A 288,358-nucleotide genomic window follows, 5' to 3' on the forward strand; every position below is an offset into this window, starting at 1 on the left:
GTTCTACTATATCAACACTTAAAATACCCCGCAAGCAGCAGTAATCCACGTATGTCCATTCGGCTGTCACATGCTAAAACAAAACAAAACAGCCAAAAAAAAAAAAAAAAAGGCGTAATTTGTTTATATATGAAGTTTGGTAGAAAGCGGAAGGTGTTTGAATTGTATTACAGTCTGAATGGAGATTCTTCATTGAAAACGCAGGGCAAAGAACTAGTCTTAATCTTTGCCTGGGAAACCGGCCTTTAGACTTTGAATAGACACATGGTTGTCTGAACAAAGATGAGGTGTTACGTGTAAATTTGAAGCGAAAATGGTAAAATAAATCATCCATCTATTTGGGAGTCATTTGTCTGTGAAATTGAGTTTGAGGTATCAAACAAAATGGTGTGCTGAGATCAACAATAATTTCCCTATTGTTTGACAACATACGTTTTTCATCACCTGCATTTTAAGCCTGTGGGATCGGCAGAATGCCGAGCTATGCAGAACAGACTAACCGTAAAACAGACTAACCGTAACCCATATGTGTTCCAGACGACTGGCCGTGATTCCAAAGTGATGTTCACTGAGTTTAGCATGAGCTGTTTGTGCTCATATCATCTTCATGCCTCTGTGTTAAAGTGACAGACATCTCGTTTCAGAGCAGTAGATCGAGGTGTCACTCACTGTTTGCTTTGGCTATAGACTGCGTTTATGCAGTGCTGAAATGCCTGTTGGTTCAGATCAGTATCAATTCATCAGTACCTTGTAAACAACCGGGAGAAAACTACAGGACAGTTTGTCCTCAAGCTGAGTTTTCTCCCCAGGTCTTTCTGAGTTTATGAAGTCACCTGATTAAGACTGCAGTCAGTTTAATACTATTACTACTACTACTACTAATAATAATAATCTTTATTATAATTATAATAATAACAATTGAGACTTAACAAAAAAGGGGTAAAGAGGCCAGTGGACTCTTTTTAACTGCAAAACTCCTGAACCTTCAGTTGCACAAATCACTCAGTCCTTAGTTAGACAGATCTCAGATTACTAGAAAATGACTGGACTATTTTTAGATGACTACATGATGTCTGCATGAGTGCAGATGTTTCTTTGAAACCACAGCATACACTGTGCTTGGACTAACTTTTAATTTATTCATTTAGGGACTCTTTAATTCACATATCTTAACGAGGATGAACAACACTTAAAACCTGATAATGAAGAAGGTGGTGGGGCCAAAGGATGAAGTCACAGATTGGTGTTGCAGATGTAACCAGTAAAACTTCTTTCCTTCAAAAGATTAATGAGAAAAATATGGTTTCTATGTGTAAATAGCTCACTTCTGTTTTAGTAACCATCTTTGGCAATTAAGTACGTAAGTCTGCAGTTAGTCCTACAGACTTACTGCAAAACTTCCACATCTGTTTTTCTCACTCATTCAGTCAGAATATGAAAGTTATATTTAGCCCTTCATCGGCCATTATAATCTACAGGACATTGACTCTGTCCTTTCTCTATAAGGGCAGAGTCTGCCATTTGTGAAGAATAGTCTGACCCACTGATGCATTTTCTGTGTAACTTCCTGTCATGGAAACAGTGATTTTAAAAGAATTTGAAAGAACTTAGTATTAGGTACATTTAAGGAGTGAATAAAGGCATTATGCCAAATAATTTCAATGCACAATCTTGAAATGAAAACCCTCTGGCCAGAAAGAAACTGTTCAAAAAAGATATTGAACATTAGTTTTCATAAGCGTGGGGAATTGAATTCCTGATAACAAATGCCAACCTACATTTCATTTTTCTCTGGAGAGTAAAAAAGTGAAAACAGTGAACAGATTAATAAATGTAGAATGAGGAACTGACCCCAGTGGTGATGGACAGCCCAGAAGTGTTACAGGGTGAACAAGAATTTCAGCAGATAAATTACCAAAACATATCAATTATATAGAAATACTCATAGAGATATAACGTATATCTCAAAGCTACAGAAATATAGTTATTATATATCTGACGACCAGACACCTGGCTGTAAGGAAGGCATCACTGTCGTGAAAAGTCTTAGTGCAAACAATCAAAACACAAAAAAATGTTGAACCTTTTCAACAGAAGAACCTTTTCAAAACACATGGGCTTTACGATTGTTCGCTGTAACAGGCTGAAGTTATAAGAAATACATATGATGATGATGATGATGTTTATAAGTGTACCAAGTAAGGACAGCAAATATTACAAGGAAACAGGTCAATGGGGTATCTACACTTAGTGTCAGGTGTTTTATGGAGATCCTGAGGCCAACTAACTCTCTGCACACACACTTGCACACCGGGAAATATGGACACACACACATACAGACACACAGACACACACACACACCACTACAGTCATTCCTGAAATAAGCTCCTATCCCATGCAATTCTGAGCAGTGTCCCCAGGCAGGTGTGTGAATGTGTGTGTGTGTGTGTGTGTGTGTGTTTGTAACAGAATGTAGGCTCTGGGTTAATAATTGAAAACTCACTCTTTTGAGAAAGTCTGTTTGCTTTTATGTGACAGTACATAGAGAGAGAGAAAGAGAGAGAGAGAGAGAGACTATGATAGCGGGATATATCTGTTTCTGCATGTTCTCTTTGTATTTGGGGGTAGTTTCTTTAGTTAAGCCTTCATTCTCGCTCTAAGGTCTCTAAAGACCACAAGCTTCTAAAGCAATTAAATAAACATGTAATAACCTGCCACACCAAGAGGTCAAAACTCCCATAAACCTACCACAGTCACCGTAAAATATTTCCATAGACCAGTACCCAGAAGCCAGTCTACATAGAACAATTGAATATTGGACTTAATTAGGATTTGGATATGGATTTGAGTCTAATGTCTGGGGGAGATCCTGTGGGGTCGGCGGAGTCAGATTACACTATTAAATGAGAATGTGAGCGGGGGAATATGCAGACGGAACAGTCTTCTGATCGCTATATGAGTCAGGCACAACAGGCAAACGGTGAGGTCAATTCAATTTCAGTTAAAATGACTCAGCAAAATAACCGAAGAGAATTAACAGAAAATGACTAATTTACAATCAGTGCAAATTCCCTGAACTGACAAAACTAAGACAGAGCTCAAACACACACACACACACACACGCACATACACACACACACCCTGCTGTGTCCCAGTCTTCCACAATGCTGTTAACAATACAGAAAAAAGCCTTTTCTGATTAGGCTATTTGTTGTATCAGAGAGAGAGAGAGAGAGAGAGAGGGAAGAGAGAGAAAGAGAACAATAGTGTTTACTCTTTATCATATGGCTGTTGCATTGACAATACTGTAGTACAGTCATGCCAATAAAGTCTCTTAAAATTTGATGGGAAGAGAGTGAGGGAGAAAGAGAGAAAGCAAGGAGAGAGATAGTGAGGGAGGGAGAGAGAGAGGAGGTGCAGGAAAACCAGAGGGTTTGTGTAAGAAAGAGACAGACCAAAGGAAGATGGAGATTAAAATAACATCACATTTCAACTGTTTTAAAGCTTAGCTCTTTTCTGCAGTCAGAAGAGAACAAACAGCATTTAGCGTTTGCTAGCAGCTCAGAGGCTAACAACAAAACCATTCTTTTCATGCAGAGGGTTGAAATGACCTCTGAAACAACAGGCCTTTGAAACTGGACCACCCCCTGTTTATCATTCAGTATCAGATCAGAGGACAAGCACCACAGATATGGTACACAATGGAGTCCGGCATGCATTGAGGATGAAGCACTTGTCATGTGACCAGAGGCCTGACCCTAGACAATTAAACACAATAAGATGGCAGGTTTGCTGGTTAGAGAGTCATATGATATCTAAAGTGGAAATAGCAGTAAATGCCATGTCAACAGTCAAAGACTCCATCATCCACAGACAATACAAAGTCACACACACAAACACACACACACACACACACACACACACACACACACATACACTCATATACACATGAACCCACACAGCACTGAATCATACAAGTGTATACAAAAGACTGTGTCATTACTGACGTTGAGAGGAAATGATGTCTTTTTCTGATCATGCATTCTCTCCCACTGCTCTCAACCTATTAACCCAGAAATCATCTGAATAGGGAACACTGGTGGGAGAGTTAGTATAACGCTGTCTGATTCAACATTTCTTTTCACACTTAAGCTTAATGAGTAACCGGGGGTGAGGATGGGGGTGGGGTGGGGTGGGGTGGGAGGGCTACTGTAGACATCAAAGGGGGATTTGGGGGGGGGGGGGTGTTTTTTCAAGTCAAAGTCTGATCATATTGATACTGCATTCAGGTATCACATGGTCACATCCACAGTTCTGGATGTCCACATAGTGCACCTGCATGTTGACTTTGATCATGCCAGAGAAAAGAATGACAAACAGTTTTATATAAACACGTGAAGGTGAGGCTGATTAAAAACTCCAGCCGTTTTTCATCACGAGTGAAAAATGATTTAACAACATCTCTTTTCTCTGGAACATTTTAACAGCTGCTAGCAATAATCAGACTAACAGACCAAGTCAGTCAAAATCATATATACTCACCCGAACGCGCTTCTTGGCGAAAAAAAAAAAAAAAAACATTTTGTTTGAACACCTGTGGCCACAATCATTTGTCATAGCAGGGGAAAATTTGTTCATTTGAAAGCTGCACGTCTATTGTGTAGCCAACACACAAATAGATTTAATTCAGCTAGTGGTGGGATGTAGCTTGTTTGTGCAGCTAATCCAGATGTCCTTGGAAGACGCGGTTTATCTTGTTATGGTCAAAAATAGGCAAACAAATTGCAAAATCCTCGACAAAAACGACGGAGACAAGAAAGAAAGAAAGAAAAAAAGAATTCCTCACATACTTTCAAGACTGAAAGATTCCTCTGCAATACTCATTTACTCCGGTTTCAACTGAAATATCGTTTTCCCTTTAGTTTTTGACTTTTTTTTTTATTTTTGTTTTGTTTTGATTTGTTTCAACAAGCCAAAAAGGCCAGTGTTTTGTATTTGCACTGCTTTTAAGAATACATATCCATTTATGGAGATGTGTGACAATCAAGTTGTCATTGCTGTTTATGTAAAGGTTAAGGAAAAGTTTAAGAAAAAAAAAACACATGGGAGAGAAATGTAAGATTATCGCTTTGTGAAGTTGATCTCCAAGATGATTTGTAGACAAACTGAGTTTATACCATCTGATGTCTTCAAAGGCAATAATGCCTGGTTTAACAGTGTTGACATAGACATAATTAACGTCACTGCGCGGCGGTTTACAGCACACTGTAAAGACCATAAAACAGGACAGATAGCCTTGGCCGTGGAACCTTTGTGAGGAAACCATGGATTCCTGTGATGCATAGATTGTGCTATGATGGGAAATGGATTTTATCATTCAGTATTACAATAGAAAAACGGCACTCTAATTTTTCACTTTTAAAAAGCAAGTGTGATGAATAATACAAATCATTAATTAGTTCAAGTCATAAATCTAGGCCCAAGCATGAGTTTCTTCCAGTATTCCTAGATCTTACAGTAATCTTATGTCATTCTAAGAAAATCTGAGAAAAATGTTGAAATGTTGAAATACTGAAATATGTTCAGTACAGGTTTTCAAGTCACTCTGATGTCATTTACCCTTGATAAAATGTACACAAGTTTCAGGGGCATTAAAAAGGTTTATTTTAACCATTGTTTATTTACAGAATCATGTTAACCTGTTTCAAATTTTTAACTGAAGTTTGGTTAAGAAAAAAAAAAATGTGACATGTTATGTATCTCTCTGGATAAATTAGATCTGACTGTTTTGTATGTTATGGGTTAGGATTGAAAATACACTCACGATTACAGCATGATAACACTTTAAACCTTTTGAAAAGACAGATAAGCAGGCCTTGACCCAGACTTAACCCTAAGAGACAGACTCTGACACTATTCCATTCCACCAGAAAAAAAAAATCCACTTCCAAAGCAAATGACCACTGTAAAACAGAAAAGTCAACACTGATTTTCCCCTCTGTCAGAATGTTGGGTGTGATGGGAAAAAGGGACTGCTTTTTTTTTCATGCAATACTCAAATGACAAACATTTCACTGTTGCCACAGTGGTACAATAACAGTTTGATTGAATTAGTACCTTTCATGACCTTGCAGTGAACAGTAAACTGACAACCACATATTGCCAAAGAGTAGGAGTTATATCTCACTGAGGTCTTGCACTGATGTTACAGATTAGATTGGTTAAGTTGGTAGAGATGGGCTGCTGTGGTTAGTTGATAGTTTGGGTCAGTTGTGTCCAAGGCAGGGGAGAAAAGAGAAAAAGCCATAACCACATTTTTACCAGTGATGCTAAAACATTGATTGGGGATCACTAAACTATCCCATTTGAGAAACAGATCTGTCTGGTAGGCAGCAATGTGTCTTGGTGATAAAACACCTGGTGTGAAACATGTAAATACACAAGAGAAACAAAAACATACTCTTACACGCACAGACAGTGCACACAATTCTTTACAGGTGGAAATTGGCATTTAATGGGTAACTACACAGCAGGGCTCAGGAATGCTTTAAAGAACAAAAAAAAAAGGAAAAAAGAAAAAATGTTTTCTTTCCAAAGCATTGTCAGACCCAAATGAAAGGCCTTATATCAGATTTGTTTTTCTAAGCTTTGTTTTGTTTTTATTCATCTGCAGACTGAGGTCTCCACAAGATATTATTCAGAAACATATTTCATGAACTTAGTAATGACATCTAAATCTGCACACAATCAGTGCTTTCCCAAAACTGTGGCCTGAGTCAGACACACAGACCATAAGAGAACACAGGGTCATTACAATATATACAGAACATACATAAAATGGAAATAAAAGCAAAACAAAGATGCTTTGGAACAAAACATTACATTATTAATTAGCTACATTGGTTTAAGTGTAAAAGGTTATGGGCTTACAAATTATTTTGTTTTTCTCCCTTTAAACAATTTCTGAACCCCACTGCCAGGTTTAATGATTTCATCTGTACAAACTGCTTCATCTAGACACAAAAACACATAGATAAAGAGATAGATATATGTGATGTACATATATATTAAGTGTATAGTAATCTTCCAGATATCATCCAAATTTCATGTCAAGTCTTTCTAATATACAACTATTTCTTATATGGATGCCTATGCCAAAATAAATGATAAATGATCAAGTTTATGTTAAATGGGACATTCTGTAGCAGAGCAGTAAATCTCTGTCCATTGAGTAAACATATACTACTGATGTCCATTTACATTCCCTTTCAGTCTTCAAGTGGACATTCACCCTTTTCATATTTACACCCACCGTAACCTTTATGCTGAGATTAAATCATCGACTGAATTTTTCTCATATGATATTTTGGCAGACCATGTTTTGTTTCGTTTTTGTTTTGTTTTTTGCTGTTGCTGTTTACATTTTTAATTTCAAGTGTATCAAGGTGTGACATTTGACTGCTGACCAAACAAAAATAGCCCTGGCACTTTGTCTGAAAGACCAATTATAGAAGATGCTTCTGTTACACACCCTTTAGCAAACAGAAAAAAAGGCTTTGACTAGATTACAATCGATATGGAAGAGTGTAATCTAGCCCCCCCCCCCCCCCCCCCCCCCCCCCCAAGACCACTGGAAACAGAAACAGATCTTTGATTTTGTTAATCCTGATATCTAAAATTAATTTATTTGGGAATCCAAAATCAAATGCCACTAAGGTAAATGGCACTCTATACAGCTGGGATTGCCTTTTAGTTCCCTGTGAAAAATGTCTTTGATTAAAGTAAATACATAAATAGATAAATATATTAAAAAGCAAATGCTGATGAAGAAATCATACTGAAATATGCCCAGGCCCAAATCTGAAGAAAGGGTGAACTTCTCTTTTAAAATGTACTTGTGGAAAGCATACTCAGCCATCTTGAATTGTCAGGTTGGCAGTTACTTTCAAAATCTCCTTTTGCGATATGGAATGAAGGCATTTACCCACACATCAGTGAAAAGTAAAAAATCAGTAGCGTCAGGAAGCTTTAAATCCAGCCACTTGAACTCCTGGGTTAAAGGACAAAATCCAGGGAGTCTTTGATGAAAATGTCCGTTTAAAGACTTATTTTGTGAGTCAGCTGTCAAAATAGATGGGATGTTCTCAAAATGTCCTTAAGAATAACATTTCTGCACAGGCCCTCCTCATTTTGGTCTCATTACTCTTGAACTTCTGGAGAGTTCAATCCAAGGACAGTACCTAATCTGAGATACTTAAGTCAAATATAGTCCATGGAGGTTTGGTAGGACTAGTGGGCATGTGTTTGAAGTTCATTCCACTGTTAGGCATATCATTCAAGAAGTCCAGCTTAGACTACTGATATCCTAATCCAGTGTTAGCAAATACGTTTCCACTGTGTCCATCAACACTTTCTTTTAGTTTTAGAGAAAGGTAGAAGGGAGAGAAAAGGTTAAAAAAAAAATCAGATTGATTACAGAATCTGACACAGTTCTGGTGCATTCTCCCGGCGGTTCAAACGCAGGTCCCCTGGTGTGGAACGTAGTGCTGTTTGCGGTTCTTCAGGCTTGAACCTTTGGCTTTGAAGTCACCAGGTTTCTGCTGGGTGGTATCAATGAGGGCACTTGCCAAGGCAATGCCTACAGGGAGTAAACACAGGGTGGAAGAGAGACAGAAGGAGAAAGGAGGGAGAGGAGAGATAAAGAAGCAAAGTAAACTTCAAAGCTAAAACAGAGGAATGCCAGGTTAAACACAGTGAAGTGAAATAAAAAATGCTGCTATAAACTAACCTTGACCCAGTGTCAAACTCAGGAAACAAACCTTTGTGTCTGTGCATTACAGATTATTTATAGAGAGATAGATCACTGCCTGAGTTTTTGGATACAGACAGACAGACAGACAGGCAGACAGACAAAAAGACAGATAGATAGATAGATAGATAGATAGATAGATAGATAGATAGATAGATAGATAGATAGATGGATAGATAGATGGATAGATAGATAGATAGATAGATAGATAGATAGATAGATAGATAGATAGATAGATAGATAGATAGATAGATATGTAATTCCTGAAGGAAAGTAACATTCTGCTTAGACCTGCTGGTCAAGGTGAATGACATCACTGCATTCTCTAGATAGAGAGGTTCCAAGAGGTTTCACACAGTAAACCTCACTCAGTATAAAGGAATAAAGTTCTTTTGTTCCTCTATCTATTTTCCAAAACTATATGTGCAACACACTTTACTGATACATTTTCAGCTTGCTGTAGGCTTAGCAATGTTCATTAGGGAAAGAACTAAATCTGACTTAAGATGCAACCACAAAAACAACACTGACAACAATAACAAGTCTTGCTGTAATTTGGACCTAGTTCCTGGTGCATGTCACGCCCTAGTGGTTTCTGGCTCCTCATAGAAATAAAGCCGATTATGTGTGTTTTGTCCAGACAGAGGAATCCTGGGGTAAGGCACATCAATGATTTTTTTCCCAGCATCCTCTGCACTTTGTGCCCCAAAAACTAGAACTAGGATGAGTGTTGAGTGGTACATCTGGTTACAGTACCGACTAAAAGTGTAGATTGCTTCCTACATCAGGGATTTGAACATTTTAACCTGTTCCTCCTTTTGGTTAACCTTGGCCTGTCTTGCTAAAACTGTCTCACTAGACAGATGTGGACCCATGCTCCTTAAAGCAGGTGTCTGAGATTTAAACCATTGTCTGTTAAATTAAAGTCATTTTTCCTAGCACAGGACTATGAATTTCTATTTTAAGATCATATAGCTTTTGGAATGTCCAAATCTTTCTTATATTGCAGAACTAATCAAAATCTCCAACAATACTTTGTAAAGTTGGTGAGTTTCTTCTTCTTTTTTTCTAAAGGTAAATATTATGAAAACATCACACCTTCAGGGTGACCAGACATGTCTGTCTTAAATGAATTAATTGCCAGGAACAATCGAATCACGACATGGTTGAGTGTGATGCTAAAGTGCTTTGTGTGAACGGTACATTACACTCATTAGCGTGACACTGCATCAGGTGAGCTGGTGGAGACATTAACACTGACAAACACACAGAGTTGCCCCATGGGAAAGTGTGTTTTTCAGACTCCTGACCTTCCCCATGCATCACTCCAAATCAACATCTAATGACCCACTGTCTCTTTTCATCTTCCAAAATTGCCCGGGTGTGTAAGTGAACCTGCCACCCGCTGTGGTTTAGCACGCGCGATGTGTTAAGGTACACACAGCAAACACAATATCACATTCTGCTTTCTCTGCAGGTGCTTTGCTACCAGCTGTCTCGGCCGATGGGTTGCGTTTTCATTGCACCACCTGGCTCTATGCAGAGCAAAGAGCTCCACTGACAAGCTTTACCGTATGATGTCAAGGTCACTCATGTAAATGATGAGAGCTCTTCACTAGCAATCAGTCCAGTCAGGCTGTACACGCAGCCAAGGTTACAGACAGCAGACAAGACTCTCTCCTTTTCTGACTCTTTTAATGTCGTTGTGCTTCTTTTTGATATCTTCTTCAAATCAAAGTGACCTGGATCAACAAACACTGTTTTTTTTGTATCACACTGTACAAACTGATAGCTAGCACAAATTTGCATGTGTCTTCAAGATCTAAAAGAGTGCAAAAAAAAGACTGTAGTTATAGTTTAGTCAGGGTAGTCTATGGTGTGTAGAGGGTGTGTGCAATCACACATTATCTGCCTAACCACATCACCAAACACTCTTGATCACCAAACTAATTAAAAAAATCCTCTTTCAGCGGGGTGATATATTTTACAGTTAGGTGTTCTCTGGACTCTAGACTCAACATAAGAAGATAAAAGGAGGATGCTGGGCCAGTTTCCCATATTTAGCCCGTCTGATCCTAACTGTTATCCTAAGCCGCAACGGACCGACCACAGACATTGATCTCAATTCCATTTGATCTGCATGTTTTATCTTTTTACTTATTTATTTTTTAAATGCAAAGACAGACACCTTTAACCTTGACTTGCATTACAAAACAGTGGAAGTTTTGAAATGGAAAGAGGGAGTGCATGGAAATGTCTTCGGGAAAAGAGCATGCTCACCTTTTCCTTGTCTTTACAATGCAAATGCAGATTGAAAGTAATGGGAATCTATTTCCGGCGTACGTGATGTAATTGAAACCCTTCCTCATTTGCATGACAATGCTAACTTATGAAAACTGCCCCATATCACATTTTACCACTAATTACAGTATTTCGCTGACCTTCAGGTCTCCACTTTCATGTTTTTTTGCTGACCAGTGTAGATTTGACTCACACTCCACTGTGATGTCTTCATCATTCAAACCATTCCAGTAACAGCAGGAAAAAAATCTTGAATGCTTTGTTTTCTCATGCAGTGTCAATATGTACAAAATATAAAGAGATCATTTTTCCTAACTCATGTCTATAACTCCAGTATGAAATTTTTGCTCAGTCTTGGGTGCAAGGATTACTTCTGAACAAGACCATTAACCAGTGAGATTTTATCAGTTACTGGATCACTAGCTTTGGCTTTGCTGACATCATTTGTAGAGAACGCATACTGTAAGATTTCACATTTTCAAACTTTCTTTCTGTTTGGTTCATTAACGTACAATTTTTTTTATTTGTTTAGCTGTGGAAGTAGTGTACAGTTTTGAAGTGAATGAAAATGAAGAACTCAGTAGTATTACTTGAGGATGGAAATGTCTAAGTCATAGGTGTTCCATTCAGGGTCAATAAACATGGCTTTCTATTATTTCTTCTCAAATCACTGTCAGTCGCTTACCAGTCATATCGATCAAAGCTGAACTTTTGGAGGTACGTTAAGGTCGTGTTTGTTTTCTCTGGAAAGGCATATACAGAGAGCAAGTGTCTGCTCACATCTGCTTGATAAAATACAAAGGATTTGACCATTTTATGCCCTGTGAGTACAAAGAAAGGTTACCTCTTAGGTTACCCTTCCCTTGCAGAAAAAAAAGAACATTGTGTGTGTGTGTGTGTGTCTGTGAGTGTTTCTCATGGTAATCCTACACTGCATACTGAGCTGCATGAGGATTCATAGATGGACAACTAGTTCACTTTAACTACCAATGGTTCATGTCCAGAATGATACTGATATCAATGGACTAACACTAGGTGCAACAAGAAAACAGGAGATAAGAAAGGAAAAATGAGAGAAAAACATTCCGTTTAGCACGCTACTGACCAAACCACTTTATTAATCTCACTCTCAAATGGTCTTTAGATTATGATAACACGGTGGGTGGCTTGCACATGGATCGTTTAGTTCACTGCCAGATTCTTTCAATTATTCAAGTCTTGAAAGTCCCAACATTGTGTCTCTTAAGAACTGTACTGAAAAAAAAAATAAGTCATGTAGTGCCTTTGTGAAGCCTTGAACCAGCAATGCAGATATCTGTGTCCTTTTCATAGACATGCTAAAATTAGTGGAAAGCTCTTTACATAACATACTGACCAATTGATTTTTAATACAAGAAGGGAAAACAAACACAACAAAATAAAATGAAACAAAATAGAATAAAAACAACCCCTGAGAGAAGACTTGTAATTTAAAGCCAATAAGAGGTCTGAGAAAGGAATCGGCACAAGACAACAGTGGCCACACAGAACTTGTACCTGCAGGTTAGAGCAGAAAAGCCAGAAATAGAAAGGCAGAGAGAGAGAGAGAGAGAGAGAGAGAGAAAGAGAGAGAGAGAGGAATAGACAGAAAATTAAGAGGAAACAGACAGAATTAAGGAAGGGGGAAAAGAATAATAACATTGCCCTTTCCCTTGTCCTTCATTTTCCTTTCCAGGCCTGAGAAAATGTAAAATGCTTTTAAGTGTATTGGCTCAGCAGAGATCCCCGCCCCTAATGGGGAAAAAATGACCAAGAAACAAAGATCCATGTAGGGAGTCAATGTCTCTCTTTCTTCAGCTATGCTACTTTAAGCTACGTCCCTTTTTGCCTCCTTCTTTCACCATATCCTCCACTCCTGTCCTGCTCCCTGCTGGTAGACCTCTCCTCCTCAAAACGTGAATCAGAGAAAGGAAAACCTGATTTTGTTCTCCTTGTTGTGTGTTGATATGTTTGCTCATAGCTATGGTTTTGTAAGCCAGAGAATTGCCTCGTTACCAAACTAACAGATGTTCTCTATCTGCTTCTCTGAGGCAGTGGGCTTACTCTCATAAATATGAGAGCTTTTAAGTTTTACACGAACGGGGCAATCAGAGGACATGTTCTTAAGAGCAACTTTGTAACCTCACACACATACACACACATACTCAGAGAGAGAGAGAGAGAGAGAGAGACAGAGAGAGCAAGAGCTGTAGTTCAGGACTGCATGAGGTAGTATAATGCCCAGTTGACCACATGCCGACAATATACTGACCACAGTGAAGGAGCCTGGGTAGTTAAAGTCATCCCTCTCTATTTAGTCCAAACAGGGAAAAAGGGAAAAAAAAAGTGCTGACTATGCAACATTAACAGAGTGGGAGTAATGTCACATGTCCAGAGCTGAAGGACTGACACGACCCTGAACTGACTGCCTAGTTCATCAGCATCAGCAGTCTGTGGAGTCTTCAAAGGGAAAGGAAATTCAGCCTTTTTCACATATGGGCTCATTACAACCGTTGCCTCATATTTGTCAGTGTTTTACATTTAGACTTTTAGTTTTATTATATTTTTCAGTAAAAACATGAATTAGCTGTAATGACATAAAATGTACTCAAAGCTGATTTACTAAGACATTAATGGCAGTGACTGCGTCAAAGTTCTGAATAAAATATGTGGCGAATGTCAAATGGGCTGTTTCTTTGATTCTTGGTCCCTGTGATGGAATGTAAAGCTATTTTCCCTGCAGCCAGTCAGTAAAAGTCACACACTGATACGCTTACTGGACTTAGAAAACATCAACATATCACAATAGTAAATAATGGTCCACAGAAAAAAATATATATGAAAAAAATGATACTGCGGATTTCATTACAAAGATGTGGGCGCTATACTGAGCCCGAATGTGAAAGAGGATGACCTTTCCCTCAAACTGTTTTGTTAAGGATCAGCGCTTTTTTGATTATGGGATTCATTCCAAAACCCCCAAAACAAGAGCGTTTCTCTTGTCTGCTTTCCTTCACCAGCACTGCTTAAAGAACAAGGTCGATGAATGGATGTCAGCTGATTATAGTGCAGCTGATACCATTCTTTCTGAGGATCTTCTCAAAGACAAAGTTCCTCTCTAGAGTACAGGAACTGACCCTGTGCGCGAGTGTGCTTGTGTGAGAATGTTTGAGTGACAATACCCAGAAATCTCAAAGCTTTAATGGTTTCCATAGACTCACATTTCCTCTCATTGCTTAAATAGACTGAATAACAGATAGTTTAAACAAATGTAGTCCCACTGATCTGAAATTTTTTCCTTTTAGAAAACCAGCTTTCTTGCTCCTTAACAATCATTCATAGCATAAGTACAGCACTGGAGTCGGGGGATGAATGAAACATTAGACAAAAAGAATGCGAGAAATATGAGCAAGAGAAAAAGGGAGAGAATGAGAGAGGGATAGAGAGAGTGAGAGAGAGAGAGAGAGAGAGAGAGAGAGAGAGAGAGAGAGAGAGAGAGAGAGAAAGAGAGAGAGAGAGAAAGAGAGTGCAAGAGATTCTCTGGAATCCTTAAAAAGCCTAAAAAAAGATTGAGAGATTTTTATGAAAAGGGTGAGAATGATGATGAACTCTGAATTTGATGCTCTGTTAGAGCTCTTAAGTGAAGAGGGTTACACAGGCACATTCACACTTACAGACACACACACTCACACGCTCACATGTACATGCACAAACACACACACACACACACACACACACACACACACAAACACACACACACACACACACGTGAGCATATAGGTAAGTGTGATCAGCACCAATATATCTGATGTACAAAAAGAGCATATTTGTAAAATACACAGAGAATGTGTAGAAAGTTTTAATAGTGATGTCACATTAGAATACCTTACAAAAGATAATCATCTCTCCAGAGACATTTAATATTGGACATGTTCAAATTACTGCCCTTATAGCAAAATGTGGCCCTAGCTTTCAATTCACTACAGAAACAATTTGACAATTTTCAGGCCATTATAAACGAATAGATAAATAAATAAATAATTGAGCCTCTGTTGCTTCTTCTTCATAATGACAGCATGGCTGAAGTGTGTAGTGAGTTGCCACAGCACACAAAAATTACAAAATTACACAAGCACTCCCGACTGTCACAGCACAGGACAGTTTGTGTGAAAGCAAAAGGGGTCGATATAACCACCATCACGAAGGGTTCCTCTTGAAGTTAATCTGTGTATCCAGTTGGGGGGAGGGGAGGGGGTGGGGGTCACACGCCTGAGGTTTTCTCTTCTCATTTAAAGGATCTTCTCCTTCTTGTTTCCGTCACGTGGGGGGGAAGGGGGGGGGGTAGCAGCCTCTGTCAGCTCTTTTCTCCAGAGCTGGAGGAGACACTGTTTTACAATTTTGGCTCACTGGTAAAAAATTTTGCCTGCCATAAAGGAAGTGTGGGATTGACTCCTGGCCTATGCAACATACAGACTTTTATGCACAAATCTGTAATTTAACAGCCTCTATTACCACGAACCTGTACTGCCCTGAGGCCACGTAGTATCAGTGAAACAGCTCTGTCAGTGCTGTTGTCTCTTGCCCTATTTGTGAAAACAGACTCAAAGTGCTCTGCCCGATGGTGCACTCTAAATTGTGTAAAGGAGGAGAAGTTCACGCCTGACCCTGGAGGCCTTTCTAGAGAGAAAGGAAGAGTCAGATTTCCCCCCTCTCTCTCTCTCTCTCTCTCTCTCTCTCTCTCTCTTTATATTAAATGTGTTTTGTTTGTGCTTCTGGCCCTTTCTGGTTCATCTTGCACACCCTTCTCTTTTTTTTTTTCCATGCCTTGCAGTCGTGTAGAGATGAAAGTCTCCCACAAACACCAGCTCTCAGCGTCCACACACGAGCTCTTCTGTCTGATCTATTATCTCCTCCTAACTCACATTGCTCCGAAGATATCTGTGCCTCTGAGCTTAGGCTACATAAACAAGGATGATAACATCAAAAGAATCCAATGCTCTGACCACTACACTATATAAGAAGTGTTAAGACTCCTGAAAGATTAAAACTAAGCTGGGTAAGTTACTTTACACTATGACAGTGTCCACTGTGGACTGGTTTGGATGAACATGTTGTCGTCACGAGTTATGGCACGGGGAGAGGACTTTTTCGACAGCAGCTTAACACTCAGCTAGCTAAACCGCTAACCTGCGCTATTGCTTATCTATGGTTAGTAGCAAATGTAGTAAACATTAAACATTAGAATTGAGAAACCACTGAGAAACCGTCTGACATAAAGAATCTCGTCTGGTAACTGAGTGTGTGGAAACGACAGTTGCAGACTTTGTTTGAATGCGTTTGAGCATGAAATGTGATTCTAAGGATCGAGTTCCATTGTAACATGGCTGAATGTGTGGTCTTCTCCTAGCTGTCACTCAATTCAAAGATTCAACTGTTCCACAATATGCTGGCCCCCATCTGGTTAGGTACTGAACAACCTATCCTGTTTCACCTCTCCAGCCCCAGGAATGTGGCCGTTTAAGCCCTGGGAAGAGCGCTTGAATGCGAGAGACATCTTTCTTACCTATGGCGTGTGTGTGTGTGTGTGTGTGTGTGTGTGTGTGTGTGTGTGTGTGTGTGTGTGTGTGTGTGTGTGTGTGTGTGTGTGCGTTTACGTGTGTGTCTGTGTGTCTGTGTGTCTGTGCGTGTCTGAGTGAACTGTGAGAGAGAAATTTTCCAGTGGTACACACACACACACACACACACACATACATACACACACACACACCTCATTCTGAAGCTCCTGACATGTTTGACAGGCCAAAGCTCATATAGCAAAGCCTCTGTCCAGTTCTCATCTCTAGTTTCAAACCACTGCTTCCCCAGCATTGCTCTCCATCTGACCTCCATCTGCTAAACTCACTCTTTTCTCTTTCTACAGACAGTCAGTGCTCAGGACTGAGTTTAAGTGTATATTCAGTTTAATTGGGTTTGGGTTCAGCTGTGTGTGAACTGGGTGTCTGTCTTCAAGGGATTTTGACTTCATCTAAAATACATACTACCCATAATCCAGAGAGGTGTAGATCTGCCTCAGCAGCGTTAAGGTCATCAACGTTCAGTTTAAGAGACAGGTTGATGTAGTGTGAGAATATTCTTCTGTGGGTTTCTCAGACTATTCACCCATCATATATACTCAGTCATAGATCTGACACACTTCAGTATAAAAAGCTTCTGCATAATGTATGACGATGCAAGACTGAACGCATGTGAAAACATACAGGCCTGCAAACTGTTCTCTCCAGCCATGCACCCAGGCTCAGGAGTAACGAGATTTGAAATAAGTCATTTTAAGAATCAAGACTTCTGAGACAGTGCACCCAAACTGCACAGGAATCTCAAATAAATGTACATTCAACCTATATGATTGTGATAAAACTTGTTATCAACAACTGTTGTTTTGTTGAGTGTGAGGTAACAGGTTTGCAGGATATACGACGGAAATTTACTTTACCTTTGGTTCCTGTCAGCATTTGCTTTCCCCTGTAGGGTTACCCTCTAACTGCGTACACTCAAGACAAATGTTTAGTTTCACTTCTCCTCTCTCTTTCTCTCTCTCTCTCTCTCTCTCTCTGTGTGAGGAAAGTTATAACGCTGTTTTCAGCAGAGTGCATTGTGTCTCCTGTGTTTTACAGCTTTCCTGCTGCAGTCAGTTTTACACCTATTCATATTTCACAGCATTTATTGCACCAACATGATGAGCTGAATGACACTAAAGGGAGGGGTGAAAAGAGAGATCTAGTGCGAGAGAGAGAGAGAGAGAGAGAGAGAGAGAGAGAAATGGGGAGTGGGGGTCTTAAAAAGAGTGAAGCAATAATGAAAACAGAAAAGACAGGTGGAAGAACAGACATCAAACACAACGTAAAAATCAAAGAATTGTCCAGCGCTGAAATGCATTTAATTGTAGACACAGCGAGCAAAATCACTGCACTACCCAGCTATGTAAATATGTGATCAAAATCAGAAGTGGCCAGCATCCTCAACAGATTCACCCATTTCCCTGTGCCCTTTTCAGAACAAACTCCAGAAAGACTGAAATATCAGTGCATGCCCAAACCCAGATGGCAAAGTGGAGAGCCAATAGGAGAGAATGAGACACTCTGGCAGAGAATAGATTTGGTCATTTAGGATGGAGTGGTATAATAAGAGAAAATGAACGCAAAGGATGGGAGAAAGCGAGAAAGAGAGGGAGCAGGTGAACACAAGGGCTGATACCCTCAGTTTGAACGCCTCACAAAGCACCCATCTGCACACAGTGGAGGCGAGACAAGTCATTCCTTCTGCTGTCAAATCCAGACAGACTGAATGCTAAGCAGAGAGAGAGATAAGAGAGAGAGAGAGAGAGGAAAGCGATTAAAGAGAAAAGTATAAATCTCCCTATGAGAGAGCGAGCAGGAACGCTAATGCGTACAAAATATTGATAATGACAGTCAGATGAATAACATACTCTTTCACACAGCGCTCTCAATGACAGCAAGAGGGGGATGCGTGAAAAAGATCTCTTAAAATCTTTGTCGCAAAAGAAAAATAATGACAGCGATAATGATGTTTATATTGCCAACTGGAACACCCTCTAACAGCTGCGCATTGGTGGTTCAGTGGTAGAATTCTCGCCTGCCACGCGGGAGGCCCGGGTTCGATTCCCGGCCAATGCATGCTATGTTTTTCCTCTCATTCAGTACACTACAATAGAAAAAAATAATTTATAGATCGTGTTATGCCTCAATTTAACAAACACAAAATAAAAGAGTAGGACAGATATATCCATACAGAGAACAAATGACAACATGACAGAGAGGAAGTGGATGATAGAAAGAAGAAAAAGATAAGAGAGACAAAGACAGTAGTGAAGACAGAAAGTGAAAGTATGTATAAACGGAAGAACAGAGAGACTGACAACAATGATAGCACTCATGCACTCGCAAAAGTTTCACAGCAACCTCTAGAGAACAGAGCAATCCAAACCCTGAGGTGTAGCTAGTCTTCACAGAGAACCTCTCATTCACCTTATAGGCACAGAGCACAAAATAAACATGAATAACTAGGCAGCTTTCATAGCACACACATAGATGACCCAGACAAGTGAGGTCTGGCAAAGGCTAAGCAGACATCTTTAAATTGAGAGCAAAGGATTATCAGGAGAGTCAAAACAGTCTTTAGTCTGCTGCTGCTTTGCTTCCCCCCCTCCCAAGTTCTGCTCCATGAGTGTGGGTAGCATAAGAGTGTCACTGATGTTTTTACCTGACTGGCCTGGAGGAGGCGCTCCACACAGGGCTCGTGGCAGACTCACAAGGAAGGTCTGCACAGCTGCACGACAGCCTGCACATGGCTCCACTGCTACAGCACCTAACATGACCTAGAGAGAGAGAGAGAGAGAGAGAGAGAGAGAGAGAGTGAGAGAGAGAGAGAGAATCATAGAAAGGCTACGGTCAGACTTCACACATCCAAAGACTGAAAATCTACAGACTTTAATGATTCAAGGCTCAAGTCAACAGAATCAGCACTTCAACATCAAATAGACCTTAAAAGGTCTGGTCAACGTCCTCTAGTGCTCAGTGAAATCTTAACATCTTCAGGTAAAGAGGCAACTTGTCATAAATGGAGCACTTAAGCCTATTCCAAGAGAAAGGCACCCTTTTTCAGCACTTTCCACTGAGACGCCAAGCCTCCCTGCCAAGCCATTCGCCTCAGGTCTGCTCGCCTCTAATGGCCCTCTCTGTTTAAACATGGTAGAGGAGACACAGTAAATGGTCTCCCATTCTTCTCCACTTCACAGTACATCGTCATTCCTACAGACGTTTTTTAGATGGAGAAGACGCCTGTGTGTCAATAGAACACTGAGTGAAGTACCAGGCGATGGCCCGGTGAAAGAGTAATCTGAAACCTTTGGGTATACAACACTGATGCAAAAAAAAAATTGACCTGAAAACAAGCAATCCATCATCTCATTTACATCAGATGACATTTCCAATAAATGTATCTTATTCCATATTTTGGGTTTTTATGAAACCGCTTTATTTTTTCAATTGCATTTTCCTTTTGGAGAGGTGATATTAACTCTCTCTCCCTCTCTCTCTCTCTCTCTCTCTCTCTCTCTCTCTCTCTCACACACACACACACACACACACAGTCCAAGGAAGAGGTGGCACACTGACAAAAACAGAGTGTGTATATATTATTTTCTGCCTCATAACTGGTTGGAAACTAAGAGCAATCTCAGTTTGATCCTGAACAAGAAACAACAAATCAAAAACTTAACTGCACTTAACTGCTTCTGCATAATACATATTTTTTCCACACACATGGAACCACTGTTCCATGAACCAACATACCGACACACACATAGTTAAACTTCAAGCTGAATGCCTCAACACTGTAAGCTTGTTGCTGTACACTCACTGACCACTCTGTTGGAAAAACCTACACCTTTTTGGTGCACAGTTAGAGACTAATGCCCATCTGCTGCAAAGCACAATTTTTGTTAGTCATCCTCTAGCCCTTCATCAGTGGTCAGTTTCTGACCATAGGACTGCTGTTGGCAGGACATTTTGGGTGGGAGACCACTCTAACCATGGCAATGACACTGACATGTGTAAGAACTCCAGCAACACCGCTGTGTCTAATACACTCATACCAGCACGACACTCACTAGCATGCCCCTACCATGTCAGAGTCACTGCTGTGCTGAGAATGGTCTGCCACACGAAATATATCCAGCCAACAGCAGGTACCTGTATAGTGTACCTATAAGGTGGGTATAACTAATAAAGTGGCCAGTGAGTGGAGGTCCAGGGTAGGTGATTCTAATAAAGTGGACAGTGAGTGTAGATACCCACTCCACCAAACATAAGTAAACACACCAAAGCACTAGCGCATCAAAATACACTGAACATATATAAAACACACCAGTCGATAGCTGTGACCCCAGCTTTGTATGTAAAAGCAAAGTGTACGTGTCAGTTTTCAGCAAAGTAGTTTTCCCTTTGCAGCACAGGGGAACTGGCTGTGCCCACCAAAATCATGTAACTTTCAGGCAAACTTAACAAACACAGCAAAATAGAACAGGTAACAGATTACCTGCCACTGCAGAGTAATGGAGTGGACATCCATTTGAGTTAGACCAGGCCATTAGAATGTGTGTGTGTGTGTGTGTGTGTGTGTGTGTGTGTGTGTGTGTCTGTGTGTGTGTCTGTGTCTAGTGTTTGTATGAGAGAGAGTGTGTAACTCTATTCTCCATCCACCTCCATCTTCCTCCTCAATCCCACAGGCCTTCAGAGTAAGAGTTCACGTCAGGTCATTGTCTTTGACTGGCAGATTCTGGGGTGGCACTCGAAGTTTGGCAAATGGAGATGGATGGCATGGTGGCAGCATACGCAGGGGAGTGGAGAGGAGGGGGGTCAGAAGCTGCCGTCTAAGACCCACAACAGCAAGGACACCACATCCATTTCAATCACATTCGGACACAGACAGCCATGCTGCTGGTGGTAGGAGATTTACATCCATAGACCCCCTACTCTGGTCATTTCCCTCCCCTTTGTCTCACTGAAATTGCCCCTGAACATCATTAGTCACTGGGATCAAGCCATACATCAGCAAAGAGCAGCCTGAACCTACACATGGGGAACAAAAAGCTAGAACTGTGTTTGCATTGACTCATTTACTTTTTCCATTCACACAACATTCATTTGTTTCCATTTACATTCAGCTGCTCCAATCCAGAAGGAATTACATCAACAGGGTTTTTTTTTCTTTTTTCTTTTAGAAAATACATATTTGATTGACCATATTACAGTTGCTATTTATTTATTTTTACTCTCTTGACTTGATAAGTCAAAGTGTTGCAATAATGATTCATCACAGTAGTTTCTTTACCATTGCTTTGACCCAGACAACCATTGCTTTAATTTAGAACTTCAGTAAGGAATGAAATTCAGGAGAAGGGAGTAATGTCAGCATGCTGGAAAAGCTGATCATTCAAATACCTAAAAAAAAAAAGCATTTCAGTCATGGTTGACCTCAGCGAAGCTGCCCTTTGATCCCTCAATATTGCTCCATTGATTTTAAAAGGCAAGTCTGAAGCATGTGCAGGTCCAGTGAATTTGCATAGACATCAAACACTTTCCCATTAAAAGTGCTCTTGCTGTCAACTCGTCACCTGAAACAATTCCCTTCTTAAACACAATTCAGTCTTGTCAAAGATGATAAATGCTACAGCTCTACTAAAGTACAAATACACTCACACAGACCCACACACACACACACACACACACACACACACACACACACACACACACACACACACACTGTACTGTTCTGTACTGTTTGATTCAGTGTCCTGGTCACACACTTATGGTCAAAAGAAAGGAACAAAACTCGTCAGGCTGTCATCTAAAAGATGAAGGACAAAAGTGACACAGTAATAAATATGCACAGACTGAGAGAACAGGGATTCTGAACAAGAACGAGTATAGATTAGAATCCATATTACAGCTTGTGCTTAGCCAGAGTGGATATCTTTTGGTTCATCTGTACTGCATACATTAGATACTGTTTAAAGTCAGCTGTACCCAGTTGTCTAACTCTGAAAACAGATGTGCAAGTAGCAGTTGTGGATTTGGAATCGCATACGACACGTAGAGTTGAGTGAGAAGAACAACATACTAAACTAGGTCCACGGTGACTGCTGAGTTGATGATTACAGCCAAAGCAACAAACTACACGTGAGAGACAATTTGGTGAAGTCAGACAAGCATGCACAGAAAAGTTCTATAACACCATTTAAAGCCACTCAGTAGCAGCTTTCTTTCATTTACACTATGAGTCACCAGAAATCATTTTACGGCGGGACGTGGACCATTTTTCCATGTTCCAAGAAAACCAGTGAGGCTCAATCAGTGCTTGTGCCAAATATCACCTTTTTTTATTTTTTTTGGCATCACAGGACGTTCCCAGTGTCTTAAAATCATCACAATTCACTGTCCACTGTGTAACGGTGCTGATATACACCTTATGCAAGAACATTACACAACGCGCTCACCTCAATATGCATTGGACACTACAGCTACACCCCACACTCCACATCACGCATGGAGACCGCACTATATATTCCTCATTCACATATAAACTCTATACAACACGTTCGACACCGCAAGCACAGAGCCTGGATCCGTGCAGTATCGACCTCCTTCCTGAGGCCATTAAAGAGTGTAACTCAGGTCAAATGGCATTGTATAGGGTTACTGAGTAGTTCATAGACCCAGTGCCCATGTGGTGCTCTGATACTGTCCACAGGAGTGGAGCTGGGTGACCACAGGGGTCAGAGGGTAGACTGTGTTGTCTCCTGCCCTGTCCTGGGCTCACAGAGAGAGACAGATGTTAGTTGTTGTTCTGCGGTCGTTGGGCAGACATTTGACCCCTGCTCTGTCCAATCGATGTACTCGCAGGATATGAAACTAAACGGTCTCCAGATTCTGATCCAGAATAATGAGAAAGAGACTTTCCATGGTGAGTGAACTCTTCTCTGCTCTGGGTTCTGCTCCTATCCAAACTGCAGGTCAAGTGTCATCTCTAGCCCCACACCACATCTCTCTCTGAACATGGATCTCTGTCCAGATCTGAATATTTCTCTTGGGTCCGGCTGAAAAAAGACTGATGCTATTTTTAAAATGGTCTTTTTATGTATCATCTTTAGCACTATATACTATGTAGGAAATACCAGGGAGGGGGAGAAAAAGAATGGGCTCATTTTGTGTGTGTGTGTGTGTGTGTGTGTGTGTGTGTGTGTGTGTGTGTGTGTGAATAGTATAAGTTGGAAAAAAGGACAAAGACAAAGGAAAATAATGAGAATCTGGGAAAGACTTTTTAATCAACTGCACATATCAAAATAATGAACCATTTCAAAAGGAGCAACTGCAAAATAGCGTGCTGAAATGACCAGCACGCCTCAGATACTCTCTCTTTCTCTCAGGGCTCACAGGAGACTGCAGGCTTCACATGCTCTCAAAGCAGAACTAATAAGCATCCAGAGCAGTAGTGCTGACAAGCCTCTATACATTCTCTTCTCTGTCTGTTTCTATGCCTTTTCCATATGCCTCTCCCCCTGTCTCTCTTTCCTGTCTGCCCTCTCTCTCTCTGTGTCTGTCTCTGTCTCTGTGTCTGTCTCTCTCTCTCTCTGTGTGTGTGTGTGTGACTGTGTGTGTCTGTTAATAGGTTTAAGTGCAGAAGCGTAGAGTCTAATTACAGGCTGTACCTCCCATGTTTGTGTTGTGATTCGAAGCGAGAAGAGCTGATGAATTCATCAGCTGGAAGGAAACCGGTCCATTTAATCACTTAACCATTCAAATGAAGAGCTTCAAAGCCAAATCCACACAAAGACAATCACCTGGCCAGTTTAAATTAGAAAGTGATCATTTTTGTGCTTTGTTTTATTTTTCTCTTCTCACATTAGGTTTTCAGTTTTAGAAGAAGGTATTTTTTAGACATACCATCATTGTTTTGTTGCGACTTCTGACTATTTAGAGCATTGTAACTGCTTCTGTGAAATAAAAGAATGTTCTGTGTTTTTAAACTGTATTTGTGGATGTACGTCTGAGAGTGTATAGGCATTTTGAGTCACATTTTCCTGATAAGTTCTCTTTCTCTGGACTGCTGGAGTGCTTCTAGAACAAAGCATATAGTGCCATTATCTATGCAATGAATGAGATCAAATGAGGAATGTGTAAGTGTAGACTGTTTAAACACAGAGAGAGAGAGAGAGAGATGTGTAGATTATGTAGACACAGTGAGAGATGTGTATGTATAGACTGTGTAGACACAGTGAGAGATGTGTATGTATAGACTGTGTAGACACAGTGAGAGATGTGTGTGTATAGACTGTGTAGACACAGTGAGAGATGTGTATGTATAGACTGTGTAGACACAGTGAGAGATGTGTCTGTATAGACTGGGTAGACACAGTGAGAGATGTGTCTGTATAGACTGTGTAGACACAGTGAGAGATGTGTATGTATAGACTGTGTAGACACAGTGAGAGATGTGTCTGTATAGACTGTGTAGACACAGTGAGAGATGTGTCTGTATAGACTGGGTAGACACAGTGAGAGATGTGTATGTATAGACTGTGTAGACACAGTGAGAGATGTGTGTGTATAGACTGTGTAGACACAGTGAGAGATGTGTGTGTATAGACTGTGTAGACACAGTGAGAGATGTGTGTGTATAGACTGTGTAGACACAGTGAGAGATGTGTGTGTATAGACTGCGTAGACACAGTGAGAGATGTGTCTGTATAGACTGGGTAGACACAGTGAGAGATGTGTATGTATAGACTGGGTAGACACAGTGAGAGATGTGTGTGTACAGACTGTGTAGACACAGTGAGAGATGTGTATGTATAGACTGTGTAGACACAGTGAGAGATGTGTATGTATAGACTGTGTAGACACAGTGAGAGATGTGTGTGGGAAGTCATATGTATACACCATGTGAAAAGCATCATGGTCTATGGTCTGAACAAACTCAGACTCAGACCTATATAGACAAAGTCATAGATTCAGTTTGTGGAAAACATCTCAACAACTGAATTCAACTTGGCACTGGTATGAAACCAGGCTGCCTGCGGAGCGTGGTCAATTTTACCACTGCAATCAATCTTTGGTTAAAGTGGTTGTGCCAGAGCACACACAGGATCAGGGGATTTTACCGTTTGCTCAGATTGACTGGATCTTAAAATCTTGTGTCATTGCCCTGAAATAAACCTTGAATCGACAAAGCCTAATTACTAAGCAATGCGACTGGATGATTTTAACATTATGTGTGTGTGTGTGTGTATGTGTGTGTGTGTGTGTGTGTGTGTGTGTGTGTGACCTTTTCCCAGGCTGTTTGCGGAGGTCAGGTAGCGTTGTTGGTCTGTGATATTTGCACAGAGCTCTGTTTCTCCTTTATACAATCCATCCAGAGCAAAACAATGTATCCAACAAACAAACACGTAAACACGCACGCACACACCCACACCCACCAACAAAAACGCAAACACAAAAACATTCACCGAGGACATTTCCCTTAGGATATGAGTGGTTAATGACTTCAGTAATTCTCATTTCCTTTCATAACAGAACTGCAGGTAATTACAGCAGGACCAGATACCCCAAAACAGTTGCGCGCGCACACACACACACACATACACACACACACACACACACACACACACACACACAACCACTCTTCCTTTCACCCACCTCCACTCTTTCTGTCTCTATGACTACAAAGAAAAATACAGAATCATATAATGGCAGCAACTTACTGGCTTACAAAAAAAAAAAATGATATCCAGAAGATTTGCTTTATGTGCCTGGTTTCAGTAGTTCCCAAACCCTCTCCTGTTTATGCATTATGCTCCACCTGTAACTGAACTCTGAGGCAAGGGAACAACCTGGTTTCTTGACTGCAGAGGGATTAATTTGCTTAAAAGCCCTCCTTAATGCCATGCTGGTCCAACTCCAGTGGGTCATCTATCGAAACATGCTAGGCAGGCCACACATATTTGTACATTTAATTTTAATCCTTGTTAATAGGTATTTTATTAAACTGACACCCTCAAGATGAAGGACATTAACGGGGGAGTGATGGAGTCCTGTGACAGATTAATTTGGGGCGTTAAAGTAATGCTGAGCGTGTGGGAAGAGTAGCCACAATGTTCTTATTAATCAGATTAAGTAGCAGCTGGGGGATAAATCAGAAGAAAAAAGAGAGATAGCAAGACAGTGTGTATGTGTGTGTGTGTGTGTGTGTGTGTGTGTCTTTGTGTGTGTGTTAGAGAAAGGGAGAGAGAGAGAGAGAGAGAGAGAGAGAGAGGGAGTGAGAGAGAAGGGCCCAGAATGGGGAAGACTCCATAACCAGACAAAAAACTAGACACCGGCTCGACAGATATGAGAACAAATATAACAGAGTGAGAGCACTACTGGACAGGGACAGAGAGGAGAGAGAGAGAGAGAGAGAGAGAGAGAGAGAGAGAAAGAAAGAGATAGAGTCTCTCTTCATTCGGAGTTCAATAAAACAGACTGAAGCTGGAGTTATTCATGCCAAAATTTTGAAATGAACTATTAGCTAACTTCAGCACTCACAGTAAATGTCATCACTCAGGATAGCAGCGATAGCATGAAGGAGAGAGTTGTGAAAATGTCATGTTCAGTATTCAACTGTTTGGGGAAACTGGTGCTATAAAAGGAAACAATGAATATTTCAGTGTTTATTTTTAAAAGTTTTATATTTTTGGCTTACTGCCTCAGAGCATGTGTGTGAAGGCAAAGGATCCTCATTATTATTCAACGTCTTAAACAACTGGATCCATTATAGTGTGAAAAGTGGAGTCAAACAGCTCCAAAACAGCTCCGAGCGTGACACTTTTAAATGCACCTTACAGAATTTAAATGCTAGTGTGTTACATAACATAGAAGACACAAAACGTTTAGCCAGAACAAATATAAGATATATATATTACTTTGATATACTTAAATAATCACGCTCTGAATGAAGAGTCCACATTAAAAATGTCTGATGATGATCACGTGTTTGAGTTAAAGATACTCCAAAAACAACATGCTTAAATTAAAAGGCATTATAAAACACATTTCTAACTAATGTTCATTGAAATTATAATTGCATATTTGTTTCAAGCAAGAGAAGAATTACTGCTCCTTTAAGAAAGTGCTCTTTTGTTTGCTTTTTTGGGGAAATCACACCCTCATCTCCCCCATTCTAATTCTGTCCTGCACAAGCTTGTCTGACTGCCATCTGTCCATCTTTTCAAAAAGAAAAGTGCTCTGTTTTGAGACCCTTCGTGTTGAGCTGCGATGAGGAGAAGTGATGCGTTGAATTGTTGAACATGCTCCTTTCTGTGAGATGAGCATAATGTTCGCTGTAGGAAGCAGGGCTCTTTTGACAGGGAACAGGAGGGCCGATAATTTGTAGTTTTAACCACTGTGTGTTTTCCTCTTAAAAGAGCATAAATAACACCAGAATGCATGGAGAGTGAACTGGAATGAACAAATGGACAAATAAATGTTTTAGAGGACAAATATCAACCTCCACTGGTGTGATTAAAAGCAAAGCACTCTACACACACACACACACACACACACACACAGACATACACACCCACACACAAACACACACACGCACGCATGCACATGCACACACACCCGCATGCACTAACACACGCTCACACAGACACACACACGCACACGCATACACACGCACACGCATGTCCATACACACACACACACACATACACACGCACACACACACACACACACGCAAACCTTTTCACTCACATCACTTCTCACTCTTATGACTCAGCTTTTCCCGAGTGGTGCTGCACAGCTATTCCCAGTGATCTTAAGGGAAAAGGGGCCACTTCTTGAGTTTTAAATGTGTTTCCTTCAAATGCCATGATCTGCCATCAATCTAACATTACAGCAGTGAGCATTCATATGCTTCAACTCTGAGTAATAGGAGAGATGCAGTGCCTTCTGAAGCACTCTTACACTCTCAGTGAGAGGCTGTAAAAACACACACATTAGACTTAAGTACAAGTCAGAGGTGTGAATGATGGGTGCGATAAATTGGAATACCTACTGAGTTCAGTGATAAACGTTCATGTGCTGACTCTGTAGATGGGGGGGGGGGGGGGGGGGGTTGATCTATTCTCACTCTCTTAGCAGTAACGTACAGTGTGTTGGGCAGCAGTGGGTCCTCACTCAACATTCCCAAAGTATCATGGGCCAGACAGTGTTTCTGTACCATGCAAACAAAAGTTGTCCTGGGTCATAGAAGAAGGTGAACACCCCACTGACATAACACCCCACCTCTTCGTTCTCATACAGTTACTCTAAAAACAAACAAAATTCACGCGAGCGAATGAATAATTTCACCGCCCAATCTCCAAGCTGATCAATTTATCCACAAAAGAATGAAAGCCCATGGTGTATTGAGTGTGAGCCTAACAACAAACAGTCTGCAGAGACAGTGATAACATGCAATGCACACATGCAAGTGCACGGGCACACACACACACACACACACACACACAGCAAATGCAAAGTGAGATGTTTTACATGGTTAATCCCTGTGTAGGCGGGTTGAGGAGAAATGTGATGCTCATGTCGTCAGTTGGGTTAACAGTCTTCCTGTGAGGCAAACACAGGCAGAAAGACAGCAATAATGATGTGTTAATGTTGACATATGCTTCCTCTCTGAGCTGGGGAGAGGAAACCGTGCAGCCATGGGGCAAAAACCTCTCCAGTCATCCAGCAGAACAGCAGTTTACAGAGCGTAACAGTGTAAAATCAACTTAACCAACAGGAGGTGTCAAACTAAACAGTCACCATGTTATGATCATCTGAAATTGAAAACAAACACGTCTATCAGAGAGAGCGAGAGAGAGAAAGAGAGGGAGAGAGAGAGAGAGAACCTGGATTAACTATGAGAGGCAACTCTTGAGACAAAACAGTGCAGAGATTGGTAATAACAAAGAAGCAACAGCGTCTATTACAAACACATGCAACACGTTCTACCGACTGCTCTGATACACACTATTTAGAGTGCAAAACATGCATGTGTGGAGCATTGGTGGTTCAGTGGTAGAATTCTCGCCTGCCACGCGGGAGGCCCGGGTTCGATTCCCGGCCAATGCAGTTGGTCTTTTGTGAGCACTACTCACAGACTTCATGACCACGGTAAACTTCTCAAACCACATCCTGTGTGTCACCGCCTCAGACGATGGTGGTCTTTAATACAGAAAGCAAAGAGATTTGTAGACAGCAAATGCGTAAAGCAAGTGTTCTACTGCTTTTTAAAAGAGTAAATGATCTGTTCAGAAACAATCCCAAACTATGAGTGTATTATTAAAGAGTGAGAGAGAGCGACAGAGGGAGAGAGAGAAACAAATGTGTGTGTGTGTGTGTGCGCGCGCGCGCGTGTTTATGCATGTGTGTGTGCGTCTATGCCTTTGTGTATTTATGCATGTGTGTGTCCCTATGTGTACACATACTTGGAGTAGTTGATTGACAAATGTTTTCACATCTGTGCATTGGTGGTTCAGTGGTAGAATTCTCGCCTGCCACGCGGGAGGCCCGGGTTCGATTCCCGGCCAATGCATTCCTCCTTTCCCTCCAAGTTCCACTTACTTACGTATGTGTTACTGTTGGGGTGTGTTTTTTTTCTCTCTCCATGTCTCTCTCCAGGCACCGCCCTACCCTGTCCTCATTGTCGCCATGAATGGTTAACAGCGCGGGTGCTTAATTGTTCACCGGAACCGGCTGTTTTAAAAGTCCTGGGAAGACCGATAGACGGGGCCAGTGGGCCAGACGGCAGGATTAATGCTGTGTGTGCGCGTGCGCGTGTGTGCGCGTGTGTCTTGTAACAGGGATATATCGCTGTGTGTTTCATCCCTGTGTGTATATTGGCTGGTTACAGCAGTTACGCTGTGTGTTTAATTCGGATGACGTGATTAAGTAGTTTTGAATATTACTTTTGGTTTTGTTGTAACCCCTTTCTTCTCTTTTCTTGGCTTAATAAATTAACAATCCACATATCCCTGTTTTCTTTTTGAGTTTTTTATTATGTTACCTCCCCCAGTCCCTAGATTTTACTCGCGGGGACGTAACATATTTGGGGGCTCGTCCGGGATACTGAACGTGATTGGTGAGCGGATTTTTTGAATTAGTGTTTTTGTTACTGTTAATATTTTATCTATTGATTAGCCTTCGTTAGGCATTGAAACAGCTCCCTCGGATTAGGTAGGTGAGTGTCCAGCTAGGTTGTACCAGCCTCTCCTTCGGGCACTCGTTTATTATTTTGCCTTTCTTATTTTCGGGGTAAATCCTGGGCGGGGATCAAGTTCTCCGGCGGGGGTAGGCGTTTCAGGGCTTCGGCCGCTGATGTTAAGCCTTTCAAGTTGCCTCGAGCCCGGCACGCTCCAGAAGATAGGTAGGTATAGTTTGGGTTAGGCAGGATCTGGGGGCAGTTTTTCTGGTAAGGCTTGGCTTGGTATTTGTGTGTTGTGTGTGTGACATCTGACAATAGTGTAATTGCGTGGAAGTAAAGTGAAAGTGAGTTAAAGTCATCCATATCGATGAGGTGTTCTAGCTAGGCTACTTGTTTTTAGCTTAGCTTGGCGTTAGTTTTATTAACTTTGATCTACGCATTCGGTTTCGTTTCGTGGTGAGTATGGCAGCATTTAATTTGGAGGAGTTTGTGCTTAATCCTACTCTGAGTCAGCTTGATGATTGTCGGAAAATTGACTTATGTATAATCGCCGAGCACTATGGTATTCCTTTCTCGACTTCCCTTGTTAAGAAGGAACTGAAAGCTGTTGTTTTAAATGGGTTAATGGAAAAACGTATCATCACTTCACATGACGATTCGGTGGCTGGGGCTATGGCAGCAGTGTCCACAGGCGAGGGCCGTATTAGTATGGCGGAACCCTCGGGTGAAACCTCCTTTGAATTTCAGGAAGGACAAGCGACAGAGTCGCAGCCGGTTACTCTTACTCCCGGTTTAGAGAAGAGCGAGGTGGAAGGAAAGCCTTTCACCTTGCCGCGGTTTGATCCTCTCTCTGTGGGCTCGTCTTCTGGCTCTAGGCTAGATGCCCGGTTAAAAGTGCGTCTAGCTCGTCTTCAGTTGGAGGCGCAGGAAAAGCTGCTGGCTCGTAGAGAAGAGCGCGAATTTCAGCTCCGGAGGGAGTTAAAGATAAAGAAATTGGAGGCGGACACAGCTATTAGAATGCGTCAGTTAGAGTTGCAGAGGGGTGAAGCAGACTTTAAGCCTACTTCGGCGATGATTTCTAATGTGGGCGAGCGGTTGTCATCAGATCCCGCTGCTACATTTGATGTGAGTAAAAATATTTCTTTGGTCCCGGTTTTTCGAGAATCTGAGGTTGAGTCCTATTTTGGCGCGTTTGAGCGCATCGCTGCTGCTCTGCATTGGCCTAAAGATGTTTGGGCAATACTTTTGCAATGTAAGCTGGTTGGTAAGGCTCAGGAGGCTTGTTCTTCTCTCTCTATTGAGGACAGTCTTGTCTATGAGAGAGTAAAAAGTGCTATTTTGCGAGTGTATGAGCTAGTGCCAGAGGCATACAGACAACGTTTCCGAGGTCTTAGGAAAAGTTCAAGCCAGACTTATGTTGACTTTGCTAGAGAGAAAGGGATCCTCTTCGACAGGTGGTGTACAGCATGTAAGGCTGAAGACCTGGCCTCATTGCGTGAGCTGGTATTGTTAGAGGAATTTAAAAACTGTGTGCCTGAGCGTACTGTGGTTTATTTAAATGAACAGAAAGTAACTACACTACAGCAGGCAGCCACTCTGGCGGATGAGTTTGCTCTCACTCACAAAAATGTGTTTAATAAACCTGATTCTTCTTCCCATCGTGGTTCTGCCCATAGATCTGGTGACACACAGGCCCATGTATCTTCATCAGGTGCTAAGGCTGAGAAACAGTGTTTTTTTTGTCATAAACCTGGTCATGTAGTTGCGGACTGCATGGCATTAAAACGAAGACAGCAGGCTTCAGCTTCAAGGCAGCCAAAGGGTGTGGGGGTAATTAAAACAGTGTCTCCCAGTGATCAGTCAGCCGCTCAAAAAGTGTCTGATGAGTGTTTTAAGCCTTTCACATTCACTGGATTTGTGTCTCTCACAGGAAAGTCTGAGGACCAGCGTCCAGTCACAGTGTTGCGAGACACCGGTGGCTCACAGTCTTTCATCCTCTCCAGTGTCCTGCCCTTGAGTGCTACATCTGCCTGTGGCATGAGTACAATAGTGAGGGGTATTGGGATGGATTTCGTGCCTGCACCCCTCCACCGTATTCATGTGAAATCTAATTTGATCACTGGCTTCTTCCCAGTAGGGGTTCTCACTCATTTTCCTATTGACGGCATTGACTTTATTATGGGAAATGACATTGCTGGGGGTAAAGTTTTTCCTGCTCCTGTAGTGGTAGATGCTCCCATTTCTGTTGGTGGACATGATGACCTGGCTTTGTGTCATCCAGATGTTTTCGCAGTTAGTGTGCTGACGAGAGCTCAAGCCAGTAGGCAGGCCCCAGATGTTGATTTGTCTGATTCCCTGTTTGCTTCTGTCTTGTCAGAGGAAAGGCTGCTACCAGTTGGTGAGTTGAACCCCACTGGAAGAAAGCCTAGAGGTTTTACAGACACTACTACTGCTCCTGGGGTATCACTGCCACTGACCCGTGAGGCACTCATTGAGGCCCAGAAAGATGATCCATCATTAGCAAAGTGTTTCACAGCAGTTGTTACGGACATTAGCGAGTGCAGGGAAAAACAGTCATTTTTTGTGGATAACGGCATGTTGATGCGCAAGTGGGTTCTACGACCAGGTGAAGCAGCAGATGATTTTGGTGAGGACTGGGGCACGGTATATCAGGTAGTCATTCCTGTTGGTTATCGGCAGCATGTACTTGAACTAGCACATGAGCATTGGTGGTCTGGTCATCTAGGTGTTACTAAAACATATGATCGAATCCTGAGACATTTCTTTTGGCCAGGAATGAAGACTGATGTTGTGCGCTTCTGTAAGACTTGCCGTACCTGCCAGATTGTGGGAAAACCTAATCAGGTGGTGCCTCCAGCCCCTCTGCACCCCATACCTTCTGCTGGTGAACCCTTTGAGCATGTTATTGTCGATTGTGTTGGCCCATTGCCTAGAACAAAGTCTGGAAACCAGTTTTTATTAACTGTAATGTGTGTTTCCACTCGATTTCCAGAGGCTGTTCCCTTGCGGAAAATCACAGCATCAGCTGTCTCAAATGCTTTGACCAAGTTTTTTACCACCTTTGGTTTACCGAAGAAAGTGCAGACAGACCAAGGGACTAATTTCCTTTCCAAAATTTTTAAGCAGACTTTGCAATCCTTGGGTGTTTCTCACTCAGTGTCTAGTGCATATCACCCAGAGTCGCAGGGCGTACTTGAACGTTGGCACCAAACGCTGAAGTCGATGCTACGGAAGTACTGTCTTGATACAGGGAAAAACTGGGATGAGGGGGTCCCTTTTGTTCTTTTTGCCATTCGGGATGCAAAACAAGAGTCCCTTGGGTTTAGCCCAGCTGAACTGGTATTCGGTCACAATGTTCGTGGCCCACTCAAGGTATTAAAAGAGCAATTTATGTTAAGTGCTTCTCCAAAATCTAGTGTGCGAGATTTTGTTTCTCAGTGTAAGGAACGTCTGCATCATGCATTTTCTCTGGCAAAAGAAGCCCTCTCCTCCTCGCAGGAGAGTATGAAGAAGCGCTTTGACAGGAAAGCAGTTGAGCGACAGTTTCAGCCTGGTGATCAAGTTTTGGTCCTATTGCCAATGCCTGGGTCTGCTCTTACTGCCCGTTTCTCAGGCCCGTATGTGGTGAAAAGTAGAGTGTCTGACACAGATTATATCATCTACACCCCTGAACGGAGAAAAAAGACACGGTTGTGCCATGTTAACATGCTCAAGCCCTATCATTCCAGGGAAGCTGCTCAGGGGGAGCAGGAAAAAACTCCGGAGACTGCTGCCCCTGGTAAGACATCTGCCTCCTTGGTTTGTGTAGAATCTTTGTCTGAGGATGGCTTGAGAGGGCCAACTGATGGTCAGCAGTGTGGTAGGTTTTTGAATTCTGAGTGTCTGTCTAAAATAGAAACCCACTTATCCTATCTTCCCAAGTGTCAGAGGGATGATGTAGTCACTTTACTTCACTCCTACCCCACTTTGTTTAATGACGTACCGTCACGCACAAATGTAATATGCCATGACATCAATGCTGGTAGTGCTGCTCCCATTAAACAACATGCTTACCGCTGTCCTGTACAGAAGAGGGAAATAATGAAGAAAGAGGTTGAGTACTTGGTGGAAAATGGTTTAGCCAAAACCAGTTGCAGTCCCTGGAGTTCCCCATGCTTGCTAGTTCCCAAGTCTGATGGCACCCATCGTTTCTGTACAGATTTCCGTAAGGTTAATGCAGTTACTGTGCCAGATTCATTCCCGTTGCCTCGTATGGAGGACTGCATTGACAGCATTGGCCCAGCAGTGTTTATCACTAAGCTTGATCTCCTGAAAGGGTACTGGCAGGTTCCTTTAACACCCAGAGCATCTGACATTTCTGCATTCGTGACACCTGACCATTTCCTGCAGTACACAGTTATGGCATTCGGCATGAGGAATGCGCCTGCCACATTTCAGCGCTTGATGCACCTGGTGTTGGGGGGTGTTCCCCATTGTAATGTCTACCTGGATGATGTAGTGGTGTACTCAAACAACTGGGCAGACCACATTGCCAGTCTAACTATGGTGTTCCAGCGACTTGCCGAGGCCTCCCTCACCCTTAATCTTGCCAAGTGTGAGTTCGGTAAGGCCACAGTCACTTACCTGGGGAAGCAGGTTGGTCAGGGGCAGGTCCGTCCAGTAGATGCCAAAGTCACAGCAGTGCTGTCCTACCCAGTTCCCACTACCAGACGTGAACTGCGTCGTTTTCTAGGCATGGCTGGTTATTACCGATGTTTCTGTAGAAACTTCTCTGTGGTTGTTGCTCCCCTCACCAAATTGTGTAGTCCTGCTGTTCCTTTTGAATGGAATGATGAATGTCAACATGCCTTTGATGCTGCTAAGTCTCTCCTCTGTAGCGCTCCGGTCCTGGCTGCACCTAACTTCTCTCTTCCTTTCAAACTGGAGGTTGATGCTAGTGCCACTGGAGCCGGTGCTGTATTACTGCAAGATGGGGACGGTGATGTGTGCCATCCTGTATGCTATTTCTCAGTCAAGTTCAAACGTCATCAGCTGAACTACTCCACTATTGAAAAAGAAACCTTAGCCATGCTACTTGCCCTTCAGCACTTCGAAGTGTATGTTGGCTCCAGTTCATCTCCTGTAATTGTGTACACTGATCATAATCCCCTTGTTTTCTTGTCCCAGATGTACAACCATAACCAACGGTTGATGCGTTGGGCTCTACTGGTGCAGGGCTACAACATTGAAATCAGACATAAAAAAGGGACAGACAATGTTGTTGCTGATGCACTGTCTCGTGGGTAAAAGTGTCCATTTTTTTTTAAAAAAAAAAAATGAAATGGTGTACATGTTAGGTTTGTGTTTATGTGATGTCATTTGTATATTTATAGCGAAATATCTGTTCGCTCTTATGGAAGGGGGTGTTACGGCTGTGGTGTTGGGGTGTGTTTTTTTTCTCTCTCCATGTCTCTCTCCAGGCACCGCCCTACCCTGTCCTCATTGTCGCCATGAATGGTTAACAGCGCGGGTGCTTAATTGTTCACCGGAACCGGCTGTTTTAAAAGTCCTGGGAAGACCGATAGACGGGGCCAGTGGGCCAGACGGCAGGATTAATGCTGTGTGTGCGCGTGCGCGTGTGTGCGCGTGTGTCTTGTAACAGGGATATATCGCTGTGTGTTTCATCCCTGTGTGTATATTGGCTGGTTACAGCAGTTACGCTGTGTGTTTAATTCGGATGACGTGATTAAGTAGTTTTGAATATTACTTTTGGTTTTGTTGTAACCCCTTTCTTCTCTTTTCTTGGCTTAATAAATTAACAATCCACATATCCCTGTTTTCTTTTTGAGTTTTTTATTATGTTACCTCCCCCAGTCCCTAGATTTTACTCGCGGGGACGTAACAGTATGTTAAACACTGATACTTCACCACACTGCTTTTATGAATCTACTTTTATAAAACAATATGTTTACCTAATAGTGACAGAAAGTCTGTTCATATACAGAGTGCCCAAGATTATCAAACAAATTGAATGAGTGAGAGAGAAACAAACACAGAGAGACAAGAACAAACCGAACAACAATATAATACATCTTGACTGATCAACAGGGAGGGAGAACAACAGCCTATAACAGACCTATGATCATGTGCAGTGTTTATGGGAGGAGGGGAAAAGCCATATGAAAGAGTGGATGGCAATTTCATATACCCCTTGGCTAATTTCTCCCTGTTTGATATCTCCAATTACAAATCAACTGGTCAGAAAAAGCTTCAGTTTTTGCCTCTGCAGGCCTAGGCACGGCCGAGAACAGACCATGAGGGCTGTGGTTTTGGGTGGCATCTGCACAAACCAAATAAATCAGTAGAATCTGTTTTGCTCTACAGTAATCTGAGTGGCTTTACAAAAAAAAAAAAAAAAAAGCTGCCATTTGTTTGAAGCTCTAGTCTGCGATGACTGGAGTTTTACTTCGCTGACCCATTTAGAGGAAAGTTGCTCAGAGTTGGGAAGAAACAGCTTTGTAAACAACAATGTGTCATCACATTAATATGGATGGAGCTCCAGCGTTGAGCTCTGGGTGTGAGTACGCTTGGGCTGTGGGGGGCTGGGGCAGCGGGAATGCCACAGGAAATCACATCTGCAGCCGCATCTAGGATGATGGGCTGAATGTGTGCATGTGAGTAACCGTGGAAACATGAGAAAGAGAGAGACCAAGAGGGAGGTAGAGAGAAAGAGTGAGAGAGAAAAAGAGAGAATTTGTGTGTGTGTGTGTGAGAGAGAGAGAGAGAGAGAGAGAGAGAGAGAGAGAGAGAGAGTGAGAGAGATTATCCTTAAAATTGTTCAGAACATTCTATATGGTGCTAAAGTATCCTGAAGAAATGCTAGTCAGCATTCTATGTTCAAGACAGCATTGGAATAGTGTGTGAGTGTGTGTGTGTGTGTGTGTGTGTGTGTGTGTGTGTGTGTGTGCATTTGCGCATGACTTTATTTCAGGGTTGCAGTATTCATTTGCTATATTGACATGTAGCACATAATACAAAGAAATTCACCATCTGTGTTTTTTTTTTTGTTTTTTAAACAGACTACCACTCCCAGGGTGTCCAAGCAGAAAACACATACACACAGAAACACACACACACACACACACACACACACACACACAGACAACCACACGTACACAGAAGCACACACTGAGAAAGAAACACACACACATGCACACACACACACGCACAGACACACTGGTGTTTGATGTAAAGGTCACAACACAAGAAAGTATTCATGCTCCATGCAGCGACCTGATCACAGAACCAAAGGCTCGGTCAAAAGATCAACATCACCCGCCACAAAACAGGATAAATATACAAAAGCTAGACACAGCTCTGACTTATAACATAAACAGTGCAGGCTCTGCACAATTTCTATAAAGTGAACCACAAATATTTTCTCTAACCTCATGGTTAGTTCACATCATCAAAAACCCTCCACCTTAACATCCACCAAGACACCAGCAAGTAAACAAACAAATACACTGGTGGAAACACAGTTTGAAGCATTCAGTCATGACACATTTTGAATACAGATGAATGACATTTTCTCTACTTTGATCAAGGTCTATATTAATACAGCATTCCTCATACTACAGGTTGCAGTATCCCTCAATATTCCCTTTTCTTTTTCTGAACTGATGGATAAAACAGCTGATCTCCCCCTATTGGAGATGAAAGGTGGTAAAGGCTGATTTGGAGCAGTCCATTTTGACTGTTTTATGACGCAGGAATCTGTCTCCAGTTCTGCAGCTAGTCAAGTGTAGTGCAAATAGTGTAATCATCCCCTCTCATAATTCTAAACTCACCCAACATTCAAAACTGCATTTTTAACACTCTTCTACCTTATTTGATTCAAAAATGTATTTAGTTTACCACATGCCATTGCATGCCATTATTGTCCACTATTTCAATTTCTTAAGTTTTATGATATGGTTGTGTTACTACGCAAAACCCAACTTTTTTTTTCTTTTTTTTTTTGTATGTGTTTTGTATACCTGTCAGGTTGCGGTTTGGTGCCTTTGGTCAAGTTTTCTTTTTCTCCTTTTCTTTCAAACACTTCCATCCATCATTGATCACAACCATATTATCCCATATGATGACATATAGCACATGCGAAACACCTAAAAACCATATGAGTTCATCTGCAGCACCACAGGTGTGTGGCAAATCATGAAAATATGTACATCTGAACAACAACTAAATTTATGTCATGTAGATTTAGACCATGACTTTTGAGCCGGTGAATCTCTTTATCTGTACAGACCTCAGCCATGTGTATCCTAAAAAAAAACAACACAGATCTGACTGCTGTTCTTTCAAAACCTGTGTTAACATATCTCAGCAATACTGACCTTTATCAAACGCTTCCAAACGCTTCCTTAATTTCATATACTTAAGTAAGATATGGGTGTCCAGGTTGGAAAGGAGCGAATATAAATACACACCTCTGTTTATTTCTCTATAAACAATACTGGTTAGAGGTCTTTGAGGCAGTTTCATGTAGATGAGTAGACAGGGGAAGTGTGGTGGGAGGATTGTCACACCTTTAACCTTCAAAAACAATTCAGAGACAGCAGCGTCTCTGGCAGGCCGAGAACACGTGTGAGAGAGACCTGGCAAGATGCCAGGGTTTGTGTGTTTAGACTTCAGCGCTTCGCCGAGCTGTAAAAAGCGAATAAGTGCAATCTGGCAGCGGCGTGCAAAATCTCGACGTCCGGGGGTTGCCATGTTCTATCTGCGGCTGTTGGCACGTTTACTCACGCACCTGTCATCGCTGTGGGAACCGCAGCACACATTAGCTCGAGGCCTGACTTTGCTAAGCAGTCATGTTCACTTTTCCCACACAGAGACAGAGTTGCTGGAACTGCTTAAGAGTGCGCAGAAGATGAAACACTAAAAGGAAACATCTTGGAGGGGTGGGAGGTGAACCAAATGGAGACTCTGCCTCATGTCCTAAGAGATTCTTCTATGCCTCTTTCATTACTTGCCCACTAGCCACAGTCAGGAAGTACGCGATTCCCTGTCAGTGGTGCTGCGTCGCGGATTTCAGTGCCAGCGGATCTGATGGTCATCAAACAGGCCGTAATACACTGGTAATCTTTTTTCACGCTGTGGTTCACGCTGCTTTGCACTGTTTCATGCAATACTGTGATTCGACGATCTGAATGATTACGTTTGATTCTGTCTAAATCTAGTCCTTGTTTCCCAGTGAGGACTGATCTTAGATGTTAAAGAGTTCTTTCTGAGTGTGATCTTAAAGATGTTTGCTATTTTTTAAACATGTTTCTTGAGGAAATACTTTATGAGCATATTAAGTGTATATTAAGCATCTCCATCTGCCTGAGAGGTGCCGAATGGACTGGTCAACAGGGCAATCCCACACAAAGTTAGAATTCCACTACCATATGCCAATTCACTTTTCTCCTAAGTAGTTCAACAATTAAGAAAATAGATCAACTTTAACGCTCTTCAAAATTGCTTAGCATGTTAACCACTCTAATTTGGGTTCTGTATTGATTCTGAATATTTCACTCTTTGTTGTTTGGCTCCAACAAGTCAAGAACTGATATGTGATAATGAGATTATGGCTCTGACAAACAATACCTCATTTATCTGTTTATTGAGGCAGAAGTTGTACAAGTCTCCATTAATAACTACACACAATGGGCTATGTCTTCTCTTGAAACTCTGGGCTAGACTTGTGACAAGATATAAGGTAAGAAATGCATCAATAGCCTACAGATTTTTATTGTAAAACCTACCTTGAGCACTCAATCTAAATTATCTGTAATTACATTGTATACATTCAACATCCAGAAACTACAAAGTCCTATAGCAGCCAAATAGACAATTTTCCAGAGCTAAAAGTTAAATCCCTAATTTATGTTGAGTCCTGTATGTAACCTGTATAATCTCTCTTTCCTTGCAACTACCTCAGTTTTAGGAGTACTTTGAGACACTCGTTAATCTATAATGATTTTCAGGAGACACTTTTGGGAAACTCTTCGCAAAAATATATGTAAAGGTGTTCTGTTTCAGATCACCCTGGTGTTTTAAAGATTCACAAACAAAACACAAAAACAAAAAAAAAACCCTGAAACTGGCTGACACTGAATTCAAAAACAGGACAATTCTGAAACAAATTAGAATCACTGATTCCTTATCCATTAGAATAGATCAGCTATGCAAAATTCCATCAAGCTATGCTGAAGTATGGAGTGAACTTGCTAACTCTGCTTAAATCTGTCATCTAGCTATGCACAATTTCACCATTCAGTTATGATTATGACATGTCCACAAACCACCTTCACATAGCTCAAGACATTTCCAAAGCCTCTTCTACGTGCAGACAGACCAAATATTTGAGGTATTCCCTGTCCATAGCTGTCCAATCACATTTTAATTCTGTCACTTTTCATGACATGTAGTACAGGTTGAAAATGTCACCTGACTAGTACATTAATTACGAAACTAGTTAATGATGTTGCTCTCTAAAGATAAGCATGTACAACTCTACATCATGAAGTATGACAGTGGAGGTGGAGAGGAGGCCTTCATTGTCTCTGAATTGGAACTGCGTTACAGTCAAATACACATGGGAATGAATCACAGTCAATTTACCTAGATGATTCAGTTTAAACTGTTCTCCATCATATACGGAGTCAACCCTCTAAACTGCTGACTCATTCTATGAGGAAATGGGTAATCAAATCCAGCAGAACTTTAATGGAGCTTGGGCCAATGTCTGATGCATAAATGAAACTAAAGGGACTTCCCTTACAAGTACTTGTACCTTGTATACACGTGAGCTATGGGACACTCGAGAATGATTTTGCTAGGCTTTTTTTTTACAGCCACCATATCCAGAAACCTTCCCAGTAGGAGTCTTCTATTGTGCTTTTGTGCTCCTGGGAACTCATTGTTACGGACACAGGGTTTAAGGCAAAGTCCCCCTCAGATGGATTCATTAAGCACATCATGTGCGCGCACACACACACACACACACACACACACACACACATATATATATATATATATATATATATATATATATATATATATATATATATATATATATATATATATATATATATATATATATAAAATACGGACAGAGGCTTTGCCAAATTTCCATTTTAATCGTCACCTGGGAGGAAATAACGAACAATACTATTGTGGTTATGGAAAAAAAAGAAGCACATTCTTCAGACCTCATTGATGACAAATTAATCATTTCTCTCCAGCGCTGTGAAAGCCCAACTTTTTCCCCCTTAATTCAAAAGGTGGAGTATATCCTTTCACTCTCGCGCCTGCTATTAACGGCTAAGATTAATGTGTTTGTCTGGGCCATGGATGTGTTGCCGCTACAGGGACGTGGGGTGGGGGCATGGGGTGGGGGGCACCTATCATTTCTGAAAATGTTCGCTTCAAATTCGCTATCGATTTCTCCCTCTCTCTCTCTCTTCACAAAAAAGGAGCTATTGATTAGAAGCCAGACAGGAACAAAGAAACACGGCTATCATTAAGAAATAAGAGAAAGTCTTAATAGAAAAAAAAATGAGGAGATAGCTGAACTGGTGTAGCACAAGACTCCGGTCCACTGGCACATAAAAGTTATGTTTGTGGAACTAACTGCTTCACAGTGGGCAATCTTCCACTGATACAAACAAGCCAATTATAGACAAGTATACAGATTTGCATGGGTGTTATGGGTAACAGAGGCATCTGTAAGCTGTGCCTGAAGTGATTACATGTAGATTCAAGATGCAGATGTAGCTCTAAATGCTTTTACATTCAATGAAAATCCTTGAGAGGACTTGTGAACAAGCCATGCTAAAACTGACAGTGTGCAGTACATGCATCTGTGTTTGAGTGGAAACACGCTGCTTTGTCTAATGGGGGCTAAAAGAGTCCAGGCTTGAAGAAGAAGCTAAAGTAACAGTCGTCTCTCTAAAGGGGAAAATACAGGGCTCAAGAATCTTTGCATCCTTCTGTGCTTCTGCTAATTGTCTTTTGTCCTGTTCTCTCTTCCTCAAACTTGAAACTTCACTTATGAGAAGAGATACATGTTTGTTTGAAATGGAATATCTGTGGTTGTCAAACGACACATCAAAATATAGTGGTGAAATCTGAAAAAGTTTTATTCCCATTCCAGTCCTCTCTCCTCCTCTCTCAAATTTACTTCGACCCCTATAAAATTCAGCTCTCTGCCCCTGTTTTGAATGATTCAAGTCTCTGAATAAAATGGAGTTCTATGCAATGCAGACTTAGCTTTTTTATATCTAACTCTGACCTTCTGCCCTTAGCAAGACAAGAAAGGCACAATCAAGTTTTATCTTGAGATTCCCGGGAAGTGACAGCATTTAAGATGAGGAGATAGGACAGATTTAAGAGTTTTAATGTCTCTGTCCGGCTCTAGGTCATTGACCTGAGTCTATGAAGTGGTCCTAATTCCCAGTGCAGGCAAGTTAAACCACTTCCTAAAGACAGCAAGAAAAAAAAAAGTCAAGTAAGTTTGAGTTTAATGATGTGGATTTCATCCATTTTCCATTTTTGAGCAAGACTGCTCAATAAGATTGAAAACACTTACATGTCTGAATCAGCCATGTATCTCACCTATCTTATGTCCATATTTGGTTTTCAGGCACTTGGAAAAAGCTATTTATATCATGTGCTTTCTTTTATAAAAAAAAATGGGGGCAAAAATCCTTCCACTTTTTTTTTTTCATACTGGCCCTCTCCATTGTCTCTAGTCTCTCTTTCACCCCATGACAGACTCAAAACAGACCTGTGAATGCAATAAAACTGCAAATGTGTGCATAACCACTCAGTTGCCTTTATGTTATAAAAAATCTGTACAGGACCACGAATGACAGTAAAAATCACCACAATATGCATGTACCCAATACCAGGCATCGACAATAGCTGAATACCACATAACATATTAGCGCAGTTATACATATTACTGTGGTTAAGGCAGTATCATTAACAGAGAAGAAGAACAAAATGATAGTATTAACACTTTTCTGTTCAGCTTTCATATCTGTGCCCATTCATCCGTAGGCCAATCATAGTCACATCAAAACACATCCACAAACCCCATATCTCCTCAGCGTTTCCTGTGTCAGCCTGCACGGCTGGCTCCACTCACTGTTATCTCTAGGTGCTTCCTAGATGTCCTGCTCTGTCTTATTTGCCCTGGGTACGGATCAGGGTAGGAAACAGAGAATGGCAGGGATGGCTAATGGGGTAATTAATAGACATTTTATGACCTGTGGTCTACAGAACTATTGAACTCCATCTGGTAATGGTCCTTTCCCAGGCTCCTTTTGATTGCACACAATGACTGAACAGGTCATAAAGAAGAGACACTTCACACACATGATGATTAAAACGTGGTCAGTGGGGAAGTGATTGATAGAGAACGCATAAGGAGAAGTTTAGCGCTGGAACCACTGGGACTCTAGCAATACTGTGATGACCTGCGACAGCTATTTCTGAGTACATATACAGGGAATGTTTTAAATGTGCCTTAAAACATAATTCTGTGTGAAATTGATGAGTCTTTTTTCCCTGTTTTAGTATTTACAGTTTGTATTAGGGTACACAAAGACAGAAATCTTCTGTGTGATTGAATTTTATGCTTTTTCAGGGCCTCCATCAGGTGTGTGTGTGTGTGTGTGTGTGTGTGTGTGTGTGTGTGCTGTGCAAGTATACACATAATTTTTAATTGTATTTTGTGTTTGTGTTGATTAGCACTCTGGCTAGTGGAGAATGTTTGCACAGAATAAATCAAAAACAAAGTAAAAGATAACCACACTACACCAGCTATATATTTACATCCAGAATTCCCTTGCTTATGGGTAAAATCAGTATCAGTATTCATTTACTCTGGTTCTATGGACATTTACAATGTATACAGGAAAAAAAAATCGCAGACTAAGGAAAAGTTATGGATGTGGACAAACGAGAGTTTTATTTCTGTGGAGATTTGAAACGTTCAGAATTGAAGATGGTCGAATTGTCCACCTAAGCACTTCTGGTGTCTTGTGGAGTCTGTTAGCTGCAATGTATATCTGGGGATTTCTGCATCTGACAAGCACACATAATAGAGCGTGTATGTGTGTATGTGTTTGTGTGAGTGTGTGTCTGTTCAAACTAACATTATCACAGTAACAAACTGTCCCATTGGAATCAAAATTAATTCATTATTCAAATGATTAATGAATTATCAAAACCAATTTTGACACATGAAATGCAAAATAGAATATTGGGAGGAAAATAAAAATTGTCCCTAACCTCAGTGCTTTAAACAGAGCTAAGCCCATGATTCTTTTCATTATAGCACAAACCTGAAGCCGCAGGTATACGTCCTCAAACCCTACGAGCTAGCCCAGTTAAAGAGAAAGAGTTCATTATTAAAGAGAGAGACAGACAGCAAGAGAGAGAGAGAGACAGAGAGAAAAGCTACTGACTTCTCCCTTTACATCTCATGTGCACAGCACCTTCAATTATTGAACACACCTTCTTCAAAGGTTCCTTCACACTTTACCCAGCCTCACGGCCTGTGGGGGTCTGAGAGCATAGAATGAGAGAGGGAGTGGATATTTAGTTTTACTCATGTCTCACACCGTCAGGGACATCTGCTACTCATCCGTGCCTCATGGTGATATAATTCAGATCTGTCTTCAGCTCCAACAGAGAGCACAGCAGCTGAAAGTGATGCAGAGCCTCCTCCATTTCAGTGTGACTGTCTGCTAGATCAGCTGAATGTGAGACACTCTCAGACACTCAACTCATTATTTCACAGAACTGCTGAGACATTACAGAGAAAACACGGCAAAGAGAAGGTGAAAAGGCGGGGGGGGGGGGGGGGGGGGGGGGGCAATGATTCATATGGCTTTATAGACTGATCTCAGCTCAGTTTCTGTGTACTAAGATGCCACTGATTAACTGCGGGGGAAGTGCTATCATTAAGGGCACTGTGAAAGAGCCGAATGAATGCTAAGTCAAACTGGCATCAACAGGCATTTTGGTTCCCAAAAACATCAGATCGTTTAGCTGCCAATCTATAAATTCATATTTACTCTGCGGGCCTTGATGTTCAGTTCTGATCTTTTGCTGAAATTCGGATTGTTTACATCCATGCTTTCAAATTGCTCCTCACACACAATGGCAAAGCAATAAGTGGAGTAGATACATACTGTCTTCTTGCCAGTTCAGTTACTCGAGTCATCTGTCATGTGCACAACCTTTGCTTTGGGATCCTTTTAGGAGATCAGTTACACACTGCCTAATTTATCAGAGTTGTGGTCAGTCAGTACAGTTTAAAGAAAAACAACAGCTTGTGGCAGTGTCACACCAGAGGCAATGTACAAAATACAACTGATGATGAATCCACTTGAAGCATTTCTTCGCAGATTATACTGACATATGGGATTTATGTCAGATTTAGTACTCATACATGCTGGCAAAAATGAATACATAAAGACATAAATGCCAGCAAAAATGAGTTATGCGTATTAATTTAGCTGACTACCCAGAGCAACTTACAGTTTATACCATTTCAATGAATGGCCTTTCTTTAATTATCATGTTCCTAACTGACAACGAGGCATGTGAAGCAACATCCCAGGGTTAGCAGTTGAGCATGCATAGGCAAACTGAAATAACAAAGTTTGATAAAACTGATAAAATAGTCCGTTTATATTTAATTCATTAATCGTAAAAATAAAAATTTCATTAACACCGAGTTAATTTGAAAACACATAAGCAGCAGGAAAAGGACGGATGGCGGTGATCAGAGCATAGCTCATGAGGATTTATGGCTGTATCATGCAAGTACTTTATGCTGCGTGATTCTGCTGGGCATTTTCAGCCGAGATTGAAATCACTTCTGGCACAACATCAGAATACAGTAAACATTAGGACTACCGAGACTGAACATTTTATTGAGCTTCATCCTACAGCACAATGCAAACGTCCCATTAGCTTTGATTGACCTGTCCAAGGCTCTGATGGATGAGAGAAAAGGATTTAGGGGCTTCAGAAGCGACATAAGCACACAACAGAGCCTTAAAGAAAAAAAACAAAAAAACCAAATATGGCCAGACACAGAACGCAGTGAAGCTGTATGCATATTATACTTCAATGTCCAAGGGTTTGTCAAGTTTAAAATGAGTAAGTGATTGAATGTGGACCTCATGCTTCAGAATGAAGGTGAATATATTCACAGACATCAGGGGCTTTTAATGTCACACGCTGCTGGTTCCTGATGGGTGAGGAAAGAGGGGAGGGAGAAAGAGAGAGAGAGAGAGAGCGAGAGAGAGAGAGAGAGAGAGGGAGAGAGAATTTATTCTCTCTCTGTCTCTCTCTCTCTTTCTCTCTCTCTGTTTCTCCCTGTCTGTTTGCCCAGCTGTGATTATTCTTTCTGAGAGAACACTAGGGTGACAGAGAGGCAGAGAGTCCGTTTGCCCTGCTAAAGCAGCAGGTGCCCATGTCCCAGCAAGCACAATCACTCCTGTCTCCTCTGCCATCACTCACAGCTCACAAACCTTTTCAGTGCAAATACGAACAGTGTCCCAAAGACAGGGTTCAGCTCAGGCAAGTATTGACACAAACTTGTGACTTAATGCCAAGCCTGAACTCACTTGTACATGCACTCCGCTTCAAATGAATCTCCATAAATAGTGAGGCTTGGGTGAAAGAGATTATCCATGTGATAAGTGTTCAGAAGATTTTTTTTGTGCGTTGTAACAAGAATACTCATGAGAAAATGCTTGATATAATCTTTGTGTGGATGAACACACGAGAAAGGGGTAAAACTCATTGCCCTTTTAAATGATTTTCACTTCACACTTCAGAAATGCCATTTTCACAGTGAAACACTAGAATGGAGGACCTTTTGAATTGTTGTTTCTGAAGTACAGCATTAGGGTTTTATAAGTGTTCTGCAGACGTCAACTAACCAGTAAAATAAACAATGAAACAAAAACAAAAAAAACCTTGGCCGAGTTGTGCTTTGCACTTGTGTTCCAACCAGCACTTAGGTCATTTGCAAACCACAGCCACAGAACAGCAAAAGGGTAGGCCGAAATAATCTGGCATGTTTACGGCATCACAGCAAAAGTAAAGCAACTAAAACTGTCCTCAACAACAGCACAGACCACAGCCATCCCTCAGGTTCAAGTTAAGTCTACCAGTACCATTATGAAAAATGTAAATCTAATATGCCATAATATGCCTACTTGGAAGCTATAGCATAGGATGAAGTACTTGCAGTAAATCTGCCTCATTATCTACGGACAACATGAAACTTCACTGTCAGCGGGGAGATGGAGAAAGTAATGAGATGTTATCCAAAGAGCCAGCGGCTCAGACAGCGCCACATATGAGAAATTAAAGACCTCTCTCTCTCAAGTCAGATTCACGCCAAACTCATATTTTTAAACGCCATTCCAATCAGCAGAGTGGCTTCGTTGAGAAGATGCTCTCTTTCACAGCATACCAAGACAAACAATATTCCTGTTGATCAACGTGGAAATATACTTCCTTATTTCCGTCAAGTTCTTTTTTTTTTTTTTTTTTTTATGAGACACCTTCTGTTCCATATAGTCCCCTGGTTCATGGAAACTGGAACACCCTCCTCCTCCTCCTCTAAAAAAAAAAAAAAAAAAAGACTTCTACTGGCAGTTAGAGGAAGAGCTGACATGTTTTTACTTGAAAACAGGAATCAAAGATGTCAAACATCGAGCATGAAAGTTTTATTTGTTTTTTACCCCTAAATTTCTAGATTCAGGTCTTTCTAGATTTCAGTGATGCCTTGGCTTAAAGTGACAAGATCCATGCATCATGCAAGCAGAGTGCGTTATGTGTATGAGAAAACATACATATTCAATCTGTGGAAAAATTCTCACTGACTCAATTAATCCTGGTTTGGGCCGTGGAGCACCCTTATTGCCATTAATGCAATCAATCATTGGCTAAAATTGTTGTACCAGTATGCACAACAAAAGGGTAAGGTCTTCAGACTTGTGTATTGCAAAGGTAGACAGACAATGTACAAATTACCCCCAGGGAGGAGAATGTTCTAAAGAATATACTCTCCAGTATGGATAACTTTCTGCAATGGTAAGGCTTAAAGGTGGAGCACATTAAATATGCAGCCTTTTATGAGAGACGCAGAGATGGGAACTGCTGGTATAAATCAAATACCAACAACCAAACAGCATTCTCAATTATGGGTAGAAACATCCACATCTATTCATGCCATGAAACATACTCCTATCTGGGCCATACGTTTCATATAGTAGGTAGACGGGAAGAGCAAATGAAATCTCTTTATTGGAATTCTCTTTAATAGGAATTCTTGATCTCCTCTTCACAGTCCACCCTGATGAAAACAGACGTGATCAGAGAAACTGCACTGGTTAAAATAAAGAACCTCAAATGTGAACATTTGTAAAAAAAAAAAAAAAAATCATCTCATGAGGAACTCATGAGGAACCGTCAATGTCTGAACATTCACTCATCTAAGGATGTCACCATGTGTTCAGGTTCCAAAATGGTTATTTTGTAAATGCTTAATCTATGGATTATTCTCATCAATTAGTCATTAAATTTGATTTTCTTTTGTGAAAATATAACTCCGATGATACTCGAAAAGAGACTCGATTAATTTATCTGCACTGATTATATAAATGAACTGTAGCAGCGCTATTCCAAATGTCCAGTGGAATTACACATTTACCAGATTTGCTGAACATGCTTAATAATGATGACATGTAAAGAAAACAGCTTGTGCATCATTTGTTCTGTATTTATAAGGTTGTGCTGTATGAGTGGCCCTCAGTAATTAAGAGCGGTTTTGGGGATGCAAAATACAGCAGTGTAGAAAACTGAATTTAAGCAATCAGACCTTAATTACAAAACAGTGAATTTTCATTACCTGTGTCTTTTCATAATCTAGTAGTCTTTTCAGAATTTTCATAATCATAGGTTAAAATCTAAAAGACATAGAACCACAATGTTTAAAATAAAACAGACAATCACAACTCTGAAGGAAATGCAGATAAAACTGGCAAATCTCCCTTTTTACTGAACATTCAGCCTTTCAGGATTCAGGAATACAGAAATAGCCGGTAGTTATTTTCACAGCAGAAGTCTGACATCAGCTCCTCCCGACTACAACCCAAGTAAAACCTTTCACTCTTGGATACTATGAAACATGGCCCTTACTGTTCACAGCACTGTGCTGCATGAGAAACAGTGCCAGCTGCCCTTCCTGTCAATGCCAGTAATTTCCTTAAGTGACTCAACGCCTCCAGACATGATTGCCTTCTTCACTCAATTACAGCTGAAATTTAACAGGTATTTGAAATGCCGTACAGAGTGTACAAATAATCCACTGTCAAAACTAAACCGGTATAAATGCACTAATCATGATAGAGACATTTTCAACCAAATATCGTGTTCTTCAGATATTCTAGAAAAAAAATCTGTGAGGCTGTATTCTCGTGTAGTAATTGCATAATTACATGATTGTATAATTGAAATGGGCTGTTCTTTTGACCTCTAAATGAATCAGGCTTTCATAAAAAATTGCTTAAATACTATCTTCTGTTAGAAGCCATTAAAAGTTTTGGTTATGCACATCAGCTAACAGGCTTGATCTTTGCTAGTTTAGGGTATGTCCACAAGTTTGTGGTGTGTAGGCTGTAAATGGCAGGACCAGGACAGGTGCAGTGAGACTGGTACGACACTGCTCCATTTCTGTTATGATAGGGATATTTGCTGTCTGGAAAAGATGACGCTTTGATTATCCATAACTCTGTCAAAACTGTTGAATTTGTTTGAAACCGCCAGCTGCCGTATTTACATATTCAATGTCAATGAGCTCGTGTTCTCACTATGCGTTAGGTCATCACTTACCGAGATCTATTAAATGTATTTGAACATTCCTCTTGCTTCATCTTCTGATTCAAATAAAAGGACGTGTGTGTGTGTGTGTGTGTGAGTGTGTTTTGCTGCTGTTCTTTGGTCTCTGATGAGACTGTTAGCTTTGCAGAGCTGATAAACACTCGGTGTGAGAAACACATAAGGCCAAGACTGTTATGTCCGGATCTCTCTCAGGTATCATAAATATCCTTTATCTTAACGCCGCTCTGCACATTAAACACCCCTCCGCATTCAATCCTGCAGATTGGAAAATAAATACGCCGCATTAAAACATTAGATATGAAATTGATTCATTTCTCGCTTTAAATAGCATTATGAGAACGTGGCGTACTATCGATCACCCTGCCGGAAGGCAAGATGCATCTTGCAGATGCTCTGAGCTGTTGCCTAATCAGCTTTACAACATTACGCGAATGTTATATGGATGTTGTGTGGACATGATTTATGCTGATGAGTCATCCTTTGAGTTATAATGTAGCTGGGTCATTTGGGGCCCTGTAATTAGATGGTTTCTAGGGGAGAGGCAGAGAGTGAGAAGGAGACGCTGTTAGACTTACCTGTTTGATAAACCCATGCATATAAAAGAAGTCTAAGCATTGTTCCTATTATAATCACATGCTATTGGCTTACCTGCTGAAGTCATCTTTTAGAGGAAATTTGACATATACAAGTATCAAGCTGTGTTTTCTGCAGACAGCAGCTCTGTAGACTGCCATTGTGGTCTTGTGTTTCACTCCTGTGTTTCAGAATTATTGGATTCTGATTTCACTTCTGTGACCTTTTCCTGCTTTACATTAAATTTACAATGTTTGCATGATATTCTCAGGCTCACAACTTTCTGAGCACTTCCAGACAAAGCTGGGTTTTTTTTGTTTTGTTTTGTTTTTTAATTAATTTTTGTTTGTTTTTTTCAGATGGTTTGTGAATACACTAGCTCTGTCTTTTGCAAGGACGGATTGAAACCTTCTGCTGAAGACTAGCTCAGCCTCTGGCCTGCATTTGAATGCAACTTCCTTGTACATGCAGTTTACACTGAAAAATCTTTTATTTAGATGGCCTCTCAGTACCTCCCATATGAACATTCACCATATGTTACACTATATTTCTGTATTGTTCGATGTTTGGGCAGGTTTCTCTAACATCTTAGCATCTTAAACACCTTGTGAGGTTATGGAGACTGTAACTTATACTTGAGTTTCTATTTTGTTCTCTGCTCTGGGAAACGCATTGTATTGTTGAACAAATTGTGCTGTCCTAAGCTTCATGCCTCAGCTCTGTTCTTGCTAGACATTCTTCAGTAAAGTCCTTCTGACACGTAGTACCGCACTCATCTGCTGGCCTGCCCCAGGTGTCTGATGAATATTTAACATAGCAGACTGCGCAGGAAATCATTGCAAGCAGCTCTTTACCTCTCTCCATGACAGCCTTGGGGCAAACTTAAGTACAGGCCAGGAATCTCACACTGATGTGTCTGGTGTGCCAAAGAGGGGGAGTTTGTCAGTATCGCGAGCTGAGAATGAGTATCCACAGAGATAAGAAGAGCGCCTTAATGAAGGACCAACGCAGATATTTTTGTTGAGATCATACACACTTTCTGGATAATGTTTAGCTAACAGCTGTCCTTATAAGAGGTAAGAATATTAATAGTCAGAGGACCACACTGTGCAGCAATAAAATCTCTTCCTTTCTTCAAATTTGTGCTTATTCTGTAAAACAATCTTATTTCCTTCATGTTATATGTTGGTAAGGAGCGACTATAAGAGAAAAAAAAGAAAGAGAATGAGAATTGGATAATGAAAGATAGATGCCTATTCTAGCCTTTTCAAAATCAAACTCCTGTTTTTAGGCCAGACCCTTCCTCGGTTTTGGAGGCACTAGGCCACCACTAACTACTCAGTTGCATTGGTGGTTCAGTGGTAGAATTCTCGCCTGCCACGCGGGAGGCCCGGGTTCGATTCCCGGCCAATGCATTGTATCCCTTTTATCTCCACTTCTACTTAGAGCTATGGTGAATGAAAAAGCATACGTATATCATATCACATGCTTCTCAAACAATGATGTGCATATGTGAAATATGAGAAGTCACAGCAAAAAGCAAAGAGAAAATGGGGCAAATTCTGAGAAGCTACAACAGAAAGTTGAAAGAATCCATAGACTTCAGACTCTGCTCTCATTTACTCAGTAACTGTAGAGGCCAAGGACATGTTATTCTTAATGTCCCTTGAGGTTGCTGTGCGTTTGGATTCATTTTGACATGGAGTGTTACAAGAATACTAGTTCACAAGTACTGAATGGAGAAGAGCTAAAAGCCAAAGATTCTTAATGAGTTGTATATAACGCTGTCCGCTACTGAGGGAGTAAGACCGCTCTTTCTTTGAGTCATCAAGCTCACAGCGTAACCAAAGTTATATTGCTGCTAATAAGAAAAAAAGGTTTTAAAACCATCCAGATTTTCTGACATATGGTATGCTTCCATATGTCAAAAATACACGTTGTCACCAGCCTCCTACACAATTGGCTTGTTCCAGATGTAATGCACTGAAAACAAATAAACAAAAGATGGAGAAAAACTGATTTAACAAAGTGAATAGCAGACTGCCACATATTTTCTTGACTTCTACAGGAGGTTGTGTTTCTTGGGGGAAAAAAAAATCTACGCACACACACGCACACACACACACACACACACACACACACACACACACACAAAAACATCTGGTGGGACTATGTTGACACAGAGCTTAAAAAATGGCTGGGACATTCCCCTCTGACATTCACCGCGAGACTGGGATGATGCGGAGTTACTGTTTCTTGGAATAAAATCAACCGAGTATTATTCATTTACCTGCCAATTTACAACACATAGCTTGATCCCTCTCCCACGTTTCACACACGGCATATGAGTCACACAGTGTCAAACACAGTTTCTGTAGCTCTAAGGTTGTGAATGTATGCTTAATTTAAATATTTTGAAGAATATTCTGTGTGCAGTCTGGAACAATTTTGTTCAATTGTCAAAACATTGTATTACTGATCCAAAACTATGATTGGCACTAGTTAAGCTCATGCAGCGTAAATTACTACAACATTGATGGGGAATACCTTTATTTCCAGTACAAAAAAAGTACAAAACAAACCCAAACCTAAAGAAATTCGCATTAACCTGCCAAATGTAATTCAACATTAACCATCCTATTTAAGTGCAAAACAAATATTTGGACTTTTATATGCCCTTTTAATGGCATATTTGGGATTTTAGGCTCAAATGAACAAGCCCATAAGAGCAGTGTTCCAAAAGCTCTATCCAGGCCCTAAATTGGGCATGAAATCAGATGATCCCCTCTGTTCACTCTCTTTACCGTTCTATGGGAGAAACTATTTACCGTTTACTACGCAATTATGTGAAATGGAGTCTGCACGGGAACACCAGATGTTGCTTAATTAACCTTTGAGCAAAGACGTAGTTCTGACCCATGTTTTTGTTGTTTTGTCCAGTCTTAAGCTTTGAAAAAGAAAAGAGACTGTGTTGGAGGGGAATAGAAAAGATGAAGGTCTAAATCAAAAACGAGTGGACAAGGTAGGATGAGAACATTATCAACTTTTTATGTGGACATTAAGTAAGGAAAGAAGTCCTTGCAAATGCTTTAGTCTGAATTTCATTTGAACCTTTTAAATTCCCCCCAAAAGTAGAAAACAGTATCAAAACACTTTTTTGATCCACCCCATCTAATCATTACAATTATTCCAGAGTATGTCAGTCATAAATGAGGGTGCATTCAACATCTGAAAACTGATAAACATAATTAACAAAAGAGGATTCTTGCCAAAGCCTGAACACACAAGTGAATTTTGTTTCAAATTTGCAAACGTTGAAGAAGCCCTACTCCATCAAACCAACAACTGAACATACAAGTAGATGAATTCAGTATTCGATCCTAGAACTAAAATAATGTTTTTTGAATAACCTATTCTGACAAAATGCCTAAACCGAACACTATATAACCGTTTGGTCAAATAATCAACTAGTCGTGACAAGCGATTAAATAATTCAGTACAATGTAAGACAATGACCAAAAAGCAGCAAAGATAGAGCAATAATCCTGCTTTGGTCCTAACGTAAGACCCAATCACTATATTGTTGCTCAGCAACCATTGTGTTGTCATAAGTATGCAAATGTGCAGAGGCACCCACCTCCACCTGGCCCTGCAACATGTCTTCAGAATCCTCTGCTTCCTCCAACGCTACAGCAACAGAGGCAAAAGGTCGGCTAGCCATCTGGTGTCGCTCTCGCATGAGCTCCTGGAGAGAGAGAGAGAGAGAGAGAGAGAGAGAGAAGGAAAAAAGAATGAGGTGAGGAAAACTTTATTTAAGAGGAAATAGCACGGGAACAAAGCATTTGTTGGTCCTCTATGAGATTCTTTATCACTACATGCTCCAATCACCCAGTGGAAAACAAACACAGACAGACGAATGCTAAGGATAATAACAGGACACACACACACGCACACACACACACATAAACACACACAATGGAATTACGCCGAGGAAAAGATAACCAAGGACGTTTGTATGGCAGTCTGTGACCAAAACTTTCCTTCTCACAAACACATGTATGCACATAAACAGACACATAACATTCCAAGACCATTATACATTGCAAACAAGTAAAACTGAGCACATGTAAAATGAAAAACACAGGCAGAAACCTCACAAATATACCATGAAATTCATTACAACATCAATAAAGCAAACTTCAGTCTGTGTTTAGTTATCTTAGCTTAGGGGAAGACACCTGTTTGCAACCCAGGCAGGCCAGCTCATAATTTACACAGGCTCTGCCTCCAATGCTCCTTGGCCAATCATGTGGGCAGTGACCACATGGAGTCAGCCTGGAACTTTTCATTTATATCTCAGAGATTTAGCCTGTGGGTGACCTTTTCATTCTGAATATCTCCTAAAAATGGACTGTGCCGTGGGGGTTGGGGGTGGGGTGTTCCACAGTACTTTCTCATTATGCTCAATCTCTACATTGAGAACGCTTCAGAGTTTGCTATGAAAAAGGGCAGGCGTAACATTCGTTAGTTGTCTTAGTCCGTGAGCAATCTGTCTTTCTTTTTTTTTAAACCTCTCTAATTTTTCTTTCAATTTGGACTGACCAAGCAGGCCTACTTACAATTTCTTACACCTCCCCCTCACATGTCAGCCATCTCAGTTGAGACATGCGAGGCCAGCGTATGTTTTCTTTTGTGTGTTACATATGAGGACAGCCACTCAATTTTCCACACAAAATGACCAAAATCCTTTAGCATTATATTCTTTAGCACCCAGTACTGCTCAGTGTATATGATTTGAGTCTGTGAATAGAGGCTTGCCATGTTATCTTCATACTCTTATTGAGCAGAGTTAGCGATTCATGAAATGAAGAGTGTTAGCGTGGTCTCTATCTGCTTTTACCACGACTGTCAACGCATTGAGTGCCTATCCTTCTCCACACAGTTTATTATCCTTTAAAGGAACCCCAGTGTTTTAATAGCGCGCATGCCTCCCCTTTACCATATGTCTAAAAGCGTTAGCTTAAACGCACGTTCAACACAGTCCTCTACAATGTGGTATCGGTGCTTTTGCCATGCTAGCTGTCCGTAGCTGTTAATATAAAGTTTCTGACCACACCACCCTCCCTGAGGGGCGGATGTGTGAGACGCTGAGTGCTGGTCAAGGTGAGAACGGACACAGCGCCGAGAGGGGTTGATTCATTGGTCTGGATGGAGTGCCACTGTGGCAACCGTAAAGACGAGGCTGTCCAGTTGGAACGACGTGACAAGGGAAGAGAACGGTTAGTCTGTAGTTTATGTCCTCTGACAAGTCCTTCAGGAGGAAAGGAGGGAAGGACATGGAAGCATCCGTTGCCCTGCCCATAAACGGACAATAAAATGCATAATTAACCTCCAAATGCTGTAAACAATGACCGTCTGGGGTAAGGGGTGGCTGTGTGTGTGTGTGTGTGTGTGTGTGTGTGTGTGTGTGTGTGTGTGTGTGTGTGTATGTGTTAGTTGGGAGGGGATGGGAGAGTGGCCTAAGGGTGTGGTTGTAAACCATGAAACAAAACATAGACATACTTGTCTTGCTAGATTTAAGGTCTGATTGCAACATTCTGATTTTTCTTTCCCTTTCATTTTCTCTCTGTTTTACTCTCCGTTTTTCTTTTTCTCCCTTTTTTTAAACGTAAGCTGAAAAACAAAAGGCACTGTGGTGCTTTTCAAATAACTTCAGACAATGCGGTGTACAGTAAGTAAGTGCTTTTCCATCCAGTACTGAAGAATAAATCTACTGCTGTAGATGAGACTGTATCATGTTACTGCCAATTAACCTGAATAAAGCTATCAGTGCTGAAAACACCAGCCAGTCTACTATAATTTAATATTTGACCCATTTTATAATGTAACATAACTTTGAATGGACATTACAAATATCCAGAGATATAAATACTATCACACAAAATCATACATTGTCAAATATTAAACTCCAAAGTTCCATGATGTTCTTTTGCTTTTAGTTTAAGGATGATCAAATTTCTGAATAATATAAAATTGAATATGATGACATTTCTGTTTCTAAAATGCTTTCATGGGGTGATGTATTGGCAAAATAATGACAGGGGGTGGGGGGTGGGGGGGGGGGTGCATGCACAAGGACACACAGACACAGATAAACACAGGAGGGGAAAAATGCTAAAAACAATGAAAAAAATGCTAAACAACAATGCTAAAACCAACAAAATCACAAGGGGAGGGGGGCAGTCAGCATATCTATCTGGCCCCTATAAACCCAGATATATTACACAATGCCTTTGACTTAAACAGAGCTGCATCCTGGTTGGATTACTTAATCAATGACACAGACTCCACTGGGTCCATCTTGATTAATGTCTTAATCAGTGATCAGAGCCCAGAGTAATAAGTCAAACCTTTAACCATCCAATTATTCAATAATCTCCAAGTGCATTCTCAGGCTATTTAGACAAATTAGATAGGAGATCCAACACTCCACCACACACCACTGACTTGGTTTCAGGCTTAGGAGAGAATGAATAAGTTTGTTTGTGTATGGGTGTTTTGTTTTTTTTTTCCTTTTCTTTTTTTTTTTTTTTAGCCGGTTATCATGGCCAAGCTCCTTTATAGACTGCCTTGATTGCTATTTTAAAACAACACCATCAAAAATGCAAAAGTGAAAAAAAAAAGGCTGAGCAGAGGGTTTTAAGAAGATGCAGTGTGGTTCTGTAGCTACTTGACAAAGGGGTAAACTATATATTTACATAACATTCCCTCTTCTCACACAAAACCAGTGTCATGTGAGGAATAAGTTAAACCAGTGGAACCGACATCAAAAGTTATTCTGCAACCAAAAATAAAGCTTTAGAGGCAAATGCAGCTCACAATGGCCATGTCATTTTTAAGGAACATACCTTGCAACGGGAAAAGTTATAGCAACGAGGGGGAATCATTGACACGGTGACATATTTCTCAGCAAAAAATTCAACTAAAACAAAAGATGGTGTTAGTTACATAAGATATTTTGCTGTCTATCACTGCATGCGAAGTGCTGTGGTAGGTTTTATTTAATGAGTTACACATGTATTTGTTTTGTCTTGGCCCATAGCTGATCATCTTACCATGTACAGAGGAACAGAAATATTAACATATACACAGGATGCATAACAAACATGAGCTAAATGTCTGAAAATATAAAAATATTATTTGTAAGTAATACCGGCCATCCCTTTTAAGCAGGTGAAGTGTTCTCATCTTTGTCTCACACCCTGCTTATTGGGAGCAGAGACAGTCCTTTTGTTATTAAAGATGTTTAGATTTTCTCTGTTGTCCTGAACAGGTATTAATCCTGGTATGTATGTGTTGTTTGTTTAAGTTGTGAATTGTCAACATTTTTCTGTCTCTATGATATTCTCTGCTGTTTTCAGTGGATGTTTGCGACAAAAAAAAAAAAAAAAAAAAAGTTTATTTATAGGGTGTACAGAACAACACAGCGGGACTGAAAGAACTGCAAATCAAATCAGACGTACTTTGCTTTACTCAATATTTCCAACATTTCTCAGATCTAACTTATTCATACAAAAGGTGTGTTTAAGTCTCTTACAAACACTTGTGCTGTAATGACTTTGTTCAAGTGCACAAGCAATTTTGCCCTTGACAAAACAACATGGAAAAAAAAAAAGAGCCCTGGGTATTATTCTGTCCCTCCTACCCGGTCTGAGATATGTGGATTCTTTCAATAGCACACCAGCCACTCTGGTACGTCTGCAATCGTTGATATCCTTTCAATTAATCACTTATTATCTTCTTATTAAAGCTCCTTCTCGGCTACTGCCGCTTCTCGTCTTGGGATAAGAGATAGGATATTGGTGAAGGCTCAGCATACAATATTTTTTAAAAAGCTTCTAATCAGTGTAGGCTGAAAGAAAAAGAGCCTTTTGGGATCTCTTGGCTTCGACAACAATGGAGCCTCTTGCGTATCTGAGACGAAGCAGCGTAAACACCAGAACACCTTTCTCCTTCCCACAGCGTGGACTTTCCACGAAGAGAGACAATGGCAACGAACCGATAACAAAGGCGTAATTTCCGGCCTGAAGCGGCCAAACGTAGTTCTGCTGTAAGACTTGTTTACCGGTAAAAGCAAGGAATTAAAATGAAACTCTTTTGTTCAAATAAAATACGTGATACCTGACAAACAGAAGGCTTGTTTTTAATCAATGACATTTAGAGAGTTACTTAGGGAAAATAAATACTTGCAGAACCTTTTTGCAGGGAGGGGGGGGAGGGTGGTATAAGCGTTACTGGAAAATGTTTGAAATGAAATGAAATGAAATGAAACCTGAACAGTAGCCAAAAGTTTCTAAAAGCAACATGTATCCTTTCCAAGCTTCCATCATTTCAAAGACAAAACAACACTCTGCCTGCTACTTAACAAGATTAAATAAGACTCACCTCAATAAAGTTTTAAAAACAAAGTTCGGATTCTCTTCTGGAACTTGAACAACATGACAAACCAATATGACAAAGGAGAGGTTTCTCTCCCTGACATCCATTTCAAACAGCTCCTGATAGCTGGACAGTAATTAGAGTGATAATGTGACATTGTTATCTTCTGCAATGCTGAGACAAACATCAATACTCCTGATCTATGATAAGGTCTAGGAAAATGGGACTTTGATTGACTTCCAGGAATTCAACACAGAGCTCCCAATCAATCAGGCAAGGCTGGGGACATCTAAGGCCACTATCTCACAGTTGTGTGTCTAACAGCATTAGAAAGGCCATATTCATCTCTGGTCTTTGAGGGCAGCAGTCCTGCTAATATTTGTCCCCTGTCTGATTAGGGACTGACTGCACTGACACTAGTCCCATGAGTCAAGTATAAATATGTGCTCTTGAGTCAAAGTCAAGGTAAAAGAACAGAACAACTTTATTGGCACCAAGGAGAGAGGATGATAGACTCAGTAAGTTGATTCTGTTTATGTTCAATGTGCTGTTAATGGTGGTGGCTGTTTTGATTCCAGTTTTCTGAGCAAAATGGCATACGTGGTATAATAACAATTTTTGCCAGTCTAATGTCTGCCAAATCCTATGTAATCTGGTTGAAACAAGGTCTGAATGTTGTGGGGACAAACACTGGATGACACATGTCATTATAGCCAAAGACAAGTCATTACTCACGGTCACCAAGACTGCAGAGGGTTTTTTTTTTTTTTTTGTAAGCAAGAACATTTGTACTTTCCTTAAAATTATGTGGAAGAGCAGCAGCAGCATACAAACATACAAATTCTCTCCAGACTCTTCTTCAAGTTCATTATCTGATACTTTCAGTGATGAAATCTAAAAAAAGTAACTTTGACTTAACTTTAGCTTGCTAGATGTCGTTTGTTTACAATTTCAATGGCAGACATTACACACACCGCAGAATATATGGTCTTTTTTTGGATTTCAAAATTATAAAAAAAATACATACATACATACATATATATATATATATATATAAGGAGAGGGAAAGTGACTAGTTTAGAAATATCAGCAAGAATTCGGGGAGGGACGCAAAAGTTCCAAAAGTTCTCCCACTCTCTCTCTTCAAATCTCTTTCTCTCTCTATCCCACACTCACACACGCACACGCATACACGCCCACACGCATGTGCGCATGCACACACACACACGCAATTCTCTCTGTTTCTCTCTCTAACTCTCATGGTCTCTCCGTCTTTGGTCCCTAGGCAGGCTGGTGGGGAGGGTATGTTTAACAGTATTGTGACAGAGAGCGTAAATCAAGCCCTCTTGACACGTCAGGCCATGGGGCTCAGGGATGTGGCTCCAGGGACAGGAGGGGAAAGTGGCACAATTTAGAGTTCATCAATTACATCACTTCATATGAGCACCAATCATCAGCCTCCTCTGACAGTACTCATTTATCCACATTTACCACAGTCGGACAGAGGGAGAGGGAGGGAGGGAGAGAGAGAGAGAGAGAGAGAGAGAGAGAGAGAGAGAGAGAGAGAGAGAGAGAGAGAGAGAGAGAGAGAGAATTTACTTCTTCACTGTAATAGCACTCCTCCTGCTTTCCTGCACCTTGTGCTGTGTTAAAACACCTCCATGTGCAATTATTTATCCCGTGGACATGGTCCTCCATTTTACAGAGCTAAATCTTCCCAAAGACATCCCAACACATATTGCTATTCCCTCATCAAACTGAGTGAGCAGGTGTATGTGTGTGTGTGCATGTGTACCTCTGTGACAGTGACAGAGAGCGACAGAGGGACAGAGCACAAGAGTCAGCATTTGAGTGTACATGTATCTATGTATTTGTATGTGTGTGTGTGTGTGTGTGTGTGTGTGTGTGTGTGTGTCCCAGTGGCTCGTTTACATACCACAAAACACAAACAGTTTACACAAGGACCTGATCCTAGCACTTTAGACACAAACTATACCCATGAGGGCCAGGCTATAATGTTGCAAACACAAACTTAATCATGGGGACCTGGCTGTACCGCTGTAGACTCAAAACTTAATCATGAGGACCTGGTCGTAACAGTGCAGACACAAACTTAATCATGAGGATCTGGCTGTAACAGTGTAGACACAAACTGTAACCGTGGGACCTGGCTGTAACAGTGTAGACACAAACTATAATCATGAGGATCTGGCTGTAACAGTGTAGACACAAACTATAATCATGATGACCTGGCTGTGACAGTGTAGACACAAACTGTAATCATGAGGATCTGGCTGTAACAGTGTAGACACAAACTATAATCATGATGATCTGGCTGTAACAGTGTAGACACAAACTATAATCATGAGGATCTGGCTGTAACAGTGTAGACACAAACTGTAACCATGAGGATCTGGCTGTAACAGTGTAGACACAAACCCTAACCTGCCGGTAATGCTGATAATAATGCAAAACACTATTACACCCTAAAAACAGTTACCCTGGAAACAGCAGTACAAAAAAGTTTTCTCCATTTTTTTCCTTACCCTTACTTTTCACACCCCCCCCCCCCTCACACACACACACACACACACACACACTCCTCCTACTTCCTGGAAACTTGTCTCAAGTCAGCGAGGTGGAAAACATAAAGGCCATTAATTCCAGAGAGTGCCACAGGGTCATCTTCTAATGCGATATCTGGTGTGATTAGTGACCCAGTCATGACTTCGAGGCTTTTCCATGCCAATTGGTTGCCTGGTTATGGCTAGGCCCCTAATGACCCTCGAAACCTCAGGCAGGGAATGGAGAGCTGGCTGCTGTCCATGGTTACCGTCAGCCAATGGAATCTCTTTATCGTTTTAGTGCGTGTGACACTATTGTCTAGCAGCCTCGAGGTTGATTTTGGACTCCTAGACAGGACAGCAGAGTGAGCAAACATTGGATTTCCAAAGTGACAAAGTGGGCAAACACTGGAGAGCAGGGTTGGGGTCAGTGCAAGAATGAAATAATCAGTCTGGATTCACGTGAAGAACTGGTATATAAAAAAAAAAGAGTTGAAAGTTGATTATTCTGAAAAGAACTTGATTTGAATGCTATATTTGAATGCTATGAAAATTATGAAATTATATGTTGTGAGAAGAGAACATTGATTTCACAGTCTTGAATATGAATTAGTATTTATTTTTGTTGAAAAACATAAATGTTGAAACAGTAATTGGCTTCATTTCCAACATAAAATTGTCACTTATTTAGGTCAGTATTTTGGTAAATGTGTCTCAGCCAAAATGTTGGTATTTTATGGGTGTTTTAGTTGTTCAAATACTCAACACAGGATAAACTATATAAGCACATCTGCATGAATACTTCTAAACCCAACATAGCATGTCAAATAATTCTCTTGTCACTCTTTCATTTGTCCAGAACAATGTGTTCCAGCTCCAGCTTGTTAACATTAGATACAGCACAGGACTGAGAGATGTCCTTCAAGAGCATCAGGAAGTTTTAAATACAAAATAAAACAGATGCCTCATCCTGGCCTGCTGTGTTATGGGACGTGGGAAGTTCAACCAATTACGGCAAATCCTGCTTCTTCACATCGATGCAAGCTTGCCGGGTGAAAAATGATTCAGCAGATTTACAGTGTCTCCCTGCTTCATTTCAGGATCCCTTTAACGAGGAGCCCACCCAGTCAATCTTCAATCAATACCAATCTCCAGCCAAAAGCTGCAAGGCAAAGTCCAAGACCAGCTTTTTTCATTCCCACAAGAGCCTTCTTGTTGAGGTAATAAACAATGTGAGGGAAGATTGGACAATACTGTTCTCTGGCTTACAGCTACATGGTGGGATGGGGATGAGAGAGGCGAGGCCCTCCGTTACATAATCACCCTCTATGAGGTTTTGAGACGTCATCAATACAGCTGTGAAAAGATATTTTTTGAGTAGGAAGAGTTTGTGTATTTTGGAAGCCCATTAAAACCTGAAAAAGAGTCAAGCGTAAGAGAAAACAATAGGCTAACCTAACTCCAACATCCGTAATATTGTGATATACAGTACTGAAGTGTATCAAAAAAGTTTCAGTGTCACATTATACCTTCTTCCAGCACTGTAGTCGATTTTATTTGAAATCAGTTAATTAAATAAAGAAACTGCAGAACACTCAAAGAAATGAGTGACTGGCAACAAATAAGGTAAATCTTACTGAACTGAATTTGAATCTCAATTCTGCAGTTTCATGCGCAGCCAAATATAAAATCAACCTGTTTTCTATATGGATACCTGTGGTGAAAAACATGATGGCAGGAACAGGATGGTCACTCATTTAACCTGATCGTATGCAGGACATTCATCCAAAAAATATCTGAGCTAATCAGGTTCCTTTGCCACAAGATCATCTTTAGGTATTTTACCTGGCAGACTGATCACTAAACTTACCAACTTAAGACTTTCTCAACACACCTGCCAGTGGATCAAGGACTTTCTGACTAACTAGCTCCTCAGACTGTTAGACTAGGTCCCCACCTCTCCTCCACCCTTACATTCAGCATCGGTGCCCCATAGGGCTGTGTGTTGAGCCCCCTTCTCTACGCCCTCTACACTCATGACTGTGCCCCCAAACATCCCACCAACACCATTATCAAGGCTGCAGACAACACGACTGTGGTTGGACTTATCTCAGGAGGAGACGAGACAGCCTACGAGGATGAAGTCCAACGACTGGCAGCGTGGTGTTCAGAGAACAATCTCATCCTGAACTCCTCAAAAACGATGGAATTCATAATAGACTTCTGGAAGAATAGTGCAGACCCAGATCCACTATACATCATCGAGGACTTTATGGGAAGGGTCCCTGTTTTCAGGTTCCTGGGTGCGCACATCGCTGAAGCTCTGTCCTGGACTACCACTGCAACACCACTGCAGTAGTCAAGATGGCAAAGCAGTGACTCTACTTCCTGAGGATCCCCAGGGAAAAAAAAACGTGCAGGAGAAGCTGCTGGTGTCCTACGACCGCTGCTCGAAAGTGTGCTGACGTACTGAATCTCTGTGTGATATGCCAGCTGCTCAGCAGCAGACAGGAGAGCCCCTCAGAGGGTCATCAGTACCATCCAGAAGATCATCGGCTGCTCACTGGCCTCTTTAGAGGACTTATTCAGCTCTCGCTGCCTTAGTAAAGCAGCCAACGTACTGAAAGACCCATACCACCCTGGACATCATCTGTTTGACCTCTGGTAGACGCTTAAGGTTGATTATATCACGGACAAACAAACTTAAGAACAGTTTCTACCCCAGAGCCATTGGAGAACTGAACACTGTTAAACACTGACACTGACTGTTCGGGACCTGTGTGACTATCCGTACTAATATACTTACAGTTACATTTATATAACACTGCACAGATGTTTACATTCTGCACCTTGGCATGTATATATTCCTAACTGCACTATTTGTACATAGGCAGTAGGCTATTTGTTATTTTTTAACAGACGGGATGGACCAGTGGCCAACAGGGAAGGTGGCCCAATGGTCACTGACAATACTCTATAGAATACATAGGGGGATGGCAGGTTAACGACAGAGATGCATTTTGGTCATTTTGCTAACAAGGGAGAGAAATTAAATCGCAATGCCAAGCAGCGGTATTCGGAACTAATAATGATAAATAGCCTAACAAATCCATATGACTTGACAGCCCAAGATTACAGACCCTGATGCACTACCTCCACTCACCTACCTGGACATTATAAATTATCTCATTTTTGTACGTAGTGCATACACTTTTAATAGTTAAAAAGAGTTTAAAAGTTATAAATTCCTAGAAGCTCAGGAACGGTTTTGCAGTGGCTAGATGCAAGATCTGCTAATTCACAAGTTCCTCAAGTTCAAGTTTTGGGCTTGTGAGCAAATTCAAGCCTAAATTATGGTTCATAAAGTTATGTGATCTCACAAAGGATCTCTGTACTTAAAGAAACAGAGTAAAGTCGTTTAAAGTCTCTATTATGCTCTTATATAAAAAGTTGCTTCACAAACAATAGAAACAAGGCATATACAAAAATGTAAACAAGAGCCTTAAGAAAGCAATCTGTTCATTGAAAACACTCAAAATAAATTTATTTTTACTCATGTAATGCGGTCTGGCTTTACTGTCTTGTAGTTCCATGTCATCTGGATAACAGGAACCATGAATTCATCAACAGCAATTATTGACCTACTAGTTAAATTACATGACATCTGCTTTCTGCAACCTCCGAGATTATGACTAGTGTAGCTGAGGGCCAACAATACAGGTATGAGACTACTATCATGAACAGAGCCACAACGGAACATTTTTTCTAAGTGTTCATTTATGGTGTCCCCTGCAGTTTGTCACAGTATGTTGTGTGGTCACAAATTTTATTCCAGCATAATTTCAATGTTTTCACCGCAATGAAAATACACTTGTTTTGATGTATTATACACTGTGAAATGTATACATAGGTGTGTCTGGGGAGGGTGGGGGGAGGGGCGGTTCAATCGTCCAGTGTTTTTTTCCATGTAGGAAAGGCGAAAAAACGTATTCCATTGTTTCCCTGACCAATGGTGTGACCAACTATGGCAGTTTTTGATGCAGCAGCACTGACCTGCCATGATGGCATTTTTCAGAATCACGACAGAAAATCAAAACACAGCCTCCAACTCACCTTGCAAGGTAGCGGGATACTTACAACATGGCGTGTAAACAAAAAGTTACCCACAATTCGACACGGTGTGATGTCAACTTCACTTCATCTATAAAGGTATCTTATCTTATCTTATTTTATCTCATCTTATTTTAAAGCACTGTAGGCCCTGTGTGGGTGTGATTGAAAGTCCCACCTTTAGTGTGACATATATGCATTGGTGGTTCAGTGGTAGAATTCTCGCCTGCCACGCGGGAGGCCCGGGTTCGATTCCCGGCCAATGCAGTTGCACCTTATGAGGATTATTTTCACATCTAGTTCTAGTAGCTAAACTCTGATATCCATTTAATGTGTGATCTTAACTTAGTACAAAATAGCTTTTGTACTACATGTTAACAACAATGCAAAATCTCAAACGTAGAGATGCCAACACCATATGCTGAGTACGAAGTCACACGAAATGACGCGTATATTTGTATACAGTAGAGCAGTGATTCTCAACTCCAGTCCTGGAGACCCACTGCCCTGCAATTTTTTGTTTCAAATCTTCATTATTACAGTTAATTGGGCTTGATGATTAATTGATCCATGGAATCAGGTGTGTCAGTCCTGAGTTAAAACAAAGATGTGCAGGACAGCGGGCCCCCGGGACTGGAGTTGAGAATCACTGCAGTAGAGTCTTGTTCCACTCAGTCCTAAAAACATTTGTCAGCAAAGAATGGATGTTATCTCACCCACCTGAATAATTTCAGTGAACAAGTTAGAAGAAATCAGGATTGCTTAAAAGTAGAAAAGATAAGGAACCTTCCAATTTATCAGTCCTTTCTTCTATAATGTATACTGAAGTCACCTCGTTACTAGCGAAATCTCTCCCTGTACAACACCACTCTAAAGTAAGAGTCACTGTATGTCTCTTTTAAACAAACAGGGATGAGGACGTAATTCTCAGAGCCACCACAGTGCAACTTGCAGAGGTACATTCTACCATGGGTAGTTTCTGCCTTTGTCAGCAGAATGGCGAATCACTATAGCCCCTTGAGTTCTCTGGCACTGCCAAAACCCAGAGCAGCCGCAAATACTGCTCCCCTGAGATCTCTCCAAACCATATCTCAACCCAAGCCATAAAGAGCTGAAAACAGCATGGAGAAAAAGAGAGATGTAAATATTGTTCGACTGAATGTGCTGTGGAGAATTAAATTGTGTAATGCAATCCTATTCTGCAAATGGCTGCAAAATCTACAAACTAATATACAGTCTGATTATTGTACAGGTGTATTACTGTCATTTTATTTAGTGTGATAATTTTAATATATTAACACAAGCCTAACAAAGACATATATTACTGTCTACAAGTTTGTACATTTACTTATTAATAATGGAATAAAGCAAATGGAATAAAAAAAAATTCCAAGGTATGACCCACCTGGACAGGTTATTTATTTATTTATTTACTCATTTATCTGTTTGCTTGTTTGTTTGTTTGCTCATTTGTTTATTTGTTTATTCTCTCAAGATCCATCAGACAAGCAAACTCAACAAAAGAATGGCAGTCTGTGAGGAAAGTGCACTTAAAAATGGATTTGTGATTGTAGTTATTTACAGCTCGTTTTTAAACTAGCCATGTTAGCAAACTATACATATGGACCTGCGTAGCTTGGCCAAATTGCATTGTATGAACATAATAAAACAAATGATTTAGATATCCATCCCTTGAACCTCCCTTCCCATGACCCACATGCATCCATAGATCATTCATTATGTGTAAGTAATAACCATGTAATAACAAACATATTGGTTTCATTATAAAAGGAGTAAATAAGCCATGAACTTTCAAATGAGTCTGTACTGGAGTGACAGTTCAGTTCAGGGCTGTAAAAATGTTTAGAGCCGTTTGTTAAATAACTCCTCTCCTCTTAACCACATCATCTAGAAAGATAGAAGGCAAAGATTTGAAAGATTTCAGAAATAGAACAGCAAAGCATGTTGAGATGTTTGGAAGTTCTGATGTGCAGTGGGTAGCAAGACATTGCCACACAGTTTATGTCGGAGAAACAGCGAGAGCATTTTATCTTAAGAGGCTGCAAGAAAAAAAAAAAAATCCGTGTTCTCACTGTTTCCCAAAATCACCTCAGTTCTTCTAAAAAGAATGTGTGCAGAGTTTGTATTGTTTTTAAGAACCACTGGTAACAAGACAAAGTAGGGATTTAGATTTAAGCATGCATTTTCATTTTAAACTCTTGTTCACTGTTAAGAGTCTCTTCTGGGAAGCGCTAGGTGTAGCAGACAGAAGTGCATCTACAAAAAGGGATATAAATATGTTCAGAGAAACAAAAAGTGACTGAAATGGGAATCCCATGGGAAATCTATACTACATAAAACAAAGAACTTTGCACATTTGGAGAGGATGCTAAGTTGGTTCAGTAAAATGAGTAAAGTTGAGAATTCAAATGAATTAATATTCATTTTCAAAGTCCATGTTATTAACAATAGGTTGGGTTGGCAAGAACTGAAAATCTTTGAAGGTGTCTGGTTCATCAGACAGTGTACATGCACTCTCGCTCTCTCCCTCTCCCCTCTAATGTTGGACCTACAGTGTTGATAGAGAGAACCGGAAACCAAGGCCTCTCTTATTTGACAATTTGTTGATTCATCAGAGTGGATCCACTTGAAAAGCTGTTCATCTGCAGTGCTGGCCTGATTGTTGCAGATGTTTGCACTTGAGTGGCAAATGGCTTGGCTAATTAGAATGCTGCACAGGTGCACTCTCATGCTGTCTCTTCAGTTTGTTTTAGACCACCCAATACATTCACAGGGGTTAACTTGGACTTTTGGGCCTGCTTCAATCTGAGTTCCAGAACACAAACTCTGACTAGTTTGTAGTCATGAGATCTAGAACACAATCAAATTCTGCCTTCCCTGTTCTTAGTAGTTCCTAAGCACCACAGTCAGACTCTTCTTTGCCTGCAAGCAAGAGCTTCAGAACACGTTCAAAGTCTGTCTGGCTTGTGGTGAATAGTTCTGAAATTCTGCCTTGTTTTAAACCTGACCCAAGCCAGCAGCTGAGACCAGGACTTTTACTGCACCTTTCCAGAGGTGATAGACAGAAAGATAAGCTGCACCTACAAAGGGTTAATTTAGCTGATCATAGTCTTAACAAGCCAGTGGCATAGAAGCCCTAAGCCTATGCACACTCTATGACAAACACATACTGCACAAACAAACAGCACACGTTGATACTTCCTCCAGTATTTACAAAGGAAAAAATTGTACACAAAAGACCCCTCTGTTTGTCTTTTGTTATTATCTCTAAACTGCAAATGTGAGAATAACTGAACTGTGACAATTTGATTTGTTGAATGAGCTTGCACAGGAACAATGCCTTACCCTAGAGTTTCCTTCTAAATACATAAATACAGCCCCTCTCTCTCTCTCTCTCTCTCCCTCTGTGTGTGCCAAGTGCCTGTCACAGCCCAACACACTGTCGAAGTGTCTCAGACAGAAGGGGAGGGTCAAGTAATGGTCCAGTACTGCTGGACAGAAGAGCGCAGGCCAGACAGTCGGCCTATCTCAACCACAGAGCTGCCAGGCATGAGGCCCCAAAGCCACGGAAACATCGCCATGATCGGGTTGACTGACTGGAGGATCGGTTGAAGAGAGGAGGAGAGAAAGTGCTGTGTTGCAGTTCACTGATCAGTGACGAACAAATCTCCAGACATCTGTGCCGCTCTGTCGGATTTGAGGACACATTCTGCTTCTCTCACTCAGAATGTGTACGTATGTGAGTGTGATTATGAGTAGGTTTGGCTCTGTATTTCCTCTTGTTGGGGTCCACCTGGCATTTGGTGTCTGCTCATGTGCCTTCGTCATTCCTCATCCCTAACCTAATAGAAGAACAGAGGAAAGGCTGTTGAGCTGCTGTCGTTTGAGCTCTGGTCCGGAGGTGGCCAAGGCTCATTATGGGGCAGCTCTGGACATCTGGAGACCCGAACACACAGTTGGAATTTGGGAAGGGTTAACGGGTTAATTAAGGACGAGGGACAGTAAGTAATGAGCTTTTCCGGAGTGTGTTATTAAACGCAACCCCGTGACCAGGTTTAGGGATAGCGAGGGAGAGGGATAGACAAATAGGGAGGGAGAAACCTTCCCTTCTCTTTTATAAAAACAGTTACACTCCTCCTTCTTCTGATGATGTGACAACAGGTCTGGGAGCTGAGACATATCAGAACATGAGATGAAGTGTTAAAATTCTTGCCTCTTCTTCGAGATGCTGTGGTAATATTTTTGCTTGGCATTTGGGAGGCTCAGGTTAAATCCCTGGGCAATCCATGAGGAATGCTTTTAGCAAGCAACTGTGAATAACCCCTTTGGCAAACCAAAGACTGAAAGAGGCTCACATTAAAAGAAAACAAAATTTACATAGTTGGCTTGCACACCCTGTTTGTGTTTCAGTCGTCTGTGCAAAAGACCAATGGAGTTAATAAACAGCACACAAATTAAAAGACCAGTAGGACGACATCTGAATGTGTCTAGTTCTGTCCTTCTTGGTAATCCAAAAGCTCAGTGTGAAGCTCACAAGCTTCAGGGCCAGATATAAAACAAGTATGGCATGGAAAATGAAAAAAGATTTCTACTGTCGCATGTGAAAGAATGCAGCTCGTGGGCGCCCCTGGTAACCCTGTTGACCTTGAAGACCAAACAACAGGGAGACAATCAATAAACAACCGCTTAAGACCAAGTGTGTTGTTTACGAATAAAACAGCTCTAATGTAGGTATATGTGATTTTATTTCTAGGGGATGCTAGGCCCCCCTCCTCCCCCCTCCCCTAATCTCAAATGTATATCTGACATGGGGGAGTATACTGGCTGAGCATTAATAAGACTTGTGGGTATACTGGGTGAGCATTAATGCTTTGACCTTGCACTTTATCTGCCTCTAAAGTAACACCAGTGAGCATGCGCCACTATTATGGCCAGTATCTCAGGTACAACGGTTCTACCACATAATTTTTTCTACAGAAATTTTCCTGCTGTAACCACGAGTGGTGTCTTGTCAAATCCAATTCAGAGCTATGCTATGGAAGCATTTCCATTTTGCCCACACCTCTGTGGTGGCTGGTCTGGCAATATTCCCAGCGACCTTAAAGTTGTGGCTTTCCCCATAAGACAATGTATAGGAACAGATGGTAAAAGCATTGCTGCATTAGCAAAGAGCATGAATGAGGATGAGCTTTAACAGCTTATTAACACACATATTTACATTTACATGAGGGAATGCACGGCCAACAGATGTTTCTGTCCCAAAGATATGGTCAGCTCACTCTCTCAGGGAAAAAAAAAATCACTCTCACTTACCCTCAGTCACTTCTCCAATCTTTTTCCACCCAAAAACAATATGAGCAGGAAACTGATACATCTCACATTAGCACCACAGATGTTTACAACGTGAAGCAGAATGCAAACTCATTCGTTTTGGAATGCAGGGCAAGGATACCATATCCTCAGAAACAGAAATCATTTGGTATTGGTTTCCCACAGTTTAGGCAAAATTTTGTAAGCAAGCTCATAAAACTATATGCAGGCCCAGCACCACAGGACGGCATAAGGGGGCGTTGCCCCCTCAGTGAAGATTAAGGCCTAATTTGATTTTTTTTTTTTTAATTTATTTTCGCTTTAAAAGACTAATACATAATTCAGCCCACCATAATTTGCTAAAAGCAAAGTCACGTTCCAGCCTACGTTTTCAAATCCACGCAAATCCACTTGATTGGTTGTCCAGGTGAGTGCTAGCTAACTAATGTAGGATAAGCTTGTTGTGTTGTGTGGACTCCGAGTTAGCAGCTTTCCCATGGTATTTCAAGAAGGTAGCTAGCTTAGTTTGTTATCTAGCTTTTAACAAATAAAATGAACATCTGAAAATGTATAAACACACACACACACACACACACACACACACAAACAATAGAGGACCCTGGGACCAGCGTATCAACTAGCACTGACTAACCAGCCACTCAGGACAACACGGGCAAGCCAAAATATATATATATATATATTTAATATTTTGGGGTGCTAGGTTGGTCGAGGGATACTTATATTTGTTGGGTAGGCCTGTTGTGTTAGCCTATTGTTCATGTCACTAATAGTTTTGTTATAGTTTTATAATAGCCAGCCTACAGGACAATATGTGCCTACTATGTTGCATTGCCTGTGTTAGATTCTGTTCTTCAGGAGAGACTCATTCTCAATTTCCAGTTGCATGTGTTTATTAACAGAGGCTTCTCCAGAGGGCTGTTTGGGTGACTTCACCTGGTGGTTGTTTCTTTAAGCGCTCACTTGCTTTTTATGGCGGTAAATGTTGTTGGCTCTGTTGAAATCAAGCTCAGAGAGTCACTATCATTCGATGGTGTGTGGATGGTACATGTTTCCTGGGGTTTGTTGATCTGTTAGTGTGTGTGTGTGTGTGTGTGTGTGTGTGTGTGTGTGTGTGTGTGTGTGTGTGTGTGGTGTGGTGTGGTGATTCACTTGTTAAACAATCGTATTGCTGTGTGCAGCGTGTGTTATTTTTTGGGTTAAAAGTCACCGCCCCCCCTCTGCATTTCAATTGCCCCCCATTCGTTTTCCACTGGCGCCGGCTCTGACTGTGTGACACAGAATATGTTTAACTTTTCTCAAAGCCTCTTAATACGTTCACAGACTGAGATAAGGTGAACCTCTCACTGTACACGTGATTGCTTGTAATACTGACCATCGGTCACTTTTCCTTGCCATTACCCATATCACCAAGCCTCCAAAGATTTCACTTACTCACACGCTGTATGACATTGATGCAACTACACTCTTACATCAACAGCACATTCATATTTTGTCTTCAGTCATTCTGTGTCCTCTTTCTGGCCTAAAAGCTATCATTTTTTCTGCTCTCTTTAAAGCCCATGTCGGAGTCACAAAAGGCTTTCTGAACCCAACACTGTCCTCTGTCACTCTGACACTTGCTGATATTCACATCACCCTTAAACAAAAACAAAAGTTGAACAGAATAACTCATACAACCATGTTACTACTTCTTCCACCATATACATCCTGTCACCACATGCATTCTGGGACAATAATGCTCAATGTCATTGTAATCGATAGCAATGACGGAAATAATTACTATAATAAATATCCAAATAATCATCTGAGCGCAGAGCCTTTTCCCTGCACGGTAACTGCGCTATTGACCACAGTTATGCTTTCAGACAGTTCATTAGACCTGCCAACAGATTAACAACGACTGATTGCTCATTTCATTTTCGCAAGGTCACTTTGGCAAATGAGCAACTCGAAACGTGAATGAAGAGATCAGTAGCAGCTAACATGGAGGGCCAAGCTGAAAGGGCCGACTCATCAAGCCAGATGCCATTTTGATGACATGCTGATTGATTTGTTGAATGAATTTGTTGAACAAAGAAGCTGCGTAGGAGCCTGAGAAGGTCAAAGGTCTCTTAGGACTCATTTAGCCTTTCAAAGCGTAATTAGAGGGAGAAAGAGGAAGTGAAGGAGGGAAAGAATGAGGGAGTGAGAGATCTAACTCATCATTCAGCCCATCCACTTATCTGTGGTGATGCAACAGGTTTTCCTCATTCTCAGTGTGGGCCGAGGTAGGGGGTAAGTTCATTGTTTGACAGTTTAGCTTTGGTGGTTCGGTGACAGAAGCCTTCTTTCCTGCTATGAATGGACATGTACTTGGGGAGCAGTGTAAATAGGTTTGATTCTCAGCCCTTTTAAATGTAGACCTGAAGATCTGCCTCTGTTTAACCTCATGTCTTAATCAGTGACAGATTACCCACCATGTAGTGATGTGTACTCTTCATCTGGCTGACATGAAACTGGCTGGCCTTTAGTCTTTTAAGTCTGGATCTGGAATGCTACCTCATAAAGTAGCATTCCATTTAGAAGACTGCAAAACTCTGGGGATGTATGTGAATTGAATATCAGAGAAGATAAAACAAAATGTTGATTAATATAGAAAAAACAATATTTGAGATACTGTGGTGTTGCTGCTTGGGAAACCAAACTGAAGGAGTGAATTCTACAAAAGATACATGAGGCTTTGGAATGAGGAAATTCTTTATACTGTCTCTAAAAACAACAGGGGAGAGTTCTTACTTTAGATGTTAAGCACATCAACTGCTCCTTGTTCACATTCGAAACTCAGAGGGCCTGCAAATACAATCAAGCATTGGTGGTTCAGTGGTAGAATTCTCGCCTGCCACGCGGGAGACCGGGGTTCGATTCCTGGCCAATGCAAGCCTTTAGAAGTGTTTACAAACATTTGTTTACAGCACCACAGATCAGAGGGTTTAAAGACACTGAAATTAGATAGAAAAGTTAAAGCAGTATGCCTATTGTTTAGAGCTTCAAACTCATGTACAGGATATAAGTAAATGTATTACATTTTCCACCTTGAACTGCATGCCTTATGGCTTTCACAGTGTAATTCAGGACACATACTGGATGCTATTAGAGCATTCTTTACAGCTTTGCGTTTGTGCTCTGTGATGTGCTCTGTGGACACCATTATTACAGTACTGTAATGAAAAGGACATGTACTCAGGGAACAGCGTAAATAGATTTGAGTTGATGCTGTTGTGAAGGAAAAGGTCAGGTATATTTGACAACAGTTTCTTGTAATACAGTAATCTAAGGGACACTATTATGGTGGTGTAGCGCATGGAAGCCTGCCCTTCCAAAGATCATAATTTCAAAATATTATGTTGTGCCTGTGTGGGTCACATAGTCTTCACACATGCTTTTATTGCTTCAAGTAAGAGCCCAAATTATTCTCTATGACTATATTTAATGTCTAATGCAATGTTTATTATATTACTGTAACTACTCATAAATCATTAGCATTGGGAGACAAAAGCAACTTAGATTTTGTAAATTTAGTTATCCAATGGTAGTCAATTGTTGTATTGAAAACAAAACATTACAGAAGCTCAGGATACTGATGAAAGATAATAAAATCTCTAATCTGTCTGCATCATTAGGTCCGGTATAATTAAAAAAGCAGTGGCAAACAAGAGCAATTGATTAAAAGACGATACTCTCCAGGACACAAGCCTGCCATTGCTGTTTATGTATTGTGTTCCCTTCAGAGCTAATGTAGCAAACAACACTTAAATAGCCAGACAGTGAATGCCAAGATTTAATTAAGAAGTGAGTACAGACACATACCCCCGCCATAACTGAGCACCCTCCTAGCTGACCTGGAGAGTAAAGCTTCACCATGCTGCAGCCTAAGCAGCACTAAGAGTGTTCACACTGTATTACTAGCAGTGGAAACAAAACATGCTTCTTCCAGCAACCCAGAACTGGAGGTGTGGGTATTGTTACCATATTCCCTGAAAAAAATGTTGAGTCATCCAATCCATCACAAACCAAGGTAAGTTGATAGGGAACATACATCCTGAGAAAAAAAAAACACTCATTGTTTTACACTGCCACATAATGTGTGAGGTCTGGATTCATGACCCCTGGCTTACATTTAGGAGAAGACTGAGTTTGCAACGCACCCCATTAGACAACATCTGTCCCCCACAAAAAGCAACTAAGCCTCAACAAAAACTACTCCACAACAATTAAAAGCAACTGATCTTGCTATTCACAAAACTCTTCAGGGAACCCTCACAAATCATTTAGTGACACCTGTAATTCATACCTGTGATTCACGCTTGCAAATATGCAAAATAGCTCGCCTCTGTGAAAGGACTTAGTGTGATATGAGGAGAACAGAGAACTAAGGCGAGAATGACAATGAGTACTTCACAATGATCCATTCATAGTTGTGACAATTACCCTTTTTTGGGAGGTCAGAGAACAGTGTGATACTGACTGACTTCTCAGACACTGACTTCTCTGGTCACTGACAAGGATGGATGACTTTGTTGAAATCAGAGGTCCAAGGCTCTTCGAGAGGGCTTACAGAGACAGATGGAGAGAATAGAAGGGTTGAAGTGCTCACAGACTGTTTTGATGAATAATTACTTGAGAGCGCACTTCAGAGAAAATGGAGAAAGATGCTTTATGCAGCTGGCTCAATTAATGTGGAATAAATAGGAGTGGATGCATTTCCTGAAGTAAGAAGCTGAGTGTGAGTTGTCCTGTCTTTCATGAGACCAAACAGAACAGATCTTGCAGGAGTACAGAAATAACCCAAAGTCCCTGTAATATTTTGATGACTCCCAGTCTGTGGTATTAAGTGAGAAAAGATGAAACTTTTATGACAATTAGAAAAGGGTAAAAAAAAAAAAAGACAAGAAAAGTATAGTTATGCATCATCATATGAAATTTTTTATAAAATTATGAGACAAAATCCTGAGACCAAAACCCCATGGAAAATGCCTCTTTCAAAATCAATAGTGTTAAAGCAAGTAAATGTATTTATTAAACACTTTTAATAAACGCTTTTTTCACTCGATATTAAAAATAAACTGCAGTTCGCTTTTCACAGAGTTCAACCTCATGCTAATGCTAAAATTAACATGAATGTTAATACCTCATATCTGTGCCCCCATCTCTTCATCCCTGTGGACTCAAGTTAGTCATAAAAGAGCATAACATGTGTACACCTCTACTTTTGCTTGATCATTTCAATACACAGGGTAAAGGGTTCAGAACTTCAGAACCAAAAGTGATAAACAGAGAGAACCAGGGTGCAACATTATAACACTGCAGAGAAACCTTGATTCTTGATAGAGTGGCACAGAGTCTTCAGCCCTCTCTATTAGTACTCAGCGTGGCACGCTAAATCCCAACACATGAGCTTTGAGAATCATTCATTTCCAGAGAGCATTTGGCGGCATTCTTCCTATAGAAGCAATCTAACCTCTTAAATCATGGACAATTACACTTTTGGCTGCCACGGGCTGGCTCAATTAGCAAAGCAATCAGTCACACCAGCCAACCTCAGATTCTATTAGTGTGTATTAGTCAGTGGGAGCCAACTCTGAATCTCCTATCATTGTGTAAAGATAGACACCATTTTATTTCACCATAGTTAATCTAGATTCAGAAGCTACACAAACACGTATCATCAAAGGTCTCCAGCCATTGAGGAATGGGTTAACTTATGGATCTGACTGGACAGACTCAATCTAAAAAGTAACTTAAGAAGCAAGTCTAAATCTACCATTATGAGAATTATTATCTGTCTTTCAAAAGCTGTTATTTGGAACGTTTCATGTAATAAAACACAGTAAGACATTTTTATCCAGATAAAACAGATCTACCTAGCCTTAGCAAAGCACTTAAATGGAATCTGAGAGGAGTGTTTCTAATTAGGCTGACTAAGAAAAACAGGGAGACACAGAGGTGAGTTTGATTATGAAAAAGGGGCATTAGGTACTTGGCTAACGGCCAGTTATGATGGATGAAGTGGGTCTGAGACCGATAACTGCATTCATTATCTCAGCATATTTACTGCTGCTGTCGCCAATCAATAAATGAACTCCACATGTATCGAACCCACAGAACGCTGTCTGTGTCTGTTCCACTTAGTATTTGTCTCTATTGGACTGTGTTTGACTTCCTGTTGATGCCTCCTCACATTTGGTACTGAAAATCATGAAATTCTTGAGGTAGAAGTGTTTCTGACACAAATTTAAGTGGCTTTGTTTACACCTTTTTCTTTGATTTCTGTTGATCCACAGTGTTAATCCAGCAAATCAAAGAGGGAACTGAGACTTGTGTGAACACTAAAGGCTATTTCTACTGTGCTGGCACCACAGTACACCATCACAAGACCCAGTTGTAGCCCAAGGCATAGAAATCCAATGGCTCAATTGAACAAATGCCCACACATCTCACAGCCTAAGTAAAGAATGTAGTCTCTAACCAATGGATTTCAGCTATGTGCAGATGGAAACGGATGTGCTCACAACACTTAATGCTTTGCTTTCAATGAATTAAAGGCCGATATTTGCAAACTACAACTTAATATAAAAGAGCTAGATTACAATCAGCCAGACTCCATGCTATGAAAAGCTATGGATTTCTTTCCTATCTCTTCATCTCTTTTTTTTATCACTGAATTATCACAATCCATATCAAAGAATGCAAAAAAAGCACCAGATATGAGACTACTACAAAAAGTATTTGGGATGGTTTGGGATAGCAGTTTGTTAATGACATTTTAGTCTTAAAAGAGATCAATAAAAAGAATCTACAGACTCTGTTTTGCTTATGAACTATGGAAAGCGTACATAACAGCATTATGCAAATAGAAAAATTACAATCAAGCTATCAAACACCTTGCTAATCACAAACATTAAAAAAAATGTTTAACAGTTACAACCATTTCAAGATGGTTATTTACTCTATGAGAATCCTCTTCAATACTTCTCCAGAGGCACACAGTCTGTCCCATAATTTTGATGGTCCCCTCCGGATGAAATATTCACTTAAAAAACCAAACACATACTTAGAAAAGTCAGTGACAAACCATGTGAAGTGGAGGCATCAATGCTTTTCAAAACATATGGCAACATCAGGGAGAACTCTGTCCAGTCTGTCTCTCTCACACGCGCGCTTACAGACACGCGCGCACACACACCCCGACAGTCATATACCCAAGAGAGGACCAAGGAGTCACTTCAAAGAGAAGCAACATACAGATAGAGTGGGAGTTTAAGGACCTTTTTAAAACACAAACTTCCTGTGAACTTTTTGCAAATACCCCCCTCCCTTCTCTCACTTTCTGTCTCTTTCATTCTCTGGTGCCTCCTGCCGCTGGGCTGGTTCAGAGAGGAGTGGAGCGAAGGAGAGGAAGATGCTCTGATCACAGGCACTTGTTCATTAGTGCCGCTAATTGTCCCTTCCTGGCGGGTGTAAGCAGTTGTTACCATGGTAGTGGTTTTCACGGCAACTGTCACCACTCCATAGAGAACAAGAGAGCAACAGTCCACAGTACGAGTCAGCCAGAGAAAAGGGAGAGAGCAGAAGGCATAACTCCTATGATTAGTATTCCACTGTTGTACAGAGAAAGAGAGAAAGGGTTATGAAAAAGCTAAGGCGGGAAAAATCTGACTACTTTCGCGAGCAATTACACAAGTTACATAAGGATAGGAGAAGAAGAGAGGATGTGACTGAAGGTGTGAGAGGTAGGGGGCAGTAAGGCTTATGCTCCCAGAAGTTATCCTTTGTTTATGTAGTCTATGACGAGTGCTTACAACTGATTGACACCTATGTGTCAAGCATTGGTGGTTCAGTGGTAGAATTCTCGCCTGCCACGCGGGAGGCCCGGGTTCGATTCCCGGCCAATGCAGTCGGTTCCTTTTACATTCACCTCCACTCAGAGCTGTGGCGCCTGAAAAAAGCATATATCATGTGCTTCCCTAACACTGATGTGAGTATGCAAATGTGTATAAGTGAAAAAGGCATAGGAAAAAACAAACAGGAAATGAGGCAGGGTGTGTGAGAAGCTACTAAAGAAAGGTGAAAGAATCCATTCTAGAACTCCAGTTCTATTCGTTTCATATGCATGTATTTCATGCAGGACTACATCACAGGAATTCTTGAGATGTTGTCATGAAGTCATGTACGGAAAGTTTATGCCTAGAGAGCATGTCATATAAAGCTCTGTCACAAGGTTTTAATGTACTGATAACTACCTGTTTACAGAATTTAATATCAAAATAACAATAATAATAATTTGTAAATAAAAAGTTAATACATTATGAATAATAACTAGTGAGTTACACTAATGTCATATCACAGAGTGCTGTGTATGAGTGCATGAGCAGTTTATACAGACTGGATTTTTCATTAAGATCCACTGTCACACAGTAAACCCACTGAGGCATCGGTGGTGTTGAACTCAGGATTAGAGATTGATGGAGCATCTGATAAGCTCACAAAAGCTTGATGTTCTGCTACATTTCTAGAGCATGAGAACAAAAAAAGCAATTCACAAGCCTGAACGAAGCCAGCTAATCTGATTAAGGCATGCATTCATGTCAAATTAGACTCCTTATTTTCCTGTAGCAAACAATCTTTAATTTCTCTTGCCCAGGGCACTGCTGAGCTCCAAGTTATTTAATAGTCAAATCTTTGTCATTGTAATTGTAATTTTTACTCCCCAGGGATCTGAGCGTGTGTTCATCTGCTTGTGTGTGTGTATGTGTGCTTATGTGAAATCATGCACTGACCTGTATACATGTATACGTATATGTTTGTAGTATGTGCATGTCTGTGCGTGTGTGTGCATGCGCATGCAAATGTAAGTATATATATATATATATATAAATTGCATATAAACTTGTGTGTGTGTGTGTGTGTGTGTGTGTGTGTATGAGTGTGTGTGTGCGCGTGTGTGCGAGTGCCCATTTTAATACCCAGACAGCCATGAGAATCTCATAGCCATGCACTGCATAGTCTTCATTACAAAACCAGAGTTTATTAGCCCTGTTCCTTCTCCTCATACTGAACGGAGGTACACAAACCTGTGTTATTTGAATGCTGTTATGAAGAGTATAGTCAACCATGTAAATCAGTCTGGTAATCTAGTTTTCTGCTATCACACTTTCTATCGGTTCTCTAATTAAACAACCGCTCCTTATCTACCTGATCTCTCCACAATTACTCTTAGAGCTTCAGTGCTACGAAACTGTACTGGAGGCTTTAGGCAAACTCTTTATGCTTTTCAAAAGTGGCCTAGAGAAAAACGGTGACGCACCATACTAATAATTCTGTTTTAATTTTTTCAATAAAACACAAGGCATACAGACCTAGGTTTAATTTTAAAAAAGACAAAGTCACATTCTTCACCACAATTGTGACTTTCAGAATGAACACTTTAATACTTTAGCATATTGAACAATATCCTCTAATTGAAGTTTAAATGTTCATTTAGGCTTGGAGAGAAAAAGCAGCATTATCTGTGAGGAACAGTAAGTTAACACAATGGAATATTTTTGGAATATGTCTCCTGCTGTTTAAATCAGTGGACCATCTTGCATCATCTTGTATGAATATCTTGGATCAACCATCCCCTTATATAACATCTGGAATTGTGTCTTAACAACTCTCAGTGAGAGATGAGAGAGAGAGAGAGAGAGAGAGAGAGAGAGAGAGCAAAGGAAAAACTAATCTCCTCTCTCTCTCTCTCTCTCTTTATCTATGTGTAAACAGTATGTACGACAAAAAATAATGTAGGCTCAAAAGGTCCACTAATCCAGTCACTGAATCACTGGAGCAGTAGCCTTATTAGGATGGGCAGCAGAGGTTCTCTTCTACCCTTCCCCACAACCCTCTGCTCTATAATAGCTACCCTTTACTACTCTGTCAGGGCTCCAGTGTATCTGATCAGCATAACACACAGACACAGACACACACACACATACACACACAAGTTCCTGGATCATTCAACATTTGCCACTTCACAAAATTGTGCTGGAAGGTTCTAATCTGATGGACAGGCTTTTTGTGTGTGTCTCTAAGACTCCAGTCAGAGGGGGGGAAAACAGAACTGTCATCTGCATAAAGCATTGATATCAAAGGCCAGAGGGGTGGGTGATCAAATCTGCCTTTGTTTATGCCCCACTGCAGTGGGGCTCTATTCAAAAGACCCTCTTTTCACAGTCTGATGGCTCCACAATGCTGAGCTCTAACGCGGAGACAGAGGGACGACAGGCCTGGGAGTTGCAGGATCTGTTTCAGAGCTGATTAATAAACAGCCATCACCTTCATTTCCTGTGTATGTTGGTTCTGGGTCCTGCTGTAAAAGGCTCTATACGCATTATGAAAGGGAGGGTAAAAAAAAAAAAAAAAAAAGGCGGGTTGTGCTTCATTTAGCATCAACAGATACCTGTCTCTCTCAATAACTTGAATGGCGTGTTTCAAAGAGAGTGTGTAAGTATCTGTCTGTGAAAGACAGATACTTAGGGAGATCAAAAAATGAGCGTGTGCACTGCTCCATCTGGAACAGCCCTTAGGATGATGTACTGAGGCATGCTGGTCAATTGTGTTTATGAAAGAGTACTATGGCAGCATAGTAAGCAGCAAAAAGGATTTATCTCTCTTCATATAGAATGTAGTCACCCATCTGTCTTTGAAACTCAATCTCTCTCTTTCTTTCTCTCTCTCTCTCTCTCTCTCTCTCTCTCTCTCCTCTAGATAGTATCTGTATTGACACAAACTCTTACACTTCCAGGCAAGCATTTTGTGGCACATGACTGAGCCTATAAACAGATAGAAGTGCTAGAAATTGATTCAAAACACCTTTCAAAGGAATACATACAATTTCTGTCTCACGTTGTGTTCTCCACTACCTGTTCTGTCTTGTTCTATCATTGGTATGCTGTAGCAACTTTCTATGTCCGTGTTGTTATTCCATCCTGTCTGTTTCCCAGTTCTGTCCTCTGACTGTTACATTTTTTGTCCTGTCCTTGCTTTTTGTTTTTCTCCTAGACACACGTCTCACTAGAGCTAAACTGTTTAGATGGACGTCACTGTCTAGGGGACAAATTTGCCTCTGCTGACAAAAAAAAAAAAAAAAATCATAAGGACATTGACTTCAAAGCACAAGGACTAACACTGGGGAAAAACACAAGCACAGTCTGTATCTCTGTCTTCAGCTCTGAATGTAAACAAAAGAGAAAATGATATTAGTTAAAAATGTATATGAATGACCCAAATAACCTAGCAGGGAGTCATAACCGAGCAGAAACTAAAGGCCCCTCTCTCTCTCTCTCTCTCTCTCTCTCTCTCTCTTTCACACACACACGCAGACACACACACAGTGGAAAAGTGGAAGCACTTAATTTGCCATGTACAGCTTTCACAGCTACAGTTGAGACCCTCAGTGCTCAGTAGCATTTGTTCATTGATATGATGCTCATTTTCAGACCTTCAGTCTGCTTGCTAGAGAAACATGAGTAATTTTGTCACAGCCACCACTATTCATCTCTCTTGGCACATTTATTTGCACATTGCTCATCAGAGAGAAATACGGTATCAGGCAGGGAATCAGGGGCGTGTGGAGAAGGCTGTAAATTGGCTGTTTGTAAATAAGACCAGAGCCTTACTCATTATGAGTAGACATGTGTAAGGGAGACAGTGAGAGACTGGGGAGTGTCAATGGTGATCTTATAGCCGGAGAGATGATGTACTCCACCTACAATAAGACAAGGATAACACTACAGTTTAAAACACCATAAGCAATATATTTCACACACAGACACCCTGTCTCTCTCTTTCTCTCTCTCTCTCTCTCTCTCTCTCTCTCTCTCTCTCTCCCTCTCACTCTCTGCCACACACACACACACACACAAAATGCCCTGCATCGAGGATGGCTAATTTCCTAATTCTCTTTCCAACATTCATATGCTAGTGTGCTGCCAGACATCATTACTGGCTCCAGTATTAGTATCCGACAGTTACATGCCACAATATAGTGTGACCAAAACCTGAGTGTGATTAGCATTGCTAAAGAGGACAAGCTGTTGGTGTGAATGCACAAATCAACAGTGCTGAGAGCAGACTGCCCTCTACAGCTCCCCCACAGAGAAATAAAATACCGCACAAAACAGATATAAAATAACAAACAAAGCATCCTGCACAGGAAACAGACTGTTACAGGTCTAGTTACTGTTCCCCTGTGAAACAACATGACTCTCACATGAGTTCAAATCATTATTTTGTCATGTTAGATGCATTGTTATGCAGTAAAGGGATTTGAGAATGCTCTTGCATCATTTACCACTACAATGATTCAGTGTCACAGCAAATCCATTATGAGGAGTCGAATAAATTAATGTAAACATCCACATCACTATAAAGTATATGTTTCAGAACTATATAATATCCATTCTTAATATATTTCACCCTTTTAATGAAAGGTTTTTGGTTGTTGAAGAATGTTAACTTGTGAACTAACATGAGCAACTAAAAAACTAAAATGGAAGAAAAAGAATCATACTCTAGCTGCAACAGCGGCAAAGCAATATTTTTTCAGCAGTAAATATGTTTGGTGTTGAGGCTCACTGATGACAGAGGTTATATCAGATATCAGTGACTTTATTTCACAGCAGACAGAGAAGTCAGAAGTGTACCAGGGCCATCCATCACACTGACACCCGGGATCAGATCTTTACCTTTCCAGAAGGGCAAGCACACCATCACCAAAGGTGTGTCAGCATCACATTTTGGCAAAATTAAATGAAATGGAAAAAAAAAAAACAACAAAAAAAAAAAACTTCAAAATAAAGAGGATTGACACTATGCTGTGAAGCCTGTGAGATATGCCCTTGTGTCAAAGAGAGAGAGAGAAAGAGAGAGAGAGAGAGAGAGAGAGAGAAAGAGAGAGAGAGAGAGAGAGAGAGAGAAATCTGCGGCTTCTTTGAAGATTGACGCTGTGTTTAAGATGCTTCTGAAGCAAAAGGGGGACCTGCAGGCTAATCTCATGTCAGATGATAACAGCAGTCTCCTGCTCCTGCTTTTCTCTGATAGGCACCATTAAGCAAGTGCAGCACTGTAAACCCAACCGCCATGTCCTCAAACCACACAGTTCATAAGCTCGTCAAGTGCCACACAGATTTATTTCTTTTTTTGTCGTTGTTTTTAGTTTTAAATGCTAATTAAGAACTGGTCTTACTGCATGTGAACGGCATAAGACATTAAAATACATTCAACAAGTTATTTCAATTCTTTCCGTCCTGCAATAGAGAACTGCATTATGTTCGGTGTTTAAAAAAAAAGGAGAAGAAAAGAAAAAAAAAAGCACTTTTCACAAAACAAAAACAACCAGATGGTGTACTTGTTTGAGCCCTGTCTGATAAACAGGCACATTCTGTTTCTAAGATTTAATTTCAGCGGAACTTAAATGTAACATTCTTGGTGGGTGACAATCCAGAAATATGACACAGAATGGTGCAGTTTGTGTTGTTGTCCAGACGTAACCCAATCAAAGTGATAAACACAGAGGGAGGGGGTTAAACCATTTCATCCCTTCCCATCTTCTCTGTTTGTTTAAATCTGTTCTGTTCTGGAGTGTGTGTGTGGGGGGGTGGGGGTGGGTAAGTGCTTACTCAACTCCTTCTAATCTGTCACCCTGGTTAATGAGAGCCAAATGCAGACATTGTGCTGCTCACTAGGCCAGAAGATAACACTCAGCCGAGAGGGTTTTTCAGTCAGTATAGCACACGACACACGACACCAGTTAGGGCAAAAAGAGGCATAGACAGCAAAAGCATTCAGGAAATTATAGCATCGCTATTCTCAGATGACATATTCAAACAAACGAATAACAACAAATGCATATTGGTGTTACAATATATTCTTTTCAGGGAAAAAAATCTCTGACATCGTTATTGGCACCAATTCTTCGCACAAGCAAAAAAAATTCATTCATTACAGAACAAGAACAGCAGGATTTCCAGCTATCATACTGAAAAACAACCAGTCTTACTTCTTTATCACAGTACCAACTTAACTCCTAAGACATTACAACTACCAATTTAGACAGTGTGCCACAACTGAAATACAAACTCCCTGCACAAACAGCTAATTCAGTAGATAAAGCAGCGGAAGGCATCTGATATCAAGAGCAACTGTGCATGGTCTGACACCAAATCCCAGCTGAAACTGTAAAACATCTGTGCCAGATGATGAACAGAATATGACATGATTTCGGTACATTCTTCAAAGTAATCTAACATTACTGAATTCTCAAACAGCACTATTTAAGATTTACTGTAGTAAAAGATTTGCAAAAAAAAACTTTTTTATTAAAACAGTAACACCATTTAATGCAAAATGTATTTGAAATTTAAAATAAACTTAAACTTACAGACTACTTGTTCATTATGTGAAATGAATAAAACACAATTATAAAACATTTTAATTAAAGAAAATGCGACCATCTCATTTAAAATAATTTGCTTCTGCAGTACAGAATTGAGAGCTCACATACCTAGCGTAGACACACACACGTTCTAAATAACTTAAAATGAGCAATGGAAATAAGCCGCCATCCAATCAAAATATAGAGAACGTTTAGGCACAACACAGATTAAGAGTTTAAAAAACAGGGACAGAAATCTTGATGGATTTAGGGAGACATGAGGTGTTTCAGGACGCAGTGAAAAAAATCTCTCTGACTGACTAATGTACACACATAGCAGTGCAAATATGAAAAGCAGAAATATGGCTCTGGTTGTTTAGAGAGGAAAAAAATCAGACTCACAGTAATAAAAAGCATTAGATAACCGTATGAATTATAGAATAAAAGATTGTAGTGAACGCATGAAACAGTCAAATAAGCAGGGCTTTAAGTGGTTATTTACACATCTGTGGAAAGACAAGAGCCAAACTTAATGAGGTTAGTTGTCAAAATAGGCTCTGTTTCAGTCCACTGGGGGGCAACCCTATTAGGCAAATCAAAGACGTGTATACGAGATGTCTTGTGCATCATGATTAGAATTTCAAAGAAGTTTTTGATTGTTTGATCTCATATCCAAAAATTATTGTTGAGAAAGTCATTATCATAAATCCAGTTCTAAAATTATGTTCTACTCTGGTTGTGATCCATAATTAACCATGCCAGTGAGTTCCCTCCCTCTCCCACTGGATAAGGAATCCGTATGGAATTTCACCTCTGGGGTTAGATTGGCAGTATAAATGCGGTAATGAACTGTGAGCATGAAACAATACAATGATAGAATTCCCAATTACTCCAGAGTGTAAATAACAGCAAATTACATTCTAGTTCTGAAACTCACTGATGGAATATGTCTGGCACTTGACAAAAATTTGATGTAGCATTTAATTTTTTTTTTTTTTCATGCTACATACAAGACATACATGTATTATTGTACTGACCGTGATACCACTGAGGCTAATCAATGAATAAACAGAATGCATATTTAACCAGTCAAAGAAGCAACACATCTTTAATTGCTTTGCCTCATTTTCCACCGAAGTGTGTGTGTGAGTGTGTGTGTGTGTGTGTGTGTGTGTGTGTGTGTGGTGAGGATTTGTGGATTTTCAAGAACTTGAAACAAAAGACTGTGAGTGAAAGGGGGACATCTGTGCCTTTACATGTCTTTAACCGTAAATGTATCAAATACTCAGATTTTTGCAAATCAAATTTCCTTCAAAGAGAAAATAGCATCCAAGGGGGAAAAAAACCCAAGACATCCAGGCCGTGTGGTCAGTACACGTTTAAGCTTTACATTTTTTATTTATGATCTTTGCCACACAGCTCATGAAACCTCCACAGCACTAGTCAGCAGAGATGTTTTCTAATCTACATGAACATATTTCTATAGCATATGATGAAATGCAACCTCCTCTGCAGAGCAACTCTATTCAATACATCATATTTATTTCTTGGGTGGTAGGAGAGCATATGAGAGTACATCACCACAATTTCTTGTTCGTAACCAAGTGAGTAATGGCATTAAATTCAGCTGAATGAAAAAGAAAAACATAGCAGGAGTATACCATAATCCATGGAGAGAGACAGAGTGGGGGAGAGACAGAGAGAGAGAGAGCGAGAGAGAGAGAGAGAGAGAGAGAGAGAGAGAGAGAGAGAGAGAGAGAGAGAGAGAGAGAGAGAAGGGGGAAGAAGAAACAGGATGAAATAATAAATTAGGCCTATCTGAACATATTGACTGATTCCCTGAGAGCCGGAGGCGCTGGCTGTCCGTAATCTATCTCTGTAATAATCGTTCATGCTCTAAATACATCAGAGCAGGAGGATAATAAAAATACACCATTCAGCTCCATTGATTTGCATTGTTAATTTCCCGCTTGATGGCCACCAAGAGAATGATGAGAAAAAGCTAAAGTGGGCTTAAAGGATCCTGCTCCCTCATCAGCACTGTGCTCTGACAATGTGGCTATCCTTCATTAGCAGTACCTGAGGTAGGAAAAAACCCCAAACAAAACAACAAAAAATTAAAAAAAAAAAAACCTTCTGGAGGAGGCAAGACCAGACAAACAAGTAACACGCCTCATTTCAAAACTTGAGCTCACTCGTGTTTCGTAGATAAAGACTGACAAGGACATGTGGTCCAACAGTCAGTTTGCCTGGTAACTGTTTGGGCCAAGGAAAGAGGGACATAAAATAGTGATTCTGCAGAGAGGCAGGCAGAGCACCGGCTACAGAGGCGAGATAAGGAAAGAAATCACATTCTGAATATTGTTATCAGTTTAAGATACTTCTGTTCAAAACCATATACTTGGAGATACCCAAAAGTGTCAGGTCACCCCATCCACTCTTGTTTTCTTTTAAGCTAGCAGTCTGACTGCAGGCTGTGACAACTAGTTGACTCGATGAATTGGGAGTGCTAGAATTTGAACGGAGCAAGTGTGAAATGACTACCCCTGAGGAACAGGCAAACAATGTCACTGGCATTAGCCACAATAACGACAGTGAAAACTATACCAATTCAGCTGTTGCATTCACATGCCAGTGAAGACTATCAAAACCTTCCAAAAACAATACCAATCATTGTTGTTCAGATCAAACCAAGATTTTTTTGGGGTGTTTTTTCTTTTTCTTTTTTTTTTTCTTTGTAATCTAATGACTACACAGACAATAAATCCAAAATGGGTTTACACATGGAACACCCGTGCGTATTCACCAGTACTTATGTGCTTCATAACACAATCCATCACTGAACACATTGCACTCTGTCAATAACCTGCATATCAAAAACAGCTACTTTTTCATGAATCTAAGCCTGATAAGTAAAATCAACAACAAAAATGTATTGCTTAGCACACTAACTCAGACTGACCTGATGTCCATTATCAGGACCTGAACCTGTATCACATGGGGTTAGCTGACAAGACTTCTACTTGGTCATGTCTAACAGCCACATGAAAGGATGGTTCATTAATATCATGGGTAATAATGACAATAAACAACCAATCAACCTACCAACCAACCAGCCAGCCAACCAACCAACCAAACAGACAGAAACCAACCAACCAACCAATCAACCAAACAGACAGACAGACAGATAGACAAATATACTGACAAACAAACAACTGACAAACAAAGAAACAAAACATACTCATACATCATGCGTAAAACAACAATGTTCCCCACTCTTCTCATTCTACCAATAAAACAATAAATTGCTGTGTAGTGTAATCACTCTGCTACCTATTCAGCTTATCATTATCATTATAGTTAGCTTTTAGATGAAAGACTAAAACGCTCCTCCTCTTCCAAGAAACCACATGGCTGTTTTCCTCCCAATTAATGAGCAGCACAAGACTTTGATTAGCTGATGTGAGGATGTGTGTCTGAAAAGACATCTAAAAAAACAGATATCTATGAATAAAGAGACTGAACCCTGCCTCACTCTGACCTCCCTAGAAAAGAAGAGGTGTCATTGAATGAAAGGTCATAAACCAAATCTGGTAGTTAGGTATTGCAGTGACCTTGAATTGAAAAGTCACTACTCACCTTTCAATGGTAGGTATTGCAGTGACCTTGAATTGAAAAGTCACTACTCGCCTTTCAATGCACAAACAAAGCACATGAGCAGTCACACACACACACATACCCCTATACAAACAACTTCCGACCCTGAAACGTACAGATATTGGCCTACCAGACACTGGCTTACCACATAACACAAGCTCTGATAGAAGCAATGAGCCAACCGTTCCTTTTCTCAGCTGCCCCAAGGCACATTATGAGTCTATGGGGGTAACCATGCAGTACAGGTGGGGGAATGCTGTGCTTGATATGACGGCCCCATGCAATCTAGCATCATCTCCACAGGATCCCTTGGCCCTCCCTTTAGGCTGAGTTCAGTATGAAAAATGAGTATGGAGCTATGCAGCCAGGCTCTGTGCTGCCACGGGTTTTACAGCAGTAAACCAAGCACGGCAGGGTCTGGGCGATAGGGGACAAGCCACATAAATAATGTAAGGTTATGTGTCTCTGTACGTGTGTGTGAGAGATAGTGCTCACTGGAGAAAACAACCGCACACGCCCTATCCGTAAGTTTAAGTATTCTGCATTGCCTACAGCAAGTGTACATGTACAAAAATACATACTCAAACATATAAACAGCAGTCTGTCAGTCACATGCCAATTAACCTTCTTAATGCACAGAAACACAAGCCTGACAGATACATACATACCCTAACACACATTGTCTTACAACAACACACATCCACCAAGGATTACTCTGGTCACTGTTGTAACCCTACAGAAACATATGTGTTTAGTATGACTCTCTTGAGTATATTAAATGAGTCCATTTTGTCGACTAAGCCTGTGGGTCACATTGTTTAAATAATTTAGTTTAATTTTCACTTTATGAGTGCCAGAGGAACTAACATAAGCATTTCACGACACACAATGACTTCTGCTCTAACAAGTTTACATCTTTACGTCACAACAACAGCGAAACATCAAGCAGAAATGCTACTTTACCTTTGCACATATACAAACATAATACATAAAAGTTCCTACAGCTAGTAAACCAGATAACAGCCCTAAGCTACAGGTGTGACAGCCTATACAAACCCTATACATAGTAAAATGGTCACAGTATTTAGACTTAGAAAATCTGAACAATTCATTCTCAACCATTTTGCTCTGAACAGTATCCACTTTTTTTCTTCCAATATCTAAATTAGAATCCAAGTTACAACATTTTAGAAGCTACCTCTGCAGCAAAATGTGAGAAACAACTTTTAAGGCATTGCATTACCTCTCAATTCCACACACTGAATTGGTGTTTGATGAATACATTTTGTTGCTTAGACATTTCATTTATGCCAATTTGAGGAGTTCAGTTTAGCCCATTTAAACTTTTTACAGCTACGGTTCAATTATCAGAAAACAGAAAAATCTTTTTTTTGTTTTTTTTATTTTGGGTGAACATCAGTGACATGGTTTCCTGAACAACTGCTCATATCAGTCCTGACATGAACTGCATTTTAAAAAGAACCATCATTCAAAAACATGCTTCTCAGCCAGATCGCAGGCATAAGCTCAATTCTCTAACAAAAAGCCCAAACATGGTTTGAATCCCTGCTGTGCGGCACTTGTCGACTGTTGCCGGGGAAGCAGAAGAATGAAGCCACCCGTGCTGCCTTGAGTGGGTGCATGGGCCTGGGTCACTCTGCCTGCTCATTGATACTCCCTGATGGCCAGGTGCTTATGGAGCAGCGAGAGTGAACAGGACTCTTCTCCAATCACGTTATTCTGCTTGTTGATGCTAAGCTGCTTGTGGTGAGAAAAGATACAGTGGCTGGGATGAGATGTACTGGAGGAAGTGTGTCCAAACCCTGCTCACCTCTGCTGCCATGTGAGGGGAGGGACAGAGGAAATTTAAAGGTAATTGAACAATCCAAATATGGATAAAAGGGACTGAATTTTCAAAGAGAGTCATTTAAAGAGATCCTTTCTTCATGGAATTTTTGGGGTGTGAAGCATGTGGCGAGCTTTTACATGAAAAAGCTTTGTATTTTGTGTCCTCTGTGCTTTTTGCAAAGAAACAAATAAATTTTTGATTACAAAAAAAAAAGAAAGTCCATGTTCAGAGCCCATGAACGTAACAGCCCGGGGAAAAAAAAAAAATCAATCAAACAAAAATCTTTTCTGTGCTGTGATCACAATTAAAAAAAGAGTGACAGATTGCAGTATGGATTTTTTTTTTTTAATGCTCTGCGATGAATCAGTTTAGATTCTCATTTGCATTTCAGCATTCTCCCTTCCTTTTTATGGCAACATTTACACCCTGTACAAGAACAAAACGATTTTGGGGAGGTGGGGGTTAGGGGTGAGCTGGCATCTGTTGTAGTTTTTCCACTATTCATCACTCCATCCCGTGTCCCTTTGACAGGCTGCTCTGTCAGAGTTAATTGGTTTGTAAGGATGGGTAATGAGGGGGAATGGGTGTGTTTATCACCACTCGCGCCTCGTTAAAAGAAACAGCTCTTCACTGGCAGGCCTCAGTGACTTTTACAAATCCTTCAGAAACACAAGCATTTGGCATGCCAAAGCCTCAAAGCCGAGGGTCGGTTACCAAGAAAACAATTTACCTACCTCGAATTTCCAAATTATTCCAGAAAAAAACAAAATTGCCTTGATCACCAAATACCTGAAATGTTGCCTTGATCACTATATACCTGAAATGTTGCCTTGATCGCCATATACCCAGCGATAGTTGATTTTTTATGTTTCTTGCACAGGGTTAAAGTGAAGGAGTAACACAATCATAAAAAACATAGACCTCATTATAGGAGGTCATAATTTTAAGAGCCTTCATAAATCTCTCTCTCTCTCTCTCTAACTCTCTCTTTTTTACACACACACACACACACACACACACACACACTAAAGAATCCTTGAGGGTAAAGGATCAAAGTCATTGCCATTGTGTACTACAATTTAACTTCACTTATCAGAGCCATAAACACCGTGTATGTTGTTCTCACACACAAACTCAGACCACATTTATGTGTGTGTGTGTGTGTGTGCGTGTGTGCAGATCTGCGAGCATGTATGGGTTGACCTACCTCTCTTCGTCGAGATGCCCAGCATGTCTGTTTGATTTTCCACACCACAGCAGCGACGAGCAAGAGAGACAGGAAACAGCTGGAGATCCAAACAAAATCCATCAATTATCCAATCAAATCAAATGATTCAATAATTCAGCAGTATATATCAGCATTACTTCATTCCTTTGAACTTAAATGCTCAGACTGTAACCAGCTGCCACATATTTACTAGTAAGTCAATTTATCAGTCAAACCATAAGTACCATAATGTTTCCATGAAACAAGAAAACATTGCTCTGTGTTGGACAGTGCTAGAGGGCTAATTCACTGTCCTGTCCTTAACAACCTCAAACCACACCATCTGTACAAAGGCATGAATACATAAATTCAAAAAGTGTCATTCAAACCGCCACTGCATCTGCCCACGTTTATTTCTTTGTTTCTTTGTTTGTATGTTTTGGCATGCTGTAACATCTTTGTCAAAACTTACTAAGGGTTTCAGAGAGACACAATAGGATCGCTCATGTCTGGTCCTCAAGGACTTGCTACTTTTTGACCTCACCAAAAAGAGTTGTAAAACAGGTGTGTACTGTTCTAAACCAGACGTAATTACGCTGTGTTTGGCTGAAACAAATTTCATTGGAACTTGGGACATTCAAGAATTGGAGGACATTTTCTGTCCCGCCCATGAAGTTTCAAATAATCCATGCACAAAATACTAAAACATGCACTTGCTGCGTACATTATACCTGTCCTGAGACAAATTGCATATAGTTGTAGAAGAAACGTAGAAAAGATATATAAAATATTGTTAAACAACATTCCTGTGGTCCTGAGTATTTATTTGTCACATTTATGTCATGATCTACAATCAAAAGTAATGTATCCATTCAACCCTGTTACTTTGCGCAGCCCTGTTACTCTAATTTCAACCCTGTTGCCATAATCATTTTTATTAAGATGATATTAAAATGAAGGTTTCACCTATTGTTCTTTTAATAGTTTGAATGACTATATGCACAATGTATTTGAGCAAACATTTGAAAATACTGAAAATACTGAAATTGGAAAAAAAAAAGGGTTAGCCCACAACAAACAAAACAGGTCATAAAAAGTGTACCTTTGATGCCTCAGCTGGACAAATCAAATTATTTGATGGTTTATTATCTCACTCTCACTCACTCATTTTCAAAGCTGCTTATCCCAATTAGCTTCGCAGGGAGTGCTGGAGCCTATTCCAGCATTCATTGGGCAAAAGCCAGGGAAACACCCTGGACAGGTCACCAGTCCATCACAGGGCAGACACACAGACAAACACACTCACATACACACCTAGGGGCAATTTAGTGTCTCCAATTCACCTAACCTGCATGTCTTTGGACTGTGGGAAGAAACCAGCGTTCCCAGAGGAAACCAATGCAGACACGGGGAGAACATGCATACCCCCCCCCCCCCCCACCCCGGTTTATTACCTGCTTTTTATTAAATACGTAACAGAAAATGATAAAATAAAGCGTAAGTTTTTCAAAAGTTTCGATGCCTAAATTGTCCTCCAATTCTGAAATTACCGTCTTGTGGGTTAAGTTTTGAGAGCCCGCTCAGTAGGAACTCCAGCCTTTTCAGCTCATTTGATGACTATAAGGACAATGACATCAGAAAGACAGGAAACAGCCGGGGTTAGGTCATCTGGGCTTGACATCAGATCAGACAGAGCCACTCTTTCACCAAAGGCTTTTTAGCCACATACCACCCCCACACCCCCCCCAGCTTAACCTCACTTACAGACACAGCTTGGAGGAAGAGGGTTAGCAATGCTTCCCATTCTATCACAAACACAATATGCAGCTTTGTGTCATAGTGCAAAGCTATGAAGGGCACGGGACATTTAAGTAGCGTGACATTTCAAATTAACTTCCACACTATGGTGAGACTTTCAACTCACCAGCATGAGAAAGAACCATAACTCACAAGTCACAATTACATTAGGATTTATCAAAGCTCTCGCACTGTAAACAAGTCAGAATAAGTCACTGTGACACATGGATTTTTTTTTCAAATAACTGACGTGGCAAAGAACAAGAGCCAAATTCTTAATAAAACTAGAAAAACTTTGTTAAACTTCACTAAATGAGATGAAATGGCATCGCATTAATCAAATTAAGCAGTATAAAATAAACTTGAACAAAATTAAATTGACAATTAACACTTTCAAATAATTGCAAAATTATTTATTAGACAGACCTGCTCAAGACAAAAGGAGACCTAAGGAGAGACATATATTTACAAAATGGCAAAAACACATTGAGCTGACATCTTGACAGCTGAAATCAACCATGAGGGCTGTGTTGAGGTACTAAAGGGGTGGTGTGACAGATATGGACCAAACCAGATCCTGACTGCCTAGCTGCCAGACTATAAGTTAAAGGACACAAGTCCAATGTCTAGCTGGTCTTTTGAGTCTCAGGAGAGAATGTTACATGCAGTGCTGCCCTTACCTAGCTAACCTCTTTCAATACTCATCCAACCAAAACCTCAGCTCTGACCCAAATCACAGAACCACTTTGAAGGATTGGCTACCAAGATGGCTGTAAAATGTTGTTTTCGGTCCAGTCAGACTCCCTAGCAAGTCCCAAGTCCTCAACAGTCCATAAACAAGCAGCCCAAATGCTAAAATTAGCACTGCTAATATCTGTCTCTCTGAGGCAGAAGAATGAATGTAGCCATTAAAGCTTCACTTAGGCGATGTTTCAAAACTCAACCAGCAAAGGCCTGAGTCTCAACACATCAAATTTATTCGTCAGTCCCCAGGATGATGGTTTTGAGCACTACTGGGAGGGGAGCATGAGCTAACCCAGTAGCATGAAAATGTACTCAGGACATTCTGACTACCTACTTCAATGTGATTGAACATGTCAACAGGTTTCAATAAAGTTTAAGAGATGACATGTTTTTTGACACTGTGATTGTCACAAGACTGTCAACTTCTGTTACTTCATATGTTATAACTGCTGATGATTGTTAATTAAGAAAACCTAACCCATGCAACATATATGTCATAATAGGAAAATTCCATGTCAGTAACATGGCACTAAAGGCCAGTGAAAAACAGTGCTGCGGTCTCTCCACTTGCCTTACAATGCTGTTTGCCTAACCACTTGCTAAAACAGCAGGGTTCAGCTGTGGTTGGTACAGCCAGTGCACTTTCCCCTGTCTGTATTATGGCTGTCTCAGTGATTAAGTACAAAAAAAAAAAAAAAACCTGCCTGCAGAGTTAATTTATTATGTCGCTGGTGCAAAATTTCAAATTAGAGTGACATGTTATAGACCAATGCAAATAGTCTCTCACTGATGGTGGTTCATTTAGCTGTTCTTAGCTACAGCATTACTCAATGGTATTACCCTGTAAAATTACTAGCTTGTATACTTGTGAAACAAGAAACAAGTTTGGTGCATAGAATGAAGCACTGGATTGCTTTTTTCTAGTGGCTCACATTATCATGTACATGCAAAAATGTCATGTTTAGGATTTATATTGTCACTCCAAGTTGTCCAAGTTGTTTCTTTTAAAGCTCTGAAACGATATGAATACAGTATAAGTTTCCAAGGTGGCCTAGCTGACAAGAATGCAGGACTATCACAAAATGTCAGGTGTGAGAGTTGGTTCTGCTACGTCGGCGATATGAAACAGGCTTTGGATTCATATCAAAATGATAGTGAAAACACAAATTGAGTACTCTATCGGGAAGAGAGGGCATATCAGGCATACCATTATGGTCTGTTATGGGGATTAGGTGACTTAATGACGGCCTGGTTGTTGCAGCCCTCTGAAAAACTAAGGAGACCAATTTTGGCATTTAAATAAACAAGATGTTTCACTCCCTATGAACTGTCCCCAAATCATGTTTTCAAATTAACAATGGCTGAATAAACGGTACAGTCACTCCCATATAAGGCAAACGGACATTATGAGTAATCCATTGGAAAGAATGAAAGTATATCTGAATGCCATGTTACATACCTTATCATTCACTGTGTGTAATAACATTCCTGTGAGCAAATTTAAACATTTTAAATCATCTCAGTACTCTTGGCTGTTATGTATATGTGTAATCCAAGCAGAGATGACATTTTTTGTCAGTGTATGCGCATTTATGTCTAAACGTGTGCTTCAGTCAATTTGACAGTCTGTACACTAAGCTTCATACAGGTACAGTAAGGGATTTTGTTGGTAGATGTGGACTCAGATGGTGTACTCTGACTCACATATTGATTTCACGTGGTCATGGTTTCAGTCTGGGGGAAGATTTAAGAAAAGAGTCAATCTCCCAAACCACTAGAGATCGCAGTGGACGTGCTCAGAACTACACGATCAATAAAACGGTCGACAACTCTGAGTCGAGCACCACAAAGTGAAGACATGCTCTCTCTCTCTCTCTCTCTCTCTCTCTCTCTCTCTCTCTCTCTCTCTCTCTCACACACACACACACACACACACACACACACACACACACACACACAGATACACTCACACACCTGTAAAGACTCATATACACATCTCTCCATTACATGAAAACTATGAGTAAGAAGAAAGAGAGAGAGAGAGAGAGAGAGAATAACTAATATTTTTAGGTTTTCAAGTTTTCATCCATTAAAGCAGAAGCATAATGTATGCTAATACAATCATCTCTGTTGACAGGACTGAGAGAGTAGATATAAGTTTGTTTGTCAGACACTTAGCTCAGTCCTGCTTCTGTACTGCATTTGTTGGATGGAGAGAGAGGAGAGAGAAAGAGGGGAAAGGAGAGAGAGAGAGAAAGAGAGACAGAGAAACAGAGAGAGAGAGATGATTGCTAATCAACCGAACGAGAGGAAGGGAGTAATTGGGCTAAACTGAGCTGCAATGTCACCAATTAGCTAGAGGAGTTGGAGAGGAACGTAAGTGCGCTTTAATTGTTACCATTTTTTCTTGCTCATTTAGGAAACCTCTCAGAGAAAGCAGAGAGAGCAACTTGAAAAATCACTCTTCAAAGAAAATGGTTTAAATGAGTTTTTGGAGGCTAATGAGGGACTGTAACAGAATGGCCATCCTTTCAAGGCGCTTTGACTTTAACTTCACCATAAGAAGTTAATGTTGTATAGGGTATAAGTAAGGAAAGTATCTATTTCTCTTCAAGCGTCTCCCTTCATCTGCTTGTCTTCCCCCCCCCACCCCCCTCCACCTTTATCATCTCTCCAAGTCAGTCTCTACCTCTACCTACTTTCCCCTAATCTCTCTCTCTCTATGTCTCACACCTCTCTCTTCTTTACTGTAGAGAGGACTTCGGTTGATAATAGTGATGGGAAGAATCCAGTGGATCCTATCAATGACTCTCTCTGAATAAACAAGTAGCAGACAGTTGTGATGTAATCAATCTTAGCTGGAGGTGCATGTCAAAATCCAACTGTTTTCACGTCACCTGGGCACTGCTGTGAGAGGGAGATGTACTCTGTGGCAGTAACTGGACTATCTGGAACTGTAGTATCTCTTGGAAAAAAAAAAAACCTGGAATGAGTGAAGGAATGGATGAGATTTGGGATGCTGGGGAAGGACAACTTGAAAATGTGAATTCTAAATGAAATCTGTGCATTTTACAATTTGAAGGTTGTATACTAATGGGGTTTCATCTCTCCCTTTCATTCAGTGTGTTGCTCTGCTTCAGCATGGAAATATAAAAGTTATTTTAGTTTTAGCAAAATGGCCTTTGGTGGAAGGCTCTTTCTCTATTTTTTCATCTCCATTATCCAAACACACTCATTAAAGAGAAATAAAGAAATGTAGGGGGAAAAAAAAGACTGTTTTTCTTCCTTACTTCCTACATGATCGTAATAAACAACTTGTGAAGACGCTTTCTATAAGACATAAAATAAAAATGCAGTTCTGATGATTATTATCCAGGCTACTTAGTCTTCATCGTCTTCTTCTCCACATTTACACGTTTTCTCTCATTCCGTACACTCTGACACATACCCTTTCTCCTTTTGTCAGAGAAAAGTGCTTATTTGCGTCTCCAGTGTAGCTGAGTTGAAAGCCTGCACATGCTGGGTGATTTGTCATTATGACAGGAAAGCAGGTCTGAATGACACAGTGACTCAGTCATGGTGACCTCCAGACACAACGACATACAGCAACACAAAGTCAGAGATGGAGGGGGGGGCGTAGAACAGAGAGATAACGGCCAAATTGTTGAAAAGACAAGAGGAGCACATAATGTGAAACTCACTGATTCTGGAAGCTGAGATTTTTATTCATTACATTTGGCAAAATTGTCCCCAGCTGAGCTCCCTCAAACCAGAAGTATCGCCTATCTCTGACCTGACCTCATTCAGTTTAGTGTTCTAGACCACACAGGCCACCACTTACAGGGTCAGCCACTTTGTCCACCTCATCTGATGAGTCTTTTTCATTTATTTTCAAAGCAAAGTTGCTGATTCATGATCCAGTGAAAACAGCCACTGCATACTGTGCCAGAGACCAACAGTACATTCTAATCAATGCAAACAACTTGGAGCTCAAGTGACAACGCTTCAGATCAATGCTGGCCATTGTTCAGTGTAACAGAAAGACTGAAGGGGGTTGGCTTGCACTCTCTCTCTCGCATACACACATACACACAAACACACACACACACACACACACACACACACACACGCATGCACACATTATGCACACTTCACAAAAAGTGAGACCAATATCAGTGAACTACATTACTGACTGTCTAGACATAAAGGACAACACTCGCATTAGAAAATATGCTTTAAATTAGCACCATTGTGCACTCTCTGAGCTTCAACGTAAAGAGACTGAACTCCACAGACACTTTTAACTCATATGAATAACAGCCTGGGAGAAAAAAGGGATAAAAGAAGAATGTAACACTTGTCTGGTGTCAGAGGAATACAACAAGGCAAAAATACCGCCTCTGCCTCCTTACCCCCTAAATGTCAGATTTAATCTGATCAGAGTGCCCTGTGCCCCCATGCCATCACACAAGAGCTGCCCCTGCTCCTATATAGCTTCTCTCACGTTTACATCAACTAATGCATGATACAGACCCTGCACATGCATTCTGAAGCATACACACTACTTATACACACTACTTACACACACTACGTACACACACACACACACACACATATACATAAATGTATGAGCCAGGAAGTCAGAAAATGTACATCATGGACAATACACAAGACCATTCAGTTACATCTACAGTGCTCTGTATCATCCCCGTGGGACAAATACATCTCACCCTGACACCGGATCCTTTAAGGTACAGGACGTAATCCATCGTAATCCATCGCCTCCAGATGCACTTTAATTTGCCCTCAGACAGAATACTGTAGGCTGATCTGATTTTACATGATACTTGTACATGAGTCCTCTGGTTTCTGACAGGCACATGTACTGTATGCCAGAGGAAGAATAAGAGTGGAGACTTGACAACAGCCTCAGGGCCCTTGTGTTACTAACATACATGACATGCAGCTTGATCGGTCTAAAAAAACCCACCTGGAACACTGGTGAGAAAGAGGTAAATCAGAGAATAGGTGAAAATGAATGTGAAGGATGAGATTAGATTATAAAAGGGATTATTCATATGGATGAATCAGAGGTAGTGCTGAAGCTGATCTCTAACTATACTGTGTCCCCTGATACTTGTGTGTAAAGCTGTGAACTGATTTTTTTTTTCCTTTGTTTTGGGGGGGGGGGGTCCTTTAAAAATGTAAGTGGACCTCCTAGTACCTGCAAAAATGTAAGTGGACTATTTTCTCAGATGCAATTATTTTCATTTAATTAAGTAAAGCTTGGCAGAATCCACCTCTTATCTCACCTAAGACTGTGGTTTATTTGATAAATGAACAGATCTGATAATCCCTTTTAAAATCCTTGTACTGTATAGGACAGCGTGCATTATCACAATTATTGGTACTTTTGAAGCTGTTGGTGCTCAGTCTCACCTCATACTTCGTAATACATAACCACATGTCATTAATCACAATAAAACAGGCTTGAATATTACTGTTTCCATTTTTAATGTAGTAAAAAAAAAAACTGTAACCACAATGAGTTAGACTGAATCAAAACTCAAAACTTAAAAGAGCACAGTTGAGCCCGGTGGGACAAAACAGAATATGTTTACACATAAGAGCAGCACAGCAGTAGCCCGTAGCTAGTGTTGATGGTTTGGCTGAAGTGAGGTCTCTAAACACATTGTATGTTTGGAGAATGACTCCGTCTTCACACAGGTCTAATGGCTAAGTATCCCATTGGACACCTCAGGGAAACAGCAGTGTCTCCATCTTCTCTCACACAACTGCATTTTGTCACTGTATTTAGACCATATCAGTGTCAGGCCAAAAGATTTTCACTAAACTACTAATTCGCTACTTGGTCATGCCTGTTCGCACACACACACACACACACACACACACACAACCAAACACACACACACATATATATATATATATATATATGTATGTATGTATGGAGAGGGGGAGAGGAGAATGATAGATAGATATAGATATAGATATAGATATAGATATAGATATAGATATAGATATGTATGTCAGGCAAGACTTACCTGAAAAATGTTACAAAAAACTGCACCAGATCCATGATGCTGTTGTGCTGGGAGAAGGATATCTGCAGGACAGAGAGAGAAAAAGTTTGAGAGAAGAGAGCGAGAAAAGGAGGGAGAAAGAAAGAAAGAAAGAAAGAAAGAAAGAAAGAAAGAAAGAAAGAAAGAAAGAAAGAAAGTGTGAGAAACAAAGAAAGTGAAAGAGAGAAAGGAAACAAGATTATGATATCTTCCTAGTCATATAGTACCACTGGAATTTAATTGTTTTGAAAGAGAAAAAATATAATGAGATGTAAGTATGCTCAGATACAGAACATATCTTTTCTTGGACTTGATTTTTTCTGTTTGTTTTCTCTTTCTTTCGTACTTTCCATTGCTTGAATGGATCAAAGCCACGTTAGCATATTAATGAACAGATTTACTATGGATATTACTACACATTAGTGCATTGCCATAAAGCCATTTTTGCTTGGTGAAAAAGAAAGACCTTATTCAATCTCTTAAAATGTTCCCTCGTTGTGCACAAGCTAATCACTTTGGCATGTGCCTACGGCTTCCGCACATCTGTCCTCAAACTTTACATAAATACATACTCAGGCACGCGCGCACACACACACACACACACACACACACACACACACACACACACACACTCACACACACACACACACACACACTCACTCACACACACACACACACACACACACACACACACACAAATATGCAAAAGCTATGTAGAAAGCCCCCAAGCCAGTAGGATTTGGGAGCACAGATTACCTGTGGCTAATTTATGAAAGCTTTATGTAACCTATTCAAATCCACAACGAGATAGCAAATGAAACTGCAGTTTTGTAGATTAATATCTGTTTCTGCTAGTGTTACATAAGTTGAACAGTATAGCAGTGTGACACCTGTTATGTAAAACATGTACTTTTTTGTCATTGCTAGGTGGACTTGTAATAATACCATATGTTCCTGCCCATTACTGAATTAGTTTAGATACATAACGAAATGAGTTTTTCTACCTTTTAAATGTTGCAACCACTCAAGTGAATTGCTCATGACTAGGAGGGCCACGCATTATTCCTCCACTAAAAACATCTAAACTGGAATATGAAAAAAAAATTCATAACAAAAACAACAAAAAAAGGAGTTACGATTAAATGTCATTTTATAAATGGTTCCCAAATGTCAGGTCTATCACTAAATTTTTTGCCTCTTTTTGTCAGTAAGTAGTATTATGTTGAAGGAAATATCACCAGAACTACTTCTATTTAAAGTGGAGATCAGAGGCACTTTGGGGAAAAAAGCAAGAGGAAAAGCTTTTGTCAGAGGAAGCATTAGCACTCTGACTCAAATGTCAATTCCTAAAAAATAAAATAAAAAATAATAAAAAAATATCTGTTCCAAGAAACACAGACAGGCATTTTGTGTGACAACGCAGCAAACGGTTTGTTTGGAAGAACGCCTACCCTTACTTTCCCTTGTTCAAAAACAATGGGATGTATTTAAAGACTTTAACTTTTAAATGGCATACTTAGAAACATGCTATGGGCACATCTCAGAAACACAGAATGCACACACCTCATCTCCATGTATATATATGCACACTAACCTCAGAGCTGAGACCTCTCCGCTTTGTATTAAAACGTTGTCTTTTTTTTTAGTTTTTGTTAAAAGGCACAAGACTAAAGGTACAAGACTAACATCCTTTTTTCTCCCCCTTGTGGTGAAGTCTGTTAGACTAACTGGGTTGCAGCACTTGGACAGCCTATCACTCAGCGGTTTCCTGAGGCCCCCTGAATGGTGTTCAACCTGCAAGATCTAATGGTTTTCTATTCATTTTTTATAATGAGGTGAAACAGGAAATAATGATGTGACGCTTTTTTGAGCACAGAGTTTGGGGCGAACAAGAGCACAGCGCTTGCATGTGGACTTCCTTTGTCTTAACAACGAGTTAGAGAACAATAAATGGGCCTTTTTTTTTTTTACACAATACTCATAGCATTAGGAGAGAGGCATGGTACAGGAAAGAGCATGGTGAAGTTTGAGAGGGGGGGGGTGGTAGAGTCAAACCTTAAGCAATTTACTGGCATGTGACTCAGTGGTGAAACAGCATGACAATCAGACAGAGGGAGAGAAAAATTGTTGAGAAAAGCTATTTTCTCTGTCCAGTGGGATTCAGCGTTAATGGAGTCATCAGGTGAAAAAGCTTCATCATTGCTTCCCTGACACCTCAGCTTTTCAAGGCAACTTCTCCCTCTGTTTAAGTTACATAGAGACTTTACTACATGCTTTTAAGACTCAGTTTGGAGTGCACTCAGAATTATTTTATATCTATCAGTCTAAGTTCCATATCAAATTGAACCTCAAAAGTAGTGATTCACATTGCTTTGAATTTCAGGTTAACCAATAGTCTGTTTCTGTACTTGTGTTAGCCCCTTGTCATATTCTCCATTCCAGCACTGCAACAAAAAGAAAGCATAACCCTTCCCTTCAATTTATAACAGCTGCAGTTTACAGTTCCACTGCAATCAGCGATAGCCGGATTCTAGTAGCCTCTCTGCAGGGCACAAGATAGGCAGACAGAGAGAGAGAGAGAGAGAGAGAGAGAGAGAGAGAAAGAGGGAGAGGGGAAAGAGAATTTCTCTGATAGTAAGTTGCTCAATATCTGACATGAAAACCTGTCCATTTCCCCTCCAAAACAGACTAAATAAACAAACAGGACAGGGCTCTGTGCTTCCTTCTTCTTTCTTTTCCTCATGTCAGCACTTCTCTCGGCTTTACGCTAATAACCTCAACTCCACTCCCTCCATTAAAGAGCTCTTTGAGGAAATAAAACACATTACGAGCTTGCTCCCTCACGATTCTTGCTCACTTTTTCCCCCCGACCTTGTAGATTGTAAGATATCATCAAATGGGTGAGGAGGGTATTTAACGACCTGTAAGCTTTGATTGATGGCTAAGTTTAATCACTGAGGTTCAGAGTCCAGTAAGACCAAGAGAGGCCTGTCTATAAAACCAGCACATATCTGTGTTAGTACTGGACCCCTGCAGAAAGGGGTTTCACTCAAAGCATTTGTGACAGCTACAGTTTCTGATTTTATAACAGTGGGGTGAAAGGAAAGAGGTACAAAGGAGGAGGGGGGGTGCTAGCACAAATCATACCACTGTCACAGTCCATCTCTGCAGGCTGAATAAATGTGCGCATCTATTTAATTACACACACCAGGGCATAATTTAACACAGAGGCCACAGCCATGTCCACAATGAGTCAGAAGGGATCTATAATATCATTTTGACATTATGTAAACAGAGGCAAATAGGAAATTGTACTACAACAAAGCATGTGTTGGACAAAACTATAAGCTTTGGCCTCCCAATCTACATGTTTTGTGCCTTTTTGCCTCTATGAGCTACAACATCATGTGCCACTGACTGGCCATACACACCTGACTCGCAGGTTGAAGTCTTTCTTTATTGAGAGTGCTGAAAAAAAGTTGGGTTTCCTGACCTTGGGTTCAGAATTGAACAGCGTTGGTTTATTATTTGGTTTAGGATTTGTGTGATGTGTCCCAGGACAAAAGAGCTGGGCAGAAATGTATACTAACTGAACTCTGGAAAACATTTCAACAGATTCTCAATAGTTTTTGTTCTTTGTGATTCCATTAGTTGAAATATATAACTTGGAAACCCAAAATTGTAGACGCATATTTCAGTAAATGGACTGAATTCCATCTCCATTACCATCTAATTACAACTGAAGTGTTTTGAATATTTGTCAAAGTCATTTTTAGTACACCATCAGCTACAGTCTTGAAGGCCATTCTGGAATCCCTTACACTTGCCAAAAGCTCCAAAATAAGCAAAACCATGTTAACAACTGATTAGTTATGTCAAAGAGCGAGCACTAGACACACACTGTTAGTGGCACTGAGGGTGAAAAATTCCAAATGAGGAAATGCTCCCCTTTGCCTATTGCCCTGAAATTAGTCTACGTTATCTTTGATCATCTAAATCTTAATTTGGCTGAATGTTATTAAAGACCAAAGAGTCTACCAAATTGCCCAATTTTAGAGTAACTGACTGCAACTTGAACTTGTCTTTAAGCCACGAGATCTTACTTAACTGTTAGATCTGCAGATTATTTGCCAGAGTGAAAGTGCAGCATACTTTCACAGGACAAGACATCATTCAAAAGTTAAAGATCTATCTCCTGACTTGTTAAGTCTGAATATGTGGCCAAACTCGGAGTAGAAGACAGATCTGAACTTAAACACTGCTGCATTTACATCCCAAGAAACAAGTTGAAAATTTTGCACAGAAACTTGACTCTGTACAAGGTTTCTTGTTTAAGTTGCAGCTCACTGAATTCTCCCTTGTACCAATTCTATTTGAAGTGTTTGCCCACTTTTCTTGCTTAACTCTCCTCCCTGACTATAATTGTTTGGAGATCAGAGGTTATCGAGTATTGAATGGCAGTGCTTTTTAAAGCTCAATACTACCTTTGAGGTGCAATTACCAGAAAGAGACAAAACAAAGAGCAAGAAAAAACTTAGAGCAGGTGTTCAAGAGCAGTCTCTCCAGACCAAGGTACCAGATTAAAGCCATTAAAGCCACAGAGTCATTACTGCAAAACGACAGAGGTCCTCATGGGTAAATGCTAGAAGCACTACTGGGCTGGTCTCTGTCCTCAGAACTCTTTGATGGGTGAGTGAGAGAGATTCCAAATGGTCCATAAGGAGAGAGATACAGAAATTTAGGCCATAGATAGGGAGAGAAAAGATAGACACACATGTACACACACAAACACACACACACACTTGGAGGGTGTTTATCTGAGTGTGTTTATGGACACCGAGAGGGAAAGAGAGAGACAGACAGAGAGTGATAAAGTACAGAAGCACTGAACCTGCAGATGGTTCATTAGCATATTCATGAGGAGACCTAATGACCATGCTGAGATATTAGTGGTATATTCTGTCCACCTACAGTATTCAAATGACTATTATATTTATCATCCTTTGAACATACCATATGTATTGCAGTCCATCACTGCATAGCATGACTGCAGATTCAGAAAAAAAGGGAGCAGTCAGGAAGTTAAAAAGCCTATGCTCAATCATGTATCATGAACTCACATCCACACCACACACCGTCATTTGAAGACTAAGATCTGATTTTGAAGTACAAATTGATGTACAGAAATTGTCAATCTTTCTCCAAATTTCCTGAAAGTGTATTTGCATCCAACCAGCACAAACATTGCTACACTTACTAATTGACTTCCACAGCTCTCAGGATAGCCTTTACTTTTTAGAGTGTGGACCATATAAGTGTTTATACAGTATAATGTACTGTTAAATCCTCTTATAATTACATAAATGCAAAATTGCTGTGTAGCCTCAACCAAGGGAATAAATGAAGGAAAAGACAATGATTTCACAAAACAAGCTTTTTATGGAATTCTCGGCAATCATAACAATTGATATGGTGTTGATGTTTTATTATAGGATTATGCATTACTTTCTACGGAGGCCCTAAGATGCCATGAATTTACTTTTAGATTCCGTTTTCTCGTGATTCCGTTTTTTTCTTTGTTTTATCGAGATCTCGACTTGTGTATATCATAGTCACGAAATAACGAAACTTTGTTTTCTCGAGTTTACGACATAATTATTTCGAGATCTCGAGAAAACAGCTATTTTCCCGTGATAACATAACAATAGTGGGTTGTGCTTTGCTGTACATCGTTCAGTGAAACCAGCTACAGGAGAAGGAGCAGGTGCATGTCAGCGCTCTGTCTCTCTCTCAAACTTGTAGAAATGGATGAACCGTTGTACAGTATGCTGCACTGAGGGAGAGAGAGATACCCGAGGCATTGTTACCCTGAATACCATTCCTTATACTGCAGGGCACCTCACTGACCTATCAATTCGTTATGACGGGAAAACAGTGTATCGTTTTCCCGAGATATCGAATTAATTATGCCATTATTACGGTGAAACAAAGTTTCGTTGTTTCGTGATAACGCCATAAATAACTCGCGATCTCGAGAGAACAAAGAAAAATAACATGTTACCACAAGAAAACGGAATCACAGTTAAAATGTAAACTGATGGCATCTTACGACTTCCGGAACTTTCTATTGCAGAAGACTTAGAAAATGACTGATCATGCATTGGCCGGGAATCGAACCCGGGCCTCCCGCGTGGCAGGCGAGAATTCTACCACTGAACCACCAATGCTAACGCACCAGTTTCCTGAGGCACTAGGTCTCTGAAATCAACCCGAGTTTGCTGTTGCCACGTCTTAAAAGAGAGAGGCAGGATAGGGAAAGTGAATGAGAGGCTTTCCGCTTCCACCGAAAGAGCTCCTAGTATGCTCTCTCGCCCCCTTCTCCTTCCTTTCCAAAGCAGTTCTTAAGGCACCCCCTCCTTAACACGCCTCTGTTTAAACCCTGCTGTACACTGATCCACTGCTTGATGATTAGCTGAATCAGATATCTTGATTAGGGTAGAATGTTCAGATTCACATATTTATTAAGGATAAAATGAGTTTCCATTATGGGTTGCAATGGGTTGCTTACTGCAATGTTAGTTTATAAATAGAGAGCAATTATACTTTGCACATATCGGCACTTACATGTTTGTCACAAACGGGTATCGGTCAATTATTGTCTATGAACTCATAAAATCCTGTCCCTCCTGTGCTCTCTCCCCCCTGAGTGCTAAAACAGTGAACACTTAGCCCCTGCTCTCCAGTTTCACTCATATGAAAGCTAATCTCCTTCGATAAAGACAGTATCAGATAGGACAACGGTTTGTTATACAAGGTACCTCAATTTCCCTTTTTCATCCAACAAGAGACGCTTTGTCATTCAGATATCTGAGCGGAACAGACGCTCAAGTGGACCGCACTCTGTCTGTCACCAACAAGATTATGAAAGACATTCTGTTTAATGATGTCCGCTGCAGGGGTAAATAAGTGACTCCTGTATTTGGAGGAAATCAAATCACATACTGTTCTGTTGTTGGGCAAAGAAACCATCTAGCCTAATCAGCAGCATTAGATTATACTGTAGTCTCCAGCAGGAGATTGAGGGTCAAATAGGACGCGGAAACGGTATGGATTATGGACTGTTGTGATTGAGGAAGACATAGACATTTGTTTTGATTAACTATGTGATGGAAACTGTGTTCAAATGTTCGATTATATGTATATTGATTATATATATATATATATATATATATATAATTGAAATATTGTTCGAAATATTATAGGGTCGAGGTTGTCACTGGCTGCATTAAAAGAAGTTTGACTGTACACTGAATAAAACGTTTTCATACAAACATCTTAATCGAATTAGATTATTGAGAACAGTGTTGTGCTGAAAACGAGCGCTGTGGAGAACTACGGATAATCTTTTCAATACCTGAATATTAACATTTAATATCCATGTAAAGACTCGTATTCACATTACTTTCTTGTCGAAGTACATTTGTTCTGAAACTTGTTCTGAAGTGTTACTTCACCAGGGTCAAATGCTACTTTTGGTGCGTCATAAACGGGTTTGTTAGTTATTATTTTTATATATAACTATCTTTAACCGATCATATAGGCTGTTCATTTTGATACATACGCAGTCCATTTGAAATCCTTAACTGAAAATTTATTCTTTTAGACAGATGAAGTGTTCTAAGTAAACGAACTCACTGAACATACACTCTTGTAGTCTTTCTTTCTTTCTTTCTTTCTTTCTTTCTTTCTTTCTGTCTTTTCTTTCAGTAGTTAGCTGTTTTACTAAATACTACTCATTCAAGTATGTGTCTGTTCGAATCTTAGCAGCCTATTGGTTTTCTTTAAGTAACAGTGTGAAGTTAGCCACTTCTCACTGCTGCTTGCCGTTGGATGTCTGAACTATGCTATCAAAGAGGCATACAGGCAGTAAAGTAAGTAATGGAAGTGATGGAAATTGTGATCTGACAGTCGTGTCCAAGAGCAAAACGAGACGTTTGGTGTCAATTATAGCGTATCATCCACACAGCGTATACCATTATGTCGCCTCCACACAATTAAGGCAATCGCTTTGTTTGATATGATTAAATGGTACGATGGACCAACGACAAACAAGTTCGGCATTGGTGGTTCAGTGGTAGAATTCTCGCCTGCCACGCGGGAGGCCCGGGTTCGATTCCCGGCCAATGCATAGCTCAATTTTGGCTTCCCTTTCTCTGAACGGGAGAATAAAGTTTTTAATCAGCTCCAGATCAAATGCATTTAGCATTAGTTAAAACAAAGAAAAAAGCTTGTGCCAGTAGGCTATGAGAGTTCTACATTAGGTACACATGTTTTAACTTAACTGATCAGAGAACTTCATAGGTATTTACAGCATAAATATCTGTATCTATATAGTTACAGATATTCTATAGTTATATAGTTGCTTGATACTCTAATAGCTATTATATTATGTTCACCGACATGGTCATTAAACATGTTCTATATCTGCAATATAGTACAATTTATACCACCGTGGAAAACATAATTAATGAGTTAACTCTTAGTATGACATGAACAAGTATATTTGAAGAAGAAAAGTAAGGGATGCTTGAAGACTTAATATAAATCTGTTCAACATGGACAAACAAACTTCTCTACTCCCCAATCTACTCTCAATATTGGGTAACATCATCCTCATCCTGGGGGGTTGGCTACCTGGCAAAGATGGGGTGGAGCCTGGGGTGAGAGCAGGAAATAGCTAGGAGATTCCTCCCTCAAGCAAAGGTCAGAAAACCCTTTGGTGGGGACTTGTATTACGTATGGCTACACTGACAAATTACTTTCGCCCATTAATGCAGCCACATGCAGCTTATGTACAAGACTAGGTATGCACATGTAGGCCCAAGAAAGAAAGAGAGAAGCACAGTTTGAGACAGAGAGAGTGTGTGTGTGTGAGAGAGAGAGGGAGAGAAAGAGAAAGAGAGAAAGAAAGAAAGACAGACAGAAAGAAAAGGGGCGTTAAAGAGTGAACTGTGTGATTGAGGGAACAGTCAGGGTGACTGTGATGAAAACTGTTCAAAGGATTCTTGGTGATAGCAATCTCCACTCTGTCAGTAGCCCACTCTTTCAGCCTCAGGGTTCCAAGGCCGTGGAGCAACAAATCTCATCCCTCTATCCGCAGGGGGGTCAGAGAGCCTCTGTGATTGGGGCTTGGGGTGCGGTGGGGGCTGGTCAGCCTTGACCCACACCATTAACCCTCATAAAACTCAGACTCTTCATTCTCACTGGACTAAAACAGCCACTGTAAAATGATATCTCTGCATGAACCACTCAAACCCACCCAGATGGAACAATACACAGACCTAAATCCGATTTAGAAGAATGTCAACATTCAAATATAGGGACACTTATGCATAAAAATGCTCTCTGTATGCACTTTAGAAGCTGTTGATATGAAAACCACAGCGCTTTCAGAGAGCGTTCATTCCCTTGGACTCCTGAAACATTTTGCCATTTGGCATGTTATAACTAAAATACATTCCCATGCGATATGTGCTCAGAAATAATTTTGTAATGTGAGTCTAAATTTTTCATGGACGGCTAGGCAGTGGCTGATATGAATCACTAATTGATTTATCAGGATTTGTGCCGACAAGCACAAAAGCTGAATGTGAGTAGAATGATGCATTTCACTGAAATCAGTCACATGTCAGACTTGTTGATTTTTGGTTCACAGTTTTTTTCTTTTTTGTGTGTGTGAAATGATTAAACCCATTGATTTTACATATTTTTACAGATTTCACCAAATTTTTTTTTTACAAAAATGTTATCTCTGTTTAGATACATAAATCTGTGTTTCAAACCAATTTTAAGGCCTAAAACAAATTTCCACATCACGGAGTCCATTACAAGCTGCTACTGAGTTTACTTGATGGATAACTTTGAAAATGTTTTTTTAGGCTTGATTTAAAATATAATCTGAAGTGACTTGAGTTAGGCTATAACATTCCAAACTGAGTTTGGGTGCATCTAATTTTCTTGCAGGGTTGCAGTAAAACTGAAAAGAAATGCATCATTCTATATAATTCATCGCAGTTGACAGTTCATGTTAGAGTAGAGAAAGAAACTAAACACCACCTATTTAATATCATCTCAAGCATAAAGAATGTTTGTGGCAGTATCATGCTGTAGTGTGATGCTTTTGAACAGCTGGGTCTGAGACACATGCAAGGGCTTAGGGAACACTGAGTGGAGCTAAATACAGGCAAACTCTAGAGGACAACCTACTTGAGTGACAGAGAGCCATTAGATTAGAGAAAAAAAAAATCTGTTCAGTGACATGCAGCCCGATACATTTAGCAGAGCAAGAGAAAATCTGTAACCAAACCAGGCAAAAATCACCAAAACCAGACAGCAAAGCTGATTTAGACATGTGCCAGAGGCCTCAAAGCTGCAAACGCTGTCAAAGGTGCTGCTGCCTGTTATTGATGCATGCTGTAAAAAAAAAAAAATGTTTATAATCTTTCATAATTTTTGTCACATAATAAAACACTTTTGCCATTTAAACTTGCTGACTATTTCAGTTCTGAGAGTAGCAAAACAAAACATTCAGTTGTTTGTATCATCTAAAGGGACTGTGTCTCTTTTCTCTAATCCTTTTCATCATATAAAATGGCATAAGGCAATAAAGTAATATCAGCACCACCAGAGAGGTGGTGTTGTAGATTAATTCTAGATCCTTCCCCCACTCCCCCTTTGTCTAGTCATGTATAGAAACACTCGAGATCAAGTGCTTTGTGACAATCTAATGCTTTCAATACGTTTTATCCCTTTACTTTTAGGCAAAAAAAATGAGACTAAGGAGGTTCCTAAAATGGAGAGAGATCTCATTTTTGATGGAAGAAAAATGACATCAGGGAATTTAGGATGATTTGGTAATATTCAGTTATTACTGGACGTGTATGATGCAGGTATCTGTGAAGGTCAGGGTTAGAGGAGACAGGGTTAGAGAAGGGCAGCTCTCAGGTTACTCTGCCATTCTATAGCCAGCAGTGACACAGTCCTCATCATGGTAATTATAGGTTCAGGTTTCTATCGCATCTATACGGAGCATGAGTATCACTGCATTAATGGGAATGTATCAGAACCACAATCGATACGTGGATGACCTAAACAAGCCACTGGACAACGGTGCTCTGATATAAACTACTGGATGATAAAAGCAAAAGTCATTTGGACAGCCAAATGATGGTTTCGCTCAGAGTGGGTGCTGCTGTTTCTCAAATTCCCATAGAAAGGGAGTGGATCACTTAAAGCAGGCTATGGGACAATAAAATCTCAATATTAGCCACAGAATATTGAAGATAGGCTGATCTGGAATGGCCGACTATATCTGAATTACAGTAGGTGTGTTTCTGCGTAGATGCACATTGATGTGTGTGCACACATCCTTATTCCTCGGTCCAATTTGATCACACACAGGGAAATTATAGATAGCTGAAATAGTGCTACCAAACAAAATAAAGAAAGCTGAAACAGTGCTACCAAACAAAATAAAGAAAGCTGAAATAGTGCTACCAAACAGTATTAAAGGAGTCCTTTCAGGTAAGGACATTCTCTTATGTTCTAATAAGTGTAGGATGACTGGGGAATGAAGTCACATTCTGAGCTTGCTCATAAATGTACGGCCTCTTATCAGTTTATCACTATGGCACGCTTGTATCTGCACACATACACACACACACACACACACACACACACACACACAAATACACACACACACACACACACACACACACACACACACACACACACACACACACACACGTACACACACACACACATACCCACACACAAAATCATACTTCAGCTAACAGCAAAGTAATAGAAAGCTTCCTCTTTAATTCAATGTTAGACCTGTTCATTGTCACTATGTTCAATGATACTACGCCCCTTTTAATCAGAGCAGTCTGTATTCCTGTCATCTTGAAATATGACTACTTCAGTCTGCTTCAATTTTATGGATCATAACACTACAATGTGAATATTTTGTGTGACTGTCAAGGCTTTAAGGCTTTCCGTAATAATTGATGGAGACAAAAAACTCATGGATCGTTAAATATATATTTTTTTTGATCCAAACACACTTCATAACAGTTTGCGCTCACTGCCCCAAGACTAGGCCTTAAAGAGACAGACATAAATTTACATTAGTATGCTAATTTAAAAATGTTATATTATTTACACTATGTGACTACTGTCAGAGTCAGGAATCTAAACTGAGTGTAATGACTATATTTTTGTGATAAGGGTTTAACCATTCATCTGAATAATTTTTGAACTGAAGAATAAATTATGACAAAGAAAACAGTCATATAATAAGGAACAAATTAAAATCCATGGGTGGATGTTTTATACTAACTAGGAGCTTTAACACATCATATTTTAAAAGCCCTAACCCTAACCCTATCCAGTCAGAATATCAACACAAACAAACAAGCAAACAAACAAACAAAAACAAAATCAAAAAGGTGGGAGCTCTTACCTGGATTTTGACTGGCCATGAGAAGTTACTGACATACACATAGAAGGTGATGTTGGGGTTATATCGGAAACGGAATGTGTCACAGGAGAAGCTGTCTCGGTATTCCTTAATGTTAAATTTGGAGACGACAGGGTATTCCTCCACAGAGACAAAACCAACTGCATGAGAACGAGGGGAAAAAAAGACACATATATCATTCATTCATTTTCCAAGCGGTTCATCCTAATTAGGGATGCAAAAGGCCGCGGAAACACCCTGGACAGATCACCAGTCCATCGCAGAGCAGACACAGCCACTCACACTTAGGGGCAATTTAGTATCTCCAATTCACCTGACTTCCCAGCGCAAACCCAGCGGAGACAAGGGGAGAACATGCAATCTTCACACAGAAGGGACCCTGGCCAACCAGCCGGTAATCAAACCCAGGACCTTCTGTACTCACTGCACCACCGTGCCGCCCACAAAAACATCAGCAAGGTTAAACAAACAAACAAAACAAAACAAACAAAAAAAATGGAGATCGAAATCTGGAATAAAAATTCTGACCTTCAGCTGGGCATATCAACAATATGAGTGTTGTCAAGGTCTCATCTCAAAGAGATTTCATTTGTGTCAAATACAGAAGTGTGAAAGTTATCCTAATTTTATCCAATAATTAGGGTCAATTCTGGCTCACTAAATGTTCACACTGGGTAAAACACTAAAGTAAAACAAGTTTCATTTGCTATGCATTGTAAGTTCTGGAAACTGTATCTTAGAGCCAACTAGCAATATTTTTTAAATTAACTGTATTATAATGAATGCTTTCAATGTTATACTTTAATTCAAGTGGCATTGCTGCTTAAAGGTAAGTTAATTATTACATTACCATTTGTCCAGAAGTAGGCATGACCAGTTTGTTAGGTTTAAAATGAGTCTTTCAGATTCTGTAATATCCTCCCACAAATGAATGGACATGTAAAGAAGTACATGCTCATGACTCCCTGATGATGACTCACAGAGTTATGACTAAATATGACAGGATAATCATTATTCACTAAACAAATCAATACATTAACAAGTGTAAGAAGCATGTCCAATGTTTATTTCAATTATGAATGAATGAATCAATCAGTCAATCAGTAGGTATCTGGGTATAGTAGAGGTTACATTTAGCCTACATTTTGGAGGTTTAAGGGCTAAAAAACCAATCAAAGCGAGACATATTAGGACCAGAATATATGGTCTATTAAGCTATTATCAAACATAACATTTTAATTACTGTCAGAGACAGAAATGACTAAATCCACTTTATCAGTGCCCATAAGAAAACGACATGTTCGGTGCATATTCTCTAGCCCTGAAGTTTCATTTAAAATGAAATAAGGGACGTTTTGTTTAAGACATTGCTTTCGGGTAGGCAAATGTTTATCTTAATTGAAATCGCAAACACTTCACAAATACCCAGACACACAAATTCAAAACAGCTCCAATGTACTTTATCAAGTGTTGGCTTTTTCTATTTCTGCATTTATTTATCTTTTTTAACAGATGGGCCATAACACGGAATATAAATGGATGGTGTCCGCATATACCGGCATACACCCACATCCACACCCACAGAGAAAGAGAGAGAGGTGGGCAAGGAGCTGTAAAACAGTACCTGTTGATCCAATGGACCATGTAATGTTGAGGTTTATATTGTGGGATGCACTGATTGACATGTCCAAGTTCTTATTAGTCTGAAAAAACAAACAAACAAAAAAAAAAAAACAGGGAAAACACAAAGTTAAAACCAGAATCTCATCATCAGCAATAACCCACTCTAATGGAGCTAATGGATCAAAGTTTTAAATGTGCATTTGCATAAAAATCTTAATATCAGTAGCCAATAACCTCCACCTCCTTCATAACACTGCAGAGCTTTCTGTTATAATTGCAAGAGACAGAGACTGAGTACTTTTCTTTCAGAACAGTGAAAATGTTTTAGACAATAGCTGACCATTTGATTCTTCCCAAATATCTATTAAAGGAAGACATAAACATAAAATACAACTCCTCTGAGGAGAGACTGCCATTCTTTTAACATGAGTAAATGCACCGTCATTCTCTCTCACTCTGCAGACAAAAACACACTGTATGGTCTGTACTGGTACAGATGAAGGATGATGAATCTACTTGAAACACAGAAACTCAGTTATTTAATGCTGGTTAATATACTTAGAATTTATTGATTACTTGACCACTCAAGATATTAGATGTGTCTCCGAATGTCAGCTATAAGCCAATACTCAGAGTTGCTCTGCAGTTGATTTTGAACTTTACTTTGCAAAGTTGACTTCAAATTTATTTTCTAAATGTGTTATGTGAAACATTAGCTATTTCCCCCTTCTCAATGGAAGTGCACTGTAAATACAAGGTATAGAAAAAGGTGTTAAGGACTTCTGTCAGTTATGTATTACTTCTCTCAATTTTCAAGTAAACTGACTATGATGAAATCATTACATTTTGAAATAATTGGCTGTGGCCAGTGTCATGCTTGTAGAGCTGCCCTGTTACTCGTCTATTCAAGTAAGGCCATTGGCTGCTGTCAGTGTCACTCACTTGTTCTGGTGTTGCCATGAAGTTGATGGCAGTGTAATGCCGGTCGTCTTCCTGCAGAAGGCTGAAGGTGAACTGGTAGTCTATCAGTAGATTATCTGGGTCAGGGGAAGAGCAATATTTATAAAATAAGCAAGAGGCATTTGAAAACTTAGCAAAACTGCCTTGAATCATACATGTGAGGTACTAGGGTTAACCCCACTGAATTGTCAAACACCATGTTATTTATCAGTCAAACTACTATGTGACTTGAAACGCAGGCCCCGTCACTGCACGTTAAAAAGGTCAATATCTCTGAAAGAGGGGATGTAGAGTTCAAGTAAAATCAAAGCATTTTAAAAGTTCATCCTGATAAACAGAATACAAAAAGTATGAGGAGCGTTGCTAGGAGATGCACTGAAAACACGAGTGTTTCAAGGACACTTTAACTATCTCCAGTAGAAACTACTCACATTAGCACTGACATTCAAAGTGACTTTGATTTAAATCATCCCTCAGTCTCAATTCCACATGCATCATTTCAAAAGATGTCAGACGAGTGAACGAGGCCACTGACATTTCACATCCACACTGGCAACTAAAGGTCACCTTGTCCACATTGATTCAAAAGACAGAGTACAGTGATTAAACGTTGGTCATTATTAATTGAAGGTGTACAATGATTAAAAGCAGAAAGGAGATTGATGTGACTCTCTGAGAGGTCAACCCTAATACCAGGTTTGTTGACCCGTAACCGTGAAACACAGCTAACTGTCTTTGACCAGTTCAAGAAACAGCTGGATTCAGCATGTTTTTCAAAGATTGTAAAGCAGGTAGTTCAGGTGGCCATCACACATAGAATCGACCAATGCAAATCTCATGTCAGGTACAATGAGAAACATGGCTGAAATATCCAGGCCAAAATTTTTTTTCAGATGTGCACCATTCAAAAATGTACAAATCTTAAATGTGTGTCCTTCTCATTTTTCTAATAATTACTCACGCTTTTCTTTCTACTTTTCACTGACTTGCTTTTCTTTGTGCTCCCCGTTCTGGTATGCATTTGTTGTCACTTTCCTGTGGCAGGTTACCAATATCAAGTTACATATTTAAGCCAACAAATTCATTAATAGCAGCATTATTAAACTAAAGAAAAATAAGGGCAACCATATAAAAGAGTGATCTACTTGATAATGAAGAAGAAATCCCAACATATCACTGGCCTTAACGCTATGCCCATGGGCAACCCACCTCCTCCTCGAGGTCGGGAATTAATCCTGCAGTATTCAAAATTTCCAGGTTGGTGTGTCCACTAACCTTGAGCAGATGGCTGACCTTGACCAGATCTGACCAGATGTTTGTACTGCTACTTAACACCCGCCCCCCCCCCCCCCCACCCAAAAAATACAAGTCACTACAAATGAATATTTAAATATTTATATATAGATATCCAGATCTCCTTCACTATCTAATACAGTATTACAGAATAATCTTCATAATTTCCGTGTCCCGTGTTTCAGGACTCGAGGATATGATTTCTATCATAGGAGCCGATGAAACTTGAGGGCAAAACAATTATCATCCATGGCAAATTCTGACAACGGGCTTCTGTAAAGTTCACAGGAGGTGTAATTGAGTCCTTTTCAAAATGTGCTGTTGGAACGTAAGCGAGACGAAAGGAAATTAAGTCTGACAAATAGATGTGTTCAGTTCAGTAGCCACACAGAGCTTGTCGAATTAGTGAAGATCAGATCCTCTCTCTCTCCTCCCTCTCTCTCTCTCTCTGTCTCCTTTCGCTCTTTCTCTTTCTTTCTTCCCCCGAGTCAAGAGCACTACGCTGTTTATCCCAAAAGGACCCTCAGTTAACTTCACAGTCTCTTCGGCATCATGAAAAGAACAGAGGATTACACTAAAATCAAAGGGGGTGGAGCAGAGGGGGTCTGTGGTTGTTTGGTGTAATTATATGACTCTTAAGAACATACTGAGGCTATACTCTACCCACACTCATACCCCCTGCTGTGATCACAGCAATTTGCGTGTGTGTCTGTGTGTGAGTGTGTGTGTGAGTGTGTGTGTGTGTGTGCGGGTGTGTATGCATGTGTGTGTATATGTTGTCTGCATATACATGTGTTATAGAGAGTTCACAATGTAGTTCACAATGGACAACAAAGAAATGTATATAATGAAACCTAAATTGCTGAGATATTTTCCACTGGTATCAGTATGTTTAATTTCATAGCAATTATGAAACAGGCCACTAAATTACATTTCCTGCCACAGAACTCCAGAAACACTTATATTACAGTAATTTAATCCAGTGACAACCTGAAAAATTTAATGTTCAGCAAGAACAAAACTGTCATCCAATAAATTACATACACACTGATTACAACATGAACTCAATATCCAGATTTATAATTGTGTTTGAACATTAAATGAATACGGAATATACAGATGTTCAGGTAAGCACTTGGCTTATCTCAGGGAACCATCGTTACATATCTACATGTCAAAGTGAGAATTTATATACTATAGCGCTAAAACAAACAAAAAAGAAGAAGAAGAAGAAGAAGAAGAAGAAGAAGAAGAAGAACAACAACAACAACAACAATAACAAAACCAAACAAAAACAAAATCAAATGTGTCAGATTATATTTTGTATATCTGAAAATACTTTTTATCAAATCCAATTTCTCGTTAAGAGGTTCGATTCAGATGAATAACAACAAGAGCATGATCTCTTCCTGAACAGGAGAAGATCAGGGAATTCAGTCTCACAAACGAGATCATACACTTTATTATCTTCAATTCGGAACACTCTCTTCAAAATAATAAGAAAGCAATACTGAGATGGGAAAACGAGGGAGTCTCATTTTGGATGGGACATTGTACATGATCCTGAAATAACAAATGAATGTAAAAATCTTTTGAATGTAAAAATGAATGAATGTAAATTTCTTTATCATAGAAAGCTTTGTGTTCACTGGCTGAGCTATGCAGATCAAGCATTAAATCAAGTGTTTTTTTGTCTCTTCTCTTCTTCCATGAATTCAACAATCCAAGGACAAACAGAGACTAAGCCATTTCTTAACAAGCACAGGGAGAATCATTATGAGCAAGATTCAAATTTTCTTAACTTTTTATTACTTACTCTCATCAAGAAATTATGCACTGGCCAACAGATAAATTTCCATTGCCTAGTGTCAGCATTTCAAATAAATGTAGCAAAATAAATGAACTTCTCTCTTTGGTCTTAGTGCATATACGTGTACATTAGTACATACAGTATGAATACCACACATGCACACCTTTTGCGTGTAGCAAAATCACCTCATTCATTAATTCTGTGGATGAAAAGACTTCTAAGCAACAGACTGGGCCAAGTTTGGGATGCCCAGTTAAACAAGATCCCTTCCTGTGTATCTTTAGGCATTTCAGCAGAGTGGCTGTATGATGGAGTAAAGGTATCAGTGTGGAAGAGCTGTATGGTAGCCTCCATGCTGAGCGCCTAGTTGATTATTTCTTGATGAGGGCCCCGGGGGCTTTACTGGTGACTGGTTCTCTGACTGGTGGGAAAGTCCGTCTTATTCTCGTTAGTATCTATGTTGATGGTGATGGAGTCTGAGAGGCCCAGTTAAGGGCAGCTCATTAAGCTCACTGACTGTCCACTGTTACTACTCTCTCACAAGCCGTCACATTTTACTGCCTCGACTTATCACATCTATTGGCTAAATGAGAGACTGTTACACTGCCTGTCGTCTAAGGGCATTTCACACCTCAACCGCTCAGCCGTCACTCATCCCACACAATGGAAATGAAAACCAAAATGATAACACTGGTGATGAACATAAACATTTTATGACAAATCTTCTTTTATTTATAATCATTGAATTCATCATGATCATGATCATCATCATGATCATGATCATCATCATCATTATCATCATCCCTAACAGTTTAAAGAGGACACTGTAAGAAGCTGTACTGGTCATAGTGATGTAATGCTGTATAAAATAACATTAGCAGTTGACATGTCAGCATGGCTGTGGCAGTAGTAATGGTTGCTATGGCAGCAGGAGTAACAGTGTCAGTAGAACTGGTAGAAGAATCATTCACTCACCGCAATGCTAAACAGCATAATTATCATCATTAATATCACTAACTTTGATGGCCTCAGTACTTAGCCTTGTCACAACTGATGATGGCACGTTAGTGACTGGTTAAATTAGCCGGTAATTGGGTTTAAGAATAAACATCAATTGCTTCGGCTGTGGAAATGTCATTGCGGATTTCCCCCAGGGTGCTGTATGAATGGTATTCAGCCAATCCACTCCCTGCTTCTAACTGGTCAAACTAGTAACTGTGTCCACCCCATGTACCAGTGGAGCTCTCAACTGACGTCAAGTCATGGAGACAGGAGAGAAAGGAAAGCCCTCACAGTACAGAGGGTCTCTGTGTGTCAACTAGTGTTTGGTATTGAGTATTTATTGTGCTGGTAAATATACACACTAGGCTGATTTATTATGTCGGTGCTAGTTCGGTGTCCAAAAAAGCAATATAAAAAATGAGTAATATAAAGAGGATTATATGAAAAAGCCAGTGTGACTGGTTACTTTTTTCTCTTTGTTTTTTTTAATGAAAAATTCAAATAAAAATGGACACTTTTTACACTTTAAGAGAACATTAAGAAAAATGTCTACTGATTGCACTATGGTTACCTTAATTCTTACAGTTCCTTTTAAAGTTCTATGTTGAAGTTTTTGGAAAAAATATTATTTTGATGAGTTTACACATCATTAAACACACCAAGAATCTTCATTTGGAGAAATATACACCACACTTAAATTAGGACATTTTCTGTTATGATACATCAGCCACTTCTTGCTTGAAAAAAAAACACTTCTATATCCCTGTGAATTTAATTTATTTTATACAATAAAAAGAGTGTAAAACAACATGCATATACATAATTAGTCAGCATATCCATTTAAGGTTTTCATTTCCAACCAGTAAATCTAGTAAATACTAGTCATTTTTTTATCATGTAATTGGCAGTGTGTTAGTTTGAACTGTGTGTCTGTGGACTGGGGGTTCTGTTATTCGTATTAATGATTTTCATATGTTTTGACAGGATAGGTTAATGTAAACATAAAGTAATGCAAACCCCTGAGTCAGAGGACCTGTCAATCATGCAGTCAGATCAGAACCAGTAAATCAAACATAAACACAGCTCTTTCATATGTGCACAGAAGTCCAAACCTCCTGTGAATTCTAGCCCTCCATATCCTCTTAATGCCTGTGGCAGCCTTTAAATTGGCCTTTTATTACAATGTCCTCTTTTCTTTGTGCATTTTCCATACAACATCAACTTTTTCTTTGTTATTTTTTTTTCTTTTCCTTTTATTATTTAGCCATGTCAAGTATTATTGTTGAGTCTTCTCAGTATAAATAAAAATGCTCCTGGCTCATTTCAAAGTATGACGGTGGCTTTGTATGTGGCTTCTTTAAGGCTCCCCCCTCCCCCCATTTGAAAGATCATGAATGCTTATATACTGATTTGAAACTTTTTTCACGACTGGAATTTCATTAGCTGTGGAGTGCTTTAAGCGGTAACTTCCACTGGGCCCATGCCCTCCCTGAAAAACATTGCCTGTTGTGTGTGATCTACCCTGTGGTTCAAGTGCTCTCTCTCTTATTGGATATGGAACAGGGATGGCATTGTTAGTGGGTGGTAAAATCTCTGTTGCTTTGGATCCAGTCTCTACAGTCAAAGTTTTCATCTAAGCTTCTATGAGCAGAGAGAATAGGTACAGTAGGCAGCATCACACCAGCAGACCTCCAGCTACGTCTTTGACTAGCCTCACAGCAATTCTAAAGGGCCTTGGTCAACTAGCTGGAATGTGTGTTTGGTGCAAGGTGCAGTTTGCATCCGATATGACAAGACCATTGTAACAGATGACATGGAAATTGTGATTCCTTTAAGGAAGATTAAGGAATGAAGATTAAGGAAATGAGATGTGCTTGCTGAAATCTTTTGGCAGCTATTATACAAACATTACCACCCATGCTCAGAACAGTTTAGCATTACTTGAGTCAGTGACTAAGAACTTCACGCTGATATTTTTATGGGTCACAAGTGACAACTCCTTGGACCGAATTTTGCCTTCAGAGGGAACCCTCTCTGACTCACTCATTTTTAACGGGTTGTCAACCTTTTTGTCCAAATAAGCTGGGAGATAGGAGGTACTTTCCGCCAGAGGCATGGGAGAACCCAAATGACAAAACCTTTATCTCGTTTTTGCAAAAAAAGACTTCAGAACATTCCCTGACAGCTGAGTTTTGGTTACAGTACTGAATGCACCCACTCCTTATATTCATTAACTGTCAAAGTATGACTGTAAGGAGTGGGCGATTTGGTTTCATTCCTCTCTTTCTTCCTTTGCAATCCATTTTTTCGATTTCCCTGCCCCTTTTTTTTTCCAGATTATTTTCCCTCCTTAACCTTTGCCTTTTCTTGGGGTTTATTTTTTTTGTTGTTGAATGTGCCATTTTTGTTGAGTTGTGGCTGAAATATAGCCACAAAGTACCAGTCAAATTCAAAATTACCTTCTACTTTACCTAAATCTACTGTATCTCTACTGTGCCCCTTAGTGATAGACTCCTAAAAAGGATTTTTCATTGAATCAAAAATAATCTTTCAAATATTTTTTATTATTACTAATTAACTATTAGTTAACCAGTGACAATACAGATACTAGTTAAATATTTCACAAACGAAGAGTAAAAAAAAAAAATTAAAAAAAGGACATTATTTTTGACTGGAACCTTCAAATGCTACAGCATTAGTTGCCAGTGAGTTTCTATATGGAAGCTTAAACTGAAGCTTAAGTCCCAAAGCCTAGGCATCCCACTTCAGCTCATGTCCTATATTGTCTGAAATGATCCCACAATAAATGGGATTATGACCCTCAGATTTTCAGTGGTAAATGTTCATGAGCTTTGATAAGAATGGAAGGGGTCTTTTCATGTGCAGCTGATTGACAGCAAAAACAATTTCTGTAATGGAGTGTGGTAAAGAAATCACAATCCGTGAGCATAACATGGAATTCAAGCTTGAGAAAGTGAATGAGTAAGAGTGTGTGGTGTGTATGTGTGTGAGAGAGAGAGAGAGAGGGACAGAGAGAGAGAGAGAGGGAGAGATTCAGCATGTCTCTCCATGCTTGTACTCTTACGTATGCTAAAAAGAAAAAGAAAATGAAAAAAAAATACCCTCCAGAGCTGCTGACAATCATTATAAAATGTTGGAGAAGATCCGTATAGTTATGCTGACATAGCAACGATACAAAGCGGTTAGCTACATGCAGACTACTTCAGATCCCTTCCCAATAGAGAGAGCAAGCAAAAGAAACTGTGTTCAGTTTTGAAGGTCTTGAGAACTGACTCAAGTGGAAAGGACACGCCACCAACATGATAATGCTAACCACAAAGGCACACAATCACACACAGGAACAAGCTACCATGTCTTTTTAGACTTTTGACTTGACAGATCTTACATCTAATGGTCATTTTTACTGACTAAATGTTTGGTTAGCGATTGCAAGTGATACTCATCAACGCGCTATGCCTCGGCAGGTCGTGACTCCTCTTTAAAGGTCAGAGGTCAGTCAGTGTGAGGAAATTGCTGAGTAAATAGACACATATAAGTGCATGTGGAGTGAAGTCCAGTGATCAGTCTCCTAGCACCTCGTTTCCCCTTCGCTTCACTCTGTTTATTTATTTATTTATTTATGGGGTTTTTTTCCCCCCATCTGACATTTATAACACAAAGCCCTCCTACACTACTCATTAGTAAAAACACTAGATTAAGATGTAGCAAACTGGCATTTAAAACACAAAATTTGAATTCTAATGAATGAGTCAACTTTAAGTAGACAGGCAATAAACCTGTGAAACTAAAATGTGGATTCCCCTGCAGCACAAGAAATTTCTCACGAATGCTATGAACCGTGTTTAAATTTTGAAAACTCTATCTGAAAAGAGGTTAGAAAAGTGTGGGTCCACATCTAAAAATGTAAACTCTGATAAAATTCATACCCTTCACAGCTTCATAGCTCTCATTTCCACTGGCTCTAGTTTTGCCTTCAAATTTGATATTGAAAAAGATGAAGAAATGATTGTTTTTATACAGATCGTATTATAGCAAAAAAAAAAAAAAGTGTGTGTGTGTGTGTGTGTGTGTGTGTGTGTATCTGTAAGGGTATCGGTGCTACTTGGCCATCTGACAATATCTGTGCACACATTGTATTCTATCATTTATTCTGTATGTCTATGCATTTTCAAACATTTCATACTGTCTGCCTGAGTCTATATGATGGTTTTCATAGTACAGGTTTAGTTTTCTGAATATCCTATCAAAATTAAGGTTGTGTGTGTGTGTGTGCGCACGCGCGCCTGTGTGTCTGTATGTGCGTGTGTGTGTCTGTGTGTGCATGTGTGATGACCTTATAGCTTCCTGTGGAGCACTGAAGTGACTTCTCTGTCCTCCTGTTGACAGACTGTACTGACCATCCACAAACACACGCTGCCACCTAGTGCTCTCTATCCTCATTAAATATACCGTGTGTGTGTGTGTGTGTGTGTCTGAGAGCATGGCTGGGCTGTGTGAGTGAAAGAGAGAGAGAGAGAGAGAGAGAGAGAAAGAGAGAGAGAGAGAGAGAGGGAGAGAGAGAGAGAGAGAGAGAGAGAGAGAGAGAGAGAGAGTGTTTTGGGCAAGATGAGTGTTTGGGTGAATGACAAAGTGAGTGAGATAATTCACCTCTCCTCAGAACTTCATTAAACAAAGTACAAGCTACACTCCACCAGGGCTGAAAACCAAACCCTATAATCCAGCACGGTGTGTTCTCAATAAAGCTGACGGATTGTCAGTGGCAGCAGAATAGCACAGGAATCCACAGTACATTCAATTTTGATTAATATCTTCTTATTCAAGGTCACATCTGATAATTCCCTGACATCAGTACACTTCTATTATATCTGACATGTCCAGTTTTCATTAGGAACATGGTAGAGGCTCTCAACCTTTCTTTTGGGATGCTTGACCGCAGTCTATCACAAAACAATTGGAACTGACATCATCTGATTTGTGGCTAAATAAGCAATCCAAAAGGGTTGAGACCTCTCGGTATGGAAATCAAGACATGACAGTATTTCACTATTTCTCTCTCTGCTCATTGCATTGGAGAATCAAACTCAGAGCGAATGCTTTGTTGCTAGCTATTAAAGGGTCATGAGAATTTTATTACAGAGAAATGGATCACTCTGTCTTTTTTTCGCACTTCTTTTTTAATTCAGTGTGACCTGGCCTGTCCATCTGCTTCTGCCTGTCCATCTGTCCCTGTCTGTATGTCTGTCTGTCTGTCTGACTCTGAGGGCAGACAGGTCCTCAGGTGATGGATCCCATATGATTCCTGTTCTGCTAAGGAAATGCTTCCATGTGTGCCCTGTTCTCTTTACTACTGAGTTGATAAGTGAGAGATTAGGGACATGGGCAGATGTGTGTGTGTGTGTGTATGTGTGTGTGTGCACATGCCTGTGTGTGAGTGTGTGTGTGTGTGTCTGTGTATGAGAGAGAGAGAAATGGTAAAACCATATGGGGTCGACACACAGCATATAACCCAGGTGTGAAAGAGTAGGGTACTTACAGTAGCATGTTCCTCTGAGAGGGTTTCCAAGGTAACGATTCTCTGAGTCACAACTGCAACATGGAGACAATAAACAAAAGGAGAGAGAGAGAGAGAGAGAGAGAGAGAGAGAGAGAGAGAGAAAGAATCAATGAGCCAAAATTGTTTTAACAGTTTTAACACAGAAATGATTCTTTAAAAACGTGGAGATGGTGCTGTTTTGTCTCTGTATGTGCTCTTGTCCTGAAAGAAAATGGAGCAAGTTTTTTTAAGGTGAGCTCCCTCAACGCTCCAGGTAGAATCACCTCTCGCGATTATGAGGTGATTTCTCTCGACAGGTGCGTCTGGCGATACCGTTTTTATCGCCTTGGGGGAGGTGAGGTGCCTGCATTGGAGCTGAGCTATGATTTGAACTGACAGAAGGGGTACAACACACCTTCAGAGCTGCTACCTGTGAAAAAAAAAATAGCAGGTCCACAGAGAGCCACAGATATGGTGACTTTGTTACTTTATAGATCCTAAAACCACTCATGAACAACACAACTAACAGAAATCTCACACATTTTTAAAAATGGCAGTGGGCGTTACGTGAAGTCCATGCTGAGGATGTAAAAACATATAGGTATCTTAAAAGTGAGGGTGACACATCCATCCTTCTTTCTTAGCGGGTGTTGAATGAAAAGAAAATCGTAGCACAAATAAAGGAGACGCATATATGACTTTGAGGTTTTAATACAGGTATGGGACTTTTTCTCTTCTCCTGTGTATAGCATGCATCTTGCAAAGACTTCATTAAAGCTTCGGTCATTCCTGTGACGTGTTGTGCATTCTTGGGCCTGAATGGTTTTAAGGCTATGGAAACGCTGTTTCAGAGAGAAGCTTATGAAGGTTTTAAAGCTCAAAGATTTTGTCCAAAAAGCAACTCTTAAGTCGAAAAAGATGCTGCTGTAAGTAGGCTCTGGTATAGAGGGCTTTTAATGGACACTGGTAGACTGTGACCCTGTTGGCAGGGCCTGTTCCAATACACTTACAGTGCTTCATCATTGTGCTTGCTTTTCTTTGTTTGTGCTGTTCTTCATTAAAATTTAATGGGTATGCGCAGTTTCAGTATGTTCACTAACGTTTGGTTCATTCCAGTCTGCACTAAGAGCAAACAGACAGACAAAGTTATTTTAGGGATGTATAACGATGGAAAAGTGATTTTGAAAAAAGAAAAAAAAAAAAAAGGACAACATTTAGTTTTAGAAGTTATTTTAGACATTATTTTAGAGTTTCAGTCCCCTTTCTCAGAAATCTATTACAGAAAGAATGTTGTCTTCCATAAGAAGCTGGAGACGGCTACTGCAAGTGGAATGGGTCACTGAAGGCCAATGACAGCGGTTCATCTGGTTCTAGTTTAAAGCCAAGGATCATTACTGCAGCATAAACAGTAATTTTCCGCGTATACTACAAAATCTGCATCGTTCCAAGGATCAAAACTCTGTAAATATATGAGCTGTTCAAACAAACTCTCCCAAAGGTCTAAAGCAAGAGCAAATTGTTAAGTGGAAAAGAGGTTTATACAAGGAAAGCTTCTCAAAACAAAAAGTTCAAACAGTATAGTACAGCTAGAGTAAATCAGGACATAACAGACCCCCAAAACATAGCCCTGTAAAATTAAACTGAAATTATGGTAGGTAAAGTATTTAAGGTTCTAAGTGTTTATTCTTTGACATTGCTCAGTTTTCATCAGTTTCAAACAGTTTTCCTCATTTACTAGCATTTTTACTAGCTCTTTTATTAGCATTACAGACTAAATATCAAGACATTAAGGGAAAAACAGCAACCAGGTTGTGCTTCATTAAGATCTCACAAAGACATCAACACTCTGTCTACCCCTATGTCCTTATAAACACTATAACTCACACACAGCATTATGTACTGAATACAATGCGACGTTGGAGACTTGTTGCTCTAACAGTTCTGTGTGTATTTTGTAAGCTTTGAGAACATGACAGTGGCTTTATGATTTATCCCTGAAGACTTGAGAGCAAATCCTCTGAGTGCTTAAGACTCCCCAGATGTCATTTTGGCTCTCAGTTTAAGCAGATTAACCACAGTTAATGGTAGAGATGCAGCTGAGGACCCCAGGAGCTTTTGTCCCCAATGCCTGCCTGAAAACTTAGTAGCCACAGACACAGACCTGAGGATGGGAGAGAGAGAGAGAGAGAGAGAGAGAGAGGGAGAGCCCTGGTCCAGTATTACACAATGTGAATACATTCCTTGGAGAGCTCCACACACCGTACAGACGACATTAACTGTTATGAGATTAACACTCACCCTCTCCTCTTTATATATATATAGACCTTACAATGTGTCACTTCCAGCACTGCTCATGACTAAAGATAAAACTCAGAGGGCCAAAGTTAGAGGTCAGCATGGACCTGTGACAGGTGACTCATGCCCTCTCTCTTTCACTCTCTCTCTCTCTCTTTTTCCTTTCCTCACTACACACAGTGAGTGTGGGTGTGTTAAAATAAGCTCTGACCCTGTAAGGCACAGCTGTCATCCAAAAAGGAGAGTGAGACATTTTCAGCAACACACTTGTCTATGTCTTGGCAGTGGTGCATAGTAACAAAGTAGGAATCTGGAAGAAGAAGAAGTGCTTTATTGGTCACACACACACACACACACACACACACACACACACACACACACACTAGAGCAGTGAGCAGTGAAATGCAGCCTCTGCATTTAACCCATCCTATATATCAGTGAGCACACGCACACAAGAGCAGTGAGCACACACACACTGGGAGTTAGGAGTAGTGGCCGCAGGCGCCTGGGGACCAACTCCAGGTAACCACTGAGCCACCGTCACTCGCAGACAGCCCGTTGGGAGCATCTCCCGGTGGCCTAAAGGTTGTTTTGGCCTGCCGTGAACAGTCAACTTGACCAGTAATAATATAGCAAGCAGGAATGAGTTAACGGACCTCTCTGAATCCGCACATCAGGTGCAACTCTCACTCTCACCGCAGTGTCAAAAATGACGTCATCACGTCTCTCGGCCACGCACATAGCAAACGTTTACCTGCTTCTCCACTGATAACACTTCAGACAAGTGGCCTGGCGAAATTGATGGTTGTCATGGTCAGAAGAAAAGGAAAGGTGGAGCAGAGAGGGAGAGAAGAAGAAAGAGAAAGGCCCTTGCCACAGATGCAGCTAAATGCTACAAAATAAGCGACATGTTCACCAGTAAGGGACCAGGCCGGTCAAAAACACTAGCTAAAACACAAACACACACACACACACACACACACGATATACCCAGCATGGTTAGCTAAGTACCTAATAACAATGTGACACAATGGCCCATAGGCTACACAGTTTGCACGTCATATGTTTTCATGGAGGAATATATCACAGCAATGAGTGCAACATAGCAATCATTTCAGGAATATCACATGAAAGGGAGTGCTGTTATACTGAATATCAGCATGGCTGTCATCCGCATTGAGTTCAGTTGAATTCACATGAATTAAGTTCACGTTGGTGTAATCAACGATTGTGTTGGAACATCTGTAAAGCGATATATAATAGTAAAACATACCAGTGCTGTTACACTCATTATCAACACTCGTGGAATGCCTCTTGTCCAATCAAATTTCTTGGTCAGAGCTGACTGTTGTATAAATGACAATGAAGGCAATATGTTTCAACAAGTAAAAAATAGTAAAACCTAGACTATGGACTTGTCAGCACTTGGTCATGCATTTCGTAATCTGGATAACTTTCCTCCCAGATGAACTTAGTGGCCAAATTTATAATTAGACTGGTATCCGTTAAATTAAAAAATAGGGTTAGCCTACAAAATAAGCGGTCTGGTGGTTTGCGTGAACAGGGTAGCCTGGGACAGAGGCAAATTCCTGGCCTGAATTCCTGCTTCAGTCAGCCCCTGGCCACTGTGAATCTACTCTACCTAAGTACATTTGGGGAATATTTCTACTTTACTCAAGTATAAATGTTTCTGTCAACTTTAACTTTTACTTCACTACATTTTCAAAAGCAAATGGCTACTGTTAATCCAATACATTTCCCCAGACACCTTATTTTACTGCAGTATTAAATTAGTGGAAAACAACAAATGCGCAAATACACACAGTGCTTCATTCAGCTAAATTATGTCCTCCCTTAAACTTCATTAGTGTCCCTGAGGTTTCTATGGTTATGACCAGCATGTGTTGTATGGGTGGTATGACTATGCCCCAGCCTCATTCAGCCCTGCTCAGTACCAGTAGCTTATCACCATATTATCTAATTCATTTGGCAAAGCTGCAGTTATTTCACCCATACTTGAGTGACTGTAACAGGACTCCTTGGCATTTATGTAAAGTCAACAGAGTACTAAAGAAAAAAAAATACCACTAGCATATGTCCTGTGATTGGCACAAAGAAGGTAGTAGACTGGATTTTTTTTTTTAATTGTTTATAAGAAAGAGGGTATTTTGCCATGTGTAAAAGGGAAAGGAAAGGTCCAACTCTCACAAAAGTAGTTTTAAGATATAACTTTTACTTGAGTCATATTCCGGATAGAGATCTGTACTTTTATTCAAGTATGACTGTAGGGTACTTTACACAAAACTGCTTCACACTATTGTTGTGTCTCTCAGAATGATACAGAGCCCATGGTGAGAGAGAGAGCAAGAAGCTTCCATAAACACTACTAATCTACCATTAGTGGAGACAGGAACAATTTCCCTTTGTTTTTGTGAATTGGCCTTAGTTGTGTCAAGTTACAGGCCAGCCAAAAAAAGACATCTGATAAAACTATATAATTATGCTATCTAACTGGTACATCTCTACCACAATTTGAAAAACTACCCTCACTGTCCATCACTGATAATAAAACATCATCGGCCGAAACATAGGACTGTCTAACAAACGTATCTCAATCTGTGTGTGTGTGTGTGAGAGTGAGTGCGCGCATGTGTGTGTGTGTGTGTGTGAGTGTGTGTGTGTGTGTGTGTGTGTGTATGTGTGTGTGTGTGTGTGTGTGTGTGTGTGTGTGTGTGTGTGTGTGTTTGCATACGCACACCATATTTCCATACAAAGTATTGTATTCCAGGAAGGAAAGAAATTAAGAGTCAATTAACATAATGCTTAACATTCAACATGCCTCCTTATTATTTCAAATCAACAGCAGACATCCAACATGCAAATCAAATATAAACATCCACAAAGAACACCCATACATTATGCAAAAACAAATAACAACAATGCTAAAACTCCAAATTAAATCACATTAAAATGGCTAAACTCACACTGAGCGGATGTTCAGAGAAAACAAATAGGCAAATTTTATCTCGTGAGTGTTTTTCCTTTTAAATAAAGAACGTTTTTTTCCCCACATTGACAGAAAAAGAGAGACATCTGTCTTTCACATTTTAATTATACAAAATACGCTGAGATAAAACCCTAAGAGCTTGCTTTCACTGCTTCCACAGAAAATAATACCTTTGTCCATAACTGAAAATTTTTCTTCTCCTCTCCCTCTAGCACTTTCTCTGAAGAGATTATCAATATGTATTCTCCAACACAGTGAAACTTCTCTCATTCTCCCTCTCTCTCTCCTCTGCTGTCTGGTTTTCAATGGGAGGTAGGTCATTCCACATATGGAGGTAATTTCAGTAGGTTCTTTCTTGATGTTTATTTGCAGAGAGCGAGTTTTTACTGTCTACCACTCAACACTCATACCAGCATACATCAAAGAAGGGCCTCAGCCTCCTTCACACAGTAACACACACACTCACACTCACCCCAAGATGCTCTCCTAGTTTCTGTTTTACCTCTTTTACCTTGAATACTTTCTGGGTGTGTGGGGATGTATGTGAGACAGCCTGAAAATATATACACTTGTAACCTTCCTCTAACCTTTGATCCTTATTTTTCAGGATCATTTAAATCATTAGATCATCTCCATAAAACTGCACTCACTGTACCAAAAATGTGTGTGTGTGTGTGTGTGTGTGTGTGTTTTTCCCCATTGTCCAAATCGATTCACCGTTTCTTTTCTTCTTCCTGTTCATTGGGACGATCAGAGCAGCCTCCACTAGGGCAACATTCGCCCTGCTCCAACAGTAGCAGTCGGGGATAAAGACAGAGAGAGAGAAAGAGGAAGACGAGCTGTGTTGCTCTACCTGTCATCACTCAACCATTAAAGGAGTGCACTGATTCTCTCCCTGCTGTGAACGACAGACAGCTCAGCTAATTAAAGGAAAACAGACTGATCCAAACCACAGGACTCTCACTCAGCAAAGATTACACACACATCCACACACTTACACACAGAGGCATCGGATATTCTGGCAGCACTACCAGAATCTCTGCAGTCAGACAAACACTACCAGCATCTATGCAATCTTGGCACACACATACACACACACACACACACACACACACACACACACACACACACACACACACATACACACACACACACACACACACACACACACACACACATACAGTTTTAGCTCAGAACTGCAGAGTCACACAAAATAGTTAAAACATCACTTTCAGCACACATACACACACACACACACACACACACACACGCTTTTCACTTAGAGAAATGTGAGTGGCAAGTCAAGAGGTCAAAAAGCAGCTAACTGATGGCAAGACTTATGTCATATATGTTAAAGAATGACAGAAGGAAACAAAGGAGAAAATGGAAGGAGGTTTTCAATGTATAAGTGAAGTCAACGGAAACATGGTCTCCTCTGCTGATTGCTGACACATGGCCCACAGTCAGCATAAAGAAAACTAATCTGACCCTCTGTCATCTGGGCATGTGACAGACGGGAAGAAGGAGAAACATGGGGTGGACAGAAAAGCAAAAGACAGCATACATGATAGCCTAAAAGAAAAAGAGGTGACCATTTAGATTGCGAGTGTGTGTGTGTGTGTGTGTGAGAGAGAGAGAAAGAGAGAGAGACAGAGACAGAGATAGAGATAGAGAGAGAGAAATGGAAAGGGGGAGACATGGAAATGGCACTAGATAAGGGAGCAGTTCAAACCAGCAAAAGAAAAACAAAAAATCATGTTCCATGTCCCTAATTCTCAAAAAAAAAAAAAAAAAAAAACCCCAAAAGAACCCACAGCTTCACATGAATGATCCGATGATCCGGAGATACTGCTTTTCGTGAACTCTGCTACATTTGGTACAGAGGTTAAATAATCCTATTGTAATTTACAGCATCATCTGTAATTGCTTGTTGGAAAAAAACATGTGCTGCTTGACTGAAATGTCAACCATGTGTTTGGAAATGATTGCACACAGTTTCTATAAAGAAAAACAAACAATGCTTGGAGTCTGAGGGGAAAGCATCCATGTTTGACTACAGTGTGTGCTGCTGGCCTCAGGGCATTGGCAAAGTTGGATGGTTCTAAATGCTGTGTTCAGCTGAGTGAGTTTTGATATGATTTTAAATTATATGGAATGAAATAAACATTATACTCAGTCTACATCATTCAGAGAAGGATGATCAAAGTTCTAAGAATGAAAAACTCAGAAAAATAAACAGTAAAAGATAAGAGCACAGTGGTGAAAGGTTAAAAGATGATAGATCTTTAATGCACAAAACAGACAAAGAGAGAGAGAGAGAGAGAGAGAGAGAGAGAGAAGGAGAGAGAGAGAGAGAGAGAGAGAGAGAGAGAGAGAGAGACGTGACCATGGGGACACTGCATACAGAAGGTCTAAGCTCTATAAGACAGTGATACTCACAGTTGGCACTGGTCCCCTTTTATTCCTTTAGTGGTGCAGTAACACTTTCCTGAGCTGGCATGGCAAACACTGGCATGGTCGTTGCACTTACAGGCTATGAGAGAGAGAGAGAGAGAGAGAGAGAGAGAGAGAGAGAGGGAGAGAGAGAGAGAGAGAGAGAGAGAGAGGGAGAGAGAGAGAGAATTTTTAGCAAGGTCTAGGAAGTAACAGTTCGTTTACAAACCAAAGTACAGTTAGATTAGCGGGACAGTGATAGGCAATAACAGTCACCTTAGAGACAATATTTGCATGTTGAACTAAGTTCTGTTTACAACTGTAGTGACTTTAAACTGCATGTAAATGTGTAAGCAAAATCTTAATGCAGTTCAAAGTCAAACAATGCAATATAATAATACATTATAATAAAAATAATACATTTATCTGACACCCCCAAAATAAAAATAAATTTAGCTGACAGCCCAAAGCAGAGTAACTTTAAAGTATTACATGCTATGTGCTAACATATCGCTACATAAACTGCCCTCCTGTTACTGTACCAACTAACCCAATCAAGAAGTTGAGACACCTACTCAGTCAAATATAAATATCACTGACTAAGTCTTAGGAGAGTGAAAACTGTCAGAAGGTCATTGGAGACAGAGAGCAAAGAACCAAGCAATTCCTTGACCACGACTTAACCAAATGCTTCACTTTGCTTAGAAGAGCAGAACCCATACAGCAACTTAAACACAGGTATGGAAGCATCTTCTCACCACCGTCCGAACTTCTCTCTTCAAAGTCGCCAGAGACTTTTAAGGGTTTGGCTGATAAGCTACTCAACAGTCTGGTATCTGTGGCTTGTCGGCCCTTGAGACAATGAGTGGCTGTGTCTGGGGCCAATCCCACACTGGGTGAGTGGGGAAGGAAATCAGCATGAAAACTAGAGTGTTGTGGGTCTGAGTCTTAAGTGTGATGACTATGCTGATGATTCACTGGGAAACGCAACCGAATGCAAAATTGCATTAGAACCGAGTGACCTCCGACAGAGAAAAGAGAAAAAAAAAGTGGTTGAAAAAAAGTTGTCCCGTGTTAGAAAGTCAGAGACATGAAAGAATACATTTTTAGATCGGGTCTATTGTTTAAGAGCAGGTGACACAACCGCAGGTAAATCTGCCCTCCTGTTTCCCATATTTCAGGTTGCAGAGCTGTGACAGAGTGGCAGAGAGAGAGAGAGAGAGATTCTTGTTCTTTTTTCTATCACTGGTTTTGATTCCTGGTCTAATTCCTGAACCAAGCCTTCAGTTCACTGTGTTAAATCCAGCTAGAGATGTCTGACACAGGAGCACACTGACAGTTTTTATTACTGTCACCATTTTTTACCAAATTACAAGAAAGTTCACAACAAACAGATGCACAGAGTTGGCTTACGATAATGCAGTTGGCTTACGATAATTACATTCCACAGTTCACCGTATCACACAAATCAATCAGTCTTGCCCTAAGCCAGTGACAACAAGCCAGTGACAACAGCCACACACACACACACACACACACACACACACACACACACACACACACACACTCTCACACTGTGATGACTAAGTTTATTACTGTACACTGTGTGTGTGTGTGTGTGTGTGTGTGCATGTTTATGTTCGTGTGTGCATGTGTTTGTGTGAGAGAGGGAGAGAGAGAGAGAGTACAGATTAGAGAGCACAGAGTACAGGCAGTGCAGAAAGATCTATGTTGGAGCTGTGTGTGAGTGCTAGGTGATTTATGACTGAATTATGATGTGTAAAATCTACTCCCATTACAGTAGGGGAGCAACACAGACCATTGAATGCTGTTTCAGCACTTCTCCCTGGCCTGGAGAGGCTACAGTAACTGCAGCTACACTACAACTCACAATATATACACCACTGTATCCCAGCCACACACACAAACTGCAATCACACACACAGTTCATTATTAAACCTGAATTTAAATGAAAGTATGCTCAAACAAAAGACCCAAAAGACCCGTCCAAACACTCACACTTCATCACACATTGTACACAGTCATCTCAAGCATTGCACACAGTGTATGCATATGAACTAATTTATTGCTATTTAATCCACAGCTGACGTTGTTAAAAAAAAAACAAATAAAAAAATAAAAATGTCCATACACATATACATACTCAAATATATTCACACACATATGTACTCATACGTTCTCTCCCTCTCTCCCTCTCTTTTTCTCTCTCTTTTTCCTGCTCCCCCTCTCTCTTTCTCTCTCTCTCTCTCTCTCTCTCTCTCTCTCTCTCTCTCTCCTGCCCCCCCCTCTTTCTCTCTCTCTCTCTCTCTCTCTCTCTCTCTCTCTCTCTCTCTCAGTTTTTTCCTCTGAGGTCTGCATACGGTAGTGTGTTAGCTGATTGTGTCTCTGTGGTGCAGAGACAGTAATCGGCTAGCTGAGCAACACTGCTGCTGCCGTCCACAGACGCACGAGGCGACCAGTCGATGGGAAATCTGATTTATATCACAACCCCGCTATCTCAAAGAAGATTCTTTTTTTTTTTAAATCTCTGTCAGCGCAGCAGCAGTGTAGCATGGCTTTCACATCAATTTTCTTCACACTAACCACAGTTTGGATAATCACATAGTTTAACAGAGATACTGTACTTCCTCTACCAAGGGAAAAAAAAAAAACACGTACACATTGGACATAACACTCTGACATGCTAAATTTGGTGAGTAGGAGAATACAGCAATAGTTTGAAAGGCTGATTCCAGAACTCCACATACATATGCTTTCATCATATGGATCTTCAATGTCAAAATTCACTCTCAGAAATGAATAGCAAGTACTCTTTGTGAAATTCATGATATGGAATGAACTATAAACAGACGTGCCTCCTTTTTTCTGCTTCCCAGTGATGCTCCCTCTTGCTTTATTTTCTTCACTCATCATTTTCATTTCTCTCTCTCTCTCTCTCTCTCTCTCTCTAACACCAGTCTCAAATAACAGATGACAGGTAACATAGGAAAAGAAGAAGAAGAAGAAGAAGAAGAGGGAGGGGAGAAATAGTGAGACGGAGAGAGAGAGAGAGAAATAACTAAATGATGGGTGAAGGAGAGAAAACGAGAAAGAGAATCAAGAGAAGGGTGAGAGAGAGAGAGAGAGAGAGAGAGAGAGAGAGGGGGGGGGGGATGGAAACTGACTCTCAACAGATAGAGAACAAGTTTCTTTTTACTGACATGGTTTGTCTCTTGGTAGCTATGGAAACGTGTTGAGTCTGCAGTTGATGATAAACTGTGTCAAAGCTGCTCATGTTTCAAATACACTTCAGTTCACGTCAGCCTTAATGTGCCGGCAAGGGGCTCTGGGTGATGGGTGTTTGCTGACTTCTGTGTGTGTGTGTGTGTGTGTGTGTGTGTGTGTGTCTGTGCTGTCTTTTGTAAGAGCTTGTTAAGTTTGATTTTCAGTACTGCAGTATCTTGTATTTGGTCGTTTTTCTGAGTGAATGATTTCTGTTTCGCTCCTGTTTGAGTTCATCAGTTTCATCTGAACCGTAAGAAGGAAACAGGGTCCCATTTATAAAGGTTGACAAACACTTTCTCTAAGGACAAAACTCGTCAAGTTGTAAATAAGCTTCATTACAGACTAAAACACACAGAAACCGAAAAAAAAAATCTTTAGTTTCAAAACTAATTTCTTTTTTCCAGTATATTCAATGGCTTCTCAAAATGGAACTGGCCGGTATGTTTTCTAATTTTTCTTTATCAGACCATTCATTTCACCTTTGAGTGTGTGTGTGTGTGTGTGTGTGTGTGTGTGTGTGCATATGTCCTTATGTGTGTATTCCTATATGCGTTTGCTATCAACTAAAAAAAATGACTCTTTGATTCTGTGTTCAAACTATGGTATTACCCAGGTCCAGGGCTGTTGCTTTCACTGCAATTTGTATTTAAAAAATCACTATTATCAAATTACTGCCATTACTGCCCATAATTATATTATTGTAGTTGTGCAAATTGGTTTTAAAAGTTCCAATCTTCTGCTTTGGAAAATGATGAAAAGTTTTCACTCCTAAAAGCACATTTATGATTTTGGAAGAGCCTACTTATGCATGATAAAACCAATTATCCTTAATGTGAAAAGAGCATTAGTCATTTACTATTAATAAAACACAGTGGCAAGCATTTCTCTCTCTCTCTCTCTCTCTCTCTCTCTCTCTCTCTCTCTCTCTCTCTCTCTCTCTCTCTCCCTTCTCCTATCCTCCCATACTTCAGTCAGCTTCAATCAGCACCATTAAAAAACTACATTCCCATAGCATCTGCTTCTGTAAGTACACTTTTTATCTCACTTTCCCTCTCTTTCATTCCCTGTCTCCTTGTCTCTCTCTCTCTCCCTCGGTCAATTCTTGACTGCGTGTATGTGTGTGTGTGTGTGTGTGTGTGTGTGTTAAATGCAGATGAGCTGACCCCAAGGGGCTCTGCTGTTGGCAGGATTGTGCCCTCCCGCTTCGTTAGCTTGCTAATTGACACTTTGCTCCTGTTTTAGACCCAGCAGCGGATCTAGCCTGAAGAAATGGCCTTATCGTTCTAGCTGACACACACTAACTGGGCACATCAAAAATGGCCATATCACACACACAGGCACAGGCACACGCACACAGGCACACGCACACGCACACGCACACATAGGCACACGCACACGCACACATAGGCACACACACACACACACACACACACACATACGCAAACACAGAAAACTGGGCCAGAACATAATACACATTGCTAAGAAGAACACTGCTGAGCTAAGCAGGGTTACAGATCACTAACACAGTATCAAATCTAAAAGACAGTCCAGAAAACAAACTCGATAGCTCTGCATGAAGGACTGAGTATTAACAGCGACTAAACAGATGAAGCCATCCAGCATTGAGGAGTCCAACCTGGTTCAAGCACTGCATTGTCTGCCCAAATGTTGCTCTCACCTTTTTGAATCAAAGGTGAGTCTGTAAAGCTTTGTCTCAACAACAAGAAGTTTTGTAACTGTTTTTGTTATCCTGCGATTTTTCTTTTAGTATCTGCCAGCCCCCGTGTTGCTACTGATTAACCAAGCAGTGTCCACACCAGACCAGAAATCAGGTCTTAATCAGAAGGACAGAAGGAAAGCAACCAGGAGCTCTGTATTCAAGGCCCAGAGACGAACAACTGTGGTATATAGTGTACCGAAAGAGGAGGAAAAGACTGCTGCTTCAAGTAAACTCGTACTGGGCCACTTTCTCTTGTTGTTCTTGCTGTACTGACACCCCATTGAGCGGGTCAGGTCTCTGCTTTAATTATCAGGCATGGCGATCTGCCCAGGCAGGGTGCCCTCCAGTGCCCCCTACTGTCAGTAGAGAATGATCTATGATTACACCAGAATGAGCAGCTGCTGTAGGGTATCTCCCCATGAGCACTCATCACAAACGAGAGTCATGTCACCACAGGACGGTAACCCCAGAGGACAGACTGGCAGCGCAGCCCAGCTTTCCATTTGATCTATTTTCTTATGTGCACGTTTTCAGTTCGGATATTGTTTTATTTGCTTTTAATTTACTAATTTCGTGTTTGTTTGTTTGTTTGTATGTATTTGTTTTGCTGATTATTTTGGCATAGCAATGCCCCTCAAGAACCAGACAGTGTTGGTTTTTATTTCTATCAACCGATGTACCTTCCTGCCAATCGACAAAGCACACGCACACATACACACACCTGTTTAAGGACTAAATTAAAATGCAATCAGCTCAATATGTGGAGCAAACGGATAATTAATATTACATTAGACTCTACTTACAGACCTTAATTAATGCAACGTAATTACAAAACAACTGAGATCTCGGTGGCTATGTGCTTCTAGACCACCAAGAAAAAAAAGTTGTGCACCTGTGGCGAAATTCACAGTGACCTTTAACACGTTTTTTTCCCCCGCTTTCTGTTTTTTCAGGGCTCTTTTCCTCAGCATGCCACCGGTCCCCAGGCAGGCATCACAGGGAGGGAGAGACAAAAAGAGATGCAGAGAGAGAGAGAGAGAGAGAGACAGGCACGTACGACACAACAAATGTTCTGCCTTGATATTTATAGAGTTACTCAGCTTCTGTGCTACGTGACCTTCACTATGCTCTCACTGTAATCACAGCAAAGCCAATAGAAGCATGTAGAACACAAACCAGATCTGGCAAAACATGATGAAATGCCACAAACGCTTCGCCTCTGGATTAAGAAAGCTAAGAGCATGCGAATACAAGGTGTCATAGAAAAACACACAGCGCTAAAGAGATTATTGGCCCAGGAACGGTTGAACAGAGGACTGGAGGAAAAGAGGAATAGAGAAATAGAAGCACAGACAGAAAAAAAGCAATTTTTCCATCTATGACTCAGATATACACATACAGGACATAAAGGACATATGCATGCACATTTGTGTGTGTGTGTGTGTGTGTGTGTGTGTGTGTGTGTGCGCGTACGTGCGTGTGTTTGTGACTAGAAGAGGAATTAAATGGAAAAAGAGGAATAGTTAACTAATTAGAAATTCAGCTAAACTTATGTTCATTCATTGAACATTTTTATCCAAAGGTATCAAGCTTTATTTAATATACAGATGGGTGATACATAGCTTCCTTTCTTAAGACTTACAATCAGTCTTAAAATACTATGAAAAACTGGAAAAAAGCAAAAGAATTTATATGGAACTGATTCCAGGAAGAGCTGATAAAGTTTCAAACACACACACGCACACGCACAGAAACACTCGAAGAGAAATCGAGGTTTGACCAAGGTCACATTCACATTCATTTATTCATGATTTGAGAGGAAAAATGAAAGAGTGTGACAAGTGAGTGGAAAAGAGGGGAATAGGAATCCTGATCTCTCTTAGTGCACCAGCACGTGACCCCAGACTGCACTGAACACCACTGAGTGAGAGAATCACACAAACAGTGTACAGTTCTCTCACGTCTAATTGTTCCAGTAGAGCCTACCATACAGTAGAGTCCACTTTAGTGTTTCATTACAGTGAGCAGGACTATGGAATAAGAAGGAACGAAAAATCCCTCTTTCATCACCGAGTCTGCATCTGTTTTTCACTTTTTCACTACTTTTTTCAAACTAAATTGATGGTACATTATTAGGATTAAGAATTTAAGAGCTGAGGTAGTACTGTCTGTGCACAAACCACAAAAAGAACTTTAGCCCAGGTGCTGGATTGGGATTAGCAATAAGACAGAAGGAGAGCACACACCTTGGTTAATGCTCTCCACTGAGTAATTTACATATAAAACAGGAAATCCAGAACAATTAACCACAGATTTATGACCCATTACTGCACCAGAAAAATTAAGTAGAAAGACTACATATTTTTTAAAATTTGTCTCTTACTATAAGAGGCAGTGAGTTATAGATATAGTCTCATTTGACTCATTTTGGAAAATGAGTTTAACTGTATCTATTATACACCTGAGACAGTTTGAATTTGTCCCCGAATGTTAGTTAAACCATTCTGAAAACTACGAGTGTGTGTGTATGTGCCTGTGTGTGTGTGTTTGTGTGTGTGTGTGTGTTTGTGTGTGTGTGTGTGTGTGTGTGTGTGCGCGTGTGTGTGTGTGTTTAGAGGAAAGTGCAGGTTGCCAGGAATAGCACTGCTAAGGGGCATATGAGTAAACATTGCTAAGGAAAAGCTGCCCTAATACTGCTGAAGGACCTCACACACCAGGTACATGGAAGCATGCAAATACATTCACACACACACACAGACACAGACACACACACACACACACTCAGAAACTTCACAGCTGTCTGAAAGCATATCATGGCATTAAAAGACAGAGTGTCAGAGTGCTCTGGGCTCAGCGCACGTGCACACACACACACACACACACACACACACACACAGCTGTATGGGAGGTCAAAGATAGCCAGAAAGCACTGGGCTCACCATAATGATGAGCAGCCACTTCAACAGATGTGAGTGTCTAATATGTCAGACAGCCAAAGAGCATCGAGACCCTCACAGTCTCACACACACACACACACACACAGACACACATTTAGAGATCTCACTGCACTGCACCATCCATCCCAAAATCACAACTGACAATGGCATAACTACCACTCTGTCACAACCACTACTGCAGAGAGAGAGAGAGTGTAACAGCATGAATGAATAAGAGCAGGAAGGTGGACATTTTGAAGAGGACTGGCAATGAGACAAGCATTCAAACAGACAGGTACTCAAGCAGACAAACAGACAGACTGGGAGACTGAATGTCAAACTAAAGAATAGCTCACACTAAAAAAAAAAAAAAAAACGCAGAGAAAGAGAAAGCCGGACAGAAACACAGACAAGTGAAAGCACACATAGTCAGTGCAACAAAGGACAGTTACACAGACACGCTCACTGAAAATTGGCCAGACAGACAAACAGACATACGCACGCACACATTCCAGCAGTCAATTAAATAGGCAATCAGATTCACATACACTCCTGCAGCCAGTCATGATGTAGAGTTCCTCACTGAGGTCTGAATTGTCTGTGTGGAATGGGGGGGGGGGGGGGGGGGGGGGGGGGGGGGGGGGGGGGGGGGGGGGGGGGGGGGCTGGGGGTAGACGGGGGAGACTAATGGAATTCTCCAGGCTAACACAGCAGGCCATATTCAAAAGCTATAAACATTTTAATTGCACTCTGCTGCACTGACTTCACGCAATGCTGAGGAAAGGAGAGAGAGAGAGAGAGAGAGAGAGAGAGAGAAAGAGAGAGAGGGGGTGGGAAAGAAAGATGGGGAAAGATAAAATGAAAGGCAAAAAAACGTTGAGCAATTTGCCCCCTTCTCTCTCTCTCTCTCTCTCTTTCTGCCCCTGAGAGGCAGAAGGTGGAGTCTATAGAAAAGAGCAGGAGGTCTCTCTGTTTATGTGTCTACTCATATTAACTTCTACAGACTTGTTACTTTTTAGAGTGTAGTTTTTAATTTAGCTTTACAAACAAGACCAGCAGGCGAGTCCACACACTCTCCTGACCTTGCTTTTCCGTGCCCCAATCATACATCACTCTACAAAGTACTAACCCTCAACTGACCTCATTCAAACTCACCATCAACATAGTCTTGCATTTTTTTTTCCCCATGAAAGTACTTGTGAATAAAACAATCTCAGCTCTACCTGGAGAAAAGCTGAGCTGGCATGAACAATACGTGGAGTAGTTCTATCAGTGTGTGGAATATTCTGTGGATAAAAGGGCAGGTTCTACTATGCTAGCCATGACCATCAGAAAAGTTTGCCTGTTAAATTAATCATAATATTGAAATAATCATATTAAAGAGAGAGAGGCCTCTGCTGAGCTCCACAGAACAGAACTTTGAACCATGGAGCAGGATGTAGTTGGAGTTAGTTATTTAGTTTTCTGGGGATTTCTGTAAGGGTGTGTTTTTGGTTGGGGGGGGGTGGTATCTGCATGCTTCCATGTGCCTAATGTGTGAGGTGCACACACACACACACACACACACACACACACACTTATACACAACAACCTACTCACACATATTCCACAAGGTCAATACCCAATCTATCTCCTGATTCCACCTAAACTTAGGAAGCCATTTCTATAGGACGTGTGTCCTTCTTCCTAAAACTCCATTTTCTCTTTCCTCACTCTCTCTCTCTCTTTTCAAGGACTCTGTCATATTTTAGCTTGATAGCTTATTGATGGGCTATTCCTCTTCTCTACACATGGGGAGATGCCTATCGAACCTGCTCCGCAACATAAAGAAAAACCTGCTCTCCATCTCTCTTTCTCCTGCTCTCTCTCTCTCTCTCTCTCTCTCTCTCTCTCTCTCTCTCTCTGTCTCTCTCTCTTAATCTAACATACTGAGGCTTAAACACATTAGAGTAAACGCGAAACCTCCCCCCAACTTCTAACGGTGAAAAATTACATAGACGCAATCAGGCTGCTATAGCAGAGACAGCCACATATACATCTAAACCAGCTCACAGTCAATATATTACTGTTAATCATCAGAGGGCAGTGAGGGAGAGAGAGAGAGAGAGAGAGAGAGAGAGAGAATATCCCTGCAAGATGTAGACAGTTTCACATCTATCACATCTCCTCTCAGCATTTGTGGTTTGTATGGATGGAGGGGAGTGTAGCTGACTTCAGGAAATAAGAAAATGATTAAGAGTGATTTAATGTCACACATGGAATGTGGGGAAAATGCTCATCTGTCAGCCGGAGAACGATGTTATTACACCCCCCCCCTTCTCTCTCTCTCTCTCTCTCTCTCTCTCTCTCTCTCTCTCTCTCTGTGGATTTAGGCAGTAAAGTAGAGAGATGAACAGAGTAAGAGTGATGGGGTGACACACAGTCCTGAGTTCTATAAGTCAATAGTTCATGAGTTCACCATAAATTATCTTTTTGAGTGAAAAAGTGTAAACTCAGAACATCTAAGTAACATTATTCTGAAGGCACAAAAGAGTATCTTTTCCCACAATTCACCCACACATTCTCAGGCAAAATCCTGGTAAATACAGATATACAAAATGTTGCAGGAGAAAACACTATGATCTAATATTCCAGTGGTCTGAAGGGAGAAACTAAATGCCCTAAGCCACCTAAATCAGTTCTTAAAAAAATAATTTTCAAACTTTAAGTATAATGCTCAGTCTTCAGTTCATAGAACGTTTAGCTGACAGAGTGTTCAGATCAGCATTAGAAAATATCTATCTACGTTAGAAAGTTTGCACTGAAGTATTGTGAAAAAGTTATTGCAAAGGCATATTCACCACCATTGTTATGGATCTTTCTCACTCTCAGAAGTGCCAAGGTAGCACAGGGCTTTTTGTCACTGATATTCCTTAATAAACTTACATTCACAGTTCCTGATTTGAGGATGAAGTATATTATTAAGTGCACTTGCTAGTCCCTTAATGCTTGAATTCTGAGTGTTTCTTTGATTAGCTGTCAATGTGTTATCATTGGATGAAGTTAAAAAATTGTTCTGAAGTGCTCTCAAAGATAGCTATTGGTTGCCACTATTTAAGAGTCATTTCAGTGGTACAAGCGACGCAATTCAGCTAAATTATGACAATTTTCCCCAGTGCAAATGGACTCTAAATCTAACACAAATGAACGCAGACAGATATAAAAGACACAGAAAACCAGCCGGAGTTTTCTATCCGTTAAATGATCAGAAATAGGGCAGTGAGCAGGTATGTTCACCCTAGACTGAGTTAAAAGTGCTCTTGCTCTCACCTTGGCATATGCCTCCATTAGTGGGGTCTCCATAGTAACCAGGCACACAATTCTGGCAGTGTGTTCCGGTGGTCAGGTTCCGACACTGCTCACACACACTGCCGTTCACACACGTACTGTGGCCATTACACTGGCATGCTATGAGAGAGAGGTACAAGAGAGATAACACAGTTGTGCATATCTGTCTATATGTGAGCCAATGAGTGCGTAGCTTTGGTTTCTGAGAATGATATGCCCATATGAGTGCACCTGTATTACATACCTGTGACTGCACTTGCTATGTTGGTGAAAGGTCTGTGTACATTTGTGTATGTGGGCACACAAGCATGTGTGCGTGTGTGTGTGTGTATGTGTGAGGCTGCGGGTCTGTATGTGTGCGTGTGTGTGTGTGTGTGTGTGTGCGTGCACTCGTGTGTATGTATGTGCTTACCAGGGCAGTGTATATAGGACCAGTCATATTTTCTCTCACTAGGACACAGGCTCATGTCCAGCACCATTTCCTGGTTGTGTTTGGACACACGTCTCATGGGCCCCTGATACGAGCCCTCCATACACTGCCCCCGCCCTGTGTCACTTGGGTCTCCACACCATCCACAGTCTGGGTGATCCAAGCACTCACTGCATGTGCGCCACCCAGAACAGTTCTGAGCTAAAGACAGAGAGAGAGAGAGAGAGAGAGAGAGAGAGAGAGAGAGAGAGCAAAAAATGCAAGAACAGAACTCATTAAATTTGAAGTTTGAAACATCAAGTCATAACCGTGTGATGTTCAGTCATAATTCTGACATATTAAGTCATAATTGCAGCTTACTATGTCATAATTACAAGATATTAAGTCACAAGCTGCTACGTTACAGTTTGAAGGCATTAAGTTGGAATTGGTGAGATACCAAATCAAGACCATTTTCAGCCTTCTCTCCCAGCTCTCCTGATGGCCCATTTATCACTGCTCTGAACATAGCACAATGGCTAGAGAATTAGCAAACCAGTGAGGTAGCCTGAAATGGACAGCTGTTCTCCACTTTTCTCCTCTCAGCATCCTCCTGTGCTATAAGTGATGTTTTCAATACCAAAGTAACGTTAAAACCATTGAGAACCATCCAGTAAAGATTCAAAGTCAATGTCTTTGTTTCTCTAGTGCTGTGTGTGGTAAAAGATGCTGTAGGGGGTTGGTAGTATTGTGATGTCTACCCAGTAGATGGAGAGGAGCAGGTGGTGGATTTGCCACTGAAAATCATTCAGACACATGGAGAGAAGAGCTCAGAGGTTCTCACATGAGGCCAACGTCTATCTTCATTACAAAGACACGGGCAACGGACCCTTCACAAAAACCATACCCATTAAAAAAAAAAAAAAAAAAACCCACTACACAAAGCGCTCATACCACTGTGCACATGACAAACACATATCGCTATTCCCATTACAAACATGTCAAACATTGTTTACTCCACTGTGTTTCCTTCTTGCTTCCAGGGATGAGTTCACTGCTTTGAAGCCAGTGATGAGATCAGAGGACACAGTCAGCCTTCTGGCTTCATAGTGCCAAAGTTGAAAGACCAGTTCATCCAAAAGGCTAAAACTGAATCAAACTGTTTTCCATGAACTGTGTTTACAGATTTTCACTGGGTTCAAGGGCAATTCTGGCTTTAGGTGCTATTTTTGATGGTAGGGATTGTGTGTAACATTGTGTCCTGTGATATTTCTCCCACACAATACAACTGGTCCTCAGGGCCCACAATGCATCTTTTTTTACTGAAACTTTCTACCAGCCTGAGTTACAGTGACAAAACAAAACAAAGTCTTAAGGCACAATGACCCATGATTCTTTGTGTGTTTTACCTCCTTTGACAGTTTTAACACACCCTGGGAACTAGAGTTTCTCACACAAATTTTGGTCTTGTTGTTGGACCAAGTCATGGAAAACAGTCAGACCCAGACACTAGTCATGGCTTTCGATTTATTTACTCATCTTTTAATTTTGAAACAAACTGAGCAAAGCATTATACGTGTGTTGAGATAAGTATCAGACACTCGGTAAACTAAACTCACCACCATTATCCACGAGAATCTCTTCAATACAACCATGTAACTTCAAGTCAGATTCACAGGATGCATTGAAAACGAATTCCTTCATTGCATCGTTCGTTGAACTTTCTGTTCATTTTCACACATAAAGATAAAACCACAATGTTACATATAAAAAAAGATAAAGCAGACTAAAATGCTTATTGTGGAGTTGACTCTTTCTGAAGCAAAGAAGGTTGACTACAGTTTCTGTTTTACAAAGTAAACAGGCACATGCATATATGTCCTCTTCAGACACTTATAAACTTGACATTTCTTTTTATTTTACTTCGCTATCCCATAGAGGTAAAGAAGCAATTCAGAGATAAGTGACACTGAGGAAGAAATATAGATCAGTGTATCTCATTGGTCAGATCCGTAATGGCTCCCTGGGCGGCGTGGGGCTGTAGTCGGTTTTGTGAGGTGACAGCAGAGTCAGGTCTGGAGGGGACAGTGAAATTCATTAAGACAACTGCAGTGTCTCTCACTGTTTCTGCAATAGATGCCAAAGAGGCATGCCAGAGGCCAAGGTAAGTCAGGCCCCAATGGGCAAAGACCAGGACAGCGGATCTGCAAAGTTCCTTTTGATGAAACTAAGCTGTGTCTCAACTTTTGTGATACACAGCTAGAGAGACAATGTGTCACAATTCATCGCCACGGAAAAGAAAGTTTTATGTCTTGAATCAGCGTATACGTTGTTTACATTGTATACGTTGCGTATGAAAAGTGTCAGTATAAAAAGCTGAATTTGTTCGTATCAGCGATTTATACAAAGAATACCAGCTATTCCTACTGTTGCAGTACATGCAATATATGACATTCACATGACGAGTACCAGCTATTCCTAATGGCACAGAAAATATTCATTCATTCACTTATTCGCTAAGCCCCTTATTCTAATTAGGGTCGCTGGGGATGCTGGAGCCTATTCCAGCACTCATTGGGCGAAAGGCAGGGAAACACCCCAGACAGGTCGCCAGTCCATCGTAGGCACAGAAAATATGGCATTTGCAAAAGGCAATACCCAAAATCTCTGCATGTCATTTAGAGAAAATATTCAACATCATGTGAGATCTCCAACCTTCAGTGTTGATTCCAAAATGTTATTCAAATACATCCTTTCAGTACAATACACTGGTAAGAGCTAACACAAGCAATACATGAGGGCTTTTGGGGTTAATTTTTATTTTTTGGGGTTAATTTTATGTTAAAATAGAAAAGAAAATGCTGGCAGGTGTCCATCTTTACCTAGTCATTGTCTTTTGGAGGCATACACATGCTTTCAATAGAAGTTTCCCAGCCTAGTTAAAGAGAACATTTGATGAAGTTTTTTCTGAAAAGGTTTTCTGTGCTTTTTGCTGTGCTTTGTGTGTTAGTCAGGGCAGAATTTGCATCTTCCCCAGAGCTCTGAGAAGCCTTTATTTTCATAAGTCACAGATGGGCTGCTGCACTTTTTACCCAGCAGTCTCTGCACTGGGCCTGTTGCATTATTCAAGCCCAATACAATGATTCATTTTTTCCTTCTGCTGCTGCTTTCCAGCAATCATACTGTTTCATAATTACAAAAGCAGTTCTCTCTCTCTCTCTCTCTCTCTCTCTCTCTCTCTCTCTCTTCCCCTCTATCTCTCTCACCTTCCAAAAGTATTGTCTTTTTCCCTTGCATTTTCTACACTTTCTTATGGTGTATACATTAAGGTTACAGACTTCGATACCAGCTGAACACACCCACACACTTATTTGTTACACAGACCTGTAGTCACCTTTTTGAGAAACATCTGTCATACAATACACTATTTTTGTGTTTGAAATCTACACAGTCGCACAGTCTTTGTGGCTTTGCATAAACTTTCTGCAACTCCACATCATATCTACATTTCAAAAGAATTACTAAGTTTTTAATACTACAGTTGACTATATTTACAAAGTGATCTTTTAGTCATGTTGTCATATATATTCATATATAAAAAGCTGAAAAAAGTTTGGAGTCATAGTGCCATTTACTGTATGCAAAACTACTTGTAAACACACATATCTTTCACCATGGTTTTTAAGTTTGGATTCCTACGTAAAGGTGACTTCACAGATGATAATGCTATTGCAAGAAACCAAATCTTTCCAACACTACAGTTTAACACAGGAATTCAACAGTGCACATCATAACACTGCAGATCATGAAAAAAAAGCAATATGAAAACTCCTCATGTGAGGAATTTACTCTTTTGCTAAAACTCTTCAAATCTCTCGGCCTGAACAGGAACCTTGTTATAGTACAGGGAAGTACTAGAGTCTGTCATCTCTCAGACTGCATCAGATAACAGAAGTCATTTCAAAAGCCCACTCAGATACTCTCCCTCTACACCCTCCCCCCCCCCCCCCCCCCCCCCCCCCCCCCCCCCCACCTCTATTGAAGAGACAGCCGTATTACAAAACATCTTATTCCATATTACAGATGCTTTAATGAGGGCAATCATTCAGATTGCTCTGTGGTCAAAGAGGAGCTGACAATTACAATTACAATCCTGAATGGAATGACCGGGCAACACTAAAGAGCTCATTTATACCCACACACACACACACACACAACACACACACACACACACACACACACACACACACACGCGCGCGCGCGCACACACACACGCACACACACTCACATGCACTGTTGGCGGTAGAAGCTAGATGTTTGTCAGATAATATCCAAGTGTATGATAATATCCAGGGGCTGGAGATGAATTGTAACCCATTAGTGCTGGGTATTCAATCTGTCACAGTTGGAGAATTCTACTGTTGTCCAGTTAGACTGTTGTCTGCTAGTGCTGCCGACAGAGCCGACTTTGTAAATCATGCCCATGTCACCATTCCTCACGGTAAATCACTGACGCCAAGTCTGTGAGTGACACCTTCTGAATAAACAGTATTTATTGAATCGTAAAGTATGTGGAAAGGACTGTGGACATTGCAGACAGAATCAAACAGTTATCGAGGCCTAACTCTGTTATCAAGGCCTAACTCAGTAACAATGGCCTCAACCAGGGACAAGAAACCCAATGTAGTAACAGAGATCTAACTCAGTTAGATGCCTAAACCTCAGTAACTGAGGGTTAAGTCAGTTAAATAGACTTAACTGAGTTATAGAGGCCTTTAACCCAGTTAAATAGACTTAACTGAGTTATGGAGGCCTATCTGAGTTATAGAGGCCTGAGGCGTATAGAGGACTGAGTTACAGAGATTTAACTCAGTTAGATGCTTAAAATCCAGTAACTGAGGTTTAAGCCAGTTATAGAGGCATAACCGATTCAAAGAGGCCTAACCCAGTGACAGAGACTTAACCCAGTTATAGCAGCCTAACCCAGATATAGAGGCCTGAGTTACAGAGCCTTAACTCAGTTAGATGCCTAAAACCCAGTGTTTAAGGGTTTTAGGCAGTGTTTAAGGGGTTTAAGATGACAGAGGCCTAACCCAGCTATGGAAGCTAAAGAGGCCTAACTTGGTTACAGAGGTCTGACTCAATTAAAGAGGTCTAAAGTGTCCTTGAGCCAGACGCTCAACCTTCAAGAGATGTTAATATACAATATCCTGGTAACCCAGTGTATGTCACTGTTCTGAAGGAGTCCTCACCAAAACGAACTTAGTGTCAATGTTTTCAACCCCATTGTCTTTGTTTTGTCATGGCCAGGGGTAGTTCTGTTACTTAACATGTCATGTTACAGCAGAGTTTCCTTTGAATTTAGCAGTTTGGCACTATCTGTCTTAAATGAAAGGAAAACACAGAGATAGTTTAACTTACAGAATAACAAAAGAAGCTTTTTTTTTATTATTCTGTACTTTGATCACCCTCTCTCCAAACTCATAATGGAGCACAAAGCGATAGAACAAGGGCTTCATTTTTCAAACTCATTTCAAACTCCTCGTGGCAGAAACAACTCTGAACGAAGAAGAAAGAGAAAAAGGAATGGATTTGTACGGAGGAGAAATGGTTGTTGATGTAGGCAGGTGGGGTAGCTCTTCAGTCTGAGTGTGGAGAACGGGGCAATGGGGCTGTGCTCCAATTACCTTGTGATATGTGACCTTCAGAGGGAGGGAGCCCATTTCTGCAAACAGAACCTGAATCACTTTTAGTTTATGGGGGACATTCTTTTACCAGCACGGGGAGATTGGAGTCACTGACCCCTCCTCAGGCCCTCTGAGGATAAACACATTCAGTGCCCAAAAGAAAATGGAATTTATCCCAATATCACACCTTTCAATGTCAAAAACAAGAATGTGTGGAATCACAAAAATCAAGAGTTACAAGTGCTTCAGGTTTTACATTGAAATGAAAAGTTAGGATGCGCATATACTGTCAGGTTTTGGGAGTTTGGTGAGAGAATGTTCCAGGATAAAAAAAAAAAAAAAATGTTGTATACTATAAAAAAAACAGGTTTTAGTAATTTATCAGAATTACAGGTTTTGATAAAACTCTTCCAAGAAATGCACATGACATCCTCACTCTTACTGCACAACTGAGCGGACATGAATGACACACAATATAGAGGCGCATTAGATGGTAGGTATTCTTTTTATCTCAAGATGGAAATTCAAAAGAGCATGTTTGCCCAGCAAACCCAGACACCAAAGACATTCATTTACATTTTGATTAGGTGAGTATTATCAGGCTGTCTGCGATTCAAGTTTTCCCTGTCACCTAAGCTTTGTTTAAATTCAAAATAACACTCTAATTAAATTATTCCACCACTACAAAAGGTCTATCAATGAGGGCATTTGGTACCATCGAATCTGACTGCAGAATGTTTACTTAACGAGTGAACTGATTATCCTTCAATGTCTCACTAGATGAACTGAATTCAAAACCTTGTCAAAACTCCTCAGTAACCACTCGCTTCAGCTCCGGCCGACTCTTGACCTTAATGATGTTTACTGTTTGATAAACCGTCTTTATGAAGCTGTTGCGGCAACATCCAATATAACAAAGCCCTAGAGACTATACAGCGGATTCATTGCTGAAGGTAAAACCAATCAGTTTCAAAATATAGACCACTACTTCAAGGTTTGGTACATCAACACGTACGCATTATTTTTTCTATACAATAAATCTGTGGTAAAGCAGAGCAGGCAAGGCTGCTGTCATAAGAAAAATCACCTCATGTACTTAGGAAAATACATAGGGGAGAAAGCAAGAGAGAGAGAGAGAGAGAGAGAGAGAGAGAGAGAGAGAGATGAGGGAAACAGTGAGAGAGCAAAAGATAGAAGGAGTGAAAAGAGAGCAGGAAAGAAGAAGCAGTTTAGAGAGAGAGAGAGAGAAAAAACAAGATCGAGCAAGAGGAAGAGACATTTTCATTTAAAGGCAATATTGCTACATTCACAATAACAAAAAGACAAATGCTTTTCTTTGCGGTCTTGATCATCTGTTTTTCCTGGGTTTTACGCTCACAAGGAAGTAACATAACATGAGCATAGTTCATTCCCACAGTGACAGACAGACATCAATAGCGCATGGATCTTCCAATAAAACCCATTCACTGAGTGACGTGTGTCCGTGGCCCTGCTGCTACCTGACAACAGCAGACTTCAAGTCCACACTGTTTGGTCTTATACGACTTAATCCACCTTCACCAATGCTTTAGTAATAACAGCTGGGTGCAAATGACCAGACAGGAGACAAGGAGAGAGACGAGGACAGAGTTCCAAAGAGAGAGAGAGAGAGAGAGAGAGTGAAAGGGAAAGAAAGGATATGTCACAGGGAATGAGAAAGACAGAAACTTGAGAAAAAAAACAAGCAAGATAGTGAGTTTGACAGACAGAAAGAGAACCTGAAAAATGTCTCAGGGAACCACTACCATTACACGGTACCGTTATATCGTTATATCCTGGTCATTCAGTACTCACCCACACAGTCTCCCGTCTGCCACTCCATACACTGGCCGTAAGGGAAAGAGATGACATAAGCGTTGGAGTCCACGCAGCGCTGTGTACTACTACACCACATACACTCCAAGGCCTGACTGGTGCAGTCAGCACAGGTGGTTCGCTGGGAGCACGACGTCTTACATGGCCGAGTGTTTGGATCAGGGTTCGCTGTAAAAAGAGAGTACGTCTCGAAATGGCGCTTCAAAAGATGGCATCAGGACATTCGCGCAATGATTAAACAACACTGTCATTTCTGAAGCATTATAATGACATTGCTTCTGAAGAGCGATAATTTGAATGGGAATAATGTGAAATAGGATCAACATTTAGACCGGATCCAGAAGCAAATTTGTTGAGAATATGAATGCAGCAAAGCCTGTATGGTGTACACCGTCAGTCATTGTGAGCAAAGGATTTTAATAAATTGCAGTGTTTAGTTACTTTTGGGTATTTGAAAGTCTTTGATGTGTCTCACTGCATTTTCTGGTTCATATCTGGTTTTATACATACACACACACACACACACACACACACACACACACACACACGCACACACACACATATGTGTATATATACACATATGTGTGTGTGTGTGCGCGTGTGTGTATGTTAGCGGTGTCTATGTTCTTAGGAAAGCTTATATCAGCCTTACACAGCCTAATAGTACACATTTAAAATAACCTCAACACTCCACATAAAATCAACCAAAGTTCTCAAACAAAGAGGAGAAAGAACAAACGGAAGCAGTAGGGAGAAGAATATTTCAAATTCATTCTTTATGCTCTTTGTGTGTGTTGTGTGTGTGTGTGTGTGTGTGTGTGTGCGCGCGCGTGTGTGTGTGAAAGAGGGATAATGGGACAGCAGCCAGCTCCTGTTCATTTCAGAACCTCATTTGTGCTTCCTCTGAGCTTCCGTTTTTCAGCTATTCTTTTTTTTTTTTTTTTTTTTTTTTTTAAGTCAAGTACAACAGTCGCACCGGCGCCGCCGAGACAGGCGATGCGAGGACAACTCCAGGCAGATCACTCCTGTTTCTCTAAATGTTTAGCCAAAACCAAAGGTTATCCTACAGTCGCAGGATAACAAGGTCAGATCTTTGACAACTTGTCAAACAACCAGCACAGTGATCCTCGCCAGACAAAACAATAATATCACTTTTAAAATAATGGTACATTTACTCCTCTTCCTCTTTATGCTCATCCACTCTCTCTAACGCGTAAAATCCCAGCCGAACACTTTTATGATTCTCAGCGGTCCTCGCTTTCATTTGGCTCAAGAGTGGCTTTTTATTTCACTATGTCAAGGGCTCAGGTAACCTTAGGGTTAAGGTGGAAAGGATGCTGGCAAGGAAGAGTGCTAAGCTTCAACCTTTAAGTCACAAGCCTCTGGTCAGCCAGCCATGCCTCTAACCACAGCACACAACACCAGTCACCAAGTGTGGTGTTCAGTGCATTGTGCACAGGGTAAGAACACAATCCATGTAACAGTTAAGACAGACAACAAATATTATGGATGACAGAACTCTGGTGAGCATACAATATTTGAGCAGAATATTTCTTTTCTGTTTCATGCTTCCTAATGTTTTCAAATCAGCAAAATGGAGTTAAGAATAGGAACTGTGAAAAGGTCTTAAATTCCATGTTGTTTGGAATCGAACGCTACTGGTTTGGAATGTATCGCCAGATTTTTTTTTTCTGTTGTGTATTAATCCATCATCTTGGACAAACCCCTTCATGGTGAATTTGGTTATAATGTAGAGAGTTGTGTCACACAAATTCTCTGCTGTACCACACTCTCTGCCCCTAACAGCTCAGAGAGGAGAGAGAAAAGATACAGAGGCACACTGCATATGTCAGAGGGAGCACACACTCCATTAAGGGTTTTCTTTTTTTTTTTTTTAATCCGAGAAAGGGAAAAGCTGTGGAGGCAAAAAATAAAAATGAAAGAGAAAGAAGATATTCTCACCGACGGGTTTCTCACAGATGAGTCCGTCTGTGTTTGCAGTGCAGGGATTGGCCATCAGTCCGGAGACTTCGGCTCTCTGAAGGTAGGCACAGAAGCCTGAGTCACTAGGCTCTCCTGGAAGCCACTGTAAGTTTGAGTTAGCAAAGGGCGACATGTTCTCCCAGCCCCAGTACGACACATTAATCTTCCTCAGACCAACCCATGGAGACAGTTTCTGGGTGAGAAAAAAAAATGCAGAAAAGTTAGGCATCCTGGATGTTATAAGAGTAATGAGTTTGGGTTGGTACTGAGATATTCTATGTATGCATCTAATTTCTAAGATGCCATTTGATGTTGTCCTGTATTTGTGTGGTTCATATCCGCTGTGTATTGACCAGGGTACGAGAAAAGTGTAAATATCATGCAAAGAGTTTTGGAGTAATAACTTTAAAAGGACTTATTCCATGGAATTCTTTCATCCAAAGACTCTTTCTCTTACTTTATTTTTATTTATTTATTTATTCATTTTCATTTCCATGAAGTACTTAACACATAGACATTTAATCTTTGTATAACATCAGTGATTAATTGTAAGAAAAATAAATAATGACACTCTTCATTGGCTGGAGAGGATCCAGTGTAAAAACACAGTAAATATTCAGTGTGGCAGCCAGACTATTTTCATATCATCTTTATAATCACAGATAGTCAGAGCGAACTTCACACAAAGAAAGAAAGAAGTCATTTCTTTTTCATTATTTCATTATTTCAGAAATATCATGATCATTTTTTTTATGACACATCCTTCCTCCAGGTCTTATATTTGTTTACATTCATGTACATCAGACATACACTCCCACCCACGTCTTAATTATATTTATATTTTTCTCCCTTTTTTCTACTCTCTAAAAATATTCTAATAATCATATCATTATAAAGGACCACCCAGTCTCCATCCACATATTAATTGCGTCGACATTTCATTTCAACCTTCAAAACTATTATTATAATAATATTATTTTGAATGATCAGAGGCATTCTGCCAGCATTAAGACAATTAAGATATGGCTTTGTGAGCTTAATAAATCAAACTGAACGCGTACTGAAAATCATTCAAGCATAATGTATACACTTGAGTGCATGGGATAATGCAGGACTGGAACAATATGCTGATACCTATAGGATGGAATGACTCATCGCTCAAAGAGGATATAACTCTAACATTTATTTTTCATTCAGTCATTCATTCATTTTCCAGGCCGCTTATCCTAATTAGGGCCGTGGGCGGGGGGTGCTGGAGCCCGTGCCAGCCCTCATTGGGCGAAAGGCGGGGAAACACCCCGGACAGGTCGCTAGTCCTTCGTAAGCACAGAAAATATGATGATAACATTCTACTTAAGACAAATTAAGAAAAAATAACATTCTAGTAAAAACAAATTTGAATTCAGGCTTTTAAAAAAAAGAAGAAAGTAAATTTTAAAAAGTGCGATATATCATTCTCTGCTATTCCTCTGGCCCATACTACAATGTCAACTATATTTCAACAAAGTTGTTGAAAAATACCCAGTTCCTGTTCTCCATATGTAAGGCTTGACTGCTTTGATTAAACAGAAAAACAACAGAAAGGAGACATTTGTTTCCCTCTGATTAGCACAAACATTTTAAAAAGGACGACTGAATGATTGACAGATGAGGTGGGAGGAGTGGGTGAAGAAAAATAAAAGTCTTGACATTTTTAAAAATCAGGAGTGAGTTTGTTTTATTGTTAATCTCAACAAGGCATACAAAAGCCGCTTAAAGTATTCACCCAGCCAAAGAGACAAACGGAAGAATATCTGCAACCTATTTCAATTACACAGGACTGTTATTTACAATAACATATTATGTAATAAGGTGGAGAATGAATCTGGAATAAGTTTGGCTGATGCAAGTTCACAACCCGTCATTTTTTTATAAAATCCCGACACGCTAAAGAAAAACCAGAAAAGAGGACCATATGCAATCAACATGCAGCGCATCCGCAAATTATCCACAGACAGATGTTTATTTGGACCAACATGTCAGTCAAGGGAGTTGTAAGGAATTTTGTTTAGAGACACACCTCTCTGACAAATTCTGGGTAAGAGGGCTTTAAACATTGGTACAGAACGTCACAACTTCGGTAGAAAGTATTCAGTTTACTTTGATAAAAAGTGACTGTGTGAAAAATATCGTTTTTTTCTCTAACAAACAGCACATCCAGACAGAATCTCACTGAATGCTTCAGTCCAATAAAGAAACATTTGTTGTCTTCATTACAGTAATTGACAGGAAACTCCAATCAAATGTCAGCAACATCTACGAGAAATGACATTCGTTGCATTTATCATTCCTGCTCCATGCAGGATGTGGGAGTTGTGATTTTCATAAGCAGGACAGCGAGGGTGAATAATACAAACCCAAATGCTGCGTGAGACACACTCCATTTAAATTTCTCAGTGGTCATGAGTCATTACTGAGTGACTTTTATTAACAGAGAAAATGATTTGGATTTTAACGCACCTTCCCCTGAAGCTGGAACCTCTGCAGCTCATTGAGAATGAAGTCCACCTGTTTGGCGGTGGTGAGGGAGGCGATGTTCCCATCCAGGTTTTTACAGTAATGCTGAGCATTATCGTAACTGTCTTTACTGGAGTTTATCCTTAGACAGGCTTCGCCGACACGACTCCAACCTTCCCCACACAGGTGATCTGAGGAGCAGGTAGAGAGAGAAAAGCAGTCCACGCAAAGCTTCTACATCATACCAGGCCTGATTATCATCACCATCTACACAAACGATTTATAAACAAAACAAAATAAACAAACGAACAAAAAAAACCCCAAAACAAACAACAAAACACACACATACACACACACACACACACACACACACACACACACACACACACACACAGCTATAAAAAGTTTTACAATTACATATAAGGAGTGGAACCACACACACGCTTCTCCTTCATTCATTGTTGATTTCTCCGTCTTACAATTTAAATAAAATACAGATGACACAAACAATAAATAAAGAAATCCCACACCCAAAACACAGTAAGAGGAGACCCTGATTTCATCAAGAATCCCAAGTTTATTTTGAATCCAATGAAATGTATTGAGACTTTATGTAAAGCTTGTACAGGGGGATTGGGAGGAGAGATAGTTGGTTTATAAGCAGTTGATATGCGGTAAACATTGGCTGATGTTACACTCAGCTGTGCCTTACATGGCTAAAGAGTTCAGCTCATGTAAATTATCAATACACTTCCCTCAGTGGTTCCCCTCGCTCTGTGGACCCAGTTACAAACCAAACTACTCGTAAAGTCCTGTCTCACCACAGTGGTATCCATTTCCCTAAATGCATACAATATTTCAAAGGGGGATGTTTATCTTCTCGAGGAGGCCATGCTTCATCTTTCAGTGCGTGTGTGTGTGTGTGTGTGTGTGTGTGAACCCATGTGTCTGTATGAGCATGTGCAACAGGAGACACAGGGACAGAAAGAGAGTGAGACAGAGAGAGGGAGAAAGATGGCTGTTTATATAAGGTCAGGCTTTGATATGGCCACCATTCTCAGGTGTTTAAAGTAAGCAACACCTTTCTGCCAGTATCGCTCAGTGAAGGGTCACAGCAGTAGAGATAGGTGCTGTAGCAGGACGATAAATCATACTAATCTACAGGGTTTACACCACACTGCCAGCACCTGTCATAATAAACTTACTGTTCAGACTTTCACTTCTCATTCCTGTGTCGTAGCTGAGGCTCTGTTTTCATAAACATTAAATATCCTATTAAACCGGCCTCCTTCCACATAGCAGAGAGACCACGTGCATGTGTGTTTAGAGTGAGAGGGGACAGAGGGTTCATTAGGAAACATGAATCAGAGTGGGGGGACTGGTATGCATAAATGTCTGCATGTGTGAGAGTGGGAGAGAGAGAGAGAGACAGAAAGAGAAAGGGTCAAACAGATAGAAAGAGTGCAATTGTGTGCATTTTTGACTGTGTGTGTGTGTGTGTGTGTGTGTGTGTGTGTGTGTATGTCTGTTTCGTGCCTCCACGTCTCTCATATGAAAGGAATCTCTCTGAAGCCCACTTCAGAGAAAGAGAAAACATCGTCCCCCAGGGAAAACACTACAAGAACATTAATAATGTATCAAACACTGGCACACATTTTTCAAGCTCTCAGACTTGCTTGGATCAGAGGAAAACAGGTAGTTCTCAGAGCTAAGTGTTTTCTTGGCACAGTAATATTTGAGAAAGTCTGCATTTGGCTGAGTGGCACAAATGCAAATATCCAAACTCGTATCCAAACTTACATATGGTAGAACTCAGGGACGTTTTAAAATCGTTTAAAGGGGACGTTGTAAGCCCCAATAATTGATTATCAGCGTGAAATTAGTCGAATCTAAGTGATAGACGATATTCTAGCACCCTCTGGTCAGAAGTGTGTAAAAGTTTAAACTTGTGTTATCATTAGGTTGTGAAGGTCTAACACCTGTACATTGTCTTATAAAGATCATGTGTAGCATTAGTGCAACCTCTGTATTAGTGCATACATTTTTTTTTCGCACTCTCTTACCCGGAAGGGTGTGGCACTCTTGTTGCTGTGGTTCCCATTGGCAGTTAATGTTGAGTGAACAGCTCTTGCAGTTAGCCAGTTTACTGCAGATCTGCTCATTACGCACAGGACACCTGGTGAAGTTCTTCACAGTCTATAAAACACAAATACTCACTAGTCCTACAGCAGAGTATAATACAGGGGAAAATCACCTGTCTTTACAGTTCTCTTTGCTCAGATTTTAAACAATCTAAAACCATCACATTTTAAATCTCCTCAATACCAATTTCTCAGATCAAACTTTACTCTCATTGTAAACATCCTTGAAATTTCGGCTGCGTCATCATTCAACACTTCCAGACTGAGTACGCTAGCACCGTAGGAGTCAATAAATGAAAGCCACTGTAGAATGCCAGTGACTGACAGAGCACTCATACTAACATATCCTGTTCTGCGTCCCCCTGGCCTCCAGATGGACAGCTGATGTTCAGACAGCATGGATGGAGGAGGCGACATAGCTAAGGGACCCCTGCGGTGCTGAGACAGCTCTAAGGTGAGCTATGAGAAAACACACACAGACAATAGCAGTTATGCCTGCTGACCTTGTTACCAGCATGCCGAACGCAGCACGGGCATAGGCTTTGGAAGGATTTAGAGCACGACATCAGTACCAACGAACATTCACAAACATTTTGGGGCAAAGTTCAGAATTCTTCGTAGCCTACCTACCAGGTCTCTCCATTGTTTAACTTGGTGTTTTGTTTTTTTTTTTAAATTTAATTTAACTTCCTTTTGTTTTTATCCTTTTTCAGGAATACTACTACTACATACAAACAGAATTAAGTCATCACATTACTTTAGGTTTAAACACATTTTGACACGTTTAACTCACTATGGTACAGTTGCTGAGGGCAGAGATGAATCTGACACTAATAACTCACCACAGTGCAATTACTGGATGCAGAGATACATTTCTTGTCCTCACACCACTGGCAGCCTAATGTGTTAGCAGTACAGCTGCTGCAGTCAGAAAACCGAAGACATCGCTCATTTGGAGTGTCTATGAACACACACACATCCAACCAGTCAGAGAGGAGGGAAAAACAAGCAAACAAACTGCAAATCAGGGAAAACGACTGCTGGACAGAGACAGCGAGTGAGAGAAATGCATAGCCAGCTCGAGCAGGAACAAGAACTTGAAAAAACAAAATGGTTGTTTTTGAGTGGTGTTGTCATTAGAAGTCACTCATGTAGGGACATTTTTACAGTAGATAAGATCCATTAGTCTAGAGGAACAGGGTCAAGCAAGTAATGGCATAGCATCCCATGCCTCTCAATATTACTCCCTTTAATTAAGCTTTCTCAATATATCCACTGTCCAACCAGCACCATAAAAATGTCTCAAGAGTTACCTTTCTCTCAAGGCAATCAAATCAAGCACAGGCACTGAGCCCGCAACCATTGGTTCAGGCTCAGGATGGAGTGATTAGCACAATAGAGATATAAGCAACACAGGATAATCTATCATAAAGTCTAGTGTCGTTTCATTACTTAATTAGAATCCAATGTATCTCTATTGCCACTCGATAAAAGGCACTGCATAATTGCAGTAATCCCTTCCAGGCCCATTCGTTGACGTACACAAACGGGACACATCTGTTTTCTGCGACTGTTGGAGTTTGCGTCGCACATAATCATAATAGCAACGACATGAGGTCCTTCAACACTTGACCTTAACTAAAAGCAATTATCAGCAGCCATTTCCAAAGTCAGTACAGATTATCTTCAGGAAAACAGGGCCTCCTCTGTCTAGGTAGAGTGGAGAACGTTCAAACAGCTTCGAGTACTGAAAGCTCTATGAATCCTATGTAAACAGGATTATGTGGGGGATTATCAATAATCCTTCGCTGACAGTACAATCACACACAGGGAAACAAGTCCTCCAGGTGTGTGACAAATTCTGTACAAACAGTAAGAGTGAATAAATCCATTCAAAGAATACTGAAAACACACTATAGCTATATATGTCTCAAATCACTGCATTACTTGGATGTGATTTTTATGTGATGAATGGTAGTAAGAAAATTCTCAGTAAGCTGCTCAGAGCGTGGTGGAGTTATACAAAGACATTTTCAAGTCTTAAACTCTCATGCCACCTACATAGTGGTCATTTATGATGAGAATATTTGATCAGAAATGACTGCTTGACTGGTGCAGCTCCACACAAGAGGTGGTCAGATTATGTCAAACGCCTGTGTACCACTAGAGACCACTTTTAATTACGGCATGTCAGTGTGGTCCATCAGGATTAGACAGAAGCATCTCATTTTTCCCATATGTGGGGGCATACAAGGGGCTGTCACTCACTGTTTCGCGCAGGGCAGAAAGCAGAGGGCACCGTGCCGTTGCTATGGCTGGAGTTCCACGGGGCACAGCGACTTTTGACCCAGACACACCGGATTCCGGGACCAGCGTTCCAACACGGACGCTCCTCCCGAAAAGCCTCACAGCTGGGGGTCTTATACACCAGGATATCATTCAGGATCACCCCAGAGAACCCACCAAACACATACATAGACCTAGAGAATCAGACATACAACATAGCAGTTACTGCATCTCAATAATACAGTACATCACAATGGATAGCAACTAAATAAATGACAAAAAAAAACAATAACAACAATATTATCGTCATCATCGGCCACAGAAAGCAGTTTTGCAATAAGAAGAGGACACATTTCTAACTTTGCTGGTCAAAGGGCAGGAAGAGAGGTAAAGACAACTAACCTATTATTAGCAACAGCTGTGTGTCCAAAACGGTTCACATCACGAGGGAGATTGGGCTTTGGCAAGACTGTCCACTCATCGCATGCTGAAGAGAGACAACACATAAACACACACATTAATCACATGGCAATTAGAAACATGAGGAACAGCACTGATGGATCGTGGCTAAGGAAATGATAGACAAAAACATGAAACTGGTTATTCTGGATGCTTGTTGTGTGTACCCAGATAATGTTTGCTGGTTGTATTTTCCCCTGGTCCACCCAAACAACTAAATTCTCCCAGCAACACACTGGTTGAGTCAGGAATCAGCCCTGAACCGGGGGTCCCTTATACTCATACCAAACCACATATTATATTACATATGTACACATGCACATAAACACGTGCTAGATTTATCATGTGGGCAAAATGCATATATGGTCATGTGCATTAGCAAATGCATATCAACAGAGTATAAACAACCTGAAAAAGCCATTTATCCTCTCTGAAAAAGACACACACACACGAAAACACACACACACACACACACACACACACACACATACACACACACTTCACTATTGTTGATCCTCCAAACAAACATAGAGGCTTGTCAGAGACTAAAGCTTCTCAAAAACAACAACAATACAATGGAGACGAGAACAACAGCAGCTTATACCAAAGCCAGTACCACAGCTAGTCTGTGTAGTACAGGCTAATTGACCAAGGGCTTTTGGACATGACCACCAAATATGAAAGGCCAACCAATGTGGTCTTGAACAGGACATTTAATGCTGCTATTTAATTTCAGCCTGTTGCAGTTAAATTCATGCTCCTTCTCACTAAACAAAAAACAAAACAAACAGAAAAAGTTTTAAGGTACTTAAAAATAATTTCAAGGGTAAGGTCGAGTGTTTTCAAGTCTGTCACAGGACTTGCATTTAATTACCAACACTTAATGTCATTTTAAGTATGTAATTTTCAGTCATTATTCAATTCTTTTGGATTTCCATTTTTTTTCCCTTACATTTTTAACATTAATAAATACAAACTGGTAATTAATGCAAACAAGTTGCACTCACCTGAAAATTTTGAATTATCAACAATTCATCTGAACAGGTGGCAACAAATAAAAAAAAATTCTTGTCTTTATTGAACCAGTTTAAAAGTTATTGTATTCAAAGTTATTAATCTTCATTGAATCAGTTTAAAAGTTTTAGATACAATACACAGAAAAATAATTTTCCAGTTGGTCTGATTTCCTTTCTTTCTTTCTTTCGTTCTTTCTTTCTTTCCTTCTTTCTTTCTTTCTTTCTTTATTTATTTTTGTGCGATACATTGTGTTTCACTGAAATCAATGGAGATTGTAGCAACACAATTACAGCTCTTACAATGTCTTTTTTTCAGTTATGATGCTCCTAGGCTTCCCTCTACTCCCTTCCACTGCCCTCTACTCCCCTCCAGAACTCCCTAAAGCCCCACTGCTGCCGTCATCCATGATAAACAACCAGGCCGCAACACTGGGTACCCACAGTGTTTCCACGGATACCAAACACCGTAAGAGGAAAAAATAAATAAATAAAATAAAATAAAATAAAATCAACCCACTACAACACCCTGTAATCTCCCTGGGCTTGGTTCAGGTCTAGAAGAGAGGCATTTATGACTTTAAGTGCGGGGAAAAAATTCAATCATAAAAGTTTAATTAGGTGCATCTGTCATCATAAACATGGCGTGGAGGATGAATAGTTAGCAGACACTACTTCTAATGAAGCTTCAGTGATCATCTGTAGCTTAGAACTGCCACACCCATGCACCACAAACACAAACGACCACTACATCCATAAATATTGACAAATCACGGTATTGGTATTGATCACAGAATCATTTCCATACTGACAGGTCCTTGGATAATCGACAGAACTATATCTTAAACAGTGTAGACAAAATATAATTTGACACAAAGGAATCTGTTTGTGCAGAGTGTGCATTCATACAGTTATTAGTACACATCAAATTAAGCACAGATTTATAGCACCTCTTAACCACCAAGCTGTCACTGCCCTGCAAGTGCTACTACTGTCTGATGTCAATGTCTAAACTCTTATCTTTGTAGTAGGCCTCGTATCTAAGTATCAAACTATCTGGTTTGTGCTGTCTTTTTTGTTTTATTGTATAAAGAAATGAGTAAAATTGAGGTAAAATGTATGTTTTCAGAATGCCAAAGCATTGTGACTTCTTTACTGCACAGAGAAAATATCCGTTGTGTGGTAAACTATGTGATGCTCCCTTTTTTTTTTTTAATGATCTAGACTATCAGCTGGAGAGAAAAGGGCTGTCAGCACTCACAAGACAAGCTATTGTGCCAATTAGGACACACAGTACATTTCATTAAAGAAGCTGCACAGTCTCACCAATCATACAAATTAATATTCACCAAAAAACCAAAAAAACAAAACACATGTTAATTCTCTCCTTTATGCATTCTCTAGAGTGCAGCATAGTGCTACACTTTAAAAAGACATTTCTTCAGCCTCAATTCACTATTTACTGTATTTACCTTGTTTGAGTCCTTAGTGTTTCAGAAAGTGAATTTTTAAAAATGAATATGATCAATCAGTCTTTTATGACCACAGCAAATAAAGATGTTGCTCTCAGTGTACTCAGGATAGAATTACATATACAAGTCATGTAATCAACACACAACAACAGCATCAACATCAACAGAGCACAATACCAACATGGAATGTCTTTCTGCATGGAATATTCTGCTCTGGGAGGGGTTTTTTTTTGTTATATGCCTGTTGCCTCATTAATATGTGAATATCCTATTAAGTGCCCTTAGTTTTCTGCCTAAACTGTGTTTGCAAATTCTATGCGTGGCCAGGTTGCTTATGACCCTCCTGAGTCTGACTCCAACTGAGTTGATGTTAAACTTCAGTACCACAACCTCATCAAATAGCTCAAATCAGGAACACCAGAGGGACAGAAAAAAGTTGAAAGAAACGGTTGTGCTATGATTTGGAACTTATAAAAATTCTTAATTCAAAGCCCTTTTACTGGTTTTATCGCTCCATTTAGCCTAGAGGAACAATCAATTGCACATCATTTTACATCTCCTCCAGACATTGAGCTTTTACATACTTTTTCTGATAACCACACTAATTTTGACGTTTTTGTTGTTCTTTTCATAAGCTCAAAAAATGTGCTGTAATTCATTCTCTTTTTTTCTCAGAAAAGGGGCAAGGATCAAACTGGATTAGCCTCTGACTGAAACAAATGTGGGACAACAAATGGTGACAGGATGACTCAGAATTTAAATTTAACCATTAAAAATATAAATTACATATTGCTGCAACCATCATACAACTACAGGCCTCTGCCCTCTGGGAAATCAAGAAACTAGACTGACTACAAAGACGAGACACGTCCTACTCCAGACAGTGTAGCAAGTTTTCTAAATACTTTTGATTGGCTGGAGATAAGAGACCTGCTCCTCCTATATGAATCATGATAATTATCGCAGGAAGTGCCCACGTTTCATTTCCTGTTCAGGATATTGGTTCAGCTCCTATCAATAATGTACAGACAGACAAAGAGGAGAAATTGGGGGACTGGGTAAAAAAAGAAAAGGAGTGGGAGAGAGAGAGAGAGAAAGAGATAGTGACAGGAACCAAGGCTCATTTTAATAGCAGATTTAATGAAAAGTGTTTTTTGTGTTGAGGCACTGTGCGTGGTTCAGTTTGACAGTTATATAAAAATGCCTCGTTCATGTGCTGGCGACATTGGAACACCAGCCTAATGCCATTCAGGCAGAGAGCGCTACAATTTTAATTAGAGTTCATTTTCCCTGAATCTAATTAGGAGTATGAGAGTGTGGAGAGGAAAGGGGGTTTGAGGGGCATTAAACGCAAATGAAAACTGCTTTCCGCATCGCCCTGAATTTAATCTCAAACCACAGAAAAACAGCGAACAAAAAGCTAATAACAGTGCCTTCCTCGAAGGCTGCCACAGGAAAAAAAAAAAAAAAAAAATGAAAGCTGAGATGTAGGCTCTCAATAAGCTCCTCAGGAAAATGAGGAGGGGACAGGAGAGGTGAGCGCATCTGCTCCAGGTGGAACTAATTAATGAACAAACTCAGGCAGGAAACAAGTCATTTACAACCCAAACAAAGTCAGTTACCAGCCAAACAAAGAAAAATGAAAATCACTGCCACTTCCATAAACTTCATTTTAAAATCAATACAGAACAAGCTGCTTTTTCTTAAGTTCAGACGATGTACCTATGCAAGCTGTTCCTTGTCCTTACAATCACTGCAATAAGGCATGTAATTATTACTTTATTACATTTCTACAACACATTTATTACATTTTCAATCTTAAGCTAATCTTACAGCTGTCCCTCTAAATACACTATAACTTTAAGTCATCTTTGACCAGTAATCAAACTTGGTAGTCTGAGTTAGCAACTCACTTCAGTAACACATAATTAATGTCAGACTTGACTAAAACTCTGGGTTAGAATTGGGAACAAAAAATACCTGTTACAGAATAAATCAGTTTTAATGATTAAGGTGGTGCACTTGCTTTATTGTCAGGGAAATGTTTATTTTAATTTTAATTGAGCAATTTGGTTCCTCGTTAGAGTTCTGTATAGTTGTGTATGGAGTGAAACTACTGTCATTATTATTACAGGCTTTATTCTCAGGTCACAAATGTCACAAATAACATTAAATGACCGCAAATGCAAATGAATGCTGATGAATGTGAATCCATCACATATATTCCTTAAAATTTAAATAAAGTATTGAAGAAAATATGCAACAAAGCACAGGTTTGTGAAATGTTTTGTATCCATTGCATTTCAGTCAACAACCACAGATCCGCGAACTCTAACACAGATTTTGAACTTGATAAGTCACAACCATTCATTTACATGAATAATGTTTGCTATTTTATCTGTTTGAATCTGAAGAAAATTCTTGACCCTGACTCACGACCACAGACTTGAGACTCGAGTCAAACTTAGAGTGACTAAGACTGACATATGAGGACTTCTGCCAACACATCTAGATTTTAATCCAAATAAATTATTCTCATTTCAATATGAGAGGTCAAATTCCTCCATTAGTGGTAGTAAATGCAGAGCTCCTCCTGAGATTCTGTCACAGTGCCCGGCAACAGTGAGGCAGCGCCACCAAAGAGCCAAGGCCCTGGCTGTTTTCAGACTGATCAAACTGTCAGCTGTAATAAACCAAGTGTCCATTTTGGACACCAGGATAGTGTTCCACCTAAAAGATGAATGTGTGAGAGCCTGCAGTCATTCCAAATACAACGTCTCATACCGCAGTCATACTTCAATTAAACAGAGTAGTTCAGTCAGCTTTATAAACGCTAAGCTAAAGCTAGGCTGCCTCCTTCCTGGAGCACGGTACTCCTGCAGAATTTTGTTCCGATCATAATCTAAACACACCTGCATTGAGTTATCAGGGATTACTCAAAACCTTGATTACTGGGTCAGGAGAGTGCATTCTAGTCTGAGGGTGAAGTCATACACAGGAAAAGGCCTAGCCGAAAATCATGATTGGCACTACAGTGAGGGAGAGTGACCAATCTCTTATTGAATTTGAACCATTTACGATTTGGACTCTTACAATAATCTGGTGAAAAGAGCTGATTGCTGTTGCAATTCAAGAATTTATACATTTGAGCATATTTACTTCTAAGTATCAGACTCATCCTCTATCCTTAAAAATCTCTTTTCATTGTTCTCCCCTTTGCATCCTCTCTCTCTCTCTCAATTTCTGCTGCCACTGTTCTGACAGAATAGTAACTAGTTGCCACTAAGATAAAAAACCCAAGTCATTAAGACTCCCTCTCTCTCTCCCTCTCTCTCCCTCTTTCTCTGTCACTCTGACCTGGAGAACCAGTATAGTCAAAAATAAATAAAAAAATAAAAACCAAACATTCATAAAATAGCTGATGCCATCTGGACTGCTTTCATTCTACTGACTTTTTATAGCCTCCTAATGATGCTCAAAAATCATTGTCAGCATTGAAAGGTGAGTTTTAAATCATGCTCTAACATTCCCCATAAAGTCCCATCATCAAAACTTTATACTCAACGGCCAAAGACAACTCAGAGTCATAAAAAAATATTGAGTGTGTTTTATCCACTACAGCAACAACAGAAAACCAAGAGGATGGTCTAAAAAAAAAATGAATGGATAAAGAAAAAGAAAAAGAAATGCTTGGTAGTCTGATGGCACTGAAAATGAAATCAGTCGGGTTAATTAGTAAAACCATACATGATATATGTGTGAAGAAGGAAAACTCTGAAATTAAGTTTTGTGATAGGCTAATTGGTACTGTGTTAATCATCCAAACAGTCTTAAGTGACTTCAAGAAAGATGGTTATTTCACAAAGTCATGTATCAGACCTTACTTGTCTCAACTATGTAACAAGTTATTTTCCTTCTTTGTTTCAGTACTGTGTTATATACATGTTTGAACCAGTCTTGTGAAGCAATCCACACAAACTGTAAAAAACCTCTAGCTGCAACAGAAAGAAAAAGGGGGGGGGGGGGGGGGGGCACTCTCAAAGGCAATCTCCAAAATATCACCATTTATGTGACTTTATCAATCTTAACCATATAGTGGTATTTCATTCAAAGCCCTTCAAAGTCCATATATCATAGATACTTATCAATTAAATTCAGTCTAATAGCAAACAAATGAAACAAGCCTATTCAGATGAAGTTTGTGTTGGGGGTAAGCCACAACTGGTCTATAATCCTGTGCTGGGTGTTGTTGGTTTGTTCTTGTTTTTCTGTTTTTGTTTTGGTTTTTTGTCTTTTTCAGGTATTAAGCTCTAGTAATTGGCATGCCATCCTGTGTTACAGTAAATGCAAAGTAAACAGTTCTCATAACTGCACATCATAGATGACATGAGTCATCAGTGATGATGCCACCTACTGACAATATCCCATATTATCATCTGTTTACAGCAGTCTAGTAATTACCTTCAGGGTTTTTTACAGCAAAATCGTCTATTTATAAAACTGGTCAACTTGTCACATTACTATCCAATAAATAAGAGATGCCTCGAAAATGTGTTAATTTAGTCATACTGGTCTTACCACGTGCCATGTACACACACACACACACACGCACAAACACACACACACACACACACATGAACACACACAGACACGCACACACACACATACACCCACACACACAAACATGTAGTAGTATCACCAAGAACCAACCAGCTAATATTCAGTGATACTATCTCATCAGACTGAAATAGCCACAAGATATCTGTGATCAGATGCCAAGTATACAGACATAACTGCCACTCCCTTCAGAGAAAAGTCTACATCACATTCCAAAATAGACCCTGAGACATAAAAACCGAGCTACAGCTTATGACAGAGATCAGTGGTCACCCTTAACACCACAACACTGAGCTTTGGCTGCTCTCAAAAGGTCATTTTGGGGTCATTTCTACTGTTACATCAGTGGACCTCTGACCTGTGTGTAGCAGTGTATTTAGGATTAGTCTGAGGATAGGAGAGTGGCTTAGGAATTCGGTGGTCTTAAGCAGCCAGAGGAAACAGCACAGGGGCAGCCAGAGCTATGCAGCCACTGGAATGGGCTTTCACTGGGAGGTCTGTGACCAGATGACCTCTGGAGATTACATTACAGCACCATGACACATGAGGCCAAAGTATCCACGGCCTCACCGAGACACACTCAACGCCTTTTTATGCTATTACTGCACATTCACACACCCAGAATGGACTATTAGAGCCTGCCATGTTAGAGGAGCGGCATGATGAGACAAATTTACATAGAGAAACACAGACGGACGGCTGGACAGACGGATAGATAGATAGATAGATAGATAGATAGATAGATAGATAGATAGATAGATAGATAGATAGATAGATAGATAGATAGATAGATAGATAGATAGATAGATAGATAGATGTGCCCAGAGGACAGTGTTGTCGATGATAAGGGTACGTTTTGGACAGGAAGAAGTTCAGAGGTCCATACCAATGTCGTAGGCCAGGAAGTCAGAAGAGAAGCATTTTGCTCCAGTGCTGAGAGATGTGTCATTGTGTGTGTTTCCTCCAAAGACCAGCAGTGTTCCGCTGATCAACACTGTAGAATGCAAGTAACGGGCCAGACCACTCTCCTTTAGGATATACCTGGAGAAATACACACACACACACACACACAAACACACACATACATACATAGATATATACACGTGCCAAAAAAAGGGAAAGAAAGAATGAGTCATCTGTGAGTGTAGTCATGATATTTTGTTTGTGTGTTTGACATTTGTCATTTGTATGTGTATATGTGTGAGGTACTGTGCTTACATTTGTGTGTGTGTGTCTGTGTGTGTCTGTGTGTGTATGTATATATATATATGTGAGAGGTTGTGTGCATGTGTGTGTGTGTGTGAGTGTCTCTACAGCAATGTGGTGCCAGGTAATTGATGGTGTCTGTCGGAACAGTTGAACTGCCCTGTGGAGTTTGACCTTCAGACCAACTGTTCCCTTATCACTCTTCCTCTCTCTCTCTTTCTCTCTATCCTCCCCACCTCTCTCTCTCCCTCTCTCTCTCTCTCTCTCTTTCTCTCTCTCTCACACACACACACACACACACACACAGTCACACATTGTGATCTTTGAGTAAGAGTTCACCAGAGTCTCATCTCTTGGATCTCAGCATGAACTGTCCCACAGGGACATGGAATAGTCAGGTGTGTCTTTGTTCAGAAGATGAACTGAAAACAGCATCTCACGGCATGATTAGACATGTACTAAGGTCACGTGTTACAGAGACCTCAGTGCAGCATTAAACTCTAAAAAATGGTACTCTGGCCCTAGAGATGAGTCTCTCTGTTTGTGTGCGGTTGCTTTCTTTCTTCAAAAAGCCTTAATCTACAGTGTTTCATTGAGGGTTGAGGGTTTGGTAAATACACATTGGCTCTCCAGGAGCAAAGCTGACACTCCTATGATTGAATTCCCTAAACTTCATCATGGTCCAATCTATAAAAAAAAAAAAAAATCAGGCGATACTAAAAATACTTTTGCACTCTCTGCACTCATCAGAAATATGTAACCTAGCGAGTCAAATGTCACCAACTGAGAAAACACCTCAACACTCCCTGGCCTATGTAGAATAGGAATCCACAGTTTAACAGCTGCCACTCAGAGAGAGATTAGGAGACTGAAGTCAGAGAGGCAGAGATCATCAAGGCCTTACACGTGCTCTCGTAAGGCGATGCATTTGAAACTCTCAATGTTTTTCTGAGCAAAAGAATGGAAAATGGGATACAGAGAGAGAGACACAGAGAGAGAGAGAGAGAGAAAGAGAGAGAGAGAGAGAGAGAGAGAGACAGCGAGAGAGAAAGAAAGAGATGTGTTTTTAGGTGAATGTACCCTGGTGTAACAGAGCCAGATTGAAACAGCTTCATATAAGGGCTCATAAGGACTCTAGGAGTTTGAAGTGACCCAGAACGTGTACGGGCACATTTCTCAGCTAACACTGCTAGACAGACAGATGAACAGATACAATCTGCACTACAGAATGAGATGGAGAGGACAGAAACACGAAACTGAAGAAAACAGTGGTTGAAACACAGACACAGAAATGATAAAGCCACAAAACTAAGCACAGGTCATTAAAATACAGAGCTGCTTTTATCACCAATCTGTGACTGCAGTGTCAGTTAGCATATTACAATACATGTGCGTGTGCTTATGTTCAAAATGTTACTCATTTCAAAGATATAAAAGCTACTGACTTCTTTCCAGATGTGGCCATCTGTATAGAATTATCAGAGTCAGACTCTGTCCACCCAGGAACAGTCATAACGTCCACTGAGAAGTGAGCCCACTCATGAAAAACCCTCTCACATGATTTTTAGAGTATTATGGGTCTCTGGGACTCTAAGAAGGGCAATGACTGCACTTAAACATCAGTCTTTTCTCCTTCTTCAGAAAATGTACTATAACCTGTGTGCTCAGTGTTGTTTTTCAAGGGGATCAGTCTGGATTAAGGTTACTCAGGTGAACTGACTGTTTCTGAGTGTTGCTAAATGAGCAAAGGAGCATATGTGCTCTTAAAAGTTAGGAGTGAGTTGTAAGTTTTGATGGATTTTGCCCTTAGAGAGACCTGGCTTCTCTCCACACATGACAAGTTGATGATGATGAATAATGTTTTGTAAACACTGTCTTGTGTCAAAAGATCTCAGGGGGTGTTAAAGAGGTAATTCCTTGTGACAAGTACAATGTATTAGTGTGTGCGTACACGCTAGTGTATGTATGTTTGCGCTCGTGTTGTATCTGCATGTGTGCATGGGTGAATTGGACTATGTGGAGTATGTGGGCGGTGAAAAACACCTATAGGAAGAGATTGACAAGACTGGATGTGACACCCTCATGACTGTGCTAGATCCTGTTTTGGACAGCGAAGCGCAAACACACACACACACACACACACACACGCGCGCGCGCGCGCACACACACGTACACGCACGCACACACACACGTACACGCACGCACACACACGTACGCGCACACAAACACTCACCATGTGTGTGTGTGGACATCGTAGCGGTACAGGTCATCTGCTAGGCTGTATTTATTGTTAGGCAGGGCTTTGTAACCTCCGTGGATGTAGACAGAGTGAGAGTGTGTGTCATACACACTGCTGTGACCGTAGCCTCCTAGCACTACAGCTCCTCTTGTCTCAGCAACCCGCCAGGAGTTAGAACCTAAAACACACAGATACACGCATATACCAACATACAGACACACACAAATACATGCACACACAGTACAAATATACATATAAGCACACACACACGCACAAGCACAGGAGAGAAGCAGAGGAGAGAGTGTGAGCTTTATTTACAGAAATGTAAATTCTCACACATAAAATCAACACTGCAGCATATGGAACATACATAAGTGATGAAGTGTGTGAGGCAAGTGCACACGCGGGTAGGCGTACGGGCGAGGTGATCCTATGTGTGTGTATGCATGTGTGTGTGTGTGTGTGTGTGTGTGTGAGGGGGATAGCCAGTGAGACAGTAAGGTCAGTGCTCTGACTGAGAGAACGACAGAGCAACACAGCTGAGCCCTCCTCCGCCACGTTCTTGACTTCTCCCTCTGACAGATGGAGGAATGGAGAGAGGGAGAGATGCAAACAGGAGAAGGTCAAACAGCTTCTGTGTAACCACACATCAGCTCTGTCGTCTCCCTGAGCTCAGAGCCACAGCCATTTTTTTTATTGCTTCCTTTTCTTACGACAACCAATTTAATGAAAATTCACAAGTGGGAAATTTGGCTGTTATGATAAATATATGATTATGTGCTACATCTGATTAACGAAAAGGAGATGGTGGTTGTACTGAAAGTAACAGAGAAAGGGGAAGAAATAAGTCAGAGGCAAAACATAAGACAAAGAGCAACTGAGAGAGAGAGAGAGAGAGAGAGAGAGAGAGAGAGAGAGAGAGAGAGAGAGAGAGAGAGAGTTGAGAGTTCACTTTAGAGCTCAGACACATTAATCACTGTCCTCGCCCAGACAGAGTTGTGTAGGTGTCATCTCCCTTTAACGAACACAGAAAGTGTGTGTGTCTTTGTGTGTGTGTGTGTGTGCTCTTTAATGACTAGGGGAAAGCCATGTCATCTCTCTATGTGGTTATGAATGGTCAGTGTGAGGGAGGTAAATGCCATACTGCAGTGCCATCTGCTGGTAAACAAGTGCAACTGTATGCTGAAGTGAGATTTTCAAAATTGTGGTGTGTGTGTGTGTTTGTGTGTGTGTGTGTGTGTGTGTGTGTGTGTGTGTGTGTGTGTGTAAATCTCAGCTAGCTCTCTGGTCCACTGGCCTGTTGGTCAGTTTCCTCCCATGTCCTCCTCATTCAAAGCACCAGTCTGGATGTCTGATCATTCTGTCAATCTACAACTACTCACCTGTTAAGTCCCAACAGGTAAATGGTCAACAAACACCCTAAACTGATTGCAAATATATGTATATATGGACATATTTTTGTATGTATGAATATATATTCTGAACATATGAGTATTAGATTATCAGTCTTGGATTATGAACACTTACGCAGGCTGTACTCCTGTACATAACTGAGGGAGCTATAGATGGGGGAGTGGCCAAACAGGACCAGCATTATGATGTCACCATCAGCCATTGTGACTAGGTGGGAGGTGTGGCCCTCCACAGCATAGATTTGGCCTTGATGTGGCACACTGGGGGTCTTTAGGGTCCAACTCCTGTTCACGGTGTTAAACACCCATAATTCATCTGTCACTGTCCCAGTCCCACCCTCCAGCCTCCCTCCAAACATGTAGAGATCATCCTGCAGAAACCAGACAACAAGAGTGAAGGGTTTGGTCAGAATATGTGAATGTGAATTAAAGAAACAAAGACACTGTGAAAGAACGTGTGTGTGTGTGTGTGCGTGTGTGTGTGCGTGCTTATGCTGGTAATTGGAGTTTAGCTGTTGATCCAGTAGACCTGAAATAGGCCTGATCTTTTGAACTCAGTATAACCATGCAGCATAATACAGCACACACAGCATGAACACATACTTCAGTCTGATGGCAGCAAATCAATACTACAGTATGTTACTGTGACCAACGACCCAATGCTGCAGCACTGTCTAAAATATAGCTAAAAAAAAGCCACCAGCCCATCAGCCACAGTACACATACAGTACCCCACACTTTCAAACATTTTACAACACACACCTTTTAAAAACACAGCGCCACAAAAATAGCCAATACAGTCTTTTCTTATGTGTGAGCATCTGTGAATTGTAGTACCATTCCCAATGAAAAAACACAGAAACATGTTTTTCTGCATGTACTTACATAATAGATTGTTAGTGTACTTTTAAAATGTGAAGGTACAGACGTGATTACATAAATGGGCTGATATGAAAGTATGGTATGTGCAGTGTAAATGTATACATAGGATCCTTTGGGTGCATCAGTACAATAATGATACTGATGATACCCTGATGTAGTGGATTACTGAGGGGAGTACAAACTTACAGGGTTCACACACCATACGCCAAGATGAGGGAACTGAAAGAGTCACTCAAAAGAGAAGGCTAGAAGTGTGGCATTCATGTTTTAAAGAGTGAGATGGAGGTATGAGGTTACTGGGGTTTAACTGGGAGCATGGAAGATGGGAAACAACAGGAGTTACGGATACACACATTCATGGATACACATGTACATACATGCATACACACATAAGCACACAAATAAACAAACATACACACACACACACACACACACACACACACACACGTTCGCTCAAGGACCACTACAAAAAAGTTAAAGTCATGCATACTTTAATTTCATGGATTACAATGAGTGTTTACTCTGAAATTTCAATTTTAAAAAATCCATTCATTAACCAGTTCTTCCAGACTTTGTGAAGGTGCTGAAGCTAAAGCTGCTTAAGTCTTGTGAAGCCTTAAACAGCTAAAAAGCCTCCTCTGTTACCAATAATAGGTAAGGCATTTCAAGTCAAATTAAAGTGTAATGATTTATTGGTCATAACAGCTATTTGCAACACTGTTAAGAATAAATTTTCTGGTTTATTGCTAATAGGTTCATCTCTCACATAAACATATCGGCAATTACTTGGGCCTAAGTAATATTTAGGTCCAAAAAGTATTTGTTCTCCAAATGCTTTCATAAATCCTGTCAGTGCCTTTCCTATCCAGGCAAAATTACTCTCCTTAATAGAGAATCAAACTCAACTCTCAGTAGGAAGGCATGGAATCCAAATCACTAAGAAGCTGAGGCGTCCCCCCATAACAGACAGGTGGGGATGTAGCTCAGTGGTAGAGCGCATGCTTTGCATGTATGAGGTCCCGGGTTCAATCCCCGGCATCTCCAGTGGTGCAACTTATGCATAAAAAGCTATAAGTCAGCTTTACTGAGCAAAAAGTTAGGGCAGGAGTGGTGCAAGCATCATGACTAGCAGGGACATCTATTATTTTTCTATTGATGTAGCTGTGAAATATCTACCAACTTTAAGCAGGTGAGAAACTATACAAAAACTACTTGCTGAGGATATGAAACCTGGAAACATTGAGAGTTACAGAGCAGTTTAGTAGTTTTTCCCACAGTCTTACTTTGTCAAAGGAGGATGTGGATAGGCTTTAAAACCTCATGGACTATGACAAGGTTAAGACTCTATACCCTCTATGTTACCAACCCACCCTGAAAGAAGAACAGCTGAACAGAAGGACAGTTCAACCAAGAAGACTGTGGTGGCATGCTTGAAGAGCAACAAAAGGCAAACAGAGATGTTGTATATTACAGAAGTTGTACATTATTTTTGCCACACCACGTTAACAACAGAACACTTCTTTCCAGCTGTTTGCACTGTACACTTTGACTGCTAGCTCTATTACCTCCCACCTCTAACTGCCTCCATTTGTCTGACAGCAACAAGATGCTGGAGGCATTTTTCTTTTTATAATGAAACTTTGCATTCTCTTTCAAATCCCTGTTTTCTGATGGAATCCAAGTCTCACAATTAACTCCAATCACATGTGCTTACAAACATGTCAGAGAGTGTATCCAAGCAACACACATGATGTAGGAGACCACCCTTCGACTTCCTGAGGTTAATCATGCCACTCTAAAACAGTGCTGAGTAAACAAAGATATTTTAATACTCAGTTTGACAGATACTGAAAGATGCAGCTCAAATTCCTCTGACTTAAAAAAAGACACTGAAATCAAAACATCTTAACATAGTTCATAATGAACTGTCTTCAATTCCTAAGATAAAAAAAAATTACCTATATTTGTTACAATCACATAATGCAGTGCAGATGCAGAAGAACATAATCAGTCCCTTTTCGGTACAGCCGACACGAAACAATGATTATCTGCATGTTTTATGCTACAGGTGTACAGCATAGACTGTTTGCACACTCGTAACATTTACAGTTATAATTATATACTAAACTCACAATCAAAAAATACTTAAAAGAAAAATAAAAAAGCATAAAAGAAACATGGGTACAGCACAAGACTTTGTGCCAGATTATAGATAAAGAGGTCTGAGAGTTGAGAGATTTACGGTCATGGGGTGTGCAGGAAGGAACGTGTCCCTGGCTCGCAGCCTGGTCCATGGTCAGGCAGTGGTATTCAGCGCTGTGGTCGGAACAATCTGGGTCATGGCATCCTTTTTCCCCATCACTCTTTTTTGTGTCTACAGTTGTGTTTGTCTCTGTCTTACACTGAGGTCTGGGTGTCCTTGGATGGCACAAAAAGTATAAGCTGTTGTGCTGAGCAGTTGGTTCGAAGGATAGCGCAGCTGCCTGCTGATGAGAAGAGTCAAGGTTCAACCCTTGGCTAGCTGGGGATCTTTTCAAAAATGTTTTTAAGCCCCATGTTCCTGCTTTAAACGCGAGACTTGATTATCTTCTCGCTTCTACATAACATACACCCCCAGCGCAGGGGATTGTTATGGAAGTAAGAAACCTGCAACATTCCACTGGGTGCAAAAAGGCCACTTACGTTGAAAGGGGTCTTTCCTTTTGGGTACTATGTTTTCTCCCTAAGCAAATTGCTACTGTCTTGAAATAGGCAAATGCACCACAGAAAGCCAGGTTTTTGCATGAGAAGGAGACAACCAGCCCTCTACATAAAAAAAAAAAAAGCAGGGGCGGCCGGGTTGAATTAGCTGACACCAACCATTTGAATCAAGTTTAATCAACAGTAATAATCAGGGTTGCAAGGTCAATGGACTTTACTCAGTATTCTAAAGAGAAACTTGAGCTTAAACCTGGTTTCAAGCCACGGACAATATACCTGCTGGGTAAATGCAATGAGTACTACACTTCACAAACCTTCCATTGTTTCCACTCCCCAAGACTCATTGCAAACAAGAACTGTCAAGTTATAGGTCGTGAGATATGATAGAGAGAATGCTGTGATCTCTAAGACTTGAGAGGATGGGAAGGCGATGTTGAGCATCCTAGACATTTTGTCCTCTCCTTGAACACAGTGTTTATGTGAGAGCAGAGCCACAAGTACCACTCCAAAAACTTGCTTTAAAACCACAGATAAACTCTAGATATTTTCTGCGTCAGGCAAACATGACAACTACCATGTGTAAGAAACAAACAAAAAAAAACAACCATACTAATGCACAACCAAAACAACACACATCTCCCTGGCCATGTGGTACTAATACGCATGTTTCTTTCGTAAAATATGAACTCCATAGATATAACCAGCTAATCTCATGAAGGAGACAACCACGGCTGTCGGTTTACACCTTGCATATAAGATCACGAAAAGTCCTCAACGTGTGCAAGTGGTCGTCGGCCACAGAAACAACACGTCAACCTCCCCAGTTTGACATGAAGAAGAGCTTCTTAAGTATACACAATCAACTTGCCAACCTCTCTTACCCTCAAGCGTATTCTTTCTTGTTGTGAATGGAACGACAAGCCACTTTGAGGCTGTCTGATGAGCAGAGCCTTCAAACAAATACACATACTCTTGCAGCCCTCCTGTATTCATACGCAGAAGCTGAACGTAGAAGCAGACGTCGGCATGGGGGCTGTGGTGATCCCAGGTCAAGTCTGGGTCGTTTCATGAATTTCGTGAATGTTTCTGTCCTCTTTGGCATATGACACTTCTGAGCCAGTGTCAATTTGGATATACCTGACAGTGGTTTGAAGTCAGTAGATAGTGTCAAAAAAGCTTTTCCCTGACCGGGAATCGAACCCGGGCCGCGGCGGTGAGAGCGCCGAATCCTAACCACTAGACCACCAGGGACATACAATGCTTGCTCAGCACCAGACATATGGCTGTCAGGAGAAGTCTGGTTATTTTTAGGGCTGTGGGTAGGTCTAGTGTCTATGCTCCCCCCCCCCTACATTTAGAAACAAAGGCTTCCTAAGGATCATTAATTTTTTCTTTTTAACTCTCTTTATATGAACAAAAACACTTTCAAATGAACTCAGTCACAGAAAGAGGCCTTGTGCTCCCCTAGCCCACTTCAAACGAATTTCTAAAAAAGAATGCCTCTGAATTGCTCAAAGTGAACTAAAATTATAGTTTGTGAAAGCATTCCTGAATAATACGCCAAATTATGGCATATTTATATTGGATTTGCAATTGTCTGGGTCCCCAACATAAAAGCAGACATACACATGTACATGCATGCACACATATATGCAGCCAGCATGAGAAAAAAGTGTTTACAGATTGAACTTCCACTGAACGACTACATCATTTGGCTTGGTCAACAATTTCAACAGGAAAGTCTGACTGGCAGCTGCCTCTTTTAATCCAATATCACTTATGCGTGATGAATCGCTGGATTTTTGCTCTGCCACTGTAATTTATTACAGTTTTCTTTTTTTCACCACAAGGAGAGGGGAAAGAAATGAAGACACTTCACTGATCGAGACGAATGAGTGTGAGGTCAAAGATCAAGCAAGGGGCAAAACACCTGCTGGTTTGCCTGACAGCTATATCAGTTACTACATTAGGCTGAACTAAAAATAAGTCCTGAAAACCAGCTGCCACAGCAAACTTGGGCTAGGGTCTTTTCCATTACCAGTTTCTGTAAATACGATGATGAAACCATTAGCAAGTGAAATGCAGAAGCTATACAGTCCTAGCTACCCATAGATGTCAAAGAGCATTAGATAAAAATCCTTATGTGGAACCTACACTGGCAAGAATGTTATTTCAGGAGTTTCATGGATATATTTAGAGTCACTTCAGCTCTTATCTTACTCTGATACAGGGTTGTTTTGTCTGAGGACACATGTTCCAAAATCACTTAAAAAGTATATTAATGTTCTGTAATTGATTTGAAATTAAATTTATGTATACAGCCATCTGGGAATGACAATATATGCTAACTTGAAAGTTAACACTGTCTTAGCATAAATCTCCATTGCTCCAGTTTCATTATGGATACAACTAACTATTCAAAACACTAAATGAGTTGAAAGTGTAAATTAAGTGTGAGGGTGCTTGATTGATCAAATCCTTGCCAATGCATTTAAATGTTCCCTTTGTGCACTTTCCTGAGGAATAACTAAAGGCATTTGCACACAGATATCACACATGTGCATTTTCAGTGGGAAAAGCAGCATGTGAAGGTATACACTGTGGGATTTTGGGTTGTCCCAGACGAAAGATGACAAAATGTGGCGATAGCTTTGGTCGTGGCTCCAAAACGGTGGTCCTGCTTTCACCGTGAGTGAGGTCCAAAGATGGCCGCCGTCACGGTCTTGCAACCAAAGATAGCCTGGGACAAAATTCTGACAGTGTCAGAAATTTAGGATGACCATCTCACATTTTGACTGCTGCTACAACCTACGTCTACTAAACTACCAACTACTAACGCTACATCTGCTAATGCTGATGACGTTTTATTCTTGTATATTGACTTGCGTCATAGCCTACAATTCATTAGGTGTTATCATCATACCGTCTACATACATCAAACTTGATGTCGTACCCAAGTTTACCTCGCACAGTGTGGCCTGCAATAAACGTATAAGACTGCTGAAATCTCACAGTCTGTAGGTGCTTTAAAAGATAAGGAAAGGAAGATTGTAAGTGTACAGTGTATAATCCAAATATTTGAAATTCATATTTGAGACAGATCTGTTAGAACGTTGCACTTTGATGAAAGGGTGAGTGGGACAGGTAATGTGCCCATCAGACCCCCCAGGCAGATGGCTTTGATCTCCCAAAACATATCCCAGCCTTTCTCATTAAAACAACTACACGATTTTGCACAGAAATGAAGGCACAAAACTTAAATTTTATTGTAATACTCTCACTGGTGCTGTCAGCTATGTTAAGATATACTGAGTCATGCATTAGGTCCAGTCAGGCCAACAGCCAGCCACTAGAGGAGACATAGTTCTGCTTCATCAAACCAGAATAACAACAGGCTTTGGATGAAGCCTGGATGATTTGGATGATTCAAGATGCAAAGCAAAGTTTGTTTATTTCCTGTGTAACAGTCCATTTGTGATGTACATGCAGATAACTTAAAAGAGTATGCTTACCTGGTAGAGAGCCAGAGAGTGACCGTAACGCTGAACAGGGCCACTGCTCACTGGAACCACTTCCCACGTGTTGCTTTCCATGTTATAACTGCAGGAGAGAGGAGGACATTGAGAGTTATCTGGGTCTAATAACATCAGTAATTATGACCAAGCGCCAAGGAATAAACACTCCAAAAGCCACATGAGGTATATTGATATAGCCTAGTGATACCTGTAATAAGCATTAACCAATATCAGAGATAGAGTTTTAGGTCCACTGCATAAAATGAACATATGTAACAAGACCATTTCCTTAGCATATGTACGCATCCCCAAGCACACATCCATGGAGAACCTGAAGTTTTGTCCTTACTTCAGAACCATCTGAAAGGAGCTGAGGTTGAAGCTGTAGCCACCAATGACCCACATGAGGTTGCCTTGGACCACGGCCTTGTGAGAAGCCCGACTCAGAGACTGTCCACTCGGCTTCACGTTGGGAAGGAACCAGTAGGTTTCTGTGGTGGGAACTGCCAAAGAACAGTCTGGACCTGTAGAAAGAGGGAGGGTGAAGGAGAGAGAGAGAGAGACAGAGAGGAGAGATGTTTGTCTGAGAAACAAAATGAGTTTAGTAAATAACAGCAGAGAACATAAGGCGACTCAGAAGACAAAGCATCGAAAACAAAGGTAGAGTGCTCCAGAGAGTCCCCTGATGGGAGATGAGATATAGAGATGCTCTGTGAGATACATGTAGATGAGAATTTTGATACCTTTTGTGTTTGGCTGTACTGTGGATTCTCTGGCAAAAGAAAGCACTAACTCTGTAGACAACATCTGTGACAACACTTTGCAGCTCACTGGGGTACTAGGCTGAGATATGGCGTAATGTGTGGAGGCTTCTTCTTATGACGCCTACCATTCAACATTCAGAGCCAAAATCAGTGACTGGAATAATGTTATAGCTACAAAGCAGCATCTGTTGCTCTGTGTTACATCTTACCTCTAAACCATCTGCATTCAATTTGAAGGTGATTAATATTTTTAAAAGTGATATTTCAGGTTTGCTAAGTGTGTGAGCGATCACAACAAAAATAACACAGTTTCAGAGTTTATGCCATCAAATGGCATGAATCTATCTCTCTCAAAAAATAACACCATTTGCATCAAGTGTTAATCACAAATCGGATTTAATTTACAGTTTCCCTTAATGTGAGGGTTCTTTCCCAGAAGGGCACTCAGTGTCAAACAACACGTTTTGCTGCAAAGTGAATTAAGTCACTGAAAATGTCAGATATATGGTAAAAAAAACAAATATGGCCAGAATCACAGTCTCACAGCTCATTGGATGAATTGCTTTTTGCACTAGTCTCTTCAAATGGCCCAATAAATAGCTGATATCGTCTTCAGAATGACATGCAACCTTGAAGGCATGAAATCCTTATTCATCAATTGTTTTATGGATTTCTCGTTAGCACAGTAATCACGATAATGGGAAATAAATATGACATCATTGTAAGGTCGAGGGTATTCACATTCTTCACTGTGACACTTGTGGGAAATTTCTTTCGCCAACTGAAAACACTCGTACCATAGATTTCACTTCATTTCTGCGGTAGTGTACCAAAACACCCGAACCCTACATCAGATCCAGAGTAATGCAGATGCAGATGCTAAGAGATACCTTTTGCTCTTGCCATATTCCTCTTTCTCCTCTTTATTTATCCGTCTTCATAAATTCCTCTCATGCAATAACGGACTAAGCAATAACTGACCAGATTTGTAATTCACAACTACTGTGTGTGCAATACGAAGCCTCTCACGCAGGAATATTTGTTATCATCTGGCACCAAATGATTGAATTTAATTTAACAAACCAGTTTTTCACATGATCTTTGTGTTACCCATATTGTCTTTGTTGTTCTACAACAAAAGTACTCAACACCTGCGTTTGGTGTGAAAGTACTGGTAAATAATGCACTGTTACTGCTTTGCTCCTTTAGACTCTAGTTTGTGTCACAAATTGCCCTAACAAATGACAAAACACAGTAAGAGCTAAGCAATCGAGCAGACATACACAGGAACATAGAATGTGGAAAGAACCTCGTTAATCAACAGAGCAACACTGCCGTCTGGTGGGGATAAGAAGGAAACAGCCTCCTTGTTCACTCAGAGGGAACAGTTAGCTCAGGGATCAGACTGTGGCAAAGCTATTTAGAATCTAATTGAGCTTCCCTCTGTTCTTCTTGTCATTTATCTGTCAAAAAAGGAAAGACTGGGTATTACAAAGACACAACCCATTGTGGGATGTCACCAGACACGGTCAGAGGTCGGAGGTTAGAGAAGATGACCCTGTCTAACTAAATCAGTTCAGCAGAAAATCCCATTAGGAAAATGATCTCATAATCAGATATTCACATCATTATGTTATTAAATTGAGAGCAAGGCCTAATAACACCTCATTAAAACCTTTCTGGTCTGTCTCATCCCTCTGACACAAGGAGCCCATTTCAGTTAATTAATTCAGCACTCACATAAAGTCATTACTTTCAGAAAGGAAGAAAGAGAAAAACGGTATTCTTTGGCCTTCGTACTCTGATAACTAAACTGAACTAGATTCAAGTCACTAGGTCACAACAAAACAATGCCTCTCAGGCTTTTTATGTGTAGTAATGAGTTTCAAAATGTATTTCTTCAAAGCTACACCAAAGCATAACGGTAATGGAATACAAAGAAATTTTCACTATTCTCTTCTTTGGCAACAATCATTCAATCAGTGTCTTTCAGTTCCAGTCCAGATTCAGTGAACAACAATTCTCTAAGCCATCACTTAAACATCATGATATAACAACACATCCCAAATTAGTTTGATGAGGAGTGATTGTTGCGGGCTACATGCAAAATGTACTGCCCAGTAGTTCCTCAAAACTAGCTCTGAAAAAACATTTTTTGTACCATCCACTAAAGCATTATGCACCACACATTGAGGACCACTAGGTGGCAGACATAACACATGTAATTGTTTGTTTAGTGTTAACTGAGTAGAGTTTATCTATTTAAGGTGTATTTGCTAGCAATGATGATGTGTTATATGCTTTGAACCTGAATGTGTAAGGTCTACCGTCGACACCCTCAAATATACACCATTATCAGAAACTACAGATGTGTATTTTTGTCAGAGACTAGCAAACCTAGCACAGTAAAGTGAGTGGAGTGAAGAAAAACATCAGAATATGGTCAGGGGAATACTGATGAAACCTCACCTTCCCAGCTGTCATTACAGACACAGAGTTTCTCTCCTGTCAGGTCGCAGTAGCCGTGATCAGGACTTCCACAGTCATTCTTACAATATGGAATATCACACGCTTCGCCTTTCCAATACTTCTCACACTCACAGAACACACTACTAAGCACTGAGTTAGCAACACTGCACCTGCCATGTCCTGAACAGTTACTGGGGCAGGAGTTTATCCTGAGAGAGAGAGAGACAGACAGAGAGAGAGAGAGAGAGAGACAGACAGAGAGAGAGAGAGAGAGAAAGAAAGATGCAAAATAAGAAAGACTATATTAAAACATCCTGAGAAACACATGGATGTCTACTGAGAAAGAGAAAGGCAGAAGAGAAGAAAAGTAAAAACAACGCATTGGCAAAGAGTGAGAGAAAGACAGAGGGAAAGAAGGAGAGGATATGAACTAACTGGGGTAAAGAGGTTTAGATGTGTAAAATAATCTTAACAGAGCTCTTGAATAATGTGTTTTGTGATGTACACACGAGTAGAAGATGGTGAATCCTGTGAGGTTGTATGCAGCATCGCTGAAAAAGTGCAGCAGAGCATAACCAGAGGTGGTCACTACCTCTGGAATCGTCTCATTTCCTCCAGTTTCCGGAACAATAAGACCACTGCAAAGAAGAACACAAACAACATTAATCAGCGTGCAAAGAATCACACACACGCGCACACACACACACACACACACACACACACGTGCGCACACACACATTCATTTCCACTTGCTTACATGTCTCTGGATCTGAAACTGGGTACACTATATACTTACATAAATATTTGCTGTGTACAACACATTTATGGTTACACACACTCCTGATCTTATGCTCTGCTATTTACAAAGTGAATTATGGTGTGATTTAAAAAAGGACGCAGGCAGTGTGCATAAATGGCCATAAGCATAAATGGTCAAACTGTATGCGTTAAATCTGATTCACAAACACACAGTTTACATTCATGATACGCATTATATTTCCTCTTCTCTCTTACAGATGTCTGCAACATTATCATGGCAAACAGTACTGAATTCTGGCATTGCAAACAAGGAAAAAGAGTAAAGAGTGCATCTAAACTGTATTTTTTCACTAAATGCAGAATGACATCTAGTTTTTTTAAAGGAACATTGAATTGTATAGTTTTAATTTACTATAGGTTAAATAAATGTATGTATGCAATTTTGGACACAGATTCTGTGTTCGATTGTTCTGACTGGCTGTCTGGTGATTGCTGTTGCTACAGAAACACAGCATCCTGATATGCTGACGCTTCACTCAGCATGAGAGCAAAACGTCTTTTTTTCTCTCTCTCTCTCTCTCTCTCTCTATCTCTCTCTCACTGGGGCCAATCTTTTGAGGAAAGTAACCTTGACTGTGCCTCACATGCTTTTAACACAGGAGAGGAGAGGAGAGGAGAGGAGAGGAAAGAAGAGAAGAGAAGAGAAGAGAAGAGAAGAGAAGAGAAGAGAAGAGAAGAGAAGAGAAGAGAAGAGAAGAGAAGAGAAGAGAAGAGAAGAGAAGAGAAGAGAAGAGAAGAGAAGAGAAATTCAGTTTCATCTATTCAGCACATTTGGCAGGCCAACCTATGCACACTACCAATCCTACAGAGAGACACAAAGGCCTAGACAGCACACCCCCTACTCCAGTGTGGAGTGTGTCTCTCCAGGAGAGAGAAATACTGAGGACTCGTTTACAAAGCCCTGAGGAGAGGATAAGACAACACTTTAGATCACTCCCCTCCCCAAGAAAAAGAGAGGAAAGAGAGTAGAGAAAAAACGGAAAGTCAGCAGTCCTCTGTGGCAAGGATCCTTTGTTTACTGGGCCGTCTGTCTCTCTGTACCTTTGGCTACTGAGGTTCACACAGCTGCTGATTCTTGAAAACGTTGTGTGATGTGACATAAAAAAGTTTCACAGACGTATGCAATTTTATTTTCCTCTAAAACCAAAAAGCAAATGCTTGAAGCAGTCCCATAACTCACAGATCAGTGGAAAGCTGTTTCAGACAAAACTACACTAATGAGTTTTATAAAAGCAGGAATGATGAAACAAAGATGAATTTTCAACAGCGTGTCCAATGTGAGACTGTAATACGAGTGGCGTTCAGGTCATGCATAATAGCATGCAATATCAGAGTTGCTCTTATCTTAAAACACTGATACCCACCTAAATACTGCTACCAACGGTGCATAGATGGAGTCCCCATCAAAGACGTACATATGGTCCCAGCTACACTCAGTGGCAAAATGGATAAACCTCAATCTGAGAATGGTGTTTGGGCTGAAAAACAGAGAACATTATCAAGTTACTGAAAATGAAACTGCTGTACCCATATGAGAACATAGAGGGATTGGTCTTAACTATGGGCAAAATTTTATGATGATCTGTATTTCTGGGCTAATGTAAAAAAAAAAAAAAAAAAAAAAAGAAATCCATTACAGGCATCCATATTCTCCATTTACAAGCAATTTAATTTGTAACATGTTAAGCTTTAGACAGGGAGAGGAGAGAGATTAGTCAGAGAGGGTCTCAGAGAGAAAGAGAGAAATCACAGGATGAGCCTCGGACATACAAAAGAATTATGGGATTATATGCCGATGTAGGTTAATTTCCATTAGTGAAATAAAGCAGGAAAGACATCAGAAAGACAAACTAGCTTTCACAGATTACAGTCTCAGTCATTAGGAAGAAGTCTCTTCAAACTGCTGAGGTACTAAGAATAGACAGAGCTAAACTCACTAGCTCTCAATGAGCCAGGTGCATTTCGTCTTGTGCTTGTAGTTGACTGGTCCATCTGTTAGGGATCCGGAAGGATCTGTCAACCTGCCGAAGGAACAACAGAGAGAAAGGGACTGGTTGAAAGAGAAATGAGATAAACAATGAATGCATTTTCAAAAACACCCGAAAGGAAACCTCTCAACTTGGCTAGGAAATGTCTGATTCAACTGACTGAAGTGCTCACATTTATAGTTCTATATCTGCAGTCTGTGATTGTCTTGGGTGTTAATGTGTGTTCTCTGCTACCTTTCACAGATCAATTTCATCTCAGAGATCGATAAAGCATTTCTCATATCAGTCCACCCATCTCTGTCTGAAACCAGGATGGGTTTTCCGTGAATGTGAACTAGAAGGATGGGAATAAATGCCACACTCTACAAAAATAAATGATCTGTAATAGAGCGAATGAAAAAGCTGAATTCAACATTCAAAATCAGTCATCACTCACAAAATCACTCACTAACCACGTATACAAGCATCACATGACAAGCAGAGCAGGTCTGAAAGACAAAAGTATTATTCATAGAGATCCGCTTGAAGGAAGTTCAATTTTATTTTTTCCAATGAAAATATGTGTTTCAAGATCACTTCCAATGCTGTTAATCTATTTCATATTTCATAAATTAAAAGTGAGAATGAAAGTGAGCATAATGCATGCACTGCAGCTTTCTACGACTGCTTACACGCTAAAATTAAAAATAACACACAGTTAGTGAAACCTGACAAGCAAGGAGCAAATCCCCAGCCCGGATCTGCACAACTATAAGCACATTCCCAGCCTCACACTTTTTGCAAAACACTACGCACACTTCTCTACATTAGACACAGAAATCTAACATGATGTCACTTCTTTGCAATTTCAAGGCACTGGCTTTCAAAATACCACACCAATGAACCAGCTGATCAAACACGGCCGTCAGGTGAACAGACACTTAGGTGCTTCATTGTAAACTCACCAGTCAGGTGTAAGCACTATAAGAAGGCAACAGGTGAGTTTACGTGTCTTCAGCAAAAATGGAAGGCAACATTGCAGGAAGAGGAAGAGGAAGAGGAAGAGGGAGAGTGGGCATGAGAGGGGGAGCCCGTGGAGGAAGAGGGGCAGGGAGAGGAAGAGGAAGAGGGAGAGTGGGCATGAGAGGGGGAGCCCGCTGAGGAAGAGGGGCAGGGAGAGGAAGAGGCAGAGGTAGACCTGGGGGAGGATGTGGACAAAGAAGTCGAGGACCAAATTTATCAGATGAGATTCGAGCAACATTGGTTGACCATGTTGTAAACCATGGGTTGACATTGAGAGGCCAGAGAGGACACAACCTGTGATGTGAACGAAGTGCTATGGCCAGATCCAGCTAGGCGAAGAGATGATGTTTAGGGGTTGTTGTTTTTTTTGTTTCGTTTTGTTTTGTTTTTCAATTCATGCTTTCTTTTTTGTCTCCACAATTGTTTTTGCTGTGTTTATGGTATGTTCTATATTCTATTTAGAATATGTTCTGTTCTGATTTTAAGTGCAAAATGCAACCTTTGGAAATGCATGGATGTATTGACTGATTTGCTGACAAATAAATATTTTCATCAGTGCGCAGTGCTGGTCTTATGTGTTGTGTTTGGTCAATATATTCATGTACTTCAGTCTAACAATATCTCTGAAAAAAAAACAAACCCAGACTATATCATTAGAAATTTAGAAATGTTAAATGTGTTTTAGACAGCAGTGTGTAACTGGTTCAAACAGAGTCAGATCGCATGAACTTTGCGTGTGCCATACAGGGACAAAGTTGGGTTTATAAATTATTGTATAGTTTATAAATTATTGTATAGTTTTGAATGAGGTGTTTCATTTTGCAAAAGATCTGAGGTTTTCTGCTACTTGTGTGTGTGGTTGTGTGAATTGTGTGTAATGTTTTGACAAAATGAGCCCTGTTTTCAAAATCGTGCTTAAGCAATCGTAAAAAAAACCTGTAATAGAAGACCTGCAAAATTTCAGAACACAGCCGAAATGAGAAGCTTCATAACTGCAGTGCGAAATTATGCTCCACCGCACCGAGGGTTGTGTATGTATGAATCTTAGAATCCTCTAGATAACTCACTGCTTTGATCTGAGCAGTGACTGTCACTGGCCAAGCCCTTGCATTTACTAAAATGGATCTTTTTTAAAAAATGCTTAAAAAAATGTAATGATATAGCAAATAGTAGCTCATAGCTACTGTGTTAGTGCAGACTCAATCTTAAGTTCAGATCCTTTCAGATCAATCCTACTTGTCAAGTTAAATAGCATGCAGATGGAGAAAACAATCAATGTGGAGGGCATGCAGATTCTGTCAACCATTAAAGTGAGGAGCATATACCCAGTATATACATACATACATATACATACCTATACATACATATACATAGTGAGGACTTGGTAAAGGTAACCCTTTGTACTCTGTAATCTAGGAAACTGTATTTATATAGACTAACACATAGATGGTCTACCGGCCCAGATTGTTCACGCTTAATCCAACCATTTTTAACATTGCATAATGGCCAAACCAGGTGAAATTTGTCGTTACTAACACCACACACCACTAGCTAAAGATGGTTAAAAAAAGGTATTTAAGGCTAGACGACTGAATGCTACGTTCAACAGTTCACCGTCCATATGAAAGTAGCGTATGAAATTATGCAGCAAATAAATGAACCGCGCTAAAAAGCAAAAAGTCCATTCAATCTCTTTCAATCAAATCTGACCGTGACAGAGCTGAACTCTCAGTCCGATCAGAATTACAGAGGGACAGAACGTGACTGCCTGTGAGATTATTCGGTCAACAGATTGCAGAAAAATCCCGCAGATCTGATGAGACCTGTGGCATTAGTGTGGGAACGGCAGCACGTGAGCGCCCACACTCTCTCTCAATCCTGCCATCTCCCAGACAGACATGCAGATCAAAGCTTTTAATCCTGCCGATCACAACAGAAACATCCATCTCTATGTTTGCGGGGTTAGGGACAAGTCACCAGCATGGTATTATAGTGTCTAGTGCAGCTCAGAGGAGACTGACGTGAAGTAAGAGGTCAATCTGTTCCACAACCATGTTAATCACAATAAACATCTCAAGGAGAAAAAAAAAAAAGCAGTTCATCAAGTCAGCGTTGAAAATCCATTTAATAGTGAAAACTCAGCGTATAATCACTACCTTCACTGAAGCTCGCCCCCCAGCAATAAAAGCCCAAATGAGAACCTTGAGTCTGGGCAATGTGAAATACATTAGTGACCTGAAGTTGCAAGCACACAGAGTATGAAATAGCAGATCAAACAATATTGCCACAGACAATCTGGAATTTTCTGAGCACTTCAACTCTGAGTCAAGTTCTAGTTTAACAACACCTGCAGCTGAGAAAGCCTAAAAATTTTAGCAAAACGAGTTTAGGCTGGTACCAGTGTTGACATAGAAGTAGCAAGTTAACAACAGACAGTCAAGGTGAAGAAATAGTATACTAAAGTAAAAGACTGTACAACTCTCTGCTCTCTCTACAACAACTGAGGTAACAATACACACACAAAGGTAACAATACACATATGAATGGTGAAGAAGAAAAAAAGACAGTTTTTTATTTTGCTCTTCATTTTAAATTGCCCCAAGCACCAATCCAGGAGGTAAGGGAGAGAATAGGCTAGTTACTAATGTGAAATATTTATCTATACTGTGTAAATTATTGATCATTTTCTGTTCTCTGGTGTCCGATAGAGATGATGAGTTTCAGAGTACAGGAAGAAAAGAAAGAGTATAAAAGATATTGGGTTTTTTGATCATTGTTGTTGCTTGATTGATTTGTGTGTAATTTATCTCAAATAATTGTTCTTATCTCTTTTAAAACTTTGGACAAGGATCCAATTAAATGGATAAATTTCACTGATAAACACTGATAAAAAAAATAATGATCAAAGACAGGAAATAATGCAGAGAACACACAAGTATGTACAAATTAAACTGTAGCGGTAAACATTATTAATATGAATTCTAGTCTCATCATTTTAGTAAGGATGACCTAGTCCAGCAAAACACAAAGCAGCCTGGTAGAATGATTAGAAGAGATAAGGAAACAATGCAAGCCCTCTGACAATTTGTCTGATGGATTTGTTCTAACTATAATTAGACCATAGCTATACACTGTGAGATACTGTGCAGTGCATTTGTTCTTACTACAGTTAGAACAAGGTTGTCAGCAAAGTTAATTTAGCTACAACACAAATTCCGTGAGGATAGCTGGTTGACAGTAATTCTGCTCAGGTTGATGATGGATGGATATTGTGTGTCCCTAGTCAGGACAAGGTAGGCTACAAGTCTTTTGAGTCTACAAGATCAATGATGGAACAATGAGGTCCTTTGGGTGCCCTGTTTATTAAAGGGAAAGTTCAAGGTAAGTCTTTGGTGACTAGGTCTGGAACCAAATGAGCAACCAAACACGATAATCGATAATAATCCCAAATCCAATAATCGATTGATAATCCCAGAGGTAGTAAAGGAGGTGGGAGGCAGGACATGGGGGATTAGATTGGATATGCTTGATATGATTAACTAGTTGTGCGCGATTACCAGTGATGTGTGGAAGGGCAACATCAACAATCATTACAGAGCTTTTTCTATTCTCTTGGATAGCATGCGGGTTTTTTTAAAGCTAAACTGAGGCCACAAGTACTCTGTTAGGTAAGGGCTTACCTAGCTATGCAAAGACATGCATGAAGTAGAGCAGAGTTTTACTTGTGTCACATTAACCCTACACTTAAAACAACGCACAACATGCAGTAAGGCAATTAAAGAAAACAAAGAGAGAGAAGAGGGAGGGTATACAGGGAAGATGGGAGAGACAGTGAGGTGGTTGGTCAAGGATGAGAGGACCGAAAAAGAAAGGAAACATGGCACTAGTTGTTTTCTGTCTTCATCCCCAGAGCAGCCTCTCTATCCTGCCCTTCGACCTGCCATAAACTTCTGTCTTCATCTCTTCCATCTTTTTTTCTGCATTCTTACGGTTTCTCTCTGACCCATTTCTGCCCAGCATGGCAGAGAAATGGATGGTCTTCCCCAAAGGGCTTTCCTCTCTGTCTTTCTCTTCTCCTGAATGAAGACAGATCCCCAGCACATTCCAAAATGAAACACTATCCCACATATTTAAATTAGCTGATTTGTAAAATCACTTTGTTATTTATAATTACACTGTCTCATGTAAGAGTCCTTTGCTACAGAGGACATGTCCTTAGTGGATGCGTCCTACAAACGAGCCTGTTCTACTGATAGATTATGCAAAATAGGATGATCTACGAAAGAGCTGTGGCTACGTCACAGAAAGTTCCCAGGTTGGATCTCACAAGATGTGTATGTCAGGGGGAAATCAAGAGCATATAAACACAACTTTACAGTTAACCATCTAAAACTTGGAAACTGTTCTTATTAACATCATAAAGTTATGCAATTTAATAAGGTTACATATTACTTACACCAGCACACATGCTTAGCCTCTGGTCTAGAAATTTTTGTGAATTACACTAATGTGTAGGACTGGGTATTAGCACAGATGCCCTCATTGTATTCCACTCCAATATCGAATCAATAGGAATGAGATATGAAATATTATATAGCAGCTTTCCGTATTTGGAGAGATGTTTAAAAAGTTCTAAAGGGAACACAAACTTACAAATGTGGAGTCACTGGAACCAAATTGTGAAAACCACAATAGAAAAGGCCAAAGGCCTGTATACCAAAATCTTTTTATTTGAGGAATAGATTTGGTATAGTTCCCTAAAAACAAAACCAACCTGTCTCTTTCAAAGCACAAAAAGACTTCTGACCGAAAAGGATAGCTGAAAATAATTTACAATTTACAATTTAGTTATTTGGCAGACGCTTTTTACCAAAGCGACTTACAATCAGTGCATCAGTCAGAGTCAGATTTCTAATACCTTGTGAGCAGAGATCACAATAAGACCAAGCGTAAAATTGCCCCTTCGTATTGCGCCCCTGGAATACTTTGACAAACGCAGATACAAGACAAAGGTTATTTTTTATTTTTTTTTTTTAGGAAAGGGAGGTTAGGCATTGGGGGACAGGTGGGTTCTAAAGAGGTGGGTTTTCAGTTTCCTGCGGAAGATGGTAAGAGATTCCGCAGTCTTGACTGCATGGGGGAGGTCATTCCACCACCTCGGGGTAATGGCGGAGAAGAGGCGTGGTCAGGAGGAGCGGCTGCCGGGTTCCCGAAGTGAGGGGACCGTCAGTTGTCCAGACGTCATAGAGCGGAGGGTCCTAATTGGGGTGTATGGAGTTATAAGAGCCTGAAGGTATGATGGGGCAGAGCCTCTAGTGGCCTGGTAGGCCAGCACCAGTGTCTTGAACTGGATGCGGGCTGCTACCGGAAGCCAGTGGAGTGCAGTAAGCACTCCACTGAAGTCGCCCCGCAAATAAGCGGGAAATCGACCAAATGGGTTTCGGAATTCAGACCAACCAGCCTAGTATTTTATCTTAGACCTGTCTGCTCCTTCATGTAGCCTATTTTCAAGTTATTCAATTTGACAGGCTTGATCAATTTAAATGTAATTAAATGTTGAAATGTAGGTTATTATATGGTTATTTACTGTAAAACATATGTCCAGTGGTTGTTCTGTATGGCCAGAATTCTGGAATATTAATGGCCATATTGGCCGTCAAAAGAAACAAAAAACTCCATTGTCAACTGTGGTATGTGTGTAATATATAGGTTTTCCTCTATGCGTTCACAGGTCGTTGAACGTTAAAAGTCAGACGAGAGAGCAACAGAGCCCGTATATTTAATTCTCTGGCTATGTTTAACCATTGCGGAAATGAACCTAGAAAATGCATATTAGCCCAAAAGATCGATCCATGAATTTTACAGATCGTTATTGAATCACAGGAATTTTAAAAAACGATTAATCGATTAAACGATATTTTTGCACACCCCTACTAATGTGTAATATTAATGTTATGAATAAGAGTAAAGGATATACTCGTTCTGTCTTTCAAAGTCTCTCAAAAGAAGGTCTCATTTCTCCGACAAATTTCAAAGGAACAGCATTTAGGATGTAAGTGACCAACCAAAGCAGCCTTCAAAGGATGTCACCCCTTAATCAACTCTCAGAAACTGATGCACACAATCGACATGATCAACACAGTCATGCAACACTTTCAAACTAAGAAACTCCTCCATTCCTGTTAAAGCACATAATCTGCAGCTCTTCTCTCTTTTCCTCTCTCACACACACACACACACACACACACACAGAGGACCGCTGTAACAAACAAAGCTTCTGTAACTCAGTAACGGTTCAGTTAGCTGCCTGATCTCGATGATCTCATCTTTGGGGGACACTGCAGTGACCATAACAACAGTCAAAACCTTCCCCGTTCCACGTCATATCACCACATAGAATACGGTTGGAATTGAGGCCAACACCACTGCCGCAGTGCGCGTGTGTATTTTTTGTGTATGTATGGTTTCACATTGAAACACCGGTTGAAGATGAAGATGGGAGAAATGACAGCTGGAGGGAGCTCAGAGGAACAAGAGTGACCTCCTCATACATCCCCCTTCACTCCTTGAGACACTGTCCTTTATTAAAAATAAAAAATGACAGAGCAGAGAGGGGCCAGTAAGAGAAGAGATTGATGTTTGTAGGTCACCGACTCACAGTCACGGCTCGTGGATTTTAAACTATCCAGTCATTCATCTCCAGAAACTGGTCCCACACCTCCCACAGTTTTCATCCTGGATCCTCAATAAGGTCACAGGAAAGTTAATAGAATCTAAAATGCCCATTCTTCTCATGATCCTCCACTATGTAAAGGCAAACAAGAGGGCAGAGAATGTGAGAGAGATGAAAGATGAAGCCTGAGATAAATGGAAATGGTCAATATTTTATTTCAAAGACCAGCTGAAATAGCTGCTGGTTGCTACAATGTAATGAGCCACAGGCTGTCAGGCTTAGGTGTACTGGCTTTGCAGGGGCTCAAAGACCACTCTGTGTACAACAAAAAATATACCCCTGTCTCAAACTTTTAATCTTAGTCCTTGGAGTTAGTCCTTGGAAAGGACGTTTGAAAATCACTGTCTGGGATGTAGTGTCCTCCAGATTCATCACAAACTGATAAGGTTGAGTCAGTGGGCATGTTCACAGAAAGCTGAAAAATGATCTTAGGATCTGATGCCATGAGAATCTGATCAGCAAAAATACAAAGCCATATCCCGATCTCATCAATCTGCCACTACATACACATGTACATGCAAACAAACACAGGCACGAGCAAACTCAGGCATATACACACAAAAACATGTACACGGACATCATCCTTTCCAGATTCTCTCCTACACAGTGCACTTTTCAAATAGTCTGCACCATTCCGTAAATAACAAAGTCATTATCCACCAAACAAATCTGTCTGACTCTACAGCAGTGTTTCCAGACTCTCAATCAACGTAATCTTCTCCTTGCCCTCTATCCTCCATGAAAATATGAACGGAACGGTTGACCAGAAAATGGTTGATCAGCATTTCCCACTCATAATTTTTGGGGATGAAATCTAATGGAGGAAAAATACAAGGAAAGGAAACTTCTTGGGTCTAGATTATCCATCCTAATCAAGGATCTTGTAAACTAACGCTCTAAGGCAAGTGAGGCACTGTATCATCCGTGCACCTAGATATGAATGTCTCTGCCACGGTGAGGAAATCCAACCAGATTTAGAACACAAGGGCAGGGGGTCCTCAGACCAAAGACTCAGCTCCTATGTGTGGATCCATTCTAAGAGATACTAATAGTACTGAGAGATATCGCATTCTCAAAAGGCAAAGGACAAGGAGGAAAAAAACACATACAGACTGATTTTTGAAATCAGCGTCTATGTTTGCGTTTTGTTTTGCCATTTCTGTTGTAGGTGTTGTCTAAAAAAAGAATGCTTGCATAGTGTTCAGAAGATGATCTCAAAATTCTGTCTAGTGTTAATACAGAGAGCAGTCAACTGAGCCCACTCCAACAAATTGTTCTTATACATGCTTTAGGAGTAAAATCAAAGATTTAGGAGAGAGAGAGAGAGAGAGAGAGAGAGAGAGAGATGCCTTATCATGCCATCAGCACAGTGTGTAGTTAACATACACACACTTACACACATTCACACAGAGAGAGAGAGAGAGAGAGAGAGAGAGAGAGGGGTGGTGGCAGGGAGGTATACCTCTTTCATAAATTACAGCTTTCTCCAATGTGAAGAACATGCTGAGAGAGAGAGAGAGAGAGAGAGAGAGAACCCATTCGTTCAAATCAATCTTTGTCTTCTCTCAGCACTGAAATAATTGGTCCTGTCCACTAAAAGAGAATAAAAACATGCTCTCCTCTGGTAATGTGACAGTGAAAGTGTGCCTGGCACTTAACTGGTCCACTCACTGTGCTCCTCTCAGAGGGGAGGACAAAGCTGATGAGGAGCTGAATGGCCATTGATTGCTCAGCTCCTGTGGAGCGTGGCGGACCGGGCATGACGTTGTCAATCAGACACACACACATACACATGCACATACACACACACATACACATACATACATACATACACATGCACATGCACATGCACATACACATACACATGCACATACACATACACATACACATATACATACACATACAATAAAGCTAGAAAGAAAAAGAACAAGAAATAAGCAGACTGCGTGTGTGTGTGTGTGTGTGTGTGTGTGTGTGTGTGTGTGTGTGTGTGTGTGTGTGTGTGTTCTACTACACACTGACATAAAAAAAGAGAGAGGGAGACAAAGAGTGAGAACACATCGAGTCAGAAAACCAAACCTATTACTATTGTGTGTGTTTGTACTTTATCAGAGAGACGCCTGAGAGACGAAGACACTATGTGAGGAATGCATCACTTATTGAACATCTGTGAGTGTGTGTGTGTATGTGTGTGTGTGTGTGTGTTTCATGGGGGAGGGGATGATCTATTATGTATTATTCACTTTAAGGCCAGTGCTTTTTGTTGGAGAGGGATTATCAATAAGGCCCCCACACACACATAGATGCACACACAGTGCAAGAATACACACACAGTATGAAAAGCATGTTTGGAGGTGTCAGAGGAGTAAAGTCTTTGTTTAAAAAGAAAAAAAAAAAATCATAGACTCTGTTGCCTATTACAGTGGCCAGTCACAGATCCCTGCAGTGAGCTGAGGGAAGTATCTCACCATTCAATGACACTACAAAATCATGTGACTAATATGGCAAAAAGCCAAAATGGTAATATTTGACAATTTCTGAAGTGTTTCTGTATCTAAGACAGCCAAAGAGAAAGAGTCAGTGCCGTGGGGATCAGAAATCTCACACAGGACCAGATCACACACAGAGACAGACATGCAATACCCATGCAGTGTTTGTCTACGCTAGAAACAGTGTGATGTAGCATAACAGACTTTCTGTTTATCTGTCTGCCTTTGGGAATTTTCCCTTTCTATGTAGAACCAAAGTAAGGTAAATGAATGAACACCCCTTTGGCACACCTAATATGAGAGCTTGTGCTATGATGCACAAATGGAGAAGCCAGTAGTATCAAAATAGACTGTCTATATTAGACAAAACACATGACATGGCAAGGATGCTCTATTATATTTGTGTGTATAAACAGAATTAACAAACAATACCAACAGGGTGTAACAGGAGAGTGCACAGTAGTAAATGAGTTTAGTGAATCAGAGGGAGAGAGAGACAGAGAACAGAGTATCAGCACCTGATGGCTTGCAGAGCAACACTAGGCTGCAGAAGGAAATGCATATCAAATTCTTCTTCCTCTGACTAACACTGAGACAACCTGTATAGTCCTTTGTTTTTATTTGAGAGATGGACAGGGAGAAGAGAGAGAGAGAGAGAGAGAGAGAAGGGAGGAGGAGGAGGAGGATTATCTTTTTATCCCAAAGGATCAGAATGGCTATATTTTTGCCAGTCATGTCCCACTGGGGAAGGGCAGGCAATGAGTGCATGCACGTGTGTGTGTGAGTGTGTGTGTGTGTGTCTGTGTGTGTGCGTGTGCGTGTGCGTGCGTGTGTGTGTGTTTGTATGTGTGTGTTTGTGCTTGTAAGTATATGTGTGTGTGCGTTTGTGCTGGGGCAGATGTTTTGATGTTAAGAAGCTCTATAGTCATATGCTGAAGTCGCCATATGAGCAACATTTCACTGAACATTATCCACCCCTTCAGCATAATACACACCCACAGCAAACACTCACAGCTGGCTCACGGTTCCCAGCGTCTGCTTACATATCACATGCACGATATTTACAAGCCATCAGTCTGTATACCTCAGAATTACCTCAAAGACAGATCACATCATTTCCACATCATATCCTACTGAAAGTTCAATTAAATATCTATCTATCTATCTATCTATCTATCTATCTATCTATCTATCTATCTATCAGAAGCATCAGGGTCTTTGTAAATATATGTATAGTGGTCCCTTGGTAAGCATAATGAAAGGTTCTAGGTAGGTTCCCTCAGGATTGTGTGAGTTCACAGCAGGATTACTGTAGCAGCTCTCTAGATAAGCCAGTCCACTCAATACTCTCATCTAAAACACAGTGTAAACCATGTCCCCAGAGGACTTATCAAAGACTACAACGGTCAGAATTGAATGTGAGCCCCAGAGACAGTTCAACAGCATTCCACAAAGCAACCCAAGGCCTCTCTGGCAGATTACAAGGCATTTAGAAGAAAACCACATATACGAGAGAAAATGAAAGATGAAAAGAGATACAAAAAATAGGGACAAACACTTTATGTAAGCTCCTTGAAGAGATTGTCTTTCCCCTTTCCCAGCAGCCGCTCTGAGTGATGAAGTCGACAGCATTCTGGTGACTATTTTTGGCGTGACTACATTTCCCAGCATCTGGGGTGGTCTGGCCTTGATGTGAGCTTTATGGGAATTTCAACGTCTTAGACAGAGGTGGCTTTTTTTTTTTTTCAATAAATCTTGTTTTTGTCTATAACAGAGCCCAAAGTCTTCATAAAAGTTAATATTCTAAATAACAGACTTTGATAACATATCAAAGACTAATAAAAACGGTGGTTATTGGTCTTGCAGGAAAATGAAATCTAAAACAGTGTGCAGTACACCTTTAAAATGGCTATAAATCAGTAGTCATAAATACATTTTATTACCAGTCATACTTTATCACTTTAAATACACATGAAGTCTTTGCTGTTATTTAGACTTGACAGTCTAGACATTTATACTGAAGCGAGAGGAAGAGAGGAGAAAAAGGACAGAAAAACAAAAGAGAAAAAATGCTGAAGCGTAAGCCTGAGCATTTCAGAGCCAAGCCTTCAGTTTGCACAAAACTGTTTAAAGTGTCTATAAACAGAAAATATTGAAATGGGCTCTCTCCTGATAATAAGATCAGTGGTGGGGAAATACTGTCAGTGGTCTCATGAGACATCTTTACACACAAACACACACACAAACACATACACACACACACACACACAATGAAAATGTCTACCACACTCCTAATAGAAGCAATATTGTTTTGTTTGTTTGTTTGTTTGTTTGTTTTTTACGCTTGCATTCATTTTGAAGAACAGCGTTTCAGTGTGCAGTAACCTTAACCCTCAAGTAAATGTTGCTTGAACGCCATTTAGGCCAATACATGTAGCTCAGTAGAGCACATGTATTAGCATGTATTTGTATGTATAAGGTCCCCACTTCTGTCCCTGGCATGGGCCCTATCCTGAACCAGAGAGTCCCAGTGACAGGTCCCTCTGGATACAAAGCTGACTGCTCAAGCGTAAATTGACATAACCAGCCTAACCACAGCTTCTGATAGTTCAGCAGATGGGACAAAGCCCTAGAGTGGAGCATGTACTGTGTATGCATTATAGCCTCAGTTCAATCTCTGCTGTTTTCTGTTGGCAGCTTTTGGCCAGAGAAGGCAACATTCCAGGTATACAACTGTCTTGGCCTGACCACTCAGATAGTTCAGTATTTTCAGCAAAAACCTGTATGATTAGCTCTAGTCCTACTTAGGTTGTTTTGACACAAATCTGGATCCAAGCACTGAGTTTTCTGCAGCCTATCATGCAACGGTAATGGCTCAGAAACCACACAGTTTGGGGTTTGAAAGAGACTGTTCATTGCAGATGTAGGTAGTTCTTTTCAATTTTGCTCCAGAGGGATGTTATCCCTCTGACTGCTCTGGTTAAGAGCATCTGTAAAATGAATAAATGTAAAATGAGAACAGAGGAAATCTGAATAGAGAATGTAAGAATATGATTTAATGCAACTCCCTGTATTGTTGTCTTGCAGACTAAAATTTGTAAAAGCAATCATAAAAAAAAGAACAGTTTTCATAATAAATGACAGATTCAAAACTTTCTCTCTGTTTTTATTAATGTATTTTGTTCTTAACGTCTCCAAGACAAAACCACAGAGTACAAAACAAAATCATTTGTATTGATGTTGTCAGCTTTGCTCCACAGAAAGCCTTTTTGCAAACATGTACTGATCCAACATATACTGCAATAAAACCTCAGATTATCAAATCAATACACATACACAACCTGAACTTGACCTGACTTCTGCTCAGACACTTCCCACTCATTGTGTCCACACATCTATGAGTAGTCAATAAACTGTGTGCTGAATTTTAATGAGAGCTTAATACAGAGGATATTATCATGGATAAAGCCACCAAATCCATTTCATTCTCCTCTTCACTTATTATGTAGTCTGGTTTAAGCTGGTTATAAGACCTGAGAGGATACTTGGTGAAACTGATAGTGATCAACAGCCCCCCCCCAACAATCTCACACACACACACACACACACACACACAGTTATGATGCCACGCATCAGAATAGACCGTAACAACTTCAGACTGGACTGTTAAGGGCTTATGTGGGAACATCATGACACAAACCACTGTTCAAAGAAAAAAGAGGTCGATTGCTGTTCTCTAGTGTTGCTCTAAGTGACCCCACACATCATTCAGGTGTTTGTTTAGTGCAGTCAGTCTCTGCTTAAAATATCAGCTTGTTTAAAATATTCAAGCTGATATTCCTTTTAAAAGCTTTAAACTGAGCCAGTTAGGACAATTAATACAAGATTAAACCTAAGCTTGTGTAAGAGGTTTGTCTGTATGTTCTGTTTTAGGAGATTAAAAAGTCTTCGGCCAAATAAACACCAATTACTGAACACAATAGATTACTAAATGTTCACAGGTTCTTGGTATCAGTCTCCAAGAACACAGAAGGAGCAGTATGAAGAAGCATGCTGTCATGTGCAGTGATTAAAAGAGATCAGAGTCAAACCATAAAAGCTTTAGGACAGTGTATCATTAAATACATAAAACTATCTAAATATGAGAAAATACAGTTTATGGCATACTTACTTGAATCTTCCATGACAGTGCTGACATTGATCCCCAGTCCAACCTCGGTCACAGATACATGTTCCATTGACACAGCTTCCAGCATAACAGTTTTTATCACACGTCCTGGTGAGCGATGCTTCAGTAGAAATAACCATGTAAAATAAAACAAGTGGCCACAGGTGTCTTCTGAAACTCCAATGCCTGCATTTGAATGAGAGTGGAGGAATTCCACCATTCTCCATTTTATAATATTAACCTAAAACTGATGGTTTATTGACTCACTGTACTCTTATAAAGAGGACTGTTTACAAATCACTGTTCTTTTGTTAGATATCATTCGCTTTGATAATAAATTAATTACGTTTAAAGTACCCTATTCCTTACATCATGACCAAAAGGGCCTTCAATCATCCCCTCTAGGACCGTTACTATTTAACATAGGTTATGGTATTCGCGTAATTAATTATGCATTCGCATAGTCGTCTCAAATGTACAAAGAAGGACGTGACGTTTGTGTGTGATTTATTAGTGTCACTTGCTCATGGTTTGGACTGGAAGAGAATCTGGAGCCAAGATTTCCCTCATCAGTTAAGTCCTCTTGGTATCCAAATGTCAGTGTGGCATCCGAAATTTCAAAACTACGCTGGAAACGCCGAATAAACTATCACATTTAGGTTATTAGGTTCACTTTGGAGGCACGGTAAATTTACAAAGAAAAGAACAGAAAAGCGAAGGTAGCTCAAACTTAGATTCCCTCAACTGACTCAGATCCAGAAGATCTACTCTGAAAAATCAAATCCAAGTGTACAACTTTTTATGTTACAGTTTCTGTTGTCTTAACCATAGTACATCATCAACGGTAGTACTTAACGGACGTAAAATCAAGTCCCAATATGAGGAAAAAAAAAACGAGTTTTTCCTCAAGATATCTTCACCTATCCTTGATGGGGGCGGATTAATCCTAGTTATTGCAGCTTCGGGATAACATGACAATTAGACGCTTTCGAAGCTTGTATTCCAAATGATGCTCGCATCCCTCTGGACACAGGAAAAAATGGAAATTATTTAACTTTGTAACGTTCACATGATTCCAATCGATGCTCCTGCAATCGATGCAATCGACCTTAAAAATAATGTCATTTTTTTAATCCGTCACTGTTTTCTGTCTCTCGTAGTGTACATCGAGGAAGCATCCCAACTCCCAACCACAGCACTGAACGATCCTGCTTGTTGTAAGGGAAAGTAGAAGCATGGGGCACAACCAGTTCTGTCTTTTCTTAAAGGGCCAGTACAGTAGGAGCGAAACAACGTCGACTTCCTTCCTTTCCTGCTAGCAAAGCAGTTCTGACATGCGCACCGCTCAGTTTATCTCTACATCTTGGAACAGAAAAAAAACCCTGAATATTCTGCTTATAATTAATACGGAACCTGGGTAATGCGGAACACTTCTGTTGTAAAATATTTTATTTATGCTGAAAAGCTGAAGAATACCATAATAAATAACTTAGGGGAAAATGAAACTGAAGCATTTTGTGGAAAGACTTTGGCATCTAAAATTCACTACACTAGAGACACAAATAAATAAATTAATAAATAGGGAACAGTGCTTAATAGCAGAGAGCTACATCAGTGCGGCTGATGCATTTGATTGTTTGGACTGACTAAAAGCTAACCTATCAGAGCCTTTCCCTATTTAGACTCACAGCTGTCAAAGAGTCTGCAGAATGATAGGTAGAAGGTTTTGAGCGAGTGTGTGTTCCGGTAGCCAGGAATGAACCTCACTGTCAGAACTGTCAGAAATATTTCAAAGTTATATTCAACTCATAAAGCAGGACTTAGTGTAGTAAACAGAGCATATGTGCAACATGAAATTATGACAAACCTGAAGTCACAGATCCATCACAGACAATGTTCTACGTTTGAAGAACGTACATCCTGTAAGTGACAGAATAGGAGCGAACACACTTTTTTCCAGGATGATTTTGAGAGACAAAATATTGCCTGTTGTGCCAGACTGAACCCTCAAAATATCAAATAACAACAAGAACGGCATCAAATCCAGGTTGAGTGATCCTGAGAATATAGCTATCAGGAAAATCAAACTAATTAGACTCTTTTCACAGAAGATTAATGGAGTAAAACATGAAGAGAATGTCAGTATCTTTAATCTGCTTTGCATTTTAGGGAAAAGGGATTATTGTAGTGCTGTCATATTTGTCAGATATAATTTTCTTTTAAATACACTGCGCTCAAGTATAGCTGAGAGAGTCCCACCCATTGAACACACCCATGAAATGTACAAAAATGTACAGGTGAATTTATGTCCCCGTTTCAGTATTTTAATAGAAATCCTTACGTCTTTACGATTTGCTTGCATTTGTTTTTATGACGCTTATAAGTAATCACATGAATGATATTAATGTCCTACCTTTACCCATCAAGTTCATATTTAAAACTCTGTTCCTTAAGGAAGAACCAAGGAAAAAAGACTGTTTTAAAGTTTCAGAATAATTCCTGTAAATGATGAGGTCTCAGGAGTCTAGACAAAGGCAAGGTATGTTTTTTGATCATTTATTACACGAACGGCTCTGTACCCAATGTACTGGATCATAAGCGCTAAACTTTCATCTCCAAAACCACAGACTCCCAGAGCATTAAAATAAGATGATACAATATGGTTAGTGTGATTTTGTACTTCATAGTGCAGTTACGGTGATAGTTTTATGGTGTCTTTCACAATCCATATAGCCATGAAAGACATAAGAGTTGTGTTAGCCCTGGAGCAAGGTGACTCCATCACAACTGTGTGGATAAAGATGGTAATATTCAGCTGGTACCATGTTTGTATGAACATTATAGATGAAAAATTGTGTCATCAGAGCACATCACTGAGAGCAGCCCGGTAATGCAAGAAAAAAAAAAGTCTAATGGCTAATAGAAAGATATAGTTATGACTTCACATTTGTTCTAGACTAGGTCATGGGCAAAAGTAAAATAAAAATATTTTATTATAAAATCACGTACATCATAGAGCAGGCTATGGACAGACATCACAGTAAGTAATTCTGACAGCACTAACATTCTATCGCACTTGTCGTTGAATAGAAAAACAATTCTTTCGATGTCTCTAACATTGTGGAACAGGTCAGATCCAATAAAAAACATTCATTGTGGTGTCACCGGCATTCTAGAAGAGGATACGACTGCGCATATTAGAGAAATCCTGTGCCGACAGAGAGGAACAGCAGACTCACAGTTAAACATGTGGTATCACATTCTGTCTCTCCAAGCTTAGGAAGGATAACAGTTATATAACAGGACTATCCGTCAGGCACTAACACACACACATACACACACACACACATATAAAGACACATGTGCACACACACGGAGGTCCAAGGCGGGGTCAGATTTAACTAGGAGCAGGGGCCACCACTCTCGCTCCATCAGATAACCTCCCCACTGTAATCACCAGCTAGCTGAGATATTAATCATCTGCGCTGGGCTCACTGCATTCTGTCTGTTCAGCCAGCTGTGTCACATCATCTCTGTGCTCGCTGCATCTGGTCTGAAAAGATTAATGTGTTTATATTTACTTTCTTTGTGAATAACTGAGAACATTATAGCTAAAGTTGCAAGTAACATTTCATTACTATCTGTTACCAACATGCTGCCTTCAATTTATCAATTGATTAATATATAATAGGTTGGCTATCTCAGTAATATTGGTTCTAATATAAAGAAACTTTGGGGCAAAGTTAATCATTATCATTTCCATCAGAAGAACCTTGTCATAGATTTGTACTGACAATACATTTAATTTTGAAAAAAGGGTTTTAGGTCAGTTTGAGTAATTTAGGTCATTTTTTTACTAGATGGTCTTTGATCTGTTGCTGTGTAAGAGAAGCAAATTTGTCTAGTGAATGAGAAAATATCTGTACATGCCGTGTAATGAGTGATTAAAAAAATCTTGCTCCTTACTTGAATCAGCAAGGGTGACTTATATTGCACCGCAGCGTGATTTTTAAACATACTTATGTGTTTTATGTTGCTGGGGTTTTTTGTTTGTTTGTTTGTTTGTTTGTTTTAGGGTTTTTTTGGAAGAGCTTTAGAAGTGTGAAACTAAGAGTCTGTTGTGTAGACACTGAAACACACGCACACGCACACACACACACACACACACACACACACCCACACACACACAAAACACAATGTAACCCTAAGGATGTGTTTGAGTCTCCCGTACTGTCTTGTGAAAGCAACCATTCTTTCACACAACAAGAGGAGACACTAGTGTTTGGTACTATATATAAACAACTGCAGAAAAATAACAAATACCCAGATTGTTCACTTCAGGGCATCCATTGAAAGACTGTGACTGGGACTCTTTTCAGTGACTGGATAACATTCTGGTGGTATTACTGCCCCCATGAGGAAGAACAGACATCTAACACGCAGTGTCTGATACGTACCGAATAAGACAAGTTATAATAAAACATACATTTGAAAAGATCTTTATTTCAGAATTGCTTGGCCCTTCTATATTATTTGTTCACTGATGAAATAAATAATCATTTGGAAGATTAACTGTGAAAATGAAACAATTTAATTGTAAAAACCAAACATTCCACAGCAACACCAGAAGTGACAGCACAAATCACATGACATGGCAGTTTTTCAATTTTCTGCGTTTTTTCTGCTCCTCTGTGAAATACATTAAAATTGCATTCACCTAAGTTTTGTGAAGGCAGCAGCATAAAGCATAAAAAATGTATATCTATTCATATATATCTGTTACTCTTTCTTCCGTTTGCTTTAACAAAGATTCCAGATCCATGGGTGTTATTATGAGCACAAAATAAGATGCATTTCATTTAAAGTGGTGATATATATTCAATTTTATATGTACTCTGTACATATACAGTCAGTTTGTAAACAATGCAGAAAAACTGATTCCAAAAACACTAAGTAAATGTTTCCACTGAAATAACCTTGAGCAATGTAGAAATGTGTGCTGTCTTTAGTTTTGTGAAATGCAGGGACAAAGTCTGAATCCAAACAAACAGTGTGTAGCTTTGTCAATATGATCTGTGAACGATATACACAATTCTCTCTCTCTCTCTCTCTCTCTCTCTCTCTCTCTCTCTCTCTCTCTCTCTCTCTCTCTCTCTCTCATTCTTGTCAGATTAATATCTTAAATGAAGACTTGAACTAGATGAGAGATCCAGCACATTCATTTATTCGCTGTATTTTAATGACTGGACTTGTCACAGTAGTCTTTAGTGCTCCCTTTCAATTTGGCCTTACTCTTTTGGTCACTAATCATAACCCGATAAATGAAACTACAAATGGTCTCTATGAACTATTAGTATTGATATTGTTCTTTGTTCTGCTGGAGTTTTAGTATCTTTAGTACTAAAGGATATAAGGAGTCTATGTAAGAAGTGATTGGTTCGGGACTGACCATTCACAAGCATTTTCATTCTGGTCTGCGTTGTGTAGGCCTGATTGAGATGGGAAAATCAAATTCTAGGCCATATGAGGACAAATGTTAGGTAATATTAAAACGGACAGCCTGAAAGTTTAGCACGGCCCACACATCACAAGACTGTAATGCATAGAGTGGATGACCAATGAATGATTTGTGTGTATGCACAAAGAAACCCATCTTTGAACAACAGAAATGAGGGGGAGAGAGAGAGAGAGAGAGAGAGAGGGGTGAATGACATGAGCAAAGAGTTTGAGTAGTTGTTTTATTGCAGTGTAGTGCATTGAACACTGCAGTGCATTCTGCTACCTCTGCTTCTGACAGGCTGCCATCATGTACTTCAAACCCCTTCTCCTTCTCCTCTTCCTCTCCCTGTTCTTCATCCATGCAGAGGTATGTGACTCTTCTGTCTGAACACCAGCACTATATCGCTAGCTGGCTGAATGAAAAAGTTCAACAGATTGCATTACTAGATATGTCAGTTCAGTTTATCTATGTTTATCTGTCTATCTATCTATCTATCTATATATATATATAATAGGGAATATCATAGTTCAGTGAGACTTTATTTTGGAAGTTAAACATGACTGCACAGCTGCAGTGGGGTTTTGCCTTTAACGTATTACACAGTCACATATTAAAGCTATGTTATTCTAGTATAATATGTGTTTCAATACTGAATTATATTTGATCATTTACAAACTGTTTGACGTGATGTATAAGTGTTCAAGTTATATTCATATTCTTATGTCATATTCCTATGTATTACATTGAAAATCTGTGTTATTGCAATACTGAAGAATTCTGCGACTTATCTCGTGTAAATGTGAATATATGATTTTGAATTATATAATTTTGCCTGTGTTATGTTTTTTAATGTTTTATGAATTATAACTAAATAACTGAAAGTGTAATTTGTATCCATTAAGACAATGGAATTCCAAAAAGGAGTTTTCAAAAACAAGTTAAATTCTAACCATTGTGTTTAGTGTAACACTGTGATGTTGGAACAGTTTCTAAGATGTTTGAATCATTTTCCTTTTCAGTTGAAACGTGACAAGCATGATAAACACGAAAAACACGGTAAACATGAAAAGCACGGCAAGCGTGGAAGAAAAGGCGGAAAGCACAGAGGGAGAGTGGAGGGTAAGAGAGGTCTCAGTTCACACACCCCTACGCACAATAAGGGTTTTTTTTCCCTCTCTCCCTATAATTCTCTTTTTCTCACTCACTGAAATACACACATGCTCATGGACATGCAAACATATATAGTCTCCTTCTCATACAGACAGATGGAAACACACACACACACACATACACACAGTTTAAGGAAGTGTAATAGATCCTACAATTAATTCAGGCTGATTGTAGACTGTATCATGTAAACCATATGAATGCCTGCGATGTAATCAAGTGCTTGTAAAGTCATGTTATGGGACAGGTGCTCTCTTAGTGTTTTCTCATCATGCTCTTACAACTCTACATTTGAGTGATCAGTGCATTTACGGGTGGTAATGTATCAACATTCTTATAATTAGCGCTAGAGATGAAACTCAGCTAGCACAATCCATGCATCAAATCCCTATAAACATGTGAACCTTTCCTTTAAGTCAACCTCTATGTACCTACTTCACTTCAACGGTACAACATAACGTGTTTTGCGACACCTTGGTTATAAGACTCAGTTAAGTTCATTTTGGCTGATATGAATGTCATGTTCAATTATGCAAACAATAATAAAAATCTATACAACAGGAAATAGTTACAATTTTAAGAAGGAGCATATGCCCCGTACACACGTATAAATGAGGTGTTATAGCTCTTGGTATCACAGTCTCTCTGTATCAGAACTGTTGGTGGACTACGACATATTTGAGGAGGGGAGTGAAGATGATGAAGATGATGAAGAAATTGACTGGCTGTTAAAACTTCAGGATGTTAGAGGTCAGTTCATTCTAAACTATTCTTTATTTTTCTATTTTACATGATTTCTTCCATATATTTGCTTTCCCTGTCTTGTATTATGTGATAACTACACCTGATTTCAACAAAGATAATTATAACAATATTTTTATAGTCACTATATGAGTACAGAACAAGCTCATGTGTTTGTATTTGTACTTTGCACTTCTTTAGTAAATACTGGTTGAGTAACATTCATCATCCTTTCGGTAGTTTAAATAAAGCATACCTGTGTCACTGTATTTTTGCCCCTCATTTTAACACCTGCCTTATTATACTAACATTCATTTATCCCTCCACCTCGCTCTCTCTCTCTCTCTCTCTCTCTCTCTTTTCTCCTGCTCTCTTTCTCTGTCTCTCTCTTTTTCTGTGTAGGGCAATGTAAACCAAACCCTTGTATGAATGGTGGTGTGTGTGAGGAAAGAAGAGGAAAGTTTAAGTGTGACTGTCCCAAGCCTTTTAAAGGCAGACGATGTGAAAAAGGTTTGGACTCATTACTGGAATAGTAAAATATTCACCTTGGGATCAAAAGTAATCTGAAAGCTATTTTCTTAAAGTTCACAAATATGCCATGTATAAATGAATGTTTAAAGTCCAAGATATGAAGAAACAATCTAGTTACCATTGGTATGCACAATGTTGGCCATTTATAGATGGTTAATGATATCGTTTTGACTCACAATTAATTGTCATTAATTATTCCACTGATGTAGATCACCACTGTGATATTGTTTTGATATGCTTAAATATTTTGCGTATCCTCAGTGACATTCACTGCCTAATTAAACATAAATACAGAATAAATTATAATGTATATATTTGCAGCTAAAAAAGTTTGTAAGAAGAGAACATGTGGACGTGGGCAGTGCCTCGTCACCTCGACTCCACCATTCTATGAGTGTAAATGCAAAGAGCCCTTCAAACCTCCACAGTGTCGAACCAGTAAGACTTCAAACTCACCTTCTGCCTTCTTTAAACCAATCCAATTCAGTTTTGCTCTGTTTAGTTTGGCTGAATTCAGTTCAGTTTGTTTCAGCTGAATTCAGTTTGAGCAGTTCAGATCTTGAGCAGTAAAAATTGGATTCAGTTAACTGCAGTTCCATTCAGTTCAGCTCAGCTGTGTAAGTAATCAGGTAAGTTACTTCTCAAGTCACTCCTCTCTCTCTCTCTGTCTAGCTGCTCCTTGTGACCCGAACCCTTGTAAGAATGGAGGGACTTGTGTGAAGGATGGTCAGGACTTTGACTGTGAATGCACTGAAGGCTACAGCGGCAATTACTGCCAAGTGGGTAAGTATACTGTTCTCCAACAAGAGGCAGGAGGAATGAGACATTGTTTTAAGAAGCCTTAGGATCAGTTAAAATCACACAAAAAACATCATCCCATTAAAATATTATACTGTAATATAATGTAAATATATTACAATGTTTTGTTATAATGTAAATGAAAAGATATAGCTTCTAAACTAGGGTGGGGCAGTGGCCATCCCTGAGAGTCACTTCACTTTACCATCTTGTTCTAGTCTTGGATCAGTCTGATTCAGAATCATAACTGGATGAATCAAGTGTTTTCCAAGACTTTTCCCATCTATAGGAGCAAGACTTCTCACACTTGTGACAGCTACCTTTGAAGATTGTAACAGCTTCTTTAAATGTGCACAGACTGATTATCTATCAGTTGTAACCTGTAGTGTGTGGTGGATGTTTTCCCAGGTCCTGATGACTGCTATGAGGGAGATGGTGAGTCATACAGGGGCAAAGTGTCTGAGACAGAAGATGGACATGAGTGTCTGTACTGGAACTCCTATTTCATCTTGGACAGAGGAACTGACCCGTTTGCTGCTTATAAAGGAGACGATGGCCTGGGTCCCCATAACTACTGCAGGTAAGAAATAATTCATCACCCAAATTCACATCTCTCTCTCTCTCTCTCTCTCTCTCTCTCTCTCACACACACACACACACACACCCACACACACACCCACACACATACACACACGCACACACATGCAAATGCAGATGCCTCCAAATATACATAATCACATGAATTCAACAAATAAGCTTCCTTTATAAAAATGATTCAAGTTTTTCAAAATTAAAGAAAAAAAAAAACAACTTTATCAACTCTCTTTTCTGACTGAAAAAACATTTTCACAACCAGTTCTTCAATTTTCTCTTTTAAGAAATCCAGATGGAGATTCTCGTCCATGGTGCTTTATCAGAAGGGGAAAGAAGCTTCGCTGGGAGTACTGTGATGTGAGGAAATGCTCTGATCCCACATGTAAGGCCAAGGCACTGTAATCAGTTACTAACAATGAGCCACCTCAGTTTCCTCTCAGAAATTCTGTATCACTTGTGCAAACCTTTTTTTCCACAGGGAGTTTGAAAAGTTTGAAAATGTGTGGAGTGTAGAGTCATTCAGTGTTTGAAATAAGATTAACATATTTATGTATTTAAGAATAAGTAACATATTTAAGTATTTGAGTTCTGTGAGATGCAGTGGAGCGTACCCACACAACTTCACCAGTGTTAAACCTACTTTGATAGTGTTTATATTGTTTCAGTCTGGACCAGTGTGGGACAAAGAAATACTAGGAGGTTTTTGTGCATGTTCTTTGAAACTGGTTGGTAAAGACTTCCAGATGTTATAGACACATGTTGAGATGGTCATGGCCATGGAATTAGCTTGCAGCAAAAGCAGTCTGTTTAAATAGTCATGTATTTGGGACAACCTCAACACTTAATTTCAGACTGTGTTTTGCATTGTAAAGTGGTTTACACATAGATCGATTAGTACATTGTAAAGACGATTTAAGCAGCTTAGATGTGCCTGGAGCAAGCCTGCGTGTATCAGATTGAATAATGTCTTTGTTACCTTCCAATTCTGAAAATATGTCTGTTTTTTCCATAGCCAGCCCATCCACAACCGAGGCTCCTGAGACCCTATCCACCACACCAAAACCCCCTGAAACAATCACCACTGCTCTTCCAAAGCCGACAGAGAGTCCTGTGGCACCAACAACTTCTGTGCCGAAGCCATCCGAACCCACAGGCACCAATGTGCCGCCGCTGGCTACAACTGAACTTGCCAATGTCACAAGACAGTTCCGATCCTGTGGGAAGCCACAGCCACGTCGGTCTATAACCCGCATCTACGGTGGCCTGAAGTCAATTCCCGGATCTCAGCCATGGCAAGCATCTGTGCAGATCAGACCCAAAGGGTCCACTGCAGACTTCCGACACATTTGCGGAGGAACAGTCATCAAATCCTGCTGGGTGCTCACTGCTGCCCACTGCATGTAAGTATGGTTTTTTTTAAGTGTGGTCACCAAGAACATATTTTCATAAAACAGGAATGTCTTAAAACTTCTCAGAAGATGCACAGTGCACAGTATTGCAAGGATACACAATTATGAGACAGATTGGTACTTTATTTGAATATGTCTCAAAAAAAGTCTGATACATGGCACTTTCCATACTGATAAATTGATTCAAAGAGTACCAATATCATCTCACACTGGTCCAAAAGGCCCATTTCATGTAATACCAGAAACTGTTGAAGAGAGAAATGATGCACAAGTAAAATGTTGCACCTCACAAACCGAAGTCAACCTGTTTTGGACCTAATAATTTATATTTCAGTGGCCAGTGGTTGAAATTAGTGGTTGAACTATGTAAGTGAGATACATCATTCAGCATCAGTCAAACCCACACTTTAAAAGATGTACTGAAGAGATTAAGCCATAATGTAAAAAATTTACCAATGAAGCCACAAATTCAAACTCACCCAGTTAGACTGAGGGCATGTGTGCTCATTTTTAACTTAGATAAGGCCAAATGCGTTGGAGGACAAACTGCTGATCAGAGCAAGGAGTATGTTTAAACTCTCAAAGAGAAATTTAATTATTGCCCAGATATTGATTAGTCCACCTCTGGATGTGTAACAAAATGGTTTACACAGCTTCAACAAAATCTACATTGTACAAATCACTAAAATTTGGATTAAAATCAGTAAGATTTTGTGGATGGTATTGGAAGGTGGTAGCTTATTGACCACCAAGAGAATATTGACTCTGAAGACTGTCTGTGGCCTTCTGCTGAATGTGTTTCATGGAAAAAGTGACCTCACTGAACTGAACTGAACCAACAACCATTAAAAGAGAAACTAAAGAGCAGAGAGCATATTTTTTTTTCCATTAGGGACTGGTCTTTGTATATGAATTAGATCAAGGTGTTGGAACTAGGATGTCACCTCTGTTACCACCACAGAGAGCCAGGACAAGACATCCGGGTTGTTCTTGGAGGGGTTGACCTGGGGAAGACAGAGAGCATTGATCAGCTGCTGGAGGTAGAGAAAACCATTGTCCATGAGGACTACAAGGAGACCTCTGAAGCAGTCCACAATGACATCGGTAAATGGTGCATTTCGACCTTTTAACCATTTTCAGAGACAAAGAACACTTTTCCTCTTAATTATGTTGTCCACTATTTAGCTTTTTATGCTCAATACCTATGTTATGACTCTACTATGTGTGAAAGGCATTACATTTTAATGCTATGTGTTCTTGTGTAGTAATTAATATAGCAATTACAGGATCGCCAAATAACCATACAGTTAAAGTAAAGCCAATTACAAATATATTCTATTACTTTTATTACTATATTACAGGCTAAATAATATTTCAGTAGCCCGCAGATAGCAAACCATTATGCAGAAATATGATAAATTGTACTTATATATTAGTTACAATCCAGTTGTTTCACATGGACCAATTTATGATGATTTCTGTGTACTGACTACAAGGCTTGTGCTTTACTGTTCAAATGTTTTTACTTCTGTGTTGTAGCTCTGCTGAAGCTTAAAGGGGCTAATGGAGACTGTGCTGAAGAGACTCAGTTTGTGAAGGCGGCCTGTTTGCCTAACGGACCGTTCCCAGACGGGACAGAGTGTACCATTTCAGGATGGGGAGCCACAGAGGCCTGTGAGTTTCCATTAAACTTTCTGCTCAGTGATTCTCTTTCTGTAGACCATATTACAATTAAAATAATCAGTACAGATAAATATAACATATTGATCTGTCATGGTCAAGGTGTACAGGTTACTCAAAGACATACCTAATACTGAAATTAACAGTTAGACGTATTGCCACAAATGATTGTCAATCATCTCTTTGGAAGTCATATACTGAAAAACTGCTAATTTACAGATGCACATTTTCTTGAGATATCATACAGTATGCAGCACTCACATGAGTGGTTTTCAATCATCTAAGGCATCTCTACAATCTCAAGTAGCCCATTTGACTCCATTTAAACTTGCAGTGTATCTTTAACATCCCTTTCTTTACTTGTTTCTGGCTGTAGCGGACTATGGTTCGAGCCAGTTGCTGGATGCAAAAGTGCTGCTGATCTCCCAGGATAAATGTTCAGACAAAAAAGTGTATGGCAAGGCCATTGACGGGACCATGTTCTGTGCTGGACATCTGAAGGGTGGCGTGGACTCTTGTCAGGTAAGGAGAAAAGCATTTGAGGAACGTGAAAGATGTTGCACTATGGTTCAGAATCACTGTATACTGTGAGGTTAAAGCCAACATTTGTCTTGAGCCAGTCAGAATCTGTGAGAGTGTTTTCTAATTTATGCCAGCTTGAATGTCTGAGAATATGTTTAGACTTGAACTATCCTCAGTGCCCTTTGACAGAAAGCATGCTGAGGATAACAGTCACAGTATTGCTGAATATCTAAATATCTTATGCATAAAGTAAAATGACTCAAAACTTGTAAAAAAAAATATCCTAGAAGCAGATTCACCTGTTGTAGCTTTACTCAGACTCAGCTCATATTTCAAAATTTTCTGTCATTTGACTAAAGAGAAAAAAATTAAAGATTTAGTTTTTAATTACATTGATATGCTAAACACATGTATGACAAAGATCATAAGAAGAGAACTATGCCTGGTATTAAAACCACACACAATTTCAGCAACTAATGGGCTATAGCAACATCAGTTCCAAAACCAGTTTTAGTCATAATAATGTCATTTTGTGATGGTGAGATTGTAGGAATCTGTTTGGTCATGATTATTTTCATAATTCATAAAATTTATGATGATAGAGATACACTATGACCAGGGATCAAAGCACAAGATTTAACTTTATTTATTTATTTATTTATTGGATAGGGTGACTCTGGAGGACCATTGACCTGTACAGAGGGTGACACACACTATCTGTATGGTATCGTTAGCTGGGGAGACAGCTGTGGAAAGGAGAATAAACCTGGTGTTTATACCCGTGTCACCAACTATGTCAACTGGATCAAATCAAAAACGGGGCAATAGTCAGCACCAGTGGGCATATATGACAGTACTTTAAGAAAAGCTACCACAGGGACTCTACAATAAAACAGCGGATTTTGTAATACAAAGTGTGGTCATCAGGGTGGGTAAAACTTTAATCTCTCAGTATAGTTCATTTCATTAAAAATGGCATAATGAAAAATAACCTTACTTGACTTTTTGATTTTGATGAATTATGAGTTCTTTTACACAATGTAGCCCATAACAGTGTATAGGATATGTGCCTGTATTACTTTGTGACCACACACTTGAAATGCCTAGCTATTAAAGTCTGTTTCCAACCCAGATGGAAACCTCTGTTTTCATTCCCAGTATCCCTCTAACTTCTGTTCAGTCAAAAGTTTAGAGTTCTTCATGGCATAAAAATATAACCCCTACAGTTGGCCAGGTCTAGGCAATGTAACCGCTACTAGAAGGATATGAATGGTTTTATATGATACCATTGGATACTTCTGGTCAGTTCTGATTTCAACCACTGATGACAGTAAAATTGTATTCAGTCTACGTCTGTGACATGAAATGAAACTCTATATGAGCTAATATAACACTTACTAGTTCACTCTGAGTTGTGTTTCTGAGAGACCTTTTAGGACATGGGTCAGGATTGACTGATGTTCCTTATAGCACTGTAAATCTTTATGGGTTTAGAGTTGGCACCTTGTAGGTCATGACCTGGGCACAGTGCAAGATAGAGAGAGTCGGTGAATGTTCCAGAGCAAAAGGAGAAGAGTGGAGTCATATTGTCCATTCCTAAGAATGAAACCAGGCCAACAGAGAAACTGCAGAAGATCCCAATCCGAGTGAAAGACTGGGTAATGGGAAGTGGATGGTCAACACCTCTGTGCCAGGCTGTGTAATCTCCATTAAAAAACTCCACACACCAAGACTCTGGGCCACGACCCAGCCAACAGTCCTCTTTACGACCTTTTCGGGGAATGGTAGGATAAGTGAGACCTATCTCCCAGTAGGTTTTCCCCGTCACATCCACTTCCCAGTAGTGATAGCCGGAATCCCAGCACTGTTTGCTGATGACATTGATTGTGGTGTCAAAACGGCCTTCATACTCAGGGACTTCCTGCCAAATGCTGGTGTAGGTTGCAGTGTCACCAGCTGGAGAAATGATCAAATTTGGATGAGCAGTGTCGGGATCCAACGTCACGTCTGTAGAATCTGGAGAAAGGAAAGAGGATCAACTGTTCACACAAGGCTTTGGCTTGGCACTTGCATAAACAATATCCTAAATGGCACTCATGTCCCTTAGTTCCTTAAAATAGATTCATTATTTCAACTACCTCCTCAACTAACCAGTGTCAGTCACGCTATCTTTGAATTAGATCCTGTTGAATTGTCTTCCCATTTATAGCCTTGCTACTGTTACTTCAGACATGCTCATTGGGTTGACTCAGACCCAAGATCCTGTAAATCTGCTTTATGACCAAGGACAGGATCATTTTTGTGCTCTGCTGTTCTAGCTTTTGGTCACTACAGCATATACCAGTGATTTGGCCTGCTGAGTGTTGGAAATAATTTTTCAGCATGCCATAGATTTGATGGATGTGTCATCAGAGGTGAAGATCTCACAGCTCTTGAGTAGTCTCTTGGTGACAGGGATCTGGGAGCGAATGAACAGCAGAAGATTGTGAGTAAGGCTCAAGATTTGGTCTGCTTTTGGTTCATCCAGTTTCACCCTCCCTGGGTCTGTGTTCTCCAGCAGGTCCTGTACTCTGAAATTCAGGCAGCAAAACCAACACTCATGATCATGCTCAACATTGGAGATCTGACTACACACTACCTCCTTACCATACACTGCTTTTTATTTTGCTGTATTTTCTAGGTAAATTGCACACACCTGACCTCAATCTCTGCAGCCTGGGGAGAGAGACAGAATGAAAGAAAAGAAACCAGAGTGAAGGAGTGAGAGAACAGAAAGTTATTAATCTTTCTCATTGAATACTGTAATATCTCATATGTCTTGACCCCTCCAAAAGAAAAAAAACCCTCACCATATCTTTGCCTCTGATTATGTTCTCCTCTGTTAGTTCAGAGAGCTGGTGTTCAATGTCTTTGAGCATGAGACAGTTCTTCTCAATTAAGTCATCCACAGCCTGAATGGCAGCTTTCTCCTCTGCCTTCAAAAGACTGAGAGTGCTCCTGCAATCTTCTTCCAGAACTTTCTTCATTTCATCATACTTTTTCTGTATGCCATCTCTTAATATTGTAGACTTTTTCTGTTGTAGTACATGAGGCAAAAGCAGGCAAGTAAGATTGCAAATAATAAAAAAAGGGAAAAATCACAATATGTTCTACTGTAAAGGATTTTACTCTGAGAGCAAAGGTTCCATTTGCTGGCCTGTTCACTGATTCTAAAATACCATCTACAAGTGGCCACTAGAGATCTGAATGTCTTTTCTGAATGGTAGTAACTTACAGTTATTTCAGTTTGTCTAGCACTGAGTTTTCTCAGCCTGTATTTCACTGCCTCTCTCTGTCTGCAGAGACAATCCTGAAGTTTCTTCAGTGTCTCCTGTATGTCAGTATGAGCAGATTTGACAATATAGAATAAGGACAACCAACCAACAAAACAACAAAAAAATATGAAAAGTGAAGACTGTGGCAAATTACTTACTTGATGCTGAGGCTTCATCTCAACTTTTTCAGTCACAAGTACAGGTAAAACTGAGCCACGTTAAACCTGTATAGATTCTTTTGAACTCCTCTGCTCAAAACACACTTGCTGTCCTGTTGTGGGTTTGGTGGAATGGACTGGCAGGCAGCAGAGTGGTTTAAAGCATGGGCGCCTGGTCCTTTTCTAACTGTTTGGCTAGCACAGTGTGAAGCTGCTGTTACATGTCATTGACTTGATTAGCTTAAGCAGGGAGGAATTCAACCTTGAAATGTCACCAGGCTGAGCACCTGCGCCAGACTGCTCACTAACAGACCCAACAATCATCCATTTTTAGCAGCAGTATTTTGAGATGCCATACTGTGAATGGTTTCTTAGAAAATGATGATTATGATGTTCAAAGTGCCTCACACTCACGCACTCAACACTCTCTGCAGCATTGCTGTATAGTGTAAAATGAAGAAAGATATGGTAATCTTTAATAATGTTCAAATCGAGAAGAAGAAGAAGAAGAAGAAGAAGAAGAGGAAGAAGAAGAAACTGGACTCAAATTCATTTTCACTGTCACATTCTTCCCCTTGTAATGATTCCCATAACCAGGGCATTCAGTATAACACGGTGTCGGGGATTTTATGACTGGGTCTAAATCAAACAACAAAATCTGATCAAACAATTTTAATTTCACGTCAAAACATTCCTCTGGGTCAAAACATTCCAGCTTGGGTCTGCCAGCCTCATTCTGGTAGTACTGTGTGTTTTTGCAAAACTGATGAACAATGACTAACCAACCACTGATTGTGTTAGTGATTTTTCATGAAGTAAGGGGAATATTCACATGTTTAAAGCTCAAGGAGATAAGAGTGATTCTATTTCATTTGGTCCAACAGATGGCAGTGCAGCATAACTAATGTATAACACAGACACTCCATGGATCACAAGGTCTTTTGGCTTAATATGAAACTAATCACAAAATGCCTACAATATTGACAGTAAAATATACTGATCATAAGACTAACTTTCAGAGAGCAATTCCAAAAAGCTCTGTTTCAATCAGTCTATTTCTTCTTTACGTTAATGGTCAACCATATTATCTCCTGTAAAATATTTCAATATGAGTTATCTGTCCTCTTTCAGTGCATACGGACACACAATACTCGATATTTAAAATAATCCAAAACCAAGAATTAAACATCTTAAACTCAATTTCCTATCCATGGTTCAAGCCCTGTACATGCGCAATATGACCTACACTAACCTTAACGTTATCCCTCTCTCTCTCTCTCTCTCTCTCTCTCTCTCTCTCTCCATACTTATATACATAAACACTAACATTTCACCGACTTCCCTAGTGTTCTAATAAGCACTGACCCATACATATTTCACATCATGACCTGTCTCTTAGAATAATTTCCTGTGGTAATAACATCCCATAACTTCTTCCAGCTCTACCATTAGTTACCGTTAGCATGACCGCTCCTTTACCTTTCGGTTGGGACTCGTACTAAATCACTGGCTATTAACTGGCTCAGATCGAATCCCTGCAATCCAACTTTAATAACAGAATATTTGCTCCTGTGTTTTAACCTTGTTATTCAATATCCTGCCTTTTTATTTTTTTACTCCACAGAGTATTTTCAGAACACCGTTCTAAAACAGTGAGGACATGGGATAGGGACATAAACACACACACACACACACACACACAAAACTCAAAGATTCATTGCCTATAACCATCCCTGTTTCAACACTGTCTCACCTGGATATGCACTATGAAGAGGGAAAAGTGAAGGCAATTGAGGACTTATTAAAAGTGTCTAAGATTGATAATATCACATTCATATGTTATCATACGTATGTTGATATGCTCATACATGTTAATACATACACTCATATATATAAATATATATATATTTACACACAATTAAGCCCAAAATTAAAAATTATTCATGCCCATGTAAAATTTGAATTTACAGTGAATTTTTATTTGACCAATAGGTTTCATCTGGCTGGAAATTACATAAACAAGTGACAAATCCCACTTCTCCAAGAAAGAAAAGAAGAAAAGAAAGCTTTTGGTCATCAATTCTGTGGTCAGATGACCAAAAGCTTTCTTTTTTGTCCAGGTGAGCTTTTGCAAAGGCTAGGTGAGCCTTTGTGTGCCTGTCTTGGTGAAGTGGAGTCCTCCTTGGTCGGTGTCCGTGGAGGCTGAAGTGTCTGCTTTGAGATGTTGGTACCAGAATTGCTCAGATTCATCAGGATGGCCTTGGTGGTGATCTTTGGATTCTTCTTGGCCTCTCACACTGCAATTCTTTCCAGCTCAGGGGTCACTTTTGGCTTCCTATCCCCACCCTTTGAGATTTTTCACAGTGTGGAACTCCTTGTACTTTTAGATTATGCTTTGCACTGTGGCCACTAGCACTTGAAAACACTTGGATATGGCTTTATAGCCTTTCCCTGTCTTGTGAGCAGTCACAATGTGCAACCAGAGGTCCTCACTAAATTCTTTGGTTTTAGCCATGACATGCAATTGACTAGTAACTGACTAGAGAACTACTGCATGAGATGTTCTCAATTTGCAGTTGATTAGAATGCTCTACAACATGGTGGAAATTACCAGGAATGGTATAGGAGCTTGCATTTTCTGAAAAATTTGCGACAATTTCAAGAGGTATGAGTAAATTTGGACATGGAATTTTTAGTAAAAAAATAAAAAAAAGACATAGAAATAGTTTATTTACCATTAACATCTCTGACACTATGTCTTACCATCTTTTGTCACTTGTTTATGTCATTTCCAGCCAGATGAAACCTATTGGTCAAATGAAAATTCACTGTACATCCAAATTTGGCATGGGTATGAATAAGTTTGGGCTTAACTATATATATATACTCAACAGTTACTTCTGGTCAAGTGATTTATTTGGACAAGAGCATTCCAAAGAGTGTTGATATAGAGTATAGCAGCACTGGGACATTTGCTATTATGTATCACTTTGCTTTACAGATGTTCCGATGCATTTGTTGATTACACCAATACGAACTCAATTTGCATTTACCGACAGTGCAAATGTGGATACGTTTCTCTGTATGATATAAAATAACCTAGCTAGCCTGCAAGTGGCTATAATAAACAATAGCTAGCTAGCAAGCCTACCGTATCTAGCCCGTCCATGAATGCTAAAAAAAATAGCTCACCAGCCTGTAGGGGGTTATGATTAGAAGTGGCTTGCTTGCCTACCATATAGCTAGCTTTCATGTGTATGATAAAAAGTAACGCGAGCCTGCTGTCAGATATGAAAGAAAGTAGCTTGCTAGCCTTTTCGTGTATGATAAAAAAAAGCATGTGCCTAGCTAACTAACTTGCAGTCAAGAAACTGTTTATGTGTTGCTTGACAACACATGTAAATGTAATTCTGAAGGAGCTATTTTTGTCGGCGGAACTGAATAAATGGCAAAAAAAAACCCAAAAAACAAAAAACATGTTGTCTCAAATTTTCATTACTTGATAAACAGCCTTGTTTGTAGAACTGTTGTATAAAAGCAATATCACACTCAAGGTCGTGCTGATATACAGTATAACAGCACCCCTTCTCGTGTGATATTGCTTAAATATATATCTACATATCTGTTCTTGAAACGATCCACCTGACCACCAGATGGTATGCTTAGTCTTGTATGACCCACGCACAGGTTTCCAAAGGCAATGTGTATGGGGGTAAATTATTTGCCTTTGATCCCAACCAGCTGTGCCAAATCTTCTACTGCTTCAGGGAAATATGTGTTTCTTCTTTTTTATTAGTGGTCCATTCAGTGTGTATCTTTCGTGTGTGTCAGCAAGGTCACGGCCTAAACGGAGGGAGAAACTGTTTAAGAGAATAACGATCTTCTCAGTGTATATCATCATAAACTGTTTTGTGAGACTCAATAGTGAGGATTTGAGCACATGCTCTTAAGAAGTGATGGACTAGCTCTCAACAAATACTAAAACTGACCTGATAATCTCCAAATGTCCTTGCGACTCTTATAGGAAGAACGAAATTGTACAATATGAAGGGAGAAAGAGAGAGAGAGAGAGAGAGAGAGAGAGAATACTCACACACTGCTAAGTGGCATCTAAAAACTGAGAGACAAAGATAATTTGGAGTAGAAGGTCTATGAAACCTCACCTAGCCCATTAATATCAGAGATTAGTCGAAACATTTCCAGGCAAACTGCCCAGTGAACAGATCTTATCCTCTCTGGAAACTTTCCCCTGCTTCAAGATGCAGGACAAGATCCATAGTACGACCAAATCTGAGCCCTGACTTCAAATAAACACAGCCATATGATCCCCCACAGCACTAATGAGTTGCATTGACTCTCAGGGGCTAAAACTACTCCAACTTGAAACAAACGTACATATTTCATTAGTGGAAATGTGTGGCTGGACCTGGCGGTTTTGTTCAGAGGAGAACGAGAGACAATAGAACAGTGAAAGGAGTCGTTGGAGCCGGAATGGAACCCACCATCGGGCCAATGTACAGTTCCTCTCACGTTACACCCATTTGGTTGTGTTACCATCTCAGTCACTGTACTTCCCCTGCCTGGGAAAACTATCCCCCCTGTATCTGCATTTGGATAATGCCAGATGCCATATAGGGGAGTTTTCAAGCAGAAGGGGAACCTGGGACAACTCTGTGGCAGACACACAGAAAAACGTGGAGTGCAATCTTGAAACAGTAAACTGAAATGGGATGGCAGGGGTTTGGATGAGCTGAACTGTTATTTGGATGATGCCCTGCATTAACTCAGGGGAGAGTTGTGTTTAGTTTCTCATTGCCAGGCAGCAGCAGGCCTCATTGTGATAAGGGAGCAAAGCTAATGTCACCTGATCTGGTATAATGTGAACCAATTACCAGTCCACTGCCCCTCATTACAGTAGCGTAATAGGGCCAGGGTCAGCTCTAGAGCTGGAGTGGCCCAGAGAAAATTGAGTGGTCATTGATAATATGATAAAGCAGTGACAGTGAGAAGCCACTCAAACAAATTATTGAAATTTACAGTCGCTAAGGAAACAGAATAACCTCATTTAGCCCATTGACGGGCAGCACTTGTCTAGGGCTGCTCTCTCAACACAAAGAAGCGTTTATATAGGGGGGAATCTGAAACGATCAAAGAATAGTTTTACACTGTGAACTCTGGAGTCTTGTAGAGGATGTAGGAATTATCCCGGCATTTTGAGTCTTGCTAAACATGAGCGGTCTATTGTACAAGGGGAAAAAATCACCAATAACAAATTTGTTTGCTTACACTTTACATTTATTTATTTTATTGAACTTATTTTACTTTTAATGGCTAATTTTAATGTGGAGGTATTGTGTGGTAATACTGAGATGCAACTACTAATCATAAGTATAATTAAACATTGTAAGGACTTTAAAAAGAAAACAGTTTTAGAGCCAATTATTTGATTCTAGGCACTTTTGCTTAAGAAGGTATTGTGTATGAGAATCATGGTTACCACACACGTTCCAGAGAGTGTATCCACAGATTAGGCACAACTGATGATTGATATTATGACAAAGGTTTTTTTTATGTCAAAAGTGTACTAATCATGGGACAATAGTCATGATTCATATTTATGAATCAATTTAACATTACACAACTGAGCAAACTGGGCACCTGTAATGACTTCAATAATAAGACATATATTTTTCATATTTACATTTATCATAAAGAGTTATTCACTTACTGGAGGTCCTGGGTTGTGTCAGAGTCATACAAGCGTCATATAGTTCATGACAAAATAAAATTCACAGCTACACTGATAATACTCTAGATATTTTTTGACTTTGCTGACCTTTAGCCCAGCTGGAGTGCAAGGCAAGCATTTATATCCCTGAGAATGTATTCCCCACGTGTGTCCCTTAAAGGAGTCAGCTCTGAGAAATTGCTGTCAGTCTTCTATTTTTTTTCAATCCATCAAGGTAATCATGTTGTGTTTACCTGCATGGGGACAATTGTAAAATGTTATTAAAAACTTAAATGGAGTTTAGGTCTAGAAAAATGATGCTCACATTGAATGATGGGCAAACATCAGGAAGAGATTCCAATCATTATTCAAACAGGCTTTCTCCTGACTTGTAAAAGGAAAATTAGCATTGAGACTGTCCTCGGAAGATAAGGACTTTCCATGGGCAAGAATACCAAGAAGGGTGAAGAGAAGAGCACTATGGTTTGTACACAGTAGGGTCAAGTGGATGGTGAACTGCTCTCAAAATGATAAGACAGACTGTCACATTTGGGACATGGCTAAGACAGCTTCGCCATCGTGAGCAGTACTCAATGCTATCCATGAAAAAGCCATGGTTTGAATATGATCTTTGAACACTTTTTTGTTTTTGGTTTGTTTGTCAGGGGTTTTTTTGTCTGCCCCTAAACAGTGTGAGAAAAGACATAAAATGAACTATGGTGTAATTTTTTCCTATGTATTTCATTTCGGGTGGAAATGTATGAAAGGTTTAGTTATCTCAGAAGTGTCAGTTAACAAGATTCTCTATAACTACACTCCAATTTAGTAAACAAATTTCAAGAATATTATAAAATCTTACCAAGTATGTGTCAAGTGCATTCTGTTGCACAATGCTGTATTTTTTATTCTGTGTTGTACACTATATTGTATTTTTTATTCACTTCAAGTACAGTCAGCTATCTGGTATTCTTCATGAATGCAGGGATGTTTCATAAAACAATGAAGTTGTAAAAAGATTATGGCTTTGTAGATATAATTTAACGAGCATTAAAAGGACCAGTTAGAATAATCACAAAGATCTAAATAGGCAATATACTGAATGCATGCTTCATTGATCAAAACTGTTTATCAAGTCCAGATCTTAAACCACTATTTAAAGATCATTTTGCTTTCATCTACAGTCCTTGCTCTGTTGAATTCACTCGGACATGATAAGCACTCAATTTGGATGTCAGCTCCAGCCTACAGTAATCACATTGTGAAGATTACTCCAGATTTATTTATCTATGTGCGGCTGTGAGCTTGTCTAGCTGTGGGTAATTGTTTCATCTTCAGTGGATTTTTTTGCACTAAGACCTCATTTTTACTGAAAGGGCTTTTCTGAGAAAAGACAAAATAATAATTTCCCCAAAATGAATGATGTTAAATACTAGCTTTGCAAAAGTATTCAACAGTAATTTCTAAACGCAAATGAACTGCAAAGTTATTGTTCATTAGAGCAAAAAAATGTAAAAATTCTTCCAAGAGAAAAAGCTTTTGCTTTTCAGTATTTTATGACGTTGAACTAGTGCATAGCTTTTGGCAAGTAAAAACAATTCTATTGAAGTTGAAAGAAAGAGGACTTTCTGTTTTACCATTGTGTGAGTATGTGTTTGTGTGTGTGTATGTATGTGCGTGTCCACACACACACATGCACACACTGGTAAGACTGAAAAATTTCAGCACCTTCAACATTGATGTACACACACACACACACACACACACACACACAATATCCTTTATATTTTTTCTTTCTGGAAAACACAACCATGTGTTGTTGTTTTTTAATAACACATTTAGCAGAAACTACACTTCAGGATCCCAGTTGTATGTTTGAAGTAACCACTGTCACTCAGATATTTACACGCCGTACTGCAGGAGCTGTGGAGTGCACTGGTGGAATTCACAATCCACTTTAAGCAGGTCATGAGCTTAGGAGGATTCAATTACCTGCTTGAGTCGCAATTTCATAATGAATGCCTTTTATTTGCTTTTCAGGAGCTTTGAAAAAGGACCAATTACACGGCTTGAAGAGTACATATTGTTGACAAACTATATTCTGCACGTCCTTGGGCCGTTTTCTTTATTTCAACATTATATTGTCTGCTTAATTTAATACATGCTCAACAAAAAGCAAATAACAAATAGCCTAGGAGAGAAAAAACGTACACTATTTGGACCAGTCGTGGCCTAAAATGTGTCCCTTTAAACTCACCATGCGTATTTACTTAACAGGGAGACACAAATATACTGTACCTCTCTCAACTGCACATACACAGTATAAAACTTTGCACTCAGTTAACGTTGTCAATTTCCATGTCCCTCCTTGTGATCTGCTGACATACTGAGGAGCTCTATGCTAAACAGAGAGTGATCTAACTCATTGGGTACCATCCTGATGTAGTCACTCGTGTAACTCTGGACAGCAGACACAAACCAAGACAAACCAAGACACGGTCAGATTCTGCAGGCTTAGCAAGATCCTTGTCATACTCACATGCTATGAGGGTGAGCAAAAAAATCTGCTGTCTGCTAAATAGCTAATGTTGGCAGTAATAATATTTGGCACATCTTATCTTGCTGAATGGCTTCCTTGCTCTTTTTCACATGGCATCATGTTCAGTGGTTTTAGCACTCAGACCAAAATAGTTACATTAGATCTATTAGCTTTTTTTCTTCCCACAATTTTCCTGGTCTTAGTATAAATACTATAGTGTAGTGCAGTACAACTACTTACCGTTTCACAAATACAGGCTTTGTGCTCTAGAATAAGGTGACACCCAATGTGGAGAAGCTAAGCTTCCTAAAGTTAACCACATCAGTCAGCTCATTTTAAACGGCTCTGAACATACAGACATTAACCTGTAATATACGCGGCCTCCTTCCCCCGCTACCTAATCCAGTATTTAATTAGACGGGGTCGGAGAGTGAGGGCGACTGCCTGCCGATCGGAGTTTGGAGCTGGCTGGGCACACAATGAGTGCAGTGATAAAGCCTGCCAACGGATCTGGAGGAGATCCCATTCTGCAAGGCTGAGCTATTCCAACAGGAAATGGAGTAAGGGTGGTGCGCGTAGCATAATGGGGTGCTCTGCTGTTGTTAACAGGTTTAAACAAATTAAATTGTAGTTTAAATGATAAAAATGTAAAGAATGTGTGCAAAATTAAGCCTCCCGAAATAGAATCGAATGAGATGAGAAAAGGATGTTGATTTTACAAAGGAACAGAGTGTGGATTACTCCTAAACTTAAGTCTTTCACCATCTCTAAGGCCTCTTATTTGGTTGTACTTTAATTTGTAACTCTGCTGAATAATACCCCATCTCAGTGAGGAAAGCCACAGATGCCTAAATGTTTGAAATTAGGTGTTAGGGTATGGTTGAAAGTTTCAGAAAACTACCACATATGAAGTTTTCTCTGCTTGATACCCCCCACCATGAATTCTTAGCTTTGCCGTGTACTCCCAGAGTACAGCCACCAGAGGTCAGAGTTTCTCTGCAAATCTGGACTCTGCAATTTTCATCCATGCAAGTCATGTACAAATCAGGCTGCTTATCACAGAGGCCAAAGCCAAGAGAGATTTACAGGGAAATAAGTTAGTTTGAAAAGCCATTACGAATCCAATTAATCTAAATAATGTGATGAATCTCGATTAGCACTTTGACAGTGTGGTTTAAATTATTTTCAAAGATTTTCTGTGTTAATAATTTAGGTTGCCAGGTAACCAAACCAGGCCTGTCAGTGAGGTGTTCTTGTTCTCTGGGAATGAAGACGTTTAATTGATAACTACTCAAGTCGTCTGAATAATTGCAATTCTTGTTTCATCTTCATTCTGCGTGATTGATTGTGGGCTGGGCTGTTCGTTAGCTTCACTCTCCTTTGTGTTATTATCAAGGCAGAAAGCTGACATTACTTCCATACATGAACATTAAAGCAGACATTTAACCACCAATAGTGGTACTTGTACTTGTCTGCACCATAAAAACATCATATATAAACCCACTTAAGATGAGTCTAATAAAAATGTTGAATTTAAAGCACCAAAAATATGTTTTTTTAAAAGACATTCTAAATAATAGAGTAGCCAAGTTAAGTTTGTTGTTGTTGCTTAAAGCTCCAGACAATGGCAGGATGGAAACTGTAGACAAATGACATAAGGTTGGAAAACTTTTATTAGAAGGAAAAAGAAAACAATTTAGAAGCTGTGAGCAATGCATTGGATTGTGAAATATACAGTGAAAAACAGGTATTTCATGACAATTTCACCTTTTCAGCCATTTCAGTTTATGTAGATGTGACTTCCAGGATAATCAAAATCTAATCCCATTGGTAGGCATGTTGAACCCAATGTTTAAGGGAAATGGGATCTTCGCAAGCCTGTCCCTCTGAATAATGTTCCACTGGCTACTTAATTGTTGCCAATTCAGTGGTGTAACTAACTGCGTGTAGTGGGAGTTTCCATGTATATTGGAAAATTAAGGTTTCAAATACTGGTGGTGGGTGAGATTTGTTTATCACACGATGAATAGTGCCCTACTAATGAGAAAACATATATAAATTTAGTAATTCTTTGATTCTGATTCCAATGAGAGTTATTGGATCCAACCAAGAGGGAACACTGATACATTTTGGGAGTGTGGGTTATACTTGTAAAATGATCATTTATCTGTCTATAAAGCTCTGGCCAGTAATGTCAAACACAGCTCCCAATTTTTTTATTGTATTTTGTGGTTGACTATATACTTTCAGTTACATGCTGCCACAACTGGTGAGTGTTTATCTCTTGCTTCTTCTACTAAAATATCCAACATGAATTACTGGTGAATAATTCATCAGTATTAATTAAATAATCATATTTTAAATCCTATATTAACTTTGGACATCTCAGTGTAGTAGTAGTATAATATGAGATAAGACATAATATGTTTAAAAGATGAAAAAAGATCCTTTTAAGGTCTGGTGACTGAAACATGATAGGATTGAAATAAGACCATGTTAAACATCTTTAGATTCGAAGCTGCAGATCATGTTGTTTTTGAGATAGCTTCAAATGTTCTCACCTACAAGATATCCCTACTGAAACGGAAAAGATTAGCTAAGTAGAGAATCAGTAATATCATGCTAAGAGTAGATAGAGCAGTGGATATGGTTACTTAAGAGATAGTCCTTCTGAGACAGAGAGAGAATACAGAAGCACTCAAACATTCAAAGCGTTTCACTGCATTTCCACCCATCCTCTTGTGTTATCAAATGATATAGCCATGTCTAATCCATCAATCTTCAGGTTCAAGGTGTTTCTGAAATTGGTTAAATACAAACATTTGCTCATTCTGGATGCGTAGGACATCACAAGTCAGTTGTAGTTTTCCAATGTGTATCCTGCAGAGATGATATTGATCTGCTTATTAGATGAGGTAGAGAAGATTGTATTCTCTGATGCACTACAGTTTACTACTTTAGTAAATAGACCATGATTTAAAATGACTAAAAATGATGAACTGAAATGTGATTTAAGGATAGAAGATAACAGTGACAAAAAACATTTTTGCAGAACAAAGAATGGATAGAAAGAGAACAGTGAAGAAAAACATTTCTGCATAGCAAAATACTTCATTTTAAAGCAGTATTCAGTACAACAATAACAGTAACAGATGAGTTTAAAACTAACATATAGCGATGAAACATTGAGAACTTCTTCTCAACACATCTTGGGTTGGAATTTGCCGGCCTTAATGAATTTCAATTACTGGTAAGGGAGCTTTTAACGAGAAAACATTAGCAAAGCTCATTGGTATGGCATATGAACACATGATGTCAATCCAATCTTAACTGTATTGTCTCAACGTTTGTCTTGGTCATGTCTCACACTTGTTTTCCGTGTTGTTCGGTTGCAGCCGATTACAGGGGTCCCTAGCCAAGGCATTTGGGGTTTTATGTTTTTTTTTAAGTAATTTTGTTTTATCTTTTAAGAGTCAATGAGGTCTCCATGAAGACAAAGGGATAATGCCAATTAGGTGAAAGTGAGAGTCTGGGGACAAACACACTTAAATTCCATCTAACTTCAGCCTAGACTTTATCCTCCATCACATTTTTTTTTTTTTAAAGAAACCAAATCTCTTTCCTCCCCAACGCTGAAAAGAGGAAGAGACACTGTTGACTAGACAGAGAAGCGTTCCACCACCCTTAACAAGCATAGTAATACATCAGTCAAAAGCAATAATTTTACAATTAATGAAATTCAAATTTGCCTTCAGAGCATTCCACGTTGACATTTTCCACATTGCAACCTCACTTTGATAAAGTTTTTTTTTTTTTTTTTTGTTAATGCAAAAACGCATCGGCGAGGCTAAAGTGCTGTCCGGGTGTCAGTGTGCCTGGCAGAGAACCACGGTACTTAATTTTTATCGCCGTGCGCCCTGGGGCGGTGGAAGCCTGAATGTTAACACTGGCACCATTTCCATTATCAGCATATGATTATGGATTTTACTGCATTTAGCTGATAATACAACTAGGAGCTCACCTTAAAAGAATTTGCTGGAAGGTTCCATTTCGGTCCAAATGAAATTTTCATTTGACAAACAAGTACAATTAGGCAGCACTTCTTGTTCAGCGTTGGCCTGTTTTCTGATTGAACTCGGACCAATTTGCTGCCGCTAAATGAGTTTGAATAATTTACATTCCAAATGTCTCGGGGACATTAGCTTTTGGAGTGTTAAGTGGGTAGCGTGCTTTTTGAAGTTGCTGATTATTTGATGCCATCCCCCCTACCTATACGTTTTACTTCAAAGTTAAGGCAAGAAAAACCCATATACCTCAAAGTACAATGAGAAGTTAAAAGTGTTTTTTTTCCCTTCCTGGCCAATTCTGCGAGGCAAAGCATATTACTTTAATATGTGTGTAATACACTTCGCTAACTTGAATGCTCTTTGGATTTTAGTAGCAGTTCTTACTCAATTTGAGACATGCCTTGTCGGATTGAATGAGTGGATTTGTTTCTGTTAAAGCTGTAAAACTAATAAAACAGTATCACTGTCATTAAGAAGTGACATTTGTTAATTAGACTTTAATAAATTAAATTGTGTTGGTGCATCATGAGCACTTTCTCAGTACAAAGTCTTAATTCACATTCATTTAAAAGAAGAGTGCTTTTAATCACTCAGCTTGACTTCTTCTACTTGTCAACAATAAAATGGCATTGGCATTTTTCCATGTAAAAAAACATAGCGTAGTAGCTCAATAGTTACACAAAATTACTGATCAAATCTCCAGAACCTATATAAAAAGAACTGTTTAACCATCACTGAGAACTGCATTTTGTTGGTTTGGCAAAAAATAATTACTTTTAAACACTTGTTTAAAAGAGTGTCAAATTTTGCACTGTCTGCCTCCCCATATCGATATGCCAGAAACAAGAGTAGTTGAAGGACAAGGTAGTAGAGAATATATTTAATCTTATCAGGGTCCAAGTATCAAAACTACATTTACCACTAAAAGGATTCAAATATGTGGCATGGATGTTTGTTACTCTGCGGTCACTAACGGTGATAACGTGGGGTTCCAAGCTATTTAAATGAGAATGATAGTTGACCAGGCCTCTTTGTTCTGGGAGGATTATATGATAAAGTGGCCTGCATCACATTGCTATGACATAACTGAATATTCCCTTAACCTAAAACAAAGACAGTTCACAGCTCCTATGCTCATCCACAGCTCCACTCCAGCCCTCTCCCTCTATCTATAGCTTTCTGTGCAATTCCATGACCATGGACTAATGTATTATTATATATTCCATTGTGGTTCAATATACTGTATGTCTGTGCCTTATAGAGACATAATAATGCTCAGGGCCCATAGAAAGTCAATATTTGAAAAATGGTTTTAGAACAGTGTTTCATATTAGGATATTTCTATACCAACTCCACATGCTTTGATATATCGATATTTGACCATTTTTCATATTGTTTCAGCTCTGTTAGTTTGCCTGAGAGAATCTCCATGTCAGGAAAGAAGCTGAATGAATTTTACTCTTGTTTTCTTTAAATAACATATTATATGGTCATACTCCGAACCATATACAATCCCATCTTCTTGAACCACGGATGTGAGCTTTTACCTGTTGCTGTACCTTTTAGTTGTGCTGTGTCTTTGTGTAGATGCAAAACATGGCACAAGATCTTCAAAAGACATACCACAACAAACTAAATTTATCACAAAAACAAACAGTTCAATATCACTAAACTTATTAGGTATGTCTTTTGGGTCTAAACCCATTTATGTTTAATAATCTGGATTGTCAAAACCCTTCTCTTATGACTGCAGTCCATAATATACTCTTATTCATAATATACTTCTCCTAAGGCAATTAGGTGTTGAGACCCTATAAGACCCCTCCCAATGCTCTCTTTGTCTGGTTCAATTCAGCAGAATTTAGTTCTCTGTCCAGTGTCATGTAGCAGCAGACTACCAAGTCTGTTTACAGTTACCACTCCAGGATATTTAGTGTCCTAGCACAAATGTGCCTACTGTATGGGTAGACACATGCACTTTAATATTTGCAGGGCTTGATAATCTACTGAAAACGACAACAACAACAAAAATAACAGCCTCTCTAGCAGCTTAATTTTCTAGATTGTAATGCATTGCCATTGGAAATGTACTCAGCAAGACTTGCTTTCAGGTTCCCTCAGAGCCCAGTCAAACACATAGTAGATTAAAGTAAAAAAGTACTGAAAACAAATCACATGCTGAATCATTAAAATCCCATTTCTGTAGCCGAGTTTCTGTAAATTAAATTTATATCGCTCTTTAAAATGTTTGTGTGTTGACTGTAATAAGCCATAATTAGAGGATGATTAATCTGTGCATTGTTGTCTGTGTCATTATTTCCACTTCAATTTGACATCTGTTAGATATCAATCCTGCAGGCAATTTTGTTAAACGACCCAAGCTTCCCCTGCATCAGGAAAGGGTATTTTTTTATTTACTTCTACACAATAATGTAAATATATTAGAGCAGAAATCATGGCAGAGATTACCTCCTATCAATGGGAAGCTAAACCCTGGGCTCAGCTCGGAGAGATGAGAAACTGTTGAAAAGCAAGGCATTATGGGAGGAAGCATAAACCAATAAGTGTGTGTGTGTGTGTGTGTGTGTGCGTGTGTGTGCGTCTGTCTGTGTTTCCACACAAATTTGGAGTTGACCTCAAATTTGAGTTACAGCTATTTCAGAGTAATCCATTCATACTGATGTATATGGAGCACCAACCAGTGCGTCGAGGAGAGAGAGAGAGAGAGGGAGAGAGATCACAAATAAAGCAGGGGGTTGGATAGATGAAAGGCAGGCAGGATTTTTACAATGTGATTAGGAAGTAATGGGCTTGATATAATGCCTCCATGGCTTATGAGAGCAGAGCACAAAATGGGGAATTTCCATTAAAGAGACTTTCGCTCATTCAGTGAAGGTCAATGGCTCAGCTCAGTTCACAAATACCAAAATCATCACTGAGAGAGTCCCATTGCCTAACGTAGAGACAAATGAGAGCTGACTGTGCTCTGAATGCCTCACTGACAATACAACCCATGTGTTCTTTCTAACCGGGATCTCTTCTTAAACTTATATGTATAATTCCAATGCTCTGAAGTCTCCTTTTCCTTGTATTATTCCCTTTGTTTGTAATGATCCAGAGAAAAATCAGATGACTATAAACAGTCTCAAATGAGTTGCCACCATTTTGTTTTCGTCTAATCTATACTACTTATAGCAGTCTTTGTGAAAGAGACCAAATGAGGAGTGGATGCCATTTTTTTGTGTTTTGGAATGAAGCCACAAACAGTAAAAATCCTCTCTAAGTTGAGGCAGAGAACCTTCACCCTGTAGTGATTCTGTGGAATTTGGGAGAGTGACCCCGATTGGTTTTCATACGTGTGAGAGCCACGCGCAGCCCGGAGACTCTGTCTCCACTCTGTCACTGATGCACGGATTGCAATCAGAAGGGAATTACCCAGAGCTTTCCTTAATGAGAGCTGAGTACAGAAGGGTTTTGGTTTACCCAGAGTTATTAAAGAAACTTAACAGAGCTGTTCAGTCACAAATCATACCCTTTACGCCAGCACAGTCCTCTTTTGTCCCCCATGAATCTGAGTCTCAACTTCCTCCATTTATATGTATAGGTCTTAAAGTCAGTCTGAGTAACATGAAGTAATATTTAACTGCTGCAATAAATGACATTGGGTAGGCTTTCTGTAGACTGGAACAGGTGAAGAAGTTTTGAAGAAAACAGTTTATGTATCGTAAGTGTCCAAATAGGCGATATTTTTCTCTGTTTTTCTGTATGCGGTGGTACTTTTATGTACTAAACTAGCTTTGTTGTTCTCATTTGTGAGTTTTTCCCATTGGTTTTAGAAGTGTCCTCATACTGGGCATGGCTTGCAGGACTAATATTTGTATTCACCACTTCACTGAAAAATTGAGTAGTATAATTGTGGTTTCTGTCAGACCCTAAAGGTTTGTCTGGTATTCTCAAAGACAGAAAAAAAGAAGAAATAAACTTCATTTATAAAGTTGAGTTGTGTATGTTTCATATTAACACCCTGAGAAAGTTTGGATACTGACACAGAATGATAGAATGCTACAGGCATCTCTCTCTGTCTCTCTCTCTCTTTTTTTTTCCCCAGTCCTGGCCCTACGGTGAAAAAAAAAGGGGGAAAATCTTGAAAGAAAAAGATGGAGCCCTTGAGAAAAATAAGGTGCTCATGAGAGGAGATGGGAAAACAAACAACTCCTCGTCCTTGCAGGCACTCGTTTATTCAGTCGTTTGCAGGGATCAGGGTTTGAGTGTGGAGTGCAATTGTTTGCTTTCCTTTCCTCTCCTGACAGCCCTGCATGCCTAAATAATGTTTTGCATATGTTCCACATATAATTCATGACCATGTAGAGCATGCAGTGTGGATGTGAGGAGGTGTAGGGATAAGGATAATAAATAGACAAACAAAGATAATGGGCCTTTTTTGTTGACTGCATTTAGAAATCACAGTATACGCAGTCTGTTTCCAGGTGTAACCAATATACCAATATCAGGATAATTACCTATTTAGTAATTAATGTTGCAATTAAATGTTGCGAATACCTACCCTGTTGCACATTATTTGTTGACCAATCAAAGGAGTAAACCTATATGTTAATTTGGGAAATGGCTGCAGTGTGTTTGATCAATTTTTTGATTGACAGGCTCCATAGTGGGTTTCAAAGTGGTATGCTGCATTGATTTGAATAAAGGACACTCCTCTAATGACTTACAGACACGCGCTTTTGTCAAGAGGACTTCTTAATAAAAAGGGTATTGTTTAATGTGACATTGTGAGCAGATGGGAATCATTACTGCTTATTACTGCCTTATAAACACATTAATAAACATAGTAATAGCGGTATCTTTCAAGTCTCATTTGCAAATTAAAAAATTCTGCCTATTTAGAATACGTGGGAAAGGAAAAAAAAAAAACACAAACACTTACCAAACACACACACACACACACACACACACACGCACAAATACACGCATGCACACACACGTGCACAGACACACACACACACACACACACACACATAGAAGAACCTAGAAAGAAAAGCAGTGAATAATGTACTCTGTTCTTACCACTCTTGTCCTCTATCTCAGAGTAAATATGCCTTCTTGTCTTAAAATGAGTGTTTCAACCCACTCATAACAAAGCTGGGCTTTCCTCTGTTGCCCAGTCCTGACAAATCTGTGTATATCCTCTTTGCTGAGAGCCACTGAAAACGATGGCTTCAGGCTAAATCACACAAATTTATCCATCGTGTTCTGTTTAAGAATACAGCAACGCTGTTTGAGAGAGATTCATTCCTTTGTCATTACTTTGTGTTATTTTCAAGCTGGCTGGGACCAATGTTCAATTGATGCAGCCTAACAGTTCACTTTGTACATTCTTTTCAGCTCAGGACATACTCTACCTGATTCATTCTTCAGGGTCGGGGACTCTCCATAGTTCTCTGTGTTGGCATTAGCCCTGTTTTTGGTGTTGTCATTCCAATCCACTGTCACAGCAATACTAGTCATGTATGCTTCACTAGCAAATATTATCTACAACCGCATAGCAAATGTGCCGTCTGAACTGGGTCTCTCTAAAGCATGGTTTATCCAGTCAGGAACGTTTCTCTTAAACGCGGTCAAGATGTCTGTTGTCAAAAACCATAAAGCCCCTCGATTTCAAAGTTTAGAAACTAATTAAAGCTGGCTGGATTCGCCATGCTTTGCAGACTCCCTCGACACAGATCTTGGATAGATCTAGAGAGTCCAAATCTCTAGCAAACCTCTCGACAAACAATAGCTTAGTAATAAATCCTAAATCTGATTTTGGTATCTGCAGTCTACAGCGCTTGTTCCCCCACTCCAAACAGAAGCGCTTTGTCTGGGCAGCAGGGACCACTTTGCAGGATGCTGTGATCTGACTGCATCTAAGAAATGAAGTACCAGCCCAAGCATACACTGGCCCTGTTTTTCATCCACGCCACCAGCGTAAGCAGGTTAAACTGGAGTAGAGCACCAGAGTTTGGAGATTAGAGACCACAAAATACATTTTCTGACTGCTGGATGTCTCAGGCAGCACTGAAAATAGCTTGGCAATGTTGTGTGTGTGTGTGTGTGTGTGTGTGTGTGTGTGTGTGTGTGTGAACATGTGTGTGTTTCCTTAGTAATAGCTTTTTACATTTCTATTTCCTTTTTTCTATATTTGAATTCTGTGGGAAAAAAACACATGGTAATAATTTTTCCTTTTTTTTTTGTGGAAAACAGATGTCAATGGATCTCCTCTGCTGCCTGGTGAAATACAGTATATATTATGCACTAATGCAAGCCCTCTGTTTGGACAACAGATGCAATGGTAGTGTTGTCCTTGGTGTCATTTGTTTTGATGTTATTGTACAATTAACACACACTCTGTGCTTATTGTACACTAACTTATGTTTTCCTTGAAACTGGTTCTCCCATGGGGGGTAATCAATACAATTTTGGCAATACAGAAAAACAAATAAATCTAATGACGCACTGGTTGAGACTTCCCCTTGCTATACATGCAGGTAAACCACTCAGTGTTTGTATGTCGATACCATTGTGTTCACTTTATCACACACAAAGGTCCTCCTTCAGGAGATTCCACTAAACACTCCTGTCAGAGTACATACAAACATTCTCCCTCCAACATGAAACAGACATGGAAAGAGAGAGAGCGAGAGAGAGAGAGAGAGAGAGAGAGAGAGAGAGAGAGAGAGAGAGAGAGCGGTTTGAGGCCAAGGGGACTCACACAGTTGTTGGAGAGCGGTAAGTTTGCATTGCCCATACCAACAGGCTCCTATCTCATTACCACATGACTGAAATAAAAGAGGGCTTTTTTGGCTCACAGCTATAAAAAAAATTATCATAGTGATGATGTTCCTCAGCCGTCAACAGAGCCCTGATAACGTTGTTTGATGATGACTTTCCCATGAATGTTAAGCAGCTGCCGTGGTGCAGGAAAAGGGGCTTATCAGGGCCTAATGCCCGTCTCTAATTCCTGTCCTTCTTGAACCAGCCATTTTCTACCAGCGTTAACTGTCAAATTTACATCCCGTCTTAATGCCACTAAAGAGTACGAGGGGATGAAGAGTAAATGACAGCAGAGTAATGAGGAAGGCATCCCTCTCTCCTGCACTCTTTTCTCTCTCCCCTGCACTCCCTCTTTCTCTCTCTCAGACTCACACACACACTCTCTCTCTCTGTAAAGGTGAGGTAGGTAAGGTCTTTTTGCTCATCCTAAGGGGAGATGAAGAATTCGCCTGAGCATTCATAAAAGCACAATGAACACCTCTAAAACAAAACAATTTCCAAAAATGAGCCTTTGAGAACTGTCGTAATGAAAGTTACTGTTTTAATTGTGATATTTATTTGAATCACGTACTGAGAGATTGTCATGGCAAATGGAACATGTGAATATTTACTGCTTCTCAATTGATCCCTCTTTTGTTTTCTGTCAGTATGGTTGAAAGTATATGTAGTGTTAAGGACAACATTTTAAATCAAAACATGGCCGGTGTTCGACCTTCACTGGCTTCAGTGCTGACAAAAACAAACCTTTGTTTTAGCTGGCCATTTGTTTGTGCACTGGACATTCATTTGGAGCATGGTGTGATGGTTTTCAGAGGACTGAGCATGACTATAACCTGTTTGAAACATTTCAATTTCCTATTACTGGTGATTAGATGTACCTTTGGACATAATTAAAATATTTTAATGAACACAGGGCCATTACTGGCATTCTGCTCCCTCCAGTGTCATTCAGTTCTGACCACACGAATTAAGAATGTCGACGTTTTCATCAAAACAAGTGCAGATTGACCTTAACAGACAAAAACAAAGTCAGAGTGTTCAGAGAGCTTTTCAAAACAGCAATTAAAATGTCCAATATAATAACAACGCTGAGTGCAATAATTACATAATTATTCTGAGAAATCTTGAAACTTTCAGATTTAAATTCAGGCATGGAGGCCCATCACCAAAACACACAAAATAATTTTTTCCAAGACTGAAAATGTGTTTTCTGTGTGCTTTTTAACTAGGACTCGCAATGGTTTCCTTTTGATGTGAATTACACAAACCATTTCATTGCTATGTTCTGTAAACTATTATAGGATTACTGTTCTGATCACACTGTGTGGTTATGTGCAGGTGGGTAAATGTGAACTTGCATGCGGAGAGATTTGACTCATTAATGTGACAGAAATACAGTGTTTTTGAGTGTCAGATGTTTTCTCTCTAACACAACACTATTAGAACACAGCGTTAGAGCATTGTGTTTATGACATTTTACCAACCAAACTGAAGGCATTTTTTATAGTTCTCTCTAGATCAGAACATCTCCTAAATTCTCAAATATCAATGAATGTAATTAAAAAGTCATACATTCCCTTCTTCTATATGCATGCTAAATCATACAGCCAACAAACAAACATACTGCCACACAGAAACTGGAATGGACGATGGTTACAGTTAACCATGATCCAGAGCAACTGCTGAACCTGCTGTGTTTTACATCTTTGTTGCTCTTTTAATTGGGATATTATAATTATGGTATTTTAAAATATGATTTGGAGAATTTTAGATAAGTTATAGGTGCCATATTGATGTCTGAAATGACATACTGAGGTCAATTACCAAAACATCAAGGCTTTGGATGAAGAGATTAGTTTTTAAAACCGTCACAATCACCTAAAGAGGTTGTGTTCAAGATAAACAGGTGGGATAGAACCTTACTAATTGCACAATTTCCATTGTGTCACAATTATCCCCCCAATTAGCGTTTGGCATGGAGTATTTAGTCTTTCCACAGAGACACAGGAGGAGAACTCCCTACTTGTCTCATGCAAATGAGAAGAGCTGAAAGTTTTCCAATGCCGGCATGTAATTTAAGATGGCATTTAAGCTCCTTGTTCTTGATGTTATCAACCAAATGAATTCATCAGGTAATATTTCCCATTATTCAAAGGCATTATTTTATATCTGGGAAGGTAATGGAATAATTATTAGGCCATGCACACATATTAGCGGCAGAACATGGGTGTTTCTCCTGTGAAAATGATAGTAAGAGCAGCTGGAAATTAATGTAAAAAAAAAAGAAAAGAGAGAACATTTAAGGAGGGGAGATGTGAAATTTGTCATCAGAGTGTAGACTAACAGAGGGTCCAGGAGGCCAGTTCAATTTGAGATTCTCTTTCATGTCTATATATCTTCCATCCACCTCCTTTTGATTTTCAACGAATAACTATTAATATTTCACATTTTCACACTGACAGAAATTATGCGGGTTAGAAAAAAAAAAAACCAAAAAAAAAAACCCAGAAGAATCATCTTGCCTTCTATTTTCTATATTTCATAATCAGCCATGTAAGTGAAGTTTAGAAAAAAAAAATACAAAGCCTATTTCATCAGAGGACACTTACACTGATAGGCCGGTTAGCCTTGATTAAATCAGAGTGTCTCCTGATTGGAGCATGGCACAGAGTCAAACTGAGCCAAATTTCATGCTAATCCTGATACCTGCAAAGAACCTAGCCGTGAGGCGAGGGTTGGATGATTAAAGTCAGTAGGTAAGTCTTGTGCTAAAATAAAAGAAATATTTTAATTTAAACGTATTGTTTCATCTAGACATCACCCTGCTGTGCTGAGTTCTGTGATTAAACTAATTAAAGATGAATTGTATTGAACTTTGCCAATGTGACAATCACGCACACTACATGACGCACAGCATATTCAAGTGTGTTTTCTTGTACTTATTCATTTAATTTCCTCCCTCTTTTCCTTCCAAATTTGGATGTCCAGTTACAGTCTGCATCCCCCCTCACAAGGAGTTCATCTGAGCTGAGGCGAGTGAGGCCAGCACATGCTTTCTCCAGCACATGTGAGACCAGTCACACTCATCTTTTCACCCAGTGATACCCAGATCTGAATGGCCACCTGGCCCTCTGTGACCCCCTCTCCCCATAGCAATGAGAGAGAGGTTGACCCTGGTCATTACATCTACCCTCTCTGATGCTCCTTTGGATCCCCAGACAAAGTTGGCTGCTATGGCACAGCTGGAAAGTATGCAGCATAGGTTGGAACCTTGAATCTGTCTGAAGTGCTGTCGTCTGTGACATGCCTTCACTGGGCACTCTCTTTCAGGAAGGTGCCCCTTTCAATGTGTGTTCATACTGACTTCAGTTTTAGGCATGAAAAACCAAACACTTAACAATATAATATATTACCCTTCTGTGGTCAGTTTTAAGTAGCAGACACCCTTGAACAGGCGTAATACATCATGCATTTATTACCTACATTACGTTACCAATAACACATTTGGTAACCACTACTACCAGTTGAATATTTCAGGATGTTGTAAAGAAGGAACATTCATGAAACTGGATGAATTAATGTCCTTATAGTGCTTGAAGATCTAATCTGGAGTTTCTCACATTGTATCTCCCTGAAAGTGTTGAACACGTGTTTACACTCTCTGTCTCTTACAGTAGGCTTATACTGGAGTCATTTACTGTGTCCTCCATTTGTGTAGGGAATTGCTGAAAATGCTAAATGTCAACTTTACTGGCCTGTCTAGATGTTTAGATGACGTCTCCGTGACCTCTGTGGTGTTCTTCAGTCATATGTCGCACTAATGTCAAAATGTTATGGAGAAATCGGATATTAATGCAACTGTTTAATTAGAATCAGTTACACTATGCATTGGTTTGTTTATACGTGTATTGTTTATTCCCTAACTGACACAGAAATGCGAGTCTGTGGTCTGGTTTGCCGCATAGTTTTTCCCTGAAATACACAGTACAAGGAGGATGTACACGGACTGCCTGGAATTATGTTAAAAGTATGCAAATCTACCTCAATTTGTCGTAGAATGTATCATCAAAAATAGCAATGGTTTCCTTTAATGTGAAAAAGCATCATTTCAACATTAAAAAAGCACTGAAAGCAGGGGGGCTAATCAGTGTTCTGTAAATAATAATTTCAGTGCTTAATCCAAGCATTACGTGATATTTCTGACACCAGCCACTTGTTTTCAGCCTTTAGACGCTGACTTCTATGATCTGAGAAAGGAATAAAAACATCTGAGTGCCATCTGAGGCAAGTGTGGATGATTATGATTCTAAACAAAGCTAGAATCTCTGTGAGCATCCAGATTTGACAGAATATGGCTCCCGTGCTAGGAAGAGTCTTCTGTCTGCTGTTAGCTGTTGTTCCGTTCTGCCTAAGGGCACTGTGGATTTTGACACTGGATTGCTGATGAATCTCATCTGTTTAATGTGTTTATGTTGCCTAAACCCACAAATCTTATTGCTCTTTCTGCACCCCGTATTTGGCACACTTTGCTGCACACTGGGTCATTTTTCCAAAAGAAAAAAAAAAAAGGAAGGAGGAGAAATCCCTCATATTCTCAACCTTCTCACCTTTTAAGAGGTAGAAACACAGAGTCAATACACAGCAAATAATGAAAATATTGAACAGCAAGACAGAAAGACAAAGTGATGGAGAAAGGCTGCACTAATATATAATTATTTAAATGGATGGATGAGTGGTTGCATGAAAGTCAACTGTAGACGGACTGACGAACAAACCAAAAGAGAGACAGAGAGGCGGATAGATAGATAGATAGATAGATAGATAGATAGATAGATAGATAGATAGATAGATAGATAGATAGATAGATAGATAGATAGATAGATAGATAGATAGATAGAGTGAGTGAGTTGAGAAAAACCTATTTTATATTTCTGTTGTAATTTGATATCCCAGTGTAAGGTTTTGCTTTTTCTCTTTGCTGCATACCTACTCACCCTGCTCCCCTCCCTCTCTGAGACTCGTAGAGTTCATTTGCCCATGTAAATGCAGCCTCTCTCTCAACCCACTAATGCTCCTACCAACAACACTGCCAGCTAGTGCTCAGTCCCTGTATGAATGAAACTGTCATGCTGCCAGCTTCTTACTATATAACAGTTCACAGACACACGCACACACACACACACACACACACACACACACGCACGCACACACAGCCGAATATTACAGCCGAATAATGGTGATCAGTGCTAGTGTCTGACAGGTGCGTATGAAAAATAACTGGTTGAGAATGGTGTGATGGAATTATCCAGCGAGAACCTGTACCATTAAAATTTATAAACCTCCCATGAGATGGTTCGTCTCTCACAATTACAAATTATCCACACTGTCATGTTCTGTACAGAGCTCAACCGACATACACGCATGTGAGCGTTAAAGGGCCCATCTAAATGCTTTAGCTGGAAAACTAGCAGGATACCGACAAGAATGCGTGGTAAGAAAGTAACTGTAGTCATTTCCCTTTGGTGGGGTCAAGGCATGTTGGTTACATTGTCTTTTGAACATTTTGCTATCAGTGTAGTGCTTATCCATGTAAATATGAATTGTTTGTTGTGTCATGTCGTTTGACAGGTGAGAAATGTGGTCTAGATTCATATTGGATTGCCTACAACCTTGACACCACAGCTGTAAGTCAGTTATCCCTATTTCACACTGCAGACCCTATGGATTAATATACTTTTTTTTTCTTTGTTTTTACAAAACAGTATAGGAGGTAGGTACACCTCCTTGTGAAGTGCCCGAGAAAGGTATGTTTCATAAGGTTAAAGTTTTTCATCTCGTGAATTCGAAATATAAATATTAATCCTTAAAGTACACATTGTGCTGCAAATTTCTTATGAACATTTAATCTTTGCACTTACACTCGTCCGCAACGCTATTTGTCTGCCCAGTGTTAGGAATAAACCTCCTTTCTTCTTGCAAAAAAAAAAAAACATATGAGCTTTCATGCTCTCTTTTCGAAATGCAAAATAGAAAGTCTTGTTAAAATCATCATTAAAGATGTCTGTATAGACGTAAGGATAGAATGTGACATTCTGTCAAAGTAAATATGGTTTAATAAATGAATTAGCTCCATAAATAATAGCTGTAATGACATTTTAGGGGACAATAAGTCAGAGCGTTGTCAGGAAATAGTTGATGTATGAGTTTCATGCCTCAGCGGCTCCTCAAAATGACTTGGCTGGGAAGATAGCCGAGGCTGCCTCACAACTCACCCATTCCCCTGAATTATCTACTTGTTGTCAATTTGCACAGCGGAATTACACATGCAAATTGCATTGCCTGCACAAACAGCACTTGGAGATGATAAAAACAAATTAACAAAGGCTATAGAGGAAGGATTTATTTCACTGGCTAACCCAGGTCAAGCAATACATGTATTTGACGATTGTGTGTACCCAATTTTGGTGTAATTATATCTGCAAATTATTCTTTGTAATCTTATTATTTTTTCCCCAACCTTCTCCTTACATTCATAATTAGCTTCCTTCGTCTCTCCGTCTCTCTCGAAAACAATTCAGCTGACTGCCCTGTCAGTGTAACGCCACGTAATCTGATTTGGATGTTGTCTGCTTTCTCCCCGCCATCACTGTCCCTTTTCCTTTTACAGTCTTGGGCATTAACATTACAGCTAGCGTATAGTGTACACAGAGGAGACAAAGGTCAAGGGTTATTATAAGAAAAGGAACTCCAACAAATCACAAGTGTAGACAAATACATACATAGTAAAGAGTCAAAGAGTCAAACCAGCAAATAATCACCTTTTACCATGGTTCCTCATATTCTGCCTTAAATGAAGAATCTGTGGACCCTCCGCCATGGCCATTAGATATCTCATTTACTTTGTACACACACTGCTAATCTGCACTAATGAATTCTGCCACCCCAAGCCAAGATCCAGATGACTTCAAATTATTACCACTTCCACAGATATGCTTTTTCTCATTTGAGGCTCAACTCTGCTGGCTGGAAAAAACAGTCTGTCACAGTAAGATACTAATAATTAGGGGTTTAAGATGATTAGTTTATCTCGCCGCACTTACTGCCTCTTATCCGCAATAGCCAAAACTTAATAAGGGGCTCCGAGTTTTAAACACCCAACTCGAAATTACCAAGAAATGACAGAAATAATGAACTGCAGCTCCAGCCAGAGAAAGGAAAAAAAAAAAAAAGAGAACTGTGAGAAGACATTCAGCTGTGAAATAGAACACAATGTCTCGTAATCAATAAAAAATAATTTGGAGACTCCTAATGCCACAATTGTTGACTTAGCATGCTCAATGACATTTTGGTTCACCAAATTACCTTAAACAATCACCCTGCTCTTGCAATGTAGTGGTCACATATGTAATTAAATTGGCATTAAATCTTGGAAGAGGGGCTGTCTGTTTGCGTTGGCATCCTTGAGACGCTGCTGCTGGAACATCACAAACCCGGAATGGCATTTCAATATATTTTTGTGGCTTTAATCATACTTAGTTTGAGTGCATACCACTGCAGATTAATTCAGTCATTTGCAGTTAATCAAGTAATCTACATCTGCCTAAAAGTGTTCCTTACAAAAAAAAAAAAAAAATCCCCGTAAAAACACTGTTAAACTTTAAACATTGCATCTGCAGCTGTCATGTTTTAATTCAGATTTTATGTAAAGTAAGTGAGTCTAACAAAGATTTACTAGGCTGAGTCAAAACAAACCACCTCTCTTACTACTGCACACTGAATATTATGTACACATATAGTAATGGTTCTGTAAATTAAGCTCTGTAAGGCTCGGAACAGTTAAGGTTAGTACCACAAAAGACATTAAAGACATCAAACAATTACATATTTAAAAAATCCTAATTTTCCAACAGTAAGACAATGCAAATTAACATGTTTCCCGGGCATTAACACAAGGTAAACAAATAATTTAACTTTTGGTTTTGCAATTTAGCAAGAAATCCATCCCAATTAGGAGCAAAAAAGAACAGGCCAAAAGATGTCACTTATAAATAACCAATTTAAGCATAGTTGTTTTCAACTGTCAACACCACAGGCTATACAAGATTTACATGCAAATTATTTTAATGATAATGTGATGCCCTTAGCTGTTTGAATAATTTGTTAACCATTACTCACAGGATAGAAAGCTTATCACTTTGGCAAAACAAACATTGTCAGTTTTGCATGTGTTTCCACAGGAATATGCCAGGAGAAAAAGAAAAAGAAAAAAAAGAAAGAAAAAGGGGGAAAAAACACTAATTGTTTTTACCTTTTCATTCAACCTTACACGTGTTGTGGCATTTATAAGTAGCATTTGTCAGCGAATGTGTATTGAACCTCCGCGACAGTGCGAGTATAATCTTAAGGGTGGAATTTCTGGGGGGACTCACTAAAAGTTTGTGCATGCCCCATGACAACACATTCTTAGTGCAATATAGGAAGATATTCATTCTTGTCATGAAACAAACAAACAAATAAAAAGTGTTAACCATGTCCTACTTCTTACAAGAAGTAATAAAACGTAATAGAAAACGGGCAAAGCGTGATTTTTATTTATTTACTGGATGTGCAACCATTCTAAATTCCTAGAGGAGGGAATTTCACCTAATCGTGTTGGTGAATTGGTTTGGGTAGCCTGAACACATATTAGGACGTAAAGTGAACAATTTAGACATATTAGCCTGTCGCACTCCTAGTGAGATTTATTGTTGTAATGCGAAAAGTGCACTGGCTTGAAATAAAAAATTGTCTTTGGCCAAGCTTTAACACTATTACAAATCAGCAAAGTTGTTACTGGGTAACAGTCATGAATTATAACCAATAGAATTGTAGTTTCTTGGCAACGCGGAAGTGCTAGACGTAAACACACATAATCGTGTGCTAGTATGCTAGCGTACTTGGTTTAGTTCTACGTGATGTATTCTGCTTGTTTTATTTCACACCATATGAAAATAGGCAGGCTTTTATGACTGAAATATTTACAGTTGTCTGATAGCTGGCCTTAATTTGGTCTTTAATCAACATGTATAGCGGACTGTTTCCGAAGGGCGTTTCTGAAGCTGATTTAAGTTCCGACGAAGACGATGTTATAGAAAACAAAAAACAAGGCATAAAAACTGAAGGTTTGAATGAATGCACGCCGTCACGGTTTGACGACACGTCAGAATTTGCGTCAGACCCAGTTCCAACTCCGATCAGTGCGTTTTCCAGCGAAAGAGATTTAGCTGAAAATGAAGCATCTTCAAACCACTGCTTACCCGGAGTTCCTGTGGATAAATGGCAAGTACGTATAAGTAGTGCATGACGGGCAAATAAGATTCCACCTAGAGACGTACTTGTTATAAGTTCCTCTTTTTTCCCATTATTATTTATCTGTAATAGTTGCAGCACATGATAGTATTTCATGCGGATGTGGGTCCACTTATTTCCCTGTAGAAATTCAAAGACCTACAAAAGGCAAAAGAGATTCAGAGGATGACACAAGTCCTACCAAGACGACAGAGAAAAAAGCGCCACAAGAAAGGTGATGCACCCCAGTACACTGTGACTGTGAAGAAAATTTAAAGATGCATTCATTGTGTTAGACCTTGTTCCATCACAGATAATCTTGCGCTTTTTATTTTCCGTGTAGACAAGAGTGGAACGCCAAGCACACAGCCTGATACCTCAAGGTATAGTTAACTTTCCCAAACTACAGTTAATGACCCTTTGTCCATTTTCCCGAGCTAATCAACACATCATAGCCTAATTCTGAATTAAACAAATTACAGTTAATCAAAGAATTAAGTCAAAGAGGTCTAGCCTATGTTTTAGTCAGGGGTCAAAGGAGAATTGGGGTTTGATACATGCGTATACTTTTACTTCTTGAGAATCAACGATAATGGGACATTCAGACAAGCTCTCTAAGAAATCAAGAGCTGATTAAGAACTTAATAATCAATTGTGCTTAATATCCCTGTCCTCTGTCTGGATCTGGATATTAAGATCCAGACAGAGGACGTTCTTGTTGTGTAGCAAGCACATTAACGAAGCACTGTTCAGTATAGACCAAAGCCCTACAGAGTCACCATTGAAAATTAGGTGGGGTTTTGTATTTGGTTCTCAAAACACATTATGAATGAAAACTTTTTGGAGCCAATCAGTTATGTTTACGTACAGTGGACATTTAACTGTGTGGTGAATTTCATATATATATATTTCATATCTTACTGAAAGGTACACATAAAAGCGTATCCTCCTGACAACAGAAGGGTTTCCTCCTTTTTACTACTAAGGCTGTCAAGAAAACACAGGCATTGTCAATCCTATTCTACAGAAACATGAAAGCTGGTCTCATGTGCACAGACAAGGAACACAATGCCTTTTTTTGTCCTTTTTCAGTGAGCTTGAGGAACAGCGAAAGAAACACTGGGAGGAGCTAACTCAGTATTTTGCCGTCAATGATAGATTTGAGCCACCTCCTTGTAGCAGGCCTCCTCGAAAGGTAACAATGCTTTCTGCCATCATGTAAGTCTGCGGGTGGCTTAATTCCCTCATGATGTGATGTAGGCATTCCCATCAGGCAACTGTGTCAGTACCTTTCTTGTATGTAAAATAATTGCTCTCTACAGCAAATGTGAAGGAGAGTTTTAAGAGGTGTCATTTCACAAACATGGAGATGGAGTGAATTGTAATACAGTTGTGTTTAATGACAAGATTACCTTAATCTTGACATGGCGATGCTTCAACACTGCCTGTTCTACTGTTGAGCTTTACGATTTGTAGAATGAGGTGTTCTGTCTTTTTTTTTTTTTTTCCTGAAGAGTACCGTCTGTTGTGCAAGGTCTGTGCGCACAAAGTTAAGAATGTTGTAATTTATGTTTGGAAGGAGTATGCAAGACAGATGGCAAAGGAAGACAGCTGGGAAAAGAGAGGTTATGGGACATCTCTGAGTCTGTGTTAAGCTTCCCTTGACAAACGGTTCCCTCTCGGCATACTTGCTGTATTACCGTTTTTTCCATTGATACTATTGGAACTAAAGATTGTTACAATACTAATAAAAGCCCACTTGAGTAACTGAAATAGCTCTAACTCTCTATGACACAGTGCATGGAAGCTGCTTGTTTAGAATGGAGAAGCCCATAGAGGCTGAGAGTTCTGATGGCCTTAATTTTTAAACTAAAACAGTCTGAATGATCAATAAGATGGATGAATTTTGTTAAGAGCCGTTGTGCATGTGGCATCAATTTTAGTGCACTTTGAAGTTAGGTTTAGAGCATGAACTTCTCAACATACAGCAAAAGCATTGTACATGTGAATCTTAAGAATATATCTGTGTTAAATCTGAAAATAAGTAGCTACAGATTTTGCAGAGGCAAAAAGAGAATGCTGACTTTGGACTACAAGTATAATTTAATTTCGTTATTCAGAAACTCCCTTACTTTAATGATCTCCTCAGTAGGGCAAACCTTCGTAAACAGAACTAATTGATTCCTCTCAAGTTATTTTTGCAATCACACACACATATGATTTATCATTCTTGTGCATTACTAATATAAAATGTTTTACATTCAGTAACTTTCATTTGTAAATTGTCACGTAAGCAGAATGATGGCAAATGTAATTTGTTTTAAGTAGGAAAACGTCATTAATTCAATTGACTGTATCTTTTAAAGCCAAGTTAAATGTTATTTTGAGCTCAATTTATCTTGTAGCACCATTAAATTAAGAGGGTTAGTGCGCGTTTCTCTGGCATTTTCAAAGGGTCAGGCTATTTTGTGGGGCTAAAACACAATTATTAAAGAGCTCTGCATACACTGGAAATAAGTTTTAATGAAATTGTCAGTCAAGCTAATTTAAAGCCTTTTGGTCTTCACTTTTGATGTTTACTTTAATTTGCCCTTGATAAATTGTATTCACACTTTATTTTAATTCCAGCAGAATAAAAAATGAAACACGTCTAAGCTAGATGGCAAATGGTATTTTACTGTTTGACTTGAGACATTGCTCCAGATGATAGGTATTCTGTATGATAGCCCATATTTTATGATGATTTGCTTACAGATGAGCCTTTCTCTCAAGTTAGCAAACATATATTTTAGCAAGAGCGTGAGGAAAGTATTGGCACAGAAAGTGTTTTGTTTGATGGGAAACACTCTTTCATCTCCAAGCACTATTCTCTCCATCAACCAGCATCCATCTATTACCAGACGGGCTTCCTCTCTTGTCCTCTTACTTTGCGTCTACTTGTAATAGAAATATGTAATTAAAGAGCAACATTTATGTTTTGTGATTTCCTGTAGCATTTCAAAAAAAAAATTTCTTAACCTTCATATTCAATCAAATAACAATTTTCATTTGTGGGTAGAAATCTACATATTTGTTGTAATGGCAATCACATTAAAAAGAACGCCCAAGGGAAGTTTCAAGTTCCTCTTTGATATTTTCCTCTCTCTCATTCTATTTCAAAATCACTTCATTTTATTTTTTTTTTTCTTCCCTCCTCTCATCTCCAGTCAGGCCTAGAAAAGAGCATAGAGAGTGCCATCGCTGAAGGGGACTATGGGAAGGCGGAGGCGCTGAGTGACAGACTGGCCACGCGAGAGGTACGTGGCACTGATAAGCCATCTTAGGGGCTTCTGGAACTGGAACTAATTGAGCTAATGGGGCCGCGGCCATTTTCCCCGCAAAGACACAGAGGGTTACAAATATGCACGCGCGCACACACACACACGCACACACACTCTAACCCCCCCACCCCCCCCCCACCCCATTCAGCACGGCAAGAAAGTCCCGCAGCCCTTTTACACTGAGTTAATGGAAAGCCCGTCCCCACAGTTTTGAAGTGCTGTAGTGTCTATAGGACTTTTGGCTCTGCTTTTTAATGAAGGGTACAATGCTTTCAAGCCAAGCGCTAAAACATTTTTCAAGGTGCGAGTTTGTACCTTTGAAGTGCACAGGGACATAAATGCAGTGCCCGCAGATTCAAAAACGACACATCTCACAGGGGGCTGAGGATCAAGCGGTCTGAAGCTAATTTAGCAGAAAATGTAACGTTCGCACACCTGTAATTGCAGCTAAAAAGACATTCTACTTCTCTAGAGTTGAGGCGATGGAAGCAGGAAATGTTTTTTTTTTTTTTGCTTCTTTTTTTAAAGTCTCACAACTTAGATTGAATGTCCTGTGAAACAGGTGGGCATGTATTAGAGTCCAGGCTTTGATACTGACAGTTGAGAATGTGGTGTGGTTCAACACAACCCCTCTGGTTATTCACTTACAACCTGGTAAATTGAAACATAACGAGCAAAAAATTTTCTTAAAAAGATATTCGTTTAAAAGAAATAATGATATCAGGAACTTTTGACCTAACAATGAAGAATAATTGAATCTCAGCATGAATCCTTGAGATAAAATTACACATCAGCAGTTCAGCTATATTCCAGAGTCACTCAATTTTCAGAAATTTCAAACACCTATAAACTTTTTATAGGTATTGATTTCTCATTATAGCACGTGGTATCTCGTCAAACTGACACTGGTTAGAATGACAAAGTTTTCTCAACATGACAATGCTAACACTAAGCAGTAACACTCTTGCTACAATAACTGTTATGAAAACTGCATTGTGTAGGAACGTAAATGTACAGCAAATATAATGTATAGCCTTTTCCAGTCATGGCAAAATGTCAAGCTCTCACTTTCAGCCCTCCTCTTTTCCCCTGCTTCAGACGAGCTGAATAATATTTCTCACTAAGCCTTACTCTTGACTACAGCTATCCATGAAAACAATTTACACTTCTAATGGGTCAGAAAAGCACATACTTTTGACCCTAAATATTATTTTTGCACCATAGTCAATTAACACTTCTAGCAATATGAAAACAGCATTAGAGCCACTTTGGCTGCGCTAATATAATCTTAGTGATGCCGCGTCGTGACGAGGTTGATAATGATATCTTCTACAGCTGAATTCCAGTGGGAATAAGCATTAAATAGTTTTGCGGTGCAGACAGCAATCTGACGGTTCAAATCATTTGCCTCTGAGGTTTTTATGTTCCGCATCTCAGACACAACACATTCTTATCGATGGACGATCTCTAAGGTCTCATCCGGCTCTCTTTCTCCGGTTCAGAATGGAAAATTATATCAATATCTGTATAAAACATGGAAAGGAGGACATTACTACATAATGCGGTGAATAATTACAGTTTGTGTAGATGCCTGATTGAATTGGTTCTCATCGCGGTATCAGCATGGTGTAGTATGTAATATGGTTGCCTTTGACTAATAGCATCAGATTCCTCTTACAGCATATGACACATTTGACATTAACATGTTTTTTTTTTCCCCTCTTTCCATATTCCATAACCCTCACACTGGTTCACACTCACACCTGTACACACACACTTGGCTTCAGTAGTCAATTTCTTTGAGGTAAATGTCTCATATCACTTCACCATCAGGTAATATAATGCCAGTAATTGTTTTGGGTTTTTTTTTGGACATATCCTGATTGAGATATGGAGTGTGAGTGGTTAAAACAATCAAGACATCTGAAACATATTGAATCCCTGTTTGATTGACACTCATGGATGGCTTTTGTCTCAGAAAGCTGCTTACAGCACAACTGGATTTGAGCAGACTTAGCACAGGCTTTCCTCCTCTCTCTCTCTCACCTGCCTCCGTGTCTGCCAGGCAGCTGAAGGCGTCTCCTGACAGCTCGCTGGAACCCTGTACCTCTCTGGTACTAAATGAGCTTGATGTCTTTGTTCTTAGCCTGTGTAGTGCAGTGGTCTAACTATTCTGGACCATTATTAAGTACACAGTAAAGGTATTTCACACTAAATATTCAAAAGGAAAGAAATGGTGGGGACCCGTTTCCCTTTGTGTTGTCCAGTACAATGATAGTTATTGTAAAGATTAAAGATAGTTAAAGATAGTTAGAGTTGATTGTAAAGATTAAATCTTACATTGGTACACAGTGATGTTAGAGAATCAGTAATTACTGGGAAAATGTTTGTTACTTCTTCAGAATATGGCTTCAAACTGCCAGACAGCTCCAGTTGCCTGCAGTTCTTACAGGCAAAGTGACAATTAATGGGGTCATGAAATAAAAAAAAAAAAAGTGATTCAATGAAAAACGTGAGACTCTGTTATTAACAGGAATAATGAAGTGATCGAGGAATTTGTCTTTTGCTTAAGTGATCAGTTATTGTGAATTTCAAACCTCACAGCAGAGGGATGAAAGATAGGTCAGCCAAATATAAAGGAGAGATAAATGAAGGAGATAAACACACACACACACACACTACACACACACAAACATGTTGCCTGCATTAAGAGCCCTCAGGGGCATTTTGAGTATTAGTGGTGCATTTTACGCCCTAATTTCTAATCCGTCCAGTGCTCATTATCACTGCGCTGTGTACGTCCACGGAGCAAACGGACTAAACGGTGCTACAGACACTGTTGTTAGTCCTTGAACAGGAGAAATACAACAAAGGGCTTTGGATTCAATAATCCCAACTGTGGTGAGACTCAATTTCAAGGGTCTAATAATATCAGCTTCATTTGACATATGGACTATCGTATACTTTGCAGTTGCATGTTTATGTGTTAATATAGCGTTAAATTAAAACAGTTGTTTGCCAGTGTAAATGGGTCATTCAGAGTGAAGATACGGAAACATATTTTTGTGACCCTTGGTGCGCTTTAATGCAGAGTGAGAGAGATAATTATACACAAAGGACTAATCAGTGTATAAAAGCTAGTGCAGCTCTAAGTTTGTGCCATCACCTGTTTATACTCAAAGTCACTAGTGGGTTTTTTTTTCCATCAGTTGAAACAAAGCCTTCACAAAATACTCATGTATAAAAGAAATTGTTTTTCACCACTGTGTTTTGAACCTCTTTAATCAATTAATAAGGTTTGCCTTTCTTCCTTCTGTCTGAATATTAAAGAAATTTGGTAAAATCCTTTTTTTGAAGACTTTTCTGATACATTCGCTTTCATCTTTGTCCAAGTGTTGAAAAGCAGAGACGAGGATATTACAGGTCTCTTTGAGATTCCCGTCTTTTTTTTAAACATGTGCATGGAGGTTCTTTTTGTTTTAGATTCACAAAAGCATTTCTTAAGCTCTGTCATATCCAAAACGTCAAGCTGAGGTTCGTTATTGAATCATCACCCCCCCCCACCCCCACCCAACCAACAACACCCCCAAACACAAAAATAAAAGTAATAATTTCAAGAAATCTAGCTCTTTTCCGCCTACCCTCATCAACAGAAAGCTTCCTCTGAGGTTAAACTCGATTGACATTTTTTGCGTATTGTTTTTGTTTGTTTGTTTGTTTGTTTTTTTAAACGAGACTCCGGGTCCTGGAGTGTGCAGTATCTTTCTTTAGGGCTGTGTTGTTACTGATGTGGGTCAAATAAGTATTTCAATGAAATGTTTCAATCAAATGGCCTTTCTCTCAAATCACTTAAGTTCTGTCTTTCCTTGTGTTTGCGCACTCTACATCAACATGATAACTGATAAAGTTTTGATGAAGACTTTGTGAGGCATTCGTGTGCTATGTTTGGTGTGGCCTCAGCGCAAGTCGCGTGAGAATTATAGCAAAAACTTGTGAAAAACAACGTACTGTAAAGGAACCATGTTGTGCAAATACATCAAATACTCGTTTGATCCATGTATAGCGTTGTGTAGAGTTCCTCCCTGCTAGTATTAGTCTCCACAGAAAAGTTTCGGGCCCCAGAATATGCTCTGCTGCGCTGTTTTGATATGGCTCTCACATTCCAATTAAGAAACACACGTGTATCCATTCTTTGATTACTGAGCATTATTTTATACTGCTTTAAGTTTCATAAGGAGTAATTAATTTCTGTAATTAGCATAACATTATGAGACTGCTAAATATAACAGTCTTACCCTGTGTCAAGAGAATTTATATGATCCTGCCTCGCACCCTGAAAAAGGTTTTTTTTTTTTTTTAGGGCACAATTTAATGCCAATTTTTCACATAATGGGAAACTGTCAATTATGTGTCTGCCATTTGTCACCTTTTAATTTTTCAGCAAATGTGATTGCTAACATGATTTCACTCACATGTATTTGCTTAAGGGGATCCTCACAAATTCATAAATTCCATGATCTCCACAATGAGAATTTGACCAGTAACAACTATGGCAAGTGTTAGCACTCAGAGGAAATGGTGCTTGAAATTTATGAGACTTTGAAGAAAGTTTCTTTGATTAATCAAAACTGTTCTCTCCAACATGTCTAATCAAATTGCGCTAGACCTCATTTAGCCTCATAGGCAGTTATAAAGCAGTCGAGAGTCTGTTAACCCACAGTACTGTGTGAACTCTGTATGAGGCTAAACAATAGACTGTCACACCTTGTTACTGCCAACAGCTCTCTCTCCTTAACATCAGAATTATTAGTCTTGCATTACCACTTCAAAACACAAACTCTTTAGTCAGACACAATAGGGGGTGTCACGTTCATTATATGTGTTTCAGGAGTCAGAGAATATAAAAATGATTAAAAAGGGAAAGAGCACACAGACAGACATACACATTCACTTTCTCCCTCTCTGTCACTCACACACACACACACACACACACACACAAAGGCACTGCAAGAGGTCAGGCTAACATCAAAAGAAATTCCTTTGCTCTTAAACACGTCAAACCTCAAACTGCTGGTAGTCTCACACGAAGGAGACATATCAAACTCAAAGCACAGAAAGAGCATAGTGATGAAGAGTATAAATGAATGCATGGACTAATGCTTTCACTGACAACAGTATCAGAGGAGGTGGTGGGATTCAGGAGTCTAATGATGCCCATTTTTTTTTTAATAAACAGACAGAACCCACTCATAGTTTCATTATCATTACGGTTAATCTAATAGCTTCATTTTTTAATACAATACAAAACCATTTAGATTAATCATACACTCACCATCATCTACAAAGCATGTCGTTCTGTTTTTACAAGTTACAAAGACACAATGGTCTTTTTAGAAATTAGTCACGACTTAAAATATATGAACTCTCAGGAGGGTGGATTCTATGGTCTGTGGACTCCATAGATGTGGTCTGTATCCTGCTCGTCTGTGGGTGGCGTTAGCTGTGTGAAAACGTGGATATTTCTGTGGTCCGTGTGCATCCATATATCAGTCGGCTCAGCTGAATTGGACTTTACGTTTCCAAAAGGACAGATACTGTGAGAATTGTATATGGTAAGGTATTATAGAATCTTTTCCATGTAATCCAAAAATGTGTCGGTGGTTGGGTGGAGGCTTTAGATGGGAAGTGTATGTCATATTTATGCTGGATTCCCACAGTCATCCCCAAATTAACAAGTGAATCAAAACAGTCGATTGAAGTTATTTCATACATAAACAAAGATATAGGGTATGTTAAGACACAGTGTCTGAATTAAAACATATTTTGGTTGTGCTCCAGCAGTAGGACGGTGAGCGAAGCGGCTGTTCCCATGAACATCACATAAACCAGAACCCTATGACATGTCAAGAGGGAATGTTCTTGGTCATTGGGCATACGTTGGAGTGTGCACAAAGTTAGCAAGTTAAAGATGTTGGATATGGGCTTTTAGATTTGAACATTCCAAGGCTTGTTACTGATCAAAACATATAATCTTACAAACCAAAAAAAAAAAAAAGACGTTCTCATACTCTCCTTCAGACGCCCACCCTGTTTGGAGTGTTTCTAAAGAACAGAGAGGGCTGGCTTTGTTGAGTTAGATATGGCTCATTAAGTGAGACAATGAACCAGGCTAAGAATATTTCATCTTATTTATCTTATTTGTTGATTTCTCCCCCTCAATGATGCCTGCGTTTGCTACGGTAATAATGAAATATTAGGAAACACTTCCTTTTCAGGTAAGGGGGCGGTGGAGGTTGGGGGGGGGGTGCAACACTCATTATCAGATTTTAACTGTGCTCCACCCCCTCCCTTCCGAACGCCCCAGTCCTCATATACAGACGCCACAGTTTCTTTGATTTTGGTATGAAGCCCCTCTGGCACCTTGAAAACTGTTAAGGAAAAAGTCTCTGTCTTTGTTCCATTTTCTGCAAGCAATTTATCACCGAATGAACTTTTATTGTATCTTCAGATGACTCATATTAAAATTTTCGCCCATTAATTTTCAAATGGGGGGTTTTGAAATGGTTACCAAGGTTTTTCTTTTTTTCTTTTTTTTTATCAAATTCTGGGGAATCTCATTTGGATTATTGTATTTCATTAATTACTTGATAGACAAAGCATACTTTTCAATGTAGATTTTTTTTGCGCTGTTTAATTAATTAACATGTTTTCTCTTTTAATTAAAGGCTTTTTTTTTTAAATTAAAGCCCACAGCAAAACACATATATAATTTGTTTGTAATTAGGCCTTAATTGGTGGTAGTGGAAGCTTAGCACCCTCGGTTTCTTTTTTTCATGATTGCCATTTTATTGCCAGCCAGTCATTAATTAAACAGTTTTTCTAATTAGCTTATAAAACTGTTGATGGCACATTATTGTAAGTGCGAGTTCAAAGCTTGCTAATAAGCCTTGCCTACTCAGAAGAGGAAAGATAATGGAACACGCACAAAGCCAACGAACTTTCCGACTTCGTCTTTTTTTTTTTTTTTTTTTTTTCTCCCTCCGTTCCCTAAAGATGACAGTTTTGAGTATCTGGAATCAGATTACCAGCAGTGAAAGACAGTCTGCTGCATTATAACAAACGCTCTTACACAGGAGATCCCTGCGAGCAGCTGGCTTCTGTGCTTGTCTTGTAATGCTGTTTGTTAAGTTAGAGGCAAGATTACAGAACCCTCTTAACTCCTCCAGAGACTGATAATCTATAATAACTGGATCTGGGATTTATACCCAAGCAAAACTAGTATGTAGTACACACTTTGTAATGTATGTGAAATTAATTTTTGTATCAGATGCTTTATTTGTGATGGCCCCTTGTATTCTCATTAGATGGCAATAATGGTGCTTGTCTCAAACTGAGAAATATCCTTCAGTGTATTAGCTGGAACACTGGGGTTTTATCAGTCACACTTGGGGAGGATGTACAGGCTCAGCCCTTCAGTGTTACAATAGGGGTTTTTGTCATAATATCCTCCTCGGAAAATGCTCGTTTAAGTTAAATGAAGTTCAGATGCCTTGTTTAAATACTGAGTTTTATAGCTTTAACAGGACTCTGTAGCACATAAATGTGGCTTTTTGTTCCAATTGCATGAACATTTGGAAGCAAATGTCTATGAGAAGTCTCTAAATCTCTAAGTTATCCATTGTCAATATCACACAAATTTTCTGACTGAAGAAACCCATTCACATTAAATTTTTTAGTGATCATTTAGAAATCTATCCCATACAATATGTTTTCAGTATGAAAAATGATGTTCACTTGGTGACACCTGGAATTGGTATAAGTGCAGTTGCTACCTTTTTAATGTCTAAGAGGAATACAACTTCTCGACAAAGCATTACCTTGAATAGATGTGACAGCATGGGAGGAAACTTGTCAGTCACGTGCAAGGTCATAAATACCATTGTCTAATTATTAATATTAAACCCATCAAACTGGATTTTGTAGTTGTTTGTTTTTATGTTTACAAAGCACAGATCAAAGATCTTTTTTTGTATTTACCAGTTAATACACTAAAGATCAACATTTCTGTTTGCCCATGGTTCAGCAAGGTAGTATTGTCATAACCAGAATGCTGCTTGTCCAGTCATTTGTCAGGACTTACAGGTATTCCTTCTAGAATCATGCTTTTCCAGGACTCCATAAATGAATCAAAAGAATGTCTAGAGATTTTATATATCATATAAATACATCTAGAATAATTGTATCCTCTTCCTCCGGTGTCTTTAGTGATATGGAATCTCCATCTTAGAACATACTCAAGGTTTATGAAGATCCATTGAACTGGTTAATTCTCAAAAACACTGCTAAAATAGCACACAAGCAGCCTAATCTGATATTCATTCCATTCTTATATGGCAGTGCTTTCCAGAGTTGACTAAGGCCACATTATTTAGGCATTAAGGTACTGTGATAAGGGAATTAGGCCGGTCATTAATCGTTTACACGTCAAACGCGGCCAGGCGACTCGGGGAGCTGATTTAGGCAGCCAAAGCCTCACAGCCTCTGCTAATCCACCTCTCACATGTTTTAATTGGAAGGCGCTTCACAGGAATGAAAATGTATGAATGGATTTAGGGCCATTCTCTCTTAAAAGCTTCATTTATTGCAGATGGGTAGGACAGAGTGTAACACTTTCTAAATATACAATAACATTACTGTGGGGAAGTGAAGATTCAAAGCTTTTCTATGCTAAATGATATTTTTAAAGGTTTTCCTCATCCCTCTGTAGATTTTTGGGTGGTTGAGGAAAGGGGTGTGAGTGTTTTGTAGTCTATAAATGTCAAAGCAGGTGAATCTCTGTGTTACCAGATGCACATTAGATGTGTTCTGTTTATACAAAAAGGTTAAAGTGTCTCTTTGGCTTGAGTCTGGGACTTTTGTTGTAGAAGGTATCATTTTCTCAGGCTTACTCAGTGATAAGTCATACAGAATTATTTAAACCAATGTGCTATAGTCTCAATGCTATTACAGAATTATTTTTTTTTCTTGTTAAATTCTAAATTCTTTTTGAATATGTCCATTAAACTCTATGATATATTGAAACATTACAAAAAGTTGAAATAGCTGAAATCAGTAAGGCGGTAGATTGGTCTTTATGAATTACCGGTAGTAGGAATATAGAGGTGCTTAAACCAGTAAAGTATAGTTCCTGTAGATAGATCTGGTGCCATTTTGGAGGGTGTCTACAGGATGAAGACAGCTGCCCTGAATAGTCCTAATGTTGACTTGACCCCCCTTGTGGACAACCCCCGTAACTGCGTCTCTCCGCAGAATGAACGTGCTCTTTACAGACATTTCAAAGGTCATGCCATTAATCCCTCTAAATAAACTATGCACTGAGTAGAGCTTGTGTTGATGACCAGTGTAAATGGCAGACAATGGTTTTAAAGAGGTAGAGAAGAGAGGGAATGGGCATTTAAACCTTTGTTGAAATGTGTTCCTCACAGAAGACCTAGGATAGGCTTGTTTGACTGCGTAGAACAAAGAGCACATCAGCTTTTTGTGGTATGTATATAATTTTCCTCCCTTCGCTTTGTGTGTGTGTGCGCGCGTTCATTTTCTCCACCACCCTTTTCTCGCCTTCGTTTTCATCTTGAGCCGTTTCTGATGTGAAAGGATTTGGCACTAAGACGACTGTTTGGGTGGGGGGGGTTGAGTTGGGGGGATAAAAAAAAAAAAAACCCTGAAAAGTGGATCAAAAAAGTAAATGAAAAATAATGTCATATTACTGAAAATATGAGAGGCTAATTTGCGGCGACTTTTTTGCTAATTTTGTTCCCGGCGCAGAAAGAGGCGCCGGCACCTGCTCAGCGCAGCCATGGTGACAGTGCCACTGATCCATGAAATAAGCTGCCGCTGGCTTTGTTCAGATAAGAATGAACAAATCTCTACAATGTACTGCTCTCCCCAATCTCATTTTCATACTTGCATGCAGGCTAAAAGAAATAAGCTGTTTGCAAGGCTTGATTAATCAGACATTTGAGGGCTTTTTTTTTTGTCTCTTTGATCTGCCTGGTCTCCTAGGTAACTTAGTTGACATTAATGTGGAGCTCCAGTAAAGACAATCAGAGGCTGTAGACTGGGCGAATGATAAAAAAAAAAAAAAAAAAAAAAAAAAGGAAAAAATTAAAGACCTTTAACGCTTCAAATATAGTAACGTTGGTGTGTTTGAAAACAGGAGAAGGAGAGGCTCGGGAGAGGGGTGTGAAAAGGTTGGTATTTGGTTCGGGGACAAATGTTTCAGGAGGCACGTTTTATAGACTTTTCCATTTGAAAAATTCTCCCCACAGGAATGCCACGTAATGTGAGTAATCCGTGTGTCGAGGAAAAAGAAAACAGATCCATTTCGAGGTGTAAACCTCAAAAGAAGCTATTTAATGTCCTCCAAGTTCATTCATTCTGTCTCTCCCTCTCTCTCTCTCCCTCTCTCTCTCTCTCTCTCTCTCTCTCTGAATGCCACCTTCTTTCCAATGACTTCATTTTTGGCAGACGCGAAAGCAAGAACCGTGCCGAGATTTGTCAACAATTTAATAAATCTCCGATTTGCCCTCTCAGCGTGCCACAGTGCCAGACTAAAGCATGTGTCACCAACACCACTTAAACATGCCTTTCCATTAAACATATGCACGCACACACACACACACACACCCTGGTGAGAATTATCTGCTGGCAAATCTACATCCTAAAACCAACCATTAACACGATCTCGTATTTTAACTGTGCCTTCCTGCCCAGCCGGACTAGAAAACATGATTTAGGGCTTTTAAAAAACTGGGAACGAGGAAAGATGAGGAAAAAAATGGCAAGGAATTAAAAAACTGTCATAGTATGTTAGCTTCAGGTTATGCAGCCTCTTTTCCAAATCTTCCCAGTGACTGTATAGATGAATGCCTTCAGGGCCCGGTTGGAACGCAGGACTTGGAGCCAGCTAAAGGCCTTATCTTAAATCCAAGCAAAGTACCATTAATCTTTTTGAAAGACCTTTATGGCTTTTAATGTATCCCAAATTAGAACATTTTACACCCTTGGTTCCTGAAATACGGTGATAAAGGGCCTTTAGAGTTTAATTTTTCCTGGCTGCCTCGCTCTGACCTGCTTAATCCCAGCATGCATTAGGAGATATTTTAGTTACAGTCTTTCTAATAAAGTTTATCCCACTTAATTATAATTGAAACATTTTTTTTCTTTCTCTCTGTTCAAGTTTTTTTTTTTTTTTTCTTCTTCAACTCAAGGAATTGTGGTGGCATGTCCTCATTACCTAAAGACTTTTTTTCTCCTTTTCGCTGATTGTGTTCTTTCACCATTAGGGGGAATTATTTAAAAAAAAAAAGAAAAAAGGGCAAAAAAAAAAATAAGTTTGGAGATTTTTTTTTTTTCACGAGTGTTTATCGTAGTTTTCTTCGGTTGACGAATAAAGCAATCTCACGAGTGAAGGAAGTGACAGGCCTCTCCTTTTGTTTCCAGAAAATTCTGTTCTGCGTGTGGCTCAGACTAGTGGGATTACTCTGTGCTCCAATACACACACGCACCCTCACACCCTCCCACCCTCCCACCCTCCCACTGAGGTGGTGAAATAAAAATTTGTTTTCTATGTGTTCCATATGTTCCATACCTGTTTTGCTTTATTTAACCGTGTCAGCTGTTATTTTCTACTTTAGGGGGTCTTCTTTAAGTGAGATAATGACATTACATGTTCCTGTTTGAAGTGTGTGCCTATATAGTGTGTGATGAATGTGTGTGTGTGTGTGTGTGTGTGTGTGTGTGTGTGTGTAAGGGAGGGGGGGGTGGGTTACCATGTATTTTGTTTTTCCTTTCTTTTCACAATCACCAAAGTTGAAGATGAAGTATTGTTCTGATCAGACAGAACGGGGAACTGCAGGCATTCTTGTGGAGCCTCACTGACATGTTGGTAGGCATAGCGATGGTTGCCAGGCAGACTGATTTACATCCACTAATGGGCCTCATCTCTGTCTCCGTCTCAATAGCTGGCCGTGAAAATCTCACAAGCTGTCGATTGCCGTGACTACGTGAAAACTAAACAGGAAGCCGAGGCTTCCCGAGCAACCCAGAAAAGGAAGAAGCAAATCGCTTGGGGGTTTGTTATGTCTTTTTTTCTTCTTCTTCTTCTTCTTCTCCTTCTTTTTCTCTCTCTACCTCTCTTGCTTTCTCTCTCCTCTCCATTCACTCTTGTTGTGATGATCTACTAGTTTCATTTAAAAAATTTTGTATTTAACTCTCTCTGCTCCTCCTGGCTTTGCTCGTACGTGCATATAAATTATGCCACGTTGTGTGTGATTTTATGTGTCAGATCCTGAGCTTTCTGATACTTGTATCAGAATGGTCATGGAGTGGATCGGTCAGTTGCCATAAACCCTATAAATTCTCTGTCCATGTTAAACACACGCCCATGCATGTGATTGTAAGTGCCACTCAGATTTTCAAAAAGCCCCTCAACATCAATTTACCAGTTTTGGCAAATTCTGGTTTTGTGATGGTATATTTGTGTGGATCTGATCTCTGATCTCTCTCTCTCTCTCTCTCTCTCTCTCTTTAGGTTTGAAGCAAAGAAACGATGGGAAACCAAAAGCAATATGGGATACATGTGAAGTCCCTCTGTGTAACTGTGCATATTAACAGTGTGTACAACCAGTAATGAACTGTTTTTCTGCAGTGATGAGGCACGGTCAGGGTTTGCTGTTGAAGTCCTGACCAAGACAAACAAATGTTTTCCAGTCATGTGTTTTTCCTTTTTTTTTTAGAAAACAAAATTGCCAGCATCAACAGTGAGACTGTAAATATGAGTGTATTAAGTTTCTGTGTTTCTGATATTTCAGTTAGATATATCAAAGAGTGAGAAGTCGTGGCCAAGAAGAACAGTGTTCACATACACATCTAATCACTGGAATTATTAATTAAATTGTATGAACACACCATAGCAGATGAATTGCCTTTTTTTATTGGTTTTGTTTTGGTTTTTTTTGGTTTTGAACGTTACCTTCTCTATTCTTAATTAAATCTACAACATATTGCTACAAGATGTGTTTATTTACCATCATAAGTGGGTTAATAAGGAGGCTGTTCTTTTCTTCCATGGAGGTATACAGAGAGAGAGAGAGAGAGAGACAGACACAGAGAGAGAGAGAGAGAGAGAGAAAGGAGAGATTAGAGTCCTAATGCAATGTACTGGATAATGTGCAATAGGATTTGCCTGTGCAAAATGAAATTTGTCAGTGGGTAAAGTGGTTTGAATAGCCTTAAAGGAGCTGTTTAGGCGAGAGAGAGAGAAAGAGAGAGAGAGAGAGAGAGGTGGCCTTTCCTTCACTCTGTTACTCTCACCCAAGATTAAGCACAGCGATACACACCGGCTGCATTTGACAGGTTCAAACAGGAGCCGGTTTGGTGTATGATACAGTTTGCCACCTTTTTCAAAGAGAACAAACCCCCCCCGCGCACACACACACACACACACCGCACCGCTTTGATATCTTTACAGATACTCTTCAGTAACAGACAATGCAACAGCAGGTAGTACATTGATTTCTAGCCTTAAGACATCCTTGTCTGGGGACTTGGCATTGCTCTTCAATCTGAAACACTATAACACAACGTAATGATTGTTTTCCTGCAATACAAGAGTCTGTTTCCCCCAGTTGTTTTCACTGTATACAGGTGGGCACGTGTGTCTCTGTATATATATATATACACAAATATGAAAACACACACCTTCACAACATCTCCAAACTTAAGACGGTACACAAAACAAGTATTTTAAATGCTATCAGTTACATATTCAGCGCGTCTGCAAGTGTCGACATATTAACTGTGTCAGTTGAGTCAGAATTTAGCAGACGTGAGTGAACAAACACTCCCCGTTCCTTTGATTTATGCTTGAAATACCCGAGGCAAGAGACATCTGCATTTGCAAACAGTAATTTTAAAAGCCTCAAAACTACCAGTCTAAACGGTAGCCATCAGACAAATGCAGCAGAATCCTGGCAGTCAGGCCTCAAGGCCGGGAAGGTTTCGCTCAGCCCCTCGAAGACAGAGAAGTGTGAAGCAGGCTTATGTCAGCCATCATAAACGCCCTCATAAAGCTGTGAAATATCGGCCAAGGCGCTGTTGCATCACTGCCTAGACAAGTCTCTACCGCGGAGGGAAATGTTGCCTTGGCAGATATCGGATTTGATTTCTTCATAGATGTTGTTGAACATCTTTAGGAAACGGCATGATCAGTTGAATGAGCTTTGCTTTTGGATCCAAGAATTAAACATACGTCAAATCTAAGAGACATTACAATACTGTTTCTGGGAGGATTTCAGTCTTTCTCCACAAATGAATGTATTAGGGCCCTTTTTCAACTCTTAATGTCCGAAAGAGGAAGTGCTTTAATAATACGTGGCATAAATATTTGCCTGTCTCTGTTTCATATCGTTTAGTTTTGTACACATATGGGTGTTGTCTGAGAGCATATAACTTGATGTATTTTTAATGTCCGTCATTAACATGATATAGTATAATGTGATTTGAAATCGCTTTTATGTGTTTGTTGGCACATTATTATACACAGCATGATTGTAATACACAGCGTAACTTGTTTGTCAAGTGGATATCATGCAGACTTTATTTGTAAGTGTATTTTTTTTTTTCCTTTCCGATGTTTAAAAGGGTTTCTGGTTTTTTACGTGATTTAATTTGTTGCTGAATTAGGATCGTCTTCGCGTGCAGTTCGTGTGCTCTGTCGGTAGATATGGCTCGTGTGTCACCTGTAATATTTTTGATGAGCTTTAACTTTGTTTTCTTCCTGGCTGTATCCTTCATCCCTCAGCTCAGAAGAGTTTCGTCCTCACTCTGCTCCCCACCTGCATGTACCGACAGATTCAAACCAAACATACTGTAGTTTACAGTGGGAATATCGTAAAAGTGCTCAGGCAGTCATCCTGGCTGAGTGATTAGCTTGGGTAATGTTTCATTGCACAACAGCCCGAAGTGTGTTTCCAGTACAAACTGAGGGTTTTTTTCTTTTTTTTGGTGCGTGCGTGCGTGTGTGTGTGTGTGTGTGTGTGTGTGTGTGTGTGTGTGTGTGTGTGTGTGAGGCTTGCCAGCAGTTCTTGTAATTGTCGGGTGGAAAAATGATGACTCACATCTCTGCTCCTGTCTGTAATGATTGATAAATGACCCATATTCTCATAGACTTTATCCTATGTACTTTACGCTTGGATTGTCTGTTTTGGGAGGAGAGTGAATTTATCCTTTTTAATAATATAAAGTAAGTTTCGTTGCTGCGGGGGCAAATGGATCATAATGGTCATTTGGATCTTCTTTTTCTTCTTCCCTTTTTGGTCATTTGGTCAATGGTCATTTCATTAGGAACTGGATTTTGCCCACTGCTAAACACAAGGCCTAACGTCTTCTTCTTATGCGTCAGGATCATACAGGGTTTCACTAGAAGGCGCTTACACACAAACATCTGCTTGTGTAATTCATCTGACGTGTCCCTGAAAGTAAGAGTTGGTTGTGTTAGATTATTGAATGCAGTAAAATCGCAGCTGCTTTGCCAGAGGAAAGTCATCTAGCCCTGACCCAGAGTATTAGGAATCTTCCTCATCTTGACATGAAAGATATCCCGTTGTTATTTATCTGTTTCTTTATGCACGACAAAAACCTGTTCCTTTCCAAACCTCCTGTCCTGCTTAAGTCGGGAGCAGTTGTGAACAAACAGTAGCTCTGTCAGAAAAATAGCCAGCGACTCTCCAAAACGCCGTAATCCGTTTCACCATTGGGAAATGTTCGGGAGAATAGATGCCACCAAACATGACCAGCCATGCGCCCAAGAGCATTGCTGTTCAGTTCTCCTATCAGTAGCATCTCCGTTTATTCTTCTCGCTTTGAACGTCGTACAATGCCGGGAGCAGAGTGGATGCCTGCTTTAAAGCAGGCAAATCCGCTTTCGCTATGTTCAAGTCAAGCCGAAGCTTCTCTCTCTCTCTCTCTCTCTCTCTCTTTCTCTTTCTCTCTCTCCCCCCATTTCACTGCAGGCCAGGCGTGCACCATGACCCATGTTGATTTGTTGTGAAACGCCGAGCCAAACTCCTCATACACATGTTGAAGCACTTAAGGGGAAAAGTGGATGTTGTAAGGAGCTGAATAATACAAAAAATAAATCGGTAACATCCAATCCTATTAAATGCTTGAAAAGTTGCTGCAGTGCCTTGAAATTCAGGTTGGGCCGTGAAAAGGACACATGTACTGTCTAATCCTACATCAATAGAAAGCTGCGTTACTCCAGGAAAAAAAAAAAAAAAAGTAAACAGAAAACACAACTGAAATCTCCAAGACAAAACCTCAGTCTCTAGTTGCTGATGTTCAAGATAAAGAATTTAGCATGATAGCTTAAGCCATATCACATCAGAGATAAGCAAGGCAGGAGAATTCTATGAAAGAGACAGAAATCAAACTCAAACAGACTGTTATGGCAGCGTCTGTTTGCGCAAAACTTAACCAGTCAATTCTTAAGCATTGTTTGGGGAAAGGAAAACAAAATTAGGTGAAAAAATAGGTTTCTTTCATCAAGATTATGGTGTGTAATGAGAAGAAGAGTTTGCCGTGTATTTGAAGCAATGTGTCTACCCTAGTAGTTTATGGTTGGTGGTCTGAATAATGTCCAATGTCAGCACCAAGACATATATATATATATATACACACTCACACACATTCTTCATTATGCGTCAGGCTGGCTGCATTTGTCTTTCTTTTGTCACTCATCTTCTTCTGCCAAGTCGGGCGCTGTTCCTATTTTCTATTTTCCACCGAGGTTTTCCTGCCGCCTCAGAAACTGTCATTCATATTAGTTAATGTTGTTAGGAAGGAAAAAAAGTTTCTCTTTTTTTCAAAAAAAACTATAACACTGATGTTCATATACTGAAGAGAGTTTGTGCATATGCATCAAAACCACATATTGCTGCTGCAGAGAGGCTATAGGAAGAGACAGCAAGCCAAGAAAACGCTGTCAGAGAGGATGTTGACATTTCCTTGGGCTGATTTAATGAGCTGCTTAATTTCAGCATTTGGTGGCCCTCTCTGCTGTTTTTGCAGTTTTAATTAGAGTAATCATAGCTCTTGAGAGGGGGCGACAGGTCAGCGACGGGGCCGTGTTTGTCGAGATGCAACAGAATCTTAACACAAAAGACGTGTCATTTCCGCCATTGCAACGTTTATTAAATAATTACAAGTGTCAAGACAATGATTCTCAGCCAGACAAAAATAGATTAATTACAGGAGTCAAATTAACCTCTCTGCTTTGGAAAATGAATGTAATTCTGTGTGGGCATACTTTCATGATTACGTAGCGCTGGAACAGTCATTTGATTGCGTTGTGTAGAGTAGTTCTCCACAAACTCTTGGAAGTGAACATGCACTAATAGGACAATTTATGGGTGTCAAAAATGTGTTTATTGCAAACAACCGGCAACGTGTCGGCATGGCTTTGTTTCCAGTCATGCGTAAACATGTGAGACATGATTTAAAAAAGGAAAACCCTGTTACACAGCATTTAGCATTGTGTTAGACAGCAAAGTTCCAAATGTGCACAGACTTAAAAAACATCAAGAGACCTCTGAAGTACAGCATATTTAGCTTGGTAATTTTAGTCACTTTACAAAGGCCAAACGATGAGACATCCATTTTAAGATAATTATACGGCATGTCTCCCCTTGGACCCAGAAAAATCACTGTCATTTTAAAGTCTCATCTGGATTCTAGTTTAAGCAACCAATATATACATTACTGCGCACATAAATATTTCCTCGCTGTACTTTCTGTGATATACATATGGATTACGAGGAACTAAGTGCCGTGGTCCTCGAATAACATGCTTTTCTCATATGCGACCAAACTACATTACCAGGAAATGTGGATCCCTTGGGTTGCAGTAAGCTTCAGATCGAATTATGAACGTATGCTATTTCAAATTTATTTTCATTAATTAAGCCGAGCACTTCTGATAAATTTCAATACCCGTGCTGCCAAGAATCAGACAGGAGAAATTCCCATTGTATCCTGCTTCAATTAAACACTGTCCCAAAAAGTTTCTCTTGAGTGAGTCAAATAAACTGTTGGAAAGAGGTCAAGACTACATACACACATCTGATAACAGGAGGACTTCAGTCTTTCCAGAATAATTAAAACTACACCATATGTGGTTCATATACTGATAATGTAACATATGAATTATTAATTATATTTTACTCGAAAATACTTTGAGTTTATTAGCATCTAAAAATAACTTTGAAAGAAAAATGAAAATGAACTTGCAATTAAAAATTACAGTATCTTTAAATGAAATAATGTTCCCTTGAAGAAATGTGCTGATCAGGCAGTTATAATGCTTTTTCATCTTCTAAAAGAAATGGTATATTGCATTTAATCACATTTATATATTAAAGAACTCATTGCATATTTCATTTAATTCCACTTAGTCATTCAGAAATACTCACAGAGATAACACCATCTTTAGCATCATGGCTTCAGTGCATTTTGCAGTTTAAAAGCCACCTGTAGCAATGTTGTCGTCTACACAACATTATTGCAATAACTATAAACCTATTTAATCAAACCATCTCTAAACTCCTGTGGCAACAATGCCATGGTCTGCACTTTGTCACAGTTCTAGAAACTGGTGCTTTGAACTATTGTCTCACACCGTTCCTTCAAATAGGTCAACTCAGCTTAACTTTAACTTTTTGTAACTGTGGCTGAGCAACTGAATGTTCCAGGCAAGATTTTTTGACCAAATAGTTGGTGAGATAGTGAATAGTTAAACAAAGTTATACACAGAAAATGAGATGTTATTTGATAGAAATGTGTCCATGTGGAACCTTCTTTGTGTTGTATGTTTTACTAACTCTTTTGTCCTCATTACTGTAATTGGTGGATGATTTTCTGGGATTGCGCAGGGTAGCGTGACAAATATTCAACGTTATATGTGGAGGTGAAAGAGAAGAACAGTTAGTTTTTGCAGTCACAGTGAAAGAGGTCACCGAATAAAACAAATGACCAGAATGCAGCCGTGTGGCTGCATAAACACACCTGCATCAAATGATTCACCACTGCCTTCATGTTACGACACCTCTGACAGAGGCTAAGAAATATCCCCGTCTTACAAATGGACACTAAGTGATCAGAAAAAAACCCTGAGGGGATTTGCCCAAATCGTCTTAAGTAGCATAATTAGCGTTAGCTTGATTTTCTTCATGATTAAATACAGTGATTCCACATATGCTCCCAATGAGGTATTGTGAACCTCTCTTTCAAACGCCTTCACCGGCCATTTGTTGTGTGTTTCCCAAACAAAGAAACGTACCCTCCACTAGCAAATAATTATGGAAGTTAGCTTGATTAAAAACAATGCTGGGAAGGCAGTGTTGTCATAGTAACGCTAAATATTTTTTTGGATTCCTTCTAGGATGACTTCACCACCAAAATAGCTTTGAATTAGAAATTTGCCACCCAACAAATTCAACAAAGATACTTCTGCTTTTAAGAGGCATGCTGAAAAAAAAAAAAAAGAATAAAATGGAAAAGTCTGAACATTCCAGGATCCACTCTTCTCGGTGCTTACTCAAGAAAAACATCCCTCACCATCAGAGCAGTGACCAAAGTAAAGTGCCTTGGACCTTTGGGAATTTTGCTGTATTTTTTGGTGTATTTTGGTTCTTTGGTGAGGCAAAAGTGCTTAATCTTTTTTTTTTTATAATAAAGATTCAAGTAGCTTTGATTCTGCAGGCCTGGTATTTCAGTTGGCTGTAGGAACTTTTTGTATGTAAAAACCACAGCGCTTGATGGACTGCTGTGTTTAGTTGATTTGGAGTATACATTTTAAAGAGACGTCTGTTATATAATGTTCCATTTTTAACTTATGCAATGTTAATTGATCTCTGTTGTAGGGAATGGGCAGCATTCACATTTATGTAATGTATAGCTGTATAAAAATGTGTAGAGACAAACGAAACATGAAGACATGAACTTGAAACGTGCTTCATTTGTTGGCATTGGAGCTTTTACTTTTTTCATAGGCAGCTTTGTGTGTGTGTGCGTGTGTGTGTGTGTGTGTGTGTGTGTGTGTGTGTGTGTGTCAGTGTGCATACACGCACCCTGTGCTGAGGCCACAATTGTGTGTGCATGTAGAGTGTACGGCTGACTTTCACACAGGACCTGATGACTGGAGAACCAATTTGTCTCCAAACCCCCAGGAACTGTGTTCAACTCTCAGAAGTAATTCTCTCCATTCTGCCTTCCTAAAACCTTGTCCCGGCGCAAACAATAGCAATGCTTTGTAACAGCCATTCTAAACCTGCTGCCAAGCATAATTTATCATTTGAATGACAATAGGCCACTTAACACAGCTTAAATGATTTCAGGGCACTATCTGCTATTTGACTGGTGTGGAGTTGAAACTGCAGACTATCGTTCACTGCACTGGGTTGTGTGCAAGTCTCTTATCAAGTGCACGACACTGCAAGTTTGCCTTGGAACTAGTCTCAACTTTTTTTTTTCTCTCTTTCCTAAGGAAGAAGAAAAATCATCAGCAAAACTGTTCGTTTTCTGTGAGAAACAGGTTAATTCTCTGTTAATTTCCTCAAAGGATGACCGCAGGTAATATGCAGAAGGCCTAGGTTTGACTGGCTTAGCGGAACTGTAAACAGTTTCTGAAACTATTAATACAATTATTTCTCTACAAAATTCAAATGGAATACCTACCACTTCCCTGGCCGTGGCGAGGCTGAGAAATCATTTTAAGATATATTGAACATCAGACATGCCCCGATAGTATGTTTGAGGTTTTAGCATGCTGTAAATCTGTATGAAAAACACGTTTATGCAACTATTGGTATTACCATCAGAATTCAAATGTATCTGAGTTGGTGTGAAGTACAAAGGTAAAGAAAGTGAAGACTTGTATCTATCCTCTCTCCTCTGTCAGAAAGAGAAAGAGAGTCTTCAGAGAGAGAAAGAGAGAGAGGTTTCATTCTGTGTCTCATTAGTCCGTCTTTACTGTCTAAGATGATGAATGCAGACACAGAAAGTCCCCTGAAAGGAAGATTGATTTACGGATGCGACTATCGTTCATTATTTGTCTCTGCCTATCACCATCAGCAAAAATGGCCGGAGGACATGTTATTTAAACGTACTCTCAGGATTTGGCCTTGAACTACAAATCTGAGCAGGCAAGTCTTCACAAGAGGTTATTTCACATGACATATCCTCATCTGATCCTTAAGGCCGTGTTCAGTCTAAGAGGTAAATACATAAAAATGTGGGCAAAGGACATGGGCAATAAAAAGAAGTGAAGAGGAAGAGAAAATAAAGCTTTCAATAGTCATCTATTTCCTTAAACAAACAAATAAACAAAAAGCTAAATAAATAAATAAATAAATAAACAAACAAACAAACAGAAGTGTCCACAGAAACTTAAATAGACTTTCTGAAAAGTTTTTTTTTTTGTTTTTTTTTTTGTTTTTTTAAAGAAAGAAGCAACATGCTGTCTAACGGGGTCTTCTGATGAACTGCATTCTAATGAAGTGACGTCACGTGGCTTCGCTTCAGTGAGGTTCTCTAGTGCATTTAGGAAGCGGCACTACCGCTGTGCTTTATATTTCTTTTGGAAAGCCCAGATTTAATTAGAGCATAAATCCGTTGAAAAATTCATGAATTTGCTTTGCCCCTTTTTGGAAATGACTTAAGCAGCGGACTGAGGCTTTCAGGCAGTCCCAGTAAAATAGGCAGATACATACATACACACACACACACACACACACACACATAAAAGAGAAACAACTGTTTATGTAAATAGGGGATGCGTGTTTACTTGATGGAAGAATGAAAAGGCCCAGGACTCCCAGTTCAGCTTAGCCAGGCCCAGCCAAAGGGGACCTCTCACCACCAACTTCAGACTTATTAAACTGATTACTAACTTCAACTAATTAATCAGAGACGGGGAGGGAACAGTGTGTGTCTCCCCCTGATTCTCTCTCCCCCTCTCTCCTTTTCTGTCAGGCTCTTCTCTCTTTCTCCCTCTCCCTCCAAGCTCCCCTCCTCCTCTTTCCACTCTCCCTCCCTCACTCCCTCCCTCCCTTTCTTTTCTCTGCTTTGATTGAACTAAGGGAATGGTTATTTTCATGCATCATCTGAACTTGCTGGATGGGAGGACCAGTAGTAATTACCTTACACAAACAAGGCTAAGATTGCCTCTGAAGCTACCTCTTTATTTTAGCCCCCCAAAAAAGAGAGTAAATGACTTCAAAACACGTATGAGAGACAGAGACAGAGAGAGAGAGAGAGAGAGAGAGAGCATTTGTGTCTATTGCACAAAGACTTAAGGGCTTTTATTTGAAAATGCTTATCCCTGATTATTCACCAAAAACAAATAAAAAATCTCATGTTTTTCAAGATGAATCTCTCAGACCCAGTTGTATAGCAGATGCTGGAAACGTGTATGTTTTAGTGAAAATGATCAAATGAACACGTGCATTAGCAGACTCCTCTCTGAGTAGTGGCCATTGCATGTGTGCATAAAGGCTCTTGGACAGCTGGACAACACAGCTGGTTCGGTTCAAAATCATTCCTACAAGTGTCTCTTCATTGCCACAAAGAGTATAGTGTAATTCACGTAAGTTAGGGTGAGTTCCTTTGCAACGTCTATTCTCAGCATGATGTACTCTCTTCCCAATCAGACACATATTCCATCTGTTTGGGTCTCTGACTCTCTACTTCATGGCTAAACTGACTGAATGCTATGATTCTGCATGGGTCTTTAACTGAACACTCTCTACCTAAACACTCTGCTCATACCCAGTGTTAATGCTGCCTGCTGTCAGTTGTTCAGTGGGATCTTTGTTTGAAAATGCTGCCCTGGCAGTTTCCTCAAGAGAACGAGACCATCTGAGTCCATTGTCTTCCCAGCCAATCTCAGGAAATGCCAATCCTATTGGTCCCACCCTATTGGTCCTCATTAAGACACGATTAAAGAATGAAATCAGGGCTTCTGCTAATAATGTTTTTTTTCTCCCTTCCTCTTCAAGGAGTCAGAATTAATCCCCTTTGGATCTATCTCAACCATTTATGTATTCCTCTTCTTCTGTTTATCAAATAAACGACGTAATTACAGACTTAAGATAAGTACTTTAAACGGGAGCGCACCCTGAATGGTACTAGGCTTCATTCTGATAGAAACTTCCAGTGTTGCTCTGTTAATGTTTGCTGTTATCATCATGGAATGACAATGCCTTTGTGTATTGCATCATAGTTAGAATGCTCTGAGGGCTTTTTTTTTTCTCTTTGACTTTAACAGCTATAGTGTATCTTGTCTTCGGATCAATGCTTTGCCTTACTGAACAAAACAAATTATACCATGGCTACCATTCTATGTGGGATTTCCCATTCTTTATTATTTCTACAGGCAAAAACAGCATGAAGAAACACAAACTGTATGGATATAACCAGATGATATTTAGGTAAATTATAACCACTGCTTTGTCTACAAATCCATATCTTGTTCTGAGTAGAATCAGCAGAATCAGTGTTGTAACAATTTCTGTCTTAGGTTCCACTGGCAACACACCATTCCTTGTGTTTTTTTGTTTGATTTTTTTTTCTCTTTCAAACATTGATGTTAGTTTGTAGCCCCTATTATTTTGTGATTCTGTGTATTTTTGAGGCATATATCTGGAAATCGCTAGGTTTATGCTTATATTTACACCATTGCCAAAATTAGCATTGCCCAGTTCAAGCAAATATTAGTTGTTGTTTGAATTCTGATGGAACATTTTTATTTGAAAATACAAAATAAACTAACTGACTTTGTCCATTAATTGTACGGCTTGAATTACTTTGAAATGCAGCAGAAAGTTTGCCAGAGCATCTAGACTGCAACAGAACATTTTGAACTTTTTGATGTTTTGTAATATTTTGAGACATGAAAAATACATTATTAACCGGATATCCAAAATTACTTAACATTTTTGTTCACGAACACTTCTTTTATCTCATTTCTGCCTTCGTTTTTTTTTTCCAAGTAAAAATACCTTTTGTTTTTGGTTTTCATTTCCATTTCCATGTCTGTTTTCAAGCCCTGCTTTTTTTTTTTTTAAAGGTGTTTTTGGTAAGCGGAACTGCCGCCAAGCAGCTTATACAGTGAATGCACTCCCACATTTATTAAAAAAAAAATTACTTAATTCAAACCAGAAAGTTTTGCAATCTCCTTTTCTTTGTTAGCCATTTTATTTGTAAGTGAAGAACATGTTAAAGCCACAAGCTGTTGAACTCTTTAACATGATCCCAGCCCACTGTCCCGCACAGATGTGATATAACTCCAGTAGAAGTTCCCACTGCTATGAGTAAGCTATGTGTAATGTAATACACAGGTCAAGCCATAGTTTTTTTTTTTTACCCTTGCTTTTTAAGTCAGTCATGAGGGCTAGCATGCAGAAGATTAGTTCTCATCCCTCTGGGTAACCACAGAAAGTTACATCAACAGAGAACGTAAGAGAACCTGTGCTTTCACATTCACCACAACTAAACACCAAACTTCACCTCAACTCGTGTTTTTTAAGCTTTTTTAAAATTCAGATTCTGACTGATTCTCGAGTCAGTCATCATCTCAGATCCACTCTGGTTATGGTCCAGATGGTTTTTAATGTTGCCCAGGGAGAAGAAAAATTGACCATTTTCTATAAACCAGCGCGTTAAGCTGTTTTTCATCCGATAAATTGTCAAATCCCCAGAGAAATAGAAATGTTTTGTCAAACAATAAATAGTTTGATCCACTTTCAGAATTGTGAAGGTTTGTATCAAATGCTTCTAATTGATTGCGTGATTGGTTTAATCATCCTTTGAGGGAAAGGACGGCATTAAATCAGATCTTTTTATGTTTTCAGATATGACAGCTCTGAAGCGGGAGACCACTATTGGAGGATTTGGGCCTTTTATAGAATGTTCCATTGTTTTCCTTTTGCATCGTGGTAGAAAAATATGAGATTTTCCCTTCAAATCTCATTTGTGTTCTTTCCTTTCCTGTTCCTCTGGCCAAATATATAATCTGTCCAATCAATGAGGACATTTCTCACCTGAAATGAAATATTTTCAAAACCCAGCGGTAATTTAAACATCTTAGACGATTAAATGGCTCCCTGTTTAGTCAGGATGAATTGCAATTTTGCATTTGAAAATAAGCGTATTTCTCATCCCATAATGTTTTGTCCACTGGTCCTAAAACATGGATATTGTTCCAAGATGAAAACACTTTGGTTTAAACAAACCTTCTGTTGTAAAGTAAACATACAAACACAGTGGAAAAAACACAGCTAAGTAGGTCAAAATATGATTATGCTTCTGTAAGTGTTTTAAGCTCTTTCAATAATCCTGTTTCTGCTGCTTGCCTTTTATTTCAACAGCTCTGTCTTTGAATTATGTTAATTCTAGGATTGATAGACGGAATCCTCATTTCTTTTTGAAACACTGTAATTGCGGGCGAGAAATAAAACAGACACTTGAAGAGAGCTATTTGCTCAACTGAAGAGTCAAATGCAGTGTCCTTTATGTAGTTTTCAAATACAGTGGGTTTTTTTTTTTGTTTGGTTGTTTTTTTTTTTGCAGGCTTAATGCAATATTTAATCATGTTGTTTTTCCATGCACTTTGAATGGTCGTTTTTTCAGGTGAACCTGGTGGAGGTATGACGTTGTGGTATTTGTTTTTATTGCACATATTGGGTGTGCTTATACAAGTGGAACAGCATTTGATCAAGAGTTCAATAACACAGGATGCATTATTGTCATTGTGGCGTGGCGTGGCGTGTCTCATCTCGACTGACATGTCTCCATACTCAGAAGGCTGACCTAGTAGGTTTTAATGCTCCGGACCACAAAACTAGAACCGTCCAGAAACGAGTCTAGGAACCTGACAGTGAAACTTGTAGGGACCTCAGCAGTTACCAGGACTGAACACAGTGTAGCATTTGTGGGATGAGATGAAATCAGCTAATCGATATGTAGGTCCAAATCTGAATTTAGGTCCACCATTAGACAGTTCACAACAACCACAGGAAGTAATGCAGTCAGCATTTATATACTTTGCTGAATTCATGCCCTGAAAAATTCTGGGTATTCTTAGGGTAAAATGAGAGAGACCTATCATTAGGTCTGTGTGGGTAATGTGTGAAATGGGCACTGCACGTGTACGTACAGGAGAATGAACACAATACAGGTCATTTTGATATGGTTCTTCTCTGACATTTTCAAGGTTAGGGGAGAGAAAAAGAATGGATTATTCTGTGTTATTGTGTAATTACTGAGTAATTCCACCAAGACGTTGCTGAATTGAGAGATGCCACCCATTCACTTTAAACTGATTATCTGCCATCTTGCATGAGATACATTTTTTTTAAAAACTGGCCCTCATTCTGGTTTTTATGAGGATTTTAAATACTTAGTTAATGTTATGTTTTCATGATCTGGTATGTTGCAAGTTGTGTATTCCACTGAAAAACATAGTGTGATGATATGTGTACCAGTGGACCAGACATTCAGACAGAGACTGAACATGGTGTCTGATCTCACAGGTAAAACAGGGACACAGATAGTTCATTACCAGGTGTCAGGCAGGCTATGACTAGAGATGTTCAATGACCAGAGAATCCCACCCTACAGGAGATTTGACAAAGTTTCTCAGACTATATTCTCTCGCTCTCTTTCTCTTTCTTTTTCTAGCTCTCTCTTTCTCTGACACTGAGGGGCCTGGCTAGGCCCTTCCCACTAATTAGATCAGGATTTAAGGTGTTGGATTAGGTGGCTCTGGAAGTGTTGGGTTATATGCTAGTTACTCTGACCATGGTCTCCATTTTCTCCATTCTAAATCTGAACACGCTTTGCTTTTTCCTCTTCCTCCCTTTTCTGGTTTTGCATTATAAAACAGCTGTGGGAAGGCCGACAAACACTGCTAATCTCCTACTTGTTGGCAATACATTACAAAGGAGTATAGCGGGATTCCGCTCCAATGCAGCACACACTCTAAATTCAGCAATTGTCTGTTACGTCTAAACAAAGAAAATAACAAGCGTCATTAATTAAACTGTAGGAGGACGTGGCATCACGTGCATTGAAATTAATCTGTCCTCGACATAAATAGAATTCTCGTTTTAGATTCCACCCCCCCCCCCCCCCCCCCCCCCACTCGGACCCCAGGATGTGGATAACGGTAGGCTTGTTATTGTGAATGAATGTGATGTTCTCACCCCAGTCCCTGGGATAGGCTTAGTCATGGAAAGACTCTTTTAATACGTTTGCCACATTTGCATGTTTTTTCCGCAGAAAAAAAAAAAAATATGATCAAGTAGGCATTTAATTGCTTGAAACAAATAAACCACTTGCCTAAGCCATTGTTTTTATGCCAAGTGTATTCCACAAAAGCTGTAAGCAACATGACATGTTTTGTAAGGACTTGCTGCGGAAGAAATCGTGTAAGCCTGAATGACTCACTCAAGCCCACCCTGAACATTTTGTTGTTATTAGAATTCCAATAATTATTTGGATCATGAATGTAAACCAGTCTCTCTCGGACTGCATACGTACAATATGAATCATTCTCTGCCTTTGTGTTACAGATAAGCAATGTTAACAGATAGCTCTTGTCCTGTATGCTGACTGGCTGATATAAACTTGGAATCAATCATTATTCCCTAATATAGTCACACCCATGACATGTTCAACAGTTTATCTCACCTTGTTAAAAGATCAGTACACTAACTCAAAAGTTACCAAACTTAACTTTCTGTCACCTAGCAACAGTAAAGAATGTTTACCGTGCTCCTTCTGCCAAGGAATAGTTACTTGACTCATGTATGGATTACAACTAATTTGATTATTACAGATGAAAATATATTCTTATTGTTGTATTTTGTTGTATTATTGTTGTAGTTTGTTTGTTTGTTTTATAACACAGATGACATGGTTTCTAGCCCTTGGCTTCATTTTCATGTTCTGGCCAAACTACACATTTAATTTGTGTATGTGTGATGTAGCACTTGCATAAGTGCATTATTGCTTCATTAGCTAACATACTATTTCTTTACTGTACTTCTTTGTTTTCTCACCATGTGATAGAAAAAAAATCAGCAAGAGATGTATGTCGCTTTGGCATTAATTCATTGGCAGAAACTATAAACAATATTTAGCCAACGACTGAAATAGCAGTTCAGGTTTTTGAACTGCGTTTATGTTAATGACAAGTGCATGTTGTGAAAGTGAGAGACTACAGTGCAGTGAATGTGTCTGCATGGAGAACAGGTGAGAGGACAGCTGAGTGAGTATGACAAGCAGGTATTCCTCAGAGACAGAGAGAGAGAGAGAGCGAGAGAGAGAGAGACAAGGAGAGTGTCAGGTTCAGGCATGCCTGCCATCATCTGGCTTGGGGGAGTGGTGGAGACAGAGCGTTTTAAACTGTCTGTAATTGAATTAACTCTTTCCTCCCTGCAGATCAGTCCTCACACACATTCATATTGATTTGATGTAGCAGGTGAAGGTAAAAGGGAAAGAACGGGACTTTCTTTGTGTCATTTGAACCTGTGAATTCAGATGTTCAACGGATCTCACTGGGTGTTTTGGGTTTACTGGGTGCTCTAGTTCCCTCGAGGCTTTGTAATGCACAAGGCCACGTGGGAGAGACCTATCACTGTAAAATGAAGTGGTCTTGCTGTATTGTAGGCCCAGTAAAATATTCAAAATGAGTAAGCCAAAATAATGTAAATAAAAAATGAGACACCTGTCTTTCCATCCTTTGGAGTGTTATAACAGACACAGGTCACTGGTTTTTGCAACGGAAGAAAAATTTTCATTAGTCATGTTACTTTTCAGACATTTAGCAGAGATATCTTAATATGTGAAGCATTTATTCAATTAAAAAATAAATAAATTAATAAATAATCAATCTCAGATTATATTGTTACCTGTCAGATCAATGTTACTTCTATTTATAAATATGAGATATCACTTTAATGTCACTTTGACAAAATAGGATTAAATAAAAACTATGCTCTACCTACTATAACTTGGCTCTTTTGTATGTGATCAAATACAGAGAGGCATTTAACACACGTCTGCAAGGAATCATGGGTCACAGCCGGCATGAGGAGGTATTCCCCATTGGGCAGACATAATTGGTCCAGTCTCTCTTAGCACAAGTCCAGACTTGAGGAGCATGAATGTGCATACATGAATGCCTCATTGCCTGCGTGGGTGGGCGTGGGGGGGTGTAGGGGATAGTTTGGTGAAGAGGGGTGACTGGGAGGTTTGTGGGATCCAGTATCATGTGATTTCAGATTCAAGTTCCCCCGGGCGAAAAAAGAAGGACATGCTGTTCAGTGTGCATTTTTGATAGCCCATCTAGTCTTCCAGCAAATACAATGGGTCAAGGCCTTTCTCTTGTCGTTTTCATTTTTCATTTGAACTGTATTGGAAGAATTCAGTCTCAGCAGTGTGAGCCTGCTCTTTTGAGGTTCTAATGATTATATGACCTTGAGGTGGAAAATGTCTTTATTTTCTGTGGATTTAGTCCAATTTACTGTGACCCTTGATGCCTCTAAATCAGATCTTAAAAAAAAAAGAAAAGAAAAAAGAAAAATATCATTGGTCAATGGTCAATACAAAACATTTAGTGATGAATATTTACTACATCTGGAGGTAACACTTAATAACTTAATGAACAGATATTCACTTAAATAGTTGCGAATAAAACATTTCCAGCTTGATAAAAGTAGTCTTAGAACTAAATCCATGCAACTGAAACAGACTCAATCGACAGAGCTTTGTGCCATATGAAATATCTGGCCTGTTAACAGATGTATGTCTATGTAAATCAGGGTTATACTCAGCTGTAAACATGCTTGGTGCTGGCTGGCAGGTTCACTAATGCTTCATTGACCATAAGTCACAATGGTTTGGTTGCCGTTGTTGTTTTTGTTTTGTTTTTTTTCATGAATGCTTGCTGCCCTGAGACTCATGATTCACTAAGATGGAGGGTCTCCGTGGAAACCCACTCAGGACCATAACGAAACCTGTGATACTCACCTTGACAAAAGTGCTCTGTATAATTACACCAAACCACTCCAGGACACTGTACTCTAAACAAGACACCAAAATGCTGCTTTGAGTGACATAATTGAGGTGGGAGTTTCCAGATTTTACTCTCTCTCTCTCTTTCTCCCTCTCCCTTCCCCCATGTCTCTCTTTCTCTCTCTATTTCCTAATGAGAAATGTGACAACAGTTTGTCATGAGCACCACAATCATATTCCGTCAGGGGAATTTCCATTATAGGGGTTTGGGATGGAATGAGCGGATAAATAAAAGCATTCCTCGTGGGAAATCAAGGCAACATGCAGATACATGTTAAAACTCCAGAGACAAGTGTGAGTGACGCTGGAGAGAGCTTCAGAAAAAGGCTGAAGAGATAGAGAATCTGGAGACACACACACAACAGAGGGGGCCTGAGACTCATCACAAATAATGAAGCAATTAGACAGACAATTATGAGCACCTGTAACGCTGATTGGCACAATCACTCTCCATCTGTGCTTTCCTCACACTAAAGATGCTTTAATGTTGCTAAGTTAACCTCTAACAAGACCCATAATGACTAGGAGTGCCCAAACGCATCATACTGACACTCACACACACACACACACACACATTTACAGTCTCTCTCTCTCTTCTTCTCTCTCTCTCTCTCACACACACACACACACACACACACACTCATGCACGTATGCACGCACGCACACACACACACGCACACACAGCAGGTTTGAATTAGGAAGACGAGTTCATCCCACTGAGCTGAATTGCGTCATGTATTATTGAAACTCTCTCTTGTATAAACAGAGCTCCGATAAATTGGGGTCTCCATTTTTCCAATTCATTAAGGTTAATGCAGTTTTAATTAGTACTTGATTCGAAGCCTATTAGATGTAATTTATAAGTTCTCCCCAGGACCTGCAAACGGTATTGGTTGGGATTAATAGGATAAAAGACCCGAGTGGAATTATTCACCATCAGGTCACACGCACACACTCAGGGATTCCATTCCATCAGGTTTGACTCCCTGTTTATTTACACAACTGCTTTCAATCACATTAAAACTGTTTAATGAATGGACGATTCACTTTTCAGGTGCTGCATCTCTCGTCCACTGGCCTGAATAGGCATTCCTGTCAGATTACAGTGATCCATGTCCAAGTTTAAAAATAATGGCACTCTTACCACGCGTGATTCTCTAAGACCCCCCCCCCCGCCAAGAAAGACTTTCTCCTTTTCCTAGCCATCCTTTTCACTTTTTTTTAAACTGAGACTGAATTAAAAGTTAATTATTCATGAAAAGATAGTGTGGACATAGCTTTAGTATTAATGGGTCTTCTGGCCGCATCCATTGCCATCAAGGACTATGAGATGTACGTGTCCTCAAAAGACTGACATATTACATTGATTTTCAGGAACGTAACCAAATTGCAGGGCTTTTTCATCTGCTGTTATATATTGAGATTTATGTTTGTAATGTGATGGTGACAGTGAACAACAGACAGCTATCACCAGATCCAACTGTCAAAATTTTATTCAATCAGCTTACTAACCAGTGGTCCAATCTAGATTAATATTGTGTCAGCATTATTCCAGATGGGTCTGCTGTGCTGTATGAGGATGTATACACGAATCTAAATTACCGTCCATTAAGTCCTGCCAAAACATCAGTTTTCTGACAGATCTGCAGAACTGTTGTTCAGTAGAACACTTTTTTAAATGTCCATCGGTGAGTTGAAGTAGAAGGTGAAATAGAGGATCCAGTGTTTGAGGGTGTCCACACACCTGGGAGTGATAAAGAAAGTTCCTGAAAACCACCATTCAATATGGCTGGTAAGATCCTACAGAGAATGTCTTTGTGTAGGACGTGTGAATGCCACTACGTCCCTCACTGTCAGACAGGTATGCTTAAATGGGAAGCAACTGAAGCATTAAGCCTTTGTTTCAGCTGTTCACGGCCAAAGGAGGTGAAGTTCACCCAGTTATAGAAAACAAAATCTGGTGTTACCGTAACACTTTTCTGTTGATTTGTGAGGGGAAACAAGCTAACAGTGAATAGTTAACCTAAAGTATAGATACAGTTTAATTCATTTAAAGAGTCTGTAGATAGGAAGTTGTACCAAAAAATGCATTGATATAGAGATTTGACTAAAAAGCATTGTGTGAGCTTTGGGTAAGTTTGGTTAGAATTGAGCCCTCTCTTTGTGCTGTCAAACATTTTTAAGGACAGGCACTGCAATGCAATATGACCCATGACTGTTTGGACGTGAGCATGTGTGAACCGCTCCCTAGAGAGGTAGAAGAGTGTAAGATGACACATAAATGACAGAATAAAGTGATACTGAGCCTTATCATTGACAGCTGCAGTCACAACACATTAGGAGATTCACCAAATAGGCTCTCCTACAACCTACCATGGTGCACTGTTAACATGACCCCCACCTACAGAGGGAAAGACAGAGAGAGAGAGAGAGAGAGAGAGAGGGAGAGAGAGAGAGAAGAGAAAGAGACAGTGACAGAGAGAGAGAGAGAGAGAGAGAGAGAGAGAGAGAGAGAGACAGAGAGAGAGAGGGAGAGAGAGAAAGAGAGAGAGAGAGAGAGAGAGAGAGAGAGAGAGAGAGAGAGAGAGAGAGAGAGAGAGAGAGAATGGCGAAGTTAAGAAAAAGTAGAAGAGGGGAAAACATTGCTTTGGAGAGAAATGGAACAGGTGGACAGTTTTTGGCTTGCAGGTCTTATGGTGACGTTCTTGTCTTTTCTTTGTACACCATTTGTGTGTATGTCCACGTGTGTATGTCCACGTGTGTGTGTGTGTGTGTGTGTGTGTGTGTGTGTGTGTGTAAATCACCCCCAGAGGTGATTTAAACGGTCCCATCTGTAGCAGTCCTACAGATGCAGCGCACTTGCCAGACCTGAGATCAATTTTGAGCACTTATTCTTTGCAAGAGCAGTACGACTCTGCTTTGCCAGGGATCAGTTTTCAATGGGATAATGGCATGTGTGAAGTGAAAAGAGTGCCACAGGGCAATGCTTTCACTCATCCGTATGTCTTTACATCTCCCTGTTCTTTCTCTCATTTGTCCATTTTTACATCTCACCGTAACCTGAGCCCTGTTCAGTTCACTTACATACGGCACTTACAGGCTTCTGCAGAGCAACTTCAGTCTGCATTCACACTTTCCCAGAGAACACTGCAGTTAGCTCACCCCATTAATGCAGCTAGCCCTCAACTCCTCCATGTGGGATCAACCTCTAGACTACAGTTTCGTTTTTTCCAGTGGTGATATGTGCATCCGTAGATCGTGCTCTGCGAATTGAAACACCAAATGAACACGGGGTCAGCACTGTGCATGTTGTTTTGTACTGGTTCAAAATATTTATTTAATTACGCACTGTAATGCAGTTTTTTAACCTTATTATTACATATAACTTGCATAGATTTTACACACACATGACATATGTTTGCGTTTCAAGGACATATGTATATTTATCACACTCATACGGATGTTTACTGAAATATTGTTTATTGTTTGCATATACTACATGTTAATGTGGCTTGTATGAACAGAGAAGATTTTTTTAGGATGGGAATTGCAGGACCTGTTGTTTTGTCTATATTTGTCTATTATAATTAACAAAAATATGTTGTTTTTTTTCTACAGTCTCTATATATGTAACCCATTTGATTTTTGGCTTTCAATCTCAGAGTTGGTCATGAAGCTGTTTGGGTTTTTTTTTTACTTCTATTTGTTTTTCAGACCAATTAAATCCTCCCTCTGCTTGTGTACAGTTGTATAGAGGAGAGGAGAGGAGAGGAGAGAAGAGGAGAGGAGAGGAGAGCACTGCTGTGGCCTTGTATATCTTCTCTAGCCCTCTGTAGCCACTAGATGGTGTATGATAACCATGAAGAGAGACCTCTCACAACTTCTCCAAACTACGGACAGTGAGAGAGAGAGGGGGAGAGAGAGAGGGAGAGAGAGAGAGAGACACAGAGAGAGAGGGAGAGACTAACTATCTGGAAAGCTCTTGGAGAGATTCCAGCTTGTCTTTTCACAGGTTTGGTGTATGATTTACAGTTTCTTTCCCTCCAAATGAAAATGTTACACATACACTGTAATCAGTTTTATGACACTCTTAACACTTGTGAAATTTTCTCTTTAGAGTCAGACTAATAAAAGTCTATTGTAATTTATTTTCGTAAGATGAGACCCGGAGTGAATTTCTGTCCCTTAAGTTGAGTGGTATATATCGGTTTCTACTGGCTCCTTCTCAAAGTTACACAGAACGTCACATTTTTTCCATGTTCCTCTGAATCTTCTCCAACTGATCATATTTAAAGCTTTGTTTGCAACACTAATGTTCTCTTGATAATTTTAGATGATTAACCCACGTTAAAAAAAAAATAGATTTTGCAAATAATTATGAGTGATCATGAACTAATGTTTTCATATACTCACTCAGAGTCAGCTTTGTTTTCTTTAATGTTCCTTTAATCTAGATTTTGACATTTTTCATTTATCGCCTAACATTTCCAAAATGAAAATACGTCATTATTTTAAACAAAATTACAGTTACATTTCTAAGACGCTGCTACAGATTTAAGCTGCTCTTTTGAAATGATCACAATAGACAGAACTTCTTTTGAATTTCATGGAAGTTACCAAGAGATGCAGGTTTATTGTAAAATTCTAAGCGAAATTTAAAATATGCCTGCATACCCTAGGTGAAAGGTATAAAATGTTAAAACAGAAATGTCTTTGTTCTGAAATAGTAAGTGTTATGAAGTTTATAGTTCAAAAATACACCAATACTACAATATTACCTGATTATACCAATAAACTACACCGTCAGTGTAGGCGCGTTATTAAATGAAATAAGGTATGTTGGTAAGTTATGTTTGGATGTCATTTTCCATATATACTTAACAGACTGCATTTGCTCAGCTCCTTAAACTGCATAAATAAAATAATATAAGAAATCATTTTGTAAAAATGTTCATTTAAATAAGTGTTAAAATTAAGCTTATTGGAATTTCTCCAATGTGCCATTTGTTTTTTAATGCCAGGAATACTGGGTTTTAGTGAACTATTTCTTTCCACAAACATTTGATTTAGAACAAACAAGGAAAAGAGAAACTGTTAATGTGTCTAAACTCACAAGACCCCAAATAGGCAGGTCTCAGTTTACTAAAGACCCGTGACCTAGCATCTCAGTTATATACAAATGTTTTTACAGAGATTTTTCACAGTGGTTTTTTCAATGTTCATTTTTTATGGTCAAGTAAAATTCCCACACTTTCTATTTTCCATGTCTACAGCCAAGTTTGAATAATGACCAAAAATAACCCCAGCTGTTTAATTATCATGTCATGTGATTCAAACATATTGTACTGCCATATATCATTTTACATTCACGTCTTTTTTTCAATTTCAGTTTTCACATCATTGCTGTAGTAATGTGCAGCGGTGTAAATGGCCCTCTGTTTGTGTGTGTGTGTGTGTGTGTGTGTGTGTGTGTGTGTGCATGTGCCTGTGCGCGCGCGCATGCGTGTGTTTCCATCTTTAGGTTTAAGCCGCAGTATGTCAAGCCCTGAACACCACAGCACAGTGCTTAGTGTTGATGAATCTGTCTGAGGCCAGGTAATGCCTGCAGTTAGGGAAATGAGTGGAAAAACGTCCGCGCACACACACACACACACACACACACACTCAAAAACACACCCACCCACCCACACACACACACACACACACACACACCTGCTCTGATTTCTCTTCAGAGTTCAACAAGGGTTCATTCACACCCTGAAGCCAATGCACCTTCAGTCCCTTCAGGGCTCTCTCTCTCTCTCTCTCTCTCTCTCACTCTCTCTCTACCACTCACATAATCTTATTCTGAGTCATCAAATATTTTGATGATTTGAGAGGTGCAGAGGAGCGTTCATGCATCGATGGTCAGAGTGATTGTAAGACTGGTCATTCGAGAAAGAGAGAGAGAAAGAGAGAGAGATACAGAGAGAGAAAGAGAGAGAGATACAGAGAGAACCAGAGAGTCTCAGGGTGCATGTCGATCGACACTGTTATGCCAAATAAAAGAGAAAAATCAAACATTTGCCTTCTTCCACTTCCCCAGTTTAAACAAGCTGTTTTTGGATGAGATTGTGTGGATTTATTGTAAGTGCGAGATATATGGGGGAGAACTTAATCCCCATCCAATCGTAAAAACCCCCATCTGTTAAAATCCACCCCCAACCCCATCACTTACTTGACCTTTCCACTGGTTTGGAGTTTTTTCTTTTTTTTTTCTCTCTCTCTCTCTCTCTCCTCGAAATAATGAATGCCTCCCGACTACTTCAGAAGGACAACCTAACGCACAGGCCACAGCGGAGGAACACCATATCACCCAAATCACCCAATCAGCTTTCTAGTCCTGTGTGCAAACAGAGAGAGAAAGAGAGAGAGAGAGAGGCCTCGGTCCCGAGGCCTGGTGCTGTGTGAATGTCGTTATGGAAGCTCCTCACCGTGTCAGTGTAATAGACTGGTTTATGTAGGGTAAATAACACACCTCTCTTCTTTGCCACAGTTCTCTCATCTCTCTCCCTCACCCCAGCAACCCACCCCCCCACCACCCCAAACCCCTCACCACCCCCCCCCCCCCACCCCGATCTTTCCACGATTGCATTTAAATCACAGGGGAAAGAGGGTGAAAGGGAGGGAGAGGGGTACACTGATCGCCCCTGAAGCGGACCCTCATCCTCTCCTTCCTCCTTCATTCCATGGTTAATCTCGTTGACCTCGGAAGCAGCAGGCGCTCAGACAGGAGCAGCGCGGCCAGGTCTGTCAGAGCAGGGGACTCTGAGAACCAGCCCTCACCTTGTTGGATATACATTACAGACGCAGACTGGCTGAGTGAAATTCATCCCCTGTGTTTGCCGTGGGACATGGACAGACTCAGGCTCACAAAGGTTACATGGATTGTTGTAACGAAAGAGGGAGATTGCAATGAGTTTATATTAATATTTAAGGAAATATTACACAAGTGAAAGTAAGCACATTACATTTAAATTTTACATCTTTTTTTTTTTTTTTTTTTGTTATTTTGGAATGAAAATGGAAGGAAAAGCTGAAGGAAATGATAAGATACCTTCATTATGATCTCTTTTTTTTATGAAGTTAAATATTATATTTCTTAATGTAGAAAAAATGTCATATACTTTAATATTTTAAGGAGTTTTATTTGATTAGTTTAAATTGAATTCTTCTGACATCCTTGTGTGAAGCTGAGATGTGAAGTCTTCTTGGTAAACCCTTCGTGGAAAGTTATCCGCTCAAAGGCCAGGAACACAGTGCTGTCTCATAATGGTCTCATTTCCCATAGAAATGCCACTCTCACTAAAGACACCACAAATCAACCTCATAAGCAGTGAAAGATAAGACAAAATAAACAATAATTAAAGACAAAATTGAAGATAAACCAAACGGAAACTTTTGGGTGGAATTTTGTTTGTATGGTGTTCTGTAAAAACTTTCGTAGTTCTGATCTGCTAAATAGTATTCCATTATAGAGAGATATTTTAAAAATCTTTCAAATCTTAAAAATGAAACATTTGATACCGTTACTATAATTACACATATGATCATAGATAATACTAAAATTACATTTTCAA

The 288,358-nt window shown here is 39.9% G+C and overlaps 4 protein-coding genes and 11 non-coding genes across 15 annotated transcripts; 11 read left to right on the top strand and 4 right to left on the bottom strand.

Annotated features, from left to right (window-relative positions):
• Window positions 1-8,513: 8,513 nt before the first annotated feature.
• atrnl1a (attractin-like 1a) lies at window positions 8,514-202,548 on the bottom strand. Its single transcript, XM_030772321.1, has 30 exons — window positions 202,325-202,548; window positions 187,879-187,962; window positions 187,306-187,419; window positions 185,632-185,760; window positions 185,123-185,331; window positions 182,239-182,413; window positions 181,887-181,974; window positions 174,908-175,163; window positions 173,375-173,558; window positions 170,822-170,976; window positions 162,777-162,861; window positions 162,357-162,568; window positions 160,931-161,049; window positions 160,431-160,547; window positions 160,011-160,143; window positions 157,951-158,138; window positions 155,431-155,644; window positions 153,448-153,636; window positions 145,931-146,149; window positions 145,501-145,638; window positions 134,257-134,350; window positions 126,516-126,568; window positions 116,839-116,933; window positions 115,898-115,976; window positions 114,256-114,413; window positions 101,715-101,776; window positions 93,112-93,190; window positions 55,118-55,229; window positions 19,406-19,510; window positions 8,514-8,638 (listed from the first exon to the last, which is right to left on the bottom strand). Exons 1-30 carry the CDS (start codon window positions 202,546-202,548, stop codon window positions 8,514-8,516), a joined length of 4,194 nt encoding a protein of 1,397 aa, XP_030628181.1.
• trnag-gcc (transfer RNA glycine (anticodon GCC)) lies at window positions 18,749-18,819 on the top strand. Its single transcript has one exon. It is a non-coding gene; the product is annotated as a tRNA-Gly (tRNA).
• On the top strand, window positions 29,786-29,856 carry trnag-gcc (transfer RNA glycine (anticodon GCC)). The gene has a single exon. It is a non-coding gene; the product is annotated as a tRNA-Gly (tRNA).
• On the top strand, window positions 30,249-30,319 carry trnag-gcc (transfer RNA glycine (anticodon GCC)). The gene has a single exon. It is a non-coding gene; the product is annotated as a tRNA-Gly (tRNA).
• On the top strand, window positions 52,829-52,899 carry trnag-gcc (transfer RNA glycine (anticodon GCC)). Its single transcript has one exon. It is a non-coding gene; the product is annotated as a tRNA-Gly (tRNA).
• trnag-gcc (transfer RNA glycine (anticodon GCC)) lies at window positions 66,794-66,864 on the top strand. The gene has a single exon. It is a non-coding gene; the product is annotated as a tRNA-Gly (tRNA).
• Window positions 74,795-74,865, top strand: trnag-gcc (transfer RNA glycine (anticodon GCC)). The gene has a single exon. It is a non-coding gene; the product is annotated as a tRNA-Gly (tRNA).
• Window positions 79,812-79,882, top strand: trnag-gcc (transfer RNA glycine (anticodon GCC)). The gene has a single exon. It is a non-coding gene; the product is annotated as a tRNA-Gly (tRNA).
• Window positions 107,889-107,959, bottom strand: trnag-gcc (transfer RNA glycine (anticodon GCC)). The gene has a single exon. It is a non-coding gene; the product is annotated as a tRNA-Gly (tRNA).
• Window positions 109,850-109,920, top strand: trnag-gcc (transfer RNA glycine (anticodon GCC)). The gene has a single exon. It is a non-coding gene; the product is annotated as a tRNA-Gly (tRNA).
• On the top strand, window positions 176,647-176,718 carry trnaa-ugc (transfer RNA alanine (anticodon UGC)). The gene has a single exon. It is a non-coding gene; the product is annotated as a tRNA-Ala (tRNA).
• On the bottom strand, window positions 179,554-179,625 carry trnae-cuc (transfer RNA glutamic acid (anticodon CUC)). Its single transcript has one exon. It is a non-coding gene; the product is annotated as a tRNA-Glu (tRNA).
• Window positions 202,549-208,002: 5,454 nt separating the features above from the next.
• Window positions 208,003-216,396, top strand: LOC115809625 (hyaluronan-binding protein 2). Its single transcript, XM_030771358.1, has 13 exons — window positions 208,003-208,187; window positions 208,841-208,940; window positions 209,643-209,738; window positions 210,132-210,239; window positions 210,582-210,698; window positions 210,933-211,043; window positions 211,467-211,638; window positions 211,937-212,034; window positions 212,665-213,052; window positions 214,023-214,165; window positions 214,601-214,735; window positions 215,118-215,263; window positions 215,933-216,396. Exons 1-13 carry the CDS (start codon window positions 208,128-208,130, stop codon window positions 216,089-216,091), a joined length of 1,833 nt encoding a protein of 610 aa, XP_030627218.1. The 5' UTR covers window positions 208,003-208,127; the 3' UTR covers window positions 216,092-216,396.
• A 311-nt stretch (window positions 216,397-216,707) lies between these two features.
• On the bottom strand, window positions 216,708-218,753 carry LOC115810390 (E3 ubiquitin-protein ligase TRIM39). The gene is made up of 6 exons (XM_030772322.1): window positions 218,736-218,753; window positions 218,538-218,633; window positions 218,087-218,337; window positions 217,902-217,904; window positions 217,691-217,833; window positions 216,708-217,279 (listed from the first exon to the last, which is right to left on the bottom strand). Exons 1-6 carry the CDS (start codon window positions 218,751-218,753, stop codon window positions 216,708-216,710), a joined length of 1,083 nt encoding a protein of 360 aa, XP_030628182.1.
• A 28,185-nt stretch (window positions 218,754-246,938) lies between these two features.
• fam204a (family with sequence similarity 204 member A) lies at window positions 246,939-263,391 on the top strand. Its single transcript, XM_030772685.1, has 7 exons — window positions 246,939-247,219; window positions 247,372-247,459; window positions 247,568-247,607; window positions 248,317-248,419; window positions 250,431-250,520; window positions 262,568-262,677; window positions 263,137-263,391. Exons 1-7 carry the CDS (start codon window positions 246,959-246,961, stop codon window positions 263,186-263,188), a joined length of 744 nt encoding a protein of 247 aa, XP_030628545.1. The 5' UTR covers window positions 246,939-246,958; the 3' UTR covers window positions 263,189-263,391.
• The last annotated feature ends 24,967 nt before the right edge of the window (window positions 263,392-288,358 follow it).

The sequence above is a fragment of the Chanos chanos genome, chromosome 4, assembly GCF_902362185.1.
Source record: "Chanos chanos chromosome 4, fChaCha1.1, whole genome shotgun sequence".
Classification (NCBI taxonomy): Eukaryota; Metazoa; Chordata; class Actinopteri; order Gonorynchiformes; family Chanidae; genus Chanos; species Chanos chanos.

What these genes read in the sequence shown, in the direction of transcription:
- atrnl1a (XM_030772321.1), bottom strand. Translation starts at nt 202,548, where the DNA reads ATGGAGAATGGTGGAATTCCTCCACTCTCATTCAAATGCAGGCATTGG. An exon ending in GGATTCACCATCTTCTACTC is followed by an intron (nt 185,332 to 185,631) that starts GTGTGTACATCA and finishes TCTCTCTCTCAG; the next exon opens with GATAAACTCCTGCCCCAGTA. An exon ending in TAATGGAGGCATATGCCAAG is followed by an intron (nt 134,351 to 145,500) that starts GTGAGAGCAAGA and finishes TCTCTCTCATAG; the next exon opens with CCTGTAAGTGCAACGACCAT.
- LOC115809625 (XM_030771358.1), top strand. Translation starts at nt 208,128, where the DNA reads ATGTACTTCAAACCCCTTCTCCTTCTCCTCTTCCTCTCCCTGTTCTTC. An exon ending in CGGCAATTACTGCCAAGTGG is followed by an intron (nt 211,044 to 211,466) that starts GTAAGTATACTG and finishes ATGTTTTCCCAG; the next exon opens with GTCCTGATGACTGCTATGAG. An exon ending in CTCACTGCTGCCCACTGCAT is followed by an intron (nt 213,053 to 214,022) that starts GTAAGTATGGTT and finishes TTACCACCACAG; the next exon opens with AGAGCCAGGACAAGACATCC.
- LOC115810390 (XM_030772322.1), bottom strand. An exon ending in CTAGACAAACTGAAATAACT is followed by an intron (nt 218,338 to 218,537) that starts GTAAGTTACTAC and finishes GTACTACAACAG; the next exon opens with AAAAAGTCTACAATATTAAG. An exon ending in CAAGAGACTACTCAAGAGCT is followed by an intron (nt 217,280 to 217,690) that starts GTGAGATCTTCA and finishes TCCTTTCTCCAG; the next exon opens with ATTCTACAGACGTGACGTTG.
- fam204a (XM_030772685.1), top strand. Translation starts at nt 246,959, where the DNA reads ATGTATAGCGGACTGTTTCCGAAGGGCGTTTCTGAAGCTGATTTAAGT. An exon ending in AAAAAAGCGCCACAAGAAAG is followed by an intron (nt 247,460 to 247,567) that starts GTGATGCACCCC and finishes TTTTCCGTGTAG; the next exon opens with ACAAGAGTGGAACGCCAAGC. An exon ending in AAGAAGCAAATCGCTTGGGG is followed by an intron (nt 262,678 to 263,136) that starts GTTTGTTATGTC and finishes CTCTCTCTTTAG; the next exon opens with GTTTGAAGCAAAGAAACGAT.